Below are 262,500 nucleotides of genomic sequence, written 5' to 3'. Positions count from 1 at the left end.
TTTAAAATGACATCACATACTGTAGGTCTTTGTAGGGAATGCTGATGTCCCTGATATCCTTAAATGTATTTGGACAGCTCGGTCAGGTGGAGAAGAGATAAACACATAGTGATGGTTCCTCCAGCCACCCGGACTATTCACGGACTATTCACGGACTATTCACGGACTATTCACGGACTATTCAACATGTTGCTTACATTATATTGCTTTTACCCAAAAAACACCCCTCCAGTCAGAAATGTAAAGTATCACGATATAAAGTATCATGAAACATTAGCTCCTCTACATTTGCATCAGGCACACACAATCACCTTATGCAAAAAGGAGGAAATGACACGGGAAGTGTAGACTGGTTTACAGAGTCAGTATGGTATGTTTGTCAGGCTATTTCTGTTTGTGTGCCCCCATGAGCAGAGGGTGACCTTTCAGGGTGGTGCATGAAGGGCATTAGAAAACCAAGACATCAACTGTGACATGCCCCAAGAGTAGAAATTGAATGAGGACGTAAGATGGATGAAGAGTGAAAGTGGCCTTTTCTGTTCACTTTTCTTAAACTTAGGTCCTTGGAAACATCATGAACAGTATTTAAAATCTTGTAAATCATGGAGTGCATGTTGATTGGAATGTTTAATACTCTATCGTGTCAAATACATTTTATAATATTGTTTATATTTCTTATTTTCTACGTCTGAAAACAAGGATTTTCAAATCTGATATCAGTGTAAAAAGTCCAGGTAACATCAATGTTTCAGTCTTTGGTTTGAAATACAGCATGCAACACAAACATCTACAATGATACAGACTTGCATCAGACAGAGAGAGAGAGAGATCTGGAAAAAAAAAGGAAATCGATACAAAGGAAAGGTGAGAAAATATATAACAGGATATAACAGGAATGAAACGAGGGAAAGGCAGGTGAAGTACAGGAGATGAATGGGGAGGAGTGTAAGAGAGTAGGAGATGGCAAAGGTGGACCATTCTGAAGAGGAAGAGGGGAGGGAAAAGAGGGAGAGAAAGATGAGACTGAGGTGGAGTGGTAGAGGAGTGAAAGGTGGTGTACTGACCTGAGATGGCGGCCAGCTTGGCCTCATGGAGCGCCAGTAGCTGGGTCTCGCTCTCGCTCACCTTCCTCCTGAGACTGGCCCCTAACCTCTGGCTCATCACCACCTACAGCAGCAGCAGCAGCAGCAGCAGCAGCAGCGGGGAGAGAGAGGGAGGGAGAGAGAGAGGGAGAGAGAGAGAGAGAGAGAGAGAGGGAGAGAGAGGGCGGGGGGAGAAAGAGAGGGAGAGAGAGATTTAACATGGGAGAGAGAGAGGAATATGAGCACAGGGGAGAGAAGGGGAGAAAGCGAGAGGGAGAGAGTGTGTGGCATCCCTGTGGTCTTACACATGCACTGGTGACAGTAGAAGAGGGTAGTCAATAGGAGAGGACAACTGATGGAGAGAAAGATCGTACAGGGCCCTAATTTCAATTTTGCAAAGAGCAAATTGTTAAGTCTAACTAAAGCTAATTTAATAACTAGACAAAATCAATTTGCTAATTCAACACCATGGTCAAGACCTTAACTGGTTTAGACATTGATGAGTCAGCCCAGTGCTCCCACATGCCACATGATGGCTTTCGTTCATGCACAAGAACTTTGCTTGATTGTCATTTAGGGCCCATATTCTTTAAATAGGTTCACTGATAAACTGTTCTCTTAGTCCTTCTCTCATGAACACACACACACACAGAGACTCACACACACACACACACACACACACACACACACACACACACACACACACACACACAGGAACAAAAACTGGCTCAGTCCAAAACTGAACGGACATGTTGATGCCAACAGGCAGTGTTCACATATACCTAACACACATTACACAACACATCAAAGAATGGAATGTCTAAGGATTTGCAGCATCACTAAGACAAAATGTCAAAAGCAGACAGGGTCTGAACAGAGTCATTCTAGCGTGCAACCCTGATGCTTCTAAACCCCACTGCCTATTGCTCAACTCAACGCCCAGGACTTTCCCCTCCCACACTACCTTCCCTACACCTTTCCCTAACTCAGCAACAGCAAGCAAAAGGTGATTCCCATGTCAAAGTCAAAGTTCCCCTGAAAACCTCTGTGTCTCCATTTCTCTTTGATTTTCTCTTCCCCTTCTAAAACTCTGGGTGGAGTGACAGTTGTGAAGCTGAGCTCTGGACTAGGCGCTAAGCTGCTGGGCTCCTCGCTGTCTTCTTCCACAGGAGGGTTCACCCGGCACACAAACTTACTAATGAGGACGGAGCTGGGGGTTGCTGTAAGCGCCATTGTATAAGGCAGTGAATCTAACTGCTTCTACAATCTGGCAGCTGTTGTGAAAGGTGTGAAAGATGCTCTCAGAACAAGGTAAAGGAGATGAGGAGAACAAGGTTTCTTTGTCTGGGCTGTCACTGTGGCTTGCCTGCTAATGTTGCTTATGGTACACAGCATCCTAGGTCTTTCATTGGCTTTAAAGGCACAGTGCTGGTGAAATGTCACTGGACCTGCAGGTGGTCTGTTCACTCTATACACACACACACACACACATACAGAGAGAGAGAGAGAGGAACCTCTTCGCTACTACTTTTATCACATTCTAACCTTTCTGCCTTTAAAACAGCCCCCTCATAAACAGACTTTATCCACAGAATAGATTTGTTCTGCTACTTTATCCACAGAAGAGTTTTTTAATGGAATTGATACTTCTGCCATCCCCGTCCTGAAAGCACAGCTGCAGCACCCCAGTTTCAGAAGCTTACATGCTGTTTGATAAGACATGATTCATTATTAAAGAATTCTAATGATGATGAATGTATTGATGTAGCTCTCTCTCTCTCTCTCTCTCTCTCTCTCTCTCTCTCTCTCTCCATCAATCTCCTTTTTTCTTGCTCCTCAATATCAGCATGCTCTACAGAAAATTCATTTGAAATGTAAAATGAAAATTGTAAACTCCCAGAATAAGGGATAAGCATCACTGATGTGTAACCTTGCATCACTGCTGGGAGCATGTTAGTCTCAAAGACCCTCCACATGGGCATTGGCACTGAATGGCACTAAAGCATCCTGTAGCAGAGCAGAAGCATCTCTGAACACTCGCCAGATAGACCATCGTTCAGCCATCTGATAGCAGGTTTCCGGAGGGCAGGGTGACATTGTGCCATCCCCACGCTGTGGCTTTCTCCACCCCCTCACGCCCCTCATCCCTGTCAGAGGGACTTTTCTTATCCACACACACACACACACACACACGCACACACACACACACACACACACAGATGTGGATGTGCACATACACAACCTCCCTTGGAGATCCCTGCTGCTGTTATTTCAGGCTGCATTTCACCACACCACTATATCTCTATCACACATAGGTACTCTGGCACACACACAAAGGGAAAAAGTTACACCAAACATTCATACACATTCATTTACACTTCCATAGACACACATGCGCGTGCACACACACACACACACACACACACACACACACACACACACACAGAAAATGAACACCTGAGGTCATGACAGCTTAAGTGACAATTTTGCAATGCCCGCGCGACTGGAGGCAGCTCATATTGCTGCAGTGTCTCATGGGGTAGTGTGCCGGGCTTGGCAAGACGATGCTCAGTGCCACGGCAACCACACTCCCGGGACCTGCTGTGGAATCCTGCTGTCGTCAAGGTGACACTTCAGATTCCAGCCTCCCCCGAAAAAAAAAAACAATCCTCCCTTTTTATTCTCCCCGCAGTAAAGTCATACAGAGACAATGCCTATAAAATGAACATACTGTGCCTTGTGTTAGTGGGTAGGCTGTTCCCTCACACTGACAGTACAGCATGCATGATGCATACAAGAATCACAGATGTCAGATCAGTCACTAGTTATTTATCCTGTCCTTGTTCATACAAGTCCGTCCATACTGCTCTTGCATTAGCATTAAGACCTCTCTCGCAGCTGATCATGTGATCTGACATATTAGCTTAGAACGGGATCAGCATCAGAGAGAGGTCGGCCGCAGAGCCTTGGAGTAAGGGACACCAGAGCCAGCTGGGTCAGCATGGTTAAGCCGCTCAGAGCCACACAGTGCTGGGACACCAGTGATGAACAACCAGCGACACAGTGGTTCATAGGGTTCCCTAATGTTGGTTAAGCTGGTGGCCATGCTGCTAGGTTTGAACGGTGAGGACCCATGAAGTTGAAGATGTGAATATTTGCTGCATCTTGACAACAAAGAAACTAACCTGGACAGCAGTTTTTATGATCAGACTCATCATGTCAGAGAAAGGGACGCCATGGGTGGGTACCATTTCAGGACACACACACACACACACACACACACACAAACACACACACACACACACACACACACACACACACACACACACACACACATACACAAACACATCAAGGTACATCTGTAGTGTGAATAAAATGAACGAGTAATTTGAAAAACCAAAATGAGTGGGAATGGTGTTGAGGATAATAGCCATGATGGCTGAAAGGAGATTGACTCTTACTTTGGCAGTGGCTTCCTTAATGGACAGGCTCAGTGCCTGCTCCTGCTCCTGGAGTCTGCAACAACAGAGAAGAGGAACAAGACAGTGTATTGAATTTGCACGAGTCACTTTAAATTTGCTGCCCGACATTACCCAAAATACAAAAATCTCCTTCCTGCTAGAGGAAATGTTCCCACTGAGTAAATGTCAGCAGCTCCCATTTGGTCTTTTGTGTTATTGGAGTGCCTCACCGACCAGGTTTGGCAGACAAAATAATGGACCGGTTTGCTCTTGTTAGGAAAAAAATGATGATGAAGAGGCAGCGAATAATATACACAGAAGAGAGGAAAATAATAAGACAAAGAACAAGAGATACATCCAAACATAGTAACCAGACATCAACCTCAAACATATATGAAAAAGAATGACCACACCATGGCCAAAATCATTGGCAAAAAAAGGAAATTGAAGGAATGCCTCCAAGCTCCCTTTTTGGTGGGCGAGCGCCAGCCATTGGAACAGCTGTAGTGCTGTCTGTTTAACAAATTCACAATAACAAAGGGATAATGAACATGATTAATAAGGCTGCCTGCTAGACAACACAGTCTGGCAGGGAAAGAGCAGAGACCCTGGGGCCCCAGCTGGCCAAAGCTGGGGAAACACTGCCTTCACTAGGGCTAAGACCGGTACTGCCTCCCCAGGAAAGCCAAACCTGCACAAGCTAAATCTTACTCTTCTACAGGTAGCTTGTTAATGATACGGTAACTGGGCACGTTTTTTTTACTCCGATTGCCGTGGTGAGAACCTGTCAAATATCAAATGTCAGAGAGACACCAGGGGTCATGGCACACAGACAACCCGCTGACAGCCATAAACAGTCATCTCCATTTCTCCGCCGGAGGAGGAAAATGGCCAAGATTGCTTTCCATTACGCCTGCTCCGAGGCCATTAACTCAGGCTGGCATGTGCGAAAGAATTAATTTGCATCTGAGGAACAAATAATAAAAATTCATGGCGATGGTGACAGAAGCCACAGGAAGGTTCAATTTCATTTGCCAGCCAGGTAGGACAGGTGAGGAGGAGGTGCAGGGTGAACAGATAGGATGGAAGGAGGGACACAGAGAAAGAGATAGAATTAAAGAGAAAGGCTGAGAGAGAATGAGAGCTGAGAGAGAACGAGAAAGAGAAGGAGAAAGAGAAAGAGAGAGAGAGAGAGGGAGAGATGGAAAGAACAACCTGACCCAATATTATTTCCATCAAACTTCAAACAAACTGCTCCAGCCCCAGCCCACTTCTATCAACTGAGCTGGATAAAAAGAAATCTCCTTTCTAAAACTGTGTCCGGAAAATAAATCACTGTCACTGAAGGCCCCAGTTTTTGAGGTAACGGCTGTTTTCTGCAATTTAAAGGGTGTGTGTGTGTGTGTGTGTGTGTGTGTGTGTGTGTGTGTGTGTGTGTGTGTGTGTGTGTGTGTTCATCCTCTTTCTAGCTCCCTGGCTTTTTCAAGGATCAAACCACACTTGCACATGACACCAGGAAATCTATTTCTCCAGAGCATCTGGGTCACTCAGCAAGAGGAGGACAATGAAAGCAGTCCAACTCACTGCAGTCAAGGGCTTGCATTATCATGAGAAAATTAGACAATCTTTTGCTCTCCCGATGCAGAAGCGATGGATTACACACTGCTATACCAGCATTCTAATTCACTAGGGGATTTCTCATACAGAGCACAGAGCTCAGGGTAATCATGTAAATGCCTGCTCCATACAGATGCAGCAAAGTCTTCAGAATGAACTTCTTACAGTAATAACAGAGGCAATCTCTGCAGAAGGTCTTGCATCAGTCGCCTGATGGAGGGTCCCTGATGCTGGCCATTATTAACCCCCACCTCAGACTGAGGAAATGTCACAGATGATATCGTTAAAACGCCGGCTAATGCATCACTGGCCAGTGCATGGATTAGCTTTAAATGTCAGTCTGGGTGATGACTCTGAGATAACAGCAAAGTGGAGGCCACAAACAATAAAAACAGAGGGGGGGGGGGGGGGGGGGCAGTTTTTTCTGCTTGCATCTATTCATCTTTTTCTCCACACAACCAATGTTCAATGCCTCACTAAAGGGAAGAGAAGAGATAGACTTCTGTAGACTACTGATAGACTTCTGTAGACTACTGTTTACTACTGTTTTACTACTGTTTTACTAATGTCCACAGCCTAATGTTTTCACTACTGTTTCACTGCTACACTGTTTTTTATGCTATATTAGCACACATGATCAATGGCTGCGGTCAGGCTTCTGATACAATACTGAATGAATGAATGGCTACAACCCTATTACCTCAACCTGTTCTTGCACTGAAATAGTTTTTTTTATTCTACCTTGTCTACATTATACTTGTCTCTACTATTTGTCTATATTATTTATGCTGGTCTCTAGACCTTACTCTTGCACTGTTGCACTGTTGGACCACTGCTGGACTAATGTTGGACTACTTTTTGCACCTTCACCATGACACTCACTCTCTTGAGCACCTTGCCAGGCACACATAACTAAGGACTATGGTTGGACTACTGTTTGTTTAGTTATATGTTTACACTTATACTTATGTTTACCCTTTCTGCTGTAAGTGCATGTTGTGTGTTATGTCTGTATGCTACTGAGACCCTTGAATTTCCCCTGGAGGATCAATAAAGTATCTATCTATCTATCTATCTATCTATCTATCTATTTATCTATCTCTCTAACCATTCAACAATATTCAGACCTAGACTGAATATATCACATCAACTCCACAATATATAATGCGGGCTAAAGACCCTCCTGTACATTGTCCTTATCATGGGTTGCTATGATATGTATTTTCACAGCTCAGTGCTGCCCTCTGGCTGTGAAGGCTTTGGACAATCACCGTCCAGATCCAATTCAATAGGATTTCACTAAGCTCATGTGAGTTAATATTAATCAGTCTCATGAGCTAACATTTTGTCGCTACACCACTCTATCTCTAGGCCTATTCTATTTCTCACTCTCAGCTTCTCTCTCTATACCATCAGGAGGTGAAACAGTAGAGCAGACCAGAGACTTTCTAATGAGGAGACAAAGGACTCAAAAAATCCTCCATAGAAATGCATGGGGTAGTTTGTAACGCCAATACGGCAGTTGTCTACACATATCCCGCCCCTTCCGCGGCAAAAAACTCGACATGTGAATACATTGTGCCAATCATGTAAGTAGAGGGACTTGCCTAAAATGACTTTGAGCAGACTCTTTATCAAGAGCAGAGGTTCTCAACCTTTTTTGGGGGCTAAGGCACACCAAAGGTCAACACAAAATGCCAAGGCACACTGACTTATGGTAACTGATTATGATGAATGTCACATACATTATTATAGGCTATATCAGCCAGGTGTTTATTCTCATATGCCCATGTTTTGCTGCTCTTATAATGTTACTGTTAATACACTGCACATATCCCTACTGTGAATCATGCCAATTGCTTAACTGTATACTACTGTTCACACTGCACTATTATGTCATATACTGTTTAACTGCACTACCTGTCTATACTGTTCACATATTTCCGTACAGCACACCAGCAAGAACCACTGATCTTATCTCTAGAGCCAGTGCCAATTCCTGACCTCAGGCTCAAGCTGTGCCTTCCCCACACCAGTTCTGCCTGCTCTCTGGCCCCCTCTGGTGGTAAACTGGCCAAGTGCAGGGCCTCACCTGTGGAGCACAGGTGGCAATGAGAGGCAGATGCGCATGCGGTGCTGTGAGCTGAGCAGGTCCTCCAGAGCGCGGCCCATCTGCCGGAGGTGCGCCGGGGTGCAGCTGCACAGCACAGGGCCCTCCACCTCCTCCAGCTCCTGCTGCTGCTCCTCACAGGCGATCCGTTCGTCCAGAGCCGCGCTGCGCTCCTCCAGCTCAGCCAGCCGCGCGCGCAGTTCACAGACCTCAGCCTGACCCAGAGCGAGAGCCAGAGAGAGAGTGAAAATGAGAGAGTAACACCGAATTAAAGATGGGAGGGACTGACAAAGAATGAGGACAAGGCAAGGGGACAACAATGAAAAGCAAAGCAACTTGGGGTTAAGTGCCTTGCTTAATGGTGGCAGCCGGGAATTGAACCCACAACTTTTGTGGCTCCTTAGCCCAATAAAATAAGTAGGGCATTTGACTTGTGACACTTTATTTTAAAAACTAAGGAAGTCATAGAATTAATATTCGGGCAGCCGTGGCCTACGGGTTAGCGCTTCGGACTTGTAACCGGAGGGTTGCCGGTTTGAAACACCGACCAGTAGGCACGGTTGAAGTACCCTTGAGCAAGGCACCTAACCCCTCACTGCGCCGGGATTAGTGTGTGCTTCACCTCACTGTGTGTACACTGTGTGCTGAGTGTGTTTCACTAAATCACGGATTGGGATAAATGCAGAGACCAAATTTCCCTCACAGGATCAAAAGAGTATATATACTTATAGAATACTGCTAGAAAGTTCATAGATACTGTACTTTTATTAAAGAAGTTGAATATAAACTAAGATAAACCGCCAAAAGATGCTTTTGTATTTATCATTTTACTCAACATACATAAATAGGAAGTGTGTTGTAAGTAAAGGTTAAAAAGGATAAAAACATCAGAACATAATAGGGAATGGTAAGGAGGAAGTTAAGCTCATAAACAGTCAGCTGTCATAAGTCTCGTGTGCCGTAAACATGAAGCATTAGCACACAGTATCAATGCTTTACACAGATCGGCCACCCCTCCTCTCAGAAATCTTTTAACAGAGCAGTACAGTACAATAATCGCACAGGCCAGCACTCCTCTGGAGGTTTCTCAGTTTTATTCTCAGAGCACTGGATTTTATGATAGAGTGTAATTCTGGCATGATGAAGTACTCAAAAAGAGTATTTATATAACAGCCTTAAGCTACATAAGTTTCAGTAATTCAGCTAATCAAATTGACTTGATTTAATTGCTGTGCACCGACCACCTAGTCTCCAGGCATAGATGCTTTGACTTGCGTTTTAATGAACTGACCGTAAGACCTGCCCTTGCTATTATGGCTTTCAGTAACTAACTGCCCCTAAACAGTGAATGTGCCTTCACAGAGTCCGCCCAGGGACCTTTCTATTATGGTAGTGACCTGAATAGTCTTGAACTCACCTCGATGAGCCGCTTCTCCTGAAGCAAATGCTCCTTCCTCTGTTGGGGACTCTCTGCACTGCTCGGGGCGTCCAGACATCCAGACGTCTCTGCCATATCCCTTGAGGAGATGAAAGGAACGTTTTGTTTTGTTGGTGCTGATGTGTTTGTGTCTTTATGGAAGATGAATGGTTCCTATTCTTATTATTCCTATTTTTATTGGAAAAATAAACCCATGGCTATGTTTCGTGCTTTCCTTGCTGCTCTTTGCTCAAGAAATACGCATAGGAAGGTCAACCAGTATTTGGGCATGAAACTATAGCTCAAACAGAGTTCAGGAAAATAGTCAAGACCAAGTCTCACTGTGAAGAATATGGCTGTAAATAGACTTTATCTTTATCACAGATTTGGCCAAATCTGAACTGAGGGTTCAGACACTTACATCAGAAAGGAAAACAACACACACACACACACACACACACACACACACACACACACACACACACACACACACACACACATACACACACAGAGACAATGGAACCCGACGGTGGGTCCTCTCACATGCCATTCCAGCAGAGAGACAAGAGCAGGACTCCACCTGACTTCCTTCCTGCTTTAAAGCCTATTTTCATACAGCCTCCTACTGGTGCTGCTCTTTACTATCATACAAGAGGACTCAAACAGCTTTGGTCTGTACATTACCTGTATGAAATTGTTCTCAAATGTATAGACCAGTGTGAGTTTTATTAGCTCTGTTTCTAAATTAGCATCAATAGTGTCTGTAGTCCAGAGTGTTCGACACGGAAACATACAACTAGCAGATTCTCTGTAATGTGCACAAATTATTTACAAACGCTTATGTACAACTAATTATACTGCAGATTGTATTGTAATTGTATTCTGATGTGGTGAATGTGGTGGGACACGTATGCAAGAAGGGAGCATGTGGAGACGAAGACTGACCTGCATTCTGCATTTGTCCTCTGGAGGGCACTGTTCACAGCTGTGCAGAGCCGGTCCAGGAGGCCACACACGGCTGGGTGTCTGGAGGGGAGGCCCGGCTGGAGGGAAGCCCGTTCTCTCCTCAGCTCCTCCAACTTTTTCCCAAAGCGCTCCGCTAGGAATACGACATGCCACTTTATGTTAATGTCTCTCAAATCAGTTGCGGTGGATTTCAGGAAATACAATACTGTGTTGACCACTTTAGGAGAAGTTATGAATCTCTACAGACTGACTATAACATTTACACTAACACATAGCCAAATATTCAAGCACTCTCTCTCTCGCTCTCTCGCACACACATGCACACATGCGCACACACAAGCACACACACGCGCGCGCGCGCACACACACACACACACCTACAGTACAGTGCACACCTTTGTACCAGATAAATGCTCCCTTTGGTAGCCATTCATTCTCTTCGAACCAGACTACTTGAATGGTTCCAAAACAGTCCGAAACTCAATTACTATGTTCAGTTCACCATTTCTTTGTGGTTTCAACAGCCAATATGCCTATTGGGGTGTCTCAAGGCTGCCTGTTCTGAAAGCATTCCACATTGGAAACTGAGCACCTCTATAATATTTTGCATCCTTTTAAGGTACATTATCCAACTAACATTCTTGTATCAATGCAATCATATCTGCTTGAGCAGATGTTGTGGCTTTGCTTAGGCTAAGATAGGCCTGCACTGTGAGCCCACTTCCTGTTTTGAAATAGAAATAAATATCATAGCTGTGCACTTACAACCAAACAAAGCAATATCTGTCACTCTATGATGTTATAAACACTGATCTATACTCAGTGGTTAGGTACAGTATTGTGCTTCACTGAGGGGGTTGGTATGTGTTTCTGCAACCTCATCGAAAAACCTGATTTCACAAGGTCACAAGACCACAGTTCGATATAGGAGGGAAGCCTGCAAAACAAAACAGACCTGACCTACTTATTATGCCCTTAGATAGTTCCGGGCCTCAGAAAAAACTCAAACAATTTATCCCTGTCACGGGATCTTCCTTTTAAAAATGGTGACATGTGGAACAAATGTGGGTCAAAGACATGCCTTAGTCCATAAGACAGACACTGAGATGTTAGGATATGGGACAAGAACAGATAGGAGAATAAAATATCTAACTGATAAGACCTCTACTTTATTTTTTATTAATCATTAATTATTAATTTTGTGTCATAAGAGAACACTCAAAGACTTTCAAAGATGGTGACAAACTACAGACTAAAGTCAGTAATAGGCAAGAAAGGTGAGTTCATGTCGACATGAAAGCTAATTTTAGAGCTTTTCACATGATGAGAGAGAGCAGGGAGGGATGGAGAGAGAACCAAATGCCTCCATTAGGCAGGGATCACACTGGCCAGTGGCAAGCGGCAGGTTTCCTATTGTTCTCTGTGGTTCAGCAGCAAAACGATGGCAGCGCTAGCGTTGAACTTGGTACAACTTTCAAAGCGCAACGCGAGAGTATTCAATTCAAACCATTTCTGTTACTTAGGAACGAGATAGAAATTATTATGGTCTGAGCGTTGCGTTACGCTTGCCGCTACCGCTCTGTTATTTCCAGTGTGATCCCCGCCTTAGTGCAGTCGTCACATAGTAAGTATGTATAAGTATATATACTCTTGATCCCATGAGGGAAATTTGGTCTCTGCATTTATCCCAATCCATGAATTAGTGAATCACACACAGCACACAGTGAACACACAGTGAGGTGAAGCACACACTAACCCGGAGCAGTGAGCTGCCTGCTACAGCGACGCACAGGGAGCAGTGAGGGGTTAGGTGCCTTGCTCAAGGGGAGCAGTGAGGGGTTAGGTGCCTTGCTCAAGGGCACTTCAGCCGTGCATGTGAGCATGGGAGAGCGGTGCTTAACCACTTCCCCCGCCCACATTTTTCCTACTGGTCGGGGATCGGACCGGAAACCCTTCGGTTACAAGCCCAAAGCCCTAACCAGTAGGCCACGGCTGCCCCAACAGAGCTCACGTCTCACATCTCAGAGGTACAAAGTGGGAGAGCAGATGTGATGTGATGTGATGTCTGTTTGTCTCACTCTTACATGGTGCTGATGCCCCCCACCCCCCATTCACCAAGTGACAGTAATCAATATAGTTATGGTTTGAGAGCTGTGGGGGTTTTCTATTCCATCTGAACTTAAGATCTGTTTTGTTTTTGATGCATTCCACATGATGTGAAGATACAGTAAATGGATATGGGTATATAAGAATGTCTGCAAGTGAGTCTCTCACAAATGAACACTGTACGTATTTGTGTGTGAATATGTGTGTACGTGTTAGGGGTACAGTGCGTTGTAGAGAGAAAGCGAGGTTAATCTGACCCTGCATTAGTGTCACTTGTTCGTGAAATGCATCAAGGCGTGAGCAATGTCAGCAAAACCACACAAAAGCAGTCATCAATTTTCTCTCAGTCACGCTCATAAAGAACACCCAGAGAGCTAAAATGACCTTATATGGAAAAGGTTTAGGACTAAGCCATTCCTTTCCAAGGTCATGTACTGACAGATGTTGTTGAGGTGCTGAAGTTTTCTTTAGAATTATTAGAGTTCATAAAGAAACTGCCTTTAGCATCATTTACTAATAAGTCATTTAGCAAATACTAAATAAAGAGATCTTAAGTGGGTTTTACCTGAATCATAGTCGTCATCCAGCACGGCCTTCTGCTGTAGTCTCTGAAGTTTCAACATCATGGATTCAACCTACAACATAATCAGATTTATCAGATCAAGCACTCAAACATGGTTTCATGTTCATGTATAACAATCAACTTATATTTAAGGACATTCCATGCTAAATAAAGATTGTATGTCTCAGAAAAACAACTTCTACTTCTAAAGTTAAATATTTAATTCACATATCACCACAGCCAGTTATTTTTCAAGGGCAGCTTTCCCCACTGGATTTCTCTCTCTACAGAGGAAATGGCTGGGAGTGTCTGTCCCATGTTAAGCAAGCATGATGACAGCAATACCTCAACAATACAAATGTTAAAACGGTTTCATGACATAATGACTAGTTTCACATTTTTGAACAATTGCATTTCTCTCATGTTCATTAAAATGTGGTTAGATACTTTTCATAAAGAAACAATAAAATAGTGTGCAGGTGAGGGCATTACGCTTTAATATTCCAATATTATAGTAGGGTTTTTTGAACCATTTCAAAGCCTTCACAATGAACTTATTGGCTGGTTATCCACGCCGTGTAAAGGAGTTTTCCAAAACGGCTAAATGTGTTGCTTTCATGGATATTAATGACCTACTTTCCCATCTGGTCATTTCAATAATGTAATAACTACTTCCTGAGTGAAACGTTGCACATTTTCACTATTCAGTCCTGTTCTACGTTACTCCCATCAGTGTCTACAAAACACAAAAGACTTGTGATGATCACATGATCACAGTGTGATATCAGTGTAGATGGTACTTTCAGGCAACATGACTTTTACCCTAAACCTAACATGAATATAACAACATAATAACATTTCTATCTATCTGATTTTCTGTGTCTATTGCATTAAGGTGTAGCGGGGCACCTTAGTATTTGTTCGGGTGCTCTGCAGGCATTCCTGCAGCACACCATCATACTTCTTCAGGAGGGTGTCCCAGGTCTGGTCAGAGGATGGAGTGGTGCTCTCATACCCCGAGGTCATCGAGGTCAACGAGGTCAACGAGGACGCAGAGGCAGCGTCAGAGGAGTCCATGGACAGGGAGGACGTGGCCTCAGCATCCAGGGAGCAGCAGTCTGAGTCGGGAGGACTCTCCCTTGTGTCCTTCGAGGCCATGGAGGGCGACATTATCTCCCGGCTGCTCCAGGACATGACGCCGGCCCCCCTCCATGAGTCACCGCCCAAGTACAAATCCTGCACCTTCTCTGCCTTTTTACCAGGCACAGAAGCAGGGTCCTCAGTGGCTAAACTTAAACCAGGGAGTGACTGACTGCCTGAGGTTTGGCTTGTGACCTGAGAACTGGTCCATGATTGGTCAGAGCTTCTAGTTCTTGATGGTGATTGGTCCCTTCTTGCTAAATCGAGCCTTGTTTGCTCAGGTCTGTAAGAGCTACCAAGTGAGTGGTCAAGTGCTGAAGATTTAAGTGTATTTGAAGGAGGCTCAGGTGCCAGTTGACCTAAAGAGTCTTTAGACGGAGAGTCAGTAAACGTTCCATCCAAGCTCCCGCTTGCATCCAGTGACATCTGAATGAAGCTGAAGCTGGAGTTGAAAGTATCCCTTGCTGGAGAGGTCTGGGGAGACCCTGAGTGGTATGAGGAGCAGGGCGGTGAACCTACACCGGACGAGCCCCTGCCTGAACAGATGCCGTTACGAGAGAAAGAAAAACTCTGTGTCTGACCATTCTGGGCCTCTGCTCCTTGCTCCTCTGCTGGCAGTGGCCGATGACACTTGGCCTTGACAGGCGAAGCACCGTTGACTTGGCCACCTCTCCTGGCACACGTGGCAGAGGCTTTGCGGGTTTCAGCCACAGGCTGCTGTGCATTGGGCAGGCCGGGCGTTCTGTCCTCGTCCGCCCTGGTGATGGTGACCAGCTGTCGGGGCAGCTCGGCCCTCATGTACCCAGGCCTCCGCTGGCTTCTCTTGCGGCAGACACCAACCGCCGAGGCACCTGGGCCACCTGTCCACACAGAGAGATTACAGATTAGCACACTCACGCCAAATACCAATCAAGGGTAAACCACAGCGGAAAACAGGATGACGTTCACTAGCTGGCTGTGCTACAGACTGTGTTAAATCAATCCTTCAGAGTGAATCATGCAACTGCTGATTGAACATTCAGTTCACAAAGACTTTTACTTATCATTCTGTAGTGAGACTGAAAGCATGAATATTTATAACTCACTATAATTATGATGACACACTAAAATTATGATTCTGTTATTTTTGCATTGCTATCAGACATTAGCAGCCACACTCGAATCAGTGCACATATCCAGCATTATGGAATGTTTCAGCTAACCAGCAAGAACCTCAGTGAATCACTGAAAAGTAATAAGAGACAAGCTAAAAGGAGACGAACATCACCAAAAGCCAGATTGCAACATAACTGAGAAATGACAGATTCATCATTAACCCTATCATCATAAAAAATCACTTATTTTACCTTAATGCTACATACTGTAGTTCTGGAGTTTCCCTGTTGTGTGTCTGGGCAAGAAAACTCACGATGTAAAACAGCACAACGCATATCAAGTGACACTGAACGCAGCTGAGAGTCCCATGTGAATCTGCCAGGGGAACTACGGCTAATATCTGTGAGTATGAAGCATGACCGTTGTGTGAGGCTAATCCAGCTGTTGCTAAATACCAGACTCACACAGTCATTTACACACATTATTGGGAAACAAAGACAACGCACATAGCTAAAGCCATGGCGAGACAGCAAGATTTGACACGTTTTCAGATTTCACTGCAAAAGTTTGGGATGCATTGTTATTCTAGCTTTCCATATTCAAGTGGCCAGTTTGATTTTTACATTTAATTAATATGGGGGGTTCTTATTTTGAGGGAAGATGGGCTGCCGATTCAAACACAAATGTCTGAAAGTCGGCCTTGTTCTCTGTGAGAAAATACTGCAAGAGGAGGCACAGTGGAAGCCTCAACAGCCTCTTTGTACTGTTCGCAGCTGTGGTACCCCCCTGCTCACTCTCACACACACACACACACACACACACACACACACACACACACACACACACACACACACACACACACACACACACACACACACACACACTCTCTCTCTCTCTCACTCCCTCTCTCTAATTGTCCATTGCTTCTTGGCCTGTAGTAACTTTGGAGATGGTTGCTGTAATGTAGCCCTTTTGTAAAAACAAGACCAGACCACAGAACAAAGCAGGTTGAGTAGTGGGGGGAATATTTTGTCTTACAATATATTTAAAAAGCTCAAAAACAACCACTAACTTTAAATCTCCTATTCATACTGCATAATGATTTTTACATGGTTTGTTTGTCTTTAAATGTCACAATTGTCTTTATTACCCTTTATTACCAATAAATGATTTGTTTATTAGCAACCACAGCATAAGAAATCATAACAACAGCTTCATGTCTATAAAGTAATGACCCAACGACCTTTACACTGTCTAATGATGTCATCACAAAGGAATGTCTTCTGCAGGCAGAACAGGGGAGGGTGAGGGAGTTAATTGAGACGGAGCCCCATCAACATCCTCTTAGGAAGCTTGTGAAGTCAGCAGGACAAAGAGAGGGCATTGACCACAGACCACCCTTCTCTCTCTTCATCCCTCTATATCCCCCATTCTCCCTCTCACTCATTCACTCTCTCAGCCGCTCTCACTCTCTGTCTTCTAAGACTTAGTCTCTCTTTCTCTCTCTCTCTCTCTTCCTCTCACACACACTCTCCCCAGAGGATGCACCCCTATGTATCATATTACACAGGTCTCCATTAGGAGAGTCTGAGTAAACTGGGGTTTCAATGTACAGCATCTGAGCCCGAAGTGAAACATGAGCTGTACAATGTTCCATCTGCCACACGTTTTGTGTGGCCCCAACCTTTGTCAGAAGGATGAAAGTGGAAAACGTTACCATTCACGCTTTAAACAACCACTGACGTTGTTTATAAAAGGGCCAGTCTTCCTCGAAAAAGGAAGGACATTTCTGCAGTGCTCCCCTTTTTTTAGCAGTTCTGAAATGCCTGCTTTACTTGACTATGAAGTCAAGTTTCATGCCATCACGTAAAAGCTTTGTTCTAAAAAGCAAACAACAGCCAGCAAAAATTGCAGTTGCTATTAGTTGCTAACTTGCTACTACTTGCTACTACTATGTCTTGTTGACACATTTCAACCACACTGTAACTTGGTTGACATTCATAAATTGCATTAATGTTTGTTCCTCAAACATACGATGTCTAACTCCACTGATACAACTGGCACTGCCACGAGAAGCAAAAAATTAAAATGCCATGGTAAGAAGGGCAGCATGTTACATAGCCACTAGTCCCCTTGAGAAGGAGGGGGTGCTGTTGATAGATGGCTGTGTATTTACCTTAGATGATTAAAGAGGCCCTTCCAGATCCCCCTCTGTTAAAACAAGCCTTCCCATTGGCTGTGTGCAGCTCTTCAGCACAAGGGTGCAGGAATGTGGAGAAGCTCGTAAAAAAGGAGAGTTTGAGGAGCAAATGCATCAGTCTCTCAGACACGCATTCTTATGTGAGCGTGGCTCGTCTTTGAAGCTAACTCAGGGAAAGCACAAACTGTCACTTACAGCGAAGCCACCGACAAAAGGGGAAGTGAGAGTGGATATCTATTTCACAACTATTTTCCTCCCCTCTTATTTTTGAAACATGAGATGTGGCTAGTCAGAAGAAAGGCTGGCTTTCTCCGGAAAACATGCAAGAGGGCACATTGTTTATCAATCTGTTTGTATTCTCCTCCTGATCCATTGTCTAAGATGTCATGTCCATGTCCAAAATCTAACAGAAATTAAAATAATGGAAGGCAAACATAAGGTTTTTCTTGAGAAATGCTCTAAGAAAGATTTGGTCATTTCTTGGTTATTCTGTGTTTTTCTGTCTATGAGACACCGGATTGAATTAATCTGTATATCCAACACTGAGTGAGTGTAGCAAATCAGCAAAGGAATTCCTTCCGCTGCCATTTTGGCACTGCTACATACACACTTCCTCTTCAGACACAAGAGAGACATAAACCAGCAGAAGATTTTGAATCCATACAAAGCTTCCCGGGGCTGGGTTCAGCTCTGACACATCTACTGAAGCTGAGCTGAGCATCATGGGAACTGCCGAAACAAAATATGGACTAGAGTGGACTCACACAGGTGGCAAAACAAATCCCTCTGATTTAGGATCAGTGCACTAATATGCAACATCTTTCATTAAATACCTCCATTGAGGTTCATTATCTGCCAAATACCATCTCTGCCATATCAGAAGTCAGGTGGGTTATGTAATAACTTCTGAGGGATTTAAAAAAGCATATGTGTGTGTGCGTGTATGTGTGTGTGTGTGTGTGTGTGTGTGGGTGTGGGTGTGTGTGTGTGGCAGGTATGGATACCTAACAGCAGGCATCTATAAGCCTAGTGTCTGCTGACCCTAATCCTTTCCTTTGCTGAAGAGGTGCCAACCTGTCCCATCAGGCTTCAGGTTCATTCTGACTCCCACAACATTCAACATATCACACACAATATTTAAACATTAAGATATTCTTTGGTTTCGTAAAATGGCAATGTTCAGCAAATACTTGGCTTTGTCAAACATCATTTGAGGTTGCAACAAGGTGGGGTTACTTGATTAGAAAATCTAGGTTCAAATGTTCACTCTGGTTTATTATATCTGGATTTCTTTGCGGTCTTGTGAGTAGAAATAACATTGTTTCTGAAAGCAAGATTCAAAATCAGGGGCTCCAAGGGTTATTGTCATTGGAAAGATCTTATGCTGACTCTAAAACCCTCATGAGAATTTCTCTGCAGTTTTAATAAAATGTCCTGTTTTGCTGCTTTCTGATCCAGCTCTTCAGTACTAGGCTACTGTTCTACTCATGACAACAGGCAGGGCAATTTATGTCAATAATATGCATTGATTCACTTTTGTTGACCTGGCAATAACTGTGTTCAACACACATGTAAAAGTAGGCTAAATGGGTTAAATAGAGGGCCCACTGAGCCGTTCAAGGACCAGTTAAAAATAGGCTACATAAAAGCATGTCGGCAGCCTGTAGGTCCAATGGGGAAGAACATTTAGTAAGATTAAACCATACTTTTTAACACATAGCCTAATGTTTTTAACTCTCCCAGACAGTTAAGACAAGACAAATGTAAGAAAGTAGCTTTTTTTTAAAGCGTCCACTGGAAACATAACTTTGTCGTGACATTGGCTACTGCATAGGGCTACATCTGCGTTAAGCCTAAATGTTAATTAGATTTGACAAAAATTGCTTCAGGCTAAAAGGACATGGACACAGATTGGAGGACCTCTCTTGTGTAGCCTAGAATTGAATTAAATCTATTGAATACATACAATATTTATGGTTACAAAACTTAGGTTATAAGAACACAGGGGCAGGGAAAAAAGAGAAGATAAACACACGATTACCATCCACAAGTGTACACCGGCGACAGTGAACGCCGTCGGTGTTTGCCATCGATGTGTTCTGACATTCCAGAGTGACCATCCCGGCAAACATCTTGACCGAGACGAAGCGTTAGAGAACCTTTACGTTTTCCTCAGGATCTTCCACTGGCATGGTTCGGGGTGTGGGAAAAGTCGTGCTGCGAGCACTGCAACTAGTCTAGTCTACGCCACTGAGCTCATTTCCGTTAGTACAGTTTTCCCATTAAAATAGGCTAAGACTTATTTTGCGTCTTCCGATGGAAAGGAAAACCCGACAAGGTGGCAGAGGGTCAAAGAGTTGATGCAAGGCTTCTGTTGATGAAATCCAGACACACAAAGACTGAAAATTAATGACGTTCAAAATCACGATTATAATCACCAAGATTCCGTTGACACGTCGGTCAAAAGTCAAATCTGTCGGATTGCGCAATGACGGACCGAAAGCAAAAGAAAAGCTCAGTCCACAGACCGGTGATAACGACGCGCACCGTTTCTCTAATTTGATGGCTGATCTTGTGGTCGTTGGACGGGAGAGGGCACCCCTCTGCCATTTGGTCCGTTATGTGTCTGTGTCGTGGTATTATGTGGGAGTTCCTCCTACGTGTATTGGAATTTGACTCCGTGTTCCTTTTAGGCAGATCCTCACTGGCTGCACGGGAAATCCATTAGAATTACGCTGAAGCTGAGATCCCACCGATTGGCAGCATAATGTACAGTGCATACTACCATTAAGGACATATTACTTACATTTAATACTTGCAATATTATCTGTATATCCACATCTGTGGACATTTTATTGAAGACTATACAGCAACATCCTTGTCAAAACCATTTAGCCTATCATAATGACATGAAAGACTTTGAAAAAGACAGAGTTTGTCTGAAATGAGTAAATTGCTCATCTTGCAGTACCCTAAGGACCCTTAAATAACTCTGCCCTACAAAGCCAAAGTGCAGTATCTACGAAAAATCCAAACTGAGAAAAACAGCATCGTTGTTTGTTTTTCAGGCTGTATTTTAGCAGATACTGTAAAATGAAAATCCCTAGAATCTTCAGGAAATGTTTCAGTAGATTAATGAGATTTTGATAGACTGATCGGAGAATATGGCATTTTATATTGGTGTAAAAAACACTTTGGCTTTGTAATCTTATAGTATTTTGGGACAAAATATACTGTAGTAGGATAATCTTGTAGGAAGTAGGCCTATATGTTTTGTGTTTATTTAATTTAGCAGACACTTTTGTCCAAACATAAGACTATAGACTTAGCCTACCTTTATAGAATTGTTATACATTGTTATAAGTCTATTTAGTATTTTGGGACATAGTCTACTATTGAAGTATAAGACTGTAGGAACACTATAGGGTGAAGATATAGAGGTATTACAGTATTTCTATAGTTCTTTTTCGGGGAAGTCCTACAAAGGGGAAGTCCTACATCTTCCTTAGGATTCACAGTCTGACTCTCTTCTCTTAAACAAGACATGTGCATGTCTTCCATCTCTTTCGCCAATCTTTCAGACTGACCGAACTCTTAGGCTACTTGTAAGGTGACTTCCCAGAGGCAAGCAGTGGACAGTTGCTGTGAATAAACAGAGCTGCTCTTTGTTAGCATCACTGCAGCCTCCGGACACACACTCACTGAGCTTCCTGTGAGCACAGCGCAGCATCAAGCGAGGTCTGCTGACCAGCTAATTGTGACTAGCGCCTGAGGCCCCTCATGATTAGAGGAACAAGACTTACCACTGGTAGGAAGATGGCACAGCTGTCATATCAGCTGACTTCAACGCACATGCACCTCAGTTCTCAGTGTAAAGCTGATAGATGGATGAAAGCTGCAGGAGTGGACATGTCAGATATACAGTATTTCATGATATTTGGACAAAAATGTTGCCACTTTGTCACTATAAGGACCACTTTCTCTCTCTGTCTCTCTCTAATTCAAAAGGTGCTTTATTGGCATGACAAAAAAGTATTTGCATCGCCAAAGCAATCATACAGAAGAATGCATAAAATGTAGATGTATAAACATATATAGATTTTAACTTGTATAAAATAAATAACCATAGACCATTTCTAGACAAAAAAAAACATGACAATTTGTTTATGTCTGTATGTGTCCATGTTCAAACCATTTACATCGGGGGCGCTGTGGCGCAGCAGGCTGCAGCGCCCGCACCATGTACGGGTCTGAGTGCACACTGGGACCCAGGTTCGATTCCGACCTGCAGTCATTTCCCAATTCCCTTCCTGTCACTCTTCACTGACCTGTCCAATAAAGGCAAAAAAGCCCAATATAAAACATTAAACTAGTGTCCCTCAGGTTATGGCATAGTGAAATATATTTTGCTTCCAAGGCAGCTGAAGCTCCCTCTCCTGAGAGGATAGCCATTTTTTTTTTTCATTTTTGTCTTCAAAGGTTGGGTAGTTGGTTTTAAATTCATGGAAAATGTTTATTCTTAATTCTCTACACTTTTCACAGTGAAGAAAAAAGCACTCCTCTGTCTCAACCTTCCCTGTCTGGCAGTGACCACATTATTTTGGCATCCAGGTCTTTCTATGTCTACTACTGTAGTTTCCACTGCAAGGGTGTGGTCACTGAGCCTATACTTGGTCAAGACACACACACACACACACACACACACACATGTAGTTCTCAGGTCTATCTATGGAGTGTAATACTCTGACAGTGAAGTGCACAGGTATCCATATCTCACAGGCAGGGACACCGGTGGGGGGGGGGAGCCCCCCAAATAATACTATATATTATCGAGGGGCCCAGATTTATTGTCTGTCATAGGGCCCAAATTACCTAGCAGCACCTCTGCTCACAGGCAAACAAAGTGTCATATGGGTTAGTTCTTCCACCTGCCAAACACCTGCTTACTTCACAAAGCTTTCCCATGTAGCTGTGATTGTATGGGAGCAGGAGGCTCTGTTCACTTAGTTATCAGCTTTATCCTGCTGTTGCTTGGAAAGTTAGAGTGGTTCACTAGTTCGGCATGATTGCTATACTGAGTTTATAAGCTAAGCGCGTGTTTGGCATGGTAGCTGGCCGTGGTCATGGAATGCCTGAAGCGGTTGATCGCGATAGAGCGATGGCCGCTTGCACCCCCCAGTGTCAGGAGGATGCGTAACTGGGCTATCAGTGAAATGGAGGAGTAAGGGGAGGAGGAAGGATCATTTTGCGAGCGCCGCGGCGTGTGACGTATGGATAAGGAGGCCGCCTTAAATACCCTGGCGGCGGAAGACAGGTGAGTTAATTGCTGTCAATCATCCCTAAGGCAAAGATGGTTGATTACGAAGATACTTCATGAGAGGCCATTTCCTGTCCCTGGAAATTTATGCAAAAAGGGTAGTAGTACACGCCCCCGCACATTTATGCAGTGATCGGGCTCTCTTTTTAACGTTGAGGTCTATGGCAGAATCCAAGAATTTCCCAGAATTTGTCAAAGCCTTATTTTTCTGAGCAATGGCTGCACATTTCGGACACGGTATCATGATCTCCAAACCCTCCTCCCTATTTCAGTAGAATGTCGTGATAGTATGACCCTCCAGTCGGGAGAAAATCAACATTAATGAAGGTGTACACCAAGTTTATTTTGTACTCCGGCTTGTCTGGCGTGGAACCGAGGCGTTCAAACGTAAGTCATACGTCAGTGACACGCCCCTGTGCAGGCGGGAACTGAACCAGAGCCCGCCTCTGACTGAACTCCACTTTGCCCTCATAGACATGAACTAGGACGACCCATCTGGCTACGCATTCATTATCTTTGCCTAAGGGCTCCTCCCGAACTTTGTTTAGAAAATATCATAAAGTAGTACATTGCCATGACAATACGGCAGTAATGTGAACTGTTCTGGTATGACCTTAACAGTAGGCCTAGTATGAAGTGAAACCTCTTCAAAGGGTAGGTATTGGTTATTATACTGTAATTCCACCATACAGCTATACATTGTAAAATAAATTATGAAATAATATCAGTAGATTATGATACCAAAAATGGAATTATTCTGCTGCATGTATGGGCAAAAGTATTGGAACACCAGGCCATTACACCTACAGGAACTTTTAGGGCATCCCATTCTACATCTATAGTCTATATAGCATGTCTTCTGGGAAGGCTTTCCACAAGACTTTTGAGTGTGTATGGAATATTTTGCCCAATCCATCCAAACGAGCATTTGTGAGGTTAGGCACTCATTTTGGACGAAAAGGAGATGATCACGTCACTGTGCAGGCCAGTCAAGTTCATCCACCAAATGCACTAATCTAAGAGTATTATTATACTACTAATTCATATTAATGTAGTATATGCATAAGTGCTTACAGACCAAATGCATTGCTTTTGCTGAGTCTGCTCCTCTCTCATGCATATGTAGCGGGTAGAGTATGGTGTTGAGTAGGAAGTGCCACTTGGTGTCTGGCGACGCAAGCCAATTGCGTGCCGAGTGTAATTAGGTGACACAGGTGGCATGTCATTTCAAATGGTGGCGGGAGCCTGCCAAAGATTGCTTTGTTGGTGGTGCAGTGGAGCTGAGAGGTTGTGTTGTGCGGGCCGTGAAGTCGGAAGGTTGTGCGTCGGTAGTGCGAAAACGTGAGGTGATTTGGGGCTTATCGATCATTAAGCCGTATGCAACATGCCTACATTGTATTTTGGGAGTTTGCTTGGTGAACTCTGAGCAACACGGGAAGTGTCTGGATCGCAGTTGATCTACTGCACGGAGCCGCCGACGCTCGCATTTAATCCTTCCTACAGAAGCACGGGCGCTCGCGTTAACCCCTCCTGCGCTGCATTGTTACAACTTCATGGGAAAGTTTCATCAACCTTTAACTACATCGGTCTCAATCCCAAGAACAAAGCGGCAGCCACTGACTGATAGGCGGCCGGTGAACGCGCGTCTCTCCAGTCCTGAGGAGGACCATTTTAGGAGCCACAGCCACTGTTTTTCTTTCGTTAATTTGTTTTTCTTTTTGAGTTTGGTGGGGCAAACTTCAGCATTGATTTTAATCGGAGCGACTGTGCACAGCTTTGGGCCTACAGAAAATAGGTGAGCGCCCAGCGCAGTAACTCCTGTCGCTCGTCTGTTTGCTAGCTCTGTGTGTGTGTATGTGTGTATGAGAGAAAGTGTGTTGGTTTGTGTGTCCATGTTTGTCTGTGTTTGTCTATTTAACCGCCTAGGGCTATGTGCAATATATTTGTCTGAGGACAGTCCTTGTTTGCAGTGCTGAATGTGCGGTGCAGAATCAAATAACTATCAGTGTGTACAAATATTTATCTAAACTTGTGTGCAGTGAATATTGTGTGCAATATACGGTGTGAAATCTATTAGTATTATTTCCTTTATGTACATTTATTCTGGTGTGAAGTGATCACCTGTGAATATTGCACCACGCTTGTTTGATATTTATTGACTGTCCAACTACAGATTGTTGTTTCATGCCTGAGCGGCTACTATTTATTGTATGTATTGCCTCATTAATTATTTGTTAATAAATGTTCTACTTTTGATTACATCAGCCCCAATTGTTCCTTCATACGAACAGCCTGCATTAAGGCATTTAAGAGGTCAAAAGGTGTTTTGCGCTCAGTAGCGCCCCTTTCTGGTTACACATACATTAAGCTATACATCATCCATTGTGTCTGACATTACTGTGACTTTATAGACTAACAATTCGATCTTACTAACTACAGGTATAGATAAAACTACTAGTTATCACCTGAGACCTTATATAAAGAGATGTGTGGCTCTCCTAATAATGTCCAGTGAATTCATTTAGGGACAGGTGGACTCCAATCAAGTTGTAGAACCATCTCAAGGAACACTGATAGAAGTAGGATGCAGCTCAATTTTTTTTATAAATTAAAACACTCCAAAAACCTTTTTTTTTTGTGCAGTGTTGGAGTATTGTATGTATATTAATGAGGAACAAATGAATTGAATCCATTTGAAGATGAATCTGAAACATAACAAAATGTGGGAAACTTGAAAGGGTCTGAAACAGTGCAACCGGAAAGTTATCTTGCCATGTAGTCTACTTTAACTAAAAATGTACCACCACTTTTGTCCACTAGGCGGCAAACTCTGACAAATCATTCTCTCCCCATGCCACTGCGGGTGCACGTGTGTCCAAAGTATTTAAGTCAAATAAAATTATTTCACACAAACATGGTTTGTGGGCGTTTTTGCGAGATAACCAGGTAGGCCTAGGACTACGCCATGTTTTTAGAGGTGCAAACAAACGCTGCATTGCCATTGAGATCACATAGTAAGGAGCTGGCTCAGGGGTTATAAATGTATTTTGTCGTGTTTAGTTGTATAATGAAAGCACAGCTTTTATAGCCATGCGTCTGGCTCTTTGGCTATGAAGTTGGTAGGCTAACTATAGCGGACTATATGACGTCTTTAGAACACTAAGTGGAGGTGTCAAATGCAGAGTTTCTCCAGTCTAGATTTTTTGACGTTAATCACTCCGATGATGTATTATTGTCTATCCAAAGTAAAATACCTGTTTCGAAGTTAGTCAAATCAACCGAAACTCCGATTGTTTGCACCTCCAAGTGGTGTGTGATGTAGGTCTGTGACGCGAGTTTGTGTGAAGGCCTAAGCAGTTTGTTTAGACAGACACTGACTATTTTGCGCTGTCACTAGCAGAAAATGAGTCTGCATACATTAGGCCTACAACCGATTACAACCGATAGCCCTAAATGCGTTAATAAAACAAAATATGATGCGTGACGTTGGATTTACATTTCTGCCGTTTATATGTCACTATGCCTGTAATTAGCCACGGTAGGCCTAGGATTTTCATAGTTTTAACCACATCACCTGTCATCACCTGTCTATAGACATCATATTAACCAACACCTTGTCAACTGCTGTGGCATTTTCTCCCTCTTCATTTTGCGTTTGTCTTTCTATTTCGGGCGATAGGCTATCCTTCTAAACATCACCATGAGAAAATGTGTTGTGACAGTGCTAAGAGATGAAAAGCTATCTTGGTAGACATCACGAAATACTGAGGGGTGGATATAAACAACTTATAGCATAGTGCATATTGCGCTGATAAATAAAAAGTCGCCTTTGAGGCGCAGTCTATAGCCTCATTTGTAATGCAAACTAATCCTAGATCTCCATTTAGTGTGTGCGCTTATACAAATAATGTGGCCTACACAATATATTCTGGCGCAGTATAAAAACATAGTGCCATGAGTCATTCAACAGTTAGGGCCTACAATGTTAGGAAGAAAGGTGTGGGGCCTACAATGTTATTTGAGAAGAAAAGAGAGGTGAAATTTTCATTCAATGTTAAACTGAACATCAACCTTTCACCAAACTACAGACTTCATTTTCAACTAGATGTACCGCAGAGCGGTACAAAATATGACCGCCGCCCAGTCCAGCACATTTTTTCCACAAAAATAAATCACGCTGAAAGGCCTATATGATTCTAACTGTCTCACTAAATTGCATTATCCACACTCAATTCTCACTGGTATCTGCTAGACAACAAGTACCAAAACATGATTAGTTCATAGATTTCACATGTAAAATTGATTTTATACAACCCCACCCCCATCTTGCCTGTTCATAATTCTGAGAAATTGTTGAATTGTGTGCATGTGTGCGTGTACATGTTTATGTTTATGTGTGTGGGTGTGTGTGTGTGTGCGTGCTTGTGTGTTTGCCTGCATGTGCATGCATGCGTACATATGTCTACTGTGTGAGTATGTGTCAAACGTATGATTACTGTGAATGTATGTTTGTGCGTGTGTATCTGTTTATGCACATGTGTGCACATGGAATGGGTTAACATGACCCCTGGAGGCAAACATACGGAAAAAATGGGTCATCCTAGGCCCTACGGTTCTCAAGATATTCACAGAAAACTGTGTCTGCCCTACCCTCCTTTCGGGGGGTCCAGTACAGCGGGGGGGGGGGGGGGGGGGGGGGGGGGGGGCTACAGATCAAAACAAAAAACAATGGTTCCATGCTATCCATGTGGGGTTACATGCCCACCAAGTTTCGTGTACCCCGGTCTTTCAGTGTCCCGGGAATCCTTGTTGGTGTACGGTCACTAAATGTACACATAAATTATTTTATTGTAAGGCCCCCCATGAACGAAAGTTCACAAAACTTGGCATGCATTCGGAGGGTGTCATAATGATCCTACACTTTTAATTTTGTGCAGTTTTGACCATGTCAGCCAGAGATATTGTGATGAAAACACCTAATTTTTTGCTTTTTAATTTTTAACTAGGTGGCGCTATACATGAAATAAGTGGTAATGGGATGGGTTGACATGCCCCCTTGAGACCAACATACAAAAAAAAAGGTGGACCTCCTAGGCCCTACGGTTCTCGGGATATTCACAGAAAACTGTCTCTGGCCACCTACAGGCCAGTTGGTGTATAGTAACATAAATTAATTTATTGTGTGGCCCCCCATGAACGGAATTCCACGAAACTTGGCGTGCATTCAGAGGGTGTCATAATGATCCTACACTTCCAATTTCGTGCAGTTTTGACTATGTTAGGTCACAGATACCTGCGATTACAACACCTTATTTTTACTTTTTTGTGTTTAACTAGGTGGCACTATACATGAAATGAGTGGTTATGGAATGGGTTGACATGGCCCCTTGAGATCAACATACAAAAAAAAATGGTCCTCCTAAACCTTACGGTTCTCGAGATATTCACAGATGTGCACATGGAATGGGTTAACATGACCCCTGGAGGCAAACATTCGGAAAAAATTGGTCATCCTAGGCCCTACGGTTCTCAAGATATTCACAGAAAACTGTGTCTGCCCTACCCTCCTTTCGGGGGGTGCAGTCCAGCGGGGGGGCTACAGATCAAAACGAAAAACGATGGTTCCATGCTATCCATATGGGGTTACATGCCCACCAAGTTTTGTCTACCCCGGTCTTTCAGTGTCCCGGGAATCCTTGACGGAAATTTGGACATGCGAAAAAGAAAAAAAAAATAATAATCTGACTAAACCTTCGCTGCGCGGCGGTCATAATAACACTAGTTGAAGGTAGAAGTCATTCTGTACACAACTCTGTGAACTGTGAATGTAGACTAGGTGGCCAGGTTTAAATGGACCTACAAACTAAAGTGCTTTGTTATATCATTCCAAAGCAATATCCACCCCTATTGTGTTGATGTAGCATAGTTTATTGTAAAAACACAACATTTGGTTGTGATGAATGTCCACAGCCGTTAGGCATGGTAGTAATGGGCAGCTGATTATAAAGAGGGTGTATTTAAGTATGAGTATGAAGAAGTTGAACACTTGAACTAACAGTGCACATTTATGAAAGTGAATTTATTCACTTAAATCTGTATGATCTGAATTTTTATCTAGGTTAGCTCTTGTAAGTAAGTAAAGTAGGTAACATTTATTTTTATAGCACATTTATACACAGTTTACACTGATCAAAGTGCTGAAGTATGAACTTGCACAACACTGCCTACAGAGCATAGGCCTACCTGTAAATTGTCATTGGTCAAATGTGCCTTCCGGACACATTTGTCTAAAGTCTACTTTTATGGCTGGCTGTGAAATTACTGCTCAGAGTTTCTATTATATTCATGTCTGTACACTTTTATTGTCACTTACTGTCAAGTTTCTTGTAAATGTAATGGCATTTATCATGGCATTTATTTGGCTTTTTTAAATTATTACTCTGTTAACAATAGGCTACATTGTTTTACACCTGTCAAATCATGTGATGGGAACATATGCACCAAATTGTAAAAGCAGCTAAAATGTTTCTTGACCTGGCTAAACAGCAATGATTTACCTTATGACTGAGTAGTGTACCTTAAGATTGTAGTACAATGTAATCAAGGCAATCACAAAGAAAATAGGTTTCCTGCATGACCCATTCCGAATGAATTTTCTCTGATATATTAAATACAACACATTGGGCTTGGCAAGAAATTTGGCAAAACTACTTTCACACAAGTGATGGCACCCCTGCGCTCACATACAGGAAAGATATTCAGAATTTGTTTAGCATTTCACACTTTGTTAATCGTAACAATATTAAAATAAATATCTTCAAAGATAGATATAATCACTTAACTTAAAAAACACAAGCTCAAAACGTTCACTTGCTAATGGCCCTGAAAAACTCAGCAGCTGGCATCTGGGAAAGCACCACCCGCCAGACAGAGAGGGTGTTGTTCCCGCTTCAAAATGCTCGCATTCACACGCTGTGCCCTCAGACCCGGAGCTCAGCTCTCCAGTTGTATGCTTTGTCTTAAATTACAAAAAAACAACTCTGTGCTGGAGAGAATTCTTAGCGATCCTTCTTTGCGCACGCCCCACAGCTCCAAGTTCTCAAGTCTGGAGCCGTCCAGTTTCATGCTTTAATAATCTCAAAATCACAATCCACAGTATGTTATGGAATGTGGATCATATTATAACTACATTATATTGATAGCTGCACAGCTACTCCATCAAAATGTAGCCTAAATAATATGTCATAGTCTTAGGAAATCAGAGATTGTGATCTTCATCCAAAGTCCAGTTCCTCAATAAAATCCTTGCAATATTCACAAAGTGTAATATTTTGTAGAGAATATATTAAAAAAGTAAATGCAGAATTTAAGGACCAGCTCCGGTACCCAAAATCTGAACAATTGGATAATCAATTAAATAAATTATTTCCTATTTAGAAATGAATTTATACTACTGTAGATCTCCTTATTATGAAATGTATTCATGCCATGTTGGTAGATAGACAGACATGGTCATGCCTACTAGCAGGGATAGGGAGGGCATCCGGGTAGCGCCACTCTCCTGGGTGGACTGGTATGTGTGGTACTCACAACATGCCAACGGCCAAGCACGTACGTCCCTGTCAAGTCAGACGTACCCCATGGCAACAACTGGAACGGTCGAGGACAATGGAAGCGCCTACCTGAGATTATCGGCAAGAGATAGAGAATGTAGAAAAATAAACAGGACAGAAATACACATGTAAACTAGAAAAATAAACTTTTTTTTCCCCTCTCACATACTTCCACAAACACCTCAGTACCCTCAAAGAAAACACTAACACTACACAGTTTGTAACAAAAAAATTTTAATTAAAAAGTCATATACATTGAAGATATCAATGCTGCATTCCAATGGAAATATGTAAACCAATAAACTGAACACGACATAAATCACATTTACATCATTATGAAATAGCAGTTTGCAACAAGCAAACCATATGCTTTTCAACAAAGCCAACAAAATGTCCACATCTAACTGGAGATTGCATCCAGCTTGTAGAGACTCCACACCCCCAAACTAAATAACTACAAAAAACAACACATGGCTCGACATAGGGAAAACATGCATGAATGCTCATCCCATGCAGAACGTAACGAATTAGTATGAGAAGGGAAGCACAGGCCGACTCTCTGTTAAGCCATGCCTTCATCTTGGTCCAGGAGCACGGCGCGGCTGGAGAAGACGTCAGCCAGCATGTGCTTGGGGATCTCGGAGCCGCGCACTCGAAGGGTATAGCAGGCGTCCTCCACCTTGGCCAGGCTCTGTCGGAGTGTGTGCAGCTTCTTGGACACCTCGTAAGGGCCCGTGTTGCCAATGTAGGCGAAGCCATCGTGAACCTCGCGCAGGAAGCCGCCCAGCTGGAAGGGTGTGTCCATGTCGCCGTTGCCTACGCTGCTGATGCACATGCGCATCAGCTCGCCCGTGAGGTCGGCCACACCCAGCAGGTAGTCCGTGGGGGTCACCTGGAAGGTCAGCACGGCCGGCTCCTGCCGCACGGTCATGACCTGGTCACTCTGAGAGAGAAGAAAGAGAACATAGGTTTGTGTTGAATTGCAAAAAATCATTGAAAAAGTCATTGTGATGATGAGTTTACAAAACAACAGAAATTGGAAGTACTAACAATAAACTAAGTACATTTTATTTAACACATTTAAAATCAAAACGCTTTACAACATAAAACAAAGAGAAAAGTTTGACAGCTTCTATTCTCCACTTAGGATTACACAATTGCATACATTTACACTGTAAAGTACTGTCCGCCAGCCACAGTTAAACATTTGCTGAGAGATAACAATATAAATGTGTTTTAAATTTAAATACAATAACAGATGACACATCTGAGGTCACTTCAGAGATCATTTAAATAAAGTTCATTGATCAATGATCATTTAAATATCATTTAATAAAGTTTTGGTGGGGTGGTGGCAAAGGCATTCTTTTGTAAAACCTTCTTTAAATTTGTACATAATGAAAATCTTTATTAAAATTGTATTATAAGACAAATGAAAGATATTCTCACTGGTTATGGATGTATTCTAATTATTATGCAATGCAATAAAAAAACATGTCTATAGAGGCCCGGAAGGGTCACAATTGTGATATTATTTGGATCCTTTGTGTTCAATACTTGTATTCTCGTGTGATATTTTTCTCTTGTGAGTACTTTTACGTTCCCTCACAATGACTTTAATTTTTACGAGGGAATGCAACCCGTTGTGAGGGAGCACAAAGGTATTCTGAGGAAATGCAAAAGTATTGCAAGAGAACACAAAAGTAGCCCAAAAAATAAATTCTCACCTTAAAAAAAAGAAAAATTCTCACCATGAGCCTTCGGGGGACCGTGCATGCCTAACTTTATGGTTAATTAAAAGACATAAATGTAACTGTTTCATCATGACTTATTATCTTTCCTCTTTATTATTATTACTAGCATTACAGACTCAATGGGTCTGTATTGCCAACGCAACAGTTGCAACTTCAAATGAAAGTCTGCCTTGAGATTACATCTATACCACATAACCAAAACAAACAAGATGTTGGTGCCCCCGTTAAAGTAAGCACGTAGAATCCAAAAATATACCCCAAGCTGTTTGGCTTGGAGCCTAACGGCAGTTCTCCTCAGAAAATTGTGCCAGTGCACCGTGCAGTAGCTCATCGTCTCTCGCTCAAAATAGAAAACAGAGATAGCCATTCTTGCCCATCTGATAAGCAGGGTGCAAGTGCTTTTAAAAACGTAGTCACTTTATTTCGGAAGCAAACAGACAAAGAGACAGACAGGGGAAGAAGAGAGACTGTGCAAGAAAGAGGGTTAGAAAAAGGTTACATGTAATACTGGATGAAGCTCAATAAATATACAGCCATGGAGGAGAATAAGAGAAAGAAACCGGAAGAGCATGTGTGGGTGAGAAACAGAAAGCAATGAATAATACAAATAACAAAATTGATGCAGAGGGACAACTTCATTAATGACTAAACTCAGGAAGACAGAAGAACGTAGAGCTCCATGCAGTGGCCAAGTTCATCCTGCCTGCACACATATTATTATCCTACTATATATTATTGCTGAACTGCTGAAGCAAATATGAGGCTTTAAGTTCGGCCACTGACACAGGAGTTCTATGTTGTGTTACGTGGTAGACCACTATGGGAGGGATACCTTGGCATCTTCCTTCTCGCCCCTCATGAACACCAGCCTTGCATTGATCTCCTCCAGACTGATGAGGGTGCGATGTCTTATAAAGTGCTGGAAAGATACGGCCTCCACATACTCCTGAATACCTGGAAAGGATGTGAATACGATACCTGAATACACAGCTCACAACACATATTTATGATTATGGTATTTAGCAGACGCTTTTGTCCAAAGCGACACACAAATAACAACAACACAAAGTTAAATTTAACAGTAAACAATTTGGTATGACTACATTAAGGAGATTGGCAATAATAAACTATATCAATTCAATCAATAGCCTAATGAAAATAAATAAATACTATAATATACAAACCATAACGCATAAGAATACAGCCTGTAACTTATTTGAATTGAAAGAAAGTATTGTTAAATATTCCAGTTTTTTCTACTTGAAACTTTCTGAAGACACAAAGACCATATGAACTTGATTTGAGAAGCAGAAAGAAGCAGAAATATCTTCTTCAAGAAAGATCTGAGGAAGATGAAATGAAATGCTACAGCTTTCTTATCATGCCACATGGCAAAAGATTTCTTGTGCAAGCCACCACATTAGACCGAAGTCAATATTTCCTTGCGCAATACCCAAATAACTAGAAAGACTACAAGTCTGTGGTTGACTTTTAACAGCTGCAATTAACATCAAAGGCAAACTTTAGCTAATACAGTTTACACAAGAGTAAAACATTCACCCATTCACTCACTGTCTGCCTTTATGCTCAATGACTTTGGGAGACCCAACAGCAACAACAATCTCATGCTGCTGTTGACTTCAAAGCTATATACATATGAGCCTTGGGTTCGGTTCTCCTAACAGGAAAAGTGATAAGATTATCAAAGAGGATACAGAGGCATCCTTCAGCACACGCATCTCTTTGGAGGTTTACTTAACCAAACACACATCTATCCAAACAAGACTCACATTCCTACGGAGGGTCATTAAACAGGGATGACTAGAAAGGGATCATATGAGCTTATTTTATAACCTTGCATACAAAACAGGGCTATGGTTATATTAATGCTTTGGGTCACCAACAACCTAGAGGTACAATACAGACTCATAACCTTTTTTGACAATTTGAGCAAATAGCTCCTTGCAGTCTGTATTTTTAGTGTGAGCAATAAAAAAAACTCTGGTGCTTGTACACAGCCCTGGCTCTGTAAATGGAAAAGTAAAATGAAGTGACAGGTATTTGGCAGATACTTGCATCCAAAGCAACATGGACAGTGGATACTGGAATCAAATCAACCAATAGTCAGGTGGTGACTCTAATGCTGCTCCAGCTCACCCAATGAAACATAGCGGTAAGAACCAACTGACCAAGCCATAAACAATCCCAGGAGCATGGACAGGAATATGAATAACCTCCTTTAGGTATCCTAAAATTAAAGCCTTTATAGGGACACTACGTCATGCCTTGTCACTTCATCATGGCAACTTTATTGGTGCTTATCTAACTTGTGTTATCACTCTTAAACAAACTTACTCTAACACTAGTTTAAAACCGGAAAAATAAGAATATTTTGGACTCAACTCTGTTGAGTGTTAAACTCTTGTCATTTGCAAGACACAGACACCACCAAGCAAGCTATAATCCTTTCTCAATACCACCTCTGTCCCCTAACAAGATTTATCTTTTCAAATTATCAGCCACCATGCCAGTGGAAGATATTCCACTTTGAGCCAAAATGAAGGATTAGTTCTTTCCCCCTCACCCTAGTCTTCCATGAACAGATCGGCTAATCATATCTCTTTCCTTCTCTCTGGAGAGGTTACATTTGGTGCGTGCGGAAACGTGGTCAGCAAGCAGTCCTGTCCACCACACACACAGGGTCCCTGATGCCAACATTCAGGCTGGGCACTGATAAAGTCAGCTGTCATTATGCTGTTGGCGCCTGGCATTGCTTGGCTGGTTAAATAGAAAAGTCCTAAAAGGAGCTCCTGCCAAATGCTGACCACCAGTTGACCTCTATGTCCTGTCGACCCAACTGTCACAGCAATTCTTTTTGTGCTTGCTATCTGAACAATGGCTCTCAACACTCTCTATTTCCAATGGCTGATGGTGTTGTGTTTGGTCCAGACACGCAACTCATTGCTGGATTGCTGTGTCCTTAGCATAGCTTCACCCCATTATTCAGGTTGACTGATTTGAGGCCTAGAAAGTAAAATAGGTACAACAACATGTTAAAATGTCCCTCAAGACACTGACTGTTACAGAACTGCTCCCAATCTGCAACACTAAGCCAGGTCGTTTCCATGGCAGCCTCAGTTGTGAAAGTAATTGTGGTGAATAATTACTTGACAAAAACACAGCAGACTTCGGCAGGATTCCAGATATCCAAGATTCAGGCTTTACTTTACAATAACGCGTGTCAAGGGAGAATACAGCTTTCAGCTCGGAAGCATCGACTACAATTCTAAAGACTACTGGAAGAGACCGGCCTTTTATGCTCAATTTGCAGAGGTGTGGTTCAAGTGGTGGTCATAGGTACAACATCCTGTGATTGGCTTTCTCTTCCCGCCATTCCAGTCAGACACACCTACACACACCTACTTGCTATTAACATATTAGGCAGGCTCCTCAGGTAGAAATGTTATACAGGATGTTCTAAACATTCTTACACTTAAATCATTGTACTCCTTGTACTGAGACTATAAAAATGATACCAAACATTAATACATTTACAGTTAATAACACAAACATATAATTCAGCTAAAGTTTAACCAAAGACAGAACAAAGGAGTTTGTGGACAGATGGTAGAAGCAAATTGTGCCCAGCCAGTGGGGAGCATTACACACCTACATCTGCATTGAATCTGCATCTAGTCTGGGGCAAGAAAATTACATATAAAAAATAATTCCCATCAGTTGCATAAAACAATATTCATAATACACATCATTCGTATGTTAAGGGCTCTATGGGAACAAGAGGAAGCAGAAATCAAGGCCAAAATAAAGCTTGTTCTGCTAAATACCCAAAGCATAGCAATGCATATAGACGATTACAAAACAGTAAGTCACTTTGCCGTTTGCACAGAAGCACATTATAGCTACATGTAAAAGTAAACAGGGGTTACTATCTTACTAGGTCTGTAACTGTAAAGTCACTTTAAACATGACAAATGGTATGTATAAGATGAGTGTACCTTTCTCAAGGCAGCATAATGAATGAGGTACCATGTTAATGCGTAGTACTAGCAAGCTTTTTTATTTGCTTGTCTGTCGGGTCAACATTCATTCATCTGAAACGGCTCATCGTATAAAGTGCACAGCATGTCTGTTTTCAAGAACGTCCAATGATTACCCATGGTTGCCTGACCCTGCTAAAACCTGTCTGTTCAGTAAATATGGGTAAAAAACAAAAGTCGCACTCCATTGGGTACCACTGGGCATGACTCATCACACCACCATCTTTCCTCAACCCTGAGATCAGCATGTCAGTCAGGTATTTAAATGTGGCAGCCAGGGATGGATTACTGCACGGGCCTACCGGGCCCAGGCCCAGGGACCCAAGGGGTCAGGGGGCCCTGAAGCCCAAGCCATTGCATGGAATTATTGCCTTAATATCAACACATCAGGATGTACAGTAGGCTATGAATCCAATACTTGAATTAAAGTATTGGCCATCCCCAAAATGCACCAGAATACAGGAAATCACATCAAACAAATTAAACATTTTCTGGGGGAGGAAATCGAAAGCATGACAGAGAAAGAGGACACCAGGCTACTTCAGATGTTAGTGCCTTTCTAAAGAACGGATGCCAGCTAGCATAGCTGTGTTACAATAGCCTACATTCAGAATCAAGAAACTTAAAATCAGACATCTGGCAGTCTTTTTCAGTTGTGTGTGTCAAGTGCTCCTTTTGTGAGACAGAAGGCAAAACTGAATATCCCACCTGCATGTCCTACGGGCGGGAGCGGGTCCTAATGTTATAGATGCGGGCAGGAGTGGGACTAAAAGTGGCACATTATTGCGGGAGAGAATGTTGCAGGGGCGGGTGGGCAGGCAGGCGTGCGTGCGGGCACGGGATTGAGAAATCCGTCCCTCGCAGACTTCTACAACAAACACCTGTAAACTAAAGAAAGTTTATGCCACATAGCTACCTGTAAAAAATTTGATGACCGACTTGCTGCACAAAAAGAAAAAGCACCACACAGCTAAAGCAGCAACATCAAAAACGCCACATGAAAAATGTCACATGAACATGCATGCACATTTTCATGTGTTAAAACAGAACAGAACAGAACAAAAATGTGTTGACTGGGCTTATCTTGACCCAAAGAGTAAAAAAAAAAACAGCAGTGTTTGAACCTGCAGTGATCACACTAAACCATAAAAAGTGGTTTATCGGCTATCTGTTGCACTCTTCAAAGCTTCCCATATCAGTGGCAATTATTGTCAAATTCAGCCCTGCAATATTCGTAATGGCCCGGTCACAAAAACAACACCATTAAACTAGCTGCCTTCCAACCTTTTTTTTCTGCCTTTTTTTTTTATCAGCTTTCGTGTGAGAGGGTACACATAATAGGTCTCCCACACAATCTAATAAAGATGACAAAATCAAATACATTTAAAAAAAAAAAAAAAACTGACTGATAGGAAGTGCCATTGGTCACGTCGCAAGGGATGAATCAGTGAATTCCCTGGGACCATAATCTAAAAACCACTTCCCACCAGCTGGCTATCAGCTAAAACGCTTAGCCCCCTCCCTCCTTGATGGCTTCCTCAGAAACACAACAGACCTTGTGTCTCCACAGCAGAGTGCAGAAACAAATGCTGATAGGGTATGAAGGGGACTTTATCTATAGTTGTTTCAGTCCCATTCTATCAGCTCTATGATGGATTTGCATGATGTATACGTGGAATGGGTGCCCTCAGAAAATGACTCCCATATCAGTTCATTATGAAAAAGAAAACAGAGGAGGGTTTGGTCCCGTTATGAGGGGGAAACGAGCCCAATCTGTGGGTTAATCGTGTGAACCTGCTGGCTGCAAGAGCTTTAATGTAACAACTGCAACAACTTTTCAAGTATGATATACCAGCTAATTGCATTAAAACAAATTTGGTCCGTTTTATAATATGAAAAAAAAAAAACCTGGTGTGCAAAGATTGTATGTCCATTTACCCCCCTCACAGGCCCAACTGGAAATCTATAGATCAGCTATAAATGATTTCTCACTGAAATAGACTATGATCACAAATTGGGTATTGTGCATTTCTTCAAATGTTCTACGGATGTTCTATCCTGAATAACCAGCAACAGTCATAGTGCAAGGGCCAATTTCAATGTTTCTGAGCTCGCAGTGCCATTTTCCCCATCCCATTACACTGAAAAATCCCACAATTATTATTTGTAAATCAACTGCTTACTATGCACTCCGAGCAGAAGCAATATGCCATGTCAGAATAAACTTTGAATTAGTCATGGTCTATCTGTGCAATACCTGCATGGCTAAAACATGTCTATTTAATTCAAAGAAATGGTAATCAGACATAGGAGCTCAAACTAATTTGCTAGCATACCTTTAACAGTCAAGAAGTAAAAGATGTTAAAAGTAACATATAATGAAAATGTCACTTTTTCAGTGACTTTACACATGTATTTAGGTCATTGGGATGGCTACCAAAGCAAAAACACTGAAATAACAAAACCCATGGGGTATACTACGAATCTCGATTAGTGGGTTAGCGAGGTATGTTGCGATCAAAGCCAGGGTATGCTGTGACACGAAAGTGGATCTGTTTTAGCGTCGCTATATCACCATGGTATCTTATGCTCGCAACTAAACCTGGTCGGGAGGAGGTTATGTGCAAATGGTGCATTCATGGCACTTGGGAATGACGAGGACAGCCCCCGTGGCTACTTTGTTTTTCCCACAGCAAGTGTTCATGTGCTTTGCCATCGGAATGTGTGACAAACACGGATGCCACAACAAAGGTTTAAACATACGCTCACTAATCCTAAACAAACTACTTTATTTGCTTAAAATATAGTGTAAGACGCTTGTGAAAGAAAGATGTGCAGCTTTCAAGTGACAAAAACGGCAAATTCCCAAGTTTACATTAAAACTGTTGGACATGAAAGGCCACATGGACTACAAACGAACTACAAAGTGACGACAAAAGTGATGACGAGCCCCTACCTGGGCAACTCTGTTAGCAAAATCTAGCCCCAGTTTCCGACCTCTGACTCACTCATTACATGACATAAATGATGCGGAATGATGATGTTTTCACTGGGAATTTTTTTTCCCCCGATGCCCATGAACGCTACGAAAGTTATAGCTCAAATCGTGTAATCTACCGCCCACTGACCAATCAATTGTCTTGAAAAACAAAGTTCTCTCACGTGTAGGATTCTGTCATATATCTTACAGGTGGAGCTCCGGCTCTACAAACATTTTGGATCTCGAATGCGCTTTAATTGTGTTGTGCGTGCAAATATGCCACTAAGGACGTGCATACCATACAACATCTGATGACAATCGATTTATTTGATGGTATAGGCTAGACACTAAAAATGACCGCAGTGTAGATTACACTATCGCTCATAAATGCGGAAGTAATTGTTTTTTAATATAGGCGGTCTTGTGCGTCTCCACGTTTCATGATTGGCCAACGTCATCCCAACACCGAGAACGCGCACAGATCTGAGCTGAAAGCCTAGTTTGACAAATATATCACATAACTGCTATCGTAGTATCACTTAACGTATACCCCCCCCCCCCCCCCGAGTCAAGGCTTTGTGAAGCCTCGATATGTCTACATAGCCTAGATATGTCTAACGTGTTTCGTAGTATACCCCACTAGTCATTTGTTTATGACCTGCCTAAGTCTGGTCTCTATTCAGTGAGATAAGAATGAGCAGTTCAGGATTCCTACCTTCATGAAATCAAGAAGGGGATCATTTTTAATAGATTAAACCATCTAAGTTTCATCTATCTGGACCCAGTCTCCGCTCACGACTGAAGAACGAAAGTGCGAAAATTTGTCCCACAAGCTTGGGACCTGTTACCAAAATATTGATGGAAAGCCATCATGCAATATGCTTGTGTTTGAAAAGGAACCGGCACATAAATACATTGATGTGATCTTTGAATGCAAAAGACGTTATAAACAATCAGTGCATAAATGGCCAACCAGACAAGGGAACCAATCACAAGTGTGGAGGGGGGATGAGTCCGGAACCCAGACACCACTTTTGAGTATTCTGAAGGTGTCGTGTAGCCTGGAAAAATTCAAACTCATTCACAAAGTGAATAGAGTCTGGTGACTCATTATTGGGATTCGTTTCCAACACTTGCGTCACAACTGGCACTAACTTTGAAATAATTGGTCCAGCCTTACCAATCACATTGATCAGAGATTCCGAATGTTACTTCCTTTTTCACCAAAACTTTACAAACTGAAAATAAACAGTATCAACAGTCAGGAAACAATCTATATGGGTCTACCTTTGCTGTAAATAAATTTCAGCATTTTCCCAAATGCATTTTTTGATGTTTGCAGGTGTTGCTGCTACTGTTGATTGCATTGTTTCGGTTTCGTCTTCCCCTTTCGTCACACTGATTGGCCTGACATTTTTCTTGTCTGAGGGAAACGGTTATGAACTATGGTGTTCCAGACTAGATCTTTCTGAAAGAAGATCTAGGTGGATGGGGAATAGCTATGTATTGTGGGCCTAATTCAACAAAAACAGATGACGGAAGGTGCCTGTTTGATAGCCGCAGTGAAATACTAACGAAGGCTGCTCTGTTGATGATGCTTCTTGTGCAAAAAGATTGCTTTCTTGGTGATTTTGTTTTGTTGCTTTTGGTTGGGCATTTAGGCTACTGTCAGCACGTTATACCAAAAAAGAAGCCTTGACCAATCCCCAGGGGCAATCCGACGCATTTACATCTGCCGCCAACCAAAGTTGTTGTTGTGTCCCGCGTGTTGTGTAACATTTGATTGGCTTTCAGCTTATCCCTGAAAACAACTGTTTTAGCACAAAAATCTGTTCCACGCAATATGTGGTATCAAGTTCTAGGACATTTTTGGAGAATTTTCTACCAAATTCAAGGCATAGTATAAAGCACATGGTTTAAAAGCACTGATCTAACCAGTAACCCACCTGAATCCAAGTATTATCAGGGAAATTTCGGAACTTAGCACTCAAGAATCTCTGGTGCAAACCTTTCATCGTATGGTCTTCTACTAAGTAATCACAACCTGAACTTGGCATCGCTGCCATCATGACAACAGTGTAACAACAAATGCTGGTATTTTTACTGCGCAATGGAGGCAGGGGCTTGTGCTTGTGCACTCACTCACCAGGGGTGAAAGCTCTGTGGAACTGATACAAGTCCTCCCCTCTCAGCTCCTCCGCAATCTGCCCAATCTTCTGCCTCACACTGTCCAGCTTCCCATCAGCTTCTTCCAACACTTCCTCCACATTTGGAACACTGGAGATATTATAACATTTTACATTATTTATCAAATAAACATCCAACAATGCGTGGATGGATATATGCAATATATTTTGTTTTTACCTGGTAACTCTGTGAAGCAAAAAAATAGTCCTCTTGCTTTCAATTGTGATGTCACGACTTATCTTGACCAGTCGCTCATACTTGTCATGTTTAGTGTCAAGCTCCTGCTGAAACGCTGACATGAAGAAGGATAAACAAATGAGCCTACATGCGTAAGTGTTAAACTGAGTACAAAGATAAGATAAGACAACACCTGGCACCTTTTTAATCAGAACATTCTACACACATTTTATGGTCAAACTATTCAAATCCCAGTGATTCTGTACCTCAACGCTCTTAATTGTCCCATAGTGTCTAGACATTATGGCGTGAACTCTTTGACGCCAATGAAGTTACGCAGTATGATTGGACGGATTGGGAATCTCTGCTGAATAACCCAGTTTGACCTACCGCAAGGCAGGGCAACAGGGCCTTTACCTCTGAAAGAAGACAGCACAGCTGAAGATGGGTTTATGTTAGAAGTTTCACGTTGATCGTTCTTCTGAATCTGTGTACCATCGGTTTTCTTTTTGCGGGGACATCCTTCCCCTGAGAACAAAAGATTCCGTGATTCAGCTCAGTGCGACAACGGGCAAATACATTGAAATCTGGAATAGTATGTTACATTGTAGCTATACGTCCATTGCTGTATGTAAACATGCAATGCTGCAAGCAAGCCAACAAACACAAACGAGTGAGTGCATGTAGGAGATGTCCGTATGCGTCGTGAGTCTCGTGAAAAAGACACCGACAAATTACCTTCTCTTTTGCTCATGACTTAATTGTATCCTTGTTCCACTTGATAATAATAGACTTGCAATGCCTCCAACAACAAAATACAAATTTAAAAGACGACAACAATTCGGCGTGGGGTTCTTCGTTTGCTGTCGCCTACGTAACGTCAGTAGGCTATGGATGTGCATCGAGGCAATGTCTTACAGAAATATTGCTTCACACAGGGACTAATTTCTTAATCAGGAAACTGAGGGGGGGGGGGTATGTTTTTGTAATAGTATATCGCACGTAAGAGTCGAAGAACGTCTATCTAATTTACTATCTTCTTCAGCACTGGCATGTAAGACGGACACCTTTCATTTCTAGGACTTGCGCCATATAAATGCGTAAAAAGTAGCCTAGTGCATTTCGGGAAATGTATTTTGAATAGGCTACTCTTATCGGCAAACAAGCCACAAAAGTTGAGGCTTATCGAATAATCTTATTTACGGAATGACTGTTTAAATTTAAACGGTTAGATAGGCTACATCACTCCCACAGTATCTTATAATTTGAAAAATGTGTGGCCTGCAGCTATACAAGGTTAATGAGGGTTTCAACAAGTTAGGCATAAATTCAATTTTGCTCACGATATTATTTAAAAATAATGAATGAATAAATAAATGTATCATAGCATTGTGGTAGTTGATGAAGTTTACGTCCCTGTTAAATTTTCAGACAAACTATAGAATAAAATTATTGGATTAGGTATTTCGATGTTGATAACGTAGGCATAGGCTAACCTCGAATAGTGTCATTTAATGGCTTTAAATAAACTATCGCTGGTCTGTAGACTAAAACATTTTGTTTTAGCGGCGCATTCCCTCTTGATTACACATATCAGATTACTTTGCTTCTCCAGGAACCGTTCCACTGAGGAATTCTGCCAAATGTGTACGTGCCGCCCCGTGCCTCTTCATGGATCCCTGAATGAATGCCCGTCTGCGCAGTGCTGCACAAGGCTGGTGCGAGTTTTTAGTTAATCCACAGGGGGCGGTGATGGTACAGTGTTTTATGTAGGTTTGCCCAATCGTGGAACATCACTGCAGGTGTACAGCTATGCAACTGCTATAATGATTTTTCCTTTATCATAATGCACGCACAACTTTTGAACGCCTAGGCCAGTTGGCCTATAGAAAGTGAATGGCATAAATGTGAAGGTGCTGGGATATTGGAAATTGCATATTAGAATGGATAAATGTCCAAAAGTCCTTGTACACTTAGACCTAACAGGTCTGAAAGATAAAATCATCTTCAACAGTAGGCTACGTGCTTCCTTTTCTATATTCTGTTGTGGGGTTGTTAGATCTGAAAAAGGGTTAGTCTATTTTACGTCAAGGGCTTGCAAATTACTGCACTCCTGTGTCCAGATTTGTGAATGTAGCGCATGGGCTTCTCTCTGACTACAGAAGCGCTACGGTTCAGCTTTCGGTATGCTGACGTAGAAGAGGCAGGGTTTGTCCAAGAGAGTACGTGCAGAGCTCAGAAGTGAACGGCGCCATGCGATTGACTTAGCCTATTAGACTGGGCAGGGAGTGTTGTGTCAAAGTCTCTAGATCTTTCGAAGTGCCACGGTCTATGGCTAGTCTATTAATGTACCACATCAGCATATATTAAGGACAGACGAGAGCGCATGTGATGAATTTGTTGGGGCTTAGGGAGGGGGTTGGTTTTTTTGCGCTATGGTGTGACAGACAGTGGCTTACTTCTAAATGTAACTGTGACAGAATGCGTGGAAAGTCTTGGAATTAAAGGGATCCTGAGAATCCCGACCAAAATGGAAAAAGACAGCAAACTGGACCAAGAACAAGATAAGCAGTACTGCGAACTTTGCGGGAAAATGGAGAACCTGCTTAAATGTGGACGCTGCCGAAACTCGTTTTACTGCAGCAAAGACCATCAGAAACAGGATTGGAAAAAGCACAAGCTGAGCTGCGTGGATGTTTCCGGGATAAATAACAACACAAAACCTAACGGTCAGACAAATAAGCGGCCTTTGGATGACATAGTCACACGTAACATGAAGGACCACGGCGTTTGCTTTCTTGATAACTTTCTGGGTGAGGAGACAGGCTTGGCTATACTGGAAAACGTTGTAGCTCTCCATCAAAGCGGCAAATTCACAGACGGACAGCTGGTCAGTCAGAGAAGCGATTCCACTAAAGACATTCGGGGAGATCAGATAGTATGGATCGAGGGGAACGAAGATGGTTGTGAGAAGATCCGTTTTCTTATGAGTCGCATGGATGACCTCCTCAGACTTTGTAATGGTAGACTGGGAAACTACAGCATAAATGGCAGAACGAAAGTAAGTAGTCTAGAGTGAGAAAGGTACCAAAGCTGCGAATTTAATTCATTCTGCAGAGCAGTTGCTAAAAATGGTCCAGTTGCTTGTGAATCGTGCCCTGTGATACCGTGATATGGCTTTCAGTCCCGAACTCTATTAGCTCCTGCATGCAAGTCATATTTCAATAATTACTAGCTTTAGGACATTCATCTAACAATTGCGCAAAGCAGATAAGGTTTACCGTTTATTAAACACGGTGGCCTAAATCACAATAGTCACCCAAGTCTAAGTCGTAGGCTAAGTCTTACTTGTTGTTTAGCCTACTCGCAATTTTGCCTGTTATAAGGCTAATGTTGCAGTTTTCCTGATCAAATTTATCAGTGACTCTGGACTCCGGATTGTTTGTTTTAACACATGGCCTAATATAGTCTTAGGCTACCATATCAAAAGGATCGGATAAAACCACATAGATAGCTTGTAACCCAAGACCACTTTCACTGCACACAAGACCACCATCACTGCCACATTAAGACAAAGTTGTACCCCCCCACCACCACCACATATACACACACACACACACACACACGCCAACAACACTGTCATTACAGAGTCATAAGTATTAATCAACCACATATTATTTATGATTATTCATTATTCAACAACCCCCCCCCCCCCCTCTCTCTCCCAAACTTTTGATGTGACCTCTTGTCCTTGATGATGATTAACTAAATTATCTCTTGTATACTCTGTCCTGATGCAGCTGTTCAGTTGCAGTATCTTCCACTACACAATGACATAGGTGCATCTTCAACATTTCATTGAAATAGGTGCATGTTACAGTAAAAATAAGTTATTCAGTTCAGCATCTATTTTCAGCAACAGCAGGTGCCCCTTTATTTTGTTTCCTCTGCAAACATAGGGCTGAACATCTTGCACTGGGCACTAATTGTCATTGTCACTGTTAGTTATATATGACCGTTTATAGCTTAGTCACATTTAACTGAGGCTCATTGTCACTGCATGTTGACACCTACATGTTTAAATACACAGAGATATACAATAATCACAGGAAGAAGATCTGTATTTATGCTGTGTTCGCTTTTTTGCACTATATCAAACAGAGGAGACAGAATGCTTTTCTATGTGTCCTTCCCTAAGCCTGCTGGAGTTCTGTAGCCTTGTGATGTTTAACATGGCGTCTAGTGCGATTTATTTTAACCTGGGCCATATGCAGAGCAAATATATCTGTGTATTGTAGTGCCAGTTTCTGATTTTTATGGCAGAAGTGTGTTCAGCACAGTCCAGTCAGCAGGAGTTGTTTGATTTCATTTGATAGTTGCCTACAAACCTGAATAGGCAAAGGAATGCAGATATGTGATCTAGGCTACAGTATTGGAGAAGCCCTTACAAATAAGCATACACAAGAGGATCAATAAGGAAATGTAATAGTACATTTCCCATTATGGTTGATATAGACTTAAACTTTCATCTCCATCTGTGATATGATGCACTCATGTATAGATTGCTATATTTAGAAACAGAATAACATAAAGTGGGTCATCATTATGTTGTGTTATGGACTTGCCCTGATCATTTGTCTACTAACAATGAATGCCTGTGTGAAAGAACTGAGCCATGAGTCATCCCAATTATTCAACCAGGTCCTATACAGCTAACCCAGCATTCATGAGTCTATAGATGATCCTATAGATACACCTGCTGTTAACACCAGGAGACATATACAAATTCAAACGATAAACTTTGTCACTTCTAATGACCTGTATACTCTGTAAATCTGCCTAGTGCTTAGCAGGTAACCCAGCTGCCAGGCGTTCAAATAACCTCATAAATCGTCAAATATGCCTCTATGAATTAAATTAATTTGACTGAATGGATCAGAGTAACTTCCTTCTGAGTTGGAAACAGCGGATCCAAGACTCATAGACCCAGAGCCAGATTAATTTAATTGAGCTTAGATCCTTCCTCCACTGCAGCGTGAAACAGCAGACTCATGAGTCAGACTAGTCAGTGGATTTCAGTGAGTGAATCTCAAACACTTCTTGTGAAAGCATAGCATACTGTGCACAAATTAGTTGACAAATTCATCCAGACAACAGTAAGGAGTAAAATATTGCAATAAACAAGCAGTTACATACATTTTTTCCCGATCAATTTGTGGCTGATATTTCAGGAATATTAGGCTTGTCACCACATCGTCTCAGATGCAGAGTTGACTGAATCCATATGCATCCCCTATGGATCAGGGAAAGTAGAGATGGACACTCAAAAAGCATGAAGTAGAGCTGCGCCTTGTTTTTAAGTCCTCTTAAGAAAAGTTCTCTGGTGCAGTGGTCAAAATGTCTTAGTAGATAGGCAAGGAGGACTTGCACTTTGAGAAACAAGTAATCACAAAAGGTTGGTTTTTAAACCACTGTATTTAGTTTTTTACATTTTGTACGAAAGTTTTTTGAGGCAACACAGTGTGCAAAAAGTGCAAGAAAGTGCAAAAGTGCTGTACAAACGTTTCAGTCAGTGAAGACTATCCTCAGTGCAAAAAAGAGCAGCAGCATAGTGAGGCAACCTTTTAAACAGTAGTAGAGTAGAGATGGAAACATCACAGACCCACTTACTGCTTAACTGAGTTGAGTGGATCTTTTTTCCTCCACAGTGCAAAACAGAAAACTTGTGGGTCAGACAGAAGGATTTTATGACTGAGGGAATCTCAGCCACTGATAACCTGAGCATATAGCCTACAGTGCACAGATATTTTGTACAAATTCACTCAAGTCAAATCTTGCCATAAACAAACTGTAGAGTACTTCCTCGTATGGCTAGGTCTGAACTTTGAATTTATTTTGATATTTATAGCTGGAGGGGCTCATTAACCTTCGGAATTGCAATGCTCTGGGTGATACTGACTAAAGTGACTCAAGGGATCAGGATCTGTTTAGTGAGTGATCCAAAAGATCACAAGCCCATAAAAGGAGTCGTGTTTACCAGCTTTAAAAACCTGACATCTCAGAAGATGACCTTTGACCTAGATTGCTGGTGTGGGCTGGTAGGAAGTCACATGGTGTGAGCCTCAGAGAACTGCACTGCTCAGGGTCCTCTCTGCTTCCTCTCCAGGTCATTGTGACAGTTCAGTGGACACCTGTTGTTCACATTTGTTCTTTAACAAGCTTTCTGCTTGGCTTTGTGTCACAATATCTTGTTCCAACATGGGAATTGAAATGAGTCCACTGTGAGGATGTTTTGTCCACTTGTCCAGTGTCCAAGGTTTGCCTTGAGAAAATCATGTGTTGTTTTGGAATTTGTACAGCTATCAGGGATCAATGAAACAAGGGTATAGGAAAACAAAAGGATGTCAGAAGTCACTCCTGATCTCTTAGTTATATCCTTAAAAAGTCATTAGGTCCAAAAGCATCACATTTTATCAGTCAGTCCACTGCCTGACATCCTCTACTGCCCCATGACTGACTCATCAAAAGAATAGATGATTTGTAAGCTATCATAGGCTGTTGTGCACACAACCATTCACAAACACACCCACATGCACACCAAACGAACACAGCTGAGAGCAGCTAAGAAACAGATACTTTAGCAGTTCAGCAAATCACAGAAATTAGCCCTGCTCTAACAAATAAGCCTAATATCTTATTGATTAATAAAGCAAATAGATATACAGGATTTATCTCAGTTCGCTTTGCAGCAGGAGGAACCAGACCCTCGCTCTATACACACACCCTTCTGTATAAACCACACTCTTATCTTTGTAGATCTCTCTTACCACTCACTCTTCTGAAGTGCTTAAGTTCATTTTCGTGTAAACCATTCTTCTTCCTCTATCTGTTATAAGAGTGTGTGAATTCCTTTTTTTTAGAAGAAAGAGAAATAAATATCTCTACTTTTAGAGTTCACAACCATATATGGTGGGAAACATCATTCTTGTACTGCTTGACTACTTACTTGAAATAATTGCATTGTTGCATCTGCAAAGCTATGTGCTTCCAATATAGCTATTGCTACGTCATATGTCAAGGTGCTTATTTGGTCTACATAAAACAAACTGGTTATTAATGATGCACGATTTAGTATAGAATCTAGGGCTGTCATTCACGTGGCAATGTTCTTGTCAGGCTTGTGCAAAATTCCAGAATTGAATTGAAACTGGCTCTTAAATTCCAATTCAATTCTTGAATTTCACTTGCATTTCAATTGAGGTAGCAAACAGGAAGCAGAATTGCAATTCGAATTTTGCACAACCCTGGTTCATGTGCCACCCTTCTCTGAGTCTGTGCCCTGCTGTCCACCCCATCAAAATGTTTCTATAACCGGCCCTTTATAATACAGCCAGTGGTGAGAGGTTGTCTTTTGGTTGTTAGTCCTTGTTTCTGATGATGGTGCAGTACAGTGTTTTTCAGTTGAAAAGGTAGCTGAGTAATGACGAAGCCTTCTGATGTATATCTCTATCCATTGTTCTTTCTCAACTGTAAAAAGAGAGGAGGGGACAACACAAACAGAAAGTAGGTCGTTACTTTAAACAGTGACTTCCTCTGAGAGCTGCACCCCTATGCAAGTGATAATATGCAAGTTATCCTCCGCCAGACCTCATCGTCACGTTTCCGTCACATCCAAACTCATGCACGCGCTCTCTCTCTCTTTCTTTTTCTCTCTCTCTTTTTCTCTCTTTCCACAGGCTCTCCCACTACTTTTTTTCTTCCTGCAGACTGGCTGTTTGTGTTTGTGCTTGTGTTAGGGATAAGCATCTTTTCCGCTGTGGCAGGAGCAGAGCTCTCGTGCCTAAAACCAGGCCTCATCCACTCCACTCGCCTCACCCTCGTCTCAACTGCTCTGCTATCCTCTGGTGTCCCCGAAAACTGTCCCGCGTTTACAAATAGATCGATAGCATTATTATGAACTGTACTGGATAAATATGCAGAGTGAACAGAGAAGTGAGTTTTCTCTGTTGGTCAGTTTGGAGCGTAGAGAAGGTGATTCTGATTTGAAGAATTAAGTTAGTAGTCCTATAATGTCACTGAAGACTTGCAATGTCTGGTGTGGGGATGGTCATAAAGGATCTTAAATAAGAGTAATAATAGGAGAATGTGTGTGTGTGTGTGTATCACAGACACAGATTTGTTTTAGGCTGAGTCCCTGAGATCCGCCTAGAAATCTAGACGCACCCTAGCGGTAGCAAATGTAATTTGCTGCCTGGGCTAGTCTAGCAACTCTCCGTTGGCTTGCGAGCTGGAAAAATTAAATTTCGATAGGGCCAATCACATCGTGTATAGAGACATTAGGCAGGCTTAACATAATGATTGATGGCAGAGTTGCAACGGTTTAGTTTGAATTCCCTGCTACTTGAAAACAAAGAAGATGGATGTTGCTGTTGGCGAACAGCGTGACAGGAGTTAAGCTTTTTTTAAGTTGGCAAAAGTTTGAACTAGCCAACTAGCTCCGCTGGTGGGAAAACGCATGGGACTCATGAGTGGTAGCGCGCTGTCCTATTGCGTGCAGAGGGAATTTGAAAGACAACCCATTATCCCGCCCCTCGGACTGAGCACTGCCAACGGTGAGTGCCCAGACCCTACATTTTAATGTGGGTCTGGCTCGTCAGGCTATCACATCCTCACATTTCAAGATAAATTAGGCAGCAGAGGTCCCTTCGCCAAGAAGTATGGCCATTTTTTCATTGTTACAAGTTTACAGTTTTCAGTTACAGTTCTTTTTTTTACAGGGCAGCCATGGCCTACTGGTTAGCGCTTCGGACATGTAACCGGAGGGTTGCCGGTTCAAACCCCGACCAGTAGGCACGGCTGAAGTGCCCTTGAGCAAGGCACCTAACCCCTCACTGCTCCCCGAGCGCCGCTGTTGCTGCAGGCAGCTCACTGCGCCGGGATTAGTGTGTGTTTCACCTCACTGTGTGTTCACTGTGCTGAGTGTGTTTCACTAATTCACGTATTGGAATAAATGCAGAGACCAAATTTCCCTCACGGGATCAAAAGAGTATATATACTTATACTTACTAAAATGTGGGATAACTATTTCGAATTTGAGGAAGAATGTCCGTCTAAGATTTTCATACTTTTCACAGTGTAGCAAGAAGTGCTCCTCTGTCTTAACCATTTCTGCCTGACAGTGACTACATATTCTTTGTTCTCTTGGCAACCAGGTTTTTCTGTGTCTGCCTGTTTCTATTGCTAGATTGTGGTCACTGAGCCTGTACTTGGTCAGGATATGCCTCTGTTTCGTATCTCTGACAGAGATGAGATACTCTGCCAATTCAAATTCTTTTTTTAGGATTCATTCTACTTGGTTGGTAATATGCTTTGTCCAATGCTCTAAATAATCTTGCTTGACATACCATTTTGTTGACTCTAATTGATGTTTGGGAAGCAGAGGACTGAGCTTATTAGTTAGTTAGTTATTAGTTGTTATTGAGTTAGTTAACTTCAGTCTACCAGCTGGCCTCATAGGACTCTTTTCAGACTCTTGCTTTCTTTCTCTCTCTCTCTCTCTCTCTCTCTCTATGTATTTCACAGCTTGGTGAGGTGATATCTTGGTTTATTGTAATTACTGAAAATGCCACTGTGATAGCTTGCTTCCTCTGTGTATTGTAATGCTTGTGTTGTCCATGACAGGTTTACGGAATGCCTCCTTTTTTGATCGCCATCCAACACATTCTTAAAATACATTGCATCAAGTGCTGTACATATAATAAAAAAATAACAACCAAATATAAATAGGAAATGTGTTCTGTAGTGCCATTGGGTGATCCTGCAGTTATATTGTTATATCTGTGTTATATCTGTGTTTTTCTCTCTGCCTGACAGTTTACAGTTCATCTTACAAACCGTTGAATTGGATGTTGATATTTATGGATTCAATTTTGGGAAGCCAAAGGTTAATCAAGGTCACAGGCGACTTTTGGGACAAAAATAAACAGTGGCACGAGTAAGGCCTTTGTGGAATTGAACACTGTTTACATTTTACTTCTCTTATCAAATCATCAAACCAAATATTGTTGATCCATTAATTAGTTACTGTAAAACGCCAAAGAAGCCTTGAAACTGGCCTAGCTCAAAGAGGTATGTTTGTTGTCCAGGGAAAATAGATGGCTTTTTTAATAACTGCCATTTAAATATTTCATATATTTCTTTCTGAACTCACTGTTAATACTTTCCAATGATTTCATTGTTCTCACAAGGCCAGCATGTGATCTAAAAGAACATAAACAAACACATAGCTAATATCTTCAGCTGGTAAGCAAAACACCAAGCTGCCCATTTGAATCATATCAAAGTTATTTTTTGCAAACAGGAGGGGTGAAACTGCATCTCGTTGTTATATTGTTAAGTTAAGAAATGTGTTGCTTAATAAGCATCTAGTTGATATAAAGAAAGGCAACCTACAGCAATAGATGTTTTGTGCACTGCTCTGGACATTCTGCACTGCATTCCTTTGGTAGGTTTGGTGAAGTCGTTTTTGCAGTAATACCATATTGGTATACTCCATATTTACTGGAAATGATTCTGTCTTCATGTTTTAGACCTTACTACCATGGCGTAAATCCACTTTAAAAATCTGCTTGCCTTGAGCATTGATGGTGTTGGCTTTTGTGCAGAGAAAATAATCTTGTCCGGTGGGAGGTACTCAGCGTTCCCACAGCATTGGAGACATGACCACTAGACCCTTCACACCAGGAACTGCTCCCCTGATCTTACATCCTTACACATAATGCTCCATTCTGATCTATTCAATATTGTCCAAATGAATCACTTCCCTCTCTTATTTGTTATCAATTGCAATATATTTACAACCTTTGCTGGGGATACTCCCCACTTCAGACTTAGAGATCAGTTGAATGGCAATGCAGGCCAAATATGCCTTCTCAGTAATGTACACAGAACTTAGAGCAGCCTGGTCAGTGTGTTAATGAGCTGAGGGAGGAATGCGGAAGAGTGACTTTGCTTGCTTAGTGAGACCATTATTCAACACTAAATGCCTTCAACCCTGATGGTATCAAAGTTGAGTAAGATGATTATCTCCCATGTTTACACACACATCTATTGTTTAAAAAGAGCATGGCTGGATATTAGACATTTCCACCCTCTCGAATCCAGTGCCACTACCTATTCTTTCCGGTGGTTTGAACACTGCTACTGTGTTCACCACTGCATGAGGTCTCCGACATTCACTGATCGACATGCCTTCATATCAGAGGCTGCCCGCCTCTCAGCCAGACCTGGACTTCTGACATGGGTTGGTTTCCCCTTGTGACACAGGGGCTTAATGAGCAGAGCTGATTCTGATTCTGACGATGTCTGACACCGGAGCAGAAGTCATAGGAGTCAAGCATGTCTCCGAAGTGGATTTGCTTTAGAGTTTTCTGGGCGATTTTAAAAACCGTGTGCTCGCTTCAGCAAGGGCTTTGAAGCTGGAAGCCTATTTAAAAGAATTAGTGTGTATGGGGGGGGGGGGGGGGGGGGGCATAAATTGTATACAAATGTGATTACACTAATACTTTTGATTTACACTAAGGCTTTTGTGAGTGGGCTTTGAACAGGTAAACACCAAACTACACTAAATGAAAATATGTACCGATAAATGATATTTTTGTTGTTTGAAGACACAGGTCCAGGCATATGAGGAAATCGTAAAACTTGACTTTCAAATGGGCATGAGGGGATTCATTTGCTATTACTTGCTCATTTAGAACCAGGAAAACTATTTGTGTGGCTCTGGAGTGGCTTTGTGCAGCATGCAATGTAAAGAGAGCCGAGTGAAAGACCACATGCACACACAGCATGCAAAAGCCACACATGGTAGCTGGGAGTCCAAAATGACCAGATAGCTTTAGACTGCATTGAATAAATGCAAGCCTTATGATCTCAGTGCGTCCAAGGTCACAATGACTGTAGGCCGCCAATTAGTGTATAGTGGGCCTCTCAGTGGAGTACTGTGACAGTGGTCAGCGTGAGAAAGACCCCCACAAGTAAAACACTGAGAACCCCCTGTTTTGGTCATCATTTATTTATGCCAGACTGAATTAAGGTGCAGAGGACTGTATAAGTTTGCATTTTTGCAATGTTTTGAATGGCTGTACCCCCTATAGGGCCGCCCCCCATCTTCACCCCCACCCCATTTCACCAGGCCGATCTCTGAGCTGGTCTCCATGCAAGGTCCTGTCTGACAGGGGGACAAACATGTTTACTCATTCCGGGGCTTTCCCCCCCAGAGCAGGGCTGGACTGTGGAGAATGAGTGAACTTCCCTCACGCACTGCACGTAGCATAATCATTAAAATACTGCTCCTCTTGGAGGGAGGCCAACAGTGCAGAGTTTACATTAGTTCACTTCTCTCTCTATCTCTCTATCTCTCTCTCTCTTTTCTGTCTATGTCTGTGTTCATGTGGGTGCGAGCGAGAGAGAGAGAGAGAGAGAGTGGCATCAGGGCATGTGTCTCTGCGGGTAAGGGTTAAACAGGAAGTGCTGACACGCGCAGGAAACTGTTTCCAGTCAGCAGCGTGGTGCGCACCCCACCTCGGGACCCCCTAGCGTGCGGAAGATGACCCACCTACTCCACTCCGCCCCAGCCTGATTGCAGACAACACCATGAGAAAGGCTCTCCTGACAGTGGCAGCGAAGCGCAACTTGCACCAACTCCCTGGATGAGGGTCGCAGAGAGATAGGGCTTTGAAATACTGATAAACGGTGCCCCCATCATGAGCAGTATCGTATGGATTGAAGCAAGAAGGAGTGTTGAGTAGCCGAGGTAGAAGAATAACACTGATATGAAACGTGTGAGACGTGTGAGACGTGTATATATTCGCATGGAACTTTTTAGAATGACCTTCAATACAATGACGTACAGTATGAACAGTAATGTACATAATGGTGTACATTATGTAAGGGGTGAAGGGGGTAAGGGACGTAGTTTAAAGAATGTACAGAAAGTATGGGATTTTTTGTAGTCTTGGCTGTAGTCATCTTTGCATTGACAGATTGAATTTAAACACAGACATTTTGCACCAGTTTTCTTCATTTATTTATTTCGTAAATAAACTCAACAGTAGTGAATATCCTCATCATTTAGGGCAGTGGTCCCCAAACTACGGCCCGCCACCTCATTTTGGGTGGCCCCCCAAAACATGTCCGTGGTATATAGCATCCAGGCCGCACGGGAGTACGATATCGTCAAACTATAACCTCCGCAATTTCCCCCATTCATTAAAGGTAAACTATGCAGTATTGGCAATTTCCTTACTGTTTTTTTTTTTTCTTCGGTTTTTGCTTATTTTTCGCTTGCTCTGTCATGACGAATGTCTGAGAAACTCCATCGCTACCTTTTTCTAGCCGGTGCCTGGCGTGTACTGTATGTGTATTTGAATGCAGTAAAGCAATTCGTTACACTCGTTATACTTCCTGACACTGAGGCCGTCGGCCCGCCGGCCCACAGTTGCAAGGGTGGTTTTTCCACTCACAGGCGCTAGGGGGAAGTAAGACGGCCACCATTCAACCCGAAAAAAGTCATATAACCATTCCAATGACTCTGAAGCTGGTAAATGAAGGTAAATTAAGCTAAAAAACCTGCTTAGTGTGCCTTTAATACTCTTTTTGTCCACTGGTGGTTGTTTTGGAGCTGTTTCGCGTTTGCCATCGAAAACGGAATGAAATGTACAGGCCTACCTGCAAACAATAAGAGGCCTATGCTGACTGCATCAGTGCTCAAAGTATTCTAAAAGTTTATCCATTAATTGTTAATAACTAACTAACTTTTATTCAAGTCATATTTCTGGGATAATTATTTCTATTTTTTATTCACTTGTTCAAATGTTCATACAAAGAGTTCACAAAGTTCTCATAAGGTGAGTGAAAGTTAGAATGGTGGTCATTTCAGACCAGTTCAGCACTTCATAAAATTCTCATAGTTTGAGAACTTTAAATTATTTGTAGGATATTCACAACTTGAGCTGTGTATGCAAAGACAAAGAGTTCAGAGTTCACACATTTTTAATAAAATATACTTTTGGGACTCCCTGCTAATATTTTTGGGAATGCAAAAGTATTTTTATTAGTAGGCCTATTATTTAATTTGAGCTACATTTTAAACTGATATGGCATGATGGCAATATAAACACAGCTAACAATTGTATTAAATTGCAATAGCCTATGATTAAATTTAATGGAATATTAAACTAAGGTAGACTGCTGTTCACAGCACTAAGCTATTTATAGTGAGCTGGAAGAAAAAGTTTGGGGACCACTGATTTAGGGTTTTCCGTGTGCAATTCACTCATGTACGTAGCTTTGCGTCATTACTCTATACACAAAAATCTGTTGTGTTGCCTTTTTTTACTCACCCACAAACCTCCGGTTCAAATAAGAGATGATACAAGCCTCCCACTCTCTCTCTCTCACTCCCTCTCTCTCTGAGGAGGAGGAGGAGGAGGGTTTTACAGTAAATAGTCATGCCTTGTTACTTTTGGCACAAGTTTATCTACAAGCATTTACTCCACAGCTTGTTTATAATAATGTTGCTATGGATGTTGTTGTGTGAGTGCATGGCAGAAGGCGGAAGAACTGCGTTATGTAGATGCAACTGGGCAGATAAAGAGGGAACGTGCCAGTTCCCCTCACATGTTGTTGTGAGTTGTGACTTGTTGCTTTGTAATCTATTCTCAAGGCAGGTAAAAAGAAAAGACCAGTGTCTCTGTTATAATGTCAGTTGAACAGTTTAGCCATAAATGAATGTAAAATAGAATGGAATTTTGCAGTGCATATCATTGCAAAACATATCGCCTGCTGAAACATATTTGTACAATTGTACAAAAGTTTTTTTCCCTACTTTTAAGGGTCTACAGTGTTGAGTGCTGCAATAAGTTTCAATCAAACAGGTGTTATTTTGGCACAGGGCTTGATACCCGGAAGAAATGTTATAAACATTTTAGTTTTTCTTATGATAATGTAACCTATGGTGCACTCAGCTCAAGGCAAGTTTGACTAACTGCAGCAGTGAATCATAGGTTTCCTTCCCTGCACAGACCAGATGTCTGCTTTTACTCCCGCTCTGCTTTCTAAGTCTTTGTTGACATGTTCCTTTCTCCTTTTCCCCCACGCTATGCTTGGGATCACGATTTCTCCAGCCTCGGGTCAAACTGAGCTTGAACTGCGGATGTTGTGGTCACCAAGACCTGGGTCTTCAACCATGACAGAATCAAGTGAATATGCCCCTGTGGAATTTAGTCTGAAAAATACCGAACAGAGCTTTCTAAAAATTCTGGAATTTAGAAAATACACAATTTATGGTGCTACACTATTACCCTCCGATGAAATCTCAGATAACAAGTGTGGTATAGTATCAATTTGTCACTCATATTTGTGTTATGTTTTCTTTAATTCAGCTTTCAGACAAGCTCTCAAAGGTTGGGACACCAGTTGACCAGTTGACCTTTGACATACCAATTAACTGTAAAACAAAACATATCAAATGCTGCAGTAAAACATATCAGGTGTAGTTTAGAGACGTGCCAGCGTGCACCTGCTGTGTGGTCATAACTACAGTTTCCAGCAAGACAATTCAACAACCCCATTTCAGGGATATTATTCACATAGACATCATTTGTAAACATAAGCTTCCTAAGCTTCCTGAGGAGCTTTTCTATTAGCATGTGTGCTACAGTGTACTTCCTCAGGCCAGTTGTTTTACAGATGAGTTTGTACAGGCAGTACATGATGGGGACACTATATTGTGACTTCTGTATACTCTGCATCATATACTTCAGTATCTACAATGTGATGTGTTTACAAGTTGAAATCAGACTTGCATTAATATTATGTAATTTCATTACTGTACACAATTCAACCAAACGTCTAATCAAAGTCTTATGTTTTAAATATTACAGGCAATGGTTGCATGTTACCCAGGTGAAGGAAAAGGGTATGTGCGTCATGTGGATAACCCCAATGGCGATGGGAGATGTGTCACCTGTATATATTATCTAAACAAGGACTGGGATGCCAAGGTACGTCAATGTATTCTCTGCCTTCACAGAGTCAAAGTGCTATTTTATGTATATGAAAGTACAGCTTTGTTATCAGCTTTCCATAGGCTACTATTGAATTGTGTGTGTGTGAATTGACTGAAACGTCAAAAAAAACATCAAGAAAAATGCCTACTTGTACTTAGCCTGACGTTGTCATACTCAATTCTAGTCAGAATTAGAGTCTGATACTGCTCCATTGGGATGTGATTATGGAATTATTGGGATGCGTGTTTCAACCGATACAGGGGTTCTTCTTCTGCACAAATGCCTTCTTCTTCTCCTTAAATGCCTTAACATTGTTTTCTGGTTATTGCGCTGTCAAAATCTTGTACAACAGACATATAGCGAAATCTAAATGTCTTGTTAGGAAGAACCGGGAAGAATGAAACACTTCGTACCATGAAAGCTAATATTTTGTCACTAGCAACCTACATATGTCCTCTGTCAAACAGTTGCATTTTCAGCTCTGAACAAAACCGTTCAAGAGTTCTGGTCCGAACCGTGACTCCGAACAGCTCTGGTTCGGGCATAGTTGCTCCACTACGGAACAAGTCCATACCGAACTTCCCGACCTCAAATGTTGTGGGCGGGGTTAAGTTCAGCTGGCATCCAGGGTAACTTGTACCAGAGACTTTTAATGAGGGACACAGCACTCAAAAAAAACTCCATAGAAATGCATGGGGTTAGTTTGTAACACCAATATGGCAGTTGTCTACACATATCCTACCCCTTCCGCAGGAAAAAAGTCGACACGTGAATACATTTTGTGCCAATCATGTGGTGTTTTGTGAATACATTGTGTGTTGTGATCTCGCCACTGGAGCAAGGTTGGTGTTGTGAAGTCTTGCCCACGCCGAAATAGATGCCCGAAGTGCCCAAAAAGCATTACAATATGGCTGCTGAGTGGAGGGACTTTGCTTGTATTACTTACATTACAGGAAGTGGCGGGATATGTGTAGACAACTGCCATATTGGCGATACGAAAGTGCCCTATACATTTCTGTGGAGGATTCTTTGATTGCTGTGTCTCCTCATTAGAAAGGCACTGCTTTAACATCCCCTGCCCAGTTTTAAGTTCAGTTCTGTCTATTTAGTCTGATGGTCTATTTGATCAAGTGCTTCATCACAGACACATGGAATACCTCTGCTCAGAAATTATTGATACAGACACGCTTTAGGGGAATTCCAGTTCTGTGTTCCACATTGGCCTGGTTAGTTCTACAACATGACACATAAATTGCTGACTTGCACAAGTTTTACATCGGGTTTCTCTAAGCACAGCACTGGCTGGTTTTATCTGGTATGTTTTGGAAAATCCTCAAGGCCTTAGCCGGGGTCGGAAAATGTGTACAGTAACTTTCCTCAACTAGGCTACTGCCATTAGGCCTATCCCAGTGTTTTTTGGATTGTACTCAAAGTACTGCACAGGGTCCCCTGCAAATTATATCTACTTGCAGTTTACCCACCGCCCTAATAGATGCACTGCGGATGTCATATCATACACTCTCCAGTCCACACCAATCCTGGCACATCTAGACAACATAAACTGCTATGTCAGACGGCTTTTTGTGGAAAGCTTGTCATTTATTACTGGCATCCCATGAAATGTTGTCAGCAAGGTAAGACTCAGCACCCACTTGTGCAACTGAATTCAGGATTTCCTAACCAACAGACCCCAGTATGTGCGTATTGGCAGTAACACCCTACTTAACCTTGATCCTCAACACCGGCACCCCATAGGGATCTGTTCTGAGCCTGCTGCTGTACTCCATGTTTACAAATGACTGACAAATGAGGTGAAAATTTAAAGTTCACCTATGATATCACCATTGTGAGTGTGATCACCAGCCACGATTAGACGGCCCTTAAGAGAGGAGGTTAGGCTGCTGGTAGAGTGGTGCCAGGACAACAGTCTTCCGCTCAATGTCAGCAAAACTAAGCAGATGGTGATTGACTTCAGAAAACAGGATACATCTCACAGCCCCATCTACATATTTGGGAATGCTGTGGAAAGGAGTCAGAAGCTTTAGATTACTTGGGGTCACCCTCAGTGATGACATCAAGTGGACAGAGCTCGCAGCAGCTGCCACAAAATAAGCCCATCAACACCGTCACTTCAGTTATCTGCAGAAAGCTCAGATGCCCACTATTATCCTTACCAATTTTCACAGGTGTGCTGTGGAGTCCCTCCTCTTGGGGATGCATATCATCCTGGTATGGCAGCTGCACTGCAAGGAACATGAAAGCCCTACAATGGGTGACTAAATCAGCACACAAAATGATAGGCACACAGCTCTTTGCCATTCAGGACATCTACATCACAAGCTGAAAACAAGGCACATCATGAAAGACTGTAGCTACCCTCAAATGGCTCTTTTCTCCTTTCTGCCCTCTGGTAAACGGCTCAGTGCTATTCGCACAGGCACAATAACACTCACACAACAAGGACAGTTTCTATCCCTATGCCATAAGACTATAACGCACTTATTAACATGCACTTGCTGCCATTTCACTCTATTCTATTTTTTTATTTTCAATGTCTCTTGTTTTGGAACATCTTGGCCTTAAATTCTGACACCTTGAATACAAGTATGACCAAGGTCGATAACAAATCCAATAAGCAATGCGTTTGACAACTGTTTTGTAAAAGAAGGGAAAGCAAAGATCTTTGTTCAAATTCACCAGAACTGAAACAGAAGCATGCACCAATACACAATACAATGCACTCTCTGAGAGAAGTCAGCTGTTGGCCTTAATAATGTAGCGACATTGAGAAACTGAATGTAACAAAGTCTCCACAAATGAATTGTTTTGTAACTGTCGTTTTCTCAAGTCTGAAGTCTGAGAATATTTCAGGGCTGGAAAAGAGATTCACTTCAGTATTTTCTGTACTAGAAGTCTCTTCACTAGTCTCTGAACTAGTGTTATGCTGGCATTCTTAGGCATTTGGGTTAGTTGCGCTGGCAGGTGTCTGAAATACTAGCTTAATTCTTAACCTTGCTTACTAGATCAACTAGCTTAATTCTTAAAATTATTGGCATAAGATAGGACAGACTTGCTTAGCATTATGAGCACAGTGAAATCATGCTATCAGTGTTATAATCAACAAAAAACGGTCTCCTCTCCTGACTGGATGAGAATGGACCACACAAAACCCAGGTCTACATAGGCCCTGTCCCAGTGAGTGAGGCTGGGCTGTCACAGGCGTCTGTTGATGGGAACTACGATCCAGCTGCTTCCCCAAGGGGTAGCGAGGAAGCGACACTGTGAACGCACCCCAAATGCTCTTCCCAAGAGCCCCTCCACACGCATGCACAACCCTAGGGCCTATTCCAGATGGGCTGGAAACCCTATATTTCCTGGAAAACAGCAGGGACCCAAAATAGTATATGCAAAGACGTGTTATGTGGGGAGAGGATAGTGTTAATCTAACAACACAGCCTTGGATTATGTGAAATGTTTAGATACTGCAAATGTTTTCTTTTCTGGGGTTTGTTTGTGTGTGAGTATGTGTGCGAGAATGTAATGGCTTTTCAAGTTTTTATAAACAAACGAGGCAAGGCAGAGTAGATTTATTTGTACACATTTGAAACACAGAAATTCAGGAAAGTCCCAAGTGTTTTTTGTAGCCATGATGGAATAATGAGAATAAATCAATTAATATTAAGTATAGTGAATAGGTAAACACCTCTGTTGTCACATTAGCATTACTGAGATGCTAAGTTACCGACATGGAATGTTTGGGCACATTGTGTCCGAAACACTGTTGTCCGAAACACCTTTAAAGTGTACCTACCTGTACGTATAAAGTATATGCATGACTATGGTGTAGATTATCTTGGGCCATGAACCTTTAGCCAGTCTTCCTCTGCATGATGGGTTATGTGGTGGACATTACCATCCACTGCACCTTCTGAATGGAGCTCTGCAGCGTGGCGTGAGTTGTGTGACTCCACCCTCTCGACCCCTGTGAGGTGCGTGTGAGCGTTGTGGCCTCGGGGACCATGCGTGTGAAAGGTTAATCCTCTCCCTTCTTCTGTGGCGGCCTTTTCCCCTCGCGCCGGCCGTTATCCTGCGAGCGCACTTTTCCTGTGGATTATTCTCTCCGGCCCTCCTCAGGAAAGCCGTTCCCTGCTGGCGTTTCCTATCCTGGACGCTCCTCTTCATCCAGGGTAGTGTTCATGCGTGTGTGCATGTGATCAGGCTTACATTCTTATGTGTGTGTGTGTGTGTGTGAGAGAGAGTCTTTAAAGATGCGTTTGTGTCTGAGTCTTTAGAGGTACACATAATAGTTTTCATTCTCTTCTGTTTTCTGTTGTGTTGCACAGAGTAGGCTAATACTTAATCATACACGGTCTTACAGGGAGTAGCATAAATCAGTGTGCAGCTGCAGTGGTCAGTTTTGTCAAAATGTCTTTCTTTCTTTCTCCAAGGAACAAGGAGGTCTTCTACGAATATTTCCAGAAGGCAAGGCCAACTATACAATAGACATCGAACCCAAGTTTGACCGGTTGCTGCTGTTCTGGTCTGATAGACGGAACCCCCATGAGGTGCAGCCTGCACATGCCACCAGGTGAGAAAACGTTCTCACACATACACACACACACACACACACACACACACATACTGTACATGTCCAGGTGTGTGGGCAGAGGCATTTTAAATTCTTGAACATTGGGTACCCCACAGAATTAGCTTATTTTATTCCCATTCTGATTTTTTTTACCCATAATGCATATTAATCCTTGACCTTGTCCTATGTGTGCAAATCTCCTTGTGCAAACATGTCTCTCTCCTCGTTTATATTTGGTTTGAGATGGTTCTGATGGTTCTTTTGTTCCCCATCTTTGCAGGTATGCTATTACTGTGTGGTATTTTGATGGAGATGAGAGAGCACGAGCTAAAGAAAAATATTTAACAGGTATTTTAAATATACCGGCATCTATTTATATTTATGTTTATATATATGACAACATTAATTATAATAATAATAATAATATAAAAAAACAACAATTCAAATAAAGAGTTTTCATATTAATAAAAAACATAAACATACAAACCATAACTCTTTAAGTGCAGGTGAACAGTCTTTAAACATTTCTTGAAATATCCAAAACTATCACAAGAATGTTGAACATTAGGTAACAATAACTCATCGATTGATGATTGATTTTGGAACCATTCAGTCATCCATTCGTAATGCATACAAAGGAAGAAATGGCTTATACTAAGTATTTGATTACTTATATCTATGTTTGTTTGGGGGATTTTACAGGTGCTGGAGAGAAAGGTGTGAAGATGGATCTTAATAAGCCATCTGAAGCCACCTAATCTGACTGAAGAACTCCATCCCCTCTGCAATGTGCCCAGATAATAGAGGGAGGACACTGAAGTGTTTGTCAACAACATAACAATATGTATCAAAGACTATGAGAACAATGAAAGAAAGAGATAGCATATATTTGTTTCTAGTCATATATCCACCTGCTGAGCTTGACCGCAGACCCATTGTGCAACAAAGACTATTGTCTGTTTTATTTCTTTCATTGATGTGTGTGAGGAAAAGAAGATATATTGTTACCCAGAATTCTATTTTGTCCTGCTCTTGCTGCTTGGCTGATTTTCCCTCAGTAAGGTACAATGCTCAGGTTTATGTTCATGCTTTGTAAAACAAGTTGCAATGTTTTTTTTTTTGTTGTTGTTTTTCAAAGCATTAAAAGGTTTTGCTCGAAGCCCACATGTGTGAACCGTACAATACAAGTTCTGACAGCACTTTAACTCCGGACGCCAGGAATCCGGTGAATCTGGATCTCTCTGATGGATTAGACCCAGGTCAAAGCCCACATTCTAGATTTGGCTTGTCTGTAGAGTGAACGCCAGCATCTCCGGGATGCCTGAGCTGTTCTCCCACACACTCCACTTGTTGACGTGAAACTAGTCTGGTACAGTGCCTATAAAAAGTATTCAGCCCCATGCTAAAGTTGTCTAAAAAGAGGAATAAAAAAATCAAATCAAAATGGAGCTTAATGCCTTAATTAAAAAATTAGGAAAATCCAACCTTTAAGGACCCCAATTTTCTTTGTGAATGAATAATGTATCGTAAATAAATAAATGATCTTCATTAAAATACAGGGTGCATAAGTATTCATACCCCTATGCTAAATTCCCAGAAGCAGGCAGATTTTTATTTCTAAAGGCCAGTTATTTCATGGATCCAGGGTTACTATACATCCTGATAAAGTTCCTGCCTCTATGGGAATTTAACATAGGGGCATGAATACTTATGCGCCCTGTATTTTAATGAAGAACATTTATTTATTTACAACACATTATTCATGCACAAAGAAAATTGGTGTCCTTAAAGGTTGGATTTTTCCTATTTTTTTTAAATTAAGGCATTAAGATCCATTTCCAAAAGATGATTTTTTATTATTCCTCTTTTTAGTCAACTTTAGCATGGGGCTGAAGACTTTTTATAGGCACTGTACCATACATAAAGCATGGGGACCATGTCTGCCCGTCCTACATATTATCAGGCTCTTATCCTTGCAGTTGCCTGCAAATTGCCTTGAGTGCCTTTAACATGTACTCGGTGAGGCAAAGAACTATCCGCCAACTTCAATTGCTGTGATCAGAGAAAACAGAAGTAAAAATGAATATATCACTGATACGGGTAAACATATCTTTGATGAGAATGCCACAATTTCACTGTTTTACTGTGTTCACTGCAAGTGACTAGCTTGTAATGGGAATGTTTATAAAATCAACAGAAACACAATGTTAAAGACTGATTTCTGACAGCACAAAATCACTCATAATAGTGTAAACGATGTGAATAACCTACATATCACATGCATGCCTTAATCTTTAAGTCAGTTTAATTGAAAATGTATCTTTTTCAATAAATGGCCAGGGTTAAGACTTGAATATCGCACAATAGCAAAGTTACAAAGTTGTCCTGATATGTTGAATGGGTAACCATAAAACTTATGATAAACAAGATTACAGTGGTTGGTGTTCCAAGTTAAAATGGATATCCAGAAAATCCAGATTACATTGTATCCATTCATCATGCATACTGAATAAAAGTCCTTGAAACCGATCAAAAGAGGGTTTAAGTCAGTGGCTATATTTGTGTTAGATCAAGATTTAATTATTGCCCATTGTCATGTCCATGACCATGATCATCACATTAAACATGATGGTTTAAAATCCACTATCCTGAATGCTGCATTCCTTCTCTCCTTCACAGTGGTGATGAAAATAAAGTGTCTTTCAATTCACTGATTTGTTTGGCAAACTAATTTTTCGCCATTGCCTTGCTATAGCACCATTCTAATGTTTGTCTGAATACAATATGGTATGTGATGACATGGTGGCTGAATTATTTCTTGGTCATGACACCAACTAGCTGATCAGTCAAAACAGCAGGCTGAAACACTCACCCAGAGAAAAATGCATCTGAAAATAATTCTTATTTCTTTGTTCGGCTTTGTCTTTTACAACTGACTGTTCATTATACAAATGTGTGTGTGTGTGTGTTTGTATAATTTTAAAAAAGTTTTGGTATACAAAAACAAAGCAGTTAATGCAGTCTTGAAAATGGCCGGAGCACTGATATGTCAGTTGGCACTGTAATAGCTTGGCTGAAATATTAGGCTAATTATTTGTGTCACAATTTTAAGAAAAATATCAGTTGCCCATAATTACATGCAGAGTTTACAAAGTGCATATTGCCTCCTTGTGGAATCTGAAGTTCATAGCAGTGACATACCTGAAGTGTCAGGAAATTAGTTGGGAAATTACACAAGAAAGCCTAGCCTGTCCCTACTGTTTCATCACTTTCAGGGAGTGGATATTTCCTGGGGGTAAGCAAATAAGTATATACATAGGCCTATACAACTTCCATGTAAGCAAATAAGTATATACATAGGCCTATACAACTTTGCTGAATTCTGGTCAAATCTGGTCAAGAGATGTGTAAATATGCCACTTGCAAATAAAATAAAAGAGATCCCCACAAAGAAGAAAATTGTCTTGATTATTTCTCACATTCATCCATAGAGAGATCATCATATTAGGCCAAGGAAGATGCAGCAATGGAATAAACCGCTGTTGAATTATGATGTCCTAGGCCTAGGCACACAATTACACACCTCTCCTCCTAAGACCGATCATCATTTTGAAGTTATGTAAGATTAATTTACAGAAGAGACATCATTCTCTATTATAAGAAAATGTAGGTTTTTTGTATGGAAAATGAATGACTCCATCCAAGAATTAAATTAAACTTTTGAAATATAGCCTAGCCTAAGGACAGACGATTAAAACAAAACAAAAATCGGTAAGTATATGGTCTAAAAATCCTGTTTTTAATTTCATGATACACTCTAACGCTTATTGTTTTAATAACAAGGGCTAGGCTATATTTTCACAGATCTCGATATTTTCCACGACTGGAAAAAGGGGACTTTTATTCAAGTTTAACCGGAAACAATTTGCTGCGCGACCTACTCCTGCGCTCCACCTTCCGCTGTAGAAGATCGCTAGCGAGCATCATTCCTGCGTTTAGATTAGATACATTTGATTTTAGTCAGCGTTTAGTACCATTTCTTAACCACGATAAGGTAACGTTTCTTGAATGGTTTGTTAAAATTTATCATAGGTTATTCGGTCCAGAAATGGACAGAATTAGGTAACGGCAACGCGGAACCTTTATTTGGATGCCCATGAATGATCAAGTCCATTTGTGGCATCCCACACCGTAGATCGTGTAACGTTGACTTAAGTGTTTATCGTGGTAACACGTTCCATCTGTTGCAGTTTACCTTACTTTGGTAATAAAAAATGAAGAACAAACCGGCAACGAAGATGCGCCATGTAGTAGCCTGGATGAATAAAGCGGAGTGGGACCAGGTATTGGACTACTTGTACTCTAAAGATGCTGCCTTACAGAATCATGCACTCCAGAGAATATCTGCATGGAAAGGAAGGTGAGATGCCATGGAAGTTGTCTTTCTATCATTAGCCTAACATCTTATATGCATGTCAAAATGTGCATATTCTCTAACTGTATTAAATATAACGTATTATATGTGTATAATAGGCTACGTCTGGAGACAATAGTGTTGCTATTGATGTACTTGTCAGATTAATTGACGTCTGCAGATGACGTTACCTCTGGTGTGACGAATTATGTGTTGTCTGAACTCCGTTTGAAACTGAACTGAACTGTTCATAAACCAAAGCCCTACTCCGCTAATAGATTGGTGTCTCATTTCCTCCTGTAGTTCCTGGTAACAAGTTTTGGATTATCGTTATGTACATACTTAGAATTTTCCTCACATTGACAGCCAGAAGATTAAATGGTTTTGATCTGATCTAGTTTCATTTTTATCGGTCAGGTTTGGACACAATACGCCTGTTGCAGTGGAGAGCACAGCTGATCTTGTACGATGTCAAGTTCTGGATAATTCAGGGCAACTGGACTCTGATGATCTGGTGTTGCTTTATGGAATGGCTCTTGTGAGGTGGGATGTGAACAATGTGATAATAGTAATTAGGTTGACTTTAAAATCACACACTACCACACTGATACATTTTTAATATTTCACCAATATTACCGATATTTCCCTATATCTGACAAATAATTATTTGCTCTGCCAGGTTTGTTAATCTTATTACAGAACGGAAACAGGGACGAGTTGCCAAACCCCTGAGACGTCTGGCTGGTCATGTAAGTCGTTGCATTTATTTTCAAAATGCCCTGATATTTTATAACATTTCACGTCTCATTACGCTATCTCCTTTATTTTCTAGATGAACATTCCAGAATGGATTGTAAACCTTAGACATGATCTCACTCATCGGCGGCTTCCATCGCTCAAATGGTGCCGAAAAGGTTGGTGTGAGCTTTAGGAAAATGGTCAAGTTATGTGTTATGCTGTGAGTATCAAGTACGGTAAACTTTCAGAATTTTGAGAGTTTACTGACACTTACCCATTTCTGTGTGATTACACTCAGGTGTTTACATTCCTTAGCCCAACAGTGGCACTTAAGCTGATAGAATTATACTGGGCGAATATCAGTGTTGTCTTGGGGCCGCATTCACAAAGAATTTTAAGGCTAAAAGTAGCTCCTATCTGGTGAATTTAGGACCAACTCCTAAAAATGATGGGCGTGTCACTCCTAATTTTTTTCATTAAAAGTAATTCACAAAGCATTTTAGACCTAAAAGTAGCACCTAAGTCTGGGACAGCTTAAAAGAATTCGAGAGGACTCCTAACTCACTAAAACCTATTCACAAACCGCTTTTTGTGGCATTTCACGTCGCAATGTTTTGAGATCCTATGCGGCTACAGTAGCTTCCAATCGCGAGGGAACAATTTTGCATTGTAGGCATAACTAAAGGAAGCAATAACGCCACCAACAACAACCAAAACTACTCATTGTCAACATGTAAATGAAATGTAACGTTTCATTGTGAATCAAATTAAAATGTTGTCCTCTTTGCAAACGTAGGCATAGGCATATGGTGACAGATTAATTTAATAATGTTGCAAAGATACTGCATCAATCCGTATGTTTCATTAGGCTACTAGGCTATTTGTTTTGCCTTACTCTTCATCCATTTAGGCTAGGCCTTTTTGTTCAGTTATTCATCATCTTCCGTCCTTCACACTACTTGTGTACAGCACGCATTCTCAGACCTGTCACTCATCATCGTAAGGGAGGTGTTTGGAATCATTCCCGCATTACAATCATCAGCCAATCAAGGTGGTCACTTCAGTCAAGCTCATGCATGAGTAATGACGTCATCCATAGCAACGAAGACTCACTCTTAGTTTAGGAGTTGTCATTTTTCCTTACTAAGAGTAGGTCTGAAAGGCTTTATGAATAACTTTTAAGAGAAAACTCCTAGCTAAAATCTTTTAGTGCGATTTAGGAGTACTCCTAGTGGTAAGATAAAAGGCTTTGTGAATGCTCATGTTGGTAATCTGTGATTTCTCTTGGCCTGTCCCAGGCTGTGCTTTTGTGTTGCAGTGGCTCCAGCAGGAGTACTGGTCCAGACAGCTGGGCAGTCGGCTGGCAGAGGACTGGGACTCGGACTCTGAGGAAGACGATGAGTCTTGGGCACGGAGGCGAGAGGAAGAGCTCCTCACCCGACAGAAAGAGACTGAGAACCACAGTGAGTGGAGTGCCTGAGGGAGACCTTTTTAGGATGGTCAATTTGCATATGAAGAGTTTGGTTCCAAAACACTATATCCTCCATTTTAATGAATTTTCATAATTCATGTTTTTTTTTTTTTAATTCCAAGGAATTTCAGTAGAACTGTAATTGCTATTTGATTTATCTTTTCTCAATCAAAACAACACAACTGCAATTTTAATTTGATTGATATTGATATTACCTGAAATACACAATGAAATAACATGACTTAAATTAGAAATACTGTAGCTAATAGATTAGCGTACATATAGAGATTTTGGAACCAAACTCTTCATGTTTCTATCTGCTCTATTCTATGTCTTTGATAAATAAATAAAAAATGCTTGAAATGTACAGTATGTGAAATACATGAAAGTACGATAGAACGTTTTGTTATCTTTCTCAACACTTCCAGAAAAAGCTAGAGAACTGCTTATTTCTTATGAAAAGGAACGGTTTCAGGTAAATATCTCAGATTTTTTTACTTTATACCCTCAGACTACATACCTCTAGTATGCTGACAACAAGCATGGCAATTTATTCTGAAAATCTATTTTCTCCACAAAACAGTGCATAATTAGTCACCATCCCATAATGATTTGTTTGGTTACAGATGTTTGAGGAGTGGCTGAGACACGGCTCTCCACATGGAGCATGGCTGGAACCCAGCGCTGACCTCAGCTGGATCTTGAAGCAAATCAAGCTTTTTGCAACAGATTCAAGGTCTGTGAATCCTCTTTAATCCTGTTAAATCCTCTTTAATCCTATTTAATCCTCTTTCTTGAATTTCCCCTGGGGATCAATAAAGTATCTATCTATCTATCTATCTATCTATCTATCTATCTATCTATCTTTATGACTCGGTTTATAACTATTGTCCTGGAAATTGGTATTAAAGTTTGTACATCTGTTTATTTTCTGTAGAGAAATCTTAACTGACACATTGCTTCAGGATGGATTCCTTATACCTACACCAGAACAGCTGGAATCCCTGGATATTGATCTAACAGGTGAATATTGTTCATATTCATTGCTCTCCAGATTTCCTGTCCCTACAGCATTGTCCAGTAATTGTTGAAGGTGATGCAAGGAACAGTGCAGAAGAATAAATACAGCTGGGTCATTCTGTTTTCAGATTTCAGATAGATTTATTTGTCACATACACATTACATTACATTACATTAATACACAGGATAACAGTGTGAACACAATACAACAGGTAGTGAAATGTAAGCCTGGTTAGCTCATGACTGTAAAAGGCATTCCGTTCCTTTTCTGAGCTGTTAGCATACCACATTGTGATGCACTGGGTCAGTATGCTCTCTATGGTCCCAGTGTAAAAGGTTTTTAGAATCTCTGGGGAGAACCTGAATTTCCAGAGTTGTCAGAGGTGGTACATTCGGCCTTTATAACCTGAGCTTGGATGCGAGTAGTGCCAGACCTGACAGCATCTCTGGTAGGGTGTTGACATCCTGTGCTGATCAGCTGTCTGGCTTGTTTACATCCATCTTCAATGACTCTTTAGCTCAGCCAGTGGTCCCCACTTGTTTTAAACAATCAATTATAGTCCCTGTGCTGAAAATGAACAAGCCCTCATGCCTGAATGACTATCGACCTATAGATCGATCAAGGTTTTTGAGACTTATTAAAAACATTATTGGCTCCTCCATCCTCAACACTATTGACCCACTGCAATTTGCTTATCGATCTAATCGATCTACAGTGAAAAAGGGAATTATGTGAGGCTACTGTTTATTGATTATAGTTCAGCTTTCAACACCATTGTTCCTCAGATGCTGGGGTGCGTTTCCCAAAACCATAGTTGCTAACCTGTTAGCAACTTAGTTGGTTGGCAATGGAAAATTGCATTGCAACCAACAAAGTTGCTTGCTTAATTAGCAACTATGGTTTTGGTAAATGCGCCCCTGGACTGTAAGCTCAAAGATCTTGAGCTAAACACCCCCCTTTGTGACTGGGTTTTGAACTTTCTTACTGGCAGACCCTAGATAGTTTTGAATCAAAGATTTTTTTTCTCTCCTCAGTACCTTATCTTGGAAGCCATGTTTAAGGATTAATATCTTAAAAAGTAGTATTCCTGGCCTGACCAAACTTCATAGGATGGAAGACGAGTATATTCTCAGTATGACTTGACCATTAACATTTTTTACTGAATGCCCACTGTTTTTATGTAAGGCCCTAGATTTACATAAAAAGAGTGATATTGAGGGTATTATAAACTTGGGTTTTGTTCCCACATGGCATCAACCAGTATTCTGTCTGTAAATACAATACTTTATTAATGTTGTGCCAATATTTAAGGTCTCCAGAACCTATGAACATGAAGATAATAAGGTAGTGTACAAAGTGCCAATGTTGCACATTCATATACATAAATACAGTCCACACTATAATTGTTAATCATATTTATCTATGATACAACATTGTCACTTTGTACACTAAATACCCATACAATGACCTACTAATCCACATACATTGTCATGTTCCTACGAGCAACCCCGTATACAACTTCCCCTTGTTTTATCCTATATTCATGCCTGTTATTTGTGGAGACCTTATATATTTGCACAACATAAATTAAATATTGTGATTGATACCAAATGGGTACAAAGAAAAACAAGTTTAGAATTCTTTTAACTTTTTTCCAAACCTAGGGCCTTACAGAGAATCAATGAGCATGGTGTACAAACCTTAAAGATACACTATACACGATTTTCACCCTATAATATAACCTTTAAGAAGCCAATTTGATGGGAAACAAACTTGTAATAGGCGAATCGTTCACCTAGCATTAGCTATACAGCATAGACGTAACGAGTCGCTACCGAGAAAACCAGCCATGCAACTTCAAGAACGGCAGCCTGACAAATCTCGCGAGAATCGTGAAACATTACCTTGTCAGTAGATATAGCTCTTTGGAGCTAGTGTTTGCCTGTTGTTAATCCTTCACTCCACAACAAAAGCATTTTCTTTGTTTACAGGGGGGACAAGTCTCGAGAAGTTTGCTATTTACAACAGCAGAGTAATATATAAAAATATTGTGACTCTAGAGGGAGCTCTACAATACCTGAACCTGCATAGTGTACCTTTAAGTTATTCAGTCATACTGAGAACATGTTTGTCATCCAACCCAAAAGGTTTGGGCTGGCTATGAATAATACTATTCAAGATATTACTGCCCAATCATGGCTTCCCAGACCATGTGTTTTCTAGGCTGTAAAACTGTAATACCAGGGGTTGAAATATAGGAAGACATAGGTTTTGAAAGTAAATATTTTACCAGCCTCGAACCAGTGTTGATGCACCAAAACACAAACTAAAATAACTTGTTTCTTAATACTGTATGTATAAAAACACAATAACTTTGTGTATGTTTTTCTGTGTCTCACCAACAGGATGTTATGATCCACTGAGACCCTGTGTTCCACGTGTGTTCCTACAGTTTTGGCTGCCCCTGCTAAAGGCCTTGAACAAAGTAACCTTCATCCGCCGTGTACTTGAAAAGCTCTTTGTTGAGCTCTCGGTCGAACCAGACCCCCACAGAAGCTATTACCTCTCTGGATGGATCTCAGAGGTTGTGCTCTGTAACAGCAAGAGTAAGACCCCATTATCTGAGTATCATAGTCTGATGGCTGGTTTTGAATGATTTCACTGTAACATACACTGATGCATTATTTCTTCCATCTCACTCTTTGTACTTCTTTAGGCTTATTTAAAGTGAAGAAGAAATCACAAATGATGGAGCTATTTGTGAACAGAATGCAACTCGGGTGGCAGCAACTCTTAACAGCTTGTTTAAATTCCCCATGCACTGCTACGCCCTACCTTCTGCAGTTGTGAGTGGAATCTCTCTCTCTCTCTCTTTTTGTATTTGCCCGATTTTCTGATCACACACACACTATTTTTAGCATGCAATGTCTTTTCTCTCTCTCTCTCTCTCTCTCTCTCTCTCTCTCTCTCTCTCTCTCTCTCTCTCTCTCTCTCTCTCTCTCTCTCTCTCTCTCTCTCTCTCTCTCTCTCTCTCTCTCTCTCTCTCTCTCGATGTGGTACAGTTTAATGTGCATGACTGATTTGTCCTCTTTTCCTCAAACCCCTTCAGGTTACTAAAAGACATGGATGAGCCTCCTCCACCAGACACACAGGAGAAGCTACTCCGCCTGTGCAGCATCTACACGCAGGGAGAATACCATGACAACGAAGATACCCGCGGTCACCACGACCCTTCCAAACCGGTTTACACCCTGCAGAACCTGAAGGAAAGACTCAGGCACAGTAACTTCGCCCATGGACGCAGGGCGGGACCGTCATTGTCCAATCATAGTGCCTTGTCAGCACAAAGCCTTCCCACTGAGGACCTTCAGGAGAAGCTGAGTGCCAGTGTCCTAGAGGAGAGACAGGCCGCATTGCGTGGATCGCCGTGGCAAGTGTGCACAGGTGAGCGATTCACACTTTCATGCTCAAACAAATGTGCTAATGTTGACTTAATTTCTTGACATTGCTTCATGCTGTTTGGTCAATGTGCCTGTCTAGATAAAGTCCCGTGGAAGTTTTATCCCCTGGGAAAGGTTCCTGGCCAGTCAGAGGACCCTTCATTTTTGATGGTGGAGACATACTCCACCCTCGCAGTCTTTGATCAACAGGTTGAGCTTGACAAAGCTCCCCAACATCATATTAATCCAAGGTAAAATGGCTTGTATTGAACAACACAAACATCGTGCTTGAAATTGATATTTCAAAAACAGTGGTTGTTAAACAATCTAAATCTGTTTGTGTTTGTTTCTTTAAGTATTCACGGCCAGAACAGAACAGGTTCTGATGGACAGCTTTGGAGCTTGGCAGAACTGAACAAACTCAAATCCGGACTGAAGCTGTTTTGACTCCCTTCATTTTTTTATTTGCCGGTAATTTCTTAGCCTTGCCACGCTGTACTTGTACATATTTTTGGCTGAAAACAGTGAAGTCTGTAAGATCTGAACTCTCGTACAACTTGCAGGCTTTGTTTGTTTCATAAAATAAAATCATTTTCCAGTTTTTGTATGTTTTGTTTTGATTAACATTTGACATCCAAGAGTTAAACTTAAGACAATAAAGCATTGCTTAATAGAAGTGTAAGCAGATTATTGATCTTTGGTATTAATATTATCAGGGGGTGGAGTTTTTGTTATTCAATTTCAGATATTTTGAGGAGTTTTATTAAAGCAACACTAAAATGTGTCACTTTTTGAGGGATGCTTTTATCAAGCAATTAGTTTTGATATCATCTTCAAATTTATTTGAATGATAAATGACCATGTGAAAGACAGATAAATGCATGTGCTGTTCCCACAAACCAGGATATGCTATATGCAGTTCTGTTTCAGGCTGGCCTACAGTCCACAAATACAATAAAATCTTTCACAGCACGACATTGCTGACTCCATGTTAAATAAAAAAATGACTCCTCTATGGTCTGTCTGTCAGACCAATCCACTCTTTAAAAATTGAACAGTTGTACATGTTCCTTACAAAGTCGGAAGCATTACCTGATGAGCAGGAGTGTTTTCACATTACAGCCATAACACCAAGTTTTTACATAACCTGACTGCTATACAGAAGAAGAGGGTGAAAGCTTAATCAAAATTGGCATCTGAACCATGTCATGGATACATTTCTAGCATCAAATATGTTAAAATATGTCAATTCAGTAGACTGAAAAGGAGCTCTTGGACTTGAAAGAACATAATGAAAATGGTTGTCTGTCTCAAATCTGTCTCAGGTAGGTCTGGTCTACACAATATAGCAACCAATCCTGGAAAAGGGGAAGGCTGCACAACTCAAGCGCAGCAAGAGACAGCGTCTGCATGCTTTATGCAGAGTGATGGGTCGGCTACACCTGACACTAAAATCACTACGAATGGGCCCAGTTTTAAAAAAAAAAATAATAATAAAAAATTGGAAATCCCATGTTTTGCCATCCAGGATCACCTGATCCATCTTACTTTTATGCCAGTTATAGGAACATTGGATTGGATCACGGTGATGCAAATAGCCTACCGAATTTCAGGATTGCCAAATCCCGTTTACCAGAGCTTTAAATGGAACCAACAGTGTAGCCTACTGGTTCAAAGTAGTTAGGCCTACATCTAAATTACCGCTTGCTACATATTGCCATTGTTTGTTTTCATTTGAAGAAACAGAAACACTGTAATAAACAACATTTTGCATTCCTTAGCCTATGTTGTTTTTTTTTATGTTAAGTAGGCTAACAAAAAGAATGTCACTGTCCAATATAGTAAAAAACCGTTTCAATCGTTGGAAAATATGAATCGGCGGCTATGTGATCTGAAAACATTGATTTTGTGATCATTCGTTTTAAAGAAAATCTCTCTAATTTAATTTAATTAGGCTAATATTGAAAAATCCCAACTGAATCCACCCTGATGGAATCATGATCATTTTTTTTATCAAATAGATCCCAAATAAAGTTGATGGAGTTTCATTTAACTTGTCAAAGGTCAGTATTGCTGTGAGCGGTCTACAATCAAATCAACGTGTCACCACGAATGTGGGATAGGTAGGCCACAGATGATTTTCAATAATGCACACCTGCAGCTTCCTGCACATCCTGACTTTGAGAAACATCCCAAGCCTCTGTTTTTCACTTTTACTTTGAAATTGGGACAGCATCCCTTTCTTCTTTGAAAGGAAATAAAGTAGGCTAGGTGTAGTCTAAATGGAAGACAGGGCTGTGTAAGTTCAGGAAAGGTGTAGCCTATCCTATGTAATATTTTCTTGTTAAGAGATTTTCAACGTTATTCAAATCCCTGCTTGAGGTAGGCCTACTGTATGTTATTATTTGCTTATGTTTTGTTTCTGAATGCTGAAAACTGTAGCCTAATAGTGGGCATGATGTTAACGATAATTGTGAGGGGTAAATTTATTTTTTAGGATAAAACGAGCAGCTTAATATGTCTAACACTGATTAAGCCATTACACATCTGAGAGCCAATTCTTTGACACAAACACAGGCTACATGATTTGTGGGCTAGGCTACGCCATGCTGTTGTAGGTGCAAAAGGTGCACCGCCAAGGTATGCTGGCTCGAGGGTTATAAAAGTAGGCTATTTTGTCACGTTTTATACATTTTTTTTATAATGATCCATGTGTTCACTTCTGATACCTCGGCCACCATGCCTAACTATCCATGGGTTTCATCAGGTCCCTTTCCACAGGTGTAGGCTATAAAATCAAGCACCTTGATTATAAAGACATATTTGCATATTTGATTTTATTATGTTTGGTATCATTTTAAAGAGGACAATCAGAGCTTTAATTCAAGTCCTTTTGTCCAATAGCAAAGAAAACCTCAGAGGTTGGCAAAACTACCTTTCTTCGAAAAAAACGCCATGCCTGAGCTGAAAATCACCACCTCGGAATGAGATAATATGGGTAAATTATACATTTTCTGAATCTTTAGAACCATGCCAGTATTGCAGTGTTTGTATTTTGTATCTCTAATGCTCCCCGATGCCACAGGATTAAAAGAAAAAAGATGATATGGCGGAAATGGCAGGACAATTTGTGTGATTAAAAGTTTGAAGAGCTCCAGGGTCGGCTGTATTTGTCCAAAGGACTTGAATGAAAGCTCTGATTGTCCTCTTTAAAATGATACCAAACATAATAAAATCAAATATGCAAATATGTCTTTAACAAAGACCAATAGCAAGGCACCTGCGTCAAAAATGTGTTTTTTCAATGGGGGAGGGTATCTTTAACAGCTGATAACCCTGGAGTCACAGCTAAATTAGTGTTATCATACAAAAATGCAAACTACAGACATGTATCTTTTCAAAAAGTATAAGCAACCTTTGCCACCTTGAGTGGTACCGACATCTCATCTGGCCCATGGACTATATGTACAGTATGCAGACTACATGGTGCTTGATTAATACACCTGTGGAGAGGGACCTGATGAAACCCCCTGAGTAGTCATTTAAATACTTGAAATTCAGTCATATGCAAAAACTGTTTATTTGCTGACATTACAAAACACTGTGAATCATCTTAATAATCATAAAAACAAGAATGGCTAAACATTTTATAGCCTATAATAAAACAGGCCTGCACTGACCATGCACTTACTACCTTTCATAAAACAAATATTTAAACAATCATTCAAGTGAACTATACATCATCTAAATGTTAAATGGTGGTGTATACAGTATATGACATTTGTATATTTAGGCAAACAAAGCCCTGTTGGCTCTCAGGACAAATCACACCAATCTAAGACGTCATGTAATATTTTGGAAAAATCACTTTTCAGCTCGGCATCAAATTTCTGTCATCATCTTGCATACAGATATAAGAATGAATGGTTAAACATGTTTTTAAATTGATACGTGGACACTATGTGCATCTATTACTATGCATTGCACATGAATGGTCAAGTATTGCGCCAATGGAGGTATTGGGTGCATTCGTCAGGTAGCCACTTCCAGACAGCGCTGTAATTCACACAATGCCAAAATGCATAATATCAAGTCCAGCATGCATGCATTGTTTTAAGAAGGAAGCAACATTACGGGTGAGGTTAATGGAATTTTACTTAAGGTTTTGGCTTATTGAAAAACTCTGGGCATGTATCATGATGAAAGTGTGATTGTCAAAATAGCTTTATTAACATCAGATGGAAAGATAAAATCTTTGGTCTTGTGATTGACATTATTTCTTGATTGAGTCATGATGGTCTACATCAAACTGACTGAACCTAATAAATATTTGCTTTCTCCATATGGACTGCTCAGGAAGTGTTCGACTACTGAACCTGAACCAACAGCAGGGTGTAAGGAATACCCTGCTGCCAAAATTCATCACACTGCAATCAAAGGACATGAATGAAGGCTAGCTGGTACAAACTTCAATAACAACGAAACATCACGCACGTGATGTGGACAAATAGAGTATCTATAGAGTATCTATCTAGAGTGGAAATCATGCAACAACGTTATCTGCAAAGCCATAATACTTCCACCCCATCGCTACAAACAAAACTTGTGTGTGAAAGTACAGTATGTTCTGATATAAAGGCAGCTAAATGTGTTATGGTCCCAATCAATGTGAAAACAGAGCCAGATTTAGATCACTTTCTCTCAATTGAGTTACCCTCAAGAGAACCTACAATCCAACCATATGATCACAACGTTAATTTTGACCTTTTGGACCTCAAATCAGAGATAAAGTCAGAAATGTCCACTGGTGAAAATGTATCTTTTGAGGTTGCTGAGATGATTGTGGATCCATTTAGAGACTGTGTGAAACCTGACAATGTGCAAGTAAACAATTACAGTATTCCAGAACACTCATTAGAAAGTCTGGGTGCATTCCAAGGAGACAAATTACAACATCCAATGCCACAAGCAAAGGAAGACTGCTGCAGTTTTAAGGTGCTGGTGCTTACAGAGCCTGAGGATTTAAATCAGCAAGGTCGTGTTTGCCATCTTCTCAGATACAGAACTCAAGTGAACAAGAGACTAGTCCAACAACAGCAGAATGGGAAAGAAACTTGTACAGGTGCAAAATGTGAAATCTATAAAGCAAAGCCAAAACCAAAAGACATGACCAAGTCCTGTTCGCTTTGTGATAATGTCTTAGTCAACTGCAGCTGTGTACAGGCTCACAGGCAGACACACACTGGGAAGAAGCCGCACATGTGCCCCACTTGTGGGATGGAATTTGCATTCAAGTGCCGGTTAAAAATCCACACAAGTATCCACACAGGTCAACAAAAGCCGTCCCAACCACGATTTACCTGCAGCCAGTGTGACAAGACCTTCGCCTACTCTAGTGGTTTGCGGGTTCACATGCGGGCACACACTGGGGAGAGGCCATACCAATGCCACACCTGTGGTAAAGACTTCTCCCGATCAGATTTCCTGGCTATGCATATGAAATATCACGAAATGGCACGGACAGGTGAGCGTCCGTTTGAGTGTGATCAGTGTGGAAAGAAATTAACAAGCCGAGGCTTTCTTCAGCTGCACAAGGAAAGGCTGCATGGCTCCTTAACAACAGAGTGTGGACAGAGGGAGAGGCAGTTCTCCTGTGGCAGCTGTGCCAAAGCATTCATGACCAAGCAGTGTCTAGTGAGCCATGAGGCCACACACACAGACACAAGGCCCTATGTGTGCACTGAGTGTGGCCACAGCTTCCGGCGCAGTGACAGTCTCACGAAGCACATGCGGATCCACTCTGGGGAGAGACCCTACAGCTGTGGTCACTGTGGGAAATCTTTTCCTTATGCACAGTCTCTGAAAAGACACCTGAACCTTCACAAAAAAAGCAGTAGATAGTTGAATTGGTGCTCTTTTTCTGTTACAAATAAAACACAAAAATCTGTGTATTTATTTTGTTGAGGTAATATTTTTTTAGGTGTCGTTTTCAACTGAACTGAAATGGATTATCCTTTCATCATGTTAGTTCACAGATGATAATAAAACATTTATTTATTATAAAAAGAAATTGCCATAACTGTATTGCTGAAGATTATTTGTACTTTATGTTAAATACACTCTTCACACAAATAAACTATGTCAATAATGATCTGTTTGTGATTCTATAGACATTTCATGATATTGTTATATGCCAATGATATAGAAATGAAGGATGTACTGTAACTACTACAGCTTGGGAACCAAGTCTGCAACATACACAAAAACACAAATAAATAAATAAAATAAATAAATAACAACACTAAAAAATGTTTTGCCTACTTAGATACTGAAATAGAGATTAATATGTTTGTTCAATAATGTCTAGTCAGTACACCAAATAAGGAAGGCCTATAGATAGATAGTAGCCTAATTGTGAAAATAAAATATGTAGATCTTGCAGTTTGGTCTTTTCATGTAGCCTTGGCAACTAAGCCATCTAGTATAGGCCTGAAATATGCACATTAATTGACACTAGTTAAACTCACCTCAACATTGCAATCATTTAACCCACCATGGGCAATGCTAACACTGTTACAAACAGTGCAGCATGCAAGACTAGCCCTATCATTATTTTTTACTCTTATAAACAAGGGTACACTTTGAAATGGGTCTTACATTTTCCTTTTTTGGGGACACTGACTCTGTCGTGACTCTCCTGTTCCTAGATACACTAAACTGATCAGGATGCTCTCTGTCTTGGATGCGCTCAGACACACACGCACCACCACCCCTCTCTCTCTCCCCTGTCGTGTGCGCGCTACACTCAGATGCACACGCGATTTTAGGTCTCCCTCTCGCGTGGGCGCTCTTGATCGCTCGCTCTAGATTCCGGGAGATTTTATCTAATTTGCGGGCGTCAGGGAGCCGCTATCAATATGCGGGAGACTCCCGGAACTTCCGGGAGACTTGGGATGTCTGGAAGTATGTAGTATCTTTAGTGTATGAGAAAGGAAGACTGGTTTAAGTGAAAGAGCAGACCTGGCAGGAAAAGTCATATATAGGAAATGTAAACAAAACCTAAAGAATGTATAGATAACAGGATGAGAGGGCAAAGGTGAAGTACCATCTGTGACCTGGTCTGCTATTTATTAACATAGGTGGTGGGAAAGCCACAGAAGGTCCAGTCTAGGATGACTTGAAGGGGTATAAAGGCTGGACATCAGCCAGTGTAGGGCAGCTTGTTTCATGAACTAATGCTTGGGTGTGCATTAAAGCTACACTTCTTCAGTATTCTTTCGTTTTGTCAAAATTCTTCTGATTTTGAATTGATTAATCATCATTCTACACAACAAGCTCACAAACCCAGGTAGCATCTCTTTTTTTTACACATTTTCATTGACATAGTCCTATGTTTTGTTGCAGCTTTTACATCCTGACTGAATTATGAAAGATGAGATAGGCCTAGTGTTTGTATTGCAGGCTAGTGATTTACTCTGGATTGAATTTAGGCCAGTGAATGGTGCATTATTTTCTCGGTAATGTTGACTATTCGATTGGTGGGCAATTGTATTATGATCCTAAATAAGAAAACAAGACATCTGACGACGGACAACTTTTACTTTGAAAATCTTGCCTGTCCGTTAATGGTCCTGTCCCTGACTAGCAGCACATAGTAAACTTCCGGTCCCCGTGAGAGCTGTCTTGTAGGATCTGTCAATAAAATCTGGTAAGGTCGCTGAAAAAGACAAGATCGCATGTTTTTTGTTAATAGGTAGTCAAGAAGCACCGCTCTCTTAGACGGGTTCTGTCGATAAGGATGGTATTATTCTACAGATAAGCTACCACGCCCGCTAAAAAGATAAGTTACAATTAAAAGTTGGCTAATGGCAAGAAAGTTGGATGATCTGATCAGACGCCGTCTAGTCCAGAGCTGAACAATGACATACTCCGAAGGAAAACTGTCAGTTTAGCGAAAACCAAACATAGTCAGGGAGACTCTTCGAACTGACATGAAACCAGAAAGCTGCTGCTTGAGGTAGGCTAACTGCTCAGATTAGTATCTTTCACTCAGCTTTTAAGGATGGTGCCTGCTTAGCAAACCCCAGTGAAGTGCGCGCAATGGCTGCACTTTTATGGTGTCATATGTTCTTGCCCGTTGCTGGTGATTTTGTTTATGGCTTGGTTGTTGATTGGCCACTTTCAAAGTCAAAGTCAAAGTCAAAGTCAGCTTTATTGTCAATTTCTTCACATGTTCCAGACATACAAAGAGATCGAAATTACGTTTCTCTCTATCCCACGGTGAAGACAAGACATATTTTACCAATTTAAGTCCACAGACAAACATAACATTCAAGTAAACAAAAAAGTAAGTAAATAAGAGGGCACATATAATAATGAAAAAAATAAGAGCCGCAAAATTTGGTTTAAATTGTGCATAGACAGTCAATAAAATACTAGTGCAAAGTCAGGCCAATAAAAGGCTTGGGTAGTTCTGTTTGACCTAAGTAAGAAAGAAAGTGACATAGTGGTGCAAGTTATGTAAGAGCAGCAGAAGTGTTGTGTTTTCAGGACAACAACAACAAGTTGTAAAGTGTACAAGTGTGCAAGTGTGCAAGTGGAGTAGTGCACGCGGCCATTGTGGGTCCAATGTCCAGGATGTTATGTAGCTGAGGGTGGAGGGGGGAGAGGAGGGAGAGAGTTCAGCATCCTTACAGCTTGGTGTATGAAGCTGTTGGTGAGTCTGGTAGTGCGGGAGCGCAGGCTTCTGTACCTCTTCCCAGAGGGCAGTAGATCGAACAGATTGTGAGCGGGGTGACTTGCATCACTCACAATTTTGGTCACCTTGCGGGTGAGGTGGGTGGTGTAAATGTCCTTCAGGGAGGGGAGTGAAGCACCAATAATCCTTCCAGCTGTGTTCACTATGCGCTGCAGGGCTTTCCTGTTGTATTCAGTGCAGCTTCCGCCCCACACAGCGATACAGCTGGAGAGGATGCTCTCAATGGCGCCTCGGTAGAATGTGGTCATGATGGCTGGTGGAGCACTTGCTCGCCTGAGTTTCCGCAGGAAGTACAGGTGGCGCTGAGCTCTCTTCGCCAGTGATGCAGTGTTGGTGGTCCAGGAGAGGTCTTCGCTGATGTGCACCCCCAGGAATTTGGTGCTGCTCGCTCTCTCCACCACAGCACCGTCGATGGTCAGTGGCAGGTGTTGGGTGTGACCTCTCCGGAAGTCAACAACAATCTCTTTTGTCTTGCTGACGTTCAGCAGGAGGTTGTTGTCCCTGCACCACGTGGTCAGATGGTCGAGGAAACCACCTAGAACGCCTCTCCGGTATCAGAGCCATTTTGTTTCTGTAATCTATTTAAGAAAAATATGATTCATAGGAGTGTGGAATAATGGAATCATTGGCTTTTTTGATTTATTATTATGAATTGATGTATTTATTCAGTTATACCTCTTCCTTCATTTTAATATCATTTTATGATTACTTTTTCTTAATGTTCACAAATTAAATTAATTAAAGGTGATGGTAATCCAACAGCGAAGTGGCATGCCACAGGCAGCTAACAACTGGTGGTGTGGCACTAATGGTCTGCTGTTGGACCACCATCAACTTTAATTTAATTTCACTAATTGTACATATATATATACACATACATAAAATGCTATTAAAATGAAGTAAGAACTGAATAAATAGAAGCATGACCACAATTGGCAAAACAGTGGGGCCGCCAGTGGACCGCTGGAAAAACGATGAGCAAAACACACCTTTTTCTTCTGCTCCTTAAAATGGTGGCTAAAGTATGAGGGCTCCAGCACTATTATCATTAAGTCATATATAGCGAGAGGTCATTCTACTATGTTAAGAGCCAAGCCAGTGAGCAAACACCAACTTGCTTGTATGAGCTTGTATAGCCGAAGGTAACTGAACCTATGAGATGTGACTATGACAGGTGATGTGAAACTAGGTGGACATTTTAAGCAACACAAAGTAGTTCTTTCACTATAAAATAGCTAATGATACTACTCTGATTTTAAACATGGAGAATGGAGTCTCTGACATTGCTGATGCACACCCAGAACACCTGGTTTTGCACTAATGTTGTCATGGGTAGGATGGAGTGTGAATTGTTTTGTTGGTTTAAGATGAATTGCTTACTCAACACTAAAGAGGACCCAGTATGTTTCACAGACACACTGGAATGTGTCTCACCTCTATAAATGTAATTGTCATTAACTGTTTTGGGTCTATATTAATTTGATTTACAGATTAGAACACTCCACCCCTCATAAGATACAATATGTCTGACATTATTTCTTGATTGAATATTGACCGTCTGCACTAAACCAATCAAACATTTTTCCTTTCGCCATAGGACTGCCAAGAGAGCCATAGACTGAGGCTGAACCAGTATCAGGATGTAAGGTGTGGACTGTGAATGCACCACTGCTAAAACTGCACTCCTTAATAAAAGGACATGAATGTGGACTTCTGTTGGAAATAATGAATCCACATTCTTTTCATATCCAGCGGACCTCAACCCCATCCTCTAAACTTAAACTTAGGTGTGGGAGTGAAAGTACCAGCAATGCTTGTTCTGATACAAAGACAGCTGAATGTGTTCTGGTTCCAATCAGTGTGAAACCAGAACCAGATTTAGATCCATACTTTCTCTCACTTGAGTTACTCTCAAGAGAGTCAACAACCCATCCAGATGATCACAAGGTGAAGGTTGACCTTTTGGATCTCAAATCAGAGATAAAGTCAGAACTATCCAGTGATGAACTTCTATGTTTTGAAGTTGCTGACATGATTGGGGACCCATTCAAAGACTGTGTTAAACTCGTGAATGAGCAAGTAAATAACTGTAGTATTCCAGAACATTCGGAGGGAAGTCTGGTTGCACTGCAAAAAGACAAACTACAGCATCCAACACCACAAGTAGAGGAAGATCACAGTAGTACTGAGGTGTTGCTGCTTGCTGAGCCTGAGGGTTTGAATCAGGAAGGCCGTGTTTGCCATCTTCTGAGATACAGAACCCAAGTGAACAACAGACATGTGAAACAACAGCATAGTGAGAAAGAAACTTGTGAAGGTACAAAACGTGAAACTTATAAAGCAAGAAGGAAACGGGGTAACTTGAAACAGTATATGTGCTCGCTTTGTGGTAAAATTCTTGCCAACTGCAATGGTTTGCAGGTACACATGCGGATACACACCGGGGAGAAGCCGTATGTCTGCCCTACTTGCGGGAAGGCGTTCGCACGTTCTGATTGGCTGAAAGATCATATGATGATCCACACTGGACTACAAAAGCCGATCAAACCACATCAATTCCAATGCAGCCAATGTGACAAGAGCTTTGCCAAGGCCTCTGGCCTTCAATACCACATGCGGCGTCACACACGGGAAAGGCCATATGCTTGCCATCTATGTGAGAAACGCTTCATCGATGTAAGTGATTTGAACCAGCACGCAGTGTGCCACTCAAACATCAGGCCTTTTGTTTGCACTGATTGTGGAAGCAGCTTTCAACGGCGGTGCACGCTAGAAAAACACCAGCGCATCCACACTGGGGAGAAGCCCTACAAATGCCCAGAATGTGGAAAAGCCTTCCCATATAAGTACAGCTTTACTGTGCACTTGAGGACCCACAAAAAATTACCAACTATACACAGGGATGGATTGAATCAACAATAACAGCAGTCAAAAATTAGGGTTTGATTGTAAAAAGAGGTAATAACAGGAATTTGTTTTATGTACCGTATATTGTTTGAGTGCATGAAAAACAGCAAAGGAAGTATTGGTTTGGGGCAAGTGCATGGAAATATACCGTTCAAGTTCCATGACCACACTCAAGACCTATGGCATGGCTTTCCTTTTCCTTCTATTTCTTCTCTTTTTGTTTTTTTCTACTCAACCCAAAGTATTTTCATCCTTTTTTATTTAGTGTGATAAGAATCCTACATTTGCCATTATTTACAGTCAGTATCAGCGTTGGCTATACTTTGCATCCTATTACATCTATTCAGTAAGCCATCCTATTACACTACTGCTCATTTAATGAGACTCTGTACAATTTTAAATTATACAATGATTATTGTTTCTCATTATTTATTTTTTTGTTACTAATTTTTATTTTTTCATCCAATGTTTTGTGAATCATCTAAGTCTCTGTTAAACACTTTATGAATATAAAAGCTGTGTTTTTATTAACTAGCAACCGTCTTGTAGTGCTTTATATTCAGCAATATAAAATATGGTGTATCCTAATGTGGACAGGACATTCAACACTGAAACGCCATGGAAGTGTTTGTTGTTAGTAGTGTCTGGAACACTAACTTTTCTAATGTCATGGTAACCACACATCATATCTGAAGCTCTCTGAGTGGGGATGTCCTGGGATATCCCCACCCTGGAATGCCTCGTCCAATGAGAAATTAATAAATAGTTCAGCCAGACCTAACTCTACACCTCAATCTTTGTAGGATCATTCTAAAACGTGTGCACTTACAGAGGTTTTGGCTGATGGTAGGCTAATATTAATAATACTATAACATAGATAGGCCTAAAACAACCCATAACTCACAAAAATGCTTACTTAACTATGCTGAACAGTGTTGTGTTCTATACTGTACATTCGCCAGTAGGTGGCGAGAACGTATTACGCAGTTATTCATATGTACGTGTTCTGATATGATAGGAGAGAAGAAGAATACATGGAGAATGAATGAAACGTTACTGTTGTATGGAGCTAAATTTGTCTCAATAATATTTGTATATGCGCAGAGGGGGATCCACAAATATTTCTTGATTTGCATGTGTGTTTTGATATCTACAAATAAAAAAAATCATATTTGTAACTCGTATATTGACTTTTACAAATATAGATGTGCATTTGTAAATAAAATGCCATTTGTAAAACCGAAAATTTCATTTGTGAAATGTGATTCTGCATTTGTGGATCACCAGCACACGCATTCTTCGCTTTCCAAAGTTACTTGTTTTTGAGACGTTCTTCACATGAAAGTCACACAAATCCACACGTAAATAGGCCTACTTTAATTCACCATCACACAGAAATCGCAATCCAGTAGATGGCGACATCCACAAATATTTCTTGACTTGCATTCGTGTTTTGATATCCACAAATAAAAAAAATCATATTTGTAACTTGTAAATTGGTTTTCACAATTGTAGATGTGTATTTGTAAATGAATTGTCATTTGTAAAACTGAAAATTGCCTTTGTGAAATCTAATTTTGCATTTGTGGATCACCAGCACACACAGTTTTCGTTTTCGCATTTGTGGATCAGCATTTGTGGCTCACGTATTTTTGAGACAAACTTTGTGGCAGAGAAGCACCCAGATCCACAAGTAGCCTGCTGACACTTTCTAATCCAGTAGATGGCAGTGTTGTTCTATGGGACTCATAACACACAGAGCTAGCGAACCTATTTCTTAAATCTAATAAGTTATGCCTTTTACAACAAGCTTTTTGATGGAAAAGTGGTGTTTAATTTCCATAATCGTTGTTTAGTCAGTTTGCAAGCGAAATCAAGAATTACGATCTTTGATAGTCCAGAGTGGACACGTCTGCACGTTGATGTTGGGAGGGATGGACCCTTTAGTGATCTTTCTGTTGTTTCAAAAACCTGCTTCCTTTTCTGTGGAGTAGGTTACAAGTCTTTTAACGCCAATTACTGTCTATGGATCATGAACCGACTCAAATCACAAAAGTAAGAACTAAATCGAGACATCTAGCAGCAAGCATAATTGTTCCTATTACCAGCGTCTGTCTACGGTCTGTCTTATTAGACATTCTCTGCTTTTACCAAAAAGTAGCCAACTCCTCCATATGTCACGTGATCTTTTGTAGGCTATCGCGGGCGGGCTCTGCTATCGCATATCAACGCCTAGTTGGAGCCAGCAGGCAGATTGCCACAGCAAAGGAACTGCTGAAAGAGAGTACTTGGCCTCGGTTGAATAAGTTGATACTGACATTTCGAAACAGCACCCAATTCTTTACAACTTCATTTATGGGAGGCACAGGTTGTTGGACTGCAAAATAATTGGTAAATATATTTTGGGGGAGGGGGTACATGTTTATCCACAACAGTTACAGGCTACTGTATAAGTGTTTGGGGGTTATGTTTTGTGCCTTGACTGAAGTGCCAGTAGAGAAGACGTTGGCCTACAAAAGAACATGCTTGACAGACAGTCAGAAACATTTAATTCCATTGAGGGACTGTTTTTTCTTCAGTGTATGATATATTCTCCAATTTTGGCTCAATCGTGCATGACTAAACTGGCTTTGTAAACGAACATCCGGAACCCACTATGGAAAGCATGAATTCCATTGACCCCCAGAAGCGTTTAAAGACTATATTGTCCATTGCTTATTTCTAAAGAAACACAACAATGTATGAAAGGCTCCCTTGTATCTCACGTTATGACACCGTAGCAGCCGTTTTTTGTAAAAAAAAAAAAAAATAGGCTATCATGTCATGACCACGAGTCTCTGTCGCACAGTAGAGAAATAGCCTATGGCACGTCAACTGCGCCAAAACGTGAGTGGGAAACCTAGCCTACTGAAAACGTTTAATTGATGTGATATAATGATTTGTTAAATGTATGGCTACAATTGTTTATTAAACATCATAGTAATTTATTTCGTCAGTCATTATGTTCATTTTAATGAATAGGAAGGAAATTTAGACCATAGCCGCGATATCTGCCATGAATCACATCAGCTGGTGTGTCCAGGGTCGTCTTTTCGAGCTCCTCCCAGCTGACTGGTGGATCACGTGGACAGTCGGGCGCAATCAATTATTTAATAAATAAATGTTAAAGGTGCTCTAAGCGATGCCACACATTTTTAGGCTAAACATTTTATGTCGCATTATGTTACTGCAAACATCACCTAACCAACCGCTAGCTGTCTGTGTCCTGAATAGGCCTACACTGTAAAAAAACACGATCTCTGTGGACAGCCCAGGCTCCAAAAACGACAACAAAAATAACCTGGGCAAACCTAGCCCATAAAAACATAACCAATTGTTCCAGCAAATCACAGATGAGATGCGTGTTTAGGAGAGTTTCAATTGCACGGGAGGGAGGGGGAGGAAGTAGTGAGCTAGCTCTCTGTTTTGTTTGAAAGTCAACAGAAGTGACGTTACCCAGCATCGCTTAAGTGCGCCACATACTCGACGCACCCCGACCTGTAGCGCGACAATGTGACGTCACAGAAGCGCCATAACCATTTATACTCGCGCGTCGTGGTCACGACACTAGTTGCAATATTCTCCTGAACAGAGGTGTCGCTGTTGTGAAAAGATTAATGCTAACTCCGTTACACAGCAGAAGAAGCTGCATTAAGAAACACTAGTAGCAGAGAATATAAACGGGCTCTGCTATTAGCTAGCCTCTGTGATGGTACTTCAGACTTTGGTTGCTACTATTCACAACTACCACCATCATTATCATCTAGTTTCCAAGGTGTGCGCACAGGTAGATAGATAGATAGATACTTTAGTCATCCCGAGGGAAATTTTAATAATTTAAACAGTTTAGTTAGCTGGCTAGCTAGCTAGCAGCTGGCTGAGTTTGTGTAATTTCCTGAAGTGGAAAGTGATTTTGTTGAGGCCTTAATAGATATCCTTTGTTTGAAAATAAATCGTTCTATTCTTTCCTCTTAATTCCATGTGTTACAACTCTCGCTGGTAACTTTATTAACTTATCCAGCAAACTATTACAAATTCACGACTGTAACAAAACACTGCAACTCTCGCTTGCCCTCGAACTAGTCCATCTTCCTGTTTCCGCTTTGTCGCGCTCGTCTGAAAAAAAATGAACATAAGTCCCGCCTCCTAACTTTACATGCCCGCAGGTGCTTTAAAAATAGGGGAAACATCATAGACCTCTCCAGAATAAGTCCCGCCTCCTAACTTCCGTATCCATCCAACTTCCTGGCGTCGATTGTCTATGGGAAATAACATGGCGTTTTGAAAGATTGTACCTGTCAAACTCTAGGTGACAAAGTAGAAAAAGCTGCTGGGCAGATTGGCCTACACACTTCTGCCATCTAGTTTCCACTGGATTTTTTGATTTTCGGTGCCGTTTAAGTAGTAATTCAGTGGAAATGCATGGATTCCAGTTTCTTCCAGTAGCAGCAACTGGAATCCATGCATTTCCACTGAATTATTTTTGGAATCTGATCCCTTATCATACCTGTTCATTGTTACTCGTTGCTCGACTTATCGTGACTAAATTCAAGATGGCTGCAAACGCTAAACTTCGTGAAGATACTGTCTGTATAAATCGTCTTGTAAGTAAACTACCAGTGCTTTTTCAAAGTTCTCAATGTCTCGTTTTAAATGTCAGGGCCCTCGGAAGTCTACCAATGAAGTGTGGAGATACATTGAGCCTCGTAAATGGGTGTAAAACAGTGATTTATTTGCATGGCTAGCCCGATGCCGAAGCACCACTATTGAAAAAGCTGTTGGTAGCATCGGCTAACTAGCGACAGATTTTGGAGTGCAGGGGACAAGCCGAGATGGGCTATGAGACATACGTTCACACTCGGTATCATGTTTCAATACACTTTAGGTCAATATCACACCGGAATTCTCCTTTAAAGTGACAGGCACTCAATTAGACCTATACACTACCAAGACGATCTTAATACCACCCCCCCCCCCCCTTGTCCAAGTCAGCTACCGCCACAAATTGAATCCAATTCTGTGGGAAACACTGCTGCACTAGTTGAATAGCAAAACACTAACACAGACTATATTTTAAGTAAAAATGTTTATTGCAATTACTTGAATAATCTTTTTCTCTGACATACTGTATGTTGGCTTGTCCAGATGGCTGTGAGAGGAGTCCTTAGATGAAGGTTGAATCAGACTAAGCCCAACTCGACGTCTAGGAGTGCCATAACTGGCATGAAGAACGGACACACTGGATTTCCAACCACACAGACAATGGAGACTGCAGATCAACAAACTGACCTGGCTACACCACAACATCTTGAAGCAGAGATTAAGAATGACTGTAAAAGATCTAATTCTTGGACACCAGAAGATGTGGTTTCAACTCTCTCAGTCAAATCAGAGCCAGACTTCAGTCCTTACGTTTGTACTCAGAAATTGTTCTTGGAGAGGGATAGTTGTAGTCCAGATCATCTTTACACTGAACATGAACTCTTTGACCTCAAATCTGAGGTTAAGTCAGAAGTGGACTCCGATGAGCAAATGTCTTTGGAACTTGCAGAAAGGATTGTGAATCCATTTCAGGACTGTATGACATCTAAGGTTGAAGTTGATGAGACTGATGAAGTGTGTGACTATAACGCTGACCATTCAGTGGCCTTATTAAATGTCTGCCAGGAGGGGAGTGTCCAGGAGGCACAGGGAGGTAACCATGACACTGAAGTGTTGACGCTGACGGAATCTGAGGAGTCAATTCAGGAAGGCCGTGTTTGCCACGTTGTGAGGTACAAGCGCAAGGCTAAACCTGGAGCGAGAGAAGCTGATAAACCAAAGACACAATCTGAAAGTTTAAGGGAACACCTTTGCTTACTGTGTGGGAAAAGCTACAGCAGTGCTGATACTTTGAAGGCCCACATGAAGATACACAATAGTGAGAAATCCTTCATCTGCCCCACCTGTGGGAAAGCATTTAAAAAGAGTGATTACATGAGAAAACACATTCGTGTGCACACAGGAGAAAAGCCATATGTATGCCATCTGTGCGGAAAGGCCTTCCCGCGGTCAGACTCCCTCGCCGATCACATGCGGATCCACAATGGCAAAAAGAAAGAGAAAAGAAAGAGAATGCACTCGTGTGAGGTGTGTGGAAAAAGCTTCACTAAACCATGCATGCTTTTGTGGCACCAGCAAAGGCACACAGAGCATAGGCCCTTTATCTGTAAGCAATGCCACAAGGGATTCAAAGTGCTGACTGACCTACGGGATCACCAGACCAGGAGTCATACAGACGTGAAGCCACATGTGTGCAAGAATTGTGGACACTGCTTCAGCAGAAAGTACTGCCTAGAGAAACATCAGCGCATCCACACAAGACAGAAACCTTACAGCTGCCCGCACTGTCCAAAAGCATACAGCTACAGACAATCGCTGGTACACCACTTGAAATGTCATGCTAATTAAGTATTTTTTCCATCAGTCACAATGCAGGGGAGGGGGCCTCTCAGTTGACCATTGCTTTACACATGATTGTTGCAACAGTTCAGCCTTGACAGATCTTAACATGTGTAAGGAGCGGATGGTAGATTGTAAGTCTAGAAACACTTCAGGTCTGGCTTTCTTCAGACAAGAAACATTACGATAACACTACATAAAATCAGTAACAACTCATCTAGGGTAAAAGTAGCGCACCCTCAATATTGTACAATTTAAAAAGAATTTAATTTTCCCCATTTCCTTTGTGTTTTACGGATATCAATGTACAATCTGTAGCTATAAGTATATATACTCTTTTGATCCCATGAGGGAAATTTGGTCTCTACATTTATCCCAATCTGTGAATTAGTGAAACACACTCAGCACACAGTGAGGTGAAGCACACACTAATCCCAGCGCAGTGAGCTGCCTGCAATAACAGCGGCGCTCGGGGAGCAGTGAGGGGTTAGGTGCCTTGCTCAAGGCCACTTCAGCCGTGCCTACTGGTCGGGGTAAATCGGTCAGGCTCTTGGCTGCACCAAGCATGCATTTGAAAATCTCACTGCACACAATTGGATAACACTACGACCAATGTTTGCTGACTGATTCCGGACTTCAACGTAATTGATAACACTATACGACCAATGTTTACTGACTGATTCGTTGCAGCGCTGTCGTCATCTGTTTAGCTCGCCTCTGGCCCATATCAGATACACAGATGTGATTGGTTCCTCGTGATGCAAGGGTAAAAGCTACGTGCATCATTATTCATCGCAGAGAAAATTTAAATTGTGCTCTCACGAGAACTCTGGATTTCCAGGGTATAGCTGAACTCTGACATCTAGTTAAATTTCCCTCTATTTGTAGCTGGAAGTTCCGGTTGTTGAATTAGTAATTGAGCAGATATGTTTAGTCTGATTTTTTGTCAATTTTACCTTTGCATCTTTTTTCAAAGTCATTATATTAGTTGAGAGAAGTTCAGGCGCTTATTGTGAGCGGGGATTTGTTAACTTTTCGACGGTTTAAAATAGAACATGAGTGTTATTTGGACTACTGAAAGACTGTCTTGCTTTGCATATTTCAGAGTTATAAGATCGGAGCATCTCTTTATGGATTTCATAGTGGATCTGAAGTTTGTATTTACACCATTTTCTTTCGGTCTTCCTACCCTTTCTTTTTAGTAGTTTAACCGCTGGATTTTGCTTCCATGGTGTTAAAGAGGGTGTTGGGAGATGAACCCGACACAAGACTGATGTGTACTAGTGCTGATTCAATCATCCTTTCCCCATTTAAATGTGAATGTAGCATGAAACTGTGCTCATAGACTGGTTATCAGAAGTTTCCTGAGCCCATACAATGATTTTCTTTACAGAAACATCTGAATGGCCATCTGAGGTCCTAAAGACTATGGCCATTCAATATTGTTTTTCAGCACTGTCCCTTGTTTTCAAAGATTTCCCTGGATTCTCTGATCATTTTAATATTATGCAGCCTACTGTAGATGATGAAATCCCCAAATTGTAAAAAAAATCCTGTTAAGAAGCATTATTCTTATATTGTTTCATTATTTGCCCTCTCTGAGATGCTGTTTTCATATCCAATCATGATGCCGGACAGTTAACCTCATTTTGTTGTCTTTATCATTCCATAACTTTTGCAGACTTTTGTTGCCCTCGTCCCAACTTTTTTGAGATGTGCTGCTGGCATCAAATTCTAAATGTGATTTGTGTTTCAACATTTGTTATGTTGTTTATGTCCTTTTTGTAGCTAAATATGGAGATGCAGATGATCTTTTTATTTACATTTAACAAAACACCCCAACTTCTTTGGAATAGAGTACTAAAGTGAAAACGTCACGTTGTCTTGGCAACCAGATTTTCTGTTCTAAACAACCGAACCAGAGATGGCATTTTCCATTGCTTCGCTGTGTTCTTTCTTTTAAAACGAGAATAAATAAATTTCAAGAGGTGAAAATCACTAGATTGAAACATGTGGAGGCTTTTATGTATTTTTCTGGGGTATTAAAAGGAAAAGTTTGCTCTAGTATGAAAGATAAAGTTTATAACGTAACAGGTAAATTTGCCTAATCTGTTCTGATTACATAACGTTGTCAACCGGGGTGGCTTCGGACACTTTTTAAAAAAAATTGGAATTTATTTACAAACCTGAAAAAAAAATCGGCAAGTAGGCTATGAGCAGGGTTGCCAGATTGGGCGGTTTCCCGCCCAATTGGGCGGTTTTGCAATCTATTTTGCGGGCAAAAATGGGTTTGGGCGGGTGTATAAAAATTGGGCTGGTTTCGGATCAGTTCGGCGGGTTTTTGTAGCCGAAACAAAGGCACTTCAGACCCTTCTTCCAGCGACCGTCTCTGGTCAGCAGGCAGCAGTCTCTCACTCACTCACTCACACACCCTCTGGCTGACGTGCCCCCCTAAACTCACAACAGACACTCTCAGCTCACGTCACCTTATGTATCGAAACATGCATTCTAGCCATATAAATGGCATAGTGCATGGTATTTCCATAACCGCGAGATATGCGCTTCACAATGACCGCAATTAGTTGTTAGATATTCACAGCAGACAGTAAAGCCCAGCAGTAATTTATCCAAATTAAAACATATTTCAAGTACCATTCATGATGTTGTCAAATATTGAAGTTGTGGGAAGTTTAAGCTGTATGTTTCTTTCGTCCCCCATGTCGTTTCATTTATCCCGGTCTGGAGGGACGAATGAAACAAAACGCATGTTCGATTTCTCCTTAAATAAATCCTGAATGGTTTTGTTCAGAGCTGAAAATGCAACTGTATTTGACAGAGGACCGATGTAGTTTGCTTGTGACAAAATATTAGCTTTCAGTGTTTTACGATGTCTTTGTAAATTACGTTTAATTAAAAAGTGTTTCAGTCCGGTTCTCCCCTACTCTGGCGCAGACCGCCATTCAAACACACAGCTCGCGGGGTTTTCAAACTTAGCTAGCTGACTGACAATGTCAATATGCCAAAGTGGGCAAAGAGCATTTTGTCATTACAGTCAATCTCTTCATGAATGTGCACACTGCTGAAAGATTACCTACGAGACAGGATGGACTTACCCCTTCTTTCAGGGTTGATGGAGGTGCGCAGGTCTTGCGCGAATGGCTTGACATAGGACTACGGCCCACGTTCCGTCCAGCCCGACAGTTGTTGAGGAAGTTTGACAAAGCCTACGCCTACTAGAACTTTTTAATTATTTTTAGGCCTAATAACAATTGCTCAAAGCGATTTTCACGAAGGGCCTAGGGCCATAGGCCTATGTTTTTTGTGTAGAGATGGCCCATGCATGAACGTTCTGCTTCTGCAAAGAGCGCACTGACACCCCTGTTCGTTCAACGCGACTTTCATGAAAACTAGGATTAACTGCCTGTCAGGTAGGACTAATAATTGTTCTAAATTACAGGTGTAAAACTCAAGTTTGCCTTTAGCCTATATCTGGCGTATGAAAATATTTTTTGCGTGTAGTTGCCATGCATGGACGCACTGCTTCTGCAAAGAGCGCACTGACACTGTCCTAAATAGCCTATTCAGCGCGATTTTCATGAAAACTCTAGGCCTAACTGCCTGTCTCAGGGAATATATAGCGCCTAGGTAGGCTATTAATTAATTGTTCTAAATCACAGGTGTCAGACTCAAGTTTAACTCAAGCCTTTAGCCTACATTTGGGGTAGGCCTATGAAAATATTTTTTGTGTAGCCTACAGTTGGCCCACCAGTTATGAACGCACTGCATCTGCAAAGAGTCGACACTCTATATATCCACTCAATGTTTTTATGTTAGGCTAGCCTACTGAATGCTTTTGTTCCAAGCGTCTATTGACACTAAACAGACAGATTAATAGTCTATGTTTAGCCTATTGCATTATTTTCCGTAACATAAGCTTATAGAATAATAGTCTGACGTCCGTGTAGCCTACTTTTGCGTTCATTTGATTGAATATTGTTTCTGAAATTGGATAGGCTAAGTCGAAAAATGGGTCATTTTAAAGCTTGTTAATGATTTTAATGTGTTTAAATGAGAAACAAGCAAAAGCAAATTTGGGCGGTTTTTTGCGCATTCTCGCGGTTTTTGACGAGGTTTTGGGCTGGAAAACCTTGCTGGCATCTGGCAACACTGGCTATGAGACTGACTGATGATTGCATTCAGGAAGCATTGCACCATGTCGATAGCGGTTTACACCACGTTAGTTTCAGTTTTTTTTAATAAAAAATGAAGAAGATCTATTCTCAATAATTGCTTCAATCATCGGAGACACAAACTGCTTATCAATATGCAAAAAACGTTCCTTTTCTATAAAACTTTGGTCTGGCATAGTATTTCACGTTGTTAATTTGGTTTGTGTAGAACAGAAAATTGGTTGCTACGGAAACATGATGTCACACTTTAGATCTCTATTGGGGTTGTACACGCAGACCTGAACATAAAGCGCAGCCATGCCACCCTCAAACTATATAATAATATTGAAAAATGTCCTCCTTTCATTCAATATCTGTACTCCTTTGAATTAATACTGAAATATATGACAAATTAAGCTTAACACACAAGAGTGACACATTTCCTGTCTGCTAAAGTAACATCAAGTCAAGAAGATGCCTCATATCATATTAGGCAGCATTTATATAAACAGGGTCATAATAGCTCAGGGATCAAATATTATACAGTATTTTATTCTACATTAAACAATAGGCCTTGAGGGGTGGAGTGAGGCCTTTGCATGCCAGAAATGTATGGTCGCCATCGCACAGCTGTGTTTCTCTTATGACAATTTACACAAACTCTATTTTGATATGAATGATATTGTCTGTGTCACGCTTGTGCGGCTGAAGTTTATGGAAGATTCCGGTAAGATGGTGGAAGGATCTGAGTTTCATCTGTCTTCAGATCTTGCGGGTGTGTGACTAGCTGATCATCTCCGGTACTGTAATAAAGCTCTGTTGAATTTCAGCACCACCAAACGACTCTGTCTGACTTACAGTAATGCCTCAAGATCAATTTTTATGCAACAATCTCTGTGTTATTGTAAAACTAAGACACAAAAGCTGTATGGAGCACTTTACTGTTAGGCACTAGGCTTGCCAGATAGGGCCTGGAAAGATTTGTGAGCCAAAGTCTTAAGTGTTTTGCTGATAATGAGTATTATTAGTCTTTGTCTTAGAGTATTATTTGTATTAAGTATGGATAGGACCATTACATCGTACAATGCACGCTTAGGCCTACTGCATTAATACACTATGAAATAACCACAAATATTTAAAATACATTCCATTTCACAATACTAGCCATGCACACACTCTTAAAAACATGCAACTTTAACATGATCTGGATTGGGCCATTTCTAGGCTGGTCTCTGAAGAAAGGTCACACTCTGTAGTTTCTTGTAGACTATTTGGAATGTATGTCAGGGGTTCTGATATAGAACTAGAAATGTAACGCCAGAGGAATTACAATAGTGGATGGAAAGCTGCTGGCTTAATGTTTGTGGGGAGATTCCTGGAAAAAAAAAAAACATTGAATCACTTAATCTTTGAGTTCATACAAACCGTACCAAAAAACCTTGTGTGTCAAGGCGTTCTTGAGATATAACACTCAAGGTGTTACATCAATTCACTTCATCTTTGAGTCCATACAAACACTCATACCAAACTTCAGGCATGTATGTCAAGGCATTCTTGAGATATCGCGCTCAGAGTATTCATGGACTTGACCTTTGACCTCCAACATCAACTCACTTAATCTTTGAGTCCATACAAACACTTGTACCAAATTTGAAGGATATGCGTCAAGCCGTTCTGGAGATATAATGCGCAAAGCATGAGATATGGCTGTGACTTTTATTTTGATACACGGGAAACACTTAAACAGGACGTGTAGTTTTAGGGAGCGCCAGATTGTATTCATTAGAAGCTGAGACAGTTGGATTCACAGGTGACACCTGTGCCAGTGTTCTGATTAGCCCGGGAACTACTCTGGGAGCTTAACGAGCGCAGCTGGCTTTAGGCCATTATGACATCACAGCCATTCAAGTCTATGGGGGAAAAATTAGGTTTTTAAAGTTTTTAATCCCCTATTTCTCAAAAAGTATAAGCTTTTTAAAAAATCTGACTGAATAACTCTCTTGCCCCACTCCAGACCTTCAGAACGGTTATTTCAACATGTCTGTACGTTAAGCGGTTAGAGTTGCATTCACTCTTGAAAAGGTAAAACAAAAGGTTATAAGAAGAAGAAGCCAGGAGATTTCAAGATAGTGGATGGAATCCACTATAATGACTACACAAAATATGAAATAATTCAACAAAAGTCTCTATTTTTGCATTTTCTTTGTTGATTCAATGGATGTGTATAAAATGGGACTATAAATCTTCACAACTAAAATTGGATAGAGGCAGACGGTTAACACGCGTGTGACTCCCTCCAGGGCTGGAGGAGGTTTAATTAGACTATTTTGGTGAGTAGCTTTCGCTTACGGCCATACCACGCTGAACACGCCCGATCTCGGAAGCTAAGCAGCGTCGGGCCTGGTTAGTACTTGGATGGGAGACCGCCTGGGAATACCAGGTGCCGTAAGCTTTTCTCTCCTTCAGCCAGTGAAACTTTGTTTATCATTTTAAGCTTGTCTGTCTGTGCGCCATGAGGCACTTTCTTGACTGTTTGCTGCCTCCCTTTGAAAAAGATTTAAAATAAATACATAAATAATAAAATGCATAGGCCTACGTATTTTCTGAAAAAATATAGGCCTATGCTATAGGTTAAGTACGGTGGTGCATTGCATTCACATAATAAAAAATAAAATCTCATAATTAGGTTATCTCGTAATTATGAGATAATTATCTTGAGAACAATGATCTATAAATATAATTTAATTGGACAGATGAGACCAGAGTCAGAGGACAAAGATGAACAGATGAAGGATATCATAAAGCAGAGAGTCCTGTTTACATCCCTGTTTGATGAGCAAAGACATGATGACCTGATGAGTAAAGGTGTGGATGATCATCGCATACAGACACAGACACGCACACACACAAACACACCATGCCTAAGTCAAAGTTTAGCTACTCACTCTGTAAGAATTGAACACCACTCAATGTCAATGTTCTGACAGAGAGGAACCTCACTTCCAGGTGCCGCTCCAGCTGCTGACCTCACTGATGGACATTGACTCCCTCATGTCCAAATGGAGATGTAGGTGTCTCAGATGAGTCAGTGTGTGTTGGATTAATCCTGACAACAGAAGCTAGAGTTTGCCATCTCAGTGAAGAAATTAATGACCCATTTTATTTGATTTCTTAAAATACTTTTTAGCATCTGTGCAGTTTATGTGTTTAAGTACATATCTGTGGATCTATACTCTGTTGTATTCTTACATATATCTCTTTCTCATACCACGAGATAGCTCAGATAGGAGCCCTCAAAGACCAAACACTAGTCATGATTGTTACCACAGCCCAATCAGCACAGCAGCAAGTTGTATTAGTGAAAGAACCAATCTATACAGACTGAAATGGTTATATTTTTACTCAGTTTGTTATTATGTTCATGTCATTGTTACACAACATTATGCATTATTGTTAGTGACTATGAAAGTGACTATGAATGCCTCCATCTTCCAGACCACCACGTGTGCATGGTGCACAGGATGATTGGCAGTAAGATGCATCTTGAGATATGGGAACAGGTGGATCCTCAGGGTACCATTACTTGCGTTCCACTGTGAGGTAAGCCCAGCATGGTCAAAATGGCATACACCACTATACCACATTGATCACAGCCATTGTTTTAGTCAGCCACAATTTTCCCAGAAAATTAAACACAAACAATAGATCTTTCATCCCTATTGACTAATGATATCACAACACACATATGCACATTTTGTAAAATATCATCAGCAGCAGAAAATGTTATATGTATATTTTCCCAATAATATGTATGTTTTGTTTGTGTTTGTGACTGAAACGCATAGAGACCAACTTGCTCTCTAATTTTAGCAGAATATCACTAATAAGATTAGACCCAAACTTTCTTGAAAAAGCTTTGTTGTTGTGTTGTTCCTGCCAGTGACCGTTATAAGGTGTTTGTGGACCTGTGTAACCTGGCCACCTTCCTGGTGCCGCGCGGTGCCCAAGCTCAACCCCACAGAGGACTCCTTCTCCTCCACCGACACCTGCTGTGACAGCTCCTACTGCAGTAACAGCAGCGAAGACTCCGACTAGACATGGGGCAGGGGCGATAAGACTGGGTGAAAGGGGTATCAGATTGCTGAGTTAAGAGTTAAAAGTCACAAAAATAACTGTTATGATCATTTAAATTTGATTTAATGTTTACTATGTTTTATACTTTTACACTGAACTTTTCTAGAAAAAGAAATGGGACAATGAGAAATTATGTCACTGAAAAATAAAAAGCAATGAGATCATTTAAAATTCTATTTTGTCTTTTGTCTAGATTGTGTCTGAAATATAAGCCGGTCCGGATGTATTGCATGGTGATAGGATGTTCAACATCGTAATTCTTTCTTAGATGGGCTTACTTCCATATTAGACAGAAAGTTAGACTTATTTCACATGCTAAAACTGAATTGAACTTTGCATTTTGATTGGATTTGAAATCTACTCAAGAGTCTACTTAATCAACATGATCAGAGCTAAATTAAATTACACATACCTCTCTCTCTCTCTCTCCCTCTCTCTGTGCTTTGCTGAAGAGTTGCTCTCGCCATCAAGCAGTTGCTGTTGAAAAACATTTATTTTCCTTTTGAAACTCATAACTCAGCATTTTCACAAACACTGTGGCCTATAGACTAAGCTTATGTCATAAACCTGAACTAGTCTGTCATCCAAATAAATATCACATACAGTATGTCGTCTACATAGACTGTATAAAATAGGTCGTCTAACACAAGGCCAACCATTTGCAAATTGCCACAAGGGGGCACTAGACACTTTGACAGTGCTCAAGTCTGCGGCATTTCGCATGTAAGCAGGGGTGTAGCACAGGATCCTGGGCCCCTGCATTGGCAGTCCTGATGGGCCCCCATGTTCCTCAACCCAGGTAAAATAAAATATATTCCAGACTTTTCAAGGGCCTTCTCTCCCCTTGGGCCCCTATAATTAGTAGTGGTTTTGCCCCCAGTCCGACGCCCCTGCATGTAAGACCTTAATGCTTGTCTTGCTCAAAGCCTACTCCGAGTAAAATAATACTTAGTTGCAAAGTATGAGAACGTATTGTTGTAGGGTTACCTGAACTAGAAGCCAGTTATCCTAGTAAAATTCTCATACAGGATGTTTTCAAGCAAGGCCAACCATTTAAAAACAGGGAGCTCAAGACACGTTGCCAGTGCTCACGTTGACATGTGAGACCATAATGCTTGTCATGCTTAAAATCTATCTTTTGTGAAATTATACATTTACATATTAAGGTATCATGGGGTGGCAGCTATCAGTGCATTGTAAATTATACAGTGCCTATAAAAAGTCTTCAGCCCCATGCTAAAGTTGACTAAAAAGAGGAATAAAAAATAAAAAAATCATCTTTTGGAAATGGATCTTAATGCCTTAATTAAAAAAATGAGGAAAATCCAACCTTTAAGGACGCCAATTTTCTTTGTGAATGAATAATATATTGTAAATAAATAAATGTTAAAAACAGGGTGCATACGTATTCATACCCCTATGTTAAATTACCATAAAGGCCAGTTATTCAATGGATCCAGGGTATAAATCCTGATAAAGTTCCCTTGGCCTTTGGAATTAAAATAACCCCACATCATCACATACCCTTCAACATACCTAGAGATTGGGATGGTTAGCCTAATAGCTGGTTTGATTTGCATTGAGAGATGATCTTATGGAAAGTATCCCATGCCAATCGTGAGATATGGTAAAGGGTATGTGATGATGTGGTGTAATTTTGTTACATTAAAAATATTTATAAAATCAAAGAGTGGGTTTTTGGGAAAAATAAGCTTTGTGCACTATATAGAGCAGTAATCCGAGTTCACCAGATGGGTTTTGACATGGGTAGGTCAAAAGGGCAAGCCGCATAATCATTTTTTTTTTTATAAAATCAAAGATTGTCACACGCACGCCAATGACGTGGATGGTATGCGCTTAGGTAGGTACTTGGCTACCTCCACCTACTGGTTAGGACTGTGTCAGAGTCATAGAAAAAGATGCTACAGCGGACTTAAGCTGCCACCTCATGGCGAAAAGTTGCAATAGGCCTACATTTCACGCATTTCTGTGAATAACGGGAGGCGCGAATGAAGTGCCACTTCTAAATGGGACCCACTGGCTAATTCATTCCGCAAACTGCTGACTCACAAAATGTATTTTAGCATGTCACAAAACTGATTTCGTGATTATTTTATGCATTTCGTCCACGTAATGAAATTATCGTGACACATAATTCATTTCGTAAACTGCATCTACTTTTCCTGTACTCAATCCCAAGTACTCACTTCCCAAAATGCCTCTGTTTCGCAGTTCCTGGCAGAGGCGGAAGTGACATTTAATGTTTTCGCACCAACCTTGAATTTGCAGCTCTGAGTAGAATCGCAACGCTTGGTGTTAATTTTCAAGCAAAGTTAACATAATGGACACGACACCGAAAGCACAAAAAACACTGTCTGTGTTGCACACTCCGAGCAATGATGTCGATGCTAACGTTAGTCCACAACCATCTTCTGAGATAAGGGTAGGTGAAAAAGCTGTAAAAAAACGAATAGCTGAACTAGTTAGCACTAGATTGGTTGGTTGGTGGTTACTTTTGTTTCTGCTGGATTGTATCTCTAAAAGAAATCATAAACGCATTCTAACATTAGGATAATAATGGCAATGAAAACATGTGTCTATGTGGCATTACTTTTTTTTGACTAACTGTCTGAATAATGTACCTGGCCCAGACTATGAGCTCTTCCCTGAGGCAGAAACTAAAGAGAAGCCGTCGCTCTTTCGCATCACCTCTTGCAGTGGCTAAAAGACTCAATGTGGAAGAGGACGACTCTCCCGCATCCACAACAACAAACGGCAGTACACAGCTAAAACTGGTGAAAGGACAGAAGGAAATGGACTTGAACCACAATGAAAAATTGTCTTGCGAACGGCCAATCAAGCAAACTCCAGGGCCGCATGCGGATTCTACACAATTCCCTCAGACAGACATTCTTCAGCTGCGAGACGCTCTGAGGCGGGAGGTGAAAGAGAAGGCAGAGACACTGCGGAGGCTCCAGATGGTCAAAATGTACCGGAAAAAGGTAACAGTAGCACACTTGACTAGATATGTAATATATCAATGTAATGGGTGAAGACTTTTTGTTTTTGTACATTTCAAAACGTCACCTTGTTGACAAAACAGTCAAGTTATCAACATAGGGTATGCTGGTTATTTACCAGACACGTCCGCGGTGGAAGCAGTTTATATTTTACGCTCAAGAGAAATTAGTATAACATTAGTTGAAGATTTGGATTAGGGACAAATGGAATGGACGTTTTAACTACACAGAGATGTACTGTTCCCTTAGCTGTGTATAGTAGACCTAATCAATGTGCCCTTAACCTTGAAGTGAACTCTAACACTCCAACTTTTCATTGGATGTAACAGTAAAGGTCTTCATTTCTTCCTCCAGAACGATGTGTCACAGCTGCGTACACTGATCGTGAAGTGGCGTCACTGTGCGCAGGCGGCCCTGTATGAGCTGCAGACAGCCCTGCCTACGGACGGTCGCAAAGCCAGCCTTGGCCAGCTCATGGACCAATTCGGCCTGGAGGACCGCCTGCTGCACTATGACCGCACAGAGGATGATTTCAGAGAAGTCTGAACAGAACAAACAAAAAAAGACATTTCAAAGTGCACAAGTACTAACAATAAATGCCCTCACACACTTTTTAGGATATGTGAAATATTTATATGAATAAACTCAGTCATATAAAAACCACAGGTCTGAGCAGTCTGCTGTTGGTGTCCCAGTGGTCGAGCCTCAGCTGTGCTTGAACTGGCCAAGTGCGGGGAAGGTCTTCATCCTCATCCTCTCCACCTCTGCGCGCAGCACTGCCACGTCCTGGGCCTGCTCCTTGGCCAGCTCCACCAGACGCTTGCGCTCCAAGATCTCCTGGTAGCGCTGCTCTGCCTCGGCCTCCTGGTTCTCCTCCATGGCTGGAAGAACAGCAGGCTTATCTATCAGAGACTGTCAGCCTGTGCTACTGTACACATTAGACTTACGTACACGTCATGCATGTATGTAGTAGTTGGTGTGAGACACAACAGATTTTTTTAGTGTCTGAGTGCTTCACAGCATCCTACAAGTGGGCATATAACATATTAGCAACTGTGCCAAACGAGGCAAGCCACACCAATCAGGTCAAAAAGCAGGGTTTCTATTCCGTTCGTTCTTTCAGCACATTCATGAGTATTCAGCTAAAGAAAATGCAAATCTGCATGCTTACATGTTTCCACTGTGGAAAAAATGGACCGTCTTAATCAAGCGAAGCGTTCTGAACAGCCATGGTATCAAAATGTAAGGTCATTTACAGAAAATAAACCTAGATTAAAACTATCCATCAACTTAAATTGAATTATACCTTATGTGAATTGAGAGTTAATCCACCTATCTCTGGTGAATTTGATTTTTTATGTGCATTAGAAGATTGCTTGCAAATTGCAAATGTTTCTAGTCAGGATAGTGAATTGTTGGAGGGACTGTAGATGGACAATTCCACACAGTACTTATGGTGTGATAGATGGTCCTCCTTTCAGCCGCTGTGATCTGCATGCTGGCCAACTGTGTGTCAAGAGCGGCGTTCTTATCCACCATCGCAGATGTCTGCTTCTCCAGCTGCTTAATCAGGCGCTTACAGTTCTGCACGTTCTTCAGGTGTGTCTGAAAGCAGCGCGCAAACACATCACATGGTCTGTTTGTGGACCACAGCCACAATTATTTGTTTGCTTAACATTCTATATGATATTGTAACAAACTGCAAAGTTGTCTCAGAATGGTTTTATTGGTTACGCACCAAAACACACGAACGTCATAACACAGGCAACACAAGGGAGGTCAATTAAACAAGCACGATACACAAACAGGGTAGTCACATACAATACACGGGGTAAACACATGAGGTACAACATAAAGAAAAACTATACCAGCTAACACATACATGAGAAGGTAAACGCAATTACTCTCATTAAAACTAACATCAACATTACACACACACACATATACTGCACAGCACTATGGGAGTTCAGTCATGAACCAGCTAGGCTCAGTTCACTACAATATTCTCTGCATGTTTTAGGGTTAGGATGAGCCAGAACTGGACAATTATCAGAAAACTAATACTAGGAAAAGTGTACATATTCAGAATTATTACAGGCAATATCTGAAATTATAAATTCATTATTTGACATAGAAAAGGGTTATATTTTCCCAATTTGAATGCATGAAGTATTGTCTTAATAACTATCACACTGCAAACTGTATTTTAGTACATTTTATTTGAGTTGATTATTTGCTTTTCCTATTTTTTTTTCCTTCATGATTTCGGCACATAGGGCTTTAATGGTTAATGTAGGACATTGCTCAAGGGATATCACTGGGCATGGATGCATGGATTCCAGTTGCTGCTACTGGAAGCAACTGAATCTATGCATTTCCACTGAATTATTTTTGGAATCTGATCCCTTATCATAGCTGTTCGTTCGTACTCGTCGCTCGACTTATCGTGACTAAATTCAAGATGGCGTTGAACAGTAAAATTCCTTAAGGTACTGTCTGTATAAATTGTCTTGTAAATAAACTACCAGTGCTTTTTCAAAGTTCTCCATGTCTCGTTTTAAATGTCAAGACCCTCAGAAGTCTACCAATGAAGTATGGAGCTACTTTGAGCCTCGTAAATGGTGTAAAATAGTGATTTATTTGCATGGCTAGGCCGATGCCCGAGGCACCGCAACGAAACACTGTTGGTAGCATTGGCTAACTAGCGCCAGATTTCTGAGTGCAGGGGACAAGCCGAGGTGAGCTATGAGACATACGTTCACACTCGGTATCATGTTTCAACACACTTTAGGTCAATATCACACCGGAATTCTCCTTTAATTTGCATATTTAAACTTTATATTACAGATAACTTTTTTTTCCATATTAATGTAGATAACTTGTAATACATTTTTTTCCATATTAATGTAAGTAATCAACTGGGAAAGTTTCATAGTGATATCTGCTAGTTAATTTTTTTACCCTATTCACCTGTAGTGTCTCACCATTCAATATATTGAACAAGAAAGGGTTAATATACAAAATTGCCCAAGGGATATCACTGGGCACCCTCCTAAATCTTAAAGAGATACCCCTGGTCTACAAAATTCTGCAAAAAAAAAAAAACTTTAACCGACAAAACCAGGTCTGACCCCATGGCTGCCGGACTACTGTAATCTGTAGTGGAATAGCCTAAAAGTAACCTAACCTGAAGATGAGGCCATGCATAAAAAAGCCCTCCATATGTGTGTATGACTTCCCATCCAGTCATTCCATCCACAATATGGATCCACGAGTTCTGTGGTTGCAAATTGTGCCAGTCTTTCAACAAAGAATATTTCACAATTTAACCCTAAACGTGTGCGGAGAATGACTATTTCTATTCAGGAATAATTCTAACCACAGATTTATCACATGTGCAGATCAAATGCATGAACTCTGCTAGAGTTATATAGGCTTATTTGGTAGGCCTGTTTGTGGCCACCGCATGACAACCTCATGACAATATCCTGTAGCCTATTTATTTGAGGTCGTCTTGGAGCACATTGACCCCCTAATCTGGTGACTTTTCAGCACATGGAAATACAGAAGGAAGTGTGGGTTTGGTGATTGAAATTCTGAACTCACAAATTCCTCTCAGTTGAAACATACTATTTACAATATAGCACGGGATGGGCAGCTAGCGGATTGTGAGGAGGTGTTCACTGAATGTGACAAAAAATGTTAGTGCTATAGGCGTAATGGCATACAATCACTGCAGTAGCCTATATCTTTAATGGCATGAATGCTTGTCTGTGTATCTGTTTGAATACTGAATAAACATAATATCTCTGATAATCCTACAAAACAACTGCACTGTAAAGAAGAAGAAAAAAGCGGCCTCTATAGGCAACAGGCTCCACTGGAAAAACTGGAAACGTTTTGACTCAGCTTTTTACCTCCCTGCTGCTGAATCACTGTTAGATGGTACAGTTGCACTGTGGAAGTCATAGTGATATTTAGAATAGTTAGCAGGGTGCCAGAAGATACAGGTGGAGACTGTAATGCACCTGCATAATCACAGTGACTATGCATCCTGAAGTGAAATCAGTAATTTAAAGGGGCAGCCGTGGCCTACTGGTTAGCGCTTCGGACTTGTGACCGGAGGGTTGCCGGTTCGAACCCCGACCAGTAGAAAGCGGCTGAAGTGCCCTTGAGCAAGGCACCTAATGTTGTGTGGCATGCGTTGGATGCGTAATGGATGTTGTGAAGGCATGCGTTGCTCTTCACAACATGCTCACACACACAGATGCTGCTCACACCAACATGCAGATACATCCCACCAACCTTCGTAGATACCACATCACCTTCAGGTGAAGTTCAGCCAGGTGAATGGAGGAGGGTTGTTGCAGATGACACTAATATGAGAGCTGTAGCCAGAGTGTCTACAGCACACGCATCCCGTACTGCAAGTGCAGTGAGAGAGGACCTCAAGACATTCTTTCAGACACAGGACTTGTTCCCTGGCAGGACAGAATCATTCGGAGAGGTTGCCTGAACTGATCCGATATTGATCTGTGTATACTGTAATACAGTTGTAATAAAATTGAGTTATACTAATACTGGTACCCTTGTGTCTATAATTTCTCTATAATTATTCTACACCACTGGCACACATTAACATCAACATTCAGACAGAGTGTATGGCAGCAGTTATCATATGAATAGTGTTCTCATGTGCACCTGGCTGCCTATTATTCTACACCACTGGCACACATTAGCACCTGTTCCTGGGCCAGCCATCAACATTCCAGACAGAGTGTATGGCAGCAGTTATCATATGAATAGTGTTCTCATGTGCACCTAACTGTCTATTATTCTACACCACTGGCACACATTAGCACCTGTTCCTGGGCCAGCCATCAACATTCCAGACAGAGTGTATGGCAGCAGTTATCATATGAATAGTGTTCTCATGTGCACCTGACTGTCTATTATTCTACACCAGTGGCACACATTAGCACCTGTTCCTGGGCCAGCCATCAACATTCCAGACAGAGTGTATGTTAATGTATGTTTGGTGTCATTGTCAACATGTACATTAAATGTAACGTTAAAATGTTTTCTTTGCAAACGTAGGCATAGGCATATGGTTAATTTACAGATTAATTTAATAATGCTGCTGTGTGAATCACGGTAAGCGCGAATGAAGTGTATGTAATGTCTGTTAATGACTTAATAATTCCCTGTTTTATAACTTAATGCCGTTTTGAGAAATATGTCACGCTTGTTTGCCTCGTAATTTCACTCGTCTTCGACCACAACAGCAGACACCACTTACATAAAACCAAGGTTTATTAACGAATAGATTAACAATAACAGAACAGTATAAGTAAATAAGATAAGATAAAAAGAATATAGGCCCTAACAAGACACGACTAAAAACTATTAACTATAAGACAATACGATTAGGCTACGTTTAACGATAAGATTAAAAAAAATGTGCTAAAAGTAGGCTAAAAACAAATTTAGCCATGACAATAAGGTGCATTTAAAATGTGCATCATTCTAGCATATGTGCATCGTTGCATCAGCGCGGGTGCTTCTGTGCATGGTCTAGGATAACCTGAAGCACTTTCTGCTTCAGCTGGTCAATAGTCAACGGGTCAACAGTCTCCATCAGCTCCGCACAGACTTTGACAAAACCTGCCATAGGTGGTTGCTGGTTCGCAAGCTGCACACATCTGTCATGTCTCTCTTGGAACTCAGCCCACATCTTCTCCCTGTGGTTCTTCAGATGCTCCAGGTGCGCTGCCACCAGGGAGTCGTCGCCTAGCATCCGTCTCTTCCTCTTTCTTGGGGCACTTGAGGATGAGGATGCCACCTCTGTCGGCACTTGGGAGATGGGGGAAATTGGGATGGCGAGGGGTGGAGAGGTTGATCGGCACGGTGAGGAGGATCTCACCGAGTCGGTGGATTCTGTACCCGACTCAAACTGTGTCAGAGAACCACACAGCTGTGAAGCCTCGGGCGCTTGGCAACGCACCGAGGACTCGATTTCTCGCCATGAATTCTGGCACCTCTGGGCATCTCTGTGTTCCTTCATCACTTGCTCGGACAGCTTTCCCTCGAACTCGTCCATCTTCCTGTTTCCGCTCTGTCGCGCTCGTCTGAAAAAAAAAATGAGTGGTGCGCTACCTGGGTTAAATCCTACGGTAAGATCTACGTCATTTTGACGTCACGTTGTCGCGCTACCGGTCGGATGCGTCAAGGCTTCTACATACCTGACGCACCCGACCGGTAGCGCGACAATGTGACGTCAAAATGACGTAGATCTCTCTGGCGCGCCAGGGTTTTGGCCGTGTAGCGCGAGGTAGCGCACCACTCATTTTTTTTCAGACGAGCGCGACAAGGCGGAAACAGGAAGATGGACTAGTTCGAGGGCAAGCGAGTTGCAGTGTTTTGTTACAGTCGTGAATTTTTAATAGTTTGCTGGATAAGTTAACAAAGTTACCAGTGAGAGTTGCAACACATGGAATTAAGAGGAAAGAATAGAAACGATTTATTTTCAAACAAAGGATATCTATTAAGGCCTGAACAAAATCTCTTTCCACTTCAGGAAATTACACAAACTCAGCCAGCTGCTAGCTAGCTAGCTAGCTAACTAAACTGTTTAAATTATTAAAATTTCCCTCGGGATGACTAAAGTACCTATCTATATATCCATCTATCTATCTATCTATCTACCTTTGCACACACCTTGGAAACTACATGATAATGATGATGGTAGTTGTGAATAGTAGCAACCAAAGTCTGAAGTACCATCACAGAGGCTAGCTACTGGTGTTTCTTACTGCAGCTTCTTCTGCTGTGTAAGTAGTTAATGTTAGTCTTTTCACAACAGCGACACCTCTGTTCAGGAGAATATTGCAACTAGTGTTGCGCCCACCACGCGCGAGTATAAATGGTTACGGCGCTTCTGTGACGTCACATTGTCGCGCTACTGGTCGGGTGCGTCGAGTATGTGGGACGTTTCAGGTATGTAGAAGGCTCACTGCGCCGGGATTAGTCTCGCTGAGTGTGTTTCACTAATTCACGGATTGGGATAAATGCAGAGACCAAATTTCCCTCAAGGGACCAAAAGAGTATATATACTTAGGCCCTATACTTAATTCCTGCATGACAATTTCCGGCCTATTTATTTGAGCACGTCACATTGACCCCCTACTCCAGTGACTTCTTAGCACATGGAAATACAGAAGGAAGTGTGGGCTTGGTTCCATCAATTGAAATTCTGAACAGCTGAAACTGAATTTTACTGTATATCAGAGATGGCAAAAGTACTAACTTACAGTTACAGAGCCTAGAATATTCTTTTTTTCTTTCTGCGAGATAACAAGCATCTCTGAACTGACTACATTTCAGCCCTCACTTGATATGATTTTAGAAACATAATTGAGCCCTAGCACCAGGTCTTGCGAAGCTATGTGCAAAAGTAGATCAATATAAAATGAAAAATCAGTATTTTAGACCATTATTTGCCAAGGTATGCTCATGCGTTTTGTAATGCCTTATGGAAACTCCTCATAGGACTTTTGGTTACCCAAAATGCATACTGACAATAAAAGTCTACATTTCTGAGGTTTCTTGTAGACTATTTGGATTGTGTATCAGGTTCTGATATAGAATGACTACACAAAATGGAAAAATTACACAAAAGGTTCTATTTTTGCATTTTCTTTGTTGGCTTAATTTTAATATTTATGTTAAGATGGGTTGGATATGTTCTACTACACACATTATGTCACATCAAATAGAATAAAAAATAATGAAATGATTCGGACCACCGTGTCTCTCTGTCTAACTCAGAAGTCTAACTCAACTCTCCACCACAACCATAATCATGGGAAAGACTGCTGATCATTGACCCTCCTTAATTGGGCAAGTCACAGAAAGTGCTGGCTGGCGGTTTGCTGAGTCAGCTACTGTATTGAAGCCTTTTTGAAAGTTGACTGGAAGGGGAAAGTGTGGTATGACAAGTTTGCATTGGTGTAAACACACACAGGTCTATCATAAATTCTTATGAACATGATTGTCTACTCTTTTTATGTACTGTTAATACACCTTTACTCGACTCCTTCAACGGTGTCGTACATTCCTGCGTTTATGCATGACTCAATGATATGATATTATGCTATTGCTGTGATATTATCAAAAGCGCACAAAAAAGAGACTGTTGGACGCATGGAGGTATTATGGTTGGACGCTTCAGTGTTCTCTTTGACAACCCTCGTTTTCCTCCCTCAAAATAGATGATTTTCATTGGTGAAATTCATCTTAGGCCCGCCCAAGGAAGTAGGTTACAAATTGAATATAGTCCAGCCCAAGCAGCCATATTGCGCAGGTATACTTTCGCGCGAGCCAAGGACTGATTCATTCTTACTGGTGAGTTGGCTAAATAAAGTAGGTAGCCTTATAGGTTTGAATGTGTGGATCTGTGGATCTGTATGCTAGCATTGACAAGTTCATATTCAATGTAGGCTGACACGACGTTACAATATTTAATTTGCAGATAACCCACCCTACCCTTGTCAGCTAACTTTACCACAACGCGATGGCAGCAACTCAAAAATCCTTTGCGAAAGGTGAGTCCTACGTTGCCTCATTCTAAATTAAATATAGACTGACTCGTATCAGAATCATTGTGGTTGCAATGAATGCATTCAGTTACGCAATGTGATTTTATCAGTGGTCATTGAATAAGGTTAGGCGTTCTATGTGTTTTTGTTTTGAATTTGAGTAGGGGATGTGATCTTACCATAAAATTGTCATTGAATGTCTGGTAAATATGCTGTAATGACGTCTTTCTGACACCGCTTTTTACCTCCCTGCTGCTGAATCGCTGTTACAATTGCACTGTGGAAATCATAAGAGTAGTTAGCAGGGTGCTCTAGGGCTGGCACACCTCCTCCTTATGCCTACTCACAGTGACTATGCATTCTGACATGAAAGCAGCTATTCCTGCTGTGTCATCTTGGCATATGCTTGCATGTCCGTAGGCCCTACTCGGTATTAAATTTACCTGTGCATCTTTTATCTCATTCCGATACACATTAAATAGGCTACCACTGTGTGTTTATTACTAAAACTAGCCCTAAACTAAAACCCTAAACATTCATTTTGAAACTGTTATTGATGTCCTTGCCTAGTACTGTAACTGGTATGGTCTCCTGTACGAATAGCAACCGTTCAGTTAACATGTTCAAGAATGGCAAGGGTTGTGGGGACCCCCCACCCCATTCACTACGTTGATATCAGAGTGAACCCTTGCTCCATTTTTGTAGCATTATGTGGAAGCTAATTGTTTGTTCACATAAAGTGATCTGTGTCCTTTTCAACAGGGAGTTCTCCTCCTGGTCCTGTTCCCAAGGGTCACATCAGGCTGTACAGCATGAGATTCTGCCCTTTTGCCCAGAGGACCAGGCTTGTGCTCCATGCCAAGGGCATCAAGTGAGTTTACCTGACACAGCCATGGAAGCTGAGAGGACCATGAAACACTGAAGGCATTTTGATCACTACAGAGATGTTCTGTGGATATCTGTGCCTGGTTTAGAGCCTTTGCACACATTATACAAATCTAACAGACATCTTATTTCATTGACTGACGACGTTATGTAACGGAAGCCAGCTAGCTTAGCTGTGTGTGTGGAACGTTGAATCACGCAGGTTCAACACAACACAGGTTACATTGGTGCCGTGACCCAGATTGGTAGTGAGGTTTAGGCGGGTGAGTGTAACGGATGCCAGCTAGCTTAGTTGTGCTTGTGGAACGTTGGTAAACCTCACTCCCCGACACCTCAAGAGTGCTGCTGGCATGCGAGCTAGTAGCCTGGGCTTTTAGCTCAACTGTCGGCTTTCAGCCATATTTAGCGTTTTTTTGAAAATGCACTGTAGTTTGTTGATTGTAACAGGCTGCTTTATTCCACCAAATCTTACTCTGTTGCAATTATGGTTTCTGTCTTAGAAACCTACTGTTTATTCGACGTGGTGTGTGCATTAAAAGACCAATGTTATGTCTTTTAATTTAATCATATATCTAAAACAAAGAATGATGCATATTGTTATTGATTGGAAACATTGTAATGTATTATTTGAAATGGTAATGAAAATCCCAGATGAACAAAAGGCACAGGAATAGTTATTATCACCAGTTAGTATCTTATCAGTGTCCTGTAAATTTGCATGAATATGGTCAATTTTAATGGGATACTTTGGATGACTGAAACTACATGTTTCACCTTTTTTACTTTCACAGACATGAGACAGTCAACATTAACCTGAAAGACAAACCTGATTGGTTTTTGGAGAAGAACCCTCTTGGACTTGTGCCAACGCTAGAGACTGTGAATGGTCAGGTGATCTATGAGTCACCAATCACATGCGAGTATCTGGATGAGGTGTATGCAGAGAAGAAATTGCTCCCTTCTGATCCATTTGAGAAGGCTCAGCAGAAGATACTTCTGGAACATTTCTCCAAGGTAATGCAGGTCATCTGCTGGGGAGAACACACAAGACTCTCTCACTTTTATAAAAGCATTAGCCTTCACACATTCCTGTGCTCAGTGAGGCTGTGTTTCAGTGCATCATGTGCAATCCTCAATCATGGCAAAAGGTTGTTGACATTTCAACTAAACAGCCAATCAAATACACCCCTCATTTTCATTCCTCTGAAGCACCATTATTGGTTAGCTGGAGTTGCAACAGCATAACTGACTTCAAGCACGGCACTTTATCCCACACCCACCTGATGTGCTTTATCTGACTGGAGTTAGAGCTGCAGTTGCCCGTGTTCAAATAGAAATGGGTGATTCATATGTTTTTTTTTTTCTGATATTCCTTTACATTAGGTGCTCTCACCTTCGTTTCAGCAGATATGGTGAAAATGATTGGGCTGCTATTGAAAATGAATACTGCACGTAAATGTTTGTGCCTCTGCAGGTCACTCCGTACTTCTATAAGATCCCAATGGGCAAGAAGAACGGTGAGGATGTGTCAAGCCTAGAAGCAGAGCTGAAGGAGAAGCTGTCTAAACTAAATGAGGTAAGCAGTCATCACCACAGATGTTAATAGAGTACGGTTTTGTGTTAACATCCCGTGTGTTGATTTGTACATGACAGGGAGTACACTAATGGATCAGATCTGATGGACACTCATGCGCAAACCTTTATTCATAGTCATCAGAGTACTTGCTACGAGTCCTGTTCTTCACTGGTTCACTGTGATATTCTGATTTGCTTGAGACATAATAACTTTATTTTGACAACCACCGCTCCATTATTACACACTTTATCACCCAGAGAGAATCTCAGATCTGATTGGCTGGTGGATGGCTGTTAATTATAAATAACGGGACACCTATGAAGTAGATATGGTAGAAAAAAGTTTAATCACCGTTCCATCAATGCTTATGAATGGTAACTATAACAACTATAGCAGGAGGTTGGAAGCAGGATTGGCAACAAGGGAATCAACTGTAAACAAGCTAACTGTCCACCGCTATCACTGTTCGGGCCATAGAAAGATGTACAACAAACTGAACAAGTCAGCTTCTTTTTAAACAGAACCGCTTGTTACCTTTGCGTGCTATAGCTTAGTTTAGCGTTACCTATAGTCTGTCAATGACAACCCCATCAAAAATGTTCTGGATTAACATCAAATTAACGTCAGTTTGATGAATAGGCTTATATTTAATTTCATTTCATTCAAATACCTCTAGGTACTTTTGAATTTGAAATGTATAAGCATTAGCTTCTAATTATATCAATCTTAGTTACAAAATTTAAAATAAATTAAAAATAGGGCTAATGTCGGCTACTCTCGTGGCCCACCTGCAATACCTTGACAGCCCACACTTTGGGAAACACTGCTCTGGGTGTCTCAAGATCACTTGAAACTGAAAAGCAATACAACCACTAGTTGTTGGCTCAAAGTCCAATCTTCCAACGATGAACACTCAGCAGCAAGGAAACTCCAGAAGACAACAACTATCGTCATGCAGCTTCATTGGCTTCCAGTTACATTTTGAGGAAGTGAGACTGGTTTTGAAACCTTTTCTTGCATGAGAACTAGAATGTATTAATTGAGCAATGGAAATGTACAACTCTTACAGGCCATAGCTAGACTAGTGTATACTTGCATATGCATTTCATTTTGCTAGAGTGCAGTATTGACTGTCATAATGAATGCTTTCTTTCCACCTGTTTCACTTGTCTGGGTGGATGTTGTGCTTTGTGTTTTCTCAGGTATTGGTCAACAAGAAAACCAAATTCTTTGGAGGAGATTCTGTCACGATGATCGACTACATGATGTGGCCCTGGTTTGAGAGGATGGAGATGATGGAGTTGACGCAGTACGTGTGCACACTCACAGTTTAAGTCCATGGTCTCCTTGAGTGATAGGAAATTAATTTCACGGGCATATAAATGTCACAACTCCAACCACTTGTGTACTGCCAGTCCATTTCAGCAAAAATCATTTGAATAGTTAATATTAGGAATGAACTATAGTGCCTCAATTGTGGATACTTTGTGTTGTGGCATGCATATTTCTCTCATCACATTTGTTTTTTGTACAATGTATATGCTGCCTCTTACCCTGTGTGCCCAGTTGAGATCAAACCATAAGGATGTTGTTATGATCATCTGTTTCAGTTGTTTGGATGGCAATGCTGAATTCAAGAAATGGGTCCAATTCATGCTGCAGGACCCTACTGTCAAGGCCACCATGTTCAGCACTGACATCTACAAGGCCTTTTACAAATCCTACATGGATGGCAAACCAGACTATGACTATGGGCTGTGAGCTCCATGGTGACTGCGATGGATGATTTCTGGCGGCCTACCCTTGACTAGTCTTTTTAATGTTGATTTGACTGAAGCAAACGGGTGAAGAGGAAAGGTTCAGGGACTGAAGTCACTGATCAAATCTTACTGAAATTTCAATAAGGACTTTTGTAATTAAAACAAAATGGTTTATTTTCTTTTTTTTTATGTAGGAAAAACTGTCTTTTTGGTGTTTTCATTTTAGCACTTTAGGGTTTGAGATATAAATTAACATTTCGTGACTATCTTTTTTACAAGTTGTTGTCAGCTGCCTTTATTAGTAAATAAAGACAGTCTTGTTTCAATTCAATTGAGTTATTCATTTAGGCAAGAATTCAGAAGTGAACCCATCATGAGCATCAGCAAAGAGGAGAAATACTGTATATCACCATCTCCCATGCTCTGTTGATGGAAAAGTTTGGTACACTTCCTCAGAATTCTGACCATGACAAACTCCCACTTTGTACTATTTAGAAAGTCTGGGTGTCAAAAAGTCTCAATGTGGGGATGGGCTCAATGTGTGGGCTCAGCGTTGCTACTTTCCAATGCTACTGGACCGCACAGAAAAATAATAAAATGTTGCGGGACAATTGCTACCAGGCCTCACAGAACAATGATAGCCTACAATTAAGCAGTTAGGCTTTCACCTAATATAAACTTATTATTATTACAGACCATTATACAGAAATCGGACTACCTATGGAATATGATGCCGTCTGTAAGGTGTGCATTTAAACGTGATGGTATCCCCGCGATAGGACCGTCTTATTGCAGGGAAACGAGGTCATTGCTCCCCTGATTTGGTGACATGTAAGATTCAGATTTTACCTTATTACATTGTCTCCCCCTCTGCTAAGTTCCATTCATGACTGTTATTTAACCGATATCACTGAAAATTAATTACTTGCTGCTCCCGCATAAACCGTCTATGCCATTCTTTGATAATCAACATGTTTTCAATGTTGTAGTCCATAGCTCGCCATGTTGCGCCCGTGGTGGTTTGGCGCCCTGGGCAATTGCCCAGATTGCCCATGCCTTCCTCCGGCCCTGCGTACACACACACACACACACACACACACACAGTATCAGTGTTACAGTATCTTCCAGAATTATTGGCACCTCTGCTAAAGTTGACCAAAACCGGTATAAAAAATAATCAGTTGGTGATTTGTAATCTCACAATGGAAAAAAAATAGGAAAAATCCAATCTTGAAGGGAATCTTTTGAGAAAAAGGAAAATCTCATAAAGAAATAAATATTTCTAACTAAAAAACGTGGCTCACAATTATTGGCACCCCTGAAAAATCTTATATACAAAACCTAACAGAAGCATTTTCCTAACTAATTTTAATTTATTTAAGTTAATCAGAGTGCCTGTGAACTTTCAGAAGTAGTTCATGACTTTCTTTTTCACTATGGTATGAAAATAAAGTCACACAGAGGCTAAATCCTCTAGTCAGTCAAAAGAATACACTAAATTTAAATAAAAAGAAAGTGTTAGAGAATGTCTATGACAACTAGGTACTTTGTTAAAAATGCCTATATTTACAAAAACTATTGATTAAAAGGTTCTAATCATCTAGAAATGTAACAAATATGCTTGGAAAAAGACCCTTGGTTATCTTGCCCCCACGTACAGTATGGAGGATGGTAAGATAGGCAAAAGAATCCATAAGAACCACTATTGGAGAGTTACAGACAACGGTGTCATCTTGGGGTCACCAAGTCCCCCCAAAAATCTTCAAAAGTGACATTATTGCTAATAGCTTATTTAGAGGGCATAGGTAACAGCCTGTCCAGTCATTTAATTACCAATGTAAAGGGCAGGAGTTACTAAATGGTACAGTAACTTTGTCTGGAAGTGTGGTCTATTGTCAGATGAAATGAAAAGTGTGCTCTTTGGCTAGAAACACGTTAGGTGTGTTTGGCATATAAGAATGACTATACTGAAAAGAATCCCATACCTAATGAGAATTATGGTGGAGGTGCTGTGGTATTGTGGGGCTGTTTTTATTCCAAAAGACCTTGGGAATCTAATTAATGTGCATGGTATGAACACCAAGAAAAACCTAAAAATTTTCAAAGGAAATTTGTCAATCTCTGACAATACACTAAAGTTGGCCATGATTAGATCATTCATCAGGTCAATGAACCAAAACGATCAAAACAAATATGGTTTACTGAACACAAAATCAAGCTTCGGCCATTGCCATCTCAGTCCCCTGATCTAAACTCCATAGAAAAATAGTGGGGTGAGTCAAAGAGGAGAGATTGGGGAGATTTTGTAAAGACGAACGGTCTTAAATCTCTTGCTTTGTATTCTCCAAGTTTATGGGGTGTCATAGGTGAATATAACAATCTGTTTTATTGGCAAAGGGAGGCTAAAGAAGGTATTATAAGTAGGGGTACCAATAATTGTAAGCAACGTGTTTTTGTTAAAAATATGTATTCCTTGAATTTCCCATTGGGGATCAATAAAGTATCTATCTATCTATCTATCTATCCATCTTTTTCTTAAAATAAATGTGCTTCTGATCAAGGTTGGATTTTTCCTATTTTTTTTTTCATTATGAGATTATAATAAATCGCCAACAGATTATTTTTTATACCTGTTTTTAATCACCTTTAGCGGAGGTGCCAATCATTCTGGAGGGTACTGTATGTTCTCTCCTCGTCCTCCCACCTGCTAAGGACTCCTGGCTGGGCAGAGAGAAGAGCATGACCCTCCTCCCCTCCTTCACTCCTGTCTGCATCTGCTCACCCCTCCTTCCTCCACACACGACCCCCACCCTCACAAGATTCCTCTCCCTCACGCTCAGAGCCGAGATGGACACCATCAGCTTCTGTAACCACAGCAAAAAACACCATTGTGTTTGTGTGTGTGTGTCTGTGTCTGTGTGTGTGTGTGTTTGTGTATCTGTATCTGTATCTGTATAAGTATATATATATGAGGGAAATTTGGTCTCTGCATTTAACCCAATCCATGAATTAGTGAAACACAGCACACAGTGAGGTGAGACACACACTAATCCCGGCGCAGTGAGCTGCCTGCAACCACAGCGGCGCTCGGGGAGCAGTGAGGGGTTAGGTGCCTTGCTCAAGGACACTTCAGCCGTGGCCCACTGGTCGGGGCTCGAACCGGCAACCCTCCGGTTACAAGTCCAGAGTGCTAACCGGCCACGGCTGCCCCAAAGTGTGTATGTTTGTGTGTGTGTGTGTGTGTGTGTGTGTGTGTGTGTGTGTGTGTGTGTGTGTGTGTGTGTGTGTGTGTGTGTGTGTGTGTGTGTGTGTGTGTGTGTGTGTGTGTGTGTGTGTGTGTGTGTGTGTGTGTGTGTGTGTGTATGAATACATTTCTATTATGTGGATAAACTATGTATCCGATGACCTCAAAGCCTTTGGACAGCCTGGCATCCAGAAGGAAGATGTGGGATAGAAATGTCTAAGCGACCCCAGAATGTTGACCGGTAGTGTGTGTGTGTGTGTGTATATAGGCTATATAGTTTGGCATGGTCCTGCGACTTATATATCAAAATAAATAAAATTGAACATGTTCTTAAAGGAGAATTCCGGTGTGATATTGACCTAAAGTGTATCGAAACATGATACCGAGTGTGAACGTATGTCTCATAGTGTCAGATTGTCAGATTTGGACTCAGCATCTCCAGTAACCCCTAAAAACATATTAACATTGTCCATTTTGACCAAGCAGATCTTATAATATGATCAATATACGCTTTTATGCTAATTTAGCTAATTAGCTCAATTACACAAATTGCCCAACATATGCAAATTAGCATCCGGCAGTTTCTGCATGCTGGGAACCCATACTATATATTTCCATCATAAAACTTTGGTGTACTCAACATTTCCGGGTCCACAATGGGGCTCTATGGGCTGTCCACTGGACTATGTGCAGATCAAATGCATGAACTCTGCTGAAGTTGTAGGCTATAGGCATATTTGTGGCCACCTCAGGATAACTTCATGACAATATCCATAGCCTATTTATTTGAGGTCTTCTTGGAGCACATTGTCCCCCTAATCCAGTGACTTTTCAGCACATGGAAATACAGAAGATATTTAAGTGTGGGCTTGGTTCCATTGATTAAAATTCTGAAGTCACAAATTCCTCTCAGTTGAAACATACTATTTACAATATAGCACAGGATGGGCAGCTAGCGAATTGTGAGGAGGTGTTCACTGAATGTGACAAAAAAAATGTTATAGGCTTAAAATTGCATATGATCACTGAGTATACCTGAGTATTAATGGCATGATGAATGCCTGTCTGTGTATCTGTTTGAATACTGAACAAACATTCTAATATCTCTGATAATCCTACAAAACAACTGCACTGCAAAGAAGAAGAGAAAAGCGGCCTAGCAGCCCAGGCTCCACTGGAAAAACTGGAAATATATGTTTTGACTCAGCTTTTTACCTCCCTGCTGCTGAATCTGGGCTGGCAATCTGTTAGATGGTACAAATGCACTGTGTTAGTCATAGTGATTACTGGACGATTATTGGACTTTAGCATGGTGCCAGAAGATAAGGGTGGAGACTGTAAGTAGGGCTGGCACACCTTCTGCATACTCACAGTGACTATGAATGACTATGACTATGAACTGAAGTGAAATCAGCAATTCCTGCATGACAATATCCTGTGGTATATTTGAGTACGTCTTGGATCACATTGACCCCCTACTCTGGTGACTCCTTAGTACATGGAAAAACAGAAGAAAGTGTGGGCTTGGTTCCATCAATTGAAATTCTGAACTCACAAATTCCTCTCAGTTGAAACTTACTGAATTTTACTGTATAGCTCTGCACATTTTTCTGATGTCATACTACGGTTGCTGAGTGACATTCAAATGAGTTGACGGTCATATTCAAATTTGCAGTGGTCTCTTTATGTTAAGATGGGGGGGAATATTTTCTATAAAGTACACACATTAACCATGTCACATCAAATAGATTAAAAAATAATGTATTTTTTCTTATGGTCTTCAATCACAAATGGCACTGATTCTGTAGGACCGCCACCGTGTCTCTCAGTCTAACTCAGAAGCCTACTCTCCACCACAGCCATAATGGAAAAGACTGCTGATCATTGACCCTCCTTAATTGGGCAAGTCACAGAAACGGGAAGGTATAAAGTGTAGTAGGAAAAGGTGCACTTAAGCAACATGTATGACCGGCATTGAGAAGATTGCAAAGCAAAGCTGATTCAAGAATTTTATGAGCAGCAGAGGAGAGGTGATGCTAGTCTATTTCAAAAGACAGTTTGCATTGGTGTAAACACACACACTATTCTTCTTATGAAGAATAATGAATGTCTACTCTTTTAGTGTTAATACACCTTTACTCGACTCCATCAATTGTGTCATACATTCCTGCATTCATGCATGACTCAAACTGCACAAAAAACAAACAAAAAAGAGACAATTGCTTTTGCATTGTTGGACGCTTTAATGTTCTCCTTGACAACCCTTGTTTTCCTCCCACAAAATAGTTGATTTTCATTGGTGAAATTCATGTTAGGCCCGCCCAAGGAAGTAGGCTACAAATTGAGTATAGTCCAGTCCAAGCAGCCATGCGCAGGTACACTTTCGAGCAAGCCAAGGACTGACTGGTGAGTAGGCTAAATATCATGTTGTGATGAAACATTAAATAAAGTAGCCTAATAAGTTTGAATGTGTGGATTATCTTTAGAGGGATATTTGTAAATAGTAGGGGTGTGAATCTCTCATGTAAAAGACAATACGATTAGCATCTAGATACATGGGCACGATTCGATACAAGAAAAGATACATGTTTATAAAACAACGATTCAGTACGATTCGATGCGATGCGATTCGATGCAGTTCAAGAATGGAAAGCATTCTGAAAGATTTTTTATAATTTGCTCAAGGTGCACATTCATTTTATATTATCAATTATCATGGTTGTCAATTAGGCAACAAAATGTGTGAATATCTAAACTGAGGTTTGTTTCATATACTGTATTGAAATGAAAAAAGAATAGTCTACATTTCAGTCAAACACAGCAGCCAAATACAACATAATACATTTTTATAGACTTTACAGATTTTATAGTTATATCTGATTGTTTTCATGGAGCTGTAGCCTTGTTGAGGTAAGACAATACCGAAATAAAATAAAACAGTGCTTAAGACACTCTTGGCCTTTTCTCATATAGGCCTAGCCTACCCTACAAGAATAAAATAGGCCTACAAATCAATGAACTCTCAGGGCTTATTTTGTTCCAACTGTAGACCTAATGCAGAAACCTAAAATGCCACAAGTCTGAGTGAATATGAACAAAATCATTGGCTAATAATTTATGCATCGTTTTAGCAGCAAGGGGCAAATTATTATTTGAGGAAGGAAATCCCTTCATCAAAGGTAAGGCTACTCTACAGACTATCGTTGCTGTTTAGGAATGCTGTAAATTCTTAATTTCGCGCTGGATTTCGAAAAACTAAAGCCGACCGAGTGCAAGTTGTCACATGCTTAAATTGCAATAGATGTATGGGTAATGAGGTCATTTGACAACTTTGGGCAATTAATGTAACCAAAAACGAACTGCATTACCCACAATTCCGTTGCACGTATAGTTTTAAAACCAGAAGTGGGGTGAACGCGGTGCTTGGAACGTAAATGAGCGCAGTGTTGCCAATTTAGCGACTTTGTCGCCATATTTAGCGAGATTTCAGACCCCCCAAGCGACTTTTTTTGTAAAAAGCGACTAGCGACAAATCTAGCTACTTTTTCTGGAGACTTTTTGAGACTCTGATGTGATGGCATGTAACGTCCCTTTTTACTCTTATGAGTGAGCAGTGAGTTTCATGCCTGTTTCGCCCAAAGCGTTGCTCCTATAGATCTAACAGCTCAGACAACGTTATTGGAAGGTGCAGCAACTTCGGGTGAGATTACAACCAGAGTCAATGAGACGAGAGCAATGACATGATGACAGGGAAACAGGGACACGCTTTCCAGCACCGTTCAACAAAGGAAAGTAGTCTACAACTTCATTCACAAGCAGATAGTTCAAAATCGAGCATACAAGTTAGAAAAACCTAAAGCATTCGTTTAGGCTATGTCGCCTCAATGTTGTCAATGCAGGACAGACTGTCGGCTGAGGGGAAAAAAAAATATATCGGTCTGTCTGAAAGACATTAACTAAATAAATCCAAAATATAGCCATTGTTGTAAGGTTAAATTGTGTGTAGCCTATGGTGAAGTTATAATCAGACTTCAAGCTGTGCAAGGCAGCAGTTGGGAATAGGTTGGAAATGACTGATTTTCAGCCACTTAATGCTCATTCTGGTGTAGGCCTATACTATGACAAGATGTACAGAAGTGTAAAGTGTATCAATTACCCTAATATACAAGTATGTTAAATTAAATATTTAAATTAGGCTCTTAAAGTTGCCTATTTCAGTAGGTCTAGGAGAAAAGCAAACAGGTGGGGAACCAAAAAGGGGAATGAAAGGGGAATTAAAGGGCCATCACCGTTTTTTTTTTTTTTTTGGGGGGGGGGGGGGTCACGACCTGGTGACGTAATTGATATGCAAATTGGTGTGTGACGTCATCTAGCGACATTTAGCGACTTTTGGAGCTGGCTTTAGCTACTTTCCATTTGAAATAGTTGGCAACACTGAATGAGCGTCTGAGCGAGCAGAAAAGGTTGTGCACCGATTCATAACAAGTAAATCGATATAACGACCGGTTCATTTCAGTTTTTTTCCGATACGGGGCTTCACGTATCGATGTAGCCGTATCTTACACGTTAAAAACGGATACCAATACGTATCGGTTAATCTTTACACCCCTAGTAAATAGGCGTATACGCATAGTTGCATAAATATAGTATGGTGTTTTTCTATCACTTACCTCACAAGGATGTATGGTTTTTATAAGCTTTATTACTGCAGTTATTAGGGGCGTTTCAAGGTCATTACACATCTTGAACAGACCAGACCAACAGTCAAGGAGTGGGGTGCTGGAGGATACAGTAGAGTAGACACCAGGCCTGTCATTACATGGTCGAGAGGGGATGAAGTCAGCTGGTGAGGATAAGAGCAAGGACAAGTAACAGGTGGGCATTGTCTGCTATGAAGTAAACAAGATAAGAAAGCCCTACTTACACCTAACTGGCTAGAACCAGAAAGACCCAGAGCTATACAGTTTTGCATATATTTTTATGCATGATGGGAAGATGGTTTCTACCAATATTAGTAACCCTGTCAGATGCTGATTGGCCAGAAGGTGTCTTTTGAAAATGGTGTGAGGAGAGGGCACTTCTCGAGGTCAAGGGCCATTTTTCAATCAGATTTCATCGGGGGGGCGCCAGCTGATGACATCTCCTCCCTATTGCTTTGATGGATGGTCTGGACTTTGGTTTAGGCTGGACTATCACTTTAATACGAATATAGATGAATAAAGATCAACAGTCTCTTCAGAGATCTCCTGTCTGCATTGACTCCTTCGGACGCCTTGTTCCAGAGTGCTAATTAGTCAATAGTTAGACAGTTTTTCCACGACAATAGCCTATCTGTATGCTAGCATTGACAAGTTCATGTTCAATGTAGGCTGACACGACGTTATAATATTTCATTTGCAGATAACCCTACCCTTGGACAGAATTGTCAGCTAACTTTACAACAGCGATGGCAGCAACTCAAAAATGCTTCGCGAAAGGTGAGTCCTTGCCTCATTCTAAACTAAATGTAGACTTGTATCAGAATCATTGCAGTTGTTGCAATGAATGCATTCAGTTATGCAATGTGATTTTATCAGTGGTCATGGAATAAGGTTAGGCGTTCTATGTGTATTTGTTTTGAATTTGAGTAGGGGATGTGATATTACCACTACAATTGTCATTGAATGTTCATGGTTCTGCATTATTAAACCGAACGACATTGGGACCAGTGTTAGGCTACCACTTTTTGGTAGAGAAATAAGCAATCAGGCCCAAAATGTATACCCAAGTCTCTTGATCCAGCAAAAGAAACTATGTTATCAATGGATCATTTTGTGCAGTCTTGATTTACGGGGAAAATATTTGTAAGTGACTTTACAGAAAAACAAGCCCAAGTTGCTTATAATAACTGAACCTGGCAACTCTGATTGGGACATTCTCAAACCAGCAGCCCAGCCGCGAAAACGATGTCTGGTATACTCTGTAACGGTGTCTTTTTGACGCAGCTTTTTACCTCCCTGCTGCTGAATCGCTGTTAGATGGTAGGCTACAATTACACTGTGAAAATCATATTGTATAAGAGTAGTTAGCAGGGTGCGCTAATATAAGGGTGGAGACTCTAGGGCTAGCACACCTCCTCCTTATGCCTACTCACAGTGACTATGCAAAGCAGTGAAAACAGCAATTCCTTGCTTGCATGCCTGTATACTCACTCATTATAAATCTCATTCAGATATCACTCATCTTTTATCTCATTCAGATACACATTAAATAGGCTACCATTTACTTTTAATTTACTGAGTGTCTATTACTAAAACTAAAACCCTAAATATCCATGTTGAAACTTTTATTGATGCCCTTGCCTAGTAACTGGTATGGTCTCCTGTACGAATAGCAACCATTCAGTTAACATGTTTAAGAATGGCAAGGGTTGTGGGGACCCCCCACCCCATTCACTAAGTTGATATCAGAGCTTGCCCCATTTTTGTTGCATTACGTGGAAGCTAATTGTTTGTTCACATAAAGTGATCTGTGTCCTTTTTACCAGGGAGTTCTCCTCCTGGTCCTGTTCCCAAGGGTCACATCAGGCTGTACAGCATGAGATTCTGCCCTTTTGCACAGAGGGCCAGGCTTGTGCTTCATGCCAAGGGCATCAAGTGAGTTTACCTGACACAGCCATGGAAGCTGAGTGGACCATGGCCTTGCAGACATTTACTTGGATTGGACACTGAAGGCACAGCATGCAAGCCTGGGCTTTTAGCTCAACTGTCAGCACACTCACCTTCCGATCCGAGGTGCTGCTGTTCGCGGGTTCGAGTCCGGGCGTGTGCAGGGCTGAATGATGATGAATATTGTTATTGATTGGAAACATTGTAATGTATTATTTTAAAGGAACCGTATGTACGATTGTGGCCAAAACTGGTACTGCAATCAATTTCAAATTACTGTAGAGCGGTGTATGCCCTCCCCCTCCCCCTGACTGGCAGAGCTGGCTACCCGGATGCCGAAACACTACTGACTTTGTGATTAGTAGATGGGTGGAGGGTGGCGCATCAGGCCAAAACACAACATGACAACATCAACATCAGTTGAGGGCTGCAACTTCACTTTTTAAATGATAATATCCTGGCCGGACTATTGTTGTCAATGATATAAGTATTTGAAATTAACATCATTTCTTAATGTCTAGTGACATATCAGGGCCATATTATGATTAATTGAAATACATTTCTTACATACGGTTCCTTTAAATAAAGTAATGAAAAAGGCACAGGAATAGTTATTATTACCAGTTAGTATCTTATCAGTATTTCCTGTAAATTTGCATTAATATGTTCAATTTTAATGGGATACTTTTGATGACTGCAACTACACATTTTTACTTTCACAGACATGAGACAGTCAACATAAACCTGAAGGACAAACCTGATTGGTTTTTGGAGAAGAACCCTCTTGGCGAGGTGCCAACGCTGGAGACTGTGAATGGTCAGGTGATCTATGAGTCACCAATCACATGCGAGTATCTGGATGAGGTGTATGCAGAGAAAAAACTGCTCCCTTCTGATCCATTTGAGAAGGCTCAGCAGAAGATACTTCTGGAACATTTCTCCAAGGTAATGCAGGTCATCTGCTGGGGAGAACACACAAGACTCTCTGTAGCTCTCAAAAAAGCATTAGCCTTCACACATTCCTGTGCTCAGTGAGGCTGTGTTTCAGTGCATCATGTGCAATCCTCAAGCATGGCAAAAGGTTGTTGACATTTCAACTAAACAGCCAATCAAATACACCCCTCATTTTCATTCCTCTGAAGCACCATTATTGGTTAGCTGGAGTTGAGTATGCTTACAGCAGCATAACTGACTTCAAGCACGGCACTTTATCCCACACCCACCTGATGTGCTTTATCTGACTGGAGTTAGAGCTGCAGTTGCTCGTGTTCAAATAGAAATGGGTGATTCATATGTTTTTTTTTTTCTGATATTCCTTTACATTAGGTCCTCTCACCTTCGTTCCAGCAGTGATGGTGAAAATGATTGGGCTGCTATTGAAAATGAATACTGCATGTAAATGGTTGTGCCTCTGCAGGTCACTCCGTACTTCTATAAGATCCCAATGGGCAAGCAGAAAGGCGAGGATGTGTCAAGCCTAGAAGCAGAGCTGAAGGGGAGGCTGTCTAAATTAAATGAGGTAAGCCGTCATCACCACAGATGTTAATAGAGTGCGGTTTTGTGTTAACCTCCCGTGTGTTGATTTGTACATGACATAGGGGGTACACTAATGGATCAGATCTGATGGACACTCATGCGCAAACTTTTATTCATAGTCATCAGAGTACTTGCTACGAGTCCTGTTCTTCACTGGTTCACTGTGATATTCTGATTTGCTTGAGGCATAATAACTTTATTTTGACAACCACCACTCCTTTATGACACACTTTATCACCTGGAGAGAATCTCAGATCTGATTTGCTGGTGGATGGCTGTTAATTATAAATAACGGGACACCTATGAAGTAGATATGGTAAAAAAAAAGTTTAATCATCGTTCCATCAATGCTTATGAATGGTAACTATAACAACCATAGTAGGACGACAGTTTATTCTGGAAGCAAGCTTGGCAACAAGGGAATCAACTGTAAACAAGCTAACTGTCCACCACTATCACTGTTAGGGCCAAAGAAAGATGTACAACAAACTGAACAAGTCGGCTTCTTTTAAACGGAACCGCTTGTTTCCTTTGCATCCTATAAAGGCATGACTATGTCTACGGCATTCTAGGTGTCCCGTTACGAAATTAATCCCGTACGAAATTAATGGACTCGGCAGAGGAACCTCCTTGAGCTGTGTGTCGGAGAGTTCTTTGCCTCCCCCTTGTCCGTTAATTCCGAATAACGGGACACCTCTGCGTTACCCATAATCTGTCAATGACAACCCCATCAAATATGTTCTGGATTAACATCGAATGAACATCACTTTGATGAATTGGCTTATTTTAATTTACGGTAATTCAAATACCTCTAGGTACTTTTGAATTTGAAATTTGCTTCTAATTATGTCAACCTTAGTTACAAAATTGAAAATAATAATAATAATAATAAAAAAAATAGGCTAATGAAGCTACCTCTCGTGGCCCACCTGCAATACCTTGAAGGCCCACACTTTGAGAAACACTGCTCTAGGTATCTCAAGATCACTTATAACTGAAAAGCAATACAACCACTAGTTGTTGGCTCAAAGTCCAATCTTGCAAAGATGAACACTCAGCAGCAAGGAAACTCCAGAAGACAACAACTATCGTCATGCAGCTTCATTGGCTTCCAGTTACGTTTCGAGAAAGTGAGACTGGTTTTGAAACCTTTTCTTGCATGAGAACTTGAATGCATTAATTGAGCAATGGAAATGTACAACTCTTACAACATAGCTAGAATAGTGTATACTTGCATATGCATTTCATTTTGCTAGAGTGCAGTATTCACTGTCATAATGGATGCTTTCTTTGGTTACACTCTACTTGATAGTGTCATGTCACTCTTATGTCGACACTGTCATGAATGTGTCATAAACAAGTCGTAAGCGTTTATGACATAACGCTTCTGTTATTAAGTGACACCCGGTTTTTGTCATAACAAATTAAGGTTAGGATTGGGGTTAGGTTTAGAGTTAGGGTTGGGGTTATAGGATTAGGGTTAGAGGTTAGGATTAGGGTTAGGTTTCATGTGTCATGACAGTGTCATGTGTTCACGACAGCGTCATGTCACTCTTATGTCGATACTGTCAAGTAAAGTGTTACCCTTATCCACCTGTTTCACCTGTCTGGGTGGATGTTGTGCTTTGTGTTTTCTCAGGTGCTGGTCAACAAGAAAACCAAATTCTTTGGAGGAGATTCTGTCACGATGATCGACTACATGATGTGGCCCTGGTTTGAGAGGATGGAGATGATGGAGTTGACGCAGTACGTGTTCACACTCACAGTTTAAGTCCTTGGTCTCCTTGAGTGATAGGAAATGAATTCGGCCAGAGTTCACAGGCATTTAAATGTCACAACTCACAAACCACTTGTGTAATGCCAGTCCATTTCAGCAAAAATCATTTGAATAGTTAATATTAGGAATGAAATATAGTGCCTCGATTCAGGCAGATTCACAATGTTTCTGACTCTCAGTTTATACTTTGCATTGTGACATACAGTATTTCCCTCATCACATGTTGTTTGTACAATGTATATGCTGCCTCTTACCCTGTGTGCCCAGTTGAGATCAAACCATAAGGAGTTGTTATGATCATCTGTTTCAGTTGTTTGGATGGCAATGCTGAATTCAAGAAATGGGTCCAATTCATGCTGCAGGACCCTACTGTCAAGGCCACCATGTTCAGCACTGACACCTACAAGGCCTTTTACAAATCCTACACGGATGGCAAACCAGACTATGACTATGGGCTGTGAGCTCCATGGTGACTGTGATGGAGACATCGATGATTTCTGGCGGCCTGCCCTTGACTAGTCTTTTTAATGTTGATTTGACTGAAGCAAACAGGTGAAGAGGAAAGGTTCTGGGACTGAAGTCACTGATCAAATCTTACTGAAATTTCAATAAGGATTTTTGTAATCAAAACAAAATGGTTTATTTTCTAATTTTTAATGTAGGATGTCTACATTAAAAAATGTCGTAGAATGTCTTTTCGGTGTTTTCATTTTAGCACTTTAGGGTTTGAGATATAAATTAACATTTGGTGACTAGATCTTTTTTTACAAATTGTTGTCAGTTGCCTTTATTAGTAAATAAAGACAGTCTTGTTTCAATTCAACAAGTTATTCATTCAAGCAAGAATTCAGAAGTGAACCCATCATTAGCATCAGCAAAGAGGAGAAATACTGTGTATCACCAGCAGATGGATCTCCCATGCTCTGTTGGAAATGTTTGGTACACTTCCTCAGAATTCTGACCATGACAAACTCCACCCACTTTGTACTATTTAAAAAGTCTGGGCGTCATTGGTGACATCACTGGGTGAGAACCGGGAATGGAATTTCAAGTCATGCTGTGTTTGCTCATCGAAAATATAGCCAACTCTATTTACAGCATACACTGAAATGTGTTTCTACAGAAGAATACACATGTATCAGCAATGGAACCTACAATGATTTTCAGGAACAAGTATGCCCACAACATTGAAGTTAAAGCAGTGCATTTATTTATGTAAACAGAAACAGTTCCCCCAAATACAATACAAATATTCATTACAGAGCAAATACCCAAATTATTGTTGTAACAATATAAATGTACTTAAAAAAGGAAATAATTAATGGATTTCTATGGAACATCACGAAAACATTCGTGCGCAACCAAGAGGCAGAAAGCACCATAGAACAGCATAGAGCAATGCAAAAGAGCAACAGAATAAAATGAGTTTTTGTGCTGAAAACTGCACCAATTCGAAATCACGATGGTTAGAGAATGTTAAATATGTTCAATATCCCTAACGGAATGCATGTCTTCGCCAAAAATGACAAAATATGATGTTATATTAATAATCCAAATGAACGTCAAACTTTGAAATATAGTCTGAAATGAGATGTTATTATCATTGAGACAACAGGGGTATACAAAAAAATCCGATTGTAGCTTACAGCAGCCAACTATTTAGGTTAAGTTTATAACGTTGTGGACGGCCACCAAGCGTCTTCTGCCTCACGGCTGCGCGCATCTAGTTTTGTTGGTAAACGGGAAACCTGTGTATACACAAACACTACATGTCTTGGTGGACTTATTTAAAAAATATACTATTTAAATCCAAACCTGGGTTTGGTTTGACATTGACACTCAAGAGCAGCTATTGGTAAGATCCTTCATTGCTTTTGTTTTGATAGACATCTGACTCCTTTCAGCTATTCTAAATATCTTCTCCTTGCCATAAACACTGAACTTGAACACAGGAAATACTAACATGTGACTGCTAACACTAACTTAACATGTGACCAGCCCACACACTCCAAAGCAAGCTGACACACCAAGCATTCATTGAAATGGAATTGAAATTAAGTTTTTAGAATGACATTTTGAGCATTTCATCAGACCAGTAACGGTGATGACACTAATATTCAGTAGGTTGAGTGAAAAGGCTTAGTTGGTGATTGCTATCCTTAGGTACTATGTGGTTTTTGGATTACTATTTAGAAAATTAAGTATTTCTTATGTAAGAAAATATTATTACAATATATACATAGGATTAAAATATCATACTTACACAAGAACAACAGCGTATTATGTTTTATTTACTGAAGTAGTCTACACCTGATATATAGTGGGACTAACTTACTCACGTTACTTCCCTGTGAGTTGTGCCTCAAGCCCATGAAGAGGCCCTGAAACATCTTTTCGAATGACATGCTTATTGGAATACAATGACCTCCCTTTCCTTTAGACAGCATGATGTGCAGTGACTGTCACACCATTCTCTGAATACAGTCAGGCAAATTTGGTGACCTTTTATTAAATTACTACTCTTGTTCAGGGCTAGTGTTGACACTTCCTAGAAATCTGATGATATGTTGCCAGGCTTCTAGCACCCTAAAAAATAAAAACTAAGAAAGTCTCAAATACGTATAATAAGGTTTCTCTAAATGGAACAAATGACTAGCAATAGCAAAGTACTATTACCCCTTATATTCTGAGTACACATGAACAAGCACCTGGACACCTTCCCCATAACAACTTTACTGGGCTAAACATACAAATGTTTTCAACTCCTAGCTCTGTCCCTATTCAAAAGCATAACATAAGCAGTGCAACGAATCTTTTGTGAACCTGTTCAACTGTGAACAGTCATAAGGTCAAAAGCGAAACCATGTTCTGTAGGCACATTTCTCAAAATGTTATCTCCACCTTTGTGACAACTGACTAAGTACCATTGGCATGTCTTCCTGAATGATGCTGAGGAATTTTAAGTGAGTTCAGTGGAAACCATTTACTTCTTCCACAAGGAATGCCACAATATTTATAGAATGACCATGAGACCTTGGGAAAAGCATTCAAGTAATGTGCAATAATGTGCAATAAAAAATATTAAATAACACTACACTGTTATCAGAACAGAATGTGATCAGTGCCTTCTCATTTTTTGCTGCAATCTGAAGGAGAAATAAGTCATTGCTGTCTTGGTGATAGTAGCTGCTTTCCAGGGAAAAAAAGTACACCAACCACCAAACAAAATCCAGAGCCCTGCTCATTCAGTTCCTTCCCAGCCACGACAGTTCCTGTGATAGGAATCTGTAATTTTGTCAGGCAATTACAACCGAGTCACTGAACCTCAGATTACAGTCCATTCTTTAGCGGTGAGCCGCACTACGACTGCCGAGCTGAGTGTGGCCCACGGAGAACATCTCCGTTGGGAACATGAGGAGTGTATTCCTGGATCAGAACTGGAGCATTCCTGACCAGCTCTTGGACATGCTCCACCACTCCTGTGTACAGCTGCCTTTGCAGCACCAGTGGCCGGAAAAGATTGACTGATTCTGCCGCCCGGAATATTTCAGGAACTCTGATTTCGGCTGGAACTGAAGAGTTCCCGATGATGATATGACTGAGTCTCTTTTCCTGGATACTTTTCTGGAGTAAACCCAACAGATCTCCAAACCGTTGGTCCAGGTTTTGAGGTCCCCATGCAGAAGGGGGTTTAGCAAGCAACAAGTGCAGCAGTGCAGTTTTCAGGTGATAGTTAGTAAGAGCACATCTGCCCGTCAGGCTGGTCTGCTTTTTGTGGAGGAACGAGGCAACCTGCAGGCACCGGATGTGGCAGGAGCTCTCAGGAAGGCTTTTGGCCAGGTGCTTGAGCAAATTTCTTTCGTACACAGAGAAGGAGAGGTGCCAGTGCGTGTCCGAGGAGCTCTCCCCATCCGTGGGGAAATGCGAGATGAAGTACGCGTCTGTGTCCTCAAGCTGGACCACAGGGGTTAGGTTGAGCAGCACAACTTTTCCCGACCTGAAACGGATCTTTAGGGCTCCAGGGGAGTCCAGGTTTCGGAAAGTGAGCTCAAACTCATACTTGTGTGAGATGCGCCCCCACGCTTTGGTCACAGAGATCTGGAACCACTTCATGACCTGGTCTTTGGCCAGGTAGGTTGTGCCTTTTGAGCAAAGGAGTTCTTCTAGGCAGTGGTCAGCATCTTTGGGAGGGTCGTTCCTGGCATGGACCAGGCACAGCATGTCTTCACCTATGTTGGTGGACCCACACAGGCAGTCAGCGCTACCCTCACCCAATCGGGCTACACGGATCTGACCACAGCCCTGCCACAGGTCCGGGGTCAGATCGCTCGATGGCCCGCACCGCAGTTGAAACTGGTAGCAATAGGGTTCAGGCGGGGCAAAGGGCACGATGAGGTCACATGTGAACGGCCTGCAGACTCCCCAGGACTCAAACACGCTTCCCACTCCCACAAAATCCTCCACTTCCATGTCAGCCTCGCGGTCCCCTGCACTTCTCAGAGCCTCCAGTAGATCATCCGCGAAGCCCTCCACAAACTCACGCACCCTGCGACTCTCCTGGGTGGGCCCGTGGAAGCATGTCTCACAGAGGCTTCCGAGGGCACCCTTCTCTAAAACCAAGTACCTGTCTCTGGACCCTCCTCCACTAAACCAACCGTCCAAATCCTCATTGGGTGCATCTGAGCCCTGGCCGTCCACTTGGCTTGCCTCCTGCCTGCACACCTCAATGGTGAAGAAGATGACGAGAGAGAGGGCGCTCCAGAAGTACCAGCTGTAGCTGCCATCCAGGTCAGCGCTGAGGGCCTCTGCTGAGAGCTCTTGCTCCAACCTAGTCTGCTCAGCCTCCAGCCTCTCCTGGTGTTCCTTCATGCGAACCAGCAGATCATTCTCCTGTTCAGGGGCCGGCGCAGTGCTGTTGTCGGGGAAGAGCAAGGGGTGGTTCAAGATGGCAGCTGCCACCACCACACAGAAACGAGCAATGGCCCCCTGCATCCTCACAAGGGAGTCTGTGGAGTAGGCAGAACTAAAATGAGTACAACATACATTGACACGTGACAGCATATAAGAACCTATTAGCAGGCTGCTAAATGTTCCAGACTGGCCATGTTACAGTATACAACACTAAGAATCAGAAATGATGACTTGGTCACCTTTGTGTCTGGAATAATGTATTCAATGCTAATATTTGTTATACCGTCTTTGTTTTCTTCCTCCGTCCCCATCACAAACGCACACACACACACAAACATTTGAGCACTGCTGTCTGTCTAAATATAGCCTCGTGCCCACTCTGACGCAGATACCGGGCCTGGCTGAATATGTGCGCTGGAGGGAAGTGTGATGATAACCTTTCTTTTCTTTTTTTCGCAACACAATAGGGTCCCCTGATAACTCTACATAGGCTGATAACATTGTTTCCACTGTAGTCCAACAGGTTTTTTTAAGGACAACAGCATCAGGTTAGTGAAACATTTTAGATATTAACACAGAACTCCACGTGGGCTATAGGCATTCAGTGCTGAACTAGTGTCAGTAGTGCTTCATTTCTTCTGTCACTTTAGGAAGTGTAAAAATATAACTGTACACCAGGAAGGAAGTTACATAATTAGTGTCTTTGCAAAGTGCTCATTTCATGTCAGCATTAGCTCTGGACCACACAGAGAAATTGCAACACAATAAAACAATGGAACGTTTTCTGAACTTTTGTTTTATTTAGGTGGCCTGGTGCCAAACGGAGTGTATTAAAGAAATCCTGACATAAGTATGGACACAAACTTTGCAAAGCTGACCACCGCTGACTCATTTGGATAGGCTATTGGGAGGGGGCTAGACAAACATAGACACAACTGAAAGTGTAACAATACCCAAATAGGCTGTTTTGCATTGTCAGCTTCAAAAAAAGGGGTGCCCCTTTTCATGGCAATGGCCACATGATGATAAACCAAAAGAAAAAGGCACGCAGAGAATCTCTCTCCCCTTCTGCTATTCCTAACGAGTAAAGGCTCATGTCAAAAATAAGCTTATTCTTGCCATCCTTCCATGGTAGTATTTGTTTACTCACTGAGTTTCCCGGGAAACTCCTTCCTAGGACTCACACTTTCTCTTTGCATGTCGTGCCCAAGTGGAAACTACAGTGACGAAGCGCCATCACCGCGTATTGCGTATATTGCGAGTTGTTACAACAACTAGAAACAACGCTTTTAAAAGTTGCTTAATAGACACTAGTCTCAGACAGACAACACTCCAAACTTCCCTGTTTGACTAACATTCTAAACAAAAGAATCATTGAAGGATAAACAGTTTAGAGCGTGTCATAGCCTAACAGAACACTCACTCATTAGGGCTAATTTACTAGTCTCATATGCGAGTAGGCTATGCGTAAATGTATGCGAATTATAATAGACTAAAAGTAAAGACAAACCTTGTGTCCTCAGGTGAGTTTTCAGACCATCTCAAAAGGTGGTGGGTTAAGCTACATATCCACTACACCAAAAGAGGAAGTTCCCGTTATGCCTGTAACTTGACTGATCTGTCGGTTTGCCCTCGCGCACTCTACTCATTTCCTGAGCTGTGGTTAACTCGCCAAAATACTTCTCTCCTCCTTCATTCTCCGCGCGTAGCCTATTGTGGACTCTCAGCATACAGTCCACGTGAGTTTGTTCCAGCGCGAGGGCACGGGTTCATGTTATATTATGCTGAAAATGGGGGGACATTGTAGCCTTGTCACAAGTTTAGGATGAAAACAGAGGAGTGAGTTGTGGATGGGACCGAAAAGGGTCGAAGTTGGTGTCGCCCATCGCTTGCAAACTATTTTACTAAGTCATCGCACTCGAGGGCCACGTGGGAATTTTTTATTAAATTATTTATTATATATTTATTTTAGAGGTCCTTTAGTTTCGTGTTCACTCGCACTATAGGATATTTTTGCGTTTCCGAGCAAGTTTTGCGTTCCTTCACCTAAGTTGGTTTTTGCGTTTTGCGAAAAGTAGGCCTAGGGAACGCAAAATCAATGTACAATAAATCTCAACAAATACATTTTCACCTCAACAAAAATAAATTCACACCATGTCCCTCCGCGGGATTTGTAAAATTTGAGGAATAGGCAGGCTAATCCACGCTGTATGGCCGCACGATGGAGCTGTCCCCAGACCAGAGGCACATCAGTTTTATTTTGAGAGAGAGGCATACTAGTGCAGGCAAACATTTAATCTCAGTCAACTGACTGTTATGTTAGCATGTTTGTAAGGCCTGCTTAAGTACAGTAGTCATATTGTAATGTCTCACAAAAATGCCAGTTATCTCATGTATTAGCCAAGCACAACTTCCTTAACCAGTCTCGCCCGTGCCCAGGGTTATAGCGATTAATATCAAAACAATCTCTGTTTATATAATATAATATTAGATATCTAATTAATATAAGATAACGTTTTAAGTTGAAGATAAACATAAAAAATAACAACTTTGTGACTTTATGACATTATTGATACACATATTATTATTGTTTGTATTATATTGCATTATGTTTTTTATATTATTGTGTTTGTGTACAATATTATTGAAGCTAAACAAATTGAGCACCTTGTTTCAGGAGTGAAATTCTAACATCCTAGTACGGTGTCTTGTGTAATCCCGCTGGATTTTCTTGTGATTTGTTTGCATATTTTGCTAGTATAGAGGCTAAGGAACAAGATTTTTTTTGTCTTCAAATTTTCACGATCCATTTTCACACTTAGATGACATCATTTATATAATGCAAGACTGGGACTACTATCACTTGGGGGTCAAATGTGAGAAAATACTGGTAAAGAGGGTATTTTTGGGTGCTGATTCTGAATATCATATTTACTTAGCTGATTTTTTAGTTTTAAACCTGCTAATTAGAATTTGCGGCCTAAAACTGGCCTCCATAGGCAACATAAAACGGGTGAATAGAGTAAAAAATGTAACTCCTTGATATTCTTATGAAACTTTCCTAGTTGATTATTTATGTAGAGACCATATGTTTTTGCATTACAAGTTTTCTGAAAATATATGTTTATGGATGTAATGTAACAATTTCTCATTAATTATGCACTAATTTGCATATTTCAATTACAGACATCTGAATATTGGATAGTTAACATTGAATGTATAGGTTCAGGTTTGCCTTCAGAACTTTTTCTGGATTCAGAGCCTTAAAAGAGCGGCTTGTTCAAGCAGCAGTCCTTGGTTATGGTGATTTCAGTCGTCCCTTTATCTTAGAGACGGATGCAAGCCATGCAGGATTGGGGGCAGTTCTGTCACAGGAGAAGGATGGGTTACGGCGACTAATAGCCTTTGCTAGCCGGGGCTTGCGGCCAAGTGAGAAGAACATGTCAAATTATAATACCATGAAACTCGAACTCAATGCAGTCAAGTGGGCAATCACGGAAAATAATTGTAGTATCTCCTAGGCAACAAGTTCACCCCTTACAGTGACAACAATCCCCTCCAGTCAGCGAAACTGGGCGCTCTGGAACAGTGCTGGGTTTCTCAGCTTGTCCTCTTTGATTACAACATCAAATATCGACCAGGGACAGCTAATCGCAATGCCAATGCCCTTTCTAGGCTTCCCACAAGCCCCACTAACACTTTGCGATCTGTGTCACATGGCCTGGACGTTCCCCTGACAATTGCCATAGTCGATATGCAAGCCTCGAGTGCACCTATCCAAGACTCTTAAGTGACAGAATCTTGTATGGTGGACACAATCCCTGATCGAACCAAAAGAGACCTGAAAGTCCTGCAAGGGACTGATCCCTGTATTTCCAGATTTCTAGGGTTTTGGCAACAGGGACGACCGCCTACCCGTTAAGACAAGTGGAGTGAACCAAGGGAAGACCAGCAGCGAATAAAGCAGTGGTCCCAGATACAGGAAGTGGATGGGACCTTGTACCGAGCGATCCAGGCTCCTCCTTCCAAGGATCCAGTGCTGCAGCTTTTACTGCCCAAGGTGTTGCAAGTCTAAGTGTTCACTAGCCTGCATAACAACCATGGCCATCTGGGGGTGGACAGGACCACAGATCTGTTATACCAGAGGTGCTACTGGCCCCAGATGTGGCATGAGTTGCAAAAGTGGTGCAAAAGTCTGAGTGTGAGCACTGTGCACTGTGTGGTTGCTAAAGCAAGACAACCCAAGCCAGAACCTTTTGTTAGCCACTAAGCCTTTGGAGATAATCGCCATTGACACAGGACAAGAGAATGTTCTGGTAGTCACAGATGTTTTCTCTCAAAGTTGACCCAGGCCTTTCCCACCCCTGATCAGAGAGCTTCCACAGTAGCTATGATTCTAACTGAGAGATGGTTCTATGTGTACGGTGTGCTAAGGAGAATCCACTCCTATCAGGGGCGCAGCTTTGAGGGGGAGCTGTCGAAGCACCTGTGTGACATCTACAGCATAACAAAGAGTAGAACCACTGCTTATCATCCAGAGGGGAACGGTCAATATGATTGTTTCAACAGGACACTTCATGACTTGCTCAGGACCTTACCCCCTGAAAAGAAGCGTAAATGGCCCCAGTTGCTCCCTCAGCTCCTGTTCGCCTATAATACCACCTTGCACCAGTCCACACAGCACTCCCCATACGAGCTGATGTTCGGTTAGAAGCCACAGTTACCAGTCGACCACCTACTTGGAAATACTGGAGGTGACCACATGGACAGTCTACCGACTGATTGGATGGTGCAACATCAAGAGTACCTGACTTCTGTCTATGCTAGTGCTAGAAGACACTTAGAAGAGGCTGCGGTATATTGTAGGCATGGTGGTCCTGACACCGTACCCATACCTGGCACTCTAGTCTTTTTCTAGTGGGCGGTGGCAGTGTAGTGGTTAAGGAGCTGGGTTAGCATGCAATAGCCTGAAAGTTGTCGGTTCAATTCCCGGCTTCCACTGTTATGCCCTTGAGCAAAGCACTTAACCCCAAGTTGCTCCGGGGACAATGTGATCCCTTGTAATATAGCTGATATATTTAAGTCATTTTGGTCAAGAAGTGTCTGCTAAATGTAATGTGCATGTACACTCTTTTGCAAGAACCATTTTCACAGTCGCCACAAAATCCAGGATACATGGGCGTCCACCAAGTATGAAATTGTGGAGTGTCTGGATGGAATTGGCACACACTATAATATCAGGCCGTATGGGGAAGAGGGCCCCCTTAAACATGTTCCCACTGGTCAAGATTCATCCAGCCCACCAGCACTGGCTGCTCCACAGCCTCATGGGGATATCGGGAGGGAGCCAGGCCTCGGTAACCCTGCAGTTGGAGACCTGTTGAGGGTAGCCATAGTCCACACCAGGACTAGTGCTTAGCAACTATTTTCCAAACACAGTGTACTGAACTACCTTCACACATTTACAAAGTGCAACCAACATACAGCAAAGCTCTTAAAAATGTATGAAAAGAAAAACCAACAATATACTACTACTAAGCTGTTACTGCTACTAAACTACTTCTATTGGGCTGCTAATACTATACTACTAATATTGTGCTGCTTCTACTAAGTTACTACCACTACTACTACTAGGCCTACTATTATAGACTACTACTACGAGGCTGCTACTACTACGACTACTACTTCTACTACTTCTACTGGGCTGCTGCTACTACTAATACTACTACTTCTACGGACAATAATAACAACAACAACAACCACAACAACAATAATAATAATAATTGTGTAGCTGTTAAAGATATCATGAGAGTAAAATAGCTGAACAAGCTAGTAACTTTACTAAACAAATGTTGAAATCTGGGAAATTCGGATCCACATACCAGTGAAACATTGTACCCATATATGTGAGTTGAAGCAATAGCGTCACGATACAATGTGACATGGTAAGGCTGAGAGTTAAGAGGAAGAGGTTTTAAACCAACTTATTTATTGCGAAGGAGTTCCTGTTCAAACAGCATTACAAATACCCTCTAGCAGTTCCTATCTGTCCTACCAACAAGGAGCAAACAGGAGGACCACAGGTTGGAGGCATAATTTCTAACATTAACATTTAATCATATCTGCTTTAGCTTCAATATAATAACAATGCCATTTCTCAATGTTCAATATATGTGTGTATATTATATATACTGTATGTGTGTGTACATATTTTGTATCTAACAGGTTTAATAAATGCCATAGGTTACTGAATATGGAGGGAATCTACAACCAATCTTTGGAATATTTCAACTTCACTGATCTCAGCTACCTGCATTCTCGGATGATTGTAGTGCAGTGGGCTATCTCTTGTGTTGCGTTCCCCATTATATGTGCAGCCATATACGGGCTGTTCTGTCTGATCAAATCTGATCATATTGCTCCAGTCTATGTCATCAACCTCCTCATATCTGATATGCTTCAGATCTGTACAAAACCAATTTGGAACATGATATCTATGTTAAACGTAATGCATTTAGTGCTGTTTTCTGTATATTCTGTTGGTCTGATGGCAAGCATTTGTTTTATGTTGTTTATTTCTGCAGAGAGATATGTTATGATTGCTTATCCCATTTGGTATCGCTGCAGACACACAAAGAAAATGTCACTTTGGGTATCATTTATATTATGGATGACAGCTGTCGTGGTAATTCTAATCATATCACTGACCATTTACAGTGGGAATGCTGATCATGGAATCTTGACTTCAAATTTTATTGCTTTTTATCTCCTTCCTTACCCACTGGTTGTATGTTTTTCAATGAGAACTCGGAGGGCACTTTCAAATTCCAAATCTGTGCCAGCTCATGAACAGAGAAAGATTCTAGGAACCCTGGCTCTCGTTATCTTCAGTTACACAGTCTTCTATCTGCCTTACATCATCCTGATGCTGACTCTCACTATCTCACCTGCACTCCTCAATGAGACCCACATGCAGAACTTTGGTGTTCTGGTTGATATTCTCCTGTCATTGAACCCCCTGGCTGATGCCATACTCTACGTGTTCATGAGGAGAGATGCTAAGGATATACTGGGGGCTTTGGCCTGCTGTGTGAAGAAAGAAAAGGCTCAATCACAGACCTTACAGACATCTTAGCTGGGAGCAGCTCTACTTCTGGGTACTTACTGTAGGATGGGGCTGGAAAAGTGAACCGTGGAAGTGTGCATATAAAAGATTTGCTGATCATATAACTGCTTAAATCCAGCTTGCTCCAAAACGAATACAAATGTGTGAATGCTGCAATAATAGATGTCCAGTGTGGAACAAATTACTTAAAGTGTTTTAGCTTAAGACTTAGAAAAAGGATGCTTGCTTAAAACTTAAAATGTTTTTGCTTGAAATATAAAGTGTGTGTGCTTATAATGTTTTGTTTTAGATTTAAACTGTGTTATGTTTAAATGAAATGTGTATTGAACAGAGGTGATAATGATTACTCGTTATAAATGTAATCAAAATCATGCAATCCACATTCCAACACAGGCCATTAAATCACATTATGCTGTTACTGACTGCTGACAATTGTGCTCTGTAGGCAGTGTTGTAGAAGTTCATACTTAACAAGAGCTAGAGGGACATTGGAAGAAGGCCTACTTTGTAAGAGGTAGTGTGTATCATAAAAGGGGGGGGGGGGGGCTATAGGCTACATGGTCCTCGTTTTAGATTGGGGGGGCTGCAAAATTTACTACAAATAGGTAAGAAAGGTCTTATAAGCATATTAGTTATCCATCTCTTTATTTTATACACCATTAACAAGCTGCTTGTTAACACTTACAAGCTGCATGTTAACTGTTAACAAATATGCTTATACTGTAAGTAAATTAAAAGGCTGCTTATTAACACTTAAGCTGCATGTTAACAGTTAGTTAATGTTATTAAAGGATAACAACAGTTAACTAACTGTTAGTAATAAATTAACAGATTTTTATGCACTGTTAATACCTAATAAGCACATGTTATTCTAAAGCGTTACCCACAATTGTAACGCAGTTTGGGAGGGACAGAAAGATACGTAACAGAGCAAGCAGGGCCCGTCTTGGTTGTTTATTTCTGACTCCGCTGACATGAACATTGTTATCACTTCACTGCTTGGAGGCATATTACCTGTCAACAATGGAACAAATGTAAGAAAAAGACATACATTGAAAAGGAGGAACAGCCCCCCTTGAAACTTCTCTTCTTTCACAGATCCAGAAGCAGAGGCGTAGGTTTGAAGGCATTTTATTTTTATGTTTTTGTACTTAATTTGTACTTAATAAAGACAAAACCCTAACCTTCCAACAGAGGCATCAGCCTACAGAGGTTACCCGCGAAAAAGCTGGTAAGTTGTCCGCTCGAGGGCTTACTTTCTAAGACACTGTTTATGGGCAAAACACACTGCAAACTGCACTGATATATACAGGAGTAGCGATCTCAGATGTGCATTTAAGAAGGAAAGTCCGATGCACCAGAGCAGACAAAAAACGCAACCAGATTCTGTTAGCAGATGTATTGTCTGTGAGACAAAGTCTTAGGGTCCTTTTGTGGTCCAAATGCACATCATACAAGTGAGGAAAGGAAATATGTTGATCGATACAAATGTATCAAATATGTTGATAGATACAAATGTATCCATCTCCTCCATTGTCTTTGTAACCGCATTGGAGATCATCCTCTCCGGGGCTAGGCAGTGTGTCTGGGGAGTCAGGCTGCCTTCAGGGGAGAGATCACTCAGAGGTTACATGGACGACGTGACAGTCCTGCTACAGACGGCACCATGTACAAAAAAACTGCTCAAGAGGCTGGACGAGCTAGTGACATGGGCTTGGATGAAAATCAAACCCTCTAAGTCACGGAGCCTCTCTCTGCGGAAAGGCACCAGAATCGACAGTACCATCTTTGTCGCTGGTGGAGAACAGATCCCCTTGTTGGTCAGCCAGCCCATCCAGAGCTTAGGAAGGGAGTACGACACAGAGCTCTCAGACAAGCATGCGGGCAAGGCGGCACGAAAACAGCTTTTAGATGGCCTGGCCAAGATCAACCAGAGCCAGCTCCCCGGAAAGTACAAAGTGTGGTGCTGCAACTTCACACTGTACCAGAGGGTGATGTGGACGTTGAAAATATGCGAAATCCCCTCCTCGGAAACCAAAAGGATGGATAAGCTAGCCAACTCTTACCATTGAAAAATGGCTTGGTCTCCCACGCTGTTTTCCGGAAGTAAGCCTGTTTGGGACAAGTCCTCTCCAGCTGCCATTCCAGTCAATCTCCTTGCAATACAAGCAGGAGAAAGCCAGGTTGGTCTTGGAGCTGAGAGAATCTTCAGATCCATCTGTGAGGAATGCCAAAGTCCCCATCCGAACAGGCCAAAAATGGCAGGCGGACACTGAGGTCAGCAGCGCCATTAACCAGCTCAAGCACCATGAGATTGTCGGGAGGGTGCAGATTGGGCATGCAGGGTTTGAGCTACGAACCAGCTGGCTGCCATTACACATGCAAAAACCATCCTTCCAGGGAAACCACGGAAGGAACCCTTCAGATGGTATTTGAAAGGAACAACAGACAGGTTTTTTTTTTTTTTTTTTGGGAGGGGGGGGAGTACTTTGTATCTGTTTTAACAGAATATTTTTCATGTTATCAATGTATTATTTTATGTTATTTATTATATTAATTTCTCTCTTTGTTATAGGTCTGTTGTAAGGTTGTGCAATATTTTCATATTAAAGTAATTTCAGAACAGTTCTGGGTCTCTCATATAATTTTAATTAGTAGTTAATAAAACTATATGTTTGTGTTATGTCCACTAAACCTGCAGCTTGACCACAACATTCTCAACTGAAGTGATGATACTCCGTCACACTGCTCTCCCCTTTGGGAAGCTTGTCCATGCACTTCATGCATACTGTCAGTGGACCGCGAGCCTCTATACACGGATCCGGCGAAACTACCGGAAGTAAGCGGGCGCCATTACTGAGCTGTTGCTGGGTAGCGTTGCATAAGTGCCTCCTATTGGATTCGTTGCGTCCACTGGGATAACAGCCCGCGATTTACGACTGTCTCACTACTTATTTTATAATGTCGAGTGGGAAAACATGTTCCGTTTTCAATTGTTCCAATAGCAGCAATAAAATTACCAGGAACAAAAAAAAAAGTGAGATACTGTACACAAAATACCCCGGGTGGACTGCCCCTGTCTGGTAGCCTAACGTTACCATACGGTTTGCACAGATAGCAGTTAGCTGTACCATACCCTTTCCTTTTGAAATGTGAAAATTAGATAAACAATGGTCACAAATGAAAAACATGAATTTGTTTATTTGATATCCATTCATTTATTTATTGTTGCCAAATGGACAGATATTTTTAGTTTCCTCGTTAGCTAGCCTAGCGAGCATAGTTATTGCTGACGTTAGAGCTTGATATCAGTAGTTAAGTAGATATAATATCAACCTAGTCCTAATTATGTATTTATTTCCTCATTCTCTACTCTAAGCTATATTTTCATAAATAATCATTAAGATCGCTTGTACCTTCATCTGTGACCGGAGGCCACTGTCTAACATCATCAACCCAACAAGCCATACTGCCTGGCTGTAGCTGTCATTGAGGGTGCGTTATCACGGAGGTTTGTTTAGTGTTTACATACCATATTGGATTGGTTGTGTCCACAGGATAACAGCCCGCGATTTACGACTGTCTCACTACTTCTTTTATAATGTTGAGTGGGAAAACATGCCAAATGGACAGATATTTGTATAGTTTCCTCGTTAGCTAGCTACAGTAGTTAAGTAGATATATATCAACCTAGTCCCAATTATGTCTTTTTTTCCTCATTCTCTACTCTAAGCTATTTTCATACATAATCTGTAAGATCGCTTGTACCTTCATCTGTGACCGGAGGCCATGTCTAACATCATCAACCCAACAAGCCACACTGCCTGGCTATAGCTGTCGGGGTGCGTTATCACGGAGGTTTGTTTACATACCAGTAACAGCTCAGTAATGGCGTCGCCACAAGATGGCAGCCTCCACAGAACGCTCGTCGGATTCGTGTATGGCGAAGTCCCGCCCCTTCCGTTTGCCTCCATGGGACCTATCAACAGCAGTCAATTTGAACGGCAGTCTATGGCGAAAAAAAATATTCACAGACAACATATGTTCACATTCATGGCAAAATTCAAACGGGACCAGAAAAAAATTATTTTCTCACATTCACTTGCATTAACGATTTTTCAATCTAGAGGTCCAGCGGGGATAGCGGTAGGGGTGGGACTTACCAGCTCTATGGGGTGTTGGATAGAGGAAATGCGACATGCCAGTTGGGCCCTTTATTTAGCTTACGATTTTTGTCATTTATTTATCAGCTTAAGCATTCACAGCGCCTCAGTAAGCCTCCTCTGACAGCTTGGGTCATCTTGCGGTCAGAAACGCAGAAACCTTGTATTTTCCATTATCTTCACAGATCTATCGTGAGACCTGCTACTGCAGTTCTTAATACAGCAGTGTCAAACCCTACTGTCGAGATTTATGCTCATTTGACATTGCTGGAGACTGCAGTGGTGGTAAATGTGTCGGTGGCACTCGATGAAACGGTGTCCGAGTGTGCACAGTCTCACTTCATCACAACACAATCAACAGTGCCATCCCAGCCGCACACGACCGACCTTCAACGTTGAAATATAGGTGAAATAACGTCAGTTGTTGCGTCAATGTTGAAACAATGTTTAATGCTAGTTGTAAAAGTGTATGTAGATAAACATTGAAACAACGTTCAATGTTAAATGGTTGTAAAAAGGTTTAACATTTCCGTTTCCGTTTATTCACCGTTGAATCAATGTTGAAATGCCAGCAGTTGACACAAAGTGTCAGTCCGTGTTATTTAGACTATGCTTTATTTTGAGAAGGCTAAGTGTTCAACATCAGTGTTCAATATACATTTGGGGTGGGGGCACATTGGCCAGTTTTGGCCCACTCATGACGCCGACGCTGTGTGTCTCCCACCAGTATCAGAGATAGATCATGTCTAAACTGAATACAAGATCAGCCTGGGTGATCATGCACTCATAGATAGCAGTTCTGACCATTGTGTAGTCCAAATCCTTCACTGCAAGGTTTCTCACTGTGTTTTGTCTTTTGTCTGTCTTTCCTATTCTGTGATGGATGGTTGGGAATCGTTTTCCTGTGATTAGCCAATCTCACCACCACCTCAACAGGATGGAATAGCAGCACAGGTATCAGCTCCCCCTTCTGGTTAGAAAGGTCCACTGCAGTGGTCCAAAGTTGCAGCACTAGGCTTACTCTACCCTACTAAGGCAAAAGACCTTAACTCACCAGTGTGAAACTGAGAAAAATGATTTTAAAGTTATATTAATGTCCTGACAATTGAGTTATAGGTATAATATTGTAAATTTCACATTTTGTAGTGTATACCTGTATTAATCTATCTACAAAAAAAAAATTGAACTCAAATTTGACCTTTGACCCTTTTTCGGAAGTTACTGTATTCTGCCTTAGTATTGCCCACAAAATGACAATCGGTCATACCAAGGCAAAATACCTTAACTTCTATTTTATAACACAATGTTACGATAACAATGATAACATGTAAGCAATATTAACCCTATTGGACTCACTATGATAAAATGGCTTTACATTTATCAACATCATTTGAAAATTATAGTTTTTTCATTTGTTTCTGTATTTCATAGCCTACTCCTACTAGTACCACACAGACAGTTGCATGATTGATTCACACACTCTCTGACAGATGTCAGAATTAAAAATGAGAGTATTTTGATGTTTTAATAAAGCATTTTTTTCTGTTTGGATATGAGGCACTAAGATATGAGGCTTGTTTATTTCCATAACCAGTAACCTAGAACAGCAAAAATATTTCAGAATCATCCCATTGTAGCACCTTAAAGGAGAATTCCGGTGTGATATTGACCTAAAGTGTATTGAAACATGCTACCGAGTGTGAACGTATGTCTCATAGCCCATCTCGGCTTGTCCCCTGCACTCCAAAATCTGGCGCTATGGCTCTGGCGAAAAATAATTCAGTGGAAATGCATGGATTCCAGTTTCTTCCAGTAGTAGCAACTGGAATCCATGCATTTCCACTGAATTATTTTTGGAATCTGATCTCTTATCATACCTGTTCATTCTTACTCGTTGCTCAACTTATCGTGACTAAATTCAAGATGTCTGCAAAGGCTAAACTTCGTGAAGATACTGTCTGTATAAATCGTCTTGTAAGTAAACTACCAGTGCTTTTTCAAAGTTTATTTGCATGGCTAGCCCGATGCCGAAGCACCACTATTGAAAAAGCTGTTGGTAGCATCGGCTAACTAGCGCCAGATTTTGGAGAGCAGGGGACAAGCCGAGATGGGCTATGAGACATACGTTCACACTCGGTATCATGTTTCAATACACTTTAGGTCAATATCACACCGGAATTCTCCTTTAATGTTGAAAGCCAGTCTGCTGAAATGTTTCAGTGAAAACATAGTAATTAATATTTCTTGGGATTTTACTTGCAGTATTTGCATTATTATCATGAAATCAGGAATACATTTTGATGATATGTGTAGGTCTTTTCGAAAATTATGAATAAACACTGTATTGATACATTTTCCTGGATAAAATGGAGACTTAGCCTAGAACCAAATGCAGATGATGATAAAACAAAGTTCACCCACACAAATTAGGTAAAATTAGGGTGTGAGTGGTTGCCTTTATTTGGTCATTTTATATTACTGCAATTTAAAACTGCCTGCCTTGCGACTAGCTGTAATTTCCCCACTAACCCACACAGAAAATCAATGGTTCCGTGTCATCCTTGTGGGGCTACATGCCCACAAAATTTCGTGCAGCCCGGTCTTTCAGTGTCCAGGGAATATTTGACACAAAATTACTGGAAAAAAAAAACCTGGAAGAAAAAAAACTATAAGACCGGAGGTCATAATAATGCATAATTCATAATTCAGTAATGAATCTAAGGTATTTTACTTTTTACATTATCTTTATGTGCCAACCCTCTCTCTCTGATTCTGCGCCCCAGCTCGGCCACCCCATCAAAATGTTTCTAGAATCGCCACTGGGTTAATGTCATGTGAATTTGACTGAAAGTAAATCTCTAAATTTCCAGGTTTTCAAGGATGCATGCGAACTACGTTGGCTATGTTTTTTTTATCTTTATTCTTTATCTCTTTTATTGTAGATTTATATCACTGTCTTTTGTTTGCCATGTTCCTGACTGTTTTCCAGCTGTTTTTGTGTCTTCGTGGGGATGGATTTCATATATAGAGACCTATAATTTGCCATGTTCTTTTCAGCCCGGCTCAATGCTCGACTAGCATATAAGCCACCATTCTCAGCCGCCCAACAAGGATTTCTGAAATAAAAGGTAAATAAAAGCAGCATATGCCAGCACAGGAGTCGTGACAAGTCTTGACTTGAAAGCTTTGTTCACTGTCCATGCATCTCTGAGCAATATCCTTGTTCCCCTTTTAAATGATAAATGATAATTTATTCATCCAGAAACAGAAAAAGATATGATCCCACAATTTGTGAAACTGTACAGTATGTCTAAACACTCAGTTACAACTTCTGAGACACACACACACAATACATATGAGACACCTTTAAATCCTCAAGGAGGCACAAAAGTCTGTATACATGCAGAAAGGTAGGACAGCTTTTTGTGCATAGATAATTGATTTGTAAGAATATATATGTAATGGTAAAATATTTGTAACTAAGATGATTTGTAGCTGTAAAACCGACCCGTACAATAGATGTGTAAGTGTAGGCTAGTGCATATTGTAATATTGACAAATCATCTCCTTAGGGCCTTTTCACACTGGGTCCGGCGCGTAAACGTGTCAGCTGCGTGGCATGTCCGTTTTTATTTTGGCTCCCATGTTAACAGGTTAGACCGTGCACACCGCCTGCGTGACACACACGTCTCAGGCGCAGCTCGAGCCGCACCAAAAACGCGTGCATGCTAGGAATAGGACTCACGCCTATTTTTCACGCCACAGGCAGCGTTTCCATTCAAAACAGTGAAGGAAAACGTTTTAATTGGCGGAGAGGCCGCTGCAGTGCCGCATCTGGTAAAGCAAAGACATAGAAAACACCACGCAGCCACCAGGCTTGTGCAAAATTCCAGAATTGAATTGAAACTGGCTCTTAAATTCCCATTCAGTTCTTGAATTTCACTTGCATTTCTATTGAGGTAGCAAACAGGAAGCAGAATTGCAACTCGAATTGTGCACAACCCTGGCAGCCACCACGCAACTGACACGCAACAGACACGCGTCATTCATGCCATGTTCCTGGTGTGAATTGGGCCTTAGGCTGGCTGCAGACTGCCGACGTGGCATGAGTGTAGCATGTCTGTTGGGTGTCAGTTGCATGGCGGCTGCGTGGCGTTTTATATCTCTATTCACACCAGAAACATATCTCTTTAGAATGGAAACGCTTCCTGTAGCTGACACTGGAAGGTCAGTTGAAGCATAGGAGCGTTTGGGGCAGCCGTGGCCTACTGGTTAGCGCTTCGGCCTTGTAACCGGAGGGTTGCCGGTTCGAATCCCCGACCAGTAGGCACGGCTGAAGTGCCCTTGAGCAAGGCACTTCTGCCTGCAACAACTGCTCCCCGAGCGTTGCTGTTGTTGCAGGCAGCTCACTGCGCCAGGATTAGTGTGTGTTCACTGTGTGCTGAGTGTGTTTCACTAATTCACGGATCGGGATAAATGCAGAGACCAAGTTTCCCTCATGGGATCAAAAGAGTATACATACTTATAAAAGATATTTTATGTGAATGTATCATTGTATAGTGTATGTAAGAATTGGGTCATTATATTTGGATTGATGATTTGATTGATTTAAATTGATGTTTAATTTTGTACTTGGGCGGAAAGGTGTGTTTCACGTGACCTTTCCTTATTTGACCCGGACGCGTTAGCGTTCAGAATGGACTAAGAATAAGGCCGCATTTACGTGAATCTAAAGTTGAACTGAATTCTACTGCTGGCTATCAGGCGCACACGGTAATGAACTGTTTTATATGTATTGTATTTTAAAGATTGATTGTATGTTTCTTGTTGTGATGTTATGTGTAAAACTGTTGTTGTATGTTTGTCTTTTTGTCTATCTTAGTTTTCACAGTGTTCCAACAGTAAATAAACTTGGATATTGGACATCAGTACGAGACGTGGAGTCGGTGAATTTAAGCTATAGCCAGTGGATAGTTACACTTCCAACACGGCGGCTCAAGCCGTGCCTGAGATGTGCGTGTCCCACAGGCAGTGAGCAACTGCGCTGAAAATGTGTGCATGCTAGAAATAAGACTGGCGCCTATTTTTCACACAACATGAAGAAGTGTGTGATGTTATTGTAACTTAATTTTGTTTTCTGTTCCTCCAGAAACGCCTTAGCAACGCACATGTTTGTTTCTGCAGTTCAAAGGGTCCATAGGCCTATGAATACATACTGAACACACCCACACGCGCAGACACATAAAAACGTACATCATTTACATACACAAAAGTTACAAGAGTAGGGGCTGGAGTAGAAGATGGAGACAAATTGAAAAGCGTGATATTTTTGCGGAGAGAATGTACAGGACTGAGCGACGGTCTCGCACAATTTATCAGAAACACTTTGGGCCAATCCCAAAGTGAGCCCTGAGGACTAAGGACTAAAGACTCACAGACTTGATCTCAGGTGCTAAGTGAGTGAATGTGTAAGATCACATGGGCTCAGATAGGTATGAATGGGATTGGGACAGCACCAAAGTCTGTGAGTCTGTGAGTTCGGACTTTGGGATTGGCACATTGTCAAATGGCTGCTGTGTCCTGTTGTGAAAACGCCCTCAAATCTAAGATGTTCTATGTTCATGGTGCCACATACCTATCACACATACAAAGTATGAGCCGATTTGGCAAACCCCCATCTTCCGACCTCTGCCTGGTTTTCTCATGCAATGACTCTTTAAGTATACTTGAAGGCTACAAAAATCACTTGGTCCATACTTTGAAAGAATAATTGAAGTAGTATTTTCACCTGGACATATTGGTAACTGAAACTCATGCAATGTGTACTGAACATTGCTCGAAACTGTCACAATAAGACTGTGAGGAGAGCCAGTGACTGCTATGATGAAGGTTGCACATTATATTGTTTGTTTTGTGGTAACTATGAGACAAACAGTAAACAAGAAATCAATCCCAGTTTCCCCTGGCAGCAGCCCACCTCTTCATTATATTCTATGAATTGCTCTTTGTGAACTTTTGTAATATCCTGTAATTGACCCACCTGGCACTTTGTTAACTGAGCATGAGGCAGTAGACATTTATAACCCTGTGGACACTGCAGTGGTACCTGCAGACACTATGAAGACCTACCTGTGGGCAGCACTGGTGGTGATGGTGGTCCTAGTGGTGTGTTACGATGTTAAAGGACTCTTAACGAAGTGCAAACTGAAAAGCATCCTTGATTCTCTCTATGCAGGGAACAGCAAAAGCGAGGACCTAGTCACCAAGTGTAAGTTCCCCAATATTTACAAAAGGAAGCTGGAAGTTATTTAATGATGCGGGTGAATTTGCTTTTTGCTCTTGCACTGATTCTACTCTTTGCTGTGCTTTAACAGTGGTGTGTAAAGTTGAGTTGACCTCAGGCTTCAGCACCAACCCGGCCCGATCAAGTTTGACCAGAGGACACACCAGAACCAGCCAGACTGCAGCGGGAAGGGCATTGACATTGGCATGCTGTACAGTGCTTTCCAGCTCAGCAATCGGGTGACCCGCACTGATGCCTCCAATGCCAGCCTTAACCCTTAAAGGTGTAGGTTTTTGAACATTCGAAGTTCCGCAACAATTGAAGGTTCTAAAATTCTATGTTGAATTCAATGAACCCAGATATTCTTTAGAATGTTCATTTCCCAACATTCCCGTCACACCGGTGTGACGGTACTCCTTTAAGGGTTAAAGGTGTAGGTTTTTGAACATTCTAAGTTCCGCAACAATTGAAGGTTCTAAAATTCTATGTTGAATTCAATGAACCCAGATATTCTTTAGAATGTTCATTTCTCAACATTCCCGTCACACCGGTGTGACGGTACTCCTTTAAGGGTTAACCTGTGCCAGATGCCCTGTACCGGTCAGTCACTGGACACTCCAGCAGTCCGCAGGTTTTAAAGACTCAATGAGCCTTGTGTAACTCTGTGTGTGTAAATACTGGATGTGAACTTCAACTTCTGCTCTCTCTCTCTCTTGCTGTTGAAGCATTAATTCCACTGCTGCTTCCCACTGCTAATTTGGACATACAAGGTCCCAATGACTACATATAAGATATCCCAGTGTGCATATGCTAATACTACTTTAAATAACTGCATTATCAGTGTTGTAGTATTTCAATTTGAGAAACAATATTAATAGCTCAACAACATACACTGAGAAGCACTACAATCAGATGGGAAACAATATTAATAGTTGGTCATAAGTAAGTATATATACTCTTTTGATCCCTTGAGGGAAACTTGGTCTCTGCATTTATCCCAATCCGTGAATTAGTGAAGCACACATTAATCCCGGCGCAGTGAGCTGTCTGCAACAACAGCGGCGCTTGGGGAGCAGTGAGGGGTTAGGTGCCTTGCTCAAGGGCACTTCAGCCGTGCCTACTGGTCGGGGTTCGAACTGGCAACCCTCTGGTTACAAGTCTGAAGCACTAACCAGTAGGCCACGGCTGCCCCCTGTTTTTTATTGACAATGACAATACAGAGCTTTCATCTTTTTGTGTTTTAAGATCTGCTTCAGCTGAATGTCACAGACGACGCCATTTGCAATGAGCTGCTTCGAACCATACCAAATAAGTAAGTATAAAAAAAGGTTCCACTTAGATTCTTAGATTGTGTATTTAAACTGTCAAACCATCTCTCGTAAGGCACTTTGTTCCCGAGTACCTAGGACCAACCTTGTAACGATCTTTGTTCCCAAGTACCTTTAGCTTGCGTCAACAATGACAAACACATCCGGTGTTTCCTGGATAGTTTTTTGTAATCCACGTCTGTCTTATAATGTTTATCTTAAATGATCCCTTCTATGCCATTGGCACGTTGTCCCCTACACTCCTCCCTTCTACTGGGCTCAGGTCATCCTAGGGTCACACCTAGCCTGGTTTTAAGGATGTGATGTATTTGGTGACTAAAAGATGTTAGACATAGATACTATTTAAAACATTTAAATAGTATCTATGTCTAAGGAGTCTGAACAATAGGATGTCATGAGTTTCAACCGACAGTGTTTATGGTAGACAGTATGAGTTTCTACTTACATTGTTTATAGACAACCACGTTTCATAGTTCCACATGCTATATCAAAAGAACTATACATTTCAGTTAATCCAAATTTGGGTAAATTCTGCCATTTTCAAAAAGCCGTTTTGCCTTTCTGCCAAGAACTCTGAAGATAAAATTTTGACGAAAAGCCTCATTTGTTTTAGCAAATATCCTGTCTATCATCATCAAATTAAGTAATATTTTGCCTACTATAGACCAAGCTTTACAAAGATTTCCCATTAAACAATTTTCTTGAATGACGTGTGGTGCTGATTTAATTTAATTTCATCTTTTATGTTATCATGAAGTAAAATTCCCAAAGGTGATTCTGAAGCGGTGACGATTCTGACGATTATGTGAGTAAAAGCAGTACATGGTATATGCAGTATATGGTCTGTGACAACTATCTCTTATTAGAATGATGTATATTAATACAGTGATCAATTGTCAGTGGCATTTCCATACAAAAGGAATCAATGATACAAATCTGTTCTGCCTGTTGTGACCATCAATTTAATTTTCACCAAACCACTCACTACACCATTTTTTTCACTTAAAGGAGATCAAGTTTGTTTCCAACTGAATGTGCCTCGCTGGAACCAAGCACTTACTTCTCAGAATGCTAGATGTATTCCAAATCAACTTTCAAGTTTTAAATTTAACTTAAATGTTAATACTGGTTTCTTACTCCATGATTATTTATATCCATGTATTAAATACTGTATGCCATGAATTGATTACACAGGAGCCTATAAAAACTTTAGTACATGAAGTATCATTCATTTGCTGTATTATGGTTGTTAACTCAATAAACATATCCTTCTGAAGATGCCCCAAATTTCCTCCATGTACTGATACATTTGTGGAACTGGTTAATCATTATTTTATCCATGGTTAGTATTTTCCTAAAAATTGAGAAAAGTAAGCATTGAGACTTTTATATAGAATATTTTCTGGTTTCTTCTACATGAACTGATGGCAGAATAACATGGCCAATTATATTTGCATATAGGGGCAAGGCTCTGTAGTGGCCGCCCTGCCCAACAAAAAACCTTAACTCACCTTAACCTTAAATCAGAAGCACAAAACCTGTTGCCATTGACAGCGGTAATTATATGTTTCAGTGGTAATTGAGTGGTAATATGAATTTGGGGTATCCCATTCAAGTCAATGGAGCGTTCTAGCAGAGTCGTATAATAAATCTATCTAGTCTATTAATGATACCTTTATTGTTGATTATTGGTCCTGTTTCCTATGGATTATGTTGGTGGTGTTATTATATTCAGTTTGACATGATTGTTAATTTTGCATCCTGAGATTGAGACTTAATCTCAGGATATAAATAAGTGGTAGAAGCACCAAACATATTCATCATATTTAACTAGCTTTTGTTAGAAACTTAAGATGATCTAAAGGGAAATTCTATCTCTGCATTTACCCATTCATGGTTAAAGAACACATAAAGCACGAAATGAGCATGAATAATGAACACACACAAACCTGGAGCAGTGGGCAGCCACTGCTGTGGCACCCTGGGAGCAGTTGGGGGTTAGGTGCCTTACTCAAGGGCATCTCAGCTGTGGATGTGGACATCCACAATCCTCCCACCCACATTTTTCCACAGTAGACACAAAATATTGTAAACTACACCGAGTGTTAGTTTATTTGAGGGACATTTATTGAGAGAAGAGACCATTACATCCATTGGCACAACACTACTCTACTGGGGTGCTTATTAATCAATAAAATGCATGAGATTGGAATTCAGCACAAACTGTCTACACAGGCAGCTAATAGTCATAGTGAGGCAGTCTCTGACTCTCATAGGCATGCATTCTCTCACTCATGCAAAATTCAGGCCCCAGGCTCTCCAGGGTGCAGTCAGATGTATCCATGGAGCACAAACTACACTTACAGCTCAGGGCCACTGGGTAGCTCACGAAAGGGTCCACGCCATCAGCACAGTCAGGCAGACGTACCGTCTCATAACGGAAGTTGCCATATGTGCACACATGCTGGGACACCATGGAGAATGGGCTTTTGTACACAGGCTCCTGGAAAATGCAAATGGAAAACAAAAACAAAAAAACATTTAAATTTAAAAGTCAAATAATAACTACTGCCAATGTTCAACTAGCATGACATTGACGCATGGAAATACAAAAGTGTGGGCATCCAAAACATGAAACAGCAGAGCTTAAAATCTTCACAGCCCTTTTGATTACCAGACAGTATTACAATAAAGCTTCTTCTAATCAAAACTAATATACTGTATGTCTGATGACAAGTCACAAAGGGCACTGATGCCAGCCCTTGAGGGAAAAAGAAAGAGACTAGGGGAAAAGGTAGTGTGTGTCTCTGCAAAGGATTGAATGTATGATGGCTACTTGCCAACAGGTTGGAGAGATAAACAGCAATCAAAGCTCTCCCTCACCATCGGTGAAAGTTGAATGTTAAGGTTAAAGTTGCCATGGCCTTCCCAGTCTCCAGACTTGAATATAATAGAAAACGTGCAGAATTGTGCATGGCACATAGCCTGACTTTTGGGACAAATATGTCGGGAAGAATGCAAATGTATCATATCAAAAACAGAGCGCTGGCGACCGTCGGCTTGGAGTGTCTCAGGCTTTACATGCATGTGTGCACACACACACAGATGTGTAGTTGCCAAGTAACAAAAACATTAAACAGAATGCACACACACACACACACACACACACAGACACACACACACACACACACAGCACAACAGACAAGCACACTCTTGTATACACCCAAACATACTTTGGTCAGGCAGTGTCCACTGCAGATGGTGGTCTGGAACACCAGGCACCTCGGGCAGCCCTCTTTCTCCACGGACACAGTCTCATTGACCAGTACACAGGGCTGCAGGTGGAAGCACTGTGATGGCACAGCCAGTGCCGACAGAAAGAGCAGAATAGTGCACTGTGGGGTACGGGCCATCCTGTGAAAGACAAGCACATTAGAATCATCATCATCACTTTTATGAAGAAAATACACCAGCTTCTGGAGTATAATGATTGTACAATAAATCATTGGGGGTACGGGCCATCCTGTGAAAGACAAGCACATTAGAATCATCATCATCACTTTTATGAAGAAAATACACCAGCTTCTGGAGTATAATGATTGTACAATAAAACATTGGGAGATTTGGGACAGAGTTTTGATTATATTGTATTTTAAAATAATCAATTCTCCTATCATAAGCATCTCTACAATGTATTTTCTGTACCATTAATTACCTTTTGTTTAACTCTGTGAACGTGCAAACCTCAACTTCACTCAAATGTATCTTACCTCCAGTCAGTCAGTCAGTCAGTCCAGTTGGTAGAGAGTTAAGTGTGTTTACTGACATGTTTGCAGCATGGTTTATATAGCACATCAGATTTCACATGCAGGTTGACAGTCTATGACTGCCAATGCTGTTACCTTCAGTTACACTCAAATTAATTCCATGTTAATCCCAAGGTGGATCATAACACTCTGACACAGTCACTTCCTACTGAATCCGGCGAGGGACAAACACATTGACCACCAAGTGACTAAGGTACACAGAATTCAGCATGACCTTACAATGCCATTTTTTTTTCTCTTACAATAACAGCTTAATCAGTGGTGATCTAATCTGGAATGAAAGTCACACAAGGGACAGTGAAGGAGCTGGCCAGGTTAGAGCCTCCATGGATCTGATGTAAAAAGTGAGAATAATTCTCAATTCTCATGTCACTAATCTCAAATGCTTGGTGGTATTGCCTAGTAGTTCATGGCTGTTCAGAACAAACTTTTCTGAATTACACATTTCTTACTGAGTAAAGGTGAAATACGAACAATTAAAAAACAATTATTACAAATCTAAAACTGTTATTGCTGTGCAGTGGGGCCAATCACTTCATTCAGCAGCAGCATACCCTGAAGCCAGGTGACAACCTGAGACCTCTGCACCTGGCTCAGTTGAAGAAGCCTGTGGACATGTTACAGCTGGAAACATAAAACCTTTGCTATTAGTTTGTGTCATTTTGTGCCCTTTGTGATTCGTCACCTGATGCCCAAGGTTGGAACCCATAGCAAAGAGCTGCTTTGACAAACTTGTTGCTAAGAAACTCAGAGGAATAAAGAACACCAGTCTGTTTGCATATGCTCTGCATCATTTGACCGTTTTGGAATGATTTGACTAATCTGTATGGTTTGACAACCATTTGAATGGTTTGACAACTAAATAATCTTACTATTTGATAATTTGATAAAACAATTTACATAATACCTTTTACAGAATTACATTACTTTTTGAAGCCATATTGTGCAGTTCCACGACATCATTGATTTCCATCATAATTACAGTAGCTACTGTAACATCTTCAAGAGGTCACATCCATTGTTTTTCATTAAATCATTAAGTAGGTGGTTAAATCAAAATATTTGAACTTTTTTTTAAAACTTACCTCAGGGTAGCATCAGATCTTACATAGCCAGTTGGCTTTTGTCAATATATCGATCAAATATAGTAGCTTGTAATCAATTTATTGATTGTATGTTATGGCTCCACAATTGATTTAGTTTACTTTAGTTGTTTACTTTTGGTGTTGCTATTAATGCATGAGGGGCATCGCTTTGACAGGGAGGGAGTGTTTTACCCATTCAAAACTAGGACAGCAATTCTACAAATATTTAGCTTTTTGTTTCACAGTAATATCACATATTCCCTAAGGGGGGAGTTTTCATCCACTTTCCCCCCACTAAACTTTGTATCTTTGACTGTTGTTCCTCCACTAAAGTTTTTGTAGCTGAAGTGAGTCCCTCTAAAGTTGATGATTTAAAGGAGTATTTCACTGCTGGAATGATGAATGTGTCTTGAAATGGTGTCATTTATGTAATAGAAATGTACTTTTTTTGAAAGTCTGTGCCTTCTGGAAAGAGAAAAGGCAGAAAATGTATTTTTGGCTCATGGATAAAAGCCAATAACTGCTCTGTAAGGCCACTCCTCCATACACCACAGTGGACTCATTAATGTAACATTTTGGCATTAATAAGGATTCTAAAATTACAATGATCATTGTTATCTTGTTATCTTGTGGCCATGTTTTTTATATGGACGTTTTCAAAAATCGTTATTTTGCAAACTTTAAACGCACGTCATTATACCAAAGTCATGCATTTTACATATTTCCACGTCAGATGCCCCGCAAATTGACAGCACACCATGTCCAACAGCAGCTAAATTTGCTGAATTATTTTACCACTCATCTGATATGACTGCATCTTGGTTGTGATAAACACTCACATCTACTAGCCTCCAGGTAGCGATGACTTCTGATGTCAAGTAACAACCATTTAGGATATGTTGTAAAATATGTTGTAGGATGTTTACAAAATTGATTTCTATCTATATATTGGACTTTTAGTCTAAGTTAACACAGGGTAACATATGTGAAAAATATACGCCTATGTTAACTGGTGATATCACAATTTAAAATGGGCATATGCAAGCCTCGAAACAGTAATTAGATTCATCTTGCCTCACATACCAAAACCTAACCGATGTACTGTACAACCAACTGGCATGGCCCCACTTAACACTTTATTCCGTTTTGGGGGTTAACACATCAGTCATGCGGAAACGTTATCATTACAGTGCATGAAAATGCACTGTACTGTTCTTCCTAGGCTTCTTCTTCTTCTTCTAACACAGTTAATGCAGCTTCAACCACTTAACGTAGATACTTTATTCAAACTGTGTTGCGTAGGTCTTACGTAGGACATGTGGGCTTTGATGTTGTAATGAATTTTTTAACGAACTATTCATTAAAAACTATTCACATTTAGCATTGGGCTGATGACATCACAATAGGGCCATTAAGCAATTAGAATCCTGTGCCAGGTGGCCAGGCCAGAGCCGCATAAAGGTAGAGTTGCGACAATGGGTGTTCAAAATTCATTAAGGTCACGTGGTTCATGTAAACTTCATAGCAACTTCCAGCATAGCAACCAACATGTACCATCATTAAAGGTGCTCTGAGCGATGCTGGGTAATGTCACTTCTGTTGACTTTCAAAAAAAACAGAGAGCTAGCTCGCTACTTCCTCCCTCTCCCTCCCGTGCTGCTCCCGTGCAATCTAAAATTCTCCTAAACGTGCATCTCGTCTGTAATTTGCTGGAACAGTTTGTTATGTTTTTAGCACCATTAACCTAGCAACCAGCATAGCAACCACCATAACTACCCTAGAAACAGCCTAGCAACCATAACTACCCTAGCAACAGCCTAGCAACCACCTCAAGTACCCTAGCAACAGCCTAGCAACCATGTCAAATACCCTAGCAACAGCCTATTGCAACCACTTCCACAGTTACAACCTAGCAACCAATATAGCAACAAATGAGATTAACATAGCAACCAGCATAGCAACCACCACAATTAACCTAGCAACAGCCTAGCAACCAACTCAAGTACCCTAGCAACAACCTATCAACCACTTCCACAATGACAACCTAGCAACAAACATAGCAATCAACATGATTACCCTAGCAACCAGCATAGCAACCACCATAACTAACCTAGCAACAGCCTAGCAACCACCTCAAGTACCCTAGCAACAGCATAGCAACCTAGCTAAGTTATGGTTATGGTTATGGATTTAGCAGACGCCTTTGTCCAAAGCGACACATAAATACAAAACAACATAATAATATTTAAAATTGAACAGGGAACAGATTAAAATGTAGGTCAAATATAGTAAGGAGAATAGTTGTAGTACACAATAATATCAATTCAAGCAATAGCCTAATAAAAAGCAATGTAAAAAAGGGGAAAGGCAATAATAAAACAATAATGTCAATTCAATCAATAATATAAAAACAATGACATGCTAAGACTACATTAAGGAGAATATCAATAATAAACAATAATGTCAAATTAATTAACAGCCCAATTAAAATAAAACAACATTATATAAACCATAACACATAAGCGCTTAAACAACTAAGTATATGTTGAATAGGAATGTCTTTAGACCCCTCTTAAACGACCCAAAACTACCACAGGAACGGAGAGCACTGGGCAGTTCATTCCACCAACATGGAACCACTGAAGAAAAGAGTCTGGAATTAGACCCAGTTTTCATGACTGGTCGACACAACATACGCTCACCAGAAGACCGCAGTGGGCGGTTGGGGATGTAAGGCTTGATTATTGAATTAAAATAACTAGGAGCAGATCTAGTTAGTGTCCTATAGGCCAAAGTGAGAGATTTAAATTTAATTCTGGCTACTATAGGGAGCCAATGGAGAGTAACTAGGAGAGGAGTTACATGTGTCCTCTTTGGCTGATTGAAGACCAGGCGTGCTCCAGCATTTTGAATCAGCTGTAATGATCTTGTTACACAAGCGGGTAAGCCAGCTAATAGTGAATTACAATAGTCCAGCTTAGAGATGACCATGGTCTGAACAAGAAGTTGTGTGGAATCTTGTGTCAGATAAGGTCTGATCTTCCTAATGTTGTAAAGCATAAACCGACATGATTTTGCAATAGAAGCTATATGCTCAGAGAAGTTAAGTCGGTCATCAATTACAACGCCCAAGTTTCGTGCCGATCTAGTTGGGGTCAGTGAAGTTGAGTCAAGCTGGATGTTAATCTGTTGGGGAATAGCTGTTTTAGCTGGAAACACCAAAAACTCTGTTTTTGAGAGATTAAGCTGAAGGTGCCGATCTTTCATCCAGGCTGAAATATCCTTAAGGCATGCAGAAATCCGGTGGGAAACACTAGAGTCATCAGGTGGGAAAGACAGGTAAAATTGAGTGTCGTCTGCATAACAGTGATAGTCAAATCCATGGGAGCGAATGGTATCACCTAAGGAAGTGGTGTAAATAGAGAAAAGCAAGGGTCCTAATACTGATCCCTGAGGCACACCTGTGGTGAGGTCATGAGACTTAGATACCTGTCCCTGCCAAGACACGTTGAAAGAACGCCCTTTAAGGTAAGATTCAAACCAGTCAAGAGCTTTTCCAGAAATTCCCAGTTCAGATAGTATAGATAGGAGAATGTCATGGTTAACAGTATCAAAGGCTGCAGATAAATCTAGTAGAATTAATACTGAAGTAACATGGTTAGCATTGTTAGTATAGCTTCTAGCAAACATTAGCTGAGTTAGCTAAGTAACATGGTTAACATAGTTAGCATGGTTAACATTGTTAGCATAGTTAGCATTGTTAGCATAACTGCTAGATAACATTAGCTAAGTTAACTAAGTAACATTGTTACCATAGTTAACATTGTTACCATAGTTAACATTATTAACATTGTAATTTGTTGGTTTAGTGTTTCCAATTCTGCATACCTTGGGGGTTACATGAAAAAATAAATTGTTGTTTAAAGTCAATGGTAAACACAACAATAATAAAATATCCTGTCCAAAACTAACATTGGCAGAATGATTAATCCTAATCCTGAACAAACAATCCTTGGGGTCAGAGCTCACTCCTCTAGCCACTGCGCTACCGCATCTCTTGTAGCTACATGATGAAATTGCAATAAGTTTTAACACTTAAAGCCTCGGTTGCTAGGTAACAATAAACAAACTCAAAGATCGTAGTTCTTGATTTTGCTTACAAACTGACGGTTTTATGCGTTCACTAAACAAAGATTATGAAAATGAAACGGCACTTTTCCATCAAAAAGCTTGTTGTAAAAGGCATAACTTGTTAGGGGTGGTTCAGGATTTTGGACATAGGTCCTCATTTCCAAGTTGGCAGTTAGCAAGTGTGATATTTATCAGTGGAGACTGTTTTCAACATGTTTCCTGCAGTCCTTCTAGTTGCAGAGTTCGCAGGTGCTAGGCGCAAGTCATCAGTATGTGTTAGCCTGCCATTAAAAACAGTCTTACCCACTCCACAGTACACCCAAATGGCATTTTATTTAGAAATGCACATCTATATTTGTAAAAATCAATATACGAGTTACAAATATGATTTTTTTTTATTTGTAGATAAAATTTGTAACACACATGCAAATCAAGAAATTTTTGTGGATCCCCCTCTGCGCATATACAAATATTATTCAGACAAATTTAGATCCAAGCCACGGATGCCCAGTCTCACATCTGCCAGTATCCTCAAACGCTTTACATAGTGAACTGTAGCAGCCTGTTAAACCAAACACAGAACATCAAGTTTCAGTGTGAGAGACAGACATAGGGGGTTCACAAAGAACAGAAATTCAAGGTAAGATTCTTTTGTCTTTGGTCTATGTTTCACATCACACACATGCATAATTCTACATTTGAATCTAGGGAGACATTAGATACACTTCACTGCAGACATTCAAGACTGTTTGCTGCAGTGTTACAAATGATTTAGTCAAATAGCTGTGGAAGTTGAAGTTGTGAAACAAACATGAGTCAGGGATGGGCACAAGAAATACAACTCCATTTCCAAAAAGTTGGGTTGCTGTGTAAAATATGAATAAAAACAGAACCTGATAATCTGCAAATCATGTAAACCCATCCTTAGTTGCAAAAACAACATATGAAATGTTGAAACGGATAATTGTACTAGCGGTATTTTATGGAAAATATATGCTCATTTTGAATTTGAAGCCAGCAACATGTCTCAAAGAAGTTGGGACAGAGGCATATTTACCACTAATTTGCACCATCTCTTCTTTTGACAATAGTCTCTAATTATTTAGGAACTGTGTTAACTAGTTGCTGGAGTTCTCAAAATGAAATTCAATGTTGTCCCATTCTTGCACAATATAGCATTTCAGCTGCTCAGCAAGCTTCTTACATGTAATTGTTTTCCCATACCATGATGCACCAAATAAGCAGTCTGATTATAGGCCACACTTCAGTCATTTGGCACTAGATATCTGTTTGAATTCAGTTGTTAACCCCAGTGTCTATTACAGTTTTTTTCCATCGCTAACAAGCGCTTACCCATACAGATACTTTTTCTAAACTCTTAACACAGACTCACACCTACAAAACACAATTGGCCAAATGGATAATTTTCTTCTCAAAAACACATTTTGTTAAATATATACTAACACACCTTTCTCTGCACACACTAACTTTACCAAAACATTGGAAATCTGACTCAAAATAAAATTATTCTGTCAAAGAATAACACTTGTTTTCACTTCACAAGGTACATGCAGTCAATCAAAGTACACCAGGTTTTAAAATACTGGCTATTGTTGACATTACAAAAATGGCATAGGCTTTTATATTTCAGTTTTACATGTATTTGCATGCAAAACATGCAATCCACTGTTTTTGCAATAAATTTCTTTGTTGGGAACTGTATGTCCACATGTAATTGGCCCTGGTCCACTCCTTTGACCTCGAACTGGTTCAAAGCCCACCGACTCACAAAGCTGGCAAAGAGCTTGACTTGATCTTCACTCGGAACTGCAGCACAGACACCCTCATGGTGACGCCTCTCCATCTTTCTGACCACTTCTTCATCCAGTTCAACGTCAGCCTGTCAGAACAGCCTCCGGCTCCTCAGCCGATGGTCACGTTCCGCCGCAACATCCGGAACCTGTCTCCAACGCACTTCTCCTCTGTGGTTGCCTCCGGTCTACCTCCACTCAACACCTTCTCCTCTCTGGAGGTTAATGAAGCCACTGACTCGCTCTGCTCCACACTGACCTCGTGTCTAGACGAGCTGTGCCCTCTTACCACAAGGCCAGCTCGATCCAAACATTCTCATCCATGGCTAAATGATACCCTCCGATCGCAGCGCACCAAACTCAGAGCCGCGGAGAGGAAATGGCACAAATCCAAACTAGCTGACGACCTCAAAAACTACCAGACACTCCTGACCTCCTTCTCAGCCAGCATCACTGCTGCTAAGACTGCTTTCTACCATGACAAAATCAACAGCGCTACAGACACTCGAAAACTTTTCTCAACCTTCAAATCGCTACTCAACCCTCAGCTGCCTCCTCCTCCATCCAGCCTTACTGCAGATACCCTCGCCTCATTTTTTACAAACAAAGTGGCGGCAATCAGCAGTCAATTCTCTACATGCCCACTCAACGCATCTGACTCAGATACTGCACTCCTACAACCTCTAGGGACTGCTGGAACATCTTTTTCAGCATTCACGCCTCTCTCCGAGACTGAAGTGTCCAGACTCCTGACATGCAGCCGTCCTACCACATGCTCGCTGGACCCTATACCTACGAGCCTACTTCAGTCCATCAGCCCGACCATCGCTCCAGCTATCACACATGTGATCAATGCCTCGCTAACCTCCGGCACATTTCCAACAGCGTTCAAAATGGCCCGGGTAACACCGTTACTTAAGAAAGCTTCTCTCAACCCTGCTCAAGTCGAGAACTACCGCCCTGTCTCACTACTGCCTTTCCTATCCAAAGGCATTGAACGAGCAGTCTCCAAACAGGTCTCTGACTTCCTTTCACAGAACAACCTTCTGGATCCAAATCAGTCTGGGTTCAAAAGCGGCCACTCTACCGAAACGGCTCTGCTGTCTGTAACAGAAGCCTTAAAAGAAGCCAGGGCGACCGCTCGGTCATCAGTACTCATTCTGCTTGACTTATCGGCTGCCTTTGACACGGTTAATCACCGTATCCTTCTCTCTATACTCGCTGACATGGGAATCTCCGGTTCTGCTCTCTCCTGGTTTGAATCCTACCTCACAGGACGCTCGTTTAACGTATCATGGCTTGGTCAGCTATCCGCACCTCACCATCTCACCACAGGGGTCCCCCAGGGCTCAGTGCTGGGCCCCCTCCTCTTTGCTATCTACACCACCTCCTTGGGACAGATTATCCGTTCGCACGGCTTCTCATACCACTGCTATGCAGACGACACACAGCTCTATCTGTCCTTTCCACCTGACGACCCCCTGGTTTCAGCACGGATCTCGGATTGCCTTTCAGACATAGCTACATGGATGAAGGCACACCACCTCCAGCTGAACCTCTCAAAGACTGAACTGCTGGTCATCCCAGCTAAACCTACCATACACCACGACATCAACATCAAATTTGACTCCCTGTCTGTTTCACCGACCAGGACTGCAAGAAATCTAGGAGTTGTTCTTGACAACCAACTAAACTTCTCAGATCATGTTGCCTCAGTCGCCCGGTCATGCCGTTTTGCACTCTACAACATACGGAAAATCAGGACTTACTTGACTCAAGATGCTACCCAACTTCTGGTTCAGGCAATAGTCATCTCACGACTCGACTACTGCAATGCCCTCCTGACAGGTCTCCCAGCCTGCGCAGTGAAACCACTTCAGATGATCCAGAACGCGGCGGCGCCTGGTCTACAACCAACCCAAAAGGGCACATGTTACCCCGCTGCTCATCCAGCTACACTGGCTACCTATGGCGGCCCGCATCAAATTCAAGTCTCTAACGCTTGCCTACAAAGTAGTCTCCGGCTCTGCTCCCACCTACTTGAATGCCCTCATACAGACTTACACTACCTCCAGACCGCTGCGCTCCTCTGACGAACGACGTCTAGCTCTACCACCGGTACGCTCAAGCCAATCCAAACTTTTCTCATCTGTTGTTCCTCGTTGGTGGAACACACTGCCAGTTCCTACAAGGGCAGGGACATCCTTTTCCACTTTCAAAAAAATCCTGAAGACCCAGCTCTTTAGAGAACATCTACTCTCATAGCAACACTTACAACAAGTCTTACTGATCCTAGCACTCACCAGCCGTTTTAAACTGACAAGTAACTGTTAAAAACAGCACTCACCGACGCACTTATTCTTACTGTACTCTAATGTTTTTTTTAAACTGTCCTAAAATTGTGAGAATTGTTCTAAAACTTACTGTTTACCATGTTGTTAGTCGCTTTGGTTAAAAAGCGTCAGCCAAATGTAATGTAATGTAATGTAATGTAATGTTCACATCAAAAGCATTCCAGTAAAAAGCAAATCATTTTTTCCCTTTACTGTTTATACAGGAGGTACAGTAGAAATAGTGTTTACAGTATGATAGAACAGAAAAAGTTTTACAGTATTGCTTGCAGTGAACAAAATATCCATGAAACACACAAGAGCATTCTGAACAAAAAAACAACAGCAAAAAGCCCAGATAAAAGGGGGGGGGGGGGGGGGGGCTAAAAAAGCACAAAATTACTGTATCTAATCTCTGCAATCTTCAGGGTTAGGCCACATTTTCATCAACATCGCATCTGACATAACAGTAATTTTCAGTCGCTTTGGTGCTTTTCTCAGATCAGAATGAAAATTCTCATAACTATTAGTTCAACCTCCACAACGTTTAGTCATTTGTGCACATCATAGTAGCAATTTCTCCTTCCTCTGAACAAATTGCAAATGCTTTTGGACATGTATCAGTTGCTTTGTCATGTCAGTCAAAATGAACTAACTTGCTGAAGTCGTTCCCAATAAAACTAATAGTCTTCATTTCATTGAGTCATTACATACAAAACTGGTGAACTAGTTATCAAATTATGTTACAATGCCGTAGAATTGCAAAGAGCATAAGCAGTAAAAATGTGAAACGTACATATTCAGTGTCTTGTACTCACTCTCCTAACTACAGCAATTTCTAACTTTACTGTAGTTTTCAAATGGCTGTACAAGTACTGTATAGTGCTGTCTTGAGCATGTTCAGGTAGTGTCACCAAGTTCTGACCTTTTTTTGCATGGAAAAACACTGAGAGAATAAACTGCCATAATGAAAACATGACAAAGCCATTTACTATCTTGTTCATAAACGATGGTGTGAAGACATCTCATTTTGATGACACTGGCAGTTTCATTGACATAAATACTTGCTTTTGAGGAATGGACTATCCATTTTGAGCAACTGACGTGCTTTTGCAGGTTATCCACTAGATTTTGCAGTTTGCACTAATTGTTTTGAGAAATGCACTAACTGCTGTGCAAATGTTAATAGTGATATGAGAAAAGCACCAAAGCGACTGAGAAAAACTGTAAACTGTATCTAAGGTTTGGAATATTGTTTTTGCAATTGTGGGATGTTGTGTGTTAACATTTGTAAATACTGCAAAACAATCCATAATTTTGTTGGGAGGTATAGCTTGTTTATTAAGAAAATGTAAGCATTGTGGAAATGTGTTCACTGACTGCATATTGTGTGAAAACGACATGAAATGTGTGAATGGTATGGCCACAAAAGACTGATGCTGTGCCAATTGTGTTTAGAGTTTTGAAAATGTGACAACTGGTTAGACAAACGCTTGTTAGCGACTGAAAAAAACTGTACTGTATCCAAGGCAATGCACCTGGGATAAAACCGCTTGGTAGCAGAAGCAGAGGTTTTTAATCTATCTAAGGTTTGGAATATTGTTTTTGCTATTGTGGGATGTTGTGTGTTAACATTCGTAAATACTGCAAAAACAATCCATAATTTTGTTGGGAGGTATAGCTTGTTTGTTAAGACCCACTTATAAACAATTGCTTTCCTTAAATAGTAAATGATTCCACTCATGTCTCTGCTACTGTAATTTATACTATCATTTTTGTTTGTTTATTTTGTCTTGTACTGTACTGTATGTTTTTTTCCTTTTGTTTCCTATATTGAGTTAAGTTTGTGTTTTATTTATTACTAAATTTATTACTATTTTATTATTATTATTATTATTATTATTATTATTATTACTACTACTATTGTTTTGTTTGTTTGACTGTAAAGCACTTTGTGCTCTGTGCTTGAAAAGTGCTATATAAATACATTTTTTTATTTTTATTATTATAAATCACTAAATGGAACATGGATCTCATTCAGACAGACATGCTTCAGCAGTACACACCTTTCAGACCTCTCAAATCCTTGTTGGTAAAAAATGCTGTTCGAACTAGACATGGTGAAGCAGTTTCTGATGACATATAGCAGTTTTTGATAACAACTATAGCCAAGTTCAAATCTAGACTTAAGACCCAGCTGTTCTCAGATGTGTTCTGCTAACTGATCACATTTTCTTCCTGATCAGATGCACTCTGTCTTTCAATGATGGTAGTTTGTGTTGTTTGTTTTTTAAGCATTCTATTTTATGCATTTGAACTATTGCCCTTGTATATTTGTATTTACTATGCTTTGCTTTTATTTAGTTATGCACATTGAATTACCCATGTGTGTGAAATGCGCTATATAAATAAACTTGACTTGACTTCTAGGTCATTTTTAATGATGTCAAGATCTGAGTTACACTGCACTCTTCCATTGATTTCCATTGGGTACAGTGCTAAACATGGTACAAAGTGATATTACAAGAAAGCCAGTTTGGTGCAAGCTGGATTGCATGCTAACATGGCTATCTGTACAACACAGTATTTTAGTCAAAACAGTTGTTTTCCCATTTTGTTGATGTATATTGTATTTAGGATGTTGCCTTGGCATCGGAGAGATATTTCACAGAAGCAGAAGAAATCCAAGATAAGTAATAATGAGGCTTGATGTCTGGTTCTCCTAGCTCAACATGTTTCATGAATGCCAAGCCAGATAAGAGCAACTAGGTCAGGTCGGAGCAACAACGTCTATAGGCTTACCATCAGCCTCCTTGTCATGACAAGATAAAATATTTTGTCTAATATGCAAATTTGAAAGAAAGTGCTATGAATTGAACGATGTAGGACATAGCATAGGCTTAGTCCAAAAAATAGGCTACATGACTTGGCAGATGAACATAACATCCTGTAAGGTGTCCCAATATACGAAAAAGGTTCATTAAAAAATAGAATAGCATGGTATAAGCTATATATTTAATTTTAATTAATTTTTCTATTGTCCCACAAGTAGTGTCCTAAAGTGGGACAGTATGATTAGCCTAATGTGGGACAGTTGTAATACTTTATTACTACAGATGTTTAAGGGCAAGGGACAATTTTACTGCGGTTTGAAGGTTGTGTGTGTGTGAGTGTGTGTATCTGTGTGTGGGAGTACGGAATCTTCAAGAAAATAGCACAAACAGCAACTCAATAAGGCCTTTTATTCCATGAATATAGTGTTGACTTTAATAAAAAATGTATTTTAGATCACAATGGCAAAGGCGAGAAAGACACAGAGAGGGTGGCAGGATAAAAGAAGAAAATTAAATCAGTGGAGACAAGAAAGAATGAAAGGAGCGATAGAAGAATACAGGGAGATCGTTGAGAATGGTGGGGTCCCTAACATTAGACTACTGGGTAGGGCATGGAATGTACCCAAGTCAATTCTTCAGCGCAGGGTAAAAGGTAATGGTCACTCAGGGCACACGATAGGAAGAAAGCCGATCATCAGCAGTGAGGATGAGGTAGAGCTTGGGGAGATTATTGAGAATGGTGGGGTCCCTAACATTAGACTACTGGGTAGGGCATGGAACGTACCCAAGTCAATTCTTCAGCGCAGGGTAAAAGGTAATGGTCACTCAGGGCACACAATAGGAAGAAAGCCGATCATCAGCAGTGAGGATGAGGTAGAGCTTGGGGAGATTATTGTCACATTAGGAAAATGAGGATTCCCCCTAAGGATGAGTGATATACAGCAACTGGCCTACCAGTTTGTCACCAAGAAAGGAAGCAGGGGATTCAGTGAAGTAATGGAAAAGGCTGGTTACAAATGGTTAAGGGTTTTTTTTTCAACACAACCAGAATCTCAGGATCTGGAAACCTGAGGCTCTCTCAGCCAAAAGAGCTGCTGGATTCAACCCCACTGTTGTGAATATGTGGTTCAAAAAATATCAGGACACAATTGACAGACTAGGGTTAGAGAATGTTCCAGATCATATCTGGAATTGTGATGAGACTGGGCTCCAAGATCACTTCCTCTCCACCAGGGTGGTTGCCGAGGCTGGGTCACCTTGTTTTGAGATCACTGCTGAAGAAAAAGAAGAAACCTCAACCTGCCTTTCCAGCATCAACGCTGGTGGTGGGTATGGGCCAAACCTGATCATCTTCAAAGGGCAAGAGGATGAAGGCTGGTTGGCTCTTTGGGGCTCCCAAGTATACTTTCCTCAGGATGTCGGATAATGGGTGCATGGATAAACACGGAATTATTCACTGAACGGGGCAAGTTTTTTCTCCAAAGCCTGCCCATGGATGATCCACGACCCCACTTGCTCCTTGTTGATGGCCACTCCTCCCATGTGTACAACGTTGACTTTTTGAATTTGATGAAAGACAACAATGTATGTGTGTTTAGCCTTCCCCCTCACACTACACACTATCTGCATCCTGCAGATAGAGCTCTATTCAAGAGTTTAAAGCATTTCTGGAGGCTTGAGGGACGAAGGGTCACCATGGAGAGTGGAGGGAAACGTCTTGACAGGGCGTTGTTCATGCCACTGTTTTCCAAGGCCTGGAGGAAAGCTGCAACGCCCGCAAATGCCCAGGCTGGATTTCATGGGTCAGGGATATTCCCATTCAACCCAGACAAGATCAATAAAATTCTTTTCATGCCATCAGAAACTACGGAGAGACCCTTTGAGCCTGCATGGGCAACTCCAAGCACATCTTCCGTGTAATGACAATAACGGGGATGATGATGATGATGATTCCTACCATCAAGAAATGCTCAATCTTCCAGACCACACCCCTTGCCCCCCTCTGCATGATGCTGTTTAGCCAGCAATCTCTCCGCAATCTCCACAGCACCTTCTTCAGCCCGCCACTGTTACCCCACCACCTCTGGCACAGGAAGTTGAAGTGGTGACACAGAGGTCTCCTTCAAAAATAATTCCGTGGAAATGCATGGATTCCAGTTGCTGCTACTGGGAGCAACTGGAATCCATGCATTTCCACGGAATTATTTTTGGAATCTGATCCCTTATCATACCTGTTCATTCGTACTCATCGCTCGACTTATCGTGACTAAATTCAAGATGGTGGTGAACGGTAAACTTCCTAAAGGTACTGTCTGTATAAATCGTCTTATAAATAAACTACCAGTGCTTTTTCAAAGTTCTCAATATCTGGTTTTAAATGTGAAGGCCCTCGGAAGTCTACCAATGAAGTATGGAGCTACTTTGAGCCTCGTAAATGGTGTAAAACAGTGATTTATTTGCATGGCTAGGCCCGATGCCCAAGGCACCCCCATCGAAAAACTGTTAGTAGCATCGGCTAACTAGCGCCAGATTTCTGAGCGCAGGGGACAAGCCGAGATGAGCTATAAGACATACGTTCACACTCGGTATCATGTTTCAACACACTTTAGGTCAATATCACACCGGAATTCTCCTTTAAGCTTACAGAAGAATAACAAATCATCTTTTGGGAATTGGTCTTAATGCCTTACTTTTCTTTGTAATGAATAATGTATCGTAAATAAATAAATGTTCTTCCTCAAAATATAGGGGGCATAAATCAAATTCCCATAGAGGCAGGCAGATTTTTATTTTTAAAGGCCAGTTATTTCATGGGTCCAGGATACTGTGCATCCTGATAAAGTTCCCTTGGCCTTTGGAATTAAAATTGCCCCACATCATCATACCCTTTATCATACCTATTGGCATCTGGTACTTTCCATAAGATCATCTCTGAAAGCAAATCAAACCAGCTATTAGGCTAACTGAAATATGTAACCAACTAAGTAAGTATCCCTAAAAATTTTGCAAGACTGAAGTAGCCATACGAAGTTGAACCTGAGCGTCTGAGTAGCCTACCTGACATTCAAAAGGTTATTACATGGTCTGTCAGTGTCGATACAAACATTTTGATGGGGTCGCCGGGCTGGGGCACAGACCCAGAGAGGGGTGGCACATGAATATAACATGTGAAAATTAAAATGCATTTTAAAGCCTAGATTCAGTATTAAATTGTGCATTATTAATAACCAAACTGTTTATTTTGTGTATAGGCCAAAGAAGAATTTAAAAAAGCAATTTTACATAATGAAGTTGTAGAACATCTAAAGCATAACTTAGGCAATGCAACAAGAATCAAAGTATTTTCAAGTAAAGCAATGGCCAATTAGAATGACGTTTTTTTTTTTTTTTTTATCACATAGGCTATGTGTAGGTTAGACTTAATTTCAATGGGAAAAAAACGTTTTTTGAGCTCATGGCATTGTAGCCTAATACAGTACATACCCATAATATAGCCTAAATAATCAAACTAACAAATAATAAATAACACCTAACATCTCTCTTAGGGTGGCTGACTAAATTCTGGGAGTGGCCTGTGCCACCCATCTACCCCTGGGCTGGAATAGATTTTAATTTAAATCCAGTTCTGTTTTTAAGTGGTTACATGAAACTGTGGAGGTTGAGTTTAACGACATCCTCTAGAAGGTAGTGGATTGCCAACCAAAACAGATAGCCTAGACCAATAAATGCAAATATGATTTTGCTATCTGGGACATTCCTTGTAGTTCTAAAATTGATTAACTGCAGAATAGTGCAACCAAAGTTGTTACACCCTAGGAACTGAAGTCGTTCACCTCGTTTCTGTCAGAACGATATTGGTGCTACACTCAACTTTTACCTAAGATCCATGCACACACAAGACATGTCAGATGCTTTTGCTGTCTCTGGATGTCCTTTAACTACCTCAACAGTGTTTAGAGACATGGTCATTTGAAATTCGCTAGTTTGTCACCCTTTCGGACTGTTATTGCAATGGCTGGCGAGGAGCAAGGTGACAAAAAACAGGTTCGATATATTTACATCCTACATTATGAATGATGTCACACTTACCAGTCAGTCCTCTCCCATTAGCATTCACGTTAGCGTTAGCTGTATGGTGTAGTTTGTGTGCAGTCATTATTATTAGGTGTAGGCCTACTTTTTGAAGATGTCAGTGGTGGTCATGCGATAACTAAACCACCAAGCGATGTGTATAAATGTCAAATAGCTAGTGCTAGCTAACGTAACTTGCTAATGTTAGGTCACCTCCACTCTCCTTTTCCTCAAAAGCACTGTCTGTCGAGGATATCGTCTACAACTGCGTAATGCCAGAAGAAGCACAAATACTAGCGTTTTCCATTTGTTAAAAATTATCTTTTGGTAACCTTCCAGTAATCTTGTTATGTAGGACATCTTGTAAGCTAACAATTTCCTCTCTCGAATGTAAATTCTCAGGGATTCAAATTAATGGGGATTCTAGACATCCAGAACACTGCATGTGCCAGGGAAGCACTACTGCACGGCGCAGGGGGGTCTTTAGTGGCAGGACTCCTTCACTTCTTAGCCACAAGTAAGTCCTACATCTCCTGTATCACTGGGCAGTGTAAATGAAAATATGCTACTCTACACCTTCCTTTCACTGACAGACTGAGATGTTTTGCTCATCATACCCCTTGTTTACAGGTCGGGTGAAGAGGTCATTTGATGTTGGCTTTGCTGGGTTCTTTCTGACAACACTGGGATCATGGTTAGTACTGTCAACCGGCACAGCTATTGGACGGTTCAGTCATACATACCAGTGGAACAAGCTGTGTCTCTAGATCAGTGAAGTTAGTTGTTTGGTTTGAGGAAATACGAGCTCAATTCCATCATTGTCTCATACTCACCCAGGTGGTCCTAATGAAGAGGGTTTATTAAAGGAGAATGAGTCATGTGTGTTAAAATTGAGTCCGTATGTCATTCTATTATAATACAGTTTGGTGATTTGTCTGGCATTTTCTCAGATATCTTACTCACTAAAAGTACTAGAACTGTAGCCTACATTTTGTAGTCATGTATTGTTGATAGTCTCTCATATGGTCTTTGAGGTTCCAATAACTTAACTGGAGGAGTGAAGGACACCAACGTCATAGATATCATAGATATATTGGGGCAGCCGTGGCCTACTGGTTAGCGCTTCGGACAGGAGGGTTGCCGGTTCGAACCCCGACCAGTAGTTATGTAGTTCACGGCTGAAGTGGGTGAAGTGCCTCTGCCCTCGGCACTGCTCCCCTGTTGTTGCAGGCAGCTCACTGCGCCGGGATTAGTGTGTGGTTCACCTCACTGTGTATTCACTGTGTGCTGAGTGTGTTTCACTAATTCACGGATTGGGATAAATGCAGAGACCAAATTTCCCTCACGGGATCAAAAGAGTATATATACTATCTATCTATCTATCTATCTATCTATATATATCTATATATATATCTCTCTCTATATATATATATATATATATATATATATATATGTATGTATCCACTCATACAGTTAATCTTTTTTGATACATTGACAAATGCAGAACATTTATCATGTCCTAGCCTTATCATGTAGCACCTTTGTGTTTATAGGTATGGCAACATTTGGTGAAAAGGTTTCCTGTTGTGTTTTTTTTTTCAGGTGCTACTGCCGATACAACAATGCAATGCTGCGTGTTCAACAGAGAGTGATACAGGAAGGGATAAAGAACAAAGTCATGTATGAAGGCACCAGTATTGACCCCACACGGAAGCCCAAAGTAGACGAGAAGAACTCCTAGCACCTTTTTGCAAAGCGCTAATGCCACCATTGTCACTCACTCACATTTCATTTCACTGTTATTAAGACACACTTTTTAAATGAAGTACTATGTCTGGAAACTGTGAATCTTATAGTGGTATGTGAATAGTAGAAAATCTTTTGGAAGTCATTTGGATCATTGACCATCAAGCCATGTGATTAGATTTCAAGGTGTAAAGTATAGTGTGACAAGTTCAATGCAGTGAAAGGACGTTCTAAATGAAGTGTTTTTCAGACCACTCTCTAACTAGTCTGAACATTTTATGGTGAATTTTTATCAAGCCTGCACCTTAGAACATTGACAGGGAAGATGTTGTATAATCAGGTGGCCACTAGATGGCAGTTCACACACTGTGTAATACATCAGACAACATTTCAGCATATAGTTGCTGCACAGGAAACACATTTGGATGAGATGCCTCTCGTGGTTCTTTAGTCCAGCAAAGGTGTCGACCTGTTTTCCTTTCATCTCAGTCTTCAAGTGCACTTCAAAGCATTAAAGTGTAATTCCAGCGACAAGTGACCCAAGGGTGTTTCTCTGCATTAAAACACATCAAATAAGCCGTGGAGACCGTTTCTTTCGTTGATCAACCACTACAGAGCATGCTCCGGTATACGCTATAGCCCCAAATAGTAAACAGTGGATTAGCTAAGGGCCATGAGCGAAACGCTTCCCAAGTAGCAATTTTTTTTAACCAGTAATATTGTTCAAAACAGCATCAAACCTCGTCAGTAGCTTGCTCAGGGTCCCTTCACATAAAACAAAGCACCAACAATCAGAAAGACTGGCTGGGCCACTTCAGAGAGACTACACCCAGGGATGACCGGAGCACTCAGAGAACTTTTAAACTTTTTTATTATGGTGCACAAACGACTGACGTTTCGACGCACTGCGTCTTCCTCAGAGTCTACTATGGGGCTATAGCGTATACCGGAGCAAGCTCTGTAGTAGTTGAGCAATGAAAAATATTGTCTCCACAGCCTATTTGATGTGTTTTAATGCAGAAAAATACCATTGGGTCAATTTTCGCTGGAATTACACTTTAATATAAGTGGTGCAGTGAAATCTTGCTGTTGTTTTGCAATATGGCTTATGGTAAGCTTATGGTTTATTAATGTAATGTATAATTAAATGGTAATTGAATTTTGACAGACTCTTATCTGGTCACTTCTTAAAGTTTTTATTTGAAAATTCGATTTTTATTGACTTTCCAGTAAAAGATGTGAGCACTTGTGGAAAGTTTAGTAATAGGCAGGGTTTGATTACTTTCTACTCGGTAACACTTTATAATAACTACACACAATGCATCATTTATTAAGTCTTTGTTACTTATTATGACCGCCGTGCAGCGAAGCGGCGGTCATATAGGTTTAGTCAGATTTTTTTTTTTTTTTTTTCGCATGTCCAAATTTCCGTCAAGGATTCCCGGGACACTGAAAGACCGGGGTAGACGAAACTTGGTGGGCATGTAACCCCATATGGATAGCATGGAACCATCGTTTTTCGTTTTTGATCTGTAGCCCCCCCGCTGGACTGGACCCCCGAAAGGAGGGTAGGGCAGACACAGTTTTCTGTGAATATCTTGAGAACCGTAGGGCCTAGGATGACCAATTTTTTCTGTATGTTTGCCTCCAGGGGTCATGTTAACCCATTCCATGTGCACACATGTGCATAAACAGATACACACGCACACACATACATTCACAGTAATCATACGTATGACACATATTCACACAGTAGACATATGTATGCATGCATGCACATGCACAAACACACATACGCAGGCAAACACAAAAGCACGCACACACACACACATAAACATAAACGTGTACACGCACACATGCACACAGTTCAAGAATTTCTCAGAATTCTAAACAGGCAAGATGGGGGTGGGGTTGAATAAAATGAATTTTACATATGAAATCTATGAACTAATCATGTTTTGGTACTTGTCTAGCAGATACCAGTGAGAATTGAGTGTGGATAATGCAATTTAGTGAGACAGTTAGAATCATATAGGCCTTTCAGCGTGATTTATTTTTGTGGAAAAAATGTGCTGGACTGGGCGGTGGTCATATTTTGTACCGCTCTGCGGTACATCTAGTTAGTTAATGGTTTGTTCATCATTAGTAATTTATTGTTCATAATTTATCATCAGTAAAGCAAGTGTTCACAGTTATTAATGGTTTGTTCATAGTAAATAAGTCTATATCTAAAATATGTTAATACTTTAGTATTATTGTTAATACTTAATAAATGATGCAACAATATGTTTTTGATGAAGTAATATTTCTATTATTTAACAGTTGTTACATACACATGCACTAATGATTAGTTAGAATGTCAATGTAATCTTTACAACTCATTTGAAGATGTGTTGCAAGGCATAGAAAGTCCTCACTTTAGATAAGTTCACAAAATATCGTTAACTAACCACTTGTAACTCCTGAGTTAATCATGAATTATAGTATTAGGAAGTGGTTTATAAAATATGTATCCTCACTCTAACTAATCATTAGTGCATGTGTATGTAACAACTGTTAAATAATAGAAATATTACTTCATCAACACAATATTATTGCATCATTTATTAAGTAATCTATAAACATATTTTAGATATAGGCTTATTTACTATGAACAAACCATTTATAACTGTGTGTACAAATACTTTTCTTGATGAGAATTAACATAGGAGCAATGCTTTACAAATGATGAACAAAGTAATTTTGTAATAGTTTGCAACTGGCTTATAATGGGAAAATGATTTCATTTATAAGTAGTTGTTTCATCATTTATTAAGTATAAATCATGTACTTACAAACATATTTTTCGGATAGGCTTATTTTCTATGAACAAACCATTTATAACTGTGTGAACAAATGCTTTACTGATGATAAATTATGTATGAACAAGAAATTACTCATGATGAACAAACCATTAACTAATAAGTAACAAAGGCTTAATAAATGATGAATTGTGTGTAATTATTATAAAGTGTTACCTTCTACTCTTCTGTACTCATTCAGAGCTTACACAGATGTTAGTTTGTCACATAGGACACACACACACACATACTTACAACTTAAAGTTTCTTGTGTTGACAGCAGCGCACAAATTCCTTCCTGCCTTCCTTTAGTTTGTTTGTCACCAGCAATTGAAAACATTTTGGGTAGAGCAGTTTACCCATAAAATACTGCATGTTAATTATAGTCTTGTGAAGGCAATTTTATTTATATAGTTCTTCACACCATCGGAAACAGGGAGAACAAGCAATAATAGTACAAAGGACAAATAGTATAATTAAGACAATAATTCAATAAAATAAATACAAATGTTTTAAGAAGTTATTAAACACATCACTAAAAGTCATAAAACATAATCATAAAACAGAGTGCAGCCAGTTTAAATAAATACATTTGATCAGGTGAAAGCAACGGAATACTTTGGTTTTAGATTTAAAACTGGTAGTAGTTGGAGCATATTTTATTTTGGAAAGTTTGTTCCAGAGCTGGACTGCATATTAGCTAAATGCTGTGTCACCATGTTTTGTTCTGAAAGAGAGGTTTCTTAACAAGTGCTTCTCCTGTGACCTGACCTGTCCGGAAGTTATGTGTTATTGAAACATGTCTGAAATGTATTGAGGTCCCAACCCATTTAGTAATTTATAGACAAGCAACAGTGCCCCCTTCTCTTTTGTTTGCTTTTTCTAGCTGATCAGTGGAGCACCAGTGCCGCAGCACAGGTCTTCATATTTAATTTCTTGTCATCTGTCCTTTGACCACTGCCCTCCAGAATAGGTGCCGTGCTGACCCAGGCTTTGTCTCAAACCACCTGCTTGCACACTTCAAATACTCAGTTTAAGTATATAGTGCAGATATTGGGACAATACTAACCATCTAAAAGTGGGCACAACGCAAGTAAGCGTTCAGTGCACACTAGCTGAAGTATGCGTTTTGAGAGACAGCCCCAGAGTGCTGAGCCACCACCTTCCCTGGCACATCGTTATATATTTTTGCTTATATTGCGGAAAATAACAGTCTACCACCCAGATAGCAAATCATTATGGCCCAAAACTGGCAATACCAAACATATGCCAGACTACAGCCAGAGTGTTTGCTATCTGGGCAGAGCACTTGCTCAAATACTCTACCATGGACCTTAGATACCTTTCACATCACCTTATCTATAGCCAGGGTCTTTTTCAATTTGGTCACATTCTTTGGGGTGTACGCATGGATCCTGCTTGACTCCTGCCAGCGCAGTACACTCCTGCACGATCCCTACAAAGCACTCCATGACCCTGGCTAGCGATCTTGTCAAACAAGTTTCGTTTGTTTGTCAGAATCCCAGCAGATCATTACTCATTGAATCAGGAGTCATTGAATCACTCATAAATCATTAAATCATGTGCCATGAGCATCTGCAACTGCACTAATCCCATATTTCTGCTGCACTGACCCCAAGCATCTGCAACTGCAAGCTCTATCCCGCTGCAATGACCCCAAGCTCTGTAATGGCAAGCTGTACTCCCCTGCAATGACCCTTAGCTCTGTAATGGCAAGCTTTACTCCCTGCACTGACCTTGAGCTCTGCAACTGCAAGCTGTATTCCCCTGCACTGACCCTGAGCTCTGCAACTGCAAGCTGTATTCCCCTGCACTGATCCCGAGTTCTGCAACTGCAAGTTTATTGCCTATGTCAAGTTAACCACGGAGCCTACCCATTCTTTTAGGATTGGTGCAGTCTTTGGAGCATCTTATTTAACATCGCTTCGCCACTTCAACCCTATCAGACTCTAGCTAACTACATTGCATATTGCAGCTCCATTGCTTATCAGGCTGATCCTCTTTTTGCTACAGATGACGGCCGGCCAGTCACCGCTTCATCATACCACGAATCGGAATTCCTGCTGATCGTTATTCAACCCACTCTTTCAGAATCGGTGCAGCCAACAATGGCCTGCCAGATCTAGCCCTCAAAGCCCTAGGTTGGTGATCCTCTGACTTGTAACACTTACATCAGATCGAATTCTTACGACCTCAGGAAATCTCAGCGAGCACTGTCATACTAATTCACTGTTGAAGGGTCCTGGCCAGGTGTCCCAACATTACTGCCTTTGTTGGGGTGCTAACAGAGATCTTGCCGAACGCTGCCAGCGCAGCCAGTCTGGTGCGCTCCGGGTGGAGCACTTCAGGACCCTTACCAGTGACCTTGCCCAACACGCTATCTCCGCTTAATTATACTCATGCTGTTCTGCCACTTAAATTGTCATATTCACGTAGCTCAGGTCCAGTTTGGTACCCTTATATCGTGCAGCGTTTATTCTGTTGTCTGGCATCTTGCCTGGCCTCTGCCAGCGCGGCCAGGTCAGGCACAATCTCACATTAAGCTTCTCGGGTGCCCGCGGTCGTCAATCCGGAGTTCTAGTCCGGCGTGATCCCGCGATGCACTTCGCGACCACAAGCATAATGCCAGCGCAGAGCCGCCATGTTCCCAAGAAGCTCGTCAGGACCATAGATATACATAATAAAGGCTAGATGTCTTATGGCGGAGTCTCTAACGGCATCACTGGCAGCCATCTTGTCACAGGCAAGCTATCTGGTGGGCTCTGTGGTACCTGATGTAAGGTGAGTGATCTGCACGAACACAAATACTCGTATCTCGCTGAAATCTTGATGGATTTACAAAGGGTTTGGTTTCTTACAAACATTATTAATGTAGCTATAATTTGGATGCTTGAACATTTTAAGTTAGAATTTTTCATAAGTATGCAGTGTCATAACTATATCTCTGATGTTTATAACAAACCAAACCGGTGAAAATTGGTAGCAAATTGAGCAAGTTATGGTTATTTAAAAAGTATGCACCATTGAAACACAATGTTATGAGTTAGTGAGCTGACTGTGGCAAGATGGCCGTGAGGTGCGGACGACGTCGACCTCCATTGGCCAGCAGCGTGGACGAGACATCTAGCCTTTATTACTGTATATATATCTATGGTCAGGACCCCGACTAGTAGTGACCTGGACAAAAGCGCTCCCACGTTTATTTATGTCTGACGCGCCCAACGTTAGCCTAGCTGAGCATAGCTCATTGGGCAGAACCAACAAGCCTATCTCCCAAAAGTGACAAAAGAACTCCAACATGGTCCTATTTACATGTTGTGTAAATGTACCACAACTCTTAGACTCACTGGTGTTTGAACTTTTAACTAGCCTATATTTTTACACTTGTTTGGTTTTACATTGCATTGGGTATCCATGTGTTTTAGAACATAAAAGTTCTGAAAATCACTCCTGAGAACTTTCGTATCTTTTGAATCTTGTTCTTTTGGTTGTGCTGTTTTGCTGATATGCAAGTCTGTCCCTATGTACAGAGAGAAAGCGTCAAGAGTAAGTTGAAAGTTGGCCAACTTAGTGCAAGAACAGCACACATACAAGCACAGATCATTTTACAATACATTGCTATGTATTTTTATAGGCCTTCCCACTGTTCACAGAAAGACCATCAAGCAGCTCCAGGTGGTAAAAAATGCACATGCGAGAGTTCTTATGAAGACCAAAAGAACAGACCACATCACTCCTACACTTAAATCCCTGTGCTGGCTTCCAGCAACGTTGAGTTGATTTTAAAGTACTGCTGCTTGTCTGTAAATCACTAAATAAGTTGGGACCAAACTACCTGTTAAAGATGTTTTTTTTAACAACTGATACCTTCCAGACGTCTCAGATCACAGGAGAAGCACTTGTTAAGAAAACCCTCAGAACAAAATGTGGTGTAGCAGCATGTGGTTCAGCTCTGAAATTAACTTCTCACTATCTATCTTTATTTATTTTAACCGACTGCACTGTGCTCTGTGTTTTATGACTTTTTAAAAATATACATATTTATTTTCTTGATTCATTTTTTTTATTATTTTATTTGTCCTTTATGCTTTTACTTATTATTGCTTGGTACTCTCTGTTTTCTGATGATGTAAAGCACCAGAAAATAGAGCGGTATTTGCCCAGAACACTATGTTCTTCAGCAACATAAAACAAAAACTGAAAATTCTCAACCAAGCCATTAACATATAGGCTTATCAATGTCTACAACATTGAAGTATTCAGTTTAACATCAAATAGTTAAGTTCAACAATCCTCAAATCAAACTTCCCTAGTCCCTTGAAATGGCAGCCATCTCATCAATTTACGGACAGGAAAGTTAACTTGTACAAAGTTACGGTGCATAAAGCCTTCAGTGTATTATTACCATACTTAAATGATTCATCAATGAATGAGACACTTGGAGCACTTGCTTTTAGTCAAAATGGTGATAGCTATTTCCAATAATTCCCATATGTGGAGAGGCTCTAATTTGTGTGACATTCAATTCACCCAGCAAAATTTTCATAAGCACAAGCTAATGCTGGTAATTCTATTGTTTTATTAAATTAGTCAAAATAAATTTGCCCATATAACCATGTGCATGATCTTGCACACAAACATGAGTTGGTCAGCGAACAGACAAGTAGTTCTCAGCTATTTAATTCACACAGTCTCACACTCACCATTTCTGTGAAGGTCACTGTTCCTGTAAATGTTACCACCTGTTCTTATTATGTGGTTTTCAGTGCAGAAGTCTGTTCACAGTGCACCTTGTGGTTTCAAAAAATGTTTCAGAAAAACTGGCAGAATACCCTCTCTCAAAGTCAAGGTGGCTGGCCAGATAAGATTAAAAATGAAGAAAATAAATGCATTTCCATTCAAAATGCTTCTTCCAAAAAATTCAGATGAAATGTGTGACTGTCTTACAGGTTTGTATGTTTAAAAAGATACATTGCTGGGAATGCCTTACACTTCAAAAACAGTTTGTGTTATTAATCTTATATTAAGATAAAAAGTATTGTTTTTAGTATAAAGGCTTTCTCACTTTCTCGTAAAATCATTTGACTTAGTTTAAGAGTTTGACTTATTTCATGACATATTATCAAGAAAACAAGCACATTTGGCTACCAGTACATAAAGCAAATTTGTTTTAAGAACATTTGGTTTTAAAATAAAGTATCTAACACTTGGTTAGATAAGCATTGTTTGGATTGTAGGTATATGTTTTTTTACATTCAGAACACAAAACATCTTTTGGTTTTCTTTGGGGTTTTTTCTTTTGTGTGGTTCCACTAAAATATCTGTGTATTACTTGTCCCTATGCCCCATACCAGTTGTGTACAACTTGCAACATGATTTCTGCTCGTACTGTAAGTTAAATGCACAGACCATTCTTTTGAGAGAAAGTGTATCTATATTGTGTGTGAGTGTGTTGGGGGGTGGTGGTGGTGGGGTGGGGGGGGGCCTACCACCAATCTGCCACTCAATCTCATTCTGAGTCATCGCCTGAAATTCCTCTGTGTGGTTACAACAGTTGCAAAAACAGTGTACAGCTTGTCTCTGCACAAGATACATTTTCCGTTCACAGTTTCACACCTCTTGCCCTAAATGGAAGGCAAAGTCTAAAGTCTATAAGCTATTTAATAACAAGGCTGAATAAATTTGCTAATTCAATACAATGAGCAGCAACCAAAGAACAAACATTGGTGGGTCAGCTCAGCGCTCCCACACACCACACAACAGGTTTAGTTCATGCATGGGACATTTTGCTCATTGAGTGGTTGCACTTTGCCCATAATTTAAACAAGATAGTTAAAGGCAGGGCAGAGAAAAGTAGAGATGTGAGGAAATAAGGGTGTACTTTAATATCAGGCTGATACTACAGGTAGAGGTAGATCATCAAGTATGGCACTTAAAAAGTGAGTGGAGTCTGAAACTAGCTAGCTAAGAGCCAAGCGACCTCAAATATATAAAGAAGAAAATGTTCAATTGTTCAAATGTTCAATGTTTTTTTAGTTTTTAATAGTGATTAATCATTGATTGTATTAAAAACACTACAATGAGACACCAACAAATCATATTTTGACGATTTAGTGGCTGAGCAACAATCATTGAAATTAATATTCACCATCTAAGATAACTGTTTGTGAGGGAAGATCTTCAAAGCAAATTTTATGAAGCCTCTGTGTAATGTTAATCCTTTACGCTGACAGATTTTCATGATTTAAGTCTGGGACGTATTCTTCTGACACCTAATTCTTAACTGTTGATGCTTTTACAGTTCCTAATTCACTGAGGCGTTTTGTTGGAATTCCCCTGGTTTGTCTGTGTTTGTGTATTACACCACAACACCATCAGCATGATTTCTGCTCATTGTGTGTGTGTGTGTGTGTCTGTGTGTGTGTGTGTGTGTGTGTGTGTGTGGTGACATTTCCGTCCATTTCCAATCTGTTTTTTACATTACAAAACTCAAAGTGGAGCATTGTAAAAATGATGAAAAGGTGAAGGCACATACTGTAACATCTGGCACCCCTGGTGAGATGAGTAAAAAGTGTCAAAATTATTCTGTGGAATAAAAACCCTTATCCCCTAGTGTAGGGCCTCTCACCAATGTACACAAAAGCACACATGACACAGTGACCCCTACAAATGAAGAGTTTGGTGCCAAAACGCTATATCATCCATTTCAAAAACAAAATCATAATTTTTTAACATTTTTTTTTCCAGGTGTTAGTGTTACTGTAATTGGGTTATTGTTAGGTGTTATGCTGTTAGTGGGTTTATTAGCTTTACTAAATCAAAACAGAAAAACTAACTGCAATTCTATTGGTATTACCTGAAATACACGATTATATAAAATTACTTTTTATTTTTTTTAAAAATGAAGATATAGTGTTTTGGAACCAAACTCTTCAGGGGGAAGCCGTGGCCTACACTTCGGGCTTGTAAACGGAGGGTTGCCGGTTCGAACCCCAACCAGCATGGCTGAAGGCACCTTACCCTTCACTGCTCCCCTGTTGCAGGCAGCTCACTGCGCCGGGATTAATGTGTGCTTCATTTCACTGTGTGCTGAGTGTGTTTCACTAATTCACGGATTGGGATAAATGCAGAGACCAAATTTCCCTCACGGGATCAAAAGAGTATATACTTATACTTATAATTCTTGTTACGGTCATTTTAAACAAATTTCACATTTATTTATTTATTTGTTTATTTATTTATTTATTTTACGTTAATCAGAGTGTTTTTGAACTTTACATCAGTAACCTCCCAGGATTACCATTACCTCATTGTTTTATGAAGCTAAGATATATAACCAAAAGATAATTTTTTGTTTACTTCTGTTACCTCCACTTTACTATGGGTATCAATAATAGTGAAAGGTGCTGTTTTATCAGGTCACTTAAAAACACCTTAAAAGTGTCTTAATGTTATGTACTGTCAATTCAAAAACAGCATTCTCTGACAAATAGCTTTTGCTTTAACCAATTTAGATTTAGTTGTGTGAAAACAATGTGTATGACAAAGAACAGACAACAGTATCTGAGAAAGGATAACATTTATTAGGAAACAAATTATATCATCTACCAATACAATTATGATGCAGTTGTAGTCTTGTCTTCAGGAATTGGCTATCTTTTGTATAATGTATATTAGGCATATGAGTCCGAAAATAAGTCCAGCAATATTAAAATTTCTGGCTGCCCGGGATGAATGTCTTGCCTTCTCCATATCACCTGCCGCATTTGCTGCAGTGACCTGCAAATGTGCAAAGATAAAAACCATATCAGCTTCCAAACCTTCAAAGATACATGTATACACAGAAACACACACACACACACACACACACACACACACACAGACACAGACACAGACACACACCATACATTTATAGAATAAAACAAACTGACTTGATTTGATGTGTAGATGGCAGCTATTCCCAATGGCAAACAGCAACATATTGTTGTGAAGATGGACCAACCCATGTAAGATGGTTCTTCATTGGATGGAGTTGACATTTTTCTTTTTAGAGCTCAAATCCAGGTAGCAGATGTTTGGTACTTGTGAAATGTGGTTGAGTGTGTAGATATATACTAGAAGGCGTGGCTCCTGTATCCTGTGGGTAGGTTGCGTACTACAGCCAAGGTAAGTAAAGGTGTGTGTGTGATTTATGTGTCTGTGTGTGTGTGTGTTTGCTTGTGAGTGTGTGTGCGGTGTGTGTGCCTGCTTGCCTGCATGTGTGTGTTTTTATTTGTCTGTGCATGTTTGTGTGTGTAGTTATGTGTGTGTGTGTGTGAGTGTGTGCATTTGCTTGTGTGTGTGCCTGTGTGTGTGCATGTGCATGTGTGCATACATACTGTATGCATACATGTCTACTATGTGTATGTGTGTGTGTGTCTGTACTTACACAGATCCTACACCTCCAATTTTGTGCAGTTTTAACCATGTTAACCAGAGATACAGTATCTGCGATTACAACACCTCAGTTTTGGTTTTACATTTTAACTAGGTGGCACTATACATCAAATGCGTGGTTATGGGAGTGGTTGACATGGCCCCTTAAGGCCAATATACAAAAAAAATGTATATGTTGGCCTCCAGGGGTCATGTCAGCCCATCCCATATTGATTAATTTGATGTATAGTGCCATCTAATTAAAAATGAAAAACAAGGCATTGTAATTGCAGGTATCTTTGGCTGACAGGTTCAAAACTGCATGGAATTTGAAATGTAGGATCATTATGACACTCTCTGAATGCATGGAATTCCGTTCAAGGGGGACTATACAATAAATTAATATAATATTGTGACTGTACACTATGCATGCACACACACACACAGACTCAAAAACACACACAGACTCAAAAACACACACACAAACACACAGGTATGCACACACATGCACACATGCATACAGTCACACACATGCACGCATGCACATACACACACACACATAAACACACACACACACACACACACACACACATAAAAAGACACACACACGCAAATACACATACAGTAGACATGTAGGCATACATACGCAAGCAACCACATGCACACACAGACTCACACACACACATACAGAAAAACAATCACGTGCATGCATGCACAAACACACCTACACACACGCACACACACACACACATAAACACATACCCCTTCACACACATACAAACACGCACACACATAAAAACACACACATGCAGGCACACGCACACACACACACACACACACACACACACACACACACACACACACACCATTACTCCCACACACCCGCTCACAACTGAACACAAACACACACACACAGACATATAAAACACTCACATACATGCAGGCAAGCAGACACACACACACACACACAAGTGAAAACACTCATACAGAGAAGCATACATATACTCAAAAGCAAACACACACATGCACACACTAATTTACATATAAAAGATGCAAGAGTAGGGGATGTTATAGGAGATGGAGACAAATTGACAAACGTGATTTATTTTTGCAGAGAAAATGTGTGGGACTGAGCGGCAGTCATACATCTAGTTCATAACTGTTTCTTTGGGATTTCTGTGGTTCACCTGCTAGTGTGTATTACATTATGATAATGCACCTTACTTAATCAGTCTTATTCAAATGATGTTAAAGAACAATAATAAATACTAAAAATATTGTATGCAGATATTTAATCTTTTACTGATGGCCAAACTATATTTCTTTCTGATATCCATTCCAAGTGCTTGGCTGTAAGTAACATGGCTCTAAATTAAGAAATTAACCCTTACAACCCTAGACTGTTTTAAGGGCTTTTTCACTACCTTTAGTTAGAAGCATTTATCCTGGTCAATGTAAGTGCCATAAACACATGCTATATTTATATTTTTTCAGAACAGTCTAGGCTACCCAGATCTGGAACCAATTCATATTAATACTTGCATTGATTTAATTTTGATTTTTAAATAATACAAAGACAAAAAGCGTATTATACCATTCTTATTTTGAAATGTATCTCTGTCAGCTGGACATGACTTTCATGTATGTGTAGGGCAGACTGTCCTGAATCTGGCAATATAAGAACCATGGTGGAGGGGGGGGTTTGGGGCTGAGCAATTTACAGACATGTGGTGTGCGCCTTACAGAAATAAATGCCATTTTTTTTATTTAGTAATGAAAAATGTCCTTTCTGCGCTCCGTATCTGTGACACGAACTGATCTGACCCGACTGAACCCGGTTTGCGTTTTCTGTGTGTACACTCATGATGATTCTAAAACAACTTTTTCTGCATTGCCATGAACAAAGTGAAGGCAAAAAGGTGTTTCTTTGTCGAATAAATTGGGATGCAATGTGAGTCTCGAATTGGATGTCATGCAGGAATTTGCTGGGATCTCAAAACCGCATTATGAACTTTGCCATAAAGAAACACATGATAGCGTTGGATTATGAACATGCCTTGCCAACACAACACACAAAAACGTGGGGTAAGTCGAGCTATATGAAGTTATTATTTTGATGTCATTTCGTCTGTTTTATAACCCATGTATAAAATGATAGCTCTGTATCTCCTCTTTCTTCTGATATGCTTGCCATATCTGTGCGATCACGGGTTCGCGAGTAGCCTAATTCAAACGAGAGTAATGGGTGCGCAGGTAAACTATAAATATGAATCAATTTGATTTAATTCATGATTTTTTTTATTTTCATACTTGATCGCACAGGCAAGAGTTTGGTCTCGTTGCAAAGCCCCACTTCTGCTCTGTCACGCAATTAAGGTTTCATCTCGCTGCGATGAACAGTTCTGGAGCAATGTAAGAACTGCAAAGCAGCCTGCCTCTGCCTGACTAGCTGCTATGGCAAGAACCACACGCAGTCAGCAAATTATGTTTTTTATAAAGTAGCCTAGCCTAGGCCCTATTAGCCTACTTTTATTGGAGCCATCCGGAAATATGTGCCTAATGCTTGCATTTCACCCGAATTTTATCGAAATATTTTTGTAACAGCGTTACCGCGGGCATCCGATTATTTCTGATCAGCCCCACACGTCAATGTCAGAGAGCTTAACATGGACATTAATCTTAGATGTCACCACAAAACAAAAGGAAATAGACACACACCGTGACATACAATAAAACTGCAGCAGACATAAATTGTCTATTATGTCATATTTTATCAAGCCAGCCTGGACTATAAATTGGCCTTAAAACACATACAGTAGGCCTCCCACAAAGACCATATGATTGTGCAATATACCTCCTTTCTGGCACCATGTTGCCACAGAGTGGACTGTACCCACTGGCCTTTCCCAAGACAATGGAAGCAATGGAATGGCTTGATTAATGGAGCAGTGGAAGGTTACATTCAGTATGCCCCGAGTAATGGTCTGATCCGACCGTTCACATATTTGTACCAAAAAAGAATGGTGGTTGCACCCCTGTTTTGATTACAGGGGCTTGAACAAGATCACAGTCAAGAACAAATACCCTCTCCCTTTGATGTCCACACCTTTTGATCTGCTCACAGGGGCAACAATGTTTACTAAACTGGACCTAACTGCACATGCAAAATGCATATCACCTAGTTCGTATGAGAAGTTGGGATGAGTGGAAAACTTACTTTAGCACCCCTAGTGGCCACTATGAATACAAGTTGATGTCTTTCAGGTTGTCTCAAGGCCCCCATGATGTGTTGTGTGAGAGATGATTAACCATTGTGCTTTTGTTTTTAGACAGTAATCTTTCTAAGGATCCAGATGAACATGTCTGACAGGTCCAACGCGTGCTCATGGTTTCAGTTTCATGTATCTAACACATCTTTTCAGGGATTCCATTATCTCACCTGCAAGGGTGGCCATGGACCCTGGAAAAGTGCAAGCAGTAGATTGACAGGAACCCACAAGTGCAACGCTTCCTGGGGTTTTCACATGTTTACAAATGTTTCATTCGTAACTTCAGTTTTGTTGCATCTCTGATTACTGCTATCACCCAAGGCTGCCCTTCCAAGATGAAATGGTCAGTCGAGGCCTATAGCACCCATTCCACACTGACCCTACAGTTCCTTTCATGGTGGAAGTAGACGCCTCCAACACCTGGATTGAAGCAGTGCTCTCCCAGAGGTCGTCACATGATACGGCCCATCCCTGTGTTTTTTATTCACAGAACCTAACAGCTTTTATGTTGTTAATGTATTTATGTTTTAATGGGCCCTAAAATCCACCATATATATTGTCTTCTGCTCCTTACCACCTTCACCTGTGTGCTTCGGACCCACCTACTTTCTATGAAAATACTGAATAAAAAACACAAAATGAGTTTGGTGTAGGGGTTTATTTTTCTTTAGGAAATTCTCACATGAGGAAATTGTAAAGTACAACTCTTTTAACTCCAAACATCTTCCTCCTCTTCATCATCATAATCATCACCATCATAAGGGGAATGGGATGCCAGGGTGCAGATTGTATAAGGAGAATGTAATACATATCTTTTGTTACAATAAAACATGATGAAGTAGCCCTAGCCTGCGCACAGATGATACAGACAATGTTTCATGGGTGTGTTGTGTTGTGGGCAGTGGAAAAACTTCTTCACATTTCTGTCTCTAGGTCTGTCATTCATGGTATGTTCAATCATTCTCTTCTCAGTGGTGTCTGGGTAAAGAATTACATGTATGGAATTTATGACAAACCATTGTGATTTTGTGATGCAAGTGTCACCTTATTCATTAAAACGGGAATGAATGGATGTGACTGCACTAAAGAAAACTGCATACATGGCAATAATAAGTATGATAAAAATGGTAAAAATGGCTCCAATGGCAAGTCCAATTATGTTGAAAAGTTTGGCTTTCCGAGATGCTTCCGCTGCTTTAGTGGTGTCTCCTGTTGTGCTTGCAATTTTAACCTGAAGTGAACAAAGATACAAAATACCCTCCAAACATTTAAACAATCAAGATCAAAATGATATTTATTAAACAATCAAGATCAAAATGATATTTATTTTATCTAGTATATTTCTCATAATTGATCTGAATTGAAATCAACTCAATGTAGTTATTTCCCCCTAAACATGGCTTTAAACTTATTTTGATGTTTCACTGACTTACAATAAAGAAAATGGAGTCTGACATTGCACAACTGGAACATTTGGCATTGCAATATGTACTGTAATGTTGTTGCCGCAGGATGAACCTTTTTGTGAGTTTTAGACGTACTGTAATGGGTAGCCCCTTGAGACTAACTGGTTAAATTGAAAATGTATGAAAAGGGGAGTGGCTACAATGTGTTACTTCAACATCAAAATAAGATGTTGCCAATTTTCTCGTATTGTTTAGTTTCAACTCAAAGTAATAACCCCTCATCTATCCTCAGGCCAAGTCCAATTGTGAAATGCTTGTTCTTTTCTTTTGCCCCTCCTTAAACGGGTTTAAGGGAAGCAAGCCAGAATTCAGTCGTCTCTAAATAGCGGACTGAAAGATGATAGAAAGAAAAGGCAATATTTTTCTCCTGGATGTAGCCTACATGAATGTGGCATACATAGACCCTTTCAAGAGAGTTCCATTATCAGCATCATAGTTGGCCCCACAAGGCTTCCGTTTTAACATTCCATATGTTATCTTAATGCAGAGGAAGTAGATTGGGAACCAAATAGAATGTTCAAGCATTGTTTTTGTTTTTATTGTTGAAAGGGTCTATATATGAAACACACACATACATGCATGAAGCAGAGGCTTACCTGATTTGAGTCTGCCAAATGTTTTTTTTTTACCTCATTTGAGAAGAAGAGGGCAACAATTCCCAGTGGCAAACAGCAGAATGTTGTGAAGATGGACCAGCCAAAGTAAGATGGTGGATTGGAGCTTGAAGATTCCATTTTTTCCTTTTTAATGCTTAGCTCAAAGCCTGAATCCTTAGTCCTGATAGCTGATGCTTTTGAGATAGACATGTGAGTACATTGCATAGACTATGTATTGGCAACAGAAAAAAAGGTGAGGCAACCATTACACACCACTAATTACATGATTTCCTTCTATTGTGAAAATCAGAATTACATTTGTTGTATGAAGTCCCCTTTAGCCAAGAGATCTTGAGCCAGTGGTCCTCAATCAATGTTGAAAACCACCAGTTTTACAAGCCATATTTTTTCATGTTGAATAATTAAGGTTATTTAATAGATAGCAACAAACTTCTCCATTTGTTTACTCACATTAATCATTTCTTTTTAGAACAACGCCTTAATCCACTTAAATATGTCTTCATTTGGATATGATATTATTTCCAAAAGAGAAATCTAAACATAAAATAAAACTAAGTCCAAAATTACTGTTGCATGGAATTAATCATTCTATAATTCTTAAAATACTGTCAGAAATAAAATAATAATAATAATAATATGTATTGTACTAAAGACATAAATAGACAAAGTGTAAAATAGATACTAACAATATGGAATTTGGACATTTCTTTGCTCTAATCTCGAATACACGTTTTAGAAGCAAAATAATCACAACAGGAAAAGAGATCCACACACCATTTAGCTCCCAGTCATAAGCTTTTTATTGTGTGATGTTTCAAGCTCTTGGCTCTTCCTCAGACTTGACTCTTCCTCAAGAGCTTAAAACGTCACACAATAAAAAGATTATGAATGGGTGTTGATCTCTTTTCCTCTTGTGCTACTCTAATACTGGATCCAACTTTGGCCTGGGGTGTGCGTTACTCTACACTTCTATTTTATAGAAGCAAAATAACCCAAAATCTGGAATTTCACCAATGCATGAATAAGCAGTGTTTTTGCCTGCAGCATCTCATTAAGACCACCATGTCATTCCTAATGTCCTTTCTCTATAATGTGAAACAAACATCAAGAAATTAAATGCATATACAATCCATAATTGTAAGTGAATGAGATGAAGTACCCTGTACAGATTTTAACATAACACATTCAAAACCTTTTGTAAGAAACAGGAAACATGCTCCCTTTGCATCATGTGGTATGTCTTCATACTGTTTGCAAAGTAAACTCATTTTTAAAGCTTCCCCAGGTGCAGACCTAAAAATCACATGTATCACAATTATTGGTAGCCCTAGAAAATGCTATATACAAAATGTAGCATAACTGAAGCACTATTCCATTCATATACATAACCCTGTTGGCAAAAAAGTTGGGACACTGTAAAATGTAAATTAATACCTAATGTTATGATTGGCAAAACATTTAAAAACATAATAGGTATTTAATTAAGGATAGTACATGTATGTGTTGCATATTTATTTTCAATTTGATGCCAGCAACACATTTCAAAAACGTTGGGACAGAGGCATTTTTACCAGCATTTCATCATCTCTTTTATTATCAATTGTCTCTAAACACCTGAAAACTGGGAAGACCCATTTGCTAGAGTTTTGAGACCAAAAAGTTGTCCCATGCTCGTGCAATATGTAACTTCAGTATGGGGTCTTTTTATTTGTATTTTTTGTATAATGATGCACCAAATGTGATAGGCCTAGATTGGCAGGCCATTTTAGGACCTTGGGTCTGCAACTATGGAGCCATAATATGTGCAAAATGCAGTTTGGCATTGAAAATTATTTGCATTGGCTTTGGCAGTTTGGCAATTGGAGTACACAACAATGTCTGCACTGTTTCAAATGTCTTGACGTGCGCAAAAAGCTCCGCTACACCAGCTTGGCCCCACCCACCTAGATGTAGATCTTGTTTCAGGGAGATCTAGTCTGGGACACCATAGTTCATAACCGCTTCCCTCAGACAAGAAAAATGTCAGGCCAATCAGCGACGAGAGGGCAGGGGTGGATTACTGCACAGGCCTACCGGGCCCAGGGGCTCAAGGGGTCAGGGGGCCCTGAAGGGGGCCTTTGCATGGAATCATTGCCTCAATATCAACAAATCAGGATGTAAGCTATGAATCTGATTGAATTTAGTATTGGCCATCCCCAAAATGCACCAGAATACAGGAAATCACATTAAACAAATAAAAAAAAATTCTGGGGGAGGACCCTCAACCCCCCCCACATATGCAACAATTAGTGGGGGGCCCTTAATATATCTGGGGCCAGGGGCCCGAAAATTCATAATCCGTCTATGCGAGAGGGGAAGACGAAACTGAAACTTATTGTGATAAACAAAAGCAGTAACACTTGCAGTTAGGAAAATACAGAAATGTATTTACAGCAAAGGTATTGGCTGGCGGGGTGACAATTAATTCTGAATAACGGGGCACCTATGAAGTAGATCTGGTAAAAAAAGTTTAATCGCCGTTCCTTATCAATGCTTAACTATAACAACCATAGTAGGACGACGGTTGAGCCTAGAGGCAGGCTTCGCAACAATGGAATCAACTGTAAACAAGCTTGTCAAAGCTATCGCTGTTATAGGGCCAAAGAAAGTTGTACAACAAACTGAACAAGTCGGCTTCTTTTTAAATGGAACCGCTTGTTTCCTTTGCGTGCTATAAAGGCATGACTATTGCCTATAGTGAAAACCGAGTGGTAAGCGGGATAACAGCCTTCAAGGTATCCTGTTATACAGAATTAATGGACTTGGGCGGAGGCCAAGGCTACGCTGCATGTTGGGGAGTTCTTTGCCTCTCGCCCTGGGTCCATTAATTACGTATAATAGGACACCTTGGCGGCCGTTATCCCTTACATAAATGATGCAATAATATTTTTTGACAACAAATTCAGTAATGTTTAAATAAGAGTTTATTTATTTTACAAAGGGAGCCAATGTTTTTTGGTATTCACACACACACACACACACACAATGCACACTGTACATGATTCATGCATTACTGCATTTATGAATCATCAGGAATTTACATGAGTTCATAGTCTCTCATTCATGATCTCGTGCATGAACAACATATGAACTAAAACATTAGGTGCGATGGGAACATCATTATTATTTATTAATAATGGGTGTTTAGAGAATTGCACAAGTTGTGTAATGACCACATTTTTGGCAGAAAAAGAAAGCATCATGATAAATCATAAATCATAATGATGTGTCCACCATACTTGATGCTCAAAGGTAACTAACAGATGAAGAGTAGAACTAAACAGAAGATGAGTAGAACTAAAAAACAGTACAGAATTATACAAAAGCTTTTGGAAAATGTAGTGTAGGTAGGTTGAGTAAATCAGCATAGCAATTAGGTGACGATCTGTATTTAATGTTGTTTGATTCCGGATGTGGACTGGAGTCCGCCTATTGAGTACCCCTGCTTTAGCTGATGAGTTGTTCATGTATGAGGTCAAGAACGACAGACTATGAAATCATGTACAGTAAATTCCTGATGATTCATGAGATATTAAGGAATGAAGTAATACATGAATCATGAGTTAATTCATACTTAAATTCATGATTATTCATGTACTCTTACCGTGAAGTGTTACCAAATACTGAATAAAAAAACAAAAAATGAGTTTGGAGTTGTCCTAGAGGTTTATTTTTCTTTTTGGAAATTCACACAGGAGGAAATTGTAAAGCACAACTGTTTTAACTCCAGACATCCTTCTCCGTGTTAATACATGTCTTTTGTTACAATAAAACATGATGAAGTAGCCCTAGCCTGCGCACAGATGATACAGACAATGTTTTATGGGGGTGTTGTGTTTGAACAGTGGAACAACTTCACATTTCTTTTTCTAGGTATGTCATTCATGGTATTTTCAATCAGTCTCTTCTCAGTCTGGGTAAATAATGACATTTACTGTATGGCAAACCATTGATTTTGTGAAGCAATTGTCCTCTTATTTATTGCAGAGGAATCACGTACGTGAATGAATGGCTGCGATAGCACTGAGCTGAATTGCATATACGATAATAATAATTATGATAAAAATGGCCCCGGTGACAACTCCAATTATGTTGAAAAGTTTGGCTTTCCGTGATGCTTCCGCTGCTTTAGTGGTGTCTCCTGCCGCGCTTGCGGTGTTAACCTGAAGTGAACAAAGATACAAAATACCCTCCAAATATTTAAGAAATCAAGAGGAAAGGAAAATTCTAAATAATATTTATTTTATGTAGAATATTTCTCATAATTGATCTGAATTGAAAGCAACACAATGTAAAATGCAAAATGTTTATTACCTGATTTGAGAAGAAGATGGCAACAACTCCCAGTGGCAAACAGCAGCAAAGTGTTGTAAAAATGGACCAGCCAAAGTAAGATGGTGGATTGGAGCTTGACGATTCCATTGTCTATTCTTGTTTTCTGATTCTTGAGTTCAAACCCTAAATCCTTAGTCCTGATAGCTGATGCCTTTGAGATAGACAAGAGAGCAGATTATATACGTATTGGCCACAGGAACAAAAGGTGAGGCAACTATTGCACACCTCCAATTACATGACTTCCTTCTATTGTGAAAATCAGAACTTACATTTGTTGCTCTCCTTATGTTCTTCACTAGAAGTCCCCTTTACCCTGGAGATCACCACCAGTTGTACAAACCAAATATCGTTTTATGGTGAGACTTAATAGATAGCATCAAACTTCCCCAGTTGTTTATTCACATTATTACAAATATTTTTTGGTTTTACAAGTTGTCTGAACAAGGCCTGAAATTATATACGTAAATGCTTTCATTTGCAAATTATATTATTTTCAAAATAGGAATCTGCACACTATCCATTCCTCATGCAATATTGATTATAATATAACACAAAGTTTCGGTCTCAGACCTTCATTAGGTAAATTTCATCAATTTCAAATTTCAACTTCAATCAATAGCCTAATGAAACTAGACTAAGTGCATGTTGAACAGACATGCCTTTAGACCCCTCTTGAAAGACCCAAAACTATCACAGGAACGGAGAGCACTGGGCAACTCATTCCACCAACAAGGAACCACTGAGGAAAAGAGTCTTGAATTATGCAATTTGCAGATTACCACATTGTGTTTTTACATTTAACACACTGTCCCAACGTCTGTGGAAACTGAACAAATAAGAAAGCAAAGAAAAGACAAAGTAACAATCTCATTTTCCATGTGGTGTCTCCACATCCCTTTCCCATAATATGTCACAAACATTTCAAAATAATTTCATGCAAGGCAGGGTGTTTTGAGCAAGCAGTCCTCCTCCTTCAGTACAGTATGTCCTCCTCCTTTCCCTCCATACGACTGATCTAAGTATAATGAGACTGATTATCTGACTGATTATCTTACTTGGATGTTTCTTGGGTATAGTAGCCAGTAAATGACAACAATTGAAACAACCACATCAATTGAGTCCTGGGTTTTCAAAATGTCAGGCATGTCCATGTTGAGAAGTGTCCCTGAGGGAAAAAGCTCTTCCTTAGTTTCTCATAGAAATTCACCAGGCTGGAGGAGACTTTGACCAGGCTACACAGACTTTTGTGCACATAAACAAATGTGCGCTGATGGCGGTGAGCATGTGTTCTCAGCATGCTTTCTGCTGGCTACCTTCTCGCCACTCAGTCGGCCCCTGGGCTATTCACATTTGGAACTGGACGGGCTGGCAGCATAAGCAATGTTTGTGAGTGCCTCCTCATTAGCTGTTGGCACATAGACCATGAGGAAGACTCCGTCTGAGAGTTCTGCGCTGCTGTCACTGTTGGAAAACAGAGGGTCATCCCTGCCTAACAAAGACAGCATCTTCATATTGGCGTCAGAATTCGGTGTGTTTGTTGATGTTGGTAAGGCATCGCTTCGATTTGGTGCACTTTTGATAAATCAAGGAGACCAAAAGACCAACAACGAGGAGGGAGAGAGGCGCTAAAACTACATACAGTAGGCCTACATAATGGGTTATTTGCTGTTGATACCCTTGTTAATACCAAGGTCTGTCAAGTGGTGGCACTGTTAACAAAAATAATTGTTACAATCATTTGTCTGATTTTTTCCCATTCATACAGTATGTGTCGTATTTGTGAGGATAATGCTTAAATGGGCTTGTATATGTATATATTATACATATATTATACATATATATGTATATATTATACATAAACTGGTGATATTTTCAGTGATATCCATTATTTTGTCTCACTTGCAAGTGTAACGGATGCCAGCTAGCTTAACTGTGCATGTGGAATGTTGGTAAACTTCCCTCCCCGACGCCTCAAGAATGCTGCTGGCATGCGAGCTAGTAGCCTGGGTTTTAGCTCAATTGTCAGCACGCTCGACTCCCTGTTTCGCGGGTTCAAGTCCGAGTGTGTGCAGGGCTAAATCACGCAGGTTCAACACAACACAGGTTAAAGGAGAAGTTTGGTGTGAAATTTACCTAAAGTGTGTTGAAACATTTGTGTGAACTTTTGTCTCATAGCTCATCTCGGCTTATCCCTTGCACTCCGAAATCTGGCGCTAGTTAGCCGATGCTACCAACAGGTTTTCAATGGGGGTGCCTCGGGCATTGGGCTAGCCATGCAAATAAATCACTGTTTTAAGTCAAGTCGGCTTTTATTGTCAATTTCTTTACATGCACTGGTCATACAAAGAATTGAAATTTCGTTTCTTACTTTCTCATGTAGACATAGACATACTTTAAATACAGACATAGACATACTATAGACATAGCCATAGACCATAAAACATTAAATTAAAGTGCAAGACTGAAATATAGAACATGTATGTATCAAAATAGAAATATAGGACATATATATAAAAATAAAAAAAATAGAGGTAGTTGTGTTGTATATTTATATAGTCTTAACAGTTACATGAAGTTTAAACTTGTGCTTGTGTGACCTGTATATTTACATTGATATGCAGTATGCAGTAATTTCAAGTATATCAGGCTTGATGTGAAGCAGCAACACGTTAGGCTGCGCAGTCACAGTGCAGTTCCACAGGGCGGTGTTGGGGGGGGGGGGGGGCTGTCAGTGATGGGAGAGTGGGTAGAGTGTTCAGCATCCTGATTGCTTGGTGGATGAAGCTACTTGCCAGTCTGGTGGTGCGGGAGTGGAGGCTCCTGTACCGCTTTCCAGAGGGCAGGAGGCTGAACAGTTCGTGTGCAGGGTGGGTTGTATCCTTGACAATCATTAGTGCTTTGCGGGTGAGGCGGGTGATGTAAATGTCCTGCAGGGAGGGGAGTGGTGCTCCAATGATCCTCTTAGCTGTGTTAACAGTGCGCTGGAGGGTCTTCCTGTTCTGAGCTGTGCAGCTTCCGCCCCACACTGTGATGCTGCTGGAGACGATGCTCTCGATGGTCCCTCTGTAGAATGTAGTCATGACGGGAGGCGTGGCACTTGCCTTCTTCAATTTGCGCAAGAAGTAGAGGCGCTGCTGGGCTTTCTTCGCCAGTGATGCTGTGTTGGTGCAGCAACTGGAATCCATGCATTTCCAACTGGAATCCATGCATTTCCACTGAATTATTTTTGGAATCTGGTCCCTTATCATACCTGTTCATTTGTACTCATGGGCGTAGGTTTAGGGTGGGACGCTAGTGACTAGTCCCAATTAAAAATTTTGAGATGACAAAATTGTCCTCACCAATTTTAGTGAACTCCTTTGTGCTATTTGGACTATTCCAACGGCAAGGACGACAGTAAAAGAAACACTGTCATCTGATTGGCTGAAACCGAAGGGGGTTTATCTGACACACACAACAGAGTCAAAGCATAGCCTAGGCCTACTTTGTAGTGACACTGTCAGAAAAGCGAGCGAGTGTGTATGCTAAGTTATCGAGCGAGTGAGTGTGTATGCTAAATTATCAGGGATGTCTATCAATACATAACTCAAAATAGGCCAGTGTAAAACATTGTAATATTCCCTTTGCCCTTCAGCATGCACATTTTGCCTCTTTTTGCGCTTTGTAGATCAGCTATGCTGCCAAAGAAGAAAAGGAACATTCGAAGCGTTTTCATTATGCAGAGTCTAAGTAGGCAAAGTAACTACAGACTGTGGCAACTGGTGGTGACAAGGTTTTCAAATGCGGATTTTACTAAGGAAAATAGCATTACCTGTTAGGATATTACCCAGGATATTGTTACAGTTAACCAGCTTCTGTAATCTTTCAACCAAGGTTAGGAGTCATGTTGAATAGGGGTGTGCCACACAGACAGGCGCATATAGCACAGAACAGAAGTCACCATCACTGACTGTTAATAGGGCTGCCAATCTTGCAGTCACAATAAACAATGGATCCGAGACATTTTCCTGTTCCTATATTCTGTTCATGTAGGCTAATGTATTTGTGAATGTAGCCTGCACAATGCAAAGAAATAAAAGACAAACTATGGTGCATTTCCATACTTATAGAAATGAACATTGCAAGACGTATCGCCTTTTATGATCTCATTCAAGAAAGATTTTCTTTGACTTGTTAGTTTTTTGAACATTTATTTTATCTAATGACACAGCAAACATGATAAATTGAATCCACATAGCCTTACACTATGCAAAACTATTTTCCATTAGACTAAAACCGTGAGTTTGAAAGCTAATTGCGTTCACGTTCTCCTTAAAGTGCCAGGCACACAATTAAACTTGTACACCACAAATATGATGATATTGAAGACAAGTGTAGACTAATAATTTAAATATTATTATGACGTATTCAAATGACCAAATATGTTTAGCTATTAGTAATTATGCAGATCATAAAATGCTATAAATAATTAACAATATACAGTATATAAAGTTTATATGAATACCAAAATATGAAATAGAAACCTTTGACAACTATAACTTTCTGTGTGTGTGTGTGTGTGTGTGTGTGTGTGTGTGTGTGTGTGTGTGTTTGTGCATGCTTGTGTGTGTGCCTGCATATGTGCCTGTGCATGCAAGCGTACATATGTCTACTGTGTGAGTATGTGTCATACGTATGATTACTGTGAATGTATGTGTGTGTGTGTGTGTGTGTGTGTATCTGTTTGTGCACATGTGTGCACATGAAATGGGTTAACATGACCCCTGGAGGCAAACATACGGAAAGGGTCATGTTATGATTGTGAACCCCTGGAGGCAAACATACGGGGGCCTCCAGGGGTCATGTTAACCAATTCCATACGCACACATGTGCATAAACAGATATTCACACACACACATACATTCACAGTAATCATACGTATGACACACAAGCACACGCACGCACGCACGCACGCACGCGCGCACACACACACACACACACAAACACGCACAAATGCACATAATTCAATAATTTCTCAGAATTATGAACAGGCCAGATGGGGGTGGGGTTGTATAAAATGTATTTTACATGTGAAATCCATGAACTAATCATGTTTTGGTACTTGTTGTCTAGCAGATACCAGTGAGAATTGAGTGTGCATAATGCAATTCAGTGAGACAGTTAGAATCATATATGCCTTTCACCTTTTGTTTTTAGCCAGCAGCCAGACCAGGGGGGTATTCCATCAACCTCGCTAAAGGCCAAACCTGGCTTATTTAGTCTCGCTAATTTTATTGAGAATTCCGTTCCATTAATGAGGTTAACGTGAATCCCAGCTTGGTAAGTATGGGAATTTATGCCACAGAACTAACCTGCTCCGTAGCAGGTTAACTTTCAAGCTAAATTAACTTTCAAGCTAAATTAAGCTGTGTTGCAAAATAAAAACAGTCCAAAAAGATGGTTCCGTCAACCTGTGCTTTCGTCACCTGTAGCCTACAACTTCTTGCGTGTTCGCAGGTTCGCTTCCCATACGAAGTATAAAGGCTACATAGTTTATCACCTTGATAATGGCATTTTTAGTTATAATCTTTCATGAAAGACATATGTCTACTGCTGATAAAGGGTCATGCACATTTGGTAGGCTGTTCAGTGACAGCTTTGCCAGTGGGCTATATTATATCTGATGCAAGCCAAAGGATAATTCTGTAGCCTAGGCAGCTAATAATTAAAACTGCTTCATGTGTCAACACAGTGTGTGCTACACAGATTAAATACTAGGCATACATTGAATTGAAAGCCATTGCATTTCAGATAATTTTATTTCAAACACTTTGGGACTTATGGGAGACAATAGGCTATTATGTTGATACTAATTTATTTTATGACCACCTACACCTAGACAATAATTTGGAGTGAACACTTTTAATCTAAGAACGTAAGATATAGGCCTAGATAGTTTTGAATATCCATATGCATATCCATAAGTTGTTTTTGAGTTTATACTATTTATTCGTTCACTCGTTTTGTTCAAGCATAGACAGTATAGTCTATGTGTTCAAGAGTCAATCAAACTCGCAATTTTTTGTTGATGTTGATGTTAAATTTGATGACTTTCGATGAAAATCCTGTAGATGGCGCTTGCCAAATCGAACAGAAATCGTCTAGTATTGTCTTAATTTTACGACATATATCCTCTTTTCGTCAATCTACTGTTTTTGTCTACTGTTCTACCTCGTGCATGAGCAGAGATGAAGCTGACTTAAACCTTGCTTGAATAAACGAGGCCAAGATGCCCCTAACTTGAGTTAATGGAACGGCTTCAGCCCCAAGTGAAAGTCTAGTTCAAGCCAGGCTATTTCTGTTAAGTGCCGCCTTCATTAGCGAGGTTGATGGAATACCCCCCAGCAGATACCCTGACTGAAGCTAAGCAGAAACACAGTATGAAATGAACACAATTTGACAAGTGTGACTTATTTTTGTGGAAAAAATGTGCCGGTCATATTTTGTACCGCTCCGCGGTACATCTAGTTGTTATATCTATTGTGCATAATTTAGGCCGAACTGCTTATCAGTTAACTGAACAGTTCCTCTGGTAATAGCATTAATTGATGTAGTATTGATTGCTACCTAGGATCTCCCCTGCATTGTAGCAGAGGTGTAAGGTTTTATCTTTTACATGGGAGTATTAATTGCTGTGGTCACAAAAGGTTGGTAAATACATGGACAATGATGATGATTTTTTATATCCAATTGTAGTGTTATTCTTAGTGTTGTTCTTAATGATTTGGCTTAATGGACTTGGTATGGATTTAGTGTGGAGAGATATCATAATCAATCAGTCAACACTGAATATTCCAATGTAGGGTGTCCAGTACTTGGGATCAGCTCACTGTAGAGGAAAACACAGATATCAATATAAAACTGTTCATACATCAGAACTTGGTATGGGCTTGCCTTGTACCCACCCCACATGGAATGTGCACTACTATGTGGGTAGTTATTATCCTTAATTATTAATTTTCATTATTGACAATTGACCTAGGGGAAGCTGAGATAAAGGGGGAAATGGGCTGGTCCTATGGCAGCCTGGACAAGAGGACTCCTAGCTGAAAAATTATATTTACTTTGGAAGACAATGCAAAACTATTTTAAGAGAATTAAAGTATGGTGAGGGAATTGTAAAAAAATTGTATTGGGAGGGAATCTGCAAAACTACCAAAAAAAAAAAATTCCTCCCTAAAGACCCTTCATGGGCTCTCTCAAGATTGGAGAGGAAGTTAGGATATGTTTCTGTAATTAGACGCCCAGAGCCTAGTCTGTTGCCTAATTGAAACTGTCACAGATAATGAAATGCTTGCCTAATCTGTTGCCTAATTTTCACTGGGTGTTATATTCCTGGAATCCATGTGCACATCCTGGTTCCCTAAAGGGATATTGAGTGAGCAGTTTGAACAGTTGGCAAATTATTAATAACATAACATAATATATATTATATTAATAATAATAATAATAATAATAATAATAATAATAATAATATATATATATATATATATATATATATATATATATATATATATATATATAAAATATTATTTTTTATTAATATAAAAAGTATATAGAAACCTTTGGCCACTATCAATATGTGAGAGAATCCCGGACTTGGGATGTCTGTGATGTAATCCTGCTCACGGTCAAGATAAGATACAGCATGGTCTCCTTCATCTCACAACCATCTGCAATCTACACCAAGGTTTCTGCATTCAGGTTGCACAAACCCAGAAAAAAACAAACATGGAATCCACAAGCTCCAATCCTCAACCAACGTACATGGTCTGATCCATCTTCACAACATTTTTTTGCTGTTTGCCAATTGGAATTGGTGGCATTGGTTACTTCAGTCAGGTATGTTTACATTACTGACTAATTGTACTGATCACAGGTTTGACCTAGAGGGCTGAAATGTGGTCAGTTCAGAGATGCTTGTTATCCGGCAGAATGAGAAAATAATATTCTAGCCTCTAGGCCTTTTCACACTGCCAAAATCGCCGCGATTTGATGTACCAGAATCGCGGAACGACTGCCCCTTTGGGTCATTCCGTGTCAAATCACCCAGTGGCTGGCAGGTCACCCTCTCCCAAAAAAATCTGAAAAAAAAAAAAATCACAGGTGTTTGTAGACCAAACCTATGCATAAATCTTAAATAGTATATCTGTATCACTAATGGTTCCAAAACTGCAGCCCTTTGAAGTTTCAAGTCATTTTAAGCATCTCGGTAAACAATCCTTTTTGTTCAACTTCCAACATTATTGGCTCTTTTGGTATTTCATACACAGTGAAACTATGTGAATAGAAGTACATTTTCCTGTTGAATTAAACAATCCAATCAAATCAGGTGTATCCTGTGTAATTCCCCCTCTGCAAAGCTCTGAAAATGGCTATAAATTCATTATGTGAAAAAACATCACCACCTTTGAGGGCTTCTCATTCAAAAAGTATGTGACACAAATTCATCAGATTTTTTTCCCACTCATGTATGGATTATAAGGTCATGTCCATGCATTAACTTGGGTTGTTATCATTATCATATTGTCAGAGCATTTTTATTAAATTGGGCTTGATTTTCAAAAAGCCCGTTTTCATCTTCTCATTTCACCACGTGGCCAGTTAACAGGATTTTTTTTAATTTTACCATATATCATTCTGTATGTGAGGATCATCTGCCCAACATTTGGGCTTGTTGCTGAGTTTCTTCATTGAGATAAGATTTTTTTACAAATATTGTCTATAAATCCACTAAATTTGTACTTTTTCTGCAGTACCACTTTGCACCACATGTGGTGCTCTTTTAATACAATGGAAGTCAATGGAAGAGTAAGAGAGTCACTTGTTTGCTGCACATATCCAATCTAAACACACAATTTATGGTTCATAGTTGAATTTCTCCAAAAAATTATTGCAACATTAACAACATACTACTCATACATAAATCTTATCTATAGAAAATAAACTGATCAAGTAAATTATACACACATAAGAATGACTGGTCATCATACATGTAGCAAGAGGATTTAGCATAATTACCATCTTTGTAATGAGTTTTCTACACCAGCTTCAACCTATCAGTGCCTATGTGAGCACTTTAATAATTACTAGCCAGCTGGTTAGGCAAAGTCTATATCCATCGTCATTTGCTTGGGATGCAGTCCTCTGTGATACATAGACAAAGAGCATCAAGATGGAGATCAGTGCTGTGTCATGTGATCTGGGAAAGAAGTTGGAAAATGAATGTAATAAAGGAACATATTCAAGTAAAAAGGGGCCACATAATGTATCCTTATGTCGAGATGTCCATTCTCTTTCATCATTTGTGCGCAAAGCATGTTTCAATTAAGACAGTAGCCTTCACAAGCTATTTTTATTGTTGTAATATTGAATGATTTCATGAATAAAGCGTTGAAAATTTGTAACAGTGCGTACAGGATTACGGCTGGCGGCGCCACTGACCAAGGCCACAGCCTGTGAACCTCTGATTTTCAAAGGGCAATCACGGCCAACGCAGGGGGCAACTCTTCTCTTCTATTTCCCTTCCAAATTACTTTTTATTGTCTGAAGACATCAATCGCAAGAATCTAACATTCTAAGCAACAGCAAAGCAACTTCACTTGCATTTGTAGGGTACTACAAATGCAAGCTAACCAAAGTGCAGTCGGTTCTCCCGCCATGATTTTGGAAATCACACACCTGCTGCATCTGAAGTCCCACGCATAATAAGGCCTACGACTATCACTCTACACGCCCCCTATTGCATGTCACATTTGAATTTGCTAACTGATCCTGCCTCCTGGCTCCCCAAAATGCCGCATCCTGTGAACAGATCAGCAGGCCGGCAAATTTTCACCTCATTTTCAGACACACGTTGCGGCAAAAAGACGTCTCCTCTTCCCGTAAATTTAGCGTAATCTCTGTGAGAAAAGGCCTTCTGTAACTCTGTGTCAGTACATCACACAGTTTTTCTGATTGTTGTATAAGAAACTACAGTGTCTAAGCTTTACAAAGAGGTCAGGCATTTGATTATAGGCCAAAGTATGTAGGAGCAATGATCTCCTACAGTAAGTAGATGATGTACAATGTCAGGCAAAATACTCAAAATGGGGCGTATGCATACGAATTTAAAGGTTGTATCAGCAATGGCGGGGTAACGTCACTTCTGTTGATGTTCAAACAAAACAGAGAGCTAGCTCGTCCCTTACCCTCCCTCCCGTGCAATTGAAACTTTCCTAAACGTGCATCTCGTTGGTTATTTGTTGTTGACACTTTATTTTGCCTTTGAGTGGTTGGCAACACTTCCAGTTATGAAACGGAAACAGTCTGAAAAACCAAACAAATCAGATGAATCGTAGAAAACCCTAAATGCGTGTCTCTGTCGATATCGGCAAATGGGGCCCAGGGCCTAGTCAATGCTCTGATTGGACCAGAAGAACCGGGAACTGTGGATTTTTGCAAAACAAATAACAGGCTCTAGGTGGAGGTAGAAGTGCGTATTTTTTCTTCCGGATAAAAACCCGGCTGATTTATGTTGTTCTGTCGGAGCACAGTGTCGGTTTCTGTGAATATGATCAAAAAAATCTTGCCAACTGCAGATTTAAGTGTCAGCCCCTAAGACTATGCCCATTGCCTAAATTTGTGGTCATTTAATGTCGAATGTCAGAGTAATTACATTCCAAAACGTACCTTAATGATACTCCACAATTTTTAAAGGAACAAAGTTTAAAAAGAAAAACATATGATGGATTACACGAATAATTGACAAGGAAGTACAAGATTATTTGACGGTCCCTTCTTTTCTAATACATTACATATTTCAGGCCACTCCGTAACCGTAGCTGCACAATATTGTTACATTTGCGGTTCGTTGCCATGTCAATATCAAACAAAATCACCGATTTCCCTCCATTTCAGTCAACGAGAACACTTTAATTGTGTGCGCTTGCTGTAGGCTAGATAAGGAAAATGTCAAAAAGGAAACGTCAGCGACCACAACTTGCGAGCGCGAACACAAGGCTAAAATGGGAAAGATTCTGAAAACGCAAAATGAACTGCCCGTTATATATCGCACACTGCAACGAGTTAGTATTGCTGTGTTAACCCTGTTTGGCTCCACTTGCATGTGAGAAATCTTTCTCACATATGAAAAATATAAAGACAAACCTGCGCTCATGTTTAAGTGCAATTCCGCGCAAAACTGTCACATCCATAATGCCAACACAATGCCATGGTATTTAGTTGCCGTTATGCATATGACAGTTTTGCGTGGAGTTGGCCTTAAATGGTGACAGCCTCAATTCTTGCATGAAACTTCACCTCACTGAATATGAGCCAGCCAGACTCCAAGGCCATCACCAAATCTAATCTCTGGTGGCCTAATGTTCAATTTCGCCAATGACATGTAAAAGAAAATCGAGTGTTGTGTTGTTAACTATGATGTTACTTTGCATACCACAGGACAATGGAAAAATAGGGGGTGGTGTTTACCCTACATGGGAAGCCTAAGGCCTATACTTTTGCCATTCCACTTTACATGTCAAGTTACTTACACATTAAAACTAGTAGAAAATGTAGGCTCTCCAGGCAAAAAAGGTTGCCGACCTCTGTTCTAGCCACAGAGTTTTTGTTGCAAACATAATCAACCTCAAGCCCTCCTTACACTAACAGACTTTGGAAAGATTTGCAAAGATTTGGAATAGATTTTTGAAAGACTACAGTCTCAGACCCACTCACATCTAAAGACAAGTAATAGAGTTTTAAGTCACAGACTATGATTTTGCAATGACTAGGGATCTTGCAGGGTCACTATTTACAAGACTGCAACTAGATTCCTTTAAATTATTACTCATCGTGCAATAGATTTCAACAGGAACTGAAATCAACAGGCTGAAATGAAAAGCCTACTAAACTCAAAGTCATATTTTCGTGTTTCTGCAGCATTGTTTCATGCGTGACATCTCCAGCCGATATGGAGTTGTTCTGTCGCGTGGAAGAGCCGACTAAATATGTATAAGAAATGACAAATATAAGAATAACAAATAATTATAGGCTACAGCTGTCGCCTACTTTGCCCCTTCCTGTTTGGTGTTGGAGAGAGTTCACTATTGGTTTTTATGGTTCAGGTCACTATTTGCATGAGCCACGGCTAGAAAGACTTGCGATGATTGTCTAGTTTTGTCGTAATGGCAAAACTAGAAAAGGACTGATTCCGACTGACTTAAAACCACTAAGATTGGCACCTTACACTTAACGATCTAGTTGACGGGAGCGCGCCGCGATTCCAGCACAACTCCCATGATTTCTGTCCGACTGTGGAAATTTAGTCGCCGACTGTGAAAACAGACCAAAATCGTACAATGTAAGGCCGCCATAAGCTGTTGCTCACCTGTCCATCATCATAAAGCCTGATTTGATTGATCCGCCAGCTCTGGGGCGAGCATAGTTGCTCCACAACGGAGCAATGCCAGACTGAACTTCCCGACCTCAAATGTTGTGGACGGGACTAAGTTCGGCTGGCACCCAGGTTAATTATTTGTGTAATCCCTCTGATATACTGTATTGTGTTTTTCTTTTTAAACTTCGTTCCTTGATAAATGCACGGTGTGTATGTGTATGCATACGTTGTTTAGATGTTTTCTGTCATATTTTTTTACTAATGTTCATGAATCAATGTTTGCTTGTAAGCTGGTATGCTATTTATGGTTTAGCCATGGCAATAACACTTAGTAGTGAGCTCTGAGACTAATGTTACCTCTTCAAGCAATATCCTCTAGTCCTCTAGTCCTCTAGTGAAGAGTCCTAATTGGTGGTGATTACGATTATGTGGAAGTAATGTAAAATAAAACTAAACAACATATTCACTATTAGACCTGTGATTTTTGTTATTTTAGATGGAGGGAGAGAAGTACGTGCAACTGGGGTGAAAGCTGGCTGCTGATGGCAAACATGACCCCAAGGACCACGATGGCATGGACATGGGACATGGATGGGTAGAGGAAAACAATGAGGTGCTAGAGGAGGAGAGTAATCTCCCATCATGCTCAGCTGGGTAAGCATGTTTGTGTGTGCGTGCGCCCTAATTCAATTTCTACTTTTCTTTCTTATCTGACAATTTCTTTATTTTGAGTTTGGTCAAGTCCCATGTCAGGTAGAAAGCATACACTTTGCCTATCCTTCTAACACAGACACAGACAGAGACACCAACTCCAATAGCATTTACATCTCATTGTCTGCTAGTGTAACAGAGGTCGTAATTCATCCGCCGCTCACGGCCCTCGAAACCGCCACCTCGACACACACCAGCATGGGAGTTGAACGCTCTAACCACTGAGCTAAAGGCCCAGGCTTCCTAGCCTGCCTGCCTTCGTACTTCCGCTCGATTTCTTTTCCCTACAGTACTCCGTCTGGAATAGGTTGATTCGCCCTCGTTTACTTCGGTAGTTGGGCAGTGACACGTTTGTAAAATATAGCCCTTAGAAATTTCTGTGCGGGCAAGTTAATAATTTCTCGGAGTGAGAAATGCCATGTGTGGCGTGTGAGCGTGTGAAGTTATTGAAATGCGTGTGTCTATGCGTGAGATCCGCTCCGGCACCCTTGAGCAGTTTTTTTTTTATGACAATTTGCCACGCCCCCTTTTTTGACCATAAAAAGAATAACTAGATGCACATTACTGTATAAACCCATCATGTATGGTATCAAATGAAAGCTCTTCTCAAACAGAAATCAATTATGTCAATAAAACATGCTAAAAATGATTTCAAGTCCCTTCAGAGAACCTAATAACTATAAAGCCTGGTATGGTCACACCGCTGAAATGGTAGGCTGAGCAACAAATTGTATCAACCCTCAACAATTAGTCAAATAGACAAAGTTATAAGGAACAAAGTAGAACTTTCTCACAGATTCTGAAAGCAACTACAGAACATGTTGCCAGGTTGGCCTTGTACACATCACAAACATCAAATGTCTCCTCCAAAAAACATTCATTCAGACATTTCTCCCTCGCTGTCATCAGTATCCTCCACTGAAAGTGTAGCCATCTTCTATTTTTTTTTGCAGACTGTTCACCACCTTTGCTATGGCAGTAGGTGGTGCATGGTAGTCCATCTGACTGACAGCAGCAAGAGGCCCTGGAACATGCTGACACTGCCTTGCATCCACAAGCAACAAGCTGTAGAACTGTTTTGGGTGCAATGTCAATGTTGCCATGAACAGGCGCAGGAGGTGTTTTTTGTTGTCAGCTGCTCTCCACAGAAAGACTTGCAGCCATGCTCTGTTGGAGGAAGACTCTTTATTCTAGGAGGGTCTCTTTTCTTGGTGAATAGCATGTATCTCAAGTTACTGAGGCTTTTAACAGTCTTTCCATATAGAGGCAAGAAAGGAAATCCATTCCTGCCTTCATGCTCATCAGCTTCTACAGTACATCTGTATAATTCTTCAAATCAAGATTCCTCTTGAGCATCACATTGATTGCTGAGGTTCTCCCTTTGCCATATGGATATGACACACTGTCACAACCAAACAATACATGAACAGCCAACAAATCATACCATTTGTCTACTAATTACTTTGGGCATCCATGGCCTACTGGTTAGGGAATCGGACTTGTGACTGAAGGGTGGCCAGTTCGATCCCCGACTCGTAGGAAAAATGAAGGTGGGGGGAGTGACTTAACAGCGCTCTCCCACATCCATATCCATGGATGAGGTGTCCTTCAGCCCTGCTCCCCGGGTGCTGGATCAAGGGCTGCCCACTGCTCCGGGTGTGTATGTGTACTCCTAGTGTGCTCACTGCTCTAGGGTGTGTGTTTGAATGGGTGTACACTGTTTGTGTGGGTGTGTTGTACACTACCCCTGAATGGGTAAAATGCAGAGCACATATTCATTGTATTGGTGTCCCACATATCTAGGATTAGGGTTAGGGGATGTAGGGCTGTGGGAACATAGTGTAATAAGCCTAGAATGTGAGGTCAGACTGTTGTGACTAGAGAAATACTCTACAGAAAAAGTAGCACAGATGTATAAACAGTAATCTTTATTTAACACAATTCATGCAGCTACCAAACATGTCAGACTGGGATTCATGAAATCTTAAAACCAAATGCTATCAACCTGGGCGAACAACACACCACTATGAAGCCTACTACACAGAAGACACTGCAATAAAGAGACCATACAAAAGAGATCACACACACAATAAATGGGTAAAAGCTATAGCCCACACCACCCCCATAGGGCACTGCACAGGTTCACACTGCACTTGAAGATTCATACCAAAGACGCCATCAGACTACAACATAAGGCTTTAGATCACCACAACCCTCCCACCCAATCATGAAACGGATACTGCCAGGTTTAAAATAAGTTACACACACACACACACACACACACACACACACACACACACACACACACACAAAGTCAATAAACACTTAACTCTCCCGGGATACGAGACCCTCCCCCGGGGTCTAAGCTTTGGCGCTGGTTGGCACAGGGAGAAAGCAGACGCCAGTCCAGCGCTCGTGAGGCCTCCGAACAATAGCGGAACCGGAGCACCTCTTTCTGAGAAGCAGCAACGCCTACGCACTCCTATGCCCGGCCTTATCTACAGGTTAGCCCGCTAAACTATCTTCGCCGCCGGCAGCCCTAAATAGCATACGAACGGCACCCACCCCCAAACCTTGAGTGCAGCTCGGCGTTAGCAACCACACGCCACTTCCCAGTTTCACTCACCCTTTGCTGTGCTCTTCTTTTTATGACTATGCCTCTCCTTCAACTCGACGATAATCACTGCTCCAAAGTTCCTGCTCCTTCACACTCATCAGTGGTCAGGTGCGAGCAATCAATTAACTCAACCCACTCTTCCCTCAGCTCCCTCCCCCCACATACGTCAGTCATAACAATACATTCATCCAACGTCATTTCATTACAATAGGCATGCTCCCGTACTGGTATATGTAAGTATACTTGGGCAGCCGAGGCCTACTGGTTAGGGCTTCAGGCTTGAAACCAAAGGGTTGCCAGTTCAATCTCTGACCAGTAGGAGAAATGTTGGGGGGGGGGGGGGGGGGGATTACTGCAATACTGGAAGAAATCATTTTCTTGATTCTGTCCTCTCCTCCTGTAATCAACTTTGCAGTTAACTCTAATTAAGGGGGGAAATTCAATGACTATTATAGTTATGTAATGTGCTGACTAACTGGCAAGTACCTCATAACTCAGACTAGTTTGTATCAATCCTGGACTGTGGTGTCTGTTTTTAAAGCATTAAAAAATATTGTTGTCTGTAATTCTGGGGGGAAATCCGAGGACAGTTATAATTAATGTGCTAACTACTTGGGAAGTACCTCACAACATTTCTGTCTGAAATTCAGCGAATGATTCAAGTGAAATTAAAGCTAATGTGCAACTAACCCGCAAGTTGGTGAACTAGGGTACATCAGACTTGCTATAATATTCATATTAAAATGAATTACTATTGAATGATTGTATTCCTGTATGTATTAAGCTACATGGCAGTTCCATAATTTAATACCAAACATGACACGATTTAGAGGTATAAGCTATTATGCAACAAAAAGGAACCTAATTTGACCTTAAAGGTCACTTTGCAAAAGGTATTTTGTTCTCTGGAGGGACCTAAACTATTTGTTTCTACTTTTTTATGGTCAAATGTGATTTCTGTATAAAAAGAGCTTTAATTTGATACCATACATGATGGGTTTATATGTTAATGTCTATTTAGATGATTTTATATGATTAAAAAAGGGGTGTGGCAGCTGATGCCATTTTAAAGAAAATGCTCAAGGGTGCCAGAGCGGCACCCGTCAGATTCTTAAAGGACACCCCCTTACCTATCAATTTATACAAAAAAATTGCATTAGTACCTTATGTCACACTTATGCCCAAATTCCACAAAGTTCTACCTGACTAACTAGGCGATTTTGCTATTTTGGACGTGGATCCGTCGCCTGCGACTTTGCTGTTCCTCTATCGGTACCGATCCACTTGCACGACACGTCATACGCATGAGGTCGCGCTGCCTCCCCTCGTTTAGTCGTGTGTGGGACGTTTTGTTTAAAATGTCAGTTACCAGCTCATATTCGGTTCGTTTTAACCTATCTTAAGTGTTTTTCCACAAATGGAGCACAATTTTAGGCATGTACTTAACAGTATACAACACATTAATAGCCTAAACAAACTATGCACAGTACAAGTGGATCTGTACTGTATGTTGGGTGCAGTGGCCGGTAGCGCAACACTACTAGTGACTGGTGGCAGTACTGACTGCTTGGACTTCTTTTATTGGACGAGACTGTTTTAGGTTAGTTTCGTGACTGCTGGACTGCTGAGATGAATTATGAGATGCCAAGTTCGGTTATGACACCGTTTTAATATTATTGCTGACTACCTAAACATAATTTATTTAATAAAAAAACACTAAAGTAAGATTATAATCTTATATTAGCATATTGTTAAATGTTTAGCCTGGTCACGGGCAACCCAAGCCGGTAGACCGGCGTCACAAATACAATAACGAATGGGAATAGATCATTGTATTCTAAGTTGTAATTGCCCTGTATGTCCTCTTGGTGACCTCAGTGAGAAATACCTGTTACTGTAGATCTATACTTGAAAATAGCAACAAAGAACAGACATGGCATCTAATATGCATAATGAATGATTGCTGATTGAAGAAATGTGCAAAGGAGTTTCACACAGGTGTATCAGAGATTCAGACTTATGCAAGGAATCTATACCACCTGCACACACATATGCAGGCAAGCAGCCACACGCACACACGGACATAACACACACACACACACACACCGTTACCCCCACATAAACACACACGCACAGACACATAAAACACACACACATACAGACAAGCAGACACACACCCCATAACCACCCCCCCCCCCCCACACACACACACACACATACTCATAAGCGAAAAGACACACACAGAGAAGCACACATATACACAAAAGCAAACACACACATGCACACACACACCTTCATATTTTGTGGTACATCTAGCTTTGCAGTACATCCAGTTTCCAGTGTTCATGGGCAATGTTATATTTTGAGTATGTGGCATATTCAAGTGGTTCACAGTTTTTCTCCATTGCTTTGATGCCTGTGTCAACTCTGACATCACATTTTCAAAACAGTTTTTGAATTTCCCCTTGGGGATCAATAAAGTATCTATCTATCTGTGGGCGACTCAAAACTTTGGTCGCCGAGAGGCTGAGTAGGGGAGACTAACTTCCCCGACGCGCTGTTCAATAACTTCCAGTAGCGATAAAGTTAAGTTCCTTTATTGTAGAAAACAGTCATCTCCAGAATATCCAACACAGCTCAGTATCAGTTCATGAACGTCTATAAATCCAGTTCTTAAAATCCACAAGTTTCATGTATTCCACAACAGCTTATTCCATTCAACAGTCATCAAAATGCGGTCAGCAAAAAGTAAGGCTTCCCCCATCACCCCCTCTCTTTTCATTCACAAAAACACCTAGCAGGTAATATTATGAACCTTGCCGCCACCAACACCACGTGACCCAATTATCGTGAGCAACCACAGGTGCATAACACAGACGTCATCTGACCCCAACACTATCTATCTATCTATCAGTTAACACTCATGTCTGAACAAAAGCACTCTGGCCAAAATGACACATTTTGCTTGCAAAAGGCTGTTACTCTCTCAATACACTTAAAACATACAGCAAAAGCTAATTTTGCCTTCAAACACATCATGTCGTCAAAATCACTATAATTTTAATCAATCATTATACACTGGATAACAAAATGCAAAATATAGTTCTCAAAATGAGAATTTTTGCTACAGTATGTCTGTCCCATTTCTATCTCATTTTTCTGGTATCAGAAAAAACTGAAAAGACAAAATGTACTGAATAAAAAATATTTTCTATTCATTCCTCCCAAGATGTAACTGTCATTGACATGTAAGACTTACAGTAAACACCTAGGCAAGACAAATTTCATTGAACTTGTCATTTTTGTTATTTGTCATCGAAATAGACAGTAAACTACAGTACTACAGTAAACACCTTTTGTGCCGTTTTAGTATATATACTCTTTTGATCCTATGAGGAAAATTTGGTCTCTGCATTTATTCCAATCCGTGAATTAGTGAAACACACTCAGCACTCATCTATACTTGCACAGAGAACACCGGCGCAGTGAGCTGCCTGCAACAACAGCGGCGCTCGGGGAGCAGTGAGCCTTGCTCAAGGGCACTTCAGCCGTGGCCTACTGGTCGGGGTTTGAACCGGCAACCCTCCGGCTACAAGTCCGGCTGCCCCTTTTTTCTTCACCAAATAGGCAATACAGTACTTTGTCTAAATGTGCATTAGATCTATATTTGCAAATAGCAACACAGAACAGACATGGCATCTCTTGTGGATAATGAATGATTGCTGGTTGAAGAATTGTGCAAAGGAGTTTCACACAGGTGTATCAGAGATTCAGACATGCAAGGAATCTCTACCACCTGTGTAAAGATGTTTTCCTTTTGTTTAGCATTGGCAAACCAATAGAGTTTGGGGTTTTTGAATGACATCTATGTTAACTGTTTTGCAAAAGGGTGTGAGAAATGTGTGAACCCAATGAAAATGTGTGAGCACATTCGCAAGAGATGACTTCTGCTGTGCAAAGAAGGTGTTCATCAAGACCAATTGCATCCCAGTTTATTAGTATATATTCTCACTGAAACATAGACTGACATAGTTTCAGCTTGTTGTTGAGCTTGTTGTGATGGCAGTGTGCTGTATAGTTTACTGCTAAGTCCATAATCCAAGGTTAGGATGCGAGACATCCCAACCTGCAACAGAAAATTCAGGGAGGTGGCCCTCCCATTTCCTGGAGCTAACACCCCCCACACACACCACCACCAATCCCACTCCATCAGATGCTATCAATATCTGTTATGTAAATGATCAAGATAAGAAGTAGGCGTCACACATTTTGGTGCATTTCATATATATAGGAAATACAGCATGCTCTCCTTTATCTCACAAGCATCTGGAATCTACACCAAGGCTTCTGATTCAGATTGCGCTAAGAGGAGAAGAAAAGAAGTGCAACCATGCGATCCACAGGCTTCAATCCTCAACCAACTTACCCAGGCAGGTCATGATCCACAGGCTTCAATCCTCAACCAACTTACCCAGGCAGGTCATGATCCACAGGCTTCAATCCTCAACCAATTTACCCAGGCTGGTCTCGATCCACAGGCTACAATCCTCAACCAACTTACCCAGGCTGGTCTCGATCCACAGGCTTCAATCCTCAACCAACTTACCCAGGCTGGTCTCGATCCACAGGCTTCAATCCTCAACCAACTTACCCAGGCTGGTCTCGATCCACAGGCTTCAATCCTCAACCAACTTACCCAGGCTGGTCTCGTTCCACAGGCTACAATCCTCAACCAATTTATACCGGCCGGTCACAATTCACAGGCTTCAATCTTCAACCAAGTAACCCAAGTTGGTCGCAATCCGCAGGCTCCTATCCTTCACCAACTAACCCGGGCTGGTCGCAATCTGCAGGCTCCTATCCTCCACCAACTAACCCGGGCTGGTCGCAATCTGCAGGCTCCTATCCTCCACCAACTAACCTGGGCTGGTCTCCATACACAGGCTCCATACCTCAACCAACTCACCCAGGCAGGTCACGATCCACAGGCTCCAACCCTCCACCAACTTACATGGCCTGGTCCATCCTCACCACACTTTTTTGCTGTTTGCCAATTGGAATTGGTGCCATTTTTTGCTCCAGTCAGGTATGTTTACATTAACAATATTTTTCTCAAAAGGAGTCACTGTGTTTGTTAGTTGGCAGATGGTCATGCGCGTTAAAAGATGATTGTTTTCTCCTGATACATTTTAGGTCAGCTCAGCAAATGGCTCTGGGGACATTGCCAGGGCAAAGGAGTCGTCTCGGCAAGCAAAGATTTGCAACATAGTTGGACTTGTCTGTGGACTAATTGTACTGATCGCATCAATAACTCTGGTGGTAACTCAAATTAAGTCTTTGGGCTCTTTCTAAAATGAATGGTCACTGGCGGATATACAAATTGTATGAAGTATGTCATTTTCCATTGATTGCATACAATGACTGTACATTATTTTAAGGTTATCGTGTACACTATTAAAGAAAGTCATACATCACATGATAGGAATGTACAGTATTCACTCCAGTCTCCAAACACTTCCAGAAAGTGACATGTGCATGCATGCACACACACACACACACAAAAGATTTTTCAATCACTCCACTCGATAGGCCTTAGTGTTTTTTTTTTTTTTAAAAAGATAAGTTATTGATATTGATTATATATGGCAAAGAAAGAAGTGTGAAATCGTTGGTCTTGGATTTCTGAAAATTCATCGTTGTTGGACCTCAGAGTACCCTGGCATGACTACAAGGAAATGGTCATACCAGGGGTGCAATCACTTGTGTGAAAGTGTTGGGGGTCCAGAGGGGAAATGTTTTGTGTGTTTCTGTGGTAACATTTTAATTCTTATGATTAATTGTCAATTAAAAGTTTGTATGTTTTAGTATTTGCACACTCATTACATAGCACACATTGCACACATTTAGTCTGCTGTCAGGGAAAATGTCTTGGAGAGTATCTCCAGGCCTGTAGATGGCACCCTGGGAGGGAGGGACGGGGATGGGGGCAGGTACCATATAGCTGGCAGAGAAGAAGGAATTTTGAATGCCAGTGTGCAACACCTGAACCTTGCCTTGTCCGTTCTCTTTGTATTTTAAGGTATGTGTCATTTTATTCTTAATGTTGCCATCTAAGGTTATTTTGTAGAAATTGCTGGTTAATGTGTTGAATGATCCTGATATGATTCTTATTAAATTTAAGTAAATGTTGATTCAAGCAAATTAACCATTAACCATGTGGCCATGGCTTTTTAGTGAGGTTACAAAGGAATGAATTGGTTGCTAAATGTTGTGTTTATTCTCACCACATGTATATACTTATGAAAAGGGGTTAATGCTGTAAATGTGTGTGTTAATCAATTTAATGTTGAGTGTGTTTGAACATTGTTGGACATGTTTGAATAGTTGAGTATTGATGCTTAAAGTATTTTAACTAATAAATGTAATGCCAGTGTGCAACACCTGATCCTTGCCTTGTCCGTTCTCTTTGTGTTTTAAGATCAAGCAAGAGAACGTGGTTGTGCCGTGCCCCAAGCTCCCCTAGACTTGGAGGCCGGTTATAAAAGCAGCATTGCCAAATTTCTTGCCAAGCCCAATGTGTTATATTTATTGCATGGAGTTTTTTTCTCTTCTCATGCCCTATAGTTCTGCTTCATCCTCTCATCAACAATATAATTTGATGCAAGGGGCCTTGATTCCTTTGTAGGGGCCCTACGTACGTAGTGAGCATATAAGGGGTCCGGCTCTGATTAAGTCACAAATGCTGTTCCTGACTACTTACAATTTAAAGTAGGCTATGCTCTGTAGGCAGTGTTTGTGCAAGTTCATACTTCACAAGAGCTATTAGGGATCATGAAAGGGTTGTATGGGGGGTATTACACCCAGGGGAAATTGTGAAATTCTGGATGTTAAATACACAGTTTTGCGGCCCGCCGGCCAGTTTTCAAAACCCAATGTGGCCCTTGAGCCAAAAAGTTTGCCCACCCCTGGTATATATACTCTTTTCATACCATGAGGGAAATTTGGTCTCTGCATTTATTCCAATCCGTGAATTAGTGAAACACACCCAGCACACAGTGAACACGCAGTGAGGTGACACTAATCCCGGACCAGTGAGCTGCAACAACAGCGGCGCTCGGGGAGCAGTGAGGGGCACTTCAGCCGTTCCCACTGGTCGGGGCTCGAACCGGCAACCCTCAGGTTACCGGAGTGCTAACCAGTGGGCCATGGCTGCCCATGAAAGTGACGTGCGTGCATGCACATACACACACACACACACAAAGGATTTTTCAGTCACTCCACTCTATAATAGGCCTTAGTGTTTTTATTTAAGATATTATAATATAAGTTGTTGAAATTGATCATATATGGCAAAGAAAGACGTAAAGTAGTTGGCCTTGGATTTCTAAAAATTCATTGTTGTTGGACATCAGATTACCTGTAGTACCCTGGCATGCCCACAAGAAAATGGTAATATGCTAAGAATCTGACGTGGAGCTAAGATAGCACTTTTCCACTTTTTTTAAAATATAAATCTGAGTGTTGCTGTGGATTAGAGCATATGCATGGTCTAAGATCAAATCTGTGCCTACGAATGTTTTATAAATGAGGCCCCTGATTATCTGCCTTCCAAAGATAAAAACTGAGATGGATTGGGCATATCATCCAAGGGCTCATGTATAATATATGGCACAATATCAGATTTGTAAAAAATAAAAGTTATAGTATATGTTCCATCATGATGCCTATCATGCCCTTAGGACTTGCATCTCACATCCAGCCCCACCGACCAAGTGCACACAATCACACACCCACATCTCATCCACAATGACATTCAACTTACTGGTATTTGATATTTTATATTGATTAATTAATGGCATTCATATCACCACTTTGAAGGTTGTATTTAAACATTCATTGTACAGCACATTTACTCTAACACATTAGAAATAATCTGACTGATTGAACACTTTGAAATGTACCCATATTCGGTCAGTAACTAGCTTGAAATGAACCCTCTCTCCTTGTTTCACAATTTTAATTCAGACACGCACACAAACACTTCATATTACTTTTTTTTAAAGGATTTACAGTTTTTCTCAGTCGCTTTGGTGCTTTTTTCACATCACTATTAACATTTGCACAGCAGTTAGTGCAATTCTCAAAACAATTAGTGCAAACTGCAAAACCTAGTGGATGACCTGCAAAAGCACGTCACTTGCTCAAAATGGATAGTCCATTCCTCAAAAGCAGGTATTCATGTCAATGAAACGGTCAGTGTCATCAAAATGAGAAGTCTTGACACCATCGTTTATGAACAAGATAATGAAAACATGACAAAGCCATTTGACTATGACAGTTCTCTCAGTGTTTTCCAATGCAAAAAAAGGTCAGAACTCGGTGACACTACCTGAACATGCTCAAGACAGCACTATACAGTACTTGTACAGCCATTTGAAAACTACAGTAAAGTTACACATTGCTGTAGTTAGGTGAGTGAGTACAAGACACTGAATGCGTACATTTTTACTGTATGCTCTTTGCAATTCTACAGCACTGTGACAGAATTTGATAACTAGTTCAACAATTTTGTATGTAATGACTCAAGCAATGAAATGAAGACTTAGTTTTATTGGGAACGACTATTCAGCATTCATAAGTATAGTTCATTTTGACTGACATGACATAAGCAAATGATAATGTTAAAAAACAGCAGAGAATTGTATGAAAGCAACTGATACATGTCCAAAAGTATTTGCAATTTGTTCAGAGGAATGAGAAATTGCTACTATGATGTGCACAAATGACAATGTTGTGGAGGTTGAACTAATAGTTATGAGAATTTTCATTCTGATCTGAAAAAAGCACCAAAGCGACTGAGAAAAACTGTAATATCAAGGATAAGAAGGTAACTGGAGCAAAGAAACTGTGTGTGTGTGTGTGTGTGTGTGTGTGTGTGTGTCACGAGCCATTTAGCTGTTTAAGATAAATTGGGCATTGAACATACTGTATGGATCACAGAAGAGCCAAACAAGTACACTCCAAATTACTGTGCCAATTACTAAGAAAGTCTATCATACTAAAGAAGAGTTTTAGAGCAGTACTTAATAGCATTAGCTTCACTTGATTAACTACTGTAGGTCAATTTTGTAAACTGTAGTAGTTTGTTGTTAGTCGAGTGGACTGGTAAAACAAGGTGCGTAAGCATGGTATTTATAGGAACTTTGTTTACTGTGTGGAAGAAACTAAACAAACAAACAAAACAGTGTAGTGACAGAGAATAAGGTTCATCTTTGGTCATCTCCATCATAAGCAAGGCATTTTCATTGCACATCAGCAACAGACATACCTTAGAACTATGAACACTATGAAAATGCCAAAACAATCGCAGGGAGCTGAACACTTAAATTTGACGGGTCATTTTTGCCACCTCTATTGAGTCCACTGAAACAGTGATGAGGACTTTAAGAGTTTAGTAAATCACCAAACAAACAGCTTCTTACAACACAACACACATAAATTAACACAAGGATCAAAAGACTTCAAGGATGAAGCAGTAGGTTCAGTACAACAATGTCACATGATCATTCTTCAGCGGTTTCAAATGTCTGATGTTGATTGGCATCAATTCATTAGGAATAATACACCCAAATGCCAAACCTCTTTGAGTTCCACTGTGTTTTGCAAGCCAAGGCCTAGGTTCCTATAGTTTCACTGGCAGCATGATTACAAGTAGTGGCAAATACACACAGTTCCATATAACAGATATAGCTGCTGTGTCTGTAATGAATATTGCATAATGTAAATGTGATTAAAGTAAGGTCATTTAAAAATACTTTGTTTCCAGGATGAATAAACTACCAATAATCTGCAGCATGTTATCCACACAGAAAGCAACTTTTAACTCTATGGTATGATCATTGTCCGAGACAGACATGCAAGCCACCGGTCACATCATGCTTGTACACTCAAACACACTTCAAGCAAGTGACTCGGCATACAGCACAGTCTTGATTATTTGCCTTCCAAAGATAAAAACGGTGATGGGCATATTATCCAAGGGGTCATGTGTCAATGTCACATTTTGTACTAATGCATATGCAAAATATCAGACAAAACATTCAGTCATCATTAAAATAGATATGTATATTATGAATATATTCCGCCTTCAAATAAATTAAATATGCAATGATTCACAAATATACAATGGAAAACAAATGGCCACTATGATAAATACCATAAATAAACATACTGGCCACTGTGATGCATCATTGAAATCAAGTATTTAAAGGATCTAGTTCAGTAAAACAAAAAACAAACAAAAAAAAACATACAGATGGCAACAGTTTCCTTTCAGTGAGAGGAAAGCAGAAGAGACAGACGAGAGCGCTAGCATGGCCAACAGAAACATACACACAAAAGCCCAAGGTCGTTTCCAAGCCAACGTAAAATACTCCCAGTGACCTTCAACAACCTCAGGTCATGATGAAAGTGGACGGTGACATGCCTCCCGTTTGCATCACAGGATGATGTCATAGACTCGGCCCACCCGACTCAACCACTCCCGGACGGCCTGCCGCACTTTGGGGTCGGTCACGTGGCAGGTGAGCTGACTTATGCAGGGAAACACGGCAGCCTGCAGTGCGATGAACGTGGGGTCAGGCAGAAGCTGGATCTGGTTCAGGACCGTCAGGACCATGTTGGTCCACGCCTGTCCAATCAACAAGGTAAGAGAGACAGATCATTTTCTCATATCATGTCATTTTATTTGATCTGTATGGAATTAAAAAACTGAACTACTTTTAAAATGAGCTGTAAAGCAAACAAGCAGATAAAAACAGCCCCCTGACCCAGCCCACCTGGATCTGTGCCTCTGCGTCTCTGAGGGAGATGTTGTGAGAGCTGGCCATGGAGCCCGAGCGTGGCCTCTTCTCCTGCCTCAGCACCTCGGGCCCCGCGCTGAACGAGTGCCTCATGGGGCCCTGGTCCACCAGCTGCTGGGGCCTCTGGGGCCCGGGGGACTCGGGCTCCCGCAGCGAGCCCACCTCAGTCCTCCTCTCGCCGGGCTTGGCCTCCCGGGCGAAGGCCGGGTGCGAATGGGAGATGGGGTGGCCCTGCTGCTGCTGCTGCTGTTTGCGGCGCTTGTACTCGATCATGAGCTTGGTGATGGTGCGGTCGGTGGCGATGGTGTAGAGTTTGTTGCCGGCGCTCTCCCACCACTCCTTCTTGCGGCCGGTGGAGTCACTGTGCTCCCTCGGCCCTCGCGCCCCCTGCTGGTGGGGCAGGCTGCTGCCGGAGACGCCCGCCGAGGACGGTGGCGGCACCGCGGGTGGCGTCTGCAGCGCGGGCTCTTCGCCCGGCGTCTCCACCGCGGGCTGGCAACGGAAACCGTCTTCAGACGGCGTGCCCCGGCCCGAGGGCCCCCCCGTGGTGGAAGGGGTGGGCGTGGAGCTTTCGGAGGGGAAGAGGGGGAGGAAGAAGAGTGGGTCGCCGCCACGGTGGCCCAGCACGGGCTCCTCGCCGCCGATGGCCCCCAAGCTGCTCTCCAGGTCCAGGTGCATCTGGATGTAGTTGTTGCTCAGGTCCATGCACAGCTTGTGGAGACGCTTGACCAGCCAGGCCCAGTCCACGCCGCTGGCCGGCTGTGAGCTCAGGGACGGGATGGTGGCGCGCCACTGCCGCTTGTCTTTACCCCGCGGCGGGCTCACCTGTGGAGGCAATATGATGGAAGGAGGGATGCATTCCATTTAAATTTTATATGTCAAAATGATATATTATGTAAGATATCAGAGGAGATTTCTTGATATTGAGAAGTAGGATTTGTCTGTGTTTTTCCTAGCAGGGATGAGTTCATGTGAGAAAAAATACATTCACAATATATTCACAATACATTCACAATACATTCACAATACATTCACAATACATTCACAATACATTCACAATATATTCACAATATATTCACAATACTTATTTTATTCATTCATGCAATATTGTTTTTTTTCTTTACCTGCGCAGTCTCTTCAAAGATGTCTTCGTCCTCTGAGGAGCAGGGCTGGGATGAGTCTGAGCTGCCCTCCTCTTCCTCTCCCAGAATCCTTTTCACCTGCTCCACTGTGATGTTCTCCTGATTTGTCAGTGTAGCACAAAGCAGGGCCTGGGGGTTGTAACAGAATGATTTTAAATTACAAATCACAAAATCAGTTACATATATTATGAATAAAGAGGTTATGCAAATCAGATGAATTTGAAAAACACTTCAACAAGAATTTAGGTGACATCTCAGGTGGAAACCTGAACTATGTTTTTACTTCTGAATGCAACAGATTGGAATGAATAATAAAAAAAAAAATTGCCTTATGCTAGGATTCAATAATTACACTTAAAACAAATGTGTTGAAAACTACACAACTTGCGTTGTTTTAACACATGTCTGTGTCCAGATAAGGACAACACAGTTTGTGTTGTTTCCTTTTGTATTTGTTACTCAATATTTGTCGAAAATAACGCAACTTCCGTTGAACACAACATCTCTCTGTGTCCAGATAAGGACAATACATTTGTTTTAAGAGTGTGTAGTTTATCTACAGAATGCAAACATTACAAGGCCCTTGACCTGGAAGTAGATGTTGAAACTCATGGCTGACTGGCGATACAGGTTGGCCGCCCCGCTGACTCCAGACACCTTCATCAGCAGGTACTTGAGACCGGGCCGCGTGTCAAAGTCACGGGCCGTCTGGTACGAGTCCAGCAGCAAGTCGAAGATGATGGCCAGGTTCTGCATGGAGATGTAACGAAGGAACCCGGCGGGACGCGGTTCGGAGACGGGCGTGTTGCTCTCCTGGCTGTCCCCGCCAGTGCCTTTGACAAACTCCTCCAGCAGGATGTCATATAGGTTCTGTAGGAGAACCTGATGGGACAGAAGACTCACCACGATGGTTCTAAAAGGGATCCTGTGTGAAGAACGCAACAAAAGGGGAGATAAGAGTTGGGCCTCTCAGTCACTCTCTATCCACAATTTCATATGATGTGATCTATGGAAGGATCATACTGTAGATTGCTTTGAATATGCTTTGGTAAAAAGGAACGCTCTAATTCAGCTGTTCGTGATGACTCTTGAAGGTCTATTCTAATGTAGCGGTCAGACTATTGGGACTGGGCACCATTTTGGCCAGCTTTTTACGATGTCTCCCACATGTCACCAGACCCAAGAACAAGTCATGCTTAAGGCACCTTTCTAATCCATTCATTCATCCATCCATCTAAATATATTTCTTATATGGTAATACAAATGTGCATTCTGTTTGTAACGAAAATTGAAAATTCTGTTTCCAATTTTGGAATTGAATTCCATTTTCCATTTCTGCAATATGAAGCCTCCACATGCAATGCCAACACACAACGACAGAAGTGTTGTTCCTCAGTTCCGGTTAGGTTGCATGAGTTTGTTCTTACCCAATTTTTCTGTTGGAGGTCCAGCATGAAAGAAAGAGACGCGTAAATGGGACAACAGTCTAAAGTTTACAAAGGTGCAGTGTTTACCAGCTATCACAACTATACTATTAGCACTACTGATACTAGTCTGCAATACACTTTCTACAGCTTTAGTTAGTTCTGCACAATTAATTATGCTGTCAATAAAGTTGACACGTTTCTGAAAAAAGATAACCATTATGGGGATCTACCAACAAGCAGCAGCAAACAGCAGCATCTCTTTTTGCTGCGTGAGTGGTAAACATAAACTAAAAATACTAATAAAGAAAAGACTTTCATTATGGAACCTTGCTTTTTAACCGTCTTTGGTTTAGTGTTTGGGACTCGCAAAAGAAAAGCAAATGTATGTATTAGGTATGAGCTACACCAGGCGCGTAACTGAAGCGTTCCGTTCGCGACGCGTAAAAACATGAACTTGCCTACTGATGATTAAAGTTCTCCAGAAAAGAAACTGTTGCCCAATATCAATGAGAACATGCCAGAATCACAATAATGAGGAACATTGCCCAGCAACATTTCTCAAAAAGTTGCCCCATGTATCATCAGCTTAAGGCTTTAACTTTAACATAAAGTGTAATGCTGCTAGGAGTTGTATTCAGATAATGCTGCTAGGAGTTGAATTCTGTAAACCCCACCTCTTCTGTGTGTGTCCATTAGAGTGCTGGTCTGGAGGCAACTCTATGATAAGGACACAAGACTGAGCATGCTCAAAGCCCTCCTTGTTGCTGGGCGTTTTGGGTGAACACTGAGTATCAAGCATGAAGACCTGAGGGAGAGAGAGACAGAAGGAAAGAAGAGAAAGATAGAGAGTAGCATTAACGAGGACATATCAAGGATTGAGAGAGAAGTCCCACCCAGCAGGTTGAGTGGCATGGCTGTGTTTGGGGGGGGAGAGTCAAGTCAAGTCACGTTTATTTATATAGAGCATTTATAAAGTGCAACCCAAAGAGTGAATTGGATGCCCACCTGTTGGGCCATGGCACGGATCCTCCAGTACTCCGCCTCGGCTGAGGGAGAGTGGGATGGGGCTGCTACCTTCACCTCACACGCATCGCCTGAAAAACTGTCCGACCCACTCCGAAAACATGCCAGAAGGTTCTACAGGACACACAAGGACAATATTAATAGAAGGGGATAACATTTGTTAGTAAATAAAATTGTTGTTTGTTGGTTTTGAGTGTACGTACAGCCAGACACCCAGCTGTGGTGGGACATTCATAACTACCCCTCTCTAGCTCCTTTCTGGCTTAGATAAGCACCCATTACTAATAAAACTTCTGCACAGACCATCCATTAGTTAAAATGTACCACCACATACCAGTAGTTGTCTACTATTTAATGACAGCCAGCTGTTGGGGTATAATGGAATCCCATCCAAATAACATTTCATATATCATCCATATTACATAAGCAAGACTATTTAAAACAGTATAGCATTAAAACATTGTAATGATGTTTGTACATACATTTAATCTCAAGTTTGCACACACATCTACTCGGATCAGGCATGGGGACTAAACCTACTCCTACAAAAAATTTTAAGTTGGAGTTCAAACCTAAACATGAATGTTCACATCTCATATAATGTGAAGGCACAATATGCCTCCTACATCAGCAAATCTCTCACTTGGTTTGTCTCTTCAAAATGCAACAGCCCTAAGCTCTAACAGAAGATTACAAGTCCGTATGTGTGAATTTTGACAGGCTTGACACAAACGTATCAACATTTAGCAAAGTTATCACGCACGAGAAAGCACCCATTATCCATGTCAAGACTTTAGACTGCAAGATTCAGCAGAACGTCTGTTATGTAACAAAATTGCACACTCTTGTCTGGCAGTGCTATGTTTGACACGATGCCTGATGATTTATGAAGGTTAAGTTTAGTGTTTAAAGGGTAGCAGATATAGCTGTGTTACCTTGACAGGCTCCAGAGTGGCAGAGAAGGCATCTTGTAACGCACAGCAGGCTAGACGCCACATCTCTTCAGTAAAGACGGGCCCGGCAGTCACCAAAACATACCTGCCGTTCACCATGTAACATGTTACTAGACACATGACATAAACAACTCCAAATGTGGATACAAAAACGAGTTACTCAAAGCAGACAGAAAACAAAAGCATGTGCACTGATGTCTATGTCTATGTCTTTAGCTCAGGGGTGGGCAAACTGCGGCCCGCGGGCCGGATCCGGCCCCCCAAGCACTTTCATCCGGCCCGCCGAGCATTTCATTTGGTTATCAGGCTGCTCGCTATTTTTTTCCTGCGATAGAGACGACGTTGGTTAGCTTTACTGCAAACTGCTTTTCACTCTCCTTAGAGAACATTATGTCAATGTCAAAACATCATGTTAAATAGAGATAACATCATGTTAAACTAAGTTAACTCTTAGTTATCTCCTTTGCAGCAGATCTAACGTGAACATTATGCGATCCATTTAATTGGGAACGCGTCTGCACTCACGAGAGGGACAGAGAGCCGCAGGTTCCAGTTGGCTTGTCATTGTTGATAATTGATATCTCCTTCTTATAAGAAAGTTTTAAAAGGAAATCATGAAGGCAACAGTAGTTCCCACTACTGACCATTTAAAAACTGTGAGAGGGCCCAGCTGTAGGTACAGCACTAGCCATAGCGGCAGGCAGAAGATCATTGAGAAATAAACGTGAATTAAAGCGACAGTGCACAATTTATACATTTGTTAAACAGCATAAAATTAGCAGCATTTTTAAGCAATTCATATTTTAAAACAAATACGTTTCATACTAAATTATAGGCTATAAAAAATGTATTTTTTATGTGTGTGTCGTGGGGGGAGGGGGAGGGGGTTGTTTTGCGGCCCGTCGGCCAGTTTTCAAAACCCAATGTGGCCCTTGAGCCAAAAAGTTTGCCCACCCCTTAGCTTCTTATTTTTGTTTGGTGTCGTCTTGTCTGTTGTATTGTAGAGCACACTGGGGGCAGCCTTGGCCTACTGGTTAGCGCTTCGGACCTGTAACCGGAGGGTTGCCGGTTCGAACCCCGACCAGTAGGCACGGCTGAAGTGCCCTTGAGCAAGGCACCTAACCCCTCACTGCTCCCCGAGCGCAGCTGTTGATGCAGGCAGCTCACTGCACCAGGATTAGTCAGTGCTTCACCTCACACTGTGTGTACACTGTGTGCTGTGTGTGTTTCACTAATTCACGGATTGAGATAAATGCAGAGACCAAATTTCCCTCACAGGATCAAAACAGTATATATACTTATACATACTATACTTATACTAAGTATTGAATCTTGAATCTTGCACTGACACATTTACAACCTTCATCCAGCCAAGCAGTACATCAACATAGACAACTGTGTGCATCAAGTCAAAATAAGGCAGGACTGGATAGTAGAGTTCAACAGCAGTGTAGCAGGGAAGCTACAGTGGGCACATAACTGAAGCGTTTCATTCACAATGCGTAAAAAACATTTTAGAAGACTGGTCTATTTTTTCTGCCCGTATGCGCTGCTGTTACATCTGGTGTAGTTACTTCAATCGATTACAGTGGAAGATAATTGTTGCAGAAGACGCAATGCGAATGAAACGCTTCAGTCACGCGCCAGGTGTACGTAGCTTAGCTGACGTGTCACCAGGAGTTTACCTGATGCAGGAGCAGCCTACTCTAGAGATGGTCTCTGCAGGCTCAGCCACACAGGACACCAGCAGCTTAAACAGGTCCTTCAGCATCAGGTTGATCAGACTCTCATAGCCAATGTCTATGGAACAGCATGGAGCAAAGTCGACATATCAAGATCAAGGCTTCTATACCATCCACCAATGCTACAAAACCACAATGGTTCCAGAAACCTGAGGTGTCCACATGTGATCATTTCCTCAGCATCCTAAAAGATTTGCACATAATACTTAAAAATTAATGAGTAAAATATACCTCTAGGTTAATAACCAATCCACTGTGACAAGAGTGCTACAATGTGGACCAAAAATACATATAAAACTGCAGGGAACCTTACAGTAAGATGATTTGCACCTAGAATGCTGTTTGTCATTAGAACTACATACTGTAGCTAACTCGCAATAGTTAGCAGTAGTAACTCTTAGTACGGTGGCGTAGCTCCACTGGTAGCTACTCACAGGGCCGTGAGTGGGCTGAACGTACCTGAGTGGATGAAGCTCTGGATATGCTCCACCACCAGCTCACACGAGAGCCCGATGGCGTGCTTAAAGTTCGCCGCCGCTATGTCCCAGTAGGAGTGGTCGCCATGGCTACGCTGCAGCCACAGCGACATCACCGGCAGGAGAAGCTGGATGACAGAGAATATGGCAAAGCCTGGGCCTGAGAGAGAGAGAGAGAGGGAGAAAAAAAAAGAACAAAACAAAGAAAGAGAATAAAAAAAGAAGAAATAAGGGAAGGAATAAAGGAAAGCACTATGAAGATGAGACAAATGATTAAAAAGAAAAACGTTCTTAGGGAGTGTCTCTTCTCTGTGGCTTTTCACATTGTCAAGTCAAGTCAAGTCGGCTTTTATTGTCAATTTCTTTACATGCACTGGTCATACAAAGAATTGAAATTTCGTTTCTTACTTTCCCATGCAGACATAGACATACTTTAAATACAGACATAGACATACTTTAGACATAGACATGGCCATAGACAATAAACATTAAATTAAAGTGCGAGACTGAAATATAGAACATGTATGTATCAAAAATAGAAATATAGGACATATATCAAAAAAAAAATAGAGGTAGTTGTGTTGTATATTTATATAGTCTTAACAGTTACATGAAGTTTAAACTTGTGCTTGTGTGACCTGTATATTTACATTGATATGCAGTAATTTTAAGTATGGCTACAAGACACTGATTGGCATGAGCGGTCTCTGGTACCTGGGATCCTGGTGATGTCTCGGAGCAGCTGGAACAGCAGGTCCAGGGTGGGAGGTTGGTGCTGTCGCGGGCAATTGGACACGGCAGCCGTCAGCTGCTCCAACAGCAGGATCCACACCTGAATCAGGCCTGCAACACACACGCATTATGGATCTGAGGTTGAATTTACTGTACGTGTGCATGCACCTACTGTATTCACCATCAACATTCTTTGGATTAACTTGCATACAGATCCCAATGCCTATAATGTTTGGTCTCTTTTGATTAGTTTACAGTGCATACTGTACACATTCAATTGCCAGCTAATATGAGTATTTGGTTTGGTATTTGGTTATTTTGGCTTGGGACATTTATAGCAGCAACAAAGAAATTTCAGCATTCTCCATCTGACAGAAAACTTCTTTTTTATTAGGCAGTCTCTAATGTTTCCCATGTACTCTCTTTCCTGACTATGACAATGCAACAGACAGTGCTGCACCTGTGTCGTCGTCAAACTCGGCCAGGACGCAGTCCATGCCGTCCCCGCTGCTGACCGAGCGCTCCTGTGCCCGCATGGGCAGGCTCGCCAGCCGTGCCCCCAGGAACACCGGCTTGGAAGGCATCTTGTAGATTTTGGCGAGCAGCTGAGGACACGGAGCCACACACATGCACACACACACACACGCACAACAGATGGTGGTGTTGAAAAAGAAGTTTGCCCACAGGTGTTTGTACAGCTTATGAGATGTGATTGCATTGACTTTATTTGGTAACAACGAGCCTGTTCCACATCGCTACATAATAAGGGACAAAACAACATTCAACAGGTCAAAAGTTTTCACTCAGCTTTTTAGTGTACATTCAAATTTTTATGATTGTGACCTTAGGGCACTGCCGTTAGAGCTCAAAGTTCAGTCATTCCTCCCTGAATATGCAATGGATGATAATATATTGTGGGGACATTTCCAGTATTTAGATGTTTAATGATTACTGGGGTTGTCGTTGTCCAACTGGCTACACTTTAAAGAAATGTAGATATTAAAAGGATGATGTCGGCAATTTTGATTTATGACCTCTGAGGTCTACCTTCCTTAGCGAGTCAGAGGTAATAACAGCTTATCTCTTATAATGTGCCTCTCGCTTAAATCTTTTTTTTTAATTTAATTTTTTTTTATACGAGGCATCACTACACGTCATGTGCCATCTCTAACGTCTTGCTCTGATAGCACCACATCCAGATACAGTTAGCTAACATAAACACTAGATGTATAAGCTTAAAGCAGTAGGTTGCATCACATACTGTACGCTAGTGGACAGTGTTTGACAGCTTGCGTGAGCACATGCCAAGTAGCTTACTTTTAAGTAATATCACGAGCTCCTGTCAAAATCTAGCAGTGGGCCGCCTAACTACACACAAGAAAAAGGCTATGAAACAAAATCAACAATATATTTTACACAATAACTTTGCTAATGAGATAACTGGCATTTATTTGAAATGTTATCAGCAAAGTTGTAATGTGAAAACTTTATTACACGGTGTTCTGAATAACATGACATGACATTAATTTTTCATGTGCATGAGGCCCATAATGAATGAATATGAAGATCATGCTAAAAGTTAGCTGGAAAAAACATAAATATGTAGGTCAGGATAGGACAGGGCAAAACCTAAAATGAACTAAAGGTCACTGCCAAACTTTCCTCAGTTGACCCTGATTTTGTGTAGAATCCATTTTTGCTTGGGACGTTTTTGTATCACGCATAGTTAGTGTTACACATATTAGTTTGCATACTAGAATAAATTAGCAGATATAAATATATCTCAAAGACATGTATCGATAATTTGACTGAATGCAAAATGTTTTCATGTTAACCAAAGAACTCTGGCTCTGTCTACCTAGTCAAATGATCAATACATTTCTTTGAGATATATTTGTATATTTTTATACATTTCTTTGAGATATATTTTGTGCCAATTTATTCAAATATGCAAAGTATCTCATTAAGTATGCATGATACAAGAATGTCCCAATCAGAAATGGATCCCATGCAAAAAAGTACTACTGTATAAGATCAACTGAGAAAAGTTTGGTAGTGACTTTAATCAGATCATTGTACGTTTTGCCCTGTCTTTTAGGTCCCAATTGTTACTATTATGAATAATTAATGGATGATGATAAACTGAACCGCACATTTATGATCATGCTATAAAAACAGAGATAATCACTTGTATTGTCTTCTGTATATGGCTGTGGGTGTTTTAGCCTTTTGTATTGTGCAACTGCTGCAAAATGTACCTCAGAGCACTTCCTCAGGTAGTCCAGGGCTGGCAGACACAGGTCCGTGGAGCTGTAGCCCATCACATGCACACAGTCTCCAATCTCTTTATAGTCCACCTCTCCTACGGCCGAGAACACAGATATCTTATCTAGCTTTGGCAAGAGGACACATTTGAGTGATGCGATGGCTTTTCACATGAACCCTGATTATGGTCTGGGGCCACCATCACCATTAGCAACTGCAATACAAATTGATGGACATTACATAACTCAATGTAGGAAACGGGAAGCTAAATGGTATGTCAATGGCTATTTCAGATGTATACAGATGAAATATTAAAAAACATACAAATATTTTAATTTTTTAAACTGTCTTACCCAACCCCTTGACAAACTTCATAAGGCACATGATGTAGTCTGTTGCTGCATTGGCAAACACTTGAATGTTGTCTGTGTTGATGAAGGCCTCAAAGACATCAAACACGGGGGCCTGGGATTTCCCTGCAGTGTCAATGATAAAATAACCACAAATAAATTATCATATAGTTTACTTATGATCCAGTTCACTTATGATGTTTTTAAGAACAAAATGAATTGTATGCACTAATTGTGTACGAATTTAGCATTATAGTAATTTAGTTTATATTTCTAATACATGCTGAAAGTTTTTCTTCCACACCCACACAAGGTGCAGTTCTTTGAAATGACCCAGCAGTGTGCTACTTTGGGCAGGCTCGACTCACCCATGGAGTACTCCCCGATCAGGTAGTTTTTGGTGTCGGTCTTGCCCCCATGGACTGTCCTCAGGGCACTGAAGAGGGGCCTCCAGCCTGACTGGATCTGGGGGGAGCACATCTCCACCAGCTCCCCGATGGAGGTCACCACCTGTGGGCCGCAGAAAACACAAAAGCACAGGGCAGGGGTGGGGTTGGGGGTTACTCAGCCATTTCTGTGCAGTATTACAGACAGGTGAAGGTGAGGTGAAGTAGTACACATCCAAGTCAGTAGGATAAACAATCACGATTTAAATATAAAGAAACGTATGTTTAATTTTAACAACAGCAAATGGATTGCAGTGTTCCATATGAACATAATCATACTAGCAAGAGGAGAAGTCAAGGTCACATTTTTTGAATATTTTATCAGTGTCGGCAGAAACAAGCCAATCAACAATTATTGCATTATTGTTGCATTGGTGCAATATTGCAATATTGCACCAATAACTGCATTTCGTTGTCTGCACAATGACAATAAAGTTGAATCTAATCTAATCTAAAATTAACCAGTGCCTTCTATCTATGGACATTCAAAGAACATACTATGAAACGATGGTTACGTATGTAACCGCGGTTCTATGAATTTCGGATGACCGCCAGAGGCGGTGCTTTCAGCACCTGGATGTCCCTCACATACGCATGTAGGTCGAGTGTTTGTTTTACCAACAAAGTCACCTGTGACCGGGGTGACGTATGACGCGGCGTCATGCACTTAAGGTGCTTTCACCCCGGAAGTGACCTCTTGGCAATCTTCTCGTCCCCCCTCCGAGTGACTGCCAAGCTCTGGCGGTCATCCGAAATTCATAGAACCGCGGTTACATACGTAACCATCGTTCTATTTCCATTTCTAGGCGGTGCTTTCAGCACCTGGATGACACATACCAACAAGGTCACGAGGAGGAGAACTTACCTTTTCGACCACCTAATGGCTTAAGAGAGTAGCGGTGACTAGCGGGTTACTTGCAGCCACGTTAACTCTGTAGAATCTTGCGAATGTGCAAGATGATGCCCATGATGCCGCCGCACAAATGTCGGACAGTGGCACCCCCCTTAGGGCCGCCCATGATGTCGCCACACTCCGGGTTGAGTGGCCGTGGACGGAGGCTGGGATTGGTAGGCCCCTGCGGTCATAGGCCTTGTAGATAGCCTCGACAATCCACCCGGACAGTCGTTGTTTTGACCCGTCTTGGCCCTGAATGGCAGACAAAAAGTGATTCCGACCGCCGGAATCCAGTGGTTGACTGAATATATGCCCTTAGAGCCCGGACTGGGCACAGCAAGGTTGTGTGTCCCTGCTGTCCATCCTCCCCAGTTGGAGGATCAAACGCGGCTAAATGGAGGGGTTGATTTACAAACGAAGAGAAGAAAGTCTTCGGTAAAAAGGATGGGTTAGGCCACAATGTGACCTCCGTTTCTCCCGGGGCCCATTGGAGGCACTCACGGCTGATTGATAGAGCGTGTAACTCCCCACCCTCTTTGCTGATGCCATGGCCAACAGAAAGGCAGTCTTCAACGATACCCATTTATCCTCTGTGTTCAAATGGGTGCCGGCACAGTGCCTCCAACACCAATGGTAGGTCCCAGGAAGGCGTCTGGCTCCGCTGTGGCGGCCTGAGTCGCTGTGTCCCCCTCAGGAAACGCGTCACCAGTGTATGGGAGCCCACGGTGACGCCATCCACCTTGTTGTGGCTGGCAGATATTGCTGCGGCATAAACCCGGATGGTGGCTGCCGCCAGGCCCCCGTCGAAACGAGACTGCAAGAATCCGAGAATTGTCGGTACTGGACAACTGGTTGGCTCCTCCCCGCGGGCCCGGCACCATTCCACGAAGAGCTTCCACCTGTTCGCGTAGAGCGCGTTAGTGGAAGCCGCCCGTGAGTTGTTGATGGTATAAACAACTGCTGGGTCGCAAGCACCTAGCAGAGGCTCAGGCCCCTCAGTGGCCATACCCATAACTGTAGGCGCGCTGGATTCGGGTGCCAGATCCGTCCCCCCAGTTGTGAGAGGAGGTCCGCACGAATGGGGAGGCACCAAGGGCGTCTGACCAACAGCCCGTGCAACACTGGGAACCACAGCCTCCCGGGCCATCTGGGGGCTATCAGCAGCACCGTGTGGCCCTCCAGGGAGATCCTGTGGAGAATGGCACGAATCAGTGGAAGTGGGGGAAATGCGTACAAAAGCTGCTGGGGCCACTCGTGTGCCAGCGCATCCCGGCCTAAGGGGCTCGTTGCCTCTTCCAGGGAAAACCATAGGGGGCAGTGTGTAGAGCCTTGGGAGGCGAAAAGATCCACCTCTGCTCTGCCGTACCGCTGCCAGATGGCCTGCACCACCTCCGGGTGCAGCCTCCACTCCCCAGGATGAGGGCTCTGTCGGGACAAGAAGTCTGCTGCTGTGTTCCGAATGCCCGCTATATGCATTGCCCTCAGGCTCAGCAAGTGGGGGTAGGCCCAGGACAACAACTGGCGAACTAGTCTCAGGGATGACTGAGACCTTGTACTCCCCTGATGGTTTATGAGGTAAACCACTGCTGTGTTGTCCTCACAAGCACATGCCTCCCCGACAGCACAGGAAAGAAGTGCCTGAGGGCAAGGAGAACCGCCTGAAGCTCCAACACATTTATGTGTCGGCGCTGCTGTTGGGGGTCCCACGAGCCGCGAACAGCCCTGCACTGCCAAACCGCACCCCAACCTGTCAAAGAAGCGTCGGTCGTTACGACCTCCCTGCGGGAGGGTATGGCACCAAGGGGAACCCCGAGTCAAGTATGCCCGGCTCTTCCACGGTCGCATGCACTGAATACACCTGGCAGTGACTCTCACCAGCTTGTGCCTGTCGGCTCTTGGATCCAACCCCAGTCTGTTGATCCACATCTGGAGTGGTCTCAACAAGAGGAGGCCTAGGGGGACAACGGCAGCAGCTGCCGTGAGTGTGCCCAGTAGTACCTGGAAGGAACTGAAGGTTCGCACTTGGCCTCTCCTGAACTGTCCTGCCCGACTGAGGATGTCGTTCACCCGCTGGGGAGATGGGGTTGCCTGTCTCCTGCGAGAATCCAACTGGATACCAATGAACACTATACACGCTGACTGGGTGTCAACGTACTCTTCTCGAGATTTATCTTGAGTCCTAACCTGCCTAAGTGAGATATCAACCGAGCTAGGTCCCTGAGTGAATCTGACTCCGTCTGAGAAACTACCAACCAATCGTCCAGGTACGAGAGGATGAGCATACCTGTCTTCTGTAGTGGTGCCAGTGCTGCTGCCGCGAATCTTGTGAAAATCCGAGGGGCCAGTGATATTCCAAAGGGGAGGACCCTGAACTGGTAGGCCCTTCCCTCGAACGCAAAGCGCAGGAACTGCTGGTGATGTGGTGCAATTGGTATGTGAAAATAGAGATCCTTGAGATCGATTTTCGTGAACCAGACGTCTTTCCCGATGGTCTGGAGGACGTCTGCTGTGCGCAACATATGAAATTTTAAGGTCTTGAGGTATTTGTTTAACGACCTGAGATCCAATATGGGGCGAAGTCCACCCCCTTTTTTTGGGATTATGAAATACGTGGAGTAGAAGCCACTGTTCAGTGAACATGGCTCTACGGGCTCTATTGCTCCTTTGTCTAGAAGGGCCCTGACCTCCTGACGCAGGGCCAGTGCCTTGGCCTCGTCCCTTACCGTTGTCATCTTGACCCCTGTGAACCTTGGCGGTCGGCGTTTGAACTGAATGCTGTAGCCCTCTGATAGGGTGTCCAGCACCCAGGGGTCTGATGTTAGTGCTTCCCAGCTCAACAGCTGTTGGCTGGTGAAGCGACCGACCGCCGGGACGAAGCTGTCACTGCTTACCCGCTCGGAGCCGGAGGGGCGGCGGCCATATGTTGTGTCCTGCTGTGCCGGACGAGTGGTCTGTCTAGTGACGGGCCTGCGAAATCCCCCTGGTGGAGGTGGCCTTGACTGAGACACAGGCCGTGATATCACTTGGGCCCTGTCAGTCCCTGAGTAGGGTCTCTGCCGGTGAACAGGTGTGTGGTGTAAACTGGCAAATTGTTGCCTGACCTGTGTCGCCCGCAAACCGCGTTCCAGGGCCTGCTGCGCCGCAGGTCCGAACAGCTGTCCCAGCACAACCGGCAGAGAACGGAGGACCTCAGACAGTGAAGACTGGGCGAGCCATACCTGACGCCGCGCGAGTGTGAGGGAAGACATCACCCGCCCGAGTTCCCTTGACATATAGGCAAATGCCCGCAGCGAGGCTTCACTGAGGGTTTGCGCTGATGGGTCGACCCCAGGAGACTGGAGGATCTGGGAGAGGGCTAAAACAAAATGGGACATAGAATTTCCTATACGTGCCATCCGTGCCGCCGCGTCATAACTCTTCCCGAGCAGGTCGTCCGTCAGGCGACATTGTGGCCATGGGCAGCGCACGTCTGGTCTCAACGCCTCATCAGGCGAGAGGATCAAGCCCGCCAATGCGGGTTCTATACTAGGCATCTTGTCGAGGCCACAGCTGGATGCGCCCTGCATATTAGCTAGTGCCCTACAATCACTAGGGAGATGGGAAAAACGCCTTGGGTCTGCCCAACATCGCTGTAGCTCTTCCATAAAGGGGGCTGAAGGCGGGACACACAATGTAGTTGCAGTCGGGGTCTGCCTGAAAAAAGCACTCTGCGCATCTGCCTCCACGGGTGGTGCATCCACCCCTAGACGTGCTAGTGCTAACTGTATTGCTGGCCTTAGCCCCAGAGCCAGACCAGCACCCGTGCTACCCAGAGAACCACAATCCTCTAGGGAGTTGGAGTCAGAGTCGTAAGATACCAGCTCTGCCACGTCCCCAGCCCACTCATCCACCGTCCTTAGACTCTCCGAGGCTCTGATGGAAAGCACATCATCCTCAGAGACACTTACTGCTGGGGACAGTACAGGGGGCGGTGGGTCGTGTGTTGAAGCACTTGTAGCGGAACCGCTAGCTGGCTGTACATCAGGACGCTGCAAACCCTCCAGTAGTGCCTTTATCTGAGCGAATTCCGACGCCAAAAAATCCACTTTCTGGGCCAAGGGGTCTGACTTAGTGCGCTTAGGAGCACTCCCCGTCTGTAGGTCTAGCACGCTTGCTTGTCTGCGTCTCTGTAATCTAGGGGATAGGCCAGGATCCGCCTGTGCACAGGCCAATGGAGATCCTGCAGCTCCCTCTAGTTCGGCCAGTCTGGCGGCGCGGGCAGCTAAACTCAAACAACAACAGTCTACACAAGCCCTCTCCGTCAGCCCTTGTCTAAGGTGGTCTACACCAAGGCAACGGGGGCAGCGGTCGTGACCGTCATCAGGCTCCAGGGAGGATCACTCGGCGCACACCAAAAACATGCCGTCAGAAGATCAGCAATAATGCTGGGCTAACGTTAGCCAAATGAAATAACTGAACCCCGTCTCGAGTTCAATACAAGTTCAGATAGTAGCCTAGATTTTCGTAGGCTAGTAGCCTGCGAAAATCTGGTCGGAGGCTCCTAGGAATGCCGGCGAGGCCACCGATATCCTAGGCTAAGCCAGCTAACAGTTAACGAGAGGGCAAATTTCCTTCGACGTCAACCAAGAGCGAAACCACTCGTGGATGCGCAAACAAATTATAAACCCAAGCACTTACCTTGATGAAATATACAGCAATCGCAGTCTTAAGAGGGCGAAAACGCAGCTCCAACCCGTAAGGGTTACAAGACTCCTAGCGATTGACTCGAAACACCTACGTCCATACGAGAAGATTGCCAAGAGGTCACTTCCGGGGTGAAAGCACCTTAAGTGCATGACGCCGCGTCATACGTCACCCCGGTCACAAGTGACTTTGTTGGTAAAACAAACACTCGACCTACATGCGTATGTGATGGACATCCAGGTGCTGAAAGCACCGCCTCTGGCGGTCAGTAGAAATGAAATAGAACTCATTTCATTTTGTTTTACACTAATTCATTCAAACTTTCTTTACACTAATTCAACAAATGTTCTTTACAGATTCCTAGTGGCAAAGAGTTTCATTCACTTACTGTCTACATGTATTATTAATCTGCTAAACATGGATTACAGAGCTCTGCATCATACTGTACAGTCAAAGCATATATGCAGCATCTCTGTTTTAAAAACATTAAAAAGTCATGCTATTTAATTGTGTATTTCAGGTAATATCAATCAAATTGCAGTTGTGCTGTTTTAATTGAGTAAAGATAAATCAAATAACACCACACAAATACAGTTGTACTGAAATGTCAAAAAATGATTTATGAAAATTCATTAAAATGGTGGATATAGCGTTTTTGGAACCAAACTCTTGAACTCAAATCTTGAGAGGCCCTGTGCGTTCGGAGCGTGACGTCCTCACCTGGTCCTGCACGTCCTCGTCACATAGCTCCAGCTGCATGATGTGCTCGAAGGGCCGGAAGAGCGCCTCGTTGAAGTGGAAGTGTGGGAGCTCGGCCCAGCTGGTCAGCACCTCCATCAGCACGTCGTGGATGAAGGACACGGCCTTCTGGGATACGTGGCGCTCTTTGTGACAGGCTGCCTAGAGGGGTGACATGGGGGCATAGCATGAAGAGAAGGATTTATTCATGCACGTATTTGTATTCCCATAATGTGCAAACAATTCTTTATGACTGTACACAGTATGTAGGCTACTGAATGTATTTATTTACACTTTGATCGCGATAATGTTATTATAAGATAACAATTGGCACTGGCATTGTTTACTGTAGGTTTGGTTCATAATCTCTTCAGGTGAGGCTCACTACATCATTAAAAGACATTTATTATCTCTATAAAAACTCTCAAGGATCAAAGTAACTTTATTGTCCCAAGGGTAGAAAATTAGAATTAAAATTTGCTTTGGTGAGTGGTTGTTTGGACCATTATGCACTGGCCAGTTGTCCCCGCCCCACTAATCCCATCCAAAAGTCAAAAAAAAAAAAAAAAACAGAATAAATAAAAGTTAAAAGGAAATAAAATAAAATAAAAGAGAGGAGCTTGTAAAAAAGACACAGAGTGGTATAAAACTTTAATTACATTTTTCATTAAGACCTTGTGGGTGTAGTGTTTGAAGTTTTAAAATCCACAATCTCTCTGCTCTTTTCCTCTGTAAAATTGTCCAGCCTGGGTTCCCTTCAAGGCCACAGACCCTCAAATGTGTGATGTTGTGCGTCTGGAAATGTGTGACGAGATAAGTGTTGAGTGTATTTTTATGTATGTTGTGCAGATGTTGTTTGAGGCGTATGCGAAGTGTATGTCCAGTTTCCCCGATGTACAACATGTGACTGAGTGCAGGTGATAACATATACTATATACTGCATTTGATTAAATGTTCTTATTCGATCGTCGGGAGAATTAACAATGGACTACCGATTAATCATTAATATTTCTAGGCCTATATTAAAATTCATTATTTATTTAACTTTTTAGAAATTTAAAAAAGCAAAGAAAATACAAAAATACAGCATGTTTTTCCTCGATGAGATCTTCAATTATTACATCACAGTGTTTGCAGTGAACTAACGTTATCGTTTTTTAAACAATAAAATGGTCCCACACCACACTTCACCGTGAACTCTTCATAAGTAGCCTATAGCGTCAGATATTGTCCCCGGGTGGTATAATGTTTAATTGCTGCCACACAGTGATAAAATTACTTCAAGACACACTATGTAACGCAACCTGCATTAGTTTAGTCGACAACAAATTAACATGATCAACGAAATTCTTAATGATCAACTATCGATCGTCAATTAATTATGCCCATCCCTACCCTAGGGGCACTTGTTTATACAGCCAGCAGACAGACATAAGGACAAGACACATAACAATACAGCAAAACATGAAATACCCACAGTATCTAAAACATAATAATAAATAAATAAATAAATAAATACATAAATAAATACATAAATTTAAATCAGTTCTAGCAAATTGTTTAAAAAGGAAATTGAAGAGTTTCTGAGTCTATTGGACCTGCATCTAGGCATGGAGTACCTAGGGCCTGAGGGAAGTAGCTTAAACTGGCAGGACTCTATCATGATAACTGAGAAATGTAGACAGAGGGAGAGAGATATATGCATAGAGATGGAGACAGTGACAGAAAGTGGGTGGTTCAGAAAGGTAGAAGGAGAATAACGCCTTATTTCTGACCAAAACAAGTTCCCAAATAGTGACAGTTGTATGACATCAGATTACACTGGTTACAAACCAGAGGAGTATTTCACAAAACCTATATAAAGGGATTAAGCTGGGAGTTTTAGGTTATCCTGGATGAATTTAGCCTTGACTTGGTTTCACAAAAGAGATGGCACATAAGTTACCATGGGGATTTATTCTCTGCACCTAGCCTGGTCCCGACCAGGCTAACAGCCAAGCTAAGTTAATTCTAATGGTAATTATGTGGTCTTATTGGTTCAGCTAGCGGTCATTCACATCAGACCTCCGTGCTAATTTTAAGGAGCTTTATTCCATTTATAAACTATTTGCTAAATGTATTTGCTCGCAAAACAAAACAGATTGTCTGCCTACTACCATATGGTTATTATTTTAATTGTGATAGCCTTATAATTATTAACATAGGCCTAGGTACTCATTGTTTGCTTATTTTATTGATAGACGTTTGATGAATAGCCTACTGTAGTTGATTGGAAGTGGAGGGGCAAGTTTTCGAAGGTATTTTCAACTATAATATTAAGGTATATCATATGTGCATCTTTGCAGTGGCTTTCTTAATGATGTTGCGTGCCGAGACAAGGAAGCACTCACACGTGGGTGCATACGTAAATTTGCATTCAGTTGGTCTACCACGCCTACTTCTGCTGTTTTACAGAAATAGCCATGATTCCCCATTCCAAAAAGGATAACTTTACTTCATTGTTAGTCTATATCAAAAGCGGTTGTTCACTTTGTGTGAATGACGCTATTTTCCGCGTCTTTTTTATTCCAACCGTGGGCACTTTGGAGCAGAAACGAGGACGCGCACACATCCTGAATTACTTACACCTGGCTTGACATAGTCGCTCCTACTCGTCCTGGATTGGCATTAGTGAAACGAGTTGAGCTAGGATGACCAGACAACGCTATGTCAAACCTCGCTTTATCACTTATCTTGGATGTCTTAATTCTGCCTTTGTGAAATACCCCTCAGATGACATCGGAGGCACTTCTGAAGTGACAACATTGTCAAGGGTGAAAATGAAGACTGAATTCACACATGTGAATTCACAAATGTGCAAAGTGTTCTGAAAGAGTGTATACATAGGATGTATGCATTTATTTAGATGGCTTACTCTGCAACAGCTTCATGATTTGATTGTTGATTACCTCATGATGCAACAATACACAAATGCACATACTGCTGCTGTAGAGGAACATGATATTTGAGACGAATCAAAATGCTTAAATCACAAAAACTTCAAAATGAAACTCAGAGCAGGGTACTGGTATCCTTCATTATGTCTCATTTACCAGTTATCTAGTATGCTAAAGTTTGGCCTGAACGGCCCTGAGCAAAGGTCTAATTAAGATAATTAAATGATATTAAAGTTTGAAGAATGGCGCACTGACATTAAACAATACACCGTAGGAGTGGTTAACGGTAAGTAAGTTTTAGGAGAACACATGTACCTCCTCATCATCATTTATTAACTAGTTACCAGAAGCCCGAAAGACATGAATTGCAATAATACAATGACATATGGTATGCATTTTTATAATGCAACGACTGGGTGTGTATGACTGTGTGTCTATGTATGCTAAAATTATTTATTATTTTTCAAATGTATTTTTACATTTATTTTTTATGAATGATGCACTGACTGGAGTGCTCTCCAGTGCATTATCCATGTTCCTGTGACAATGAAAACAAAGACCTACTCTACTCTACTCTACTCTACTCTACTCTACTCTACTCTACTCTACTCTACTCTACTCTACTCTACTCTACTCTACTCTACTCTACTCTACTCTACTCTACTCTACTCTACTCTACTCTACTCTACTCTACCATATTATACCAATTTACCACGTTTTACTTTCATTTCTTTTTTTTTTCTTTTACCACTATAGGGGAGCCAAAGTCTCAAAAGCTCAGTAAAATGGGTTGAACCTGACATGTTCGGCCAAACTTGTTATTTTGTTGTTTTTTTCTGTTAACTTTGACCCTAAGGACCAATAATTGGAGGGTCTGCTCTGCCGGAAACATTGTGAAAAAAATTGTGCCCATTTTAAGTATTTTAAGTTTAACTTTTGTATCAAGTTATGGTAGCGCAGTAATATAGAACGAAATGCAGTCAAGGTGTATGTTTATGCTGCATTTTACAATGGCATCGAAGGCGATTCAGCCAATCACAATCAAGGACCGGAATTATCAGTTTTAGAAACTGGGTTTTACATCAGCATCGAGGCATGTAGCCGAAACACGTTGGAGTTTTTTTAGAAGGTTAACTTGACCAAGCCATGATAATAAAGGCTTTTTAACTTTTTCAATAGAGAGTGCCTTGGAGTTTCTTGATTCTTGGCATTTAGTTTCCCATCCAAAGAGAACCTCTGACTTAACTAAACTTTAGAGTCCAAGAAGCGCTCCTCTACCCCCATTCTTTGTAGCATCGAATGTGATTCAGCAAGGACCAGAACAGATCCGTTTTAGAAATTACAGTGAACCCAAGAGACAGAGCTTCTACTTATGAAAAACATTAGAAAATGTAAATGTTGCAATATAATTAATAATAGCCATTATTTTATCATTTGCAATTGAATTCCACATTAATTCAATATTTACTTTAGAACGAAGTGAGGCTAAAGATCCAAAGTCTGGCTTAGAGAAAAAGGCAACATTGTAAAAAACATGAATGAAAGGCCTCAAGTTATATAATAAAAAGACGATTTAGAAAAAATAAGTCTCCCTTATAGTGAAGACTAACAAAACAGAAAAAAGTAAAAAAAATCTTTCAGAGACAAGAAAAGTACCATAATAATACAAAAGAATCACCCAAGAACATGAGAAGTATTCCATGATGAAATATATTTTTTATCTATTAACACCAGCACAAATATTGCCAAAAAAACAACAACAAACTGTTTGATAAACAACTGTGGCATGCGTTTACACTATGAAGTCTGTGTTCACCGAGTGTAGTGTCCTACCTCCACCAGGTGGGGCGCTACGACGCTCCAGGCTCTCATCATGTGAAGCAGAGGGCGACTCTTGTTCCGCACGATACGCAGCATGGCCTCCCCCAGCCGGTACAGGTGAAGAGCACTGCGACGGTCCTGTGTGGACTTCGCTTCACCTTAAAGAGGAGAGAAGAGCAGATGGAGAGAAACACAGAAAAGAGAATAGAAGAAAAGAAACAAGAACAAAGGGAGGTCAGAGTAGAATGGGAAAATCAAGAACTAAAGCAAATGACAACCTTGAAAATCCCTTGACTATCAAAAAGGGTCTAAATTCCATTTTTAACCATGAACAAAACATGGAACAAAGCTCTAATCAGGGCTGAAAACAAAAGAGAAGAAAGGGGAAGAGGCATTATTGCAAAAACGAGGTCAGCAGGATTGTTCAAAATAGAGAAGATGATTCAAACGTACAAAAAAACACTAAGTCAAGTCACCCCAGCACATCCCTAAACTCTGACCAGTGTAAGTGTTTTATGTGTGTGTGTGTGTGTGTGTGTGTGTGTGTGTGTGTGGGATGGGGAGATTACCTGGCATGGCAAGGGAGTAGTCCCCAGTCTCAGTCACTGAGTCAAACAGCTGGGACTGGGAGGCCTTTCTCAGCTGGTGCAGAAATCCCACCAGGCCAACCAGATTCAGCTTACTGGCAGCATCCTCAAACAACCTAGATGTACATCACAAGAGCTGATCTGAACAGTTCGGGAAGAAATCATTGCTGAAAGCACAACAGTGTATTGATATTACTGGCCATGACTTGGACCCAGTTTTTCAAAAGTAATCTAGTGGGATTTCGGATAACGGACAGGATCAAATCTTGGAAATAGGTTTTTCAAAACCAAAAGAGGGATTCCGAACTAAGATCAGAGCATGTAATCCGATCTTACACCACACCTGGATCAAACCTGCCCTTTGGTTTTTAAACATTTTTGAACTTGGTTTTGGATTATTTATTTGATCCAAATAAACAAGATTATCCTGATACCGAAGGATCATAATAATGGTGTATTCAGTTGTGATCTTTCGATCTTAACTAAATCAGTTTTTTTTTTAAACGAATGGTCCCAAAATCATTTTTGTGATATCATGTTTATTTATATTATTTTTCCAACGATTGAAACAGTGTTTTTTTACTGTTGGACAGTGACAAGTGTTTCCGTTTCTTCAAATTAAAATAAACAATAGCAATTTGTGGCAAGCGTTATTTTAGATGTAACTTTTATGCTTAACCAGTAGGCTAAACTGTTGGTTTCATTTAAAGCTCTGGTAAACGGGATTTGGTAATCCTGAAATTCGGTATTTCCCAATCACAGTGATCCAATCCAATGTTCCTTTAAAAAACTGGCATAAAAGTAAGATGGATCAAGTGATCCTGGATAGCGAAACATTGGATTTCCAAATCCGGATCATTTTAATCCAGATTCATTTTTTTGAAAAACCTGGCCCTGCATATCACTGGTAAAGGATATTGTATCAGTTCTTGGAGGACTGCAAATGACTAAGCATAGAAGAGCATAGACCCATACACTGACTAATGTGACATCACATCTGATTCAGAATGCTGCAGCACGTCTGGTCTTCAATCAGCCAAAGAGGACACATGTAACTCCTCTCCTAGTTACTCTCCATTGGCTCCCTATAGTAGCCAGAATTTAATTAAATTCTCACTTTGAATTAAATTCTCACTTTGAATTAAATATACATCACTCAGAAGTGTTCAGCTGATGATTCAGCATCTGATATCTGGTCGCAGATTAATCTGTTTAAGTTTAAGTTAAAATTAAAATGTTTGTGATGCTCCACTTTGTTGTTTAATAAAGGTTTACAAGACGATGTGTCGGCGCTGGAACTGTCAGGTTGGCTGTAGTAGGCTGCATGCGCTGGACCATGAATATGCCACCAAAAATAAAACTAAATAAACTCCACGTGACAGTTGACAGTTCACAGCGAAATTTGCTAAAGAGGTTACCTAGTATATGTTATTGTAGCCTATTTGTAGCAGGTTAACACGGCTGATCGTGGTATCCGGCTACAGTGTTATCTTGCTACATTGCCCAAGCTGTTTACTTAGGCCATGACAATAAAGACAAATGTAATCTAATAATTTAAATATCAATATGTAAATATAAATAACATAACTAAATATGTTTAGCCATTAGTATTTATGCAGATCATAAAATACTATACATTATTTAAAAAAGATAAGTTTATATGAATTCCAAAATATGAAATAGAAATCTGACATAAGACATCACTTTCTACAGTATGTGTGTGTGTGTGTGTGTGTGTGTGTGTGTGGAGGGTCAATCAAAGTCTAGGATCACCACTGATGTGAATGATCATACAGCATTTAATATTACTGATGGCGTCAAGGTGGTGGGGGCCCCCAAATTAAATCAATTTTAAAAGTCGAACTTGAATGAATATGATATCACTGTTGGTAACTCATACAATTAATTCAAACCCTATTGACCAATAGAGCACAGTAACAGAGTGACCTTACTCAGCCCCCCCTCACTTCTAACCAGCTATTACCATTGACACGCATAGATGGACTGCATCTATAAAAGTGTTTTATGTCTGCCCATACAGTATGTACCCAGGATTAAATTGATACCATCCACTTAGTGTACAATCTGTTAACTGAGGTTAAGTGCACATCTAATACAATACAATAATCTAATACAAGTGTTATTCTAGGACTCACTCTGGTGGTTTTAAGTCTATGCTCACAACTGCCATCTATTGGCCATTTGTTGGTAGTACTGAAAAATACTGCTGCGCAACAAGTCTTATTGTTTTGCACACATCTTCAAATCAATCAACATGTGTAGGTCAAATTATGCAATGGATTTCATTTTGTCCTGACATGACATATTCTAAAATAGAAGAATGTCCTTAAAATTACATAACTGATGGACTTACAGTTCAATTATTTATTACATTGTTCATTCAGTTTCATTTCTGTGTGAATGAGGTCAGGAATAAATGAGTGAATACTTATGGGAAAATAAATCACTACATATCATTCAGATCTTTAAAAGAAGAGAGAAAAAAGCCAAGGACAACAAGACTATGAAAACAAGATGAGATACCAGGAGAATGAGATAACAGGAGCTGACAGTGTTGATATTTACATGAGGCTATAAAAAAAGAGCACACATTGTCTGTGGTGGGAAGATCAAAACTGACTATGAGAGAGAGAGACAATAAAAATGGACTGAGAGAGTAAAAGGAAACATTCATTTCATAACATTTAACCAGGAAATGGTAGAAAATCATAAAATAAAGCAAGGAAAAAATACACAAAGAAAAAAAAAAAAATAGAGGAAAAAGCCTAATGTGAAAATAATATGGTAGAACACAAAGACAAACACCATGCCCTCCACTGCTCCAGCCAACACTGGCCACAGAGACTCACCTGTCGGCCTGCGTGGAGAGTGTACACACAGCTTTGGCTGCGCTGGGGCCCGTGAGCAGGCTCCCCCCTCTCAGCTCCAGACCTTTCCCGCGGCCGCCCTCCTTTAGCAGCTCGGGAATGGACAGAGGCTGGATGACCGGCTGACTCTGCCCCAGTCCCAGCTCCCTCTCGGGGCTGGGCTCTCCGTCTGGCTCCAGGCCCATGTCCACAGCCTGCTGGGCCTGCGTGATGGCCAGGTGGGGCTGGGCGCTGCTGCCGTCGCTGAAGTGGGTGTGCTCCAGGGAGCTGATGTACTCCACCACCCTGCCCAGGAGCGCAAGAAACGAGACGTCTGTCGTTACGACAAACGTTTCATCTGGAATGTCTGTCACTCGTACTAATGTCCACATACACTGTACAGACTTTGAAAAAGAAAGCTTGTTTACTGGTATGATAGCTAGCAGAAGAGGTAATTCAGTGTCCCAAACATTCTCACCTGTCAGGAATACCTGACAGGTGAGAATAGTAGGTACAAAGTACCTTTTTAAACTCAATAATATGGAAAACATCTACGTGGGAAGCCCTCTAAAAGATATTTACCTGTGAATATAAACATACACAGTGGTCTATTCTATTATAAGACCTCAAGTCTTCAATATACACAGTCTAGCTAACAAGAAAATAACGCCATATCTTCATGACATCGTCATGGTTTCTTCTCTTTTGCATAACAGTATAACCTAATCCCAAAGTGCTACCAACCTTTCCTAGAATGAATGACCACACAGGCTCTGTGGCACTGTTGCCGTGGCGATGCCTGGCGCTTGGCCTACCTGAAGACGTGAGGCCAGCAGTCCTGGTTGTGGCTGCCCATCTCCAGCCCCACATTGAGGATGGCGTCCATGCAGAGGACGTGGGCCGTGTGCAGACGCACACCCTGCGGACGGGACATCTGCTCCAGCTTCTGCTCCATACGCTGCTTCACTGCAGTGGGAGTGAGAGAAGACATGGAGATGTGCATACAGTATGAAGACATGGAGTGTGTGTATACGGTATGAAGAAATGGAGATGTGTGTATGAAGACATGGAGTGTGTGTATGAAGACATAGAGATGTGTGTATGAAGACATGGAGTGTGTGTATGAAGACATGGAGTGTGTGTATGAAGACATAGAGATGTGTGTATGAAGACATGGAGTGTGTGTATGAAGACATAGAGATGTGTGTATGAAGACATGGAGTGTGTGTATGAAGACATAGAGATGTGTGTATGAAGACACGGAGTGTGTGTATGAAGACATGGAGATGTGCATATGAAGACATGGAGATGTGTGTATGAAGACATAGAGATGTGTGTATGAAGACATGGAGATTTGTGTATGAAGACATGGAGTGTGCATATGATCACAAGGAGATGTGCATATGAAGACATGGAGATTTGTGTATTGGGAGGTTTAACCATCTTGACCATGTAAGTTAAGGAGTGTGAGTAATCAGGTGTGAGTATGTGAGCCTCTGTGCCTTTGGATGTGCGGACATTTGTGTATATGTTTGTGTATGTGTGTAACTGTGTAATGCGCGCATGTGTGTGTGTGTGTGTACCTTGAGTAATAGCATCCCCCATCTCTGTTGCCTCTCTCTCCTCCTTCTCTTCCTGGACACAGGAGGCTGCAGCCATCTGAGCAAGAGCTGACGCACAGTTGGCAGCAACACCTACAAACACACACACACACACACACACACACACACACACACATTCAGCGCTTTGATCACTCATACGTAGTTGCTCTAACACGTTTTACATTTCACACATTAGAAATAACACATTGGCTGACAGCCTGCCAAGGTGCACAACCTTGATATATCAGATCATTCCCCCATGCCGACAGGAAGTGCATCTAACTTTAAGTCTGATCTTTTATTCAGCCTTGATAAGAACAAATAACAGTATCATGAGATACGTGAGACTCACAGATAACATAAGGTCACAGTGGCACATAGCCTTGGCGCGTTGCCGTGGCGTGTTACCTAGCGCGCAGCTGAGGGTGGCAGCCTTGCGTAGGCCGTCCAGGCTGAGGCAGATGGCATCCCGCTCGCGCTGGCTCTGCTCCTTCATGCCCTCGGCACCGGCGCCCAGGATGAAGGCCAGGCCCTTGGAGCTGCCCGCCATGCGGCCTGTTAGGGGCGCCGACAACGTGTCGATCAGGTTCTTCCAGCAGCCCGTCAGGATGTAGCGTGCAAACACCATACCTGGAGATAGGTAAGATAACTAGTGGATACATCTTACAGCTTCACCAACCGCATAATCCAAAGGATTTGGTTTGTGTATGTTTGTGTGTGTGTGTCTGTCTGTGTCTGTGATTATATTTTGAAAATACTAAAAATACTCCTTAAAGGGAGCATGAAATCACTTTGTAAACCCTCCATATCTGTCTTTTTAATCTATTCCTTCGTCAGTATACTGACTCTGTTGATTAAGTAGACAGTGTTTGAGAGCAACAGCTTTTCTCTGCCTACGAGACATGCCATAACCTGCAAACAGTCAACAGATCAACTATGCTGACCTGCCTGTTACATCTCATAGCCTAAATACTGTATCAGAGATGGACTCAGAAAGTCACAACTGAACTTGTCAAGTGGTACAAAGTGGAGACAAGTCTCTCATTGTTGATGCATGCCCAGATTGCTTGATATTGCACTGAGTAATGGTGTTGATCTGGAAGGATCATGGCATTTTTAATTGTGCTAAATGGTGTTATAGTGATGCCAAGGGGCATACATTTGACATCACAGTTGACATGTAGTTGCCCTGCAACATGTTAATCAACGTCAAGATTGAATGATTAAAGTTCTCAAGAAACTTGATGTTGGTGTAAGAGGGAGTGTATTGTGTGTGTGTGTGCAAGCAACCTAGATGTTACTCATCTTGCACTGGATCATCTTCCTGAATCTCAATATTCTTATCACAACAACTCTGGACAAGTCAGCAACCATCAGAAGCTACATTCATTGTTATGATGTCATCACATCACCAAAAGTATTGGTTTTACCAAAACATGTTGGCAGTATTTTAAAAAAAATTACAAAAACACACACCTATAAAGTATGATACAAAATACAAAGCCATTTGCTTCAACCCAATAAAATACTATTTTGTATTTAAAATACGCTTTTCAAATACATGTATCATAATTGACCATCCCTGGGTATATAGATCTGTGTGCACATCTGTGTGTCCATGTGTATATGTGGATGTGTGCATCTGTCTGTCTTTATTACATCAGTATGCAAGTGTGTGTGTGTGTGTGTGTGTGTGTGTGTGTGGATAAGGAGGGCTTCTCTAACCAACCTGCCATCATGGTGTCACTGCCACTCTTGTCACAGAGAAAGGGTGACTGTGTGGAGGCCTTGCGAATCAGCTGCCCCCCTATGGTACTGCTGCCAAGACCATCAATGTCTACAGAGACAGAGAGAGAAGAAGGGAGAGGGAGGGCATGGGAAGGAGGGACAGAGAGAGCGAGGGAAAGGGCAAGAAGAGGAAGAATATGAGAATGGAGTGAGAAGAGAGATGGAGAGAAAGTATGGGAGAGGGATACAGATAAAAAAACATAGAATGGCAACTGGACTGCATTTATGGTATATAGCGCTTTAAACGACTTCTCGGAGCACCCAAAGCGCTTTACAATATCATGCCTCACATTCACCCCTTCACACACACACACACACACACACACACACACACTCCGATGGCTGAGGCTGCCATGCAAGGCGCCCACCTGCTCATGGGGAGCACTGGGGTTTAGTGTCTTGCTCACGGACACTTCGACAGGGTCAGGAGGATTTGGGCTCGAACCGGCAACCTTCCAGTTGCTGGACAGCTCTCCTCTACCTCCTGAGCCACTGCCGCCCGCAGAAATTAGGAGACATCCAGACAGTAAGCAATGGATCAATTTGTGGGGTGTTCCAAATTGTCTAGACAGGGAGGATAAGCCTTTCAAACATCTCCTTTGTTTCCACTGGCCTTAGCAGTACTTGTACTGTACTGATGTCAAGTTCTCTTAACCCATTCGTGCTGGATGCTGCATGACGCAACATTGACCCTCCCGCTGGATGCTGCGTAGCGCAACATTGACCCTCCCGCTGGATGCTGCGTAACGCAGCATGCTTTTTATTTCATGTTTCTAGGTGCTACAGAGGCTTAGATATTACATTTTGGTAGACGTTGACAATTTTTAGTATGTTTTCAGAAAACCCTCAGGAAATAAGGTTATTTAGTCTAGAATGCCATAAGATTCTATAGGCGTTTTTAGCAGGCATTTTAGGAGTAAATGGGTTAAACCAGTGGTTGAAAAGGTCATCCTAGCAGGCTAAGAAGAACACACTTTGATATCATGCCAGAGAAACGTAATTTCAAAAAGTATGCAAGCTCCTTTAACACATCTGTTACACAGTAGATAGAGCACAGCCTAAAATGAACACATGTCCAAGTTCATGTTTTCCCTTTTTAAAACACGGGGCATTTAAAATGATGAAGAGTATGCTTCAAGTAGAAATTTTGGTAAAACGACTAGAGGTCTTTGTTCCTTTAGAAGTTATGCATACCAGCTTTGATACCAAATTATTTTCCATATCTTTAGGAACATAAATATACTGTACATACATGCTCATGTTCTAAGACTTATGGGATACACACCCACATGAGAGCTGTTGAACAGTCATATAGACCCTTTCAACAATAAAAACAAAAACAATGCTTGTACGTTCTATTTGGGCCCCAATCTACTTCCTCTGCATTAAGATAACATATGGAATGTTAAAAAGGAAGTCTTGTGGGGCCAACTATGAGGCTGAGAATGGAACTCTCTTGAAAGGGTCTATAACACCACTTGCTGTATGGAGTAACATGCAATTAGCACTGTTAATTCATATCATATAATTTTTATCTACATGCTCTGGTTATAGCTCATTAACAGATTCCTACTATATGAGATTCTAATGTAAGGGCCCGTGTTGAGTTACCTGTTAGCATGGTGATGAGGGGCAGGGAGTGCTCTTCAGGGGAGCCCCAGTACCCTGCCTCCCCCAGCAGGCTGCGCTCTAACACCTGGTGGTAGAGCTCCTCGATCCAGGCCTGGGAGAGGACTACCAGCACACCGCTGCTCTGGATCTGACGCACAAACTCTTTCTGTGGGGGAAGACAGATACTGTATGTGATGCCTGGGATCAAGGCATGGATGCTGGATGGCAGCACAGTGAGTGTAGATAAAACAGTGCTGTGTTAGTTCTGTTCAAAAAGGCACTGTTGATGGCAGTGAAACAAATGGTGGACACTTTAGTCTCTGAAACAGCACTGTAATGATGCTATAGCATATGTTAATTGCAAGCAGGCATGTTACGCTATGAGTATGCACATGTCAGAGTCAAAAGGCACAATAAAAGTGCCATATTTTTAAGAAGTTTTTGTTGTTCCTCTTGAGAGGATGTCTTTAAAGTAAGTCTAAAGTACACAAAGCATACTATATAATACTCCCTAGTATCTATTCTTAACCTGCAAAATGTTCACTTGACAAACATGTATGTGTGGACCTGAAGTGCTGACCTGGGAAAGGGAGGCTCTCACCAGAGTGATCAGAGCAGGCATGGGTTTCCTGCGGTAGTAGTCGCAGCAGCAGAGCTTGAGGTTGAGCAGCAGGGCGTAGTAGGACACCAGGTAAAGGCCATCTGCGTTCATCAGGGCCTGACAGCTCAGGTTCTCACTGACCTCAAAGCCTGGAGAGTGGATACCCCCTGAGTAAGGAGGTGAATGATGGTAACAAGCTGCTCCAGTTCATTTAGGTATAACCTCAATTAAGGTTTCTCCACCAGAATTTAGCCTTAAAGGTTGTATCAGCGATTGCAGGCCCAAAAAAGGCCCAAACATTATATAACATTCATCTAATCTTTCCTAACCATCCACTAGCTTCTCGCCGCATAAGCAGGCCGTCAAAAAAACATGTCTCTGTAGGCAGCTAAGGCTCTGAGATCTGCATACAAAAACAATTGCTACCAACAAGTGTTGCCAACCACTCAAAGGCAAAATAAAGTGTTCCAACCAATAACCGACGATATGCGCGTTCAGGAGAGTTTCAATTGCACGGGAGAGAGGGGGAGGGAGTAGCGAGCTAGCTCTCTGTTTTGTTTGAACGTCAACAGAAGTGACATTATCCCGCCATCGCTGATACAACCTTTAATTAATTAATTTAGTGACACAGTGAAAACTACTTGATTAGGCTCCTTTAGAGATTTAGATCAAACCCTTGTGGTGACCTAAATCTCTAGGACTTTATCACCAGAATTATGTCAGAACTGCCTGAGTACATGAATAAGCAACCTTAAAAGCTCTGCAAATACACTGTAAAGAGAGATGATTTAGACAAAAGGCAAGGCATAAAAATAATCAATTCTAACCAATTTTGCCTTTGTTTTTGCTTACTAATTATTCTTTATTTTTAAATGATTTTACCTTGTGTTTTATGTTTTCTTTTTATTATGATCTTTACCTTTTGAACTATTCTTTGACTACATTGCCCTTCTATGCTTTTATTTGTTATTATTGTTTGGTTTTGTTTATGTAAAGCACATTGAATGACCTCTGTGTATGAAATGCGCTATATAAATAAACTTGACTTGACTAACCAATGTATGAATTAAAAATTAGAATACATAAAAAATAGTGAGTCCAGTACAGGATACTGTCCAGTATCACTCAGTATTATAAGAACAGACTTTGAGTTCTCACCAACCCATCTGGATTCTGCTGTCTGCATCCATCCCAAATGCCACCCCTCTCCCCACCCCTCAGAGCAATTAGTCTGCGCTGAAAGGCAACGTTGACACATAATGGCAGGCTCGTCTGTGGCTGCCATGGCAACCACATTCATTCCTCATATCAAATGCTAATACGCTGTTTGCAAGTCCTTCTAGACAGCAGGCTCCTCAGCCTCAGTAAACACCAGCCTTCTGTCACTCATTTCATCACAAATGAGAGAAGAGGCTCGTGTGGACCTGGTCCAGATCTGGCCCAGATGTGGTCTAGTGTACGGTGCTACCTGCACAGGTAAACCTGTACTACTATTACTGTACTACTAATACTATCTGTACTAAAAGGTGTAAAAGTTTGGCTTCAGAAAGTAAAAGTCCTACTATAAATTGGTTCTACCTGTTTCACTAGCTCATCTACCTGGCTGAGGAGTTGTACCAATCAGAATCAGCTGGTTTAGTGAATGGTTGAAGCAAATATGTGGCAGGACTTTTACTTTCTGAAGCCGGACTTCTACACCTCTGCTTGTACTGGTACTAGTATTAAATCACACCGATGTTAAGCCAAATCAATGCTGCTATCGGAAACTAAATGAAGCCCCCATGTTTGCGGGATTTTTGAATGTTCTTAGAACAAATGATTGCTTAAATGATAGCTATGGAGCCCTGAATTGCATGTGGTTGCAAATACCTTTCAGGATTATGAAATACAAAAAAGTTTTACTCTCATAAAAACCAAGAACCACAAAAGGACAAGGAGACAGGACAGGAGTGTACAGCTTCTGAAATGGAGCGGTCCCAAGTGCAGAGCTGTAAGTTACCTGCTTGGAGTCCGGAGCAGAAGGTGGAGGAGAAGTTCTGGAGTGTGCTGTCCACCTCGGCCGAGCTCTGCATGGTGAGGAGGCGCGGCAGCAGGCCGGCGAGCGACTGCACAAAGATGCGTGCGCTCTGCTGGTCGGCCTCCTGGTTCTTTAGCAGCTTGAGCGAGAGCGCGGCTGTCCGCAGTGAGCGTTGGCCTGGGCAGTCGCGCGGCGTCTGCTCCTCGTCAGCCAGCGAGCCGTTGTCCGAGCCCATGTCCGACACGTCCGAGCGGCCCGAGTCCTTCTCGGCTGCCATGGAGTACTGGTCACACGAGTCAAACTCGGTGCGCGACAGGTCCTGTTCATCCACGCTGAAGTTGCTCTCGCTGTAGCGCGAACCACCACCACCACCACCGCCCCCATGGGAGCGCGTGCGGGACTCCACTGACAGGAAGTTGGTGATGTCCGGGTAGGCCAATGCGTGGCTCCGCTGGACCACGTCCGGCGGCTCGGTGGCAGCCGTGGTGGCGGGGCATGGCTCGCGTCCGGCCGCCGGCACCTCTGCATCGGGCGCTGTCCCACCGCACAAGGCTGCCGGCGATGCCAGCCGCGGTTCCTCCCCGCACTCCTCCTCCGGTGTGGTCTGTCCCATCTCCCCCTCCAGCGTGGTCTGGCCCGTCTCCGTGGTGACGCTGATGCTGATGTCGGGGCTCCGCTCGCTGGCGCGCGGCTCCCAGGCGGCTTGCTCGGCCGACAGGATGCGGCGCTGCCAGCGGAAGTCAGCCTCGTTCACCTCCATGGACTCTCGAGTGGACTCCGGACTGTCCTTCAGCTCGTCCAGCCGCCGCAGCAACAGACGAGCCTGCTCCGTTTGGAGCCCACGGCCCTGGCTGAGGTCGTCTAGCGCCCCCAACAGGGCACAGGCACACGAGACAGAGGAGTAGCACGCCTCGATGCCACCCTTCATACAGGCCTCAGTCATGCCATCCATCACCCTGACAACACCCACACAGCAGCACACAACAGAGACACAGTGAATTCCAGAACAAATTGTACAGTTAATCATGGACAAAAGGCACTGTGTGTGCAACAGTTGTGTAGAACAAATTATTTTGATTTTATATTTAAGAGCACACAGAGACATAAAGTAGATTTAAGACACTCAACAAGTAATATGCCTTGGGGGCAGGACTAGGAGATGCTGGGATCAACAGCAGAGCGCTGAATACAAATAAAGCATGGCTCATTTTCACAAACCAAAAGGCACTGCTACTCAATGGTTTTTAGAAAAGTGCATCCATTTTTAAGTGCTTTTCAGCGGAGGGAGAAATGTGTGTCTGGCAGGGGGCTTACAGTTTGAGGAGGTCAAGATAGGACTTCCTCTTGGAAAAAGACCTCTTCCTGGTCTCTGGTTCAATGACACACGGACCAGCCAGGTCAAATAGACGCTGAGGACTACCCAGGATCTGCAGTACAAGAAAACAAAATAATGATCACATCCAGGTTTTTTCAGTGGCATTACGCCTTAAATGCAAATAACTTCACGATAAACACTTCCTGACTCTGGCTTTCATTCTATGTACTTGTGTCAAGCTGGTAAACTCTTTCGATAAAACATTCTGTTTGATAATAACTTTAGATGGCACATCAGTACAGACTCAGAGCTTTGCCAATGCATTGGTGTTTGAATTCCATATGTGGCCTCATTTGCTAGAAGCTTTCAATAAAGTGCCTACCACTTGCATAAGCATCAAAGGAAAAGCATTTTGAGCAGAAAATGTGTGAGTTGCTATAGTGTTGCCGTGTGTATGATTCTCTATGACTTGCTATAGTGTTGCCGTGTGTATGGTTCTCTATGACTTGCTATAGTGTTGCCGTGTGTATGATTCTCTATGACTTGCTATAGTGTTGCCGTGTGTATGATTCTCTATGACTTGCTATAGTGTTGCCGTGTATGGTTCTCTGCTATAGGGTTGCCGTGTGTATGGTTCTCTGCTATAGGGTTGCCGTGTGTATGGTTCTCTGCTATAGGGTTGCCGTGTGTATGGTTCTCTGCTATAGGGTTGCCGTGTGTATGATTCTATGTGTTTTGTCCCTCTGGCCTCCTGCTGACCCCTCACCTCCTTCATGATCTTGATGGCCTCCACACGGTGCTGTGGCGGAGGGTAGAGCAGGATACGGTGGTAGAGCGACTGCAGCACGGGCTTCATGGACTCCACGCAGCCCACCAGACGCACCAGCTCGGCCGCCACGTAGCAGATGGTCCGCACTACCGGCCCGATCATGGCCGGGGCGCTGGACGAGCAGCCCGAGCCGCGGCCCTGGTCCGTCACGCCCGCGCCGCCCCCGGACGCCGACATCTCCGACTCCTGCGCGCCCCCTCCCCCATGGGCGGAGGTGATGGTTTTGTCATTGACGGGGTTCCCCATGATCACCACCAGTGATGGACAAAGCTGTTTCCTGTGAGGGCGAGGGGAAACCCAGGGGTGGGGACTTTACTGATCAGCAGGGTTTCAGTCTGACTGCACCACTCTGGTCCTATCCCTCACGCTCACACTTCCCCTCTGGTACTTAGGTATGAGCTACACCAGGCGCGTAACTGAAGTGTTCCGTTCGCGACGCGTAAAATCCATTTTAAAGACTGGTCTATTTTTTTTTTACGTACGCGCCGCTATCACGTCTGGTGTAACTACTTCCATTGATTGTAGTGGAAGCTAATTGTTGCGGCAGACGCTACACGAACGGAATGCTTCATTTATGCGTGTAGCTCATACCTTAGTGTCTAAAGATGTGCATTTAGGCCATATGTGGAGAAGACATACATATACACAACGCACCGGATGTGCATAGTACAACGCACTGGATGTGCATAGTGGGTGGTTTGTGTGGTTCTTTTAACAGTCTTCTGGTTCTGTCTGTCTATCTATCTATTCTGAGGGTCGGTTTTATGTGTCCTTATAATATGTCTCCATTATCTCTCTCACTCTTCCTGATAACTGAGAGGGACTATGTTGGAATGATCTCATTCTCAGTGCAGGGTGATAAAAACATGATGACCCTCCTGGGTAAGACCATCAGCTGGGGTAGCTGCATTAAAGGCGTACTCTATAGATCAGTCTAAAGGAGTCTAAATAGATCAGTCATGTACAGCCATAGAGACTCTCTCTGGCTCATGCTGTACATGAATATTTATAAAAATGAACATGTTATATACAACAGTTCTACCATTAGCATGTATTGTAGACACTGCTGTATGTTATGAAAGTAATAAAAGTAAAAATAAAAACAAAAACAAAAGTGTGTGTTTTACCAGACGAGATCCATGAAGCCGCGGTTCAGGTGCATTGTGGGAGGACAGCTGCTGAGCATGGACAGAATGCACTCCAAATAGAGTAACTGCAGCAGCTGGTTCTCACTGCAAATAAAGCAAAATCAATCTGTCTGTGTAAAAACAACTCCTGCCCAGGGCATAAAACAATGACAAACACACACACACACACACACACACACACACACACACAGACAAAGACACACACAACTAATTACTTACACTAACTACTACAATACTGGTACTTGGAATGTTTTTGTAAAAATGACTGAGCAAGATCAACAAAAAATGTGAACCTTTCTGAAATGGGTGTTCAACGGATCAACGGATGTTCACTGAATAGGGCAACTCTGAGACAGTGTGCAGGCTCAAGCTGAGAGACTACAGTAAGACTGTGTTATGTAAGCACCAGAGGTCAATGGTGTTAGCACTGCTTACTTGCCAACTCCTTCCAGCTTTTCACAGAACACTGTGAGGACAGTCACGACATCTTCGTACAGTGCTTCAGTGGTGGGGGAGAGATCTGGATCATATAAAAACACAAGCACAAGCAGTATTTCAGTATTTCTCTTGTTTTACATGCAACATTTTCCCTACTCAGTATTGATGGCGAATGGCGGCAACTGACTACCAAGTACACAGCCCCTCATGAATAATTTATTCCTAGAATGGTCAGCTCCTCCATTGCCATATGTGCAAACTTCCCCTGGAGTATAACAATCTCTGTTTCATGCATTTAGCTGAGAGTTTTAATCGAGGGTTGGCGGATCTACAGATTTGGACTGTGTAAGTGCTCCTGCTTTATTTCCTCTCAGTTTGATGGTGATGGTCTCCGTCTCCTGGCCTTCACGAGATGAGATTTGTGGACTGGGTTCGCTCACGCTCCCCTGAAGGTGGCCATTATCAGCAGCAGAGGAGTTATTTCTGCTGCGTGTGTTGAGGTGAGAAGGGGGCTGCCGAAGGCTATTTGTATATAAATCATATCAACCTCTCAGTGGCTCGATAAAAGATATGAATGCTATTTACCTCAGTGTTTTCTCAAGCCATATTTTCCCTGTGTTTGTGAAATATGTGGCGTGATTATCACTTACTGCTACTGCAGGCAACATACACCCGTGAGCTATTAGCACACATTAGTACACATAGCTCTGCCAAGCTCAAGCTCACCTTGTTTGCTGCTCATTAAGCAAGTGAAATCTGAGTCAGGGACTTACAGTCTTGCTATAGCTGGACGTATGCAGTGTAATAGCCAAACAAGCAAAATCGTCCTTTCCACATGAACTAGTTGTGACTGTGATACGATTATATGAGAGTTGTTATGTTGTATCGTCATAATATTGTCAGTACTGGTAAGGAATCTACATTAATCCCCACTCGTTCTTATTTGCCTCTAAAACGGGCTGTCGCTGACTTCTAGATGCCATTGGTGTGAAAGATCACTGTGAGAGACAGAACACAGGTGCCCAGATAGCATCTGACGAGGGAACTGATACAGCAATGGATCTGCAGCCTCAGCACCAGACCTGAACAGGATCGAATCCAGGGTAGCTGCTAAGTACACATGCGCTACAGGATATACTGTAAGCACAAAGGAGTAACAGCAGTACAGAAGGCTATATGCAGCAGATACACAACAAAACTAAAGTATACTGCATGAGTGCACACGATCAACAGTACTACAAGTGATCTAAAGCTTGTACAGACATAGAACTGTAACAACATTGTGTAACTACACAGAACTGTAACAACACTGTGTAACTACATAGAACTGTAACAACACTGTGTAACTACACAGAACTGTAAAAACACTGTGCAACTACATGTGATCTTGACTACCGTAATTTCCCAACTATTAGCCGCAGCTTATACAATGATTTTGCAAAATTTCTTCAGCTATGAGGTTAATACACAGGAGCAGTTAATATGGTATTAATATGGTTTTGTTTTTTGAACTTGCATAAAACACGGTCCTGCGGTTTATACACTGGAAATTACTGTACCTTTTCGCTGGGACAGCTGGGCTGGTAGGTCTTCCCCATCTACTCCCTGTATGAATAGAAGTACAAATGTATTTATTTACATCAAACACATTCCATACAATCCACATAATTTTTCAGTGTGTGTGTGTGTGTGTGTGTGTGTGTGTGTGTGTGTGTGTGTGAGTACTCACCACCCCTTCTTGTCTGTGGCGCAGCTGCAGTGTCAGATCTCCCAGTATCTGACTGAGTGTGGCTCGGATAGCTGTGTTGATGCTTCTCTGGTGGCAGCTGGACATGTAGGTCTCTATGCACACCTGTGGAGCACCATGACAGAGCACCGCAGGGAATCATTTGAGATGCTTACTGCCACTCCTATGGCTTTATGGGTGACAAGTGACAACAACATATTTATACGATAAGAATGTTTTAACATTCTTAATACATTATATAATGCATTTTTATGTGATAAGAACATTTAGAATTTAGAATTTAGATTATATAATGCACTTTCCCATGTGCCATGCCAGCTGTGAGTCTTTTTGGATATCCCATTCATACAATATGAATTCATACATTCATCATGATTGCACCTGCCTGACAGCTACAAGACTATACTGAGTTTTATCTGACATTATTATTTATTCTGAAAAAAGGTTCATCCTACTCAGTTTTCAGGGCATAGTGAAAGAAATATCTCTAGGTGGGTTTACATGGACACTTTCATTCCCATTAGAATCAGAAAAACGGCTCAATCTGAATAAAATTACACATAAACACCTTGAATAAAAATGCAGATCCGATTAGAATTTTAATCGTAATGAAAGGGGTGGTGTAGCCTACTCCGTTCCTATTCCGATTGAACAGCCATATTTTCACAAGGAAAAGTAAAGCAACAACGGCTATTCCGATCAAAGATTCTAGAGCGCGTGTAAGACCTGATAGTTTAATCATAATGACAAAAAAAAACTGTCCGTATAAACGCACCTAATGTCATAGTTTAGATTCTAAAGAGTACAAATAAGGATGAGATGTGGCCTAATATTTTCACTGTATATCAAATAACAGCTACAAAAGTATCTGATAAATAACAAAATAAATTTCTCCCAAGGACATATGACTCATGACAGCAGGAAATGATTTCTGGCAGGTATGAATCAGAGATCTGGACCCCAGGGATGGTGGCTTTAGCTTAGAGTACTGGGGGGTCTGCCAGAGGATCACTGCCTTAGAGCTCAAATCTCATCAGCACAGCCTGCAGTCAAGCCAACCTCCTGGTTCTGCATCTCGGGAATCGGTCTTTCGGAAATAGAGTCCTTAACATTGACTTACAATATATTCACCTTCATGTCCTCTAAACCATGCCGTAGATCATAGCATCTGCAAATAACATGACTGAAGGGGTTTCTATTTTGTTGGTTACAGATGCTGAGGAGGGCAGAAGGAATGCATTGCAGTCAGAGGAGAAAAAAAGAACAATCAACTTCCATTAAAAGCACACTAAGCCTTGAGTTCTCCTGGTCCTAGGCTTTGTGGTGTCTGCTAAAATTGTCCATCTCATAACAGCAATAAAACAATCTGAGACATACCCTGTTGATAGAGTAGTCTGATTGAGCCAGCACCAAACCTACCATCTGCGGCTATGCTACCTTAAGTGAACCCAACAGCTGGGTAAAAGTATGATCTTGAAATGAAAAGTATGGTCTCTGAATTTGGTCAGAATCATAAATAAAAATGCTCAAAAATGCTTAATTTAACACAAAACATTACAGCCGTCTTAAAAGAAGTGATTCATTTTCCTTTTTGTGATTGATCTGTATACAGTCATGATATTCTGTATAAAGTGCTGCTACTGCTGCTTCTACAGTCGAGCTGAAGACGTGCAACAAGAACACATTGCTTCATACTCATACGCATTTCTGTCTGGGCAAGCCACCCTGGTCCCAGGCTATGCCACGTAGTTGGAGAAAGCAGTCTCAGTTGTGGCATTGGTGGCTGTTTCCATGGACACCGAGGCAAATAATCCCTCGTTCCTTCCTTCAGGCCGATGCTGGGATTAGTCAGCGATTGTTTTGACGCAAATGCGCCTTGCTGATTCAGGTATGAGTCATGTACTGAGAACCAAGACAGTAAGGCCAAACCAGTTACCATAAAGATGCATAAAATGAGACCAAAATAAATGACCTGTAAATCATTAGGCCTTG

At 41.4% G+C, this 262,500-nt stretch overlaps 15 protein-coding genes, 6 long non-coding RNA genes and 2 pseudogenes across 37 annotated transcripts in view; 14 read left to right on the top strand and 9 right to left on the bottom strand.

Moving 5' to 3' along the window:
- The window catches only part of disc1 (DISC1 scaffold protein), a 49,477-nt gene extending 29,107 nt beyond the window's left edge, over window positions 1-20,370 (bottom strand). For 2 of the 3 annotated variants that reach the window (XM_042065529.1, XM_042065528.1), the window contains exons 1-8: window positions 19,798-20,370; window positions 14,231-15,321; window positions 13,325-13,394; window positions 10,633-10,786; window positions 9,688-9,787; window positions 8,253-8,485; window positions 4,544-4,598; window positions 1,065-1,167 (exon numbers count right to left, since the gene is read on the bottom strand). In XM_042065529.1, coding sequence (XP_041921463.1) covers window positions 1,065-1,167; window positions 4,544-4,598; window positions 8,253-8,485; window positions 9,688-9,787; window positions 10,633-10,786; window positions 13,325-13,394; window positions 14,231-15,321; window positions 19,798-19,888 — 1,897 coding nt within the window. In that variant the 5' untranslated portion in view covers window positions 19,889-20,370. Of the gene's footprint in view, window positions 1-1,064; window positions 1,168-4,543; window positions 4,599-8,252; window positions 8,486-9,687; window positions 9,788-10,632; window positions 10,787-13,324; window positions 13,395-14,230; window positions 15,322-17,732; window positions 17,923-19,797 lie in introns of those variants that run through there. The other variant, XM_042065530.1, reaches the window with a different exon arrangement.
- Window positions 20,371-30,903: 10,533 nt separating this feature from the next.
- tsnax (translin-associated factor X) lies at window positions 30,904-42,834 on the bottom strand. Its single transcript, XM_042065550.1, has 6 exons — window positions 42,581-42,834; window positions 42,260-42,370; window positions 41,843-41,957; window positions 41,625-41,755; window positions 33,273-33,394; window positions 30,904-31,629 (listed from the first exon to the last, which is right to left on the bottom strand). Exons 1-6 carry the CDS (start codon window positions 42,594-42,596, stop codon window positions 31,249-31,251), a joined length of 876 nt encoding a protein of 291 aa, XP_041921484.1. The 5' UTR covers window positions 42,597-42,834; the 3' UTR covers window positions 30,904-31,248.
- Window positions 42,835-43,837: 1,003 nt separating this feature from the next.
- On the top strand, window positions 43,838-63,664 carry egln1a (egl-9 family hypoxia-inducible factor 1a). Its single transcript, XM_042065549.1, has 5 exons — window positions 43,838-44,903; window positions 57,787-57,906; window positions 62,361-62,500; window positions 62,781-62,848; window positions 63,203-63,664. The coding sequence occupies exons 1-5, from the start codon at window positions 44,373-44,375 to the stop codon at window positions 63,256-63,258; spliced, it is 915 nt and encodes a 304-aa protein (XP_041921483.1). The 5' UTR covers window positions 43,838-44,372; the 3' UTR covers window positions 63,259-63,664.
- On the top strand, window positions 44,912-46,289 carry LOC121685179. Its single transcript, XR_006023278.1, has 2 exons — window positions 44,912-45,709; window positions 45,741-46,289. It is a non-coding gene; the product is annotated as an uncharacterized LOC121685179 (long non-coding RNA).
- Window positions 63,665-66,434: 2,770 nt separating the features above from the next.
- Window positions 66,435-74,185, top strand: las1l (LAS1 like ribosome biogenesis factor). Its single transcript, XM_042065533.1, has 13 exons — window positions 66,435-66,920; window positions 67,332-67,457; window positions 67,594-67,663; window positions 67,747-67,828; window positions 68,951-69,115; window positions 69,552-69,598; window positions 69,750-69,859; window positions 70,061-70,146; window positions 72,550-72,750; window positions 72,861-72,990; window positions 73,254-73,588; window positions 73,685-73,835; window positions 73,941-74,185. The coding sequence occupies exons 1-13, from the start codon at window positions 66,775-66,777 to the stop codon at window positions 74,029-74,031; spliced, it is 1,740 nt and encodes a 579-aa protein (XP_041921467.1). The 5' UTR covers window positions 66,435-66,774; the 3' UTR covers window positions 74,032-74,185.
- Window positions 74,186-75,876: 1,691 nt separating this feature from the next.
- On the top strand, window positions 75,877-79,555 carry LOC121685172 (zinc finger protein 660-like). Of its 2 annotated transcripts, XM_042065536.1 has the most exons (3): window positions 75,899-75,966; window positions 76,489-76,582; window positions 77,941-79,555. In XM_042065536.1, exon 3 carries the CDS (start codon window positions 78,082-78,084, stop codon window positions 79,483-79,485), a length of 1,404 nt encoding a protein of 467 aa, XP_041921470.1. In that variant the 5' UTR covers window positions 75,899-75,966; window positions 76,489-76,582; window positions 77,941-78,081; the 3' UTR covers window positions 79,486-79,555. The 2 variants fall into 2 exon arrangements, with proteins under 2 accessions (XP_041921469.1, XP_041921470.1); XM_042065535.1 differs by lacking the exon at window positions 76,489-76,582 and having other exon boundaries at window positions 75,877-75,966.
- Window positions 77,831-85,780, top strand: LOC121685175 (zinc finger protein 571-like). 3 transcript variants are annotated; one of them, XM_042065548.1, is made up of 2 exons: window positions 77,831-77,842; window positions 83,940-85,780. In XM_042065548.1, the coding sequence occupies exon 2, from the start codon at window positions 84,068-84,070 to the stop codon at window positions 85,262-85,264; it is 1,197 nt and encodes a 398-aa protein (XP_041921482.1). In that variant the 5' UTR covers window positions 77,831-77,842; window positions 83,940-84,067; the 3' UTR covers window positions 85,265-85,780. The 3 variants fall into 3 exon arrangements, with proteins under 3 accessions (XP_041921482.1, XP_041921481.1, XP_041921480.1); XM_042065547.1 differs by lacking the exon at window positions 77,831-77,842 and adding an exon at window positions 81,132-81,292; XM_042065546.1 differs by lacking the exon at window positions 77,831-77,842 and adding an exon at window positions 81,300-81,601.
- Window positions 85,781-87,083: 1,303 nt separating this feature from the next.
- Window positions 87,084-92,145, top strand: LOC121685174 (zinc finger protein 583-like). Its single transcript, XM_042065545.1, has 2 exons — window positions 87,084-87,640; window positions 90,434-92,145. Exon 2 carries the CDS (start codon window positions 90,512-90,514, stop codon window positions 91,736-91,738), a length of 1,227 nt encoding a protein of 408 aa, XP_041921479.1. The 5' UTR covers window positions 87,084-87,640; window positions 90,434-90,511; the 3' UTR covers window positions 91,739-92,145.
- A 6,096-nt stretch (window positions 92,146-98,241) lies between these two features.
- LOC121686286 lies at window positions 98,242-98,350 on the top strand (annotated as a pseudogene).
- Window positions 98,351-98,651: 301 nt separating this feature from the next.
- On the top strand, window positions 98,652-100,144 carry LOC121685588 (annotated as a pseudogene).
- A 2,116-nt stretch (window positions 100,145-102,260) lies between these two features.
- On the top strand, window positions 102,261-103,715 carry LOC121685240 (swi5-dependent recombination DNA repair protein 1 homolog). The gene is made up of 3 exons (XM_042065660.1): window positions 102,261-102,475; window positions 102,684-103,034; window positions 103,407-103,715. Exons 1-3 carry the CDS (start codon window positions 102,374-102,376, stop codon window positions 103,596-103,598), a joined length of 645 nt encoding a protein of 214 aa, XP_041921594.1. The 5' UTR covers window positions 102,261-102,373; the 3' UTR covers window positions 103,599-103,715.
- A 42-nt stretch (window positions 103,716-103,757) lies between these two features.
- LOC121685241 (cilia- and flagella-associated protein 43-like) lies at window positions 103,758-104,709 on the bottom strand. The gene is made up of 2 exons (XM_042065661.1): window positions 104,504-104,709; window positions 103,758-103,933 (listed from the first exon to the last, which is right to left on the bottom strand). Exons 1-2 carry the CDS (start codon window positions 104,589-104,591, stop codon window positions 103,758-103,760), a joined length of 264 nt encoding a protein of 87 aa, XP_041921595.1. The 5' UTR covers window positions 104,592-104,709.
- A 6,619-nt stretch (window positions 104,710-111,328) lies between these two features.
- On the top strand, window positions 111,329-116,196 carry LOC121685348 (glutathione S-transferase omega-1-like). 2 transcript variants are annotated; one of them, XM_042065817.1, is made up of 7 exons: window positions 111,329-111,455; window positions 111,583-111,655; window positions 112,412-112,520; window positions 113,326-113,548; window positions 114,009-114,110; window positions 115,313-115,419; window positions 115,721-116,196. In XM_042065817.1, exons 2-7 carry the CDS (start codon window positions 111,625-111,627, stop codon window positions 115,869-115,871), a joined length of 723 nt encoding a protein of 240 aa, XP_041921751.1. In that variant the 5' UTR covers window positions 111,329-111,455; window positions 111,583-111,624; the 3' UTR covers window positions 115,872-116,196. The 2 variants fall into 2 exon arrangements, with proteins under 2 accessions (XP_041921751.1, XP_041921752.1); XM_042065818.1 differs by having other exon boundaries at window positions 111,455-111,473.
- Window positions 116,197-121,474: 5,278 nt separating this feature from the next.
- On the top strand, window positions 121,475-129,743 carry LOC121685349 (glutathione S-transferase omega-1-like). Of its 3 annotated transcripts, none has more exons than XM_042065819.1 (7): window positions 121,475-121,520; window positions 124,515-124,591; window positions 125,641-125,749; window positions 126,484-126,706; window positions 127,179-127,280; window positions 128,937-129,043; window positions 129,385-129,743. In XM_042065819.1, exons 2-7 carry the CDS (start codon window positions 124,561-124,563, stop codon window positions 129,533-129,535), a joined length of 723 nt encoding a protein of 240 aa, XP_041921753.1. In that variant the 5' UTR covers window positions 121,475-121,520; window positions 124,515-124,560; the 3' UTR covers window positions 129,536-129,743. The 3 variants fall into 3 exon arrangements, with proteins under 3 accessions (XP_041921753.1, XP_041921755.1, XP_041921754.1); XM_042065821.1 differs by having other exon boundaries at window positions 121,504-121,520; window positions 124,512-124,591; XM_042065820.1 differs by lacking the exon at window positions 121,475-121,520 and adding an exon at window positions 122,577-122,814.
- A 1,602-nt stretch (window positions 129,744-131,345) lies between these two features.
- On the bottom strand, window positions 131,346-135,611 carry LOC121685696 (inositol 1,4,5-trisphosphate receptor interacting protein). The gene is made up of 2 exons (XM_042066370.1): window positions 135,496-135,611; window positions 131,346-134,080 (listed from the first exon to the last, which is right to left on the bottom strand). Exon 2 carries the CDS (start codon window positions 134,064-134,066, stop codon window positions 132,435-132,437), a length of 1,632 nt encoding a protein of 543 aa, XP_041922304.1. The 5' UTR covers window positions 134,067-134,080; window positions 135,496-135,611; the 3' UTR covers window positions 131,346-132,434.
- Window positions 135,612-138,950: 3,339 nt separating this feature from the next.
- On the top strand, window positions 138,951-152,141 carry LOC121685358. The gene is made up of 3 exons (XR_006023340.1): window positions 138,951-138,961; window positions 141,199-141,280; window positions 152,129-152,141. It is a non-coding gene; the product is annotated as an uncharacterized LOC121685358 (long non-coding RNA).
- Window positions 152,142-152,805: 664 nt separating this feature from the next.
- Window positions 152,806-154,074, top strand: LOC121685359. Its single transcript, XR_006023341.1, has 3 exons — window positions 152,806-152,869; window positions 153,643-153,690; window positions 153,894-154,074. It is a non-coding gene; the product is annotated as an uncharacterized LOC121685359 (long non-coding RNA).
- Window positions 154,075-154,990: 916 nt separating this feature from the next.
- Window positions 154,991-182,601, bottom strand: lhb (luteinizing hormone subunit beta). 5 transcript variants are annotated; one of them, XM_042065825.1, is made up of 4 exons: window positions 182,285-182,601; window positions 177,816-177,862; window positions 156,119-156,299; window positions 154,991-155,388 (listed from the first exon to the last, which is right to left on the bottom strand). In XM_042065825.1, exons 1-4 carry the CDS (start codon window positions 182,285-182,287, stop codon window positions 155,125-155,127), a joined length of 495 nt encoding a protein of 164 aa, XP_041921759.1. In that variant the 5' UTR covers window positions 182,288-182,601; the 3' UTR covers window positions 154,991-155,124. The 5 variants fall into 5 exon arrangements, with proteins under 5 accessions (XP_041921759.1, XP_041921760.1, XP_041921761.1 ...); XM_042065826.1 differs by having other exon boundaries at window positions 177,816-177,866; window positions 182,285-182,596; XM_042065827.1 differs by lacking the exon at window positions 177,816-177,862 and having other exon boundaries at window positions 182,285-182,597.
- Window positions 172,762-175,885, top strand: LOC121685357 (cytochrome c oxidase assembly protein COX20, mitochondrial). Its single transcript, XM_042065830.1, has 4 exons — window positions 172,762-172,947; window positions 173,377-173,491; window positions 173,605-173,668; window positions 174,577-175,885. The coding sequence occupies exons 1-4, from the start codon at window positions 172,915-172,917 to the stop codon at window positions 174,713-174,715; spliced, it is 351 nt and encodes a 116-aa protein (XP_041921764.1). The 5' UTR covers window positions 172,762-172,914; the 3' UTR covers window positions 174,716-175,885.
- A 2,542-nt stretch (window positions 182,602-185,143) lies between the features above and the next one.
- LOC121685360 lies at window positions 185,144-185,825 on the bottom strand. Its single transcript, XR_006023342.1, has 2 exons — window positions 185,513-185,825; window positions 185,144-185,360 (listed from the first exon to the last, which is right to left on the bottom strand). It is a non-coding gene; the product is annotated as an uncharacterized LOC121685360 (long non-coding RNA).
- A 4,079-nt stretch (window positions 185,826-189,904) lies between these two features.
- On the bottom strand, window positions 189,905-191,824 carry LOC121685257. The gene is made up of 2 exons (XR_006023305.1): window positions 191,361-191,824; window positions 189,905-190,496 (listed from the first exon to the last, which is right to left on the bottom strand). It is a non-coding gene; the product is annotated as an uncharacterized LOC121685257 (long non-coding RNA).
- A 3,210-nt stretch (window positions 191,825-195,034) lies between these two features.
- On the bottom strand, window positions 195,035-196,007 carry LOC121685219. Its single transcript, XR_006023296.1, has 3 exons — window positions 195,992-196,007; window positions 195,702-195,873; window positions 195,035-195,550 (listed from the first exon to the last, which is right to left on the bottom strand). It is a non-coding gene; the product is annotated as an uncharacterized LOC121685219 (long non-coding RNA).
- Window positions 196,008-220,664: 24,657 nt separating this feature from the next.
- The window catches only part of arfgef3 (ARFGEF family member 3), a 50,772-nt gene continuing 8,936 nt past the window's right edge, over window positions 220,665-262,500 (bottom strand). The window contains exons 6-37 of one of the 5 annotated variants that reach the window (XM_042066748.1): window positions 260,491-260,613; window positions 260,321-260,366; window positions 258,759-258,843; window positions 258,303-258,407; window positions 257,113-257,452; window positions 256,346-256,458; window positions 255,014-255,987; window positions 252,994-253,181; window positions 252,414-252,579; window positions 250,744-250,851; window positions 249,423-249,644; window positions 248,997-249,107; window positions 248,229-248,379; window positions 247,417-247,719; window positions 244,529-244,662; window positions 243,972-244,117; window positions 239,185-239,364; window positions 232,809-232,950; window positions 232,444-232,566; window positions 232,084-232,187; window positions 230,286-230,430; window positions 229,808-229,936; window positions 229,077-229,253; window positions 228,561-228,675; window positions 226,858-226,960; window positions 225,905-226,036; window positions 225,574-225,704; window positions 224,900-224,908; window positions 224,061-224,397; window positions 223,455-223,601; window positions 222,307-223,155; window positions 220,665-222,158 (exon numbers count right to left, since the gene is read on the bottom strand). In XM_042066748.1, coding sequence (XP_041922682.1) covers window positions 221,967-222,158; window positions 222,307-223,155; window positions 223,455-223,601; window positions 224,061-224,397; window positions 224,900-224,908; window positions 225,574-225,704; window positions 225,905-226,036; window positions 226,858-226,960; window positions 228,561-228,675; window positions 229,077-229,253; window positions 229,808-229,936; window positions 230,286-230,430; window positions 232,084-232,187; window positions 232,444-232,566; window positions 232,809-232,950; window positions 239,185-239,364; window positions 243,972-244,117; window positions 244,529-244,662; window positions 247,417-247,719; window positions 248,229-248,379; window positions 248,997-249,107; window positions 249,423-249,644; window positions 250,744-250,851; window positions 252,414-252,579; window positions 252,994-253,181; window positions 255,014-255,987; window positions 256,346-256,458; window positions 257,113-257,452; window positions 258,303-258,407; window positions 258,759-258,843; window positions 260,321-260,366; window positions 260,491-260,613 — 6,330 coding nt within the window. In that variant the 3' untranslated portion in view covers window positions 220,665-221,966. The remainder of the gene's footprint in view (window positions 222,159-222,306; window positions 223,156-223,454; window positions 223,602-224,060; window positions 224,398-224,899; window positions 224,909-225,573; window positions 225,705-225,904; window positions 226,037-226,857; window positions 226,961-228,560; window positions 228,676-229,076; window positions 229,254-229,807; window positions 229,937-230,285; window positions 230,431-232,083; window positions 232,188-232,443; window positions 232,567-232,808; window positions 232,951-239,184; window positions 239,365-243,971; window positions 244,118-244,528; window positions 244,663-247,416; window positions 247,720-248,228; window positions 248,380-248,996; window positions 249,108-249,422; window positions 249,645-250,743; window positions 250,852-252,413; window positions 252,580-252,993; window positions 253,182-255,013; window positions 255,988-256,345; window positions 256,459-257,112; window positions 257,453-258,302; window positions 258,408-258,758; window positions 258,844-260,320; window positions 260,367-260,490; window positions 260,614-262,500) is intronic. The other 4 variants (XM_042066752.1, XM_042066750.1, XM_042066749.1 and 1 more) reach the window with 4 other exon arrangements.

Source organism: Alosa sapidissima, chromosome 16, assembly GCF_018492685.1.
Source record: "Alosa sapidissima isolate fAloSap1 chromosome 16, fAloSap1.pri, whole genome shotgun sequence".
Classification (NCBI taxonomy): Eukaryota; Metazoa; Chordata; class Actinopteri; order Clupeiformes; family Clupeidae; genus Alosa; species Alosa sapidissima.
The sequence above is the reverse complement of the archived record's forward strand: the minus strand, read 5'-3'. Positions and strand labels throughout refer to the sequence as shown.

Coding starts and splice junctions, on each gene's coding strand:
- tsnax (XM_042065550.1), bottom strand. Junction 41,958..42,259: donor TGTGCTGTCTTCTTTCAGAG/GTAAAGGCCCTG, acceptor TCTTCATGTCAG/CGTTTCAGCAGGAGCTTGAC. Junction 41,756..41,842: donor TTGCTTCACAGAGTTACCAG/GTAAAAACAAAA, acceptor TAATATCTCCAG/TGTTCCAAATGTGGAGGAAG.
- egln1a (XM_042065549.1), top strand. CDS start 44,373: ATGGAAAAAGACAGCAAACTGGACCAAGAACAAGATAAGCAGTACTGC. Junction 44,904..57,786: donor GCATAAATGGCAGAACGAAA/GTAAGTAGTCTA, acceptor TAAATATTACAG/GCAATGGTTGCATGTTACCC. Junction 62,849..63,202: donor TAAAGAAAAATATTTAACAG/GTATTTTAAATA, acceptor GGGATTTTACAG/GTGCTGGAGAGAAAGGTGTG.
- las1l (XM_042065533.1), top strand. CDS start 66,775: ATGAAGAACAAACCGGCAACGAAGATGCGCCATGTAGTAGCCTGGATG. Junction 66,921..67,331: donor ATATCTGCATGGAAAGGAAG/GTGAGATGCCAT, acceptor TTTATCGGTCAG/GTTTGGACACAATACGCCTG. Junction 69,599..69,749: donor ATGAAAAGGAACGGTTTCAG/GTAAATATCTCA, acceptor GTTTGGTTACAG/ATGTTTGAGGAGTGGCTGAG.
- LOC121685172 (XM_042065535.1), top strand. CDS start 78,082: ATGTGGACAAATAGAGTATCTATAGAGTATCTATCTAGAGTGGAAATC.
- LOC121685175 (XM_042065548.1), top strand. CDS start 84,068: ATGAATCCACATTCTTTTCATATCCAGCGGACCTCAACCCCATCCTCT.
- LOC121685174 (XM_042065545.1), top strand. CDS start 90,512: ATGAAGAACGGACACACTGGATTTCCAACCACACAGACAATGGAGACT.
- LOC121685240 (XM_042065660.1), top strand. CDS start 102,374: ATGGACACGACACCGAAAGCACAAAAAACACTGTCTGTGTTGCACACT. Junction 102,476..102,683: donor AACCATCTTCTGAGATAAGG/GTAGGTGAAAAA, acceptor TACCTGGCCCAG/ACTATGAGCTCTTCCCTGAG. Junction 103,035..103,406: donor TCAAAATGTACCGGAAAAAG/GTAACAGTAGCA, acceptor TTCTTCCTCCAG/AACGATGTGTCACAGCTGCG.
- LOC121685241 (XM_042065661.1), bottom strand. CDS start 104,591: ATGGTGGATAAGAACGCCGCTCTTGACACACAGTTGGCCAGCATGCAG. Junction 103,934..104,503: donor GACCATCTATCACACCATAA/GTACTGTGTGGA, acceptor CTGTTCTTCCAG/CCATGGAGGAGAACCAGGAG.
- LOC121685348 (XM_042065817.1), top strand. CDS start 111,625: ATGGCAGCAACTCAAAAATCCTTTGCGAAAG. Junction 111,656..112,411: donor TCAAAAATCCTTTGCGAAAG/GTGAGTCCTACG, acceptor CCTTTTCAACAG/GGAGTTCTCCTCCTGGTCCT. Junction 114,111..115,312: donor AGCTGTCTAAACTAAATGAG/GTAAGCAGTCAT, acceptor GTGTTTTCTCAG/GTATTGGTCAACAAGAAAAC.
- LOC121685349 (XM_042065819.1), top strand. CDS start 124,561: ATGGCAGCAACTCAAAAATGCTTCGCGAAAG. Junction 125,750..126,483: donor CTTCATGCCAAGGGCATCAA/GTGAGTTTACCT, acceptor TTACTTTCACAG/ACATGAGACAGTCAACATAA. Junction 126,707..127,178: donor TTCTGGAACATTTCTCCAAG/GTAATGCAGGTC, acceptor GTGCCTCTGCAG/GTCACTCCGTACTTCTATAA.
- LOC121685696 (XM_042066370.1), bottom strand. CDS start 134,066: ATGCAGGGGGCCATTGCTCGTTTCTGTGTGGTGGTGGCAGCTGCCATC.
- LOC121685357 (XM_042065830.1), top strand. CDS start 172,915: ATGGCTGGCGAGGAGCAAGGTGACAAAAAACAG. Junction 172,948..173,376: donor AGCAAGGTGACAAAAAACAG/GTTCGATATATT, acceptor GTAAATTCTCAG/GGATTCAAATTAATGGGGAT. Junction 173,669..174,576: donor CTGACAACACTGGGATCATG/GTTAGTACTGTC, acceptor TTTTTTTTTCAG/GTGCTACTGCCGATACAACA.
- lhb (XM_042065825.1), bottom strand. Junction 156,300..177,815: donor AACACAAGAAACTTTAAGTT/GTAAGTATGTGT, acceptor TGTCTTTCACAG/GATGGCCCGTACCCCACAGT. Junction 155,389..156,118: donor GTGGACACTGCCTGACCAAA/GTATGTTTGGGT, acceptor TGCATTTTCCAG/GAGCCTGTGTACAAAAGCCC.